This window comes from Echiichthys vipera (assembly GCF_963691815.1).
Source record: "Echiichthys vipera genome assembly, chromosome: 22".
Classification (NCBI taxonomy): Eukaryota; Metazoa; Chordata; class Actinopteri; order Perciformes; family Trachinidae; genus Echiichthys; species Echiichthys vipera.
This window is the reverse complement of record NC_139847.1, coordinates 13,629,971-13,918,328: the sequence shown is the minus strand read 5'-3', so window position 1 is coordinate 13,918,328 and position 288,358 is coordinate 13,629,971. Positions and strand designations below refer to the sequence as shown.

Here is a 288,358-nt window from a genome sequence, read left to right as displayed (position 1 = left end):
GGCACCCCAGAGAGAGTTGGAGACGGTGATTCATCAACGGAGATTGATAATGAGAGAAACACGTTACTGTGGATCGAGAAAAATAACTATTTGGCACAGGCAAAGGTGATTCATGAGGAACGAGTAAAGAGTCTACATCTGGTCTGTTAGAGACAGGTAGTTAAACGAGTTACTGTAGAGAGGGATGGAGTAAGAAGGATGGTTCATGAAGACGGATAATAAACAGAACAATAACAACTCTTAACTTTGAAGGGGGAAAAATGAGAAAAACTATCTTTCTCTGGAGACAGAAAGAATGAGAAAACAATGGAGGGGCTGGAGGTAGACAAAGAATGCACAGTCATGCTGCTTTCTTGTGTTTCGCATAGATTTTGAGTAAGTCAGCAGTGAGCTTTTGTTCCAAAGCTATACCAAGTTAATGGCCTCTCCAGGGGCTTCAACGGCCCATTCAGATCTCTTAAGCTTCTCTGTAAACAGTAATTCTGTTAAAGCAATGTATCATTATCACCTCTTTTCACAAACCCAATCAAACTGAGCTTTAGGTATTGCAGCAGGGACCTGCTGAAGGGAAGTACACACTTATTTCAATCAGCAGGATGCATTTCTTTCTTGTATCTTGCTGGGAAAGCGCTGATTTGTTTGCAGTGTAAGTTGTCGTGGGCTTTAACAGGCATCCTGGGCTGTTTTTTAAAAGATGTAGCTTTTCACTGGGAGATTAATTGCAGTGACAGTTTTCAAGTAGCTAGTGACATAACAAGCAAAACAGAAAGCCTTGTTCTGTTTTATGAATGTCCAAATAGAGTTTCACAGTGGGAGGAGTTATTTGAGGTCCCCCACACAATAGGGGGGGACTACCACTGCAAAAGATGATTCTGTTTTGTCATACAAAGTGGAAGACATAATCCAGGGTGGGACAAAAGTTAACTATAGCTCCTGTGGTGCATGTTGTTAAGAAAATTTCAGTCATCCAGCTTAACATTGTTAAGTCAGTTAGTTCTGTTACAGCTGGAGAAAGCTAAATAGGATGATGGTGAAACCATTTAGTTTTGACTTTTTCATCAGTTTTGGATGAATGCAGTAACTATGGCAGCGTATTCGCTATAACTCTGATTCACACCTCTGACGCACCTCTTCTCCATAGCAAGGTTGATTCCAAAGTTCATGGGTATTTTAGTATTTATCGCTGTCCAAAAAAACTGGAATATTCAGAAAAAGAGTTGAAATCATTAAAACCGGTGCCCAAAACAAAGCAATATGATGTTACATTATACGGTGCCACTTTTCTAAGTAACATCCTCTTGCTGTGAATGTCTTCCTCAAGAATTTTAAAAATCAGGGCAAATAATAAACTCTGCTAACTTAAAGTTTTTCTCTCTGTCAATTTAAAATTAGTCAGGAAGCTGACAGCAAATCTTAAAAAAAAAAGAATTGATCTCCCCTCTACCTTATATGGTCCTAAATCGATACTACAGTACTTCCTTTCTGTTTTTAGACCGTCAAAAGCCCCGCAAAATAACTCGTTTCTCTATCAGAATTTGATCCATTCATTCCAATAGCATTTGGAAAGTCTAGAAGAGACACACAATAAAATCATTTAATACTCATTCAGTCATTCTAGCCGGAGGGCTAAACTGTAAGTAGCCTATAGTGTCTGCTCTATGGCCCCAACAGTGTGGAAGCAGTGCAAATCATTTTGCAGCATTCGGGCATTTTTGCCTTCATTAGCCACCGAGCAACTTCATGGGAATGAACGGGGCTTTACATTTATACATCCATTCATATGCCTGGCAGAGAGAGTCTAACAAACGGCATAGTAGACTTCCATTATGGGACTTATAGGAGTGAATGTTTTTGGAGCTGGATCCATAATAGTGACTAAAAGTCTGGATATTACAGCCTCTGCTGCTTCAGTTTTACGTGAACAAAGAAAACCTTTAAGGACAAATTGCTACAGTGTTCCTTTAGGCTCAGAGTAGTTACTGTGCAATGTTTCTTTAATGACCAAAAAACAAACAATAGTATACTGTATGTAGAAAAAGATCTAGTACACTGCTTATCTTACAGTGTAGCAATCTGTGTGTAACCACTGATGTTATTTACTTTCTACAAGGGTTACATTGATGGTGCTAGGCCTGTCATCTCTAGAGAACACAGGCACGCACGCACGCACGCACGTAGGCACGCACACACACTCAGCTTGTTCAAAAGACTAATGTGATCAGATCAGCTAGCCTTGCAGGCACCCAAGCCCCAGGGGAGTTGTGGTAATCCCAGAGCAGTGTTTGTGGATGTGTGTGCTTCATATCTCGTGCTTCAAATTGGCAACACATCTTTAGAAATAGGTGTCAAGTTCTCTGTTGGGGAATTCTTTAGAGAATAACAATTTGGTCTAAATTCAGTTTTCACCCTTTCCCCCTCTCTCTCTCTTTGTCTAATCTCTGCCATCTGATATGAGCAGAGTGCACTAATTGACATGAATAGGCATCTTGTGTGGGCCCACTTTTTGTTTTCTCTAGTCGTTCAGCTGTCGATGCCTAAGTTCGCAGCTCCTTCACACTATGAGTCAGGCTCAAAAACAGGATCCTGGCCCTCTGTTGGTGGCTCCAAAATGAGATACTAGTGTTACATTTGAAAGAGGAACGTGAGTTTAAATAGGAATGTCTTTGCGAGAGGCACAAAGTTATCAAAAGGAGTTTTTCAAAAAATGTGTCCATGGGTCGTCTTATTAATTGACCTCACTCTCTTTAATGGTCCGAATACCAAATAAAAGTGAACAGGAAGCCTTAAATCTGTGTCATTACGATAGAAGAGTAATGTGTGCAATTTTGTATTTGCATCAGTGTCCTGTTCAGTCAAAAAGACTTAGTACCATTATGCTAATAGGGGTTGCTATTACCATAATGATATGCCATTATAAATAATGAAAGAATGAATACATGTGATTTTAATGAATGTTTTCCTCACTCATCCTTCTCCCCTCTTTATTTCCAGGTTCATTCTGTTTCCATAGAGACGACCTGTTTAGTTTATTTCATGGCTGCCAAATCAATTGATTACACAGACCTAAAGATGTACACATCTTTTTTTATTACTCACTCTACTGTCACGCCCCTCACTTCACTCCGGGTCACTTCGTACTTAATCTTTGTAGACAGCATCTTCATTAAACCAAAGACTCTTATCACCACTTTTCTCTCTTTCTAAAATCATTGTGGATGTATATTCTTACATGCTGACAGGAAAACCACACTGAGAGAAAGATGGTGCAGCCTGGCAAACAGCTGCTGCAACTTCTGCTTTTCGTAATAAAACTAAAGCAAGATTACACCATGGAAAACTGTAATATTATCCTGAATAGATTCTCTGTGTGAGGTTTGTCAGATTAAAAGGCCAGTGGTCACGTATCAGAGAGAAATAAAAGAACCTCTCCTGGTCCGAAGCAATCCAAGATATCATCTGCGTGCAGAAGCTGAACTTTAATATCTTATACTCAGTCTGTGGGGAAATAGAAATAACGTACTGAGGGTGAAACCGAGGAGAGAAGTAGAGGATTTAAACAGTATCACATGCGTTTGGTACTCACACTTCTGTCTTTCTCTCTCTCAGGTGACTCCGTCCTCTAAGATCGTGGGCGACTTGGCCCAGTTCATGGTGCAGAATGACCTGACCAGGGCAGAAGTGGAGGAGAGGGCGGATGAGTTGTCCTTCCCCCTGTCTGTGGTGGAGTTCCTGCAGGGATACATCGGGATACCACATGGAGGATTCCCTGAGCCCTTCAGATCTAAGGTACAGCAGCTCGTCCTGTATAAACACATGCATGCTCTTGTTTTTGTTCCTCCTGCAGTTTAATTTCTTAAATGGATTTCTGGGTCAGGTTTTCATTAACATTCATTTGAAATTTAAAGGCACTTTATGACCGACTAATATCAGTAAATACAACCACAGCATTAATTTAGAACCAGCAAAGCCTTTTATCTTTCACTTCTCCCTACTAGCACAAACACAGGCAGGAGAGCCCATTTAAAGTCACGCGTGTATGCAAGTGTACGCAAACACTCACATTCCACCACATACCTTACATCTTGCAAACAGTAAAGAAAACCATGCCATTGCTATTCTTTTTGATGAACTTTTCATTCGTTTCATCACTTACGCAGGGCCAAGCAGTCCATGTGAGCAGCGCGTGTATGTCGCAGAACTTGTTGCTTCTTTTCTCCCCCCTACCCATGTTAACAGCCCTACGGTTGGAGCTGCCCACCACAGTGGCTCAGATGTGTGTCGGCTTCGAGTCGTGCAAGGTTTACAGCAAAAAGAGACAGTGAAAGTCTCTTAACAGTCGAAGTGACATAACAGTGATTTCATTAAAGTTCAAATATCGATTCAAATTAAAAACCCTCTAGTGTTTCTGTGGACAGAATCTCAGCCTTTTCTGTCGAATATGTCAAATATAAATGACATTTTTAATAAAAAGAAACATTCTATTATGTATGGCCATTATCACAGACAACTCAATGTAGAAAGGCAGGCAGTGTCTCTGTGGACGCCACACGTGTGTGATCCACAGCAGTTTCAGCGAGGTCGCCATCACACACTGCTCATCCAGACTGTCGGGCCCGCGGCCGTGAGTTTCAGGACTTTAAACTTGTCCATCCATGCGTGTCCATCTGTCTCTCCAGTTACTGTTTCTCCTTTACATCATCCCTCCTCTTTGTGAAACTAACTCCCGACGTCCTGTCACCCTTATCATCAAGTTGTCCTTTCTCCCCTCGTCTCTGTGAGCTGACGAACAGTTGGGAGATTATATCATCAAATATTTGTCATTTAACTTCCCAGACAATGCCGCCTTTGCCCATCACAGCGATTTTTTTTTCCCAGTTTTGACATACACGATGCAACCCCTGTCTACTACCTCTCAATTAGTGTCCCTCAATCTGTCTGGATGTCATTCTTATTAAACAAACAAAGATGGTGGACAACTTCTGTATACATTCATATAGCCAGGTCTCCCTTTTCATTTCTTTTATTCGGTCAGAACTGGAATACTTTACGCTGAGAGAGGCTCCATGCTTCTTCAGCAAGCCACCCTGGATATTTAATGCACAAACATCAAGAGGCTTTTTCACTCACAGCTTTCTCTCTCCATCCCTCTGATTTGGTTCAATTCAGAGTTCAGCTTTGGTCCAAATGCTTTTTGCTTTCCTTTCACGATGTTTTCCTTTGTGCTTATTGTTTGTGCCTGTGTTTACATGCAAGCTGTAGCTTCGAGATGAATCTGATCAATTTCACTGTCACCCTCTAATATTGGAGTACTTTTAAAAACAATTGGTGTCAAGCTCATGTCAGCTAGATAAAGTAAAGGTTGTTTACGGCTCTACTCTTATTAGAGTGTTTGTGCCTGTATGTGGCTATCATTCTAGTGTGATTAGCTTATTAGTCAGCAGCTGTAAATATTCTTGCATGCACATACATTGTTGCATTAAAATGTGGTCGCTCGGAAAGTTTCAGGGCACGCCCTCTCAAATGGCCGTTCACTCGCCGTGTTTCCATTACAAAAAAGGCCCCAGAGGGATTTTCAAGACTCCAGAGGTGACGTATCGTTTGGAATGGGTTTGGATCGTCGGTGATCAGCTGATCAGGGATTTCTGAGATATAAAGAATAGTTGCAGTTTAATTTAAGGTGGCCCGCATGATTCATCAACTTAATTCTTGTCAGAATCCAACCCAGTGCAGCAATCATTTAACAAGCATGTGCAAACAGGTCATTTTCTGCGCTGCGTTCTACTTCACCACTGGATAAAAGTGTCTACTCTTCGCCATGTTGTTGTGGCATCATGTACTACCACACGTCACATCCCGCTGAAAGTTATATCCAATCAGCAACCAGGATTCTCTCAGGGGAGAAAAAAGGCCCTGCTCTGCAACAGGGTAAACAAACGGACGGTCAAACAGCCGCTCGAGAGACTCACATGCAAATGACGGGCGTTGAGGAAATATAGACCCGCCTCATTCAGGATATTCGACCCTGATGGAAACGCACCTGGGAGGATGGATGAGGAGACGAGTGTAGAGGAAGTGAAGGAGGCTGTTAGAAAGAAAGTGAATTCAAGAAATCCGATAATTGTAAGAAAAATAAATAAATAAATACATCACAATTTCTCCGAGGCACTGCACACAAAGAGGGAAAAAGAAAATCAGTGTCAATAAAAAAAGAGGGTGGGAGAGTGTGTTGAGTGGTTCTAAGAGAAATGAAGAGAAAGAGCAAATAGCCTTGAAGGAATTTTTTCTTCCCTTCATTTGTCAATGCAGACACACACAAACTCTCTCACACAAAGTCACAGTTTGTCTGTCTCGCACTTAAACAATCAAGCAGTTTAGGTGTAAGATATTCTCAGAGGACACAATGTTAATGAGCAGGGACTCCAGTGAGCCTGCCATCTTTGAAGTGTCTTTCTCTCGCACACACACACACAGGCACACAAATGAGTCAGCTGTCTTTGAACTGTTTGCTCTGTGACTAATAGCATCGCAGGCCCTTTGTCTGGAGATTTCCGCAAAAGCACACACGAATGCATAAATGTGTCAACATGTTATACATACTAGAACACGGTAGCAGACACATTTGCATTCATAAAGTGGATACATATATGCACTCCATGTCTGCACACAGGAGACGTATGATCCACTGCATTTGTAATTTTGTGCACACGGTGTTGTGCTTAAAGTGAGTGAAATACACACACAAATTCACCATGCAGTACAGTAGCATGTTAGCTCAGGTGATGATTATTTTAGTCGTGATGACAGTTTTTTAAAAGGCACACACACAAGAGGTATGTATACAAGAAGCTTTGCTGTTAGCTTCTTCTGTTTGTATATTGCTATACTTTAATGGAGCAGACTAAATCAGCTGATTGTATGATTCACTGCATGCAACTGTCCCTCTCTTTTTCTTACCAAAAGCTGAAAAAAACAGCAGCCATTTCGCCTTGACATGCGCTGCTCACAAGACATTATTAGCAGCCTCAGGTCGATTGTCTCTACAAGTTGTGTCCGATCCCAACAACTTTGTGGGCGGATGAAATGTCATATCATTAGTCTTGTAGCAGCCTTCTTTCCACAATTATTTTCCCCGAGTCTTTCTCCTCTACTATGTCTACGAAGGAACCAGGACAATGTGTCACACCATGTGTCATAGGCTTATGACACTTTACTGGGTAGAGAAAATGATGAATTGAGAAAGAGATGGAGGAGACTAAAGTGGATATTGCTGCCAATCTTACCTCAGCATCCATGGCACTTTTATGCAAATTAAAAAACATAACTTGGATCATGTTTTATATTCTATCCAATTCAAGTGTTTCTTTTCCTCTTTTCTCCATCCCTCAAAACAGCATCCCATGTATCTCTATCCTCCTCCTTCGCTCCCCCAAAGTCACTCTGTCACTTCAGTGCTTTGACAAGGTGCAGCTTTTATCCAGACGTATAGTTGTGAAGAACGATGGGGAGGTTTTACCAGCACTTTATACATCCCACACGCATCAGCGTCCCGTGGGGATGCTACAAGTGGGGAAACAATCAGAAAGACTATATAACTTTGAATAAAAGTTTCTCTCCTCTGTTGTGCCTCCTCATACCTTCTGTCTTCTCTTGTTTCCTCTCTTCCATCACCCTCACTTCTTTTCTCATTTCGATTCCTGTCCTAGGTGCTGAAGTCCCTCACCCGTATTGAGGGTCGTCCCGGCGCCTCTCTGCCACCTATGGACTTCAAGGCCCTGGAGGAGGGGCTCCGAGCTGCACACGGTGATGATATAACCCCTGAGGATGTGATGTCAGCAGCCATGTACCCCAAGGTATTCCAGGAGTACAAGGATTTTACTGGTGAGTGGGCAGATTTGATAATGGATCCTTTTATTCAGTTACTTTTAGTGGATTACAGGTCCCCTGTTGGAAAAAGTGAGATTTCCATGTCTTTTTTGTTTATAAAGCAGGTGTAGGTGCTATCTAAATGAAAGTAAAAGTGAAAGTATCAAAATGCTCGTTCCTCAGAGAAATACACACAACCTGTATTCAGAAACGGTATCTTTAAACAACCCTCAGGAAATTCGGTGCTATTGTGATGTCACAACTATACTATTTCAAGGTAGAAAGTGTAGCTACAGTGCTGTTACAGTCATTTCCCAGCTGCAATGATGATGCAGAGACACAGATTAGGAAGCCCAGAAGTAAAACCTGAAAATGACCTTTGAGAACACGAATCAACATTGTTTATTTGAATTTTTATTTATTTTGCATTGATCAAATTGGATATTTTAAATTATACAAGGCTGGCTTCGGCATTTGGTCTCCTCTCTCTCGCACCACACACTCTCCCTCTCACTCTCTCTCTCTCTCTCTCTCTCTCTCCTCTCTCTCTCATCTCTCTCTCTCTCTCTCTCTCTCTCTCTCTCTCTCTCTCTCACTCTCTCTCTCTCTCTCTCCTCTCTCTCTCTCTCTCTCTCTCTCTCTCTCTCTCTCTCTCTCTCTCTCTCTCATTTGTATTATTACTGAGGCTTGAAATTAGCAGCCAACCTTGAGTCAGGGCAACGCAGGAAGTTCAACCCTCAGGTAGAAATGTTTTCAGTTGATGTATTTGACAGATCACATTTAGGAAAACAATCACATGTTTCAGATTCAGAGGAGAGTGCAGCGGAAACTTGGAAACAACACAAGTTAAACTGAATTTACATAATGCACATATGAGAAAGCAGAACAGCAAGAAGTGGTGCTAGGGGGGGAAATCAGCATAAGCAGTAACAGCATTTTTAGCAGGTTTGAAGTGCATGCAGTCAGCAGCAGCAGCAGCAGCAGGAGGCAGAAGGCTGTGATGTTGGAAGTTTAATAGGAATCCTTCTTGAGGAGTCACATTTTCAAACTTGACTGGAAGTTGATTAAAGCAGCTACAGTAGCATTCAGCTGCCTGAATTGAAATGAGCTTAATTGTTACTTTGAGTGATGTAATATTAGCATGAAAAGTTTTTTAGTTTTAATTAGTATACAGCTCCCTCCTCACTACTCCAAGTTAAGACTGAACTCACCCCTGGACTGGATCTTAACTCTGTCTTTTCTATTTCCATTTCTAATAATAACTGTTGACCCTTATCACTCCCCTTTTTAAACTGGAATCCCACGTTCATATAATATACTACATAGCACCCGGTTTGTATGAAAATATAGTTTGACTTTTTATTTGTCATCATCAATGATTAAAATCATAATCACAAAATAATGTTGCTCATTATGCTCACCTCTGATTGTCACCTCTCTGTCCACAGGTAACTTTGGTCCTGTGGACTGTCTCAACACCAGGCTGTTCTTGGATGGACCTAAAATTGCAGAGGAGTTTGAGGTAAAACTGAAATATCACACACCATCTATCATTTTAAGACAGATCAGGTTTAAAAGGGAATAATGCTCATTTTTCTGAGACCATTTCTAACCGAAAGCCCATTGCCTAGATGAACAGATGTACAGTATCCTAGACAGAAAGGGTCTAATGAATGCTGTTGTATTGTGGGAGGTGTCGGATGTTTTGGTGCTGGACCTACAGTATTTTATGTCTTTGCCTTCGCAGAACATATTTTGAACTTTTTCATTGATCTAAGCTCCCCCTTTTTTTATGGAAATACTGATTTTCCTTGTGAAAGATTCAAACCTTTGGTGCTCAAGAGGTCAGACATCTGTTGTAGAGAAGGTTTGTAATTGTAAAAAATATGATACACAAATTGTTTCACAATTTTATTTTTTATAAATTTGACCACATGGCCTTAGTGTCGTTAGAAAAACATGTAGGTTATATCACACTTGATACCAGACCCCCTTTACAGAATGTTGTCAGGACATAAAACCAACAATCTCTGGATCTCTAGTACAGTATAGCTGTCTGGACAATGTGGAATCTATAATATCACAATCAACAGCAATAAAAATACTATGGTAATGCATTCATAACTAGTGCAGTGCCTGTTGAAAATGTGCCTGTGGGAACGTGCCTCCAGTACTGCTGCTTGCAGCTTTCTCCAGAACAGCTCGTACGAACCACATCACAGTCAACCCTGCAATTTCCCTGGGTCCTGAACAACACACCTGCCATACAGGGTTGCATTCCTCAAGCCATAGTCGAGTATGCGTGTGCTAACAGCAGGAACAAAAGCATTCCAATGCTGATACTTGAAATGTTTTCGACAATGTAACTCCTCTCTCCTCTTCTTTATTTGTTCTTGAATGTACTCTAGCGAGCAACAGAGATGGAGCTGTACCCAGCATGCCAATTGTGTAGTGTATTGAGAGGGGACTGTGTACCTAATGCACTATAAGTGAATATGTTTCAAGAGCGTTCTACTTGACATTGGTTCTCATCAACACACAGCAAGTGTTAAGTCGATCAGATGTAGGGTTGTCGAGAAAATTGAAGGAGAGACAGACATCTTTACAGACACAAGGAGACTCCTTCCATTTTAGTTAGATAATCATTTAATGAATAATCCATTTAGCTCTTTTATTAATTGTGATGTGATAACAGTTCCATAAAGAACAGACGTTATTGTTCCATCACTGCAGATGGCTGTGGTTTGATGCAGTTTGGTGCAGAGTAACAGTGAAGTGCTGATAACACAGTGGGGAGGACAGAGATATTAACAATTTATCAAGGGAACAACAAACTGCATTCCTAATCCCTCCGGCCATCATATTGTCCTTCCCGCACAGAAGTAACAGATTCATTTTGTGGTATGATGTTTGAGAGCGGGCCAGTGAAAGGCACTGAGGACCTGTATCTCAGAACAAAATAGAACCGTCACACATTTCTAAAGCTTGTGCTGTTTGGTTTTTCTCAAACGGGGAGGCAGATGGACATGCATTCCTATGACGTTCTAAAACAAATGAGTTGAAGTGCTTTGCTTGCAAATGAGTGGAGCACAGGAATGTAAGAATCTCTTGGTGAAAGGATATGATAATTGGCTGTCACTTAACTGCAAAGCCACAGAATCTGAAAGTGAAATGCAAAATATCAACATCAAAGTAACAAACCATTTCCTGTCAACTCTCAAATGGTAAATAAGCAGAATCAGCAGGCTGGAAATTGATTTGAACATGTGAGTATACAGTCAACAGAAATATTTCCACATGTCTGTCTGCTGGTGGAAAGCTTCCCTTGGAACAGGAAACAGCAGGTGTGAAGATAGTGATACAGCACAGACAGAACATGTCAGGAGAATGTCAGAAGTAACTTCTTTGACGAGCAAACTCAGACTAAAGCCATTATTAAAGTCCAGATTGGAGAGTGAATTCCAAAGAGACTGTTTAAACTACTGACGGTAACCTCTGCAGCGATGTCAGAATTGGCGTTTGATCAAAGAGAAATTTGCTACAGAAGGAGATGTTGTGAGGATTCCGCACTCGATGTTTCATTGGGTATTTTCAAATCAGCTGTTTCTTGATATGATGTTCAAAACTTGCTTTTCTAAAAGGCTCTCCCTAAATGTTCTTAATAGTCATATTGCTTTTTTAACACTAGATTTTGTAAAAAGGACAATGACACAGAATATAAATAGTATTCCATTTGAGCTTTATTTGTACTCCAGTTGGTATCTACAGCACACAAGTAATTGACAGTCCGTAAGATGTTTTCAGCAGAAGATGTGTTACAAACACAGCGGGGTTTTCTACATTGTTTTTCACTGTAAGAGGCTCAAAACGCTCTTTTAATCATCGTATTACGCGAGAATTAGCGCCGCCTGTTTATCTTAGAAACTCGTAATAATTGCAAAACAAGATTATCTCGATTTACGATGCACGTATTGTTGTTTTGTGCCAGGAAAACAAAAACCTCTTCACTTTAAAAAAACTAACTTAACTGTTTAAAAGTAATTTAGCCCTTCATTACACTATATTTTAGTAATCACAAAATCAATAAAATAACTTTATGTTACAACCTTTAAAGCAACAGATTTGCTCTCAGGCTCCCCCTATAGTTGGGTGATGCCGTAAAGCAGTCGATTTTTTTCTTTGAGTTTTTTGTGTACAGGCGTCGACCCGAAATCCAAATTTGCATTCTGCCAGTGACTACAATACAGACTTTGTCAGGATACGACAGATGTGTCATTAAACGTATGCAAGTTGATGAACCATCACAATAACCTGACTCCGCCAGAAGGATTGATTCGCATGATTCTTGTTTGCTCTGCATATCCACCTGGGAACTCTCTTTTGGAGATCTTTTCGTAACATATTTAGCCTGCACAAAATTGGTGCTACACAGCGGATGAACATCGGTCACTGTCATCAGTGACTGTCTTATTTGCTGATGGCAGTCAACAAGAAGCAGAATTCCTCTGTAAATCAGAGCATTTAAATACAACAAGGTAAAGTTTCCTGTAGAGAATGTTCAGTTTTACCAACGAATCATAGTTCCCTGAACTCTTTTCACTCTGAGACCTGCTTAATTCTAAAGGCCATAAATCACCCTGACATGAGAAAAGCAAAAAACAAGGTGTTTTAAATGTGTTTGACTCAGGTACCTGAAACAGTTTTCCTTTCTAAAGAGAACAAACCCCTTCAGTGCTCATGATAAAGTGACGCATGTGTACAGTACTCTGAGCTTGTGTGTCACTTACATAAAGGATTTCAGTTTCATGGCACTGGCAGAGCTCATGGCCATAGCAGCAAACTACTTATTTGAAACCTCATTTTCAAACAGAAGAACTTTTATCAAGGTGTTTTATAATCAACTTTTAAAAGCAGTGTCATGCTGCTATAGGGACAGCTGTTTCATCACCTCCACTTCAATTATCCCCTCAGCTTTTTATACATTCAATACTTTGTTTCCATAGCTTAAATGAAATATGTTCTTTAAAGAGCGCGTTTGTTCAAGACAACATGAAAGGGAACTGAATTCCCTCCAGCTGCCTCTTACCTTACACCATTTTCACAAGGCTACATTCTGCATCATTCACACTAGTTCCACTAGTTGTAATTATAATCCCTGTAAAAGAAACAAATAAAACATCACTTATTATCTGCTTTTCCTTCTACATCCCTCTCCTTTAGTTTCGTTAACATATCCCCTTGATTCTCTCATTATGGATAGCACACTGGTTCAACTGACAGTGAATCAGAGCAGCCAAAGGCAAACATGTTTAATTACTGCTTTATTTCACTGCAGCGAAATGCTTCTAGGCTGGTGTTAATTGATTTTCATATTAGGAGCACTACTACTTTGCTCCTGTATTATCATCAAAGCAACAGGAGGGGCATTAATTCTGATAATCTAGTATCGACCCCAGAAATGGGCAGACCCCCCCCCCTCTCTTTTTTGTCAGTCACCCCAAGGTGTGTTTCATTTAATGCAATGGTCAGAAATGTGGCAGGAGACCAACAGTCAGACCACCAACCACCGAACAGAATAAATCATTACAATATTTAAATTAAAACTCTTAGCGGCTTCAGCACTTTTTGACAGATTGTCATTGTTGCAAAAGTCGATTGTGCAAGCAGCTTATAAGTACAGTCGTGTAAAGAATCGTGGGAGCAAATGAGAAAGTAAGGTTACCTAGTACGAGAACCCCGAGTTCCACGTAAGGAGGAAGGTCAGGTTGGTGGGTTGGGGTCGGTGGGTCACACAAACACAGCACTTCCACCCAGAGACAAACAAAGTCAACAAAGCCGTTTTAAGTTAACAACACTTGGTTGCGAACATGTCTGTGACTCATTTAAAGCCTTAAATCCATGATAATTTCCTAAACCTAACCAAGTAGTTTAGTAGCCTAAGCTGAAGTAACTGCTTTACAATGTTAACCATCTGTTTAAAACTGCTACTGTTTCTCAACGTTGAATAGAACTGTCATCCATGTCATTTGGGAGTCACAGGCAATCAGCCTAGTGAGTAAGTTCAGTTATTTCAAAGCCACAGTTTAGTATGTGCCGTGCTGTTCCTTTTCAAATTCCTACAACACACAAAATGGTGAAATGTTCTTCATTTTTACACTTTCTATGAAGACAACATCTATAGTGCATTATGCTGCCATTCATAATACTTCATAATGCCTTTCTTTAACGCATAAAATGATAACGTATGATACTGTATGGACTGGTATAGCACACTGTTTATCCTTACTACAGCTGACTGTTGAGGTGTGTGTATAGTTGAGTAAAGATTGTGATGATGTTGATATAGTGCATCAGAAAGGATTGAGTGTAGTTATAAAGCATTATAAATGCATTATAATTCACCAACAAATTGCCTTATAGACCTGGTCTACATAAAAAGTGTTACCTTCATTTCTAGTCCAAACAATATTCATCAACAGAAATGGCTAAATAACCAACAACACTGAAAGCTACACTTGTAGAGCGGGATAAATAGATGAAGTATATCCATTTTCTAACTTGTCTAAGGCAGTAATGGCTTTATTTACTGTAAAATAGATTTCCCAAATGTCCCTTGAGAACCCTTGTGTTTAACCTGTTTTGGTTTTACAGCAACTCAGTTTGCGTTTGTTTCCGTTTCAACTTGTCATCCAAACATTTCCCAGATGCAAAAGTGTTGTTTTGTTTTCTCACCCTAACTATTCACCTTCCCCTGCTGCTGTTTATCTTATCTCCACTCTGTCAGGGTTGTTGTCATTTTTAGGGCTTTCAGACACTCAAGAGTTCTGCTCAATATCATTCATTGCCACAGAAGCGAACTGACTCTTGGATGGGGGCTCCCATCAGATTAGCAGGACCAGGCAGGAGATGGAATGAAAATATGTCAAAAATGTGACCCGTCACATGCAGCATGAGGTTTTTCTTAGTTTTCTTCGTTCTTTTACAGTGCAGAATTCCTCAAGGGCAAAAAGAAGATCCTGTATTCATACAATAATAAACTATATTTAAAAAGTTTTTGTCAGGGCTGCAGTAAAAATAATTCAAGAATAAAAGGGAATAAGATGTTTGTCTAATGAGGGTCTCATTGTGCAGGTACAGACAGTGTGCAGAAATGTTGCTTGTATCTTAAAACAAAACATACACACACCATTGGATGCAAGTTGCATCAGCGTTCTCGGGTCTCACATCCTCCTTTGTCTATATTTGATAGCCGGAGTTATCTCTCGTTAAATATTTATGATCTGACAATCACACACCTTTCAAAGATGCTGAGAAAATATTAAAACAGATAGACATCACTGGGGAAAATTGAGTTTCCTCAAATCCTGACAAGTTGACTTTTTGGTGATATGAGATATGTGCATATGATAGCCATGACAGTATGACGTATGAGTGATAAAGATGTTCAGAGGCAGGTTAGCAGTAGGCTAAGTGAGTGGCAGCTGCTGCAACCCTTTGAGACACAGGAGAAAACTATTGTTGGCCCAGACAGATAGTGTGGGTGTTGTAGAGACGGCCTGTCTCCATCATAAATGGTAATTATTAGGTGCTTATGAGAAGCACATTTATTTTTGTGCTCCTGCATGGGGACTTTTTGCAATGCAGATTTCTTTTCGGAATTACACCCTACACTGTAAAGGCAGAAAAGAAAGTAAATACCACTGTGCTACCATGGACTGTATAAAAAAATGACAGTCATATACTATAAAGGCTTTCACAGTAATAATTTGGTATTGTTAAGCCCCTCATTTCAAGCCTGCTGCCAATCCAGTTGTGTGTGAACAGTGAGGCTGGGAGAGTTCTATTTGTGCAGTTAATGGGTTTGAAGGACACAACTGCAATGTTTTTTTATGTGTGTAATACACACATTTGATCTTTGGTCTGAACTGGGCTTGGACGAAGCACACATAGACATGTGTCTCTGAAATAGCTATCGAAAGATGAAATGACCACTTTGTGAAATAGCATCTGAAGGCCATTTAGAGCGCATTCAGACACACAAATACACACGTAGACATGGGTGACAGCTGGGCCCACTGCTGTCCTCCACCCACACATACAGCATACACAAACAGAATGGAAAAAGAGACATTGACCTATCATCATGCTGATGACTCAATATGACATTAATCATGTTTGATGGAAATATAAACACAGATTTTCACAAACATGGACCCAGTCATACATAACCTGTCAGTGCTAATGTGCCCCGGCAGTAATGCCATTACTGTCACTAGCAACAAAAGTCATTAATGGAGTCATATCAGAGACCTGATGAGAAGCATACTGGGGAATATGTTTCAGTCATAGATACTATAGCACCAAATGCATAAGCAGTTGAATTTGACATCAAACGCTGTAGGGTAATACCTTAATAAATGCAAGGGCGATATAGATGAGAATACAGCAGATACATCGCTGAGATGTGGAACATACATAATGCACAAGAGATGCTACCACAAATGATAAGAAACCAAAGCAGGAGGAGGTTGGGTGCTTAGAGAAAAAAAACTGTATTCTTATGGTAAGGCATAGCCATCGAGTTGATACGCAGCACTCATCAGCATGTTATTATAAATCATGATAAATAAGCACAAAATATTGAGGAACAACACGTAGCTTTCTGTGTGTGAAGTTGATTCAACATCTAATTTGAATTGTATCACAGTGCTTGTATTGCATGATTTCAGTAAGTATAAGAAGGGCTGGGCCATGTATTGAGATTCTATCAATATCTAGATACTGTTTGAGATTTTGAACATCATAGTATGACAAAGGTGTTGTCCTTTCTTGATTTTAAAGGCTGCATTACAATAATGTTTCAACCTTAAAATATCATCCTAACATCAAGTATACGTACTGTATGCTGTAAAATTAGGGCTGGTAGGATGGAGTTGGAACACAGTTTTGGTTGCTGAGTTATTATCCTCTCGTATTGTGTCTTTAGTTGTAGAAAAAGGATAGTTTATTTATCCTTGCATTCTTATTTGCTGTGTAGCTCAATGACTGCTTGAAAGTTTTGGAGGGAAAGTTTAATGAGCTCTGCTTTACCTTAGCCTGTTATCACTAGTCTCATTCGCAAATGCATATTAGACATCTTGCAAATGGATATTGGTCTGGGACCTTGTTGTTCAGTTTCCAGAAGATGTTATCAGCGGTGTAGACCAAGACGCAACCAACTACAACCAATTAACGACACAATGTAGCGCTGAGCAACACATGCAATCACAAACTCTCTCATATTACAGCTAAACAGGGTAACGGTATAATGTAAAATGTGTTTCTGAAAACATTTAAGATGAGAAATTGGAACTGCGGTAACAGAACATTGATACATATTTGATCAGCGCTGCCTAGTTTGACAGTTGGATTTGAGTTTCATGAGCCTGGTATGTTGTACTGGAAGGAGACTGCCAGTTAAGTACAGTAATTATATTCAGTATGTATCATTAGCGTGACACTTCCCTGTCAGGGATCTTGTGAAACCTGCCTTATGCTCGATTAACAGTGGTATATGGTCCACAGGGCCTGTCTGGCAGATATGTCTGACCCCTCACTAATTCAGACAGAATTCCAGCCAGAGCATATGAAACATGAGCTCAGCAGATTTGTCTGGTTCCCAGGCTAATTTTACCTGCAATTGGATTCTAAATAAAAGCAGGTAATTGAAGCCAACCATAGGGGGGGTCGTAGCAACATCAGTGTGTGAGCTCTTCTGATTCATCTGTGAAAGTCTTAATACATCTCTGGTGTGTTTTCGATATCGACACAGTGCACTGAAGTTGTCTCTTTAGCTCTTTATGAAACTGGCAAACACACACGATTACATCTGAGACAAAACCCTCTTCAAAAGATTCATAAATCTTTTCCCAACTCTTCAGAGGCGCATACTGTATTTTTCATGGGAACAGTTGTGAGGAGATGTAGTGTTGGAGCCACACAGTTGGAAAGGGGAAGGCGGGTTTGTTTTTTGCAAAGTGCTGCCGAGAGCCCGACAAAACAGCCCAAGCTGTTATAAAAGCTCAGCGTAAAGGAGGTGGAGAGAGACATGACGATTGTATGCCGGAGAGAACGCAGAGGCACACGAAGAAATGTTCCATTACCAGTGAACTAGATGAAGAGTCAGAGCATCCGGAGAAAGAGAGGCAGAATAAAATTGAGATCAATATATACCTGCAGCAGAATGTATTTCCGTCTTCAGCATGAGACTTAGTTTGGAATATCAATGTGAGAAACAAAACGCATGGGAGGGGAAAGGTCGAGGAAAATGGGTGCATAGACACAGTTGAGGAGAATGAACAACAGCATGAGAGACAGAACAGCCTTAGAAATGGATGGCAAAATAACAGCAGAAAATATAGAACTGTGACACATGGGAGCAGTGACAGGAGAGAGATTGAAAGCCAGACAAAAGAAGTTGGACAAATAGAAAAACAATGGGAAAAATGAGTTTCCAACCGATAAGAGATTTAAAAAGAGACGGGAGATAAACGACGACGTGCAACGGCCAGTGTCAAGAGATGGACGAGCAGGATGGAACAGAAGGCAGCAGTGACCAGAACTGATGTGATGAGAAAAGAGTCATCTGATGTTGATACAGAGAGCGTAATGCCTTTGTCTCAAAATGACACTTTACAGGTGGTTTCCTGTCCTCCAGTCTGCTTGTCTTTGACATTATCTCTCAGATCGTCATTCTGTCTTTACCACTTCTCTAGTTGATATCAGGGCTGATATGTCTGGTGGTAACACACAGATAAGCCGTGTTACGTGCTGCGTGCGTGCGTGCGTGCATGCGTGTGTGATTCATATACAGGACAGCCGCTCCACTGGGGGAGCCCTCTCTCACTAACAAACACACAGATCTCATCACCTGTGCTCTTCCCACCACTCATCAATCACACACTTCATCCCTCACTCCCCAGTCCTCAGTGAAGTCACTTTCCCCTCTTTCTCCAGCTCTCTTCTCCACTTTCATGAAACTGCTGGCTCTCTTACCCATCTATCATGTTGGGTTGTCTGACAAAAGGAGTTAAGAGCGTTGTATCCAGTACACAAGCACAAGCTGCAGACATGGAAAGGACCAAGAAAAAGAACGGAAAATAGTGGGTGGTTAGATGCTCACAATCATGGGTTTCTCTGACAAGTAGGAATTTGCCTTGGTGTTTGGTGCACACAATAAGTGTGTGTGTGTGTGTGTGTGTGTGTGTGTGTGTGTGTGTGTGTGTGTGTGTGTGTGTGTGTGTGTGTGTGTGTGTGTGTGTGTGTGTGTGTGTGTGTGTGTGTGTGTGTGTGTGTGTGTGTGTGTGTGTGTGTGTGTGTGTGTGTGTGTGTGTGTGTGTGTGTGTGTGTGTGTGTGTGTGTGTGTGTGTGTGTGTGTGTGTGTGTGTGTGTGTGTGTGTGTGTGTGTGTGTGTGTGTGTGTGTGTGTGTGTGTGTGTGTGTGTGTGTGTGTGTGTGTGTGTGTGTGTGTGTGTGAATGGAAGAGAGAGGGGTATAGAGGACAACATGTCAGAAATTCAATCCAGAATCTGTGCACGGATCATTTTCTGCGCTGTGTTCTTCTACACCACTGGATAAAAGCGTGTACTCTACTTCGCCATGTTGTTGTGGCGTCTGTACTTCCACACGTCACTTCCCGCTGAGAACAATCGCCTCCTGAGCGACTCACATGCAAATTAGGTTTGGCGAGGTAGACCCGCTTCATTCAGGGTATTCGACCATCGTTTAAACACACCTATAGAAATACAGCATAGACCCACCTATGTTGTTTTTTTTTTACTAGTGTAGCTCATACACATACTGTATAGTGCGGTCAGTGTTTATCACAGTCTTCTGTATAACTCCTGTTTTGATCTCTTCCCTGAAATTCCATTTTAACTGACCTTTGTAGACCCCCAAGTCATGTCTTAAAATCCTGCACATTTACTATTAGGGAGGGTTTCACCCCAAACCTTCTGGTGCATTGGTACAGGCTGGTATGAAAGTTGTCAATCACACAGATTTAACCTGACTGAGACAAGAGACAGAAAGAAGGGCCTCGATCCACTCATCATTTTCCCAGATACATCAGAAAGTAAAAAGGAGTTATCAAAGAGGGGGGATGAGCTTATGTCCTACTGTACTTTTGGGGTTTTTTGGCTGGTAATTATTAAAGTAAGTAATGCGTGATTACAATACCTGAGTCAGTTATAAAGAATACAGTCAAGTCAGTTGTATATATAGCTAAAGCTGGTTCTTTTAGAACATGACATTGCAGCCTTTTCCATTGTCTAATATCGCTGCAAATGGGTTAACAATTAACACGTGATGTGTTTTTAGAGATGCTCAATGGTGCCTTGTGTGTCAGTATTAGACGGTGAGAGTGTTGTGCATCCTGGTTTATGCTGAGTTCGTGTCATATCAAAGTTGTTTTAATTTCCAGTTTGTAAACAGTGTTCATATCAGCATCCAAATCATAATTACAACTTAGGAACTCTTTTTCCGATGTGGCACTTAATAACACAGAAGTGCCTCAAAACCAAACACATGAGGAAGCCTCAAATCAACCAATTGCTGCTTTGCAATGTAATAAAAAACAGAATATTGTGGAGGATTCACAGCGACTCTTTCCCATCTGCCTCTCTCTCACGCTTCGTAATATTATTAGTAACACCTGCGCTGTCTCTACTGACAGGTCAAAGTGCAAACTGCTGTTAAAAAAGGGGCTCCAACTTTTCATTCAAAACCTTTGGTCCCATAAAACAAGACCAATTTTTTTTGTAGAACACAAATCACAGATTTAATGCAGTGCAATAAAAAAGTTAGTGTAAATACAAAACTCTGCGACGTGAAAAGCTACATTATTTGATTTATTTATTAAGCAGAGTAATTACACTAAAGTTTAATGAGTCCCTTCCCAGGAATATGTCCATGTTTCTCTGAAATAAGGAAAAGAAGAAAACACTGTGCTAGTCTCACTCCACTAACTTCCCTTTTTTAATTTAACCAAGCTCTGTAGTCTTTTATTGCTTTAGCTGAGCTTGTGAGTAAAGCACCCATGTATTCAATTTAATTTTCTAACATCCTCTCATTTCTGTCCCTTCCTCCTTCTCACTCTATTTTCTCTTCTGTCCTCCCCAATTCTCCTCTCTCTTCATCTCAGGTGGAGCTGGAGAGAGGGAAGATCCTCCACATCAAAGCCCTGGCACTGGGTGACCTGAACAAGGCGGGCCAAAGAGAGGTCTTCTTTGAGCTGAACGGACAGCTGAGATCTGTGCTGGTTAAAGACACTGTGGCCATGAAGGTACACAGAAGGGATGGAGGAAGGGAGGGAGGGAGGGAGGGAGGTATAGGCTGGTGGATGAAAACATGATGGATGATGGGATGGTTTGACAGATAGACATACAGTATGTCTGCAGGTGAATGATGAAGAAATGGAGAAAGGGAGAGATGAATGGAACGTTTCTGAAAAACTGTTCTCTACATAGATCTAAGGGGAAAAAAGATTTGATGACAGTGCACTCAGCAATCATAGATGATTTTTATTCATAGAAACAAATGGTTGTGAGGGGCAGATGGCTCAGCAGGGAGGAACGTTTCAATGGGCCGTTGAAAGACTATGTTGATGGATTGTTGCCTGGATGAGTGGATAAATGGAGGGCAGACTTGGATGGATGATCCACTGGACAGATGCATGAAATCTCTCTTTGTTCCTCCGACCCAGGAAATGAAGTTTCATCCCAAGGCTCAGAAGTCTATCAAGGGTCAGGTGGGAGCACCCATGCCTGGAAAAGTCCTGGAGGTCAAGGTGGAAGTGGGATCCAAGGTTAGTTTACTGTTAACCTGCTTATCCTCTTTTCTCTCAACATCTAGATTCCACTACATTAGCTCTCGCAGTATCTGTCCCTGCAGTTTGGCTTTGATATGAATTCAACGTTATTGTGCACCTACTTAAGAAAGGGGCTTCCTATTTAGAAAATATAGTTTTCTATATCTGAAAGAAAAAGAGTCATTTTGCAGGCTTTGTATTGGCAAGAATCTGTTAATACGATTCTTATCATGATACACTGGTCACAATTTTATTGATCTAATTTTTGGAAAAATGTAATGATATCAAGAACACATCAACACATCCGTACATTGTTATATTGAAGATACATTACTGCTACAATAGTCACACAAAATCACTTAATATCGGGATAGTGAATTTTCTTACACCCCTACGGTATCCAATCAGCACTAAAACAAAGAAGCCTATTCAGTGCTGGTACAGAAATGATCTTTTGTTTCTTTCCCTTATTTATTCAACAAAAAAAATAGTTTGTCGTCTAAACACAGGCATTCATTTAAGAACTCTGTTTCAATAAAATACTCAGAAACTGATCACTGTAAAGAAGAGTCTTGATCCGACTGAACATTCAATGCAGACTTACTGCCTGCTGTGCTCACAACAATGAAAAATGTCCAAAAGTTCAACACTTTCATTTTTCAGTGCTTTGTGCACCAGTACAAATACAGTACAATACAGTAGTTCATGTTGTTTGTAATTAAAGAGAGCACTCCCTATAAATTGAAACTATTTTACAGTAAGTGTTATCTCATCCATTAGTTACTCTGCTAATAAGTCAATGCTTGTATTGGTTGTTTCGACCTTTTATCCAGAAAAATAGAAAATGCTTTAACTTTTTAGACTACAGTGCTTTTTCAGTGAACTGTACATCTGACTTGTGTATTTAATGCTCTGTGAACTGTCTCTATAATCATTCAAGGTGGAGAAGGGTCAGCCGCTGTGTGTCCTCTCGGCCATGAAAATGGAGACAGTGGTCAACTCCCCGGTGGCCGGTACCGTTAAGGCTGTCCATGTGACGGCTGACTCCTCCCTGGAGGGAGATGACCTGATACTGGAGATTGAGGAGTAGAGTGAGAGGGCAGAGCGAGTGAGGGGGGAGGTAGTAGTAGGGAGATAGATCATCTGATTCTGGAAATGGTGAGGTTGGGGGGGAGGGAAAAGGGGGAAGAAAAAAAAACAGGATTCCTTAAGTGTCATCTGTGGCAGGACTGACATGCTGGCCCCCAATTTGTACATATTCTGTTTGGTTACACAGGTGACAAAATGAAGCACAACGCCACACCCACCCAGACACCTGAAAGGTGTTAACAGTAGATAATATGCCAGTCCTAAATAATTAAATCATTAGATGGGAATCCTTCATTGAATTTTACAACTAACGCAACTCCAATTCATTGGAGGTGTGGTGATGGGGTCAAAAAGCAGTACATCTCTAAATGTCCTGTCAGCATTTGGAAGAAGAAAAAACATATTTGAATTGTGATACATTCCGTAACTTAAATGTTAGTCTTAAATGTGATGTACTACAAAATGAACTAACCATGTGTAATGCTAAAAGGATTGTAACATCTACTTGCAATTAAATGCCACAATTTCCATTTCTATGCTGTTAATGTTGCCTAATATATTCAACGTGAGTAGGTAAAGCTTTATCTTAATGACTACTAAATGTTATAATCAGCAGGGTTGAGACAAAGGAGAGTAGACCTAGATGTATTACCAAATCATGTTTTCATATAGAAACAAAATTTCTTGACATCGTCGATCTCTGATATTAGTCACAGTGAATTCTGGAAATGTGGAATCACTGGTAGCATTTAGACTCACTTTCTTTTGTTGGTGAGAAATCTAACATTGTTCTTTGGAAAGAAATTACACAGGGGCTTACACAAGGACATAAATCACAATATTTTGTTCAACCTGTTTTAGATATGAATGTGATTAAAAAATATATTTTCACAAGAGAAGCACAACAAATAAAGTGGCACAGTTTTAGAGTTGATACACATACGTGACAATAAACAATGTTGCACCAAAGTAAACAAAAAGAAATGTGGTCTGTTGCTGTATCAGTAATAGATCTGTGCTGGTGTTGAATATCTTTCTCCACTCACACCTGTCTTTAAAATCCCAATGCCATAATCATGTTAGAGTGACATTAAGCTGTAGGCAGAGTTGGAAACACCCAAACAGGATTAGAGATGTGCTTTTTTTACAAAGTACCTCTGTTATAGTTGGTTTAAATGCTCCCTTCTTAATCCAAAACCAGCTCCAGGGAGGCCCACTAAAACCAATAGAGCTCTATCTGCTGCATAATTGTAGAGGTATAAAGTCAGTGTTATGGTGGCATCCAAGGCCCTTTTAGTGTGATGTTAGAAATGTTTTCACGGGAAGTTCCACCCTGTCTACAGAGAACAGGGCAGAGATTATGGTGAATGCTCTTCTGACTGCATTGGGATTTTAATGCTAGGTGTAAATGGGATTACATGGTGGTGTAATCGATGCATGTGGTGTTATTTCCAAGGCTCAGCTGATTCATTTATGAATTAATTCTCTGTCAAATGATGTGAAATTAGCTGGACTAATATGAGACTCTGGAGACTCCCAGTAGCAGCACTCGGCTTCATATTTCAAGTGTGTGTGTGTGTGTTTGCTTAAATGGGTCTAAGTGAGTGTGTGTGGGTGGGAAAGCACATTTTAAGACAAAGCCAACCAGTCCCCATAATGCTGCACCTGCAGAGCTGAAAACACATTTGAAAAGAAATGAAATATTCATACTCACATGCACTGATGCAAAAATATGCACGCTGTCACTCCCAGCCCTTGAGTGCTGCCTGGATCGAAAGACAACAAAACCAAGTACACGTCACAGTGATGGCTATATCTCCATAGTAACACTGTAGGCCTATCCAAAAAAATCTATAGCAAGGAGTTACTCAGATGGGGCAGTTACTGAATTAAACTGAACTTTGTTTTAACACTAATGTCAAGTGTTTTTTTAATGATTTGAAGGTCTTGACCCTGAAAGTGATTTACTGTATGCTGAACTGAATGTTTAGCCAGCCTGACCAGTGAAAGTAGACCATCAATCTGACTTCACATATCAATTACAGTAGGAGAGGATATGACGCAGTCGCATAAAACAGTGAAGGGTGTAATGTTTGACAGCGAGCCAGAAATGACACTACAACAGCTTACCATACCTAATCTGTGCAGCTCTGAGTGAAACGCAAAATAGAAATTTGGACGTGTCTCAATTGTTTCTAGCATTTTTGCTCTGTTACCTCTGAGAATGAGTCCCCTTGTGAACTACGCATCAATACTGAGCAGTGATGCTGGAGTTAATTGGTACATCGATGTCTCCTCAGCCCACTGCGCCTCCTGGTTTATCAATCTGTGAGTCTTTGGAAAGAGATGGGAGACAAAGTGGTGGGATTGTATGAATGAGTGTTTTTGACAAGCTGTTGCACAATAATGTAAAGTTCCCTCCTCTCCATGTTTTTCTGCTTTCCCTGCCTCGTTCGACCACCTTTCCATTATGTTTTCTTCTGCTTTCTCTCAACAGTGTAAATAAGCACATGTAAGATTATGGCATACACTAATGCAATAATGTAAACTGTATCGAAGTGTTTCTCTATGTCTTAGCCAGCAGTGATTACACAACCGTGCTTATGACAATGTACTGCTATTCAGTGTCTGGGGAAAAAAATAAATTGGAGAAAAAAGTACACACAGCTGGAAAATGTTATTTGTTTCAGAAAGGGTGTAATATTGTCCTATTCTTGAGCTGTCGAAGTTTGAGTTTAAAAATAGGGTCTTTGGTCTTTCTCTATTGCTTTCCTTTGTGTGTTTTTATGAAACCAAACTGTTGATTTACTCTCTTTAGCAGGCATGACCGCCCAGGGATTCAAACTGTCTCCATGGAATATCTATATGAATGTTCCAAAGTTTTCTTTTTCATTTCTAAATAATCCATTTTAGTTTAATTATTTCCATTTACTAATGTAGTTTGCATTTAAAGATCAAAGTATGTTTACGTACTAGGAAAGACTAGATCAGCTCAGCTGGAGCGAACAAAAAGGGAAAAATTATATAAAAGCGATAATTCTTCTTGTTCCATCTGTATTTACAAATAAAGTTAAACTATAACAATCCGCACTGTGTTGGTTTACGTATTGCATACTCTAGACAGTAGGCACAAGATACACCCTGAGCACAAGGTCAGACCGACAAGCGAAGGCCAGCTTTAGTTAATGGCTTTCAAAAACAACCAATGCCTGCACAACCTTGTCTGTCAATGCCTGATGGCAAAGTAGACGGATCAGCTCAATGCTGGCCAGAGGAAAATATCTGAGCGCTTGACTCCTGCATTTCATATCAGCCTGTCAAACTGCAGCTCTGTCGGATAAATGGGTCCAACTACTAATTAGATTTCAACAATAGATGCTCAAGTGAAAACCCTGCAAGTCATTTAATTTGACTGAATGTGTTTATTGAATTTCTTCCATACATGCCGTCTACATTTTATTTATGATTTATTTTTATTTATCATTTTGTAAGTATGTTTACTCCATCTAAAGCCAATGAATCAAAGACTTGTTTTTTCTTTGGTTGTTCCATCCCTACTGTAACTGTCTGTACGGGTTGCAGGTAAACAGTTATTAATTGCACTCTTCAAGCATTTAGCTTGAATAAAATGCTGTGCGTTGAAAATGTCTCGGTTTGGCCCTCATTCACTTATATGAGCTACAATACATATGTAAAAACGTATAATTACTTATAATTACTTGGCAAAATAATGACATAGTACAAAGTCAGAATTTAACGTACCGGTACGTGTTAAAAGTTGGATTTTAAAACCATTTATTTACATAATAAGCATCTCAATGTTTAATATTGACCGAAAAATCCTTCAAGAAGTCTGGAATTTTGAAATGGAAAATGTGTAGGAGCCCTGTATGGTGCCAGGATGAAATAATAGCTCGATACTTAATTGTCCTCAGATTAAAACACAGGGGCACCCGTGTGCTGCTGTGGATGTTGTGACCCACTTGTCAGGTGACTTGATTGACAGCTTTGATTGATAACAACATAATCAAATTTGCATATGTAACAGATAACAGTGTGCCTGTTATGACCTTGATTGGTTTGCTGATCTCACAAACAAAACTGATGGTGGCATTTAATAAATATTGTCAGTCACTTAATACATATTTTGTAAAAGCAACAGCGAATCTTAGTCGAGTGGAACTCTGAATTTCATCCAAAAAGGTACCATACTGTCACACAAACCCCTCAAAATCAGAATATCAGATTTTTCACATAAAGACAGGAAATGTCACGTTTCCTGGTTTATTTTATTTGTTTTTTTTACTAATAACACACACATGGTGCCCTTGCTTCAATTATTATTTAAATGCCAAGTGAAATATCAAATCCAAGCACACATTTATAGTTTCCTGCATCTTTCACATGCTGTCGCACCGTGTGCTTGATACAGACTATCGATGATTGGTGTGCATTAAAGTGGCCTTGGTTCAGGCTACGAAGCCTCAGTGTTACTATTTTATTTTGTTCATAAGTACAGGCACAACTCAAGTGCTTTCGTCTTCCTTTGTACCGTAAAGAGAGTTGTCATTTTGCTGGAAGTTTGTACCCACAGACAGTAATAGGTGAGGCTTATAGAGAACCAATCTAAACACCGGTGGTGACATTATTCTATAGCCATTATATTGTGTAATCATCATTTACTCCATAATGACAAGTTAGAACAGAAAAGTTAGCTGTGCACACTTAAAACACACATTTACAACAACGATTTCTCTCTTAATGAGGCCTCTGGGGGCTTCCTTGTGGTCAAAGGAATAATTTGTGTTTCAGTTGAATTTTTATGCTGTAGTAATGATCACAATAATGGAAGGCCTACTAATCTACATAAACAGATTAGTCTGTTCCCATGGCGATGGCGAAAGTATGTCATATTGAGAGATAGTCTGATTGTTGTGAACGTTTCATTTCATCACTTGATGTGTGGGACAAAACTTCAAAGTAAGTGACAAACAGGGATTGGCACCAACAGAACTGCCTCCAGAGTAGTGTGGAAAAATGCCTTATTATGCTCGATTATAATTATTTTGATTATCAATTAATGGGGGATTATTTTCTCCATCAATTGATTCACTTGGTCTAATATGTCAGAAAGTAGTGAAGAATTGCCTTAAAATGTACTTAAAGGCCAGGTTGATGTAATCAAATTGCTCGTTTTGTCCAACCAACAGTCCACAACCTAAAGATATTTAGGTCATAGACTATCACATAATACAAAGTAACAAAGCGCAGTTCAACAATTGTATAACTGAAACTTGAGGTTGTCCTGCTTGAAAACCCATAAACAACTGACATACCAAATCTGCAACTACTTTGATTGTCAATCAACTAATCAATTAATTGACTAATTGAGTTCAGAGAAAAGCAATTACATAAGATTGAGGTCTTATTGCTTGATATTAAAAAGTAATCCACAGTTTTGATAAGTGATGAAACATTTAACTGATTAGTAACTAATTCACCATACAAGTGCGGCTTGAAGCAACCTTTACTGGAGCATGGCTATCTTCTGTAGTACATTGCCTTGCTTTTAATTACATTACACTGCGGTCTGCAGGTGGCATAGATGGAGATGTCAATTAACATCTATTTCTCATGTCATAACAGTTAAAGCTAGTGTGAGCTTCAGATAATTGAGCTACTGAAAACCTTTAATCAGCTACTCAATAATTTATAAAAAACCATGAAATGAATACGTGAAATTAACTGAAGGCCAAGAACAAGACGCATAAAAAGACATTTAAAAGATGAGACAGACTTTCCCCAATCCCATCAGACACTGGCCCGAGTCTTGGCAGCAGAGTTTAAGATGGCTGAGGAGAGGGATTTTTTTTATTGATGCCAGAGAGCAAGGAGATGCAGTAATCTAATCGACTGGTTATGAAGGCATCAGAGTTTCCAGATTTTTGGTGAAATGGAAATGGACTTATCCAGTGTTGTGTGCCAATGTTTGGCCACTGTCAGATAAAACCATGACTTCTCTGTAGCCTTTTGCTCTTTCAGCTGGCTCTATGCCTCACAATAGTGTCAACATCACAAGAGTAGCAAACGTTTTCATTTGCCTGGGTGCTGAGGTCTCAGACCAAATTTCTCATTTGGACCCTCTACTGAAACTGTTTAATAACTCCTTCCTCTAATCCATAAATGAGTGCCAGAGTTCAAATCCCCTTTGTGGCTCCCCTTTGGTCATCCCTTTGTCCGCTTTGCCACTGTCCAAATGAAGAGCAAATACCCACTGGGGAGAGCTGTGATGTCTTGGCAACTCTGTGTGTCAAACACCTACTGAAGAAGCTCTGTGGAACACAGGCAGGCCATGCGACAGCGGCTGGCTGAGCAGCCTACTTTTTCTAACCCGTGCTTGAGTCTCTTACACGGGCCGCAGGGGTCCGCTGCTCTGTTGAGGTGCGACTTTCCCCTCTAATCCCTTTGCTGCTGTTTCATAATCCCTTCACTGCTGGCTTTGCTTCTTTCTTTTCTGTAATCCTCCTGCCTGAATAAAGAGAGAATTGACAAGGAGGACGGGCTACATAGTGTCTCAGACAGACGGGATGGACAGCTCGGTCAAGCTTCCCATCAATCTGCACAACCAGGATCTGATCCATCCAGACACAGGCACTGCCAAATCATACTTTCTTTTCTGGAATCTCCATGAAAAAATGTTTTAGATAACAAACTGAATTATTCTAATTGCTGAAAATAAGCCAGAGGCATGGAATGGGTGCTATAGCACTGAGTAAATGCAATGGTCATATTTTTTTAAATCATAGATAAAAACTGACAATCATGGTGTAAAGTAGGGATGAATTTAAAAGCTACTATGTCACACAACATCAAATGAAACACCAGCACAGCATCAAACACACATCACTTTCAAATGAGGGATTGTGAGCACTCGCTCAGCAGGTGTGGTCCGCTGCCATTTCCATTCCTTTTCCATTACTCCCCATTCAAAGATTGCTTGTAGGCATTGACAATTTTCCACCTGTCTGAGAATCAGAGGCAAGGGGCTTGCAGAGTAGTAAAACCTCCTAGCCTGCATGTCCACACAGAAACATCCCTGACGGCACATCTTGGCTCTGCTCTCTTTCTTTATGCAATGATCTTAAAACTCGCAGGGGCACATGCAGCCTAACGTTTGGGATGCTGAGTGTCCCACTTATGGACATGGTTAAATGACAAGAAGTGAGAAATGGTGAACTATCTGCCTCTACTTCCCTCCCCCAGACTCAACTTCATCATTGAACACTATTAGCAGCACAGCAGCGCATCACAAAGCCATGGGCAACCTTACGAGTGATGAGTTAACAATTCACACATCAATTAACCAGAAAGATCAATGCTGCGTGCTGACCACACTGACAAATTCAATTTCTAATGAATGCATCAAAGGATGGCCAGTAGCTAGCCAGGATATGGATCATTTCCTTTCACCCCTCCAGTGTCAATCTCAAGCCCTTTTGATGCTACAGCTACTGACACTCTGTGTTGATGCAAGAATGCGTGTGTCAATGTGGGAGAACGAGACTGGGAAGAAAGAGAGAAATAAAGAGTGTTTAAACTGCATGTGTATGTGATGAGGCATCTCATTAAGTGCTGAAACTGCTCCACGGAACTGGTTTAGCCCTGGGTGTCAGAAAGGACACACACACGCACACGCACACCTTGGCTTTCTCGTAACACTCAGAGGCTTCAAAGTGTGTGTTCCTTTGTGTTAACATGTAAGTGTGTGCATGTGCATGTCTGTAAGTGTGACCCCTCTTTGCCACTGTGAGCTTAAAGCGTTCCAGCTCGAATCAAAGCACTGCAGCAAATATAAGGGGGAAGCTGAAGAACAGAAACAGAGACACACACACAGTCGGACAGGGAGGATTCAATGCGACAGAGGCAGTGTGAGCTAACAGAGAGTAGAGGAGAGCGGCTCATACTGCGACACACAGCTGAGACAGGAATTAAGGAATTAGAAAGCAAAGAGAGGGAGGTATCAAAGGAGGAGAGCCAAATCACTCATTTTGTATTTACGTGCGTCAGAGACAGTGTGCCAATCATCAAAGATTTTGTGCATATACATTCTCCGCATAGGTATTGGAATATTGCACTGTTACCGTGGCAACAGGCGCGTTCAAGAGAGAGCATGTTGTTCCAAACGAACAACTCTTTATAACTCATCTTCTGTCTCCGCACAAACACGTCGATGAACCTTCTGTCTGGCAAGTGTTAGTACTTGACTTGCGTATGTGATAACTAGAGTCGAGCACAGACATCGACTTTATCTGCATTAAAACGAGTGATGCGCAGCAGCTTTGAGTCAGACCTGGTAATCCAGGCGGAGCATGGGAGAAATCACTCTTGTGCCAGCAGCCTGAGAGTTCCACCTGTGGCAAATGTCAGCTTCTGCAAGATCAGACTTAAAAGGCCTAAAAGCTACGCCGGAAAACACTATTCCATAGTCTTGACTAAGCTGGAACAGCCAACGATGGAGCTTTTTGAATGAATGGAGCTTCCCGGTAGCTCAGAAGAACATCGTATTCTCAAACATTCTATAAACCAGTTCATGATTGTGGTGCTTATTCCGTCTACATACACAGCGGTGAGTTCTATGTCCTCCCTGAGACTCCACTGCCTGCTTTAAGCAATTTAGCTCTACCTATCAAGCCTTGTCCTGTCCTAGCATTTAGCTTTATGTGAATATATCTTAGACATACATGTGCAGTTTGTCAGACGACACAATTAAAACTATACCTGACTTAAGCTGTAGTGAGTGTTAATGACAGAACAGAGATGTAAACTGCTGACACTAACAAATGCGTAACCAGCCTGAGCCTCTTAGTTCTCAAGATGCTAACTGTAATTAGAGCTGAAACAATAACTTAAGTAATCAAGCAAACAATTAATTAAATAACAAACGTATTGCCAATGAACTCATTTTCTAAGAATTTTGTAAAGCTAATATATTTGTAAGGATTTATTGATATTTTGTTGCATATGATACACCTGAAATAACCTGACTGCGCCAGATGGATTGATTCGCATTTGCGCAGCATATCCATCTGGGAACTCTCGTTTACAGATCTTTTGGGAAGGGGCGAAAATACTGGTTGCTGATTGGATAATCCATCTGTCTGTCACCAACATACGGGCCAAATCAACCAATCAGATCAACGCAGCGTATGACGTACTGACAGCATCAAGACAATGTACAGAAAGTAAAGTTTGTGTAACGTGAATTTTACGGATAAAAGGCACAATAGCTGTGCTCATCTGTGGAAGCCGCCATGTTGTTTACACTTAAAGAGACAGACACTTAAAGGGATACTTCACCCATTTGAATTAAGATGTGTATCATTAGAGACCAAGTCATATTTTTGAATGGTCCAGCATCATTCCCCTGAGATGGGAGAGAGTCGTATCTATTTCTCACACATGACGAGTAGTCATCGATTAGTCATCATCAATCTGAAGTGTGAGAGAGACGGCCTCTGCTAAAACTACAAGCACTAGTTCCTAATTTTTCAAACCCGCCTATAGGGGGTGAAACCTGCTCACACTGTCTATCACAGATCAGTGGGTAGGACTTCACTTGGTAGATGCAACCTGCGGAAACTATGTGCTTCCTTGTGTGCGCTTTGTAGAAAGTAAACAAACATGGCGGAAGGTAATCAGTATGATATGGAAGAAGGGGAGTTAGAGGATCTGATGCTCTAATCGGATGTTCGTAGCTACCTATATGAGCCGCAAAATATTGAGTAGCAGCTGGAGCTGATGGAGGAACAGAAGGTGGCTACTGCACATGCCCTTGCCTGCTTCAGTACCAGTAATGAAAGCTGAAACTTTTCAGTTAGACTGGAAAAACTCTTGAGGTATCCCTGTACTATTCACACCCGCAGCTGAACAGAAGACGTTTACAACTGTTGGCTGAGAGCTGTCAGAAATTAGATGAATGAAATCAACGGCTTAAGTAGAAGCAGGTGAAGCTCAAGTGGATCCAAAAATAAGTGTAAATTACAACACTTTGTCACAAAAAACCTCCAAGAAGACATCAGTATCACAGTTTGATGATCTTTTTTATAACACTTCAATGAAAGAACAGGACAAAAAAAAGTCATTTGCATTTTCAGAAAAGTCATTCTGGACTTTAATGGTTGGTTATTATTGCCATTAAATGCAATTTTGGAGGCTCAAGCCTTATCACTCCCCAATAAAAAACTGGAGATGAACAATGAACAGTCACTTTTACTATATTAAGACAAACTTTAACTGGGGATTGCATCTAAATGGCAGCCTGGCTGGCCCATTATTGTCTGACCTCAACACATTTCCCTTTATGGGACATTACAGTAAATATTAAATTGTCTGCCCTTTACACATGATGGTTTTATGATTGCATTCTGCTCAGTTAAAAGGAGCAGGGTATTTTAATTGGGGTCACACTGACCTCATTTTAATGGTAGAGTTGTATGTAGTATGATCCTTTTAACCTTAATCCCAGACAGTATGGTTCTTCTCAGTGCATCTGTAATTTAATAAAAATTGCTACTTTGCAGCAGTACCCAAGGCAAACAGCTAGAATATTAAGTTTTCGCGTTATATTATGGGATATTCTTTTCTCCTCTGATATTGTGACTTAATGTGTCAAAGTTCCTTTGTATTTATTGGATTATCATGTTTTAGTCAAGTCTAACACAGAAGAGATTTGTACAGTTCTTATTATCTAACCTGATCAGGGAGAAATGAAGTATTTCAGGTGGTGTGACTCATAATCGCTCACAATGCAAAGGACTGTAGTTTATTCAACAGTTGTCTGTACTGTATATCTCAAGCTTCTGCATGCATGTCTCAATATTTGATGATGGAACTGCATATTATGCATGTTTTAAACTGTGACACATATCAAACACTGACCTATTGATCAATTCCACTATGAATTAATGCTTTTAGATTTATAGAACAATCAATAGTATCACTGGGATAGCACTCAGGTTGCTTTTTCCTGAAATATCTGCCGGAATATTTAAATGTTCTCCCGTTTGATTTTTATCCGGAACCGCTATAAAAAGAAAAACCCACAATAAGTCGATTGTGGTGAATTCCGATTATTGGGATATCATGAATTAGTGATGGGTGACTTGTCAGGTGAACAGTTTACTTCAGTTTATCCCCTTTCACCCTCTCTGCACACTTTGTTGTATTTCAAAAGTATGCATTAGGTTGCATACTTATACTTTAAAATATATTTAAATTATGTTTGAGATAATATTGTTGATCTAAATTAGATTATACTTAATTTTAAGGAAAACTATGACAGCTCTAATCAGCAGGTGCATGCCAAGAAGAAGTTGCTGTTAAAACTGGAAGAAGAAAGCGCACACACACACACACACACACACACACACACACACACACACACACACACACACACACACACACACACACACACACACACACACACACACACACACACACACACACACACACACACACACACACACACACACACACACACACACACACACACACACACACACACACACACACACACACACACACACACACACACAGTGTGACAATACACCTGTTAAACCTTGAATTATAAAACACTTCAAGACATAGCACCTTGTCATTAATAAACTTGCCAGCCACGGTATCCTATCCTATATGAAAATAACACACATTCTGCCATTAGAGCTGGATGCCTATCAAGAGCTTTCATATGAAGGATAGATGGATTGTAAAGAGCTGTAGACCTCCAAAGATCATCTTTCTGACTGGGAAATGATAACTTTGCCAATCATAGAGAGGGTAGCTTTAGGGAAGACTGAAAAATAAATCTCTCTCATAGGACCAGGCTTTAAAGAGAGTTAGAACCAAGTGAATTGATGTTTCTAGCCTGAGCTGCTTGTAGAGGTTTTTCCACACACAGTACACTGACTCCAATGGGTCTCCTTTGGACTTCAGTCATGACTATGAATAAGACCTCCGGGTGCTTTCTGGCTTGAAGGGGGTTAGAGGGTTAGCAATGTAGCTAGGGGCCAAACCATGTAGTACCCTCAGAATAATCTGTAAAATCACTTCGAACACTAACAACCAGTCAGGGCAAAAACTAACATCAGACACAATCTGCCCTGCTGCACACTGAATATGGACATAACTTCTGAGTTAGACAGAGGCTAACAGATGCTTCACATTCTTCAACAGTTGGAACAACATCAAATGCTCCAGGTCAGATTTATTCAGGTTTTTAGTGTCAGCCATTTTACCAAGACAATTACCAGGCAGTGTCAATATATGTACTACATGCACGTACTGTATGTATATGTACTGTATGTTCGCAACCAACACATTACTACTCCCACACTATTCTACCAGTGTATAGAGCAGTATAACACATACGCCAGTTGTCAGGATCAGAGCATTTTTTCCCCCTATACCAGAATGACTCATGAGGCTCATGCAGCCAGAACATACTCCTGCTCTGGAACAATAGCGTCTTGACCTCCCCAGATCTGATAGGTTATTGGTCAACACACGGCCGGGACAAACACTGCTCAATCAATGACAACAACTAATCTGCTGATACAGGGCCAGTTTGTAATGTCCAACTACTACTAATAATTGTAGGACTGTGGTTGTAAGAACTGATCTCTGGTCAGCAAATTTCTCGAAAACAGCCAGTGTTGGCATCCTCGGACCTGTCTCTGGCATCATCAGGACTTCATTCGTAACAGCAATGAAAAGATAACATGTATCCTGTGAGAGGTATGGGCATTTATTGTTTAAAGCTGCAGTCGGCAAGTCTGGCAGAACGAGTTGACTCAAATTCAAATTTCCAATGTCTACAACTCTCACGCCCCTTCCCCTCTGTCACTGAGCTCCTCCTCTCCGTGCTCGTCAGTGCGCGTGCCCCAGATTCCTCTGAACGCGCCTGTGTTTTCTCTCATCAATAAAAGGCACAAAGTACACCCTACATGGAGGTACGCTGGCTAACTTACTCATAAATAGCAACTGCTAACATAATTTAGCGTATGCCTAGCTTGAGGCGTGTGCCTGTGATGTAACATGTGCAAGTTTGAGGGGGGATCTGCCGTGTGTGCACGAACTGTGCCTGACAATCAGCTCTGCACTGAGTGGACAGGGTGACATGGCACTGTGGATTTTGAGTGAGTGAGCTGAGTGTATGAAAACTTCATTTAGCACTTAGAAGCAGTTAAAAATAGACAAACGACAAAACTACAACTAACTTGTTAGCCCAACCAGACACCAACCAGCAGTTAGCATTTTCTGTCGTCACAGAGATACTGTAATGAAAATGACTGTTTGATTAGATAAAAGCAGCTGTAGACGTATATAAACTGGGTGATACAGCTTTAACAGGCTGTGAACGCTTCTGCAGATGATGTAACAAAGCTAAATAATAAGTGCTGAGTGATGTGTGATCAGGGCTGGAAACAGATCAAATGTATAACCTATCCTGAACATAATTACTAATTAAAAATATGAATAAAATAATCAAGGCTTCTCGATGACTGTGTTAGGTTAAAGTGGAATAGAAAATAGAGAATAGTTTAGTAACTACATGTTAGTGCTGTTTTAGTTCTACAAACATTACAATGGATGCTAACATGTTTGTTTTTTTTCAATTATAAATCATCTCTGCATTGGTTAATAACACGTATCACATGCCATTGGTTCAGGTTTGCATTGGTTAATAACACGTATCACATGCCATTGGTTCAGGTTTGCTTTGCCATAGCCACCCCCCTCTGGCTCTGTGTCCCACCTTGGCCACCCCAGTCAAAATTTCCTGGAAGCACCGCTGTGCTGGAGTATACAGTAGTCATATCTCCAGGTTATTCAGACCCTTGTGCTAATATACTGTTGCAGTGCCAACAAAAGCAAAATATTCAAGTATTTTTTGTCAAACGTTCACCAAAGACCTTGGCATTATTTTAATCTTGCTAGTCTCTGTTGAAATGTGGAGAACCAAATCTGATTATTTTCTTTGCCAGGTGAATGTGCAAAGACCATCAGGTCACGGTCAATGTTTAAAAATCTGATTTTCCATCACTTCTTTCCTGCATTAGCTCAAGATATGAATGCACACACACACACACACACACACACACACACACACACACACACACACACACACACACACACACACACACACACACACACACACACACACACACACACACACACACACACACACACACACACACACACACACACACACACACACACACACACACACACACACACACACACACACACACACACACACACACACACACACACACACACACACACACACACACACGCACACAGAGACAAAAGATCTCATTCTAACTAAAACTCAAATGGGGAGCTGACTGAATCAAAACTGTATGCATTATCTTTGATATTAACGATGAATAAAATGGCTCAGTGTAATATGAAAGGGTCACTTGTGTTGAACCAACTGATAATTAACATTCTACTCAAATGGAGCTATACGCAGCTTTGAGCCACATGCAGCCCATTGTTGTGTATGCTGGCCGACACATCGACCATCTGGATGAGCTCTTACAAACCTTGTAAATAAAATCATTAGCAGACATTTCCAGCATAAAATGCCATAACAACTCAACAGAACTCGAGGACTGGGTTTCTATGAGTTTATTTTTTGAGTCTTTTTCTGCCACCCATGCTGTCAGAAATTGCTTAATGCGACTATAAACCACTTGACCGTAAATGTGTTGTTTTGGGGCATTTGCTAAAACAACTGCAGCAGTCATTTTTCTTGGCCAGACAACCTCATGACTGTGACTTATAAGTTTTTGATGACTGACGCAGAACACTGACACTGTGCCTTAGGCTATGCACATTACAAGCAAATGTGGCCCAAATACAATTTCTCTGCTCTCGTGTGGGACAGATCAGATATTTTCAGAGTAGTGTGAACTCGGATATGGGCCCCTTTCATCGGTGGATACCTGTTACTGGCCATGCAAACGCTGTGAGATCGATCATATGAGAATTACACAACATATTCACACAAGCTGGATGTCAGGCTTGATCCCAGCACTACTTTTACTGTACATCTCTCTCTTGTGCCTCTGTCTGACGGTGTACAGCCTTCTCTCCCAACACACTGAGCATTTCATTCAACCACGACTCTGGATTTTCTTATACTTTAAATAGCAACTTTACAAGACAACTCCAGAAGCATGTAAAATTGGACAAGCTTGGCTTTCAAATCCCTTGTCTGTGTCTGTTGTTGCCCCTTATGTTGATGTCCTTGGTCTGTTTGTTGTATAATTTGTTGATATGTGCTGTAACTTTACTGTGCTTGTATTGTATTATTGTGTATTAGATCACATTTGTTTTTGTACCGTAATCAGTGTCCAATGGCCTTTACTGTTTTAAATAAAGGTTTCAATCAACAGGTTCCCCCAGGCTCATGTATCATTATTTACAGGAAAAAAGGATTGAAGGATTAAATAAACTTTAATAATGATTCCTTCATAGTGGGACGAATACTGTGGTTTATGCTCTTAAGGTTTGAAAAGGCTACAACTTCTTTTTAATGAGGTTCTGCTAATGTAACATGTCTGCAATAGCGTTTAAAGTAGATGCCACTCCAATATCTTGTCATTTACTTCAAAAGTTTCCTTTCAGATTTTTAAAAATATATTCTATTTAAGTGTTACTTTTCTGAGGATGGTGGAATTTGATGACTATTTTGAGTGCCTTGTATTGATGCAACAACAGCAGATCACGGTTGTGTCTTCAAAGCTTTGATCTGTCTGTTTAATGATTTTATCCCTCAAATAAGAGACCTATGCCATCAGAATAATTTCACAGTCACATAAATATTGGACACATACAGTAAGAGCACATGTCAAAAGTCAATAAGACAAAGGATGCTATGTAATGACATCAATGGTCAACCAGTTAAAAAATCTTAACGTGTCTCTGGGTTTATGGACTCCTCTTGAATCTAAGAATCCTGTTAATAGCTCATGAAATTCAGAAAAAGAGGATCCATCTGTTAAATGCTCTGACTGTAAAAACAGGACAATTGCAGTGCAAGTCGGGACAAACCTCAAAATGCCAAACTCAAGTCATAAAATCATGACATGTCTTGGGGAAATTTTTATAGACAAAGGCTGAATTCAAAGGCATTTACAGCGCGACTCAAGCTGACTGCTCTGAAAGTGAACAGAGAAAAAAACGTTTCCTCAAAAACAAAACCATGGACAGACGAAGTCTTGTGCTATTTCGCTATTCCTTCCCAAGTGTATTAGACATGAAACCAAATGACACATCTTGATTTTTCTCAAACATTTTACATCTTAGAGGATTACATTTGAAATCCTTTTTTTTTTTATCAATTTATTATTTTTCTATTTTATCAAGAAAGCCCATAGCAAACAACATCAATATTGAAGAAGTGTTGCATTGCTATGTTCGTATTTGATTGCTAGTGTACCTCAGGGAGTCTGGCACTTAACCAAAACCAAACATACCCTGCTGATATCTAACGGATTATTGAAGTGTTCTTCTTTCTGTCTCACAAGCACCAAGTATTTTCTTTTTCCTTCTGGAATTGATTAAAGGTAATGGCAGGGGGCGTAGAGTTCAGAACATTTCTGTACACATACAGTACATTATAGTGAGTATATGTTTACAAAACTGGATTATGGCAAAAAAGCTTTATTATTATTATTTAAATGAAACCTATCAAAGAACAACTCACTTTTTCAGTGTTTGTGAACAAGCACATTTGATTATCTGAAGTGCCTACCAACCTACAAACTGTGGAATCACACAAAAAAATGGGATTCAACAAGCCATTCAGATCCTTCCTGTCATTAGAATATATTGTCCCCCATCCAAGTTTCTCCAGCTATGTCCTGAGAACTACCTTTGCGAAGGTGCCTCGTATTTTTCTCACAAGCCAATGCAGCCTCCATCACCCTGTGGAGTTCTTCCACTTCCTGGGCTCTGTCCTCTCCCTAGACCTCAAGTGGGAGGACTATATATTATAGCAGTGTTATTATATACTGCATGTTATAATATTTGTATTAGCATAATATTCTTATGGTCATTTTTTAAGTCTATATTTATTTTTGTAATTGGCTGTATTGTTAATTAAAATGTTCCTTTTAATACTTTTATTGTGTGCACCGAACACCAAGGCAAATTCCTACTTGTCAGAGAAACCCATGATTGTGAGCATCTAACCACCCACTATTTTCCGTTCTTTTTCTTGGTCCTTTCCATGTCTGCAGCTTGTGCGTGTATACTGGATACAACGCTCTTAACTCCTTTTGTCAGACAACACAACATGATAGATGGGTGTGAGAGCCAGCAGTTTCATGAAAGTGGAGAAGAGAGCTGGAGAAAGTGACTTCACTGAGGACTGAGGGATGAAGTGTGTGATTGATGAGTGGTGGGAAGAGCAGAGGTGATGAGGCCTGTGTGTTTGTTAGTGAGAGAGGGCTCCCCCTATGGGGAGGCTGTCCTGTATATGAATGTCTCACACACACACACACACACACACACACACACACACACACACACACACACACACACACACACACACACACACACACACACACACACACACACACACACACACACACACACACACACACACACACACACACACACACACACACACACACACACACACACACACACACACACACACACACACACACACACACACACACACACACACACACACACACACACACACACGATATTTCTCCTGAAATGCCTTTTCATGGCCAGCTGTTCTTTGGTAACTAGCAAGGCCAATGCTAGCACATTGCTCCCACGCCTCCGCCTACCAGCCCAGTCTTAAACTCTTTCTCACTCCACTGTCCTTAAATGCCTTCCTATACACAGATGTCCATTCGCATATAACACAACCACCAAGGGCATCAAAAGCATGACGAGGACAGAAGCGTAGATGTGTGTGAGTTCTGTATGCGTGTGTATGTGAGAGAAAAAAAAAACATTCAAAAAAGGGATTCTATGATATGGGTTGTTACAGGATAATAAACATTATTCATGACTGTCATGAAGCTAGTATATCTGCTTTAACATAATTCTGCAATTACAATATTTTATTTTCATTTTAACTCCTGGCTAGAATGGATTTTTTCCACACCTGCCATATAATATTAACAGCAGCAGACATAAAGCACACTACAAATAAGAAGATCCAGACGTGATTGGTCAGGCAGTTTAGGCTTAGCTAACAAAAAAAAAAAACTTTGAGTCCACAAATCAAAAATATGCCTTGGAAATACTTACACAATAACACAGCAAAAACCTTTTCTACATTTTCACTGGATTTACATGGAGGCTGGGACTAATCTTTCCCCGCCACTTGTTTTTCTTGTCAGTACCCAAACTTAAAGCTCAGGCCACTCTTGAGGTTTTCCTGCCAGAAGTGCCACACGAGAGGGGGTTATCCCAGCTTTCCAGTGCCAGGGAATATCAGCAGAGCACAGATAAGTGCTATCGATGTTGAATTACATCCAGCTGGAAAACAAACATAACATGAGCCCCTTCTCAGCCACAGAGCGAGGAGGAGAACAGCAGAGAGGATGTGAGATAAACCTTGTGAAATCCAGGCTGGAACCATTCAACAGCCATATTACATGTATCTCAATGAAGGCAATGCACTGATGCAGAATAGATCCAGTTAGAATGGAAGCAGGCATGAAGCCCGGTCAGCTACTGGGTTGGAAGTGATACTAAAGCTACTATTAAAGCCTCAGTCTGGGATTTTGCTTGACATGGGTACTAAAATGTTTTAAACGCATGACCCAGATACTTCAACCGGCGACCTGGAAAGTCCTGCCCTACAGTGGGCCTCAGAGGCATACTGTTAGAATTTTCTGAGTGTTACTTATCATTGTCTAAAAAGAGGGATGTGGTGTAAATAGATACATTTTTTTGCAGACAGGTCAGTCTGTCAGTTTTCAGTTACAGTTTATTTCAGAGAGGGAAATGTCTTATCGACAGTCTCAAATGCCATGTTTAAGCTCAAGGTTGTACTAAGGTTCGTTTAAGTTATTTTATCATAGAAACATGTATTCCTGCCCCTCATCCATTTTGAAAGGAAATGAGAGCACCTTTCACCAGATGCTGTTATCCTCTGTATCAAGGTCTGTTTGGACAGCTTGTCCCTCACGTGCATGTCTATTCATAGCCACGTGCATTGAAAACTGGATGCATTAAAGAAAACATCAGCATCACAACCTAAGGATGGAAATACATAGGGTAGGAATGAAATAGCATTCTATGGAATCTGTATCCAGAAGTAGTACTGTAATAGAGTATCCATTTTTTCTCAAATCCTTTTCAATTCCTTATTGAATCTAATTAGGTTTAGCTTTCAACATTTGCAAGTATGGTAAATAAAATTATAAATTGTCTCTTAGTTGGCAGAGAAGTTAGACATACATCCATCCTAATTAATGCTCACAACATGGAAATGAAGTGTGCAGCTGACACATTGAAATAACAGATTATATTTTACCTTACAAATGATGTGGATGATTTCAGACACTAGTTTGCAGGGGGAATAGTCATTAGCTGTTAAGGTATCAGTGTTAGTTAGCTGATATACAGTGGGTACGGAAAGTATTCAGACCCCCTTAAATTTTTTACTCTTTGTTAAATTGCAGCCATGTGCTAAAATCATTTAAGTTCATTTTTTTCCTCATTAATGTACACACAGCACCCCATATTGACAGAAAAACACAGAATTGTAGACATTTTTACAGATTTATTAAAAAAGAAAAACTGAAATATCACATGGACATAAGTATTCAGACCCTTTGCTCAGTATTGAGTGGAAGCACCCTTTTGAGCTAATACAGCCGTGAGTCTTCTTGGGAATGATGCAACTAGTTTTTCACACCTGGATTTGGGGATCCTCTGCCATTCCTCCTTGCAGATCCTCTCCAGTTCTGTCAGGTTGGATGGTGAACGTTGGTGGACAGCCATTTTGAGGTCTCTCCAGAGATGCTCAATTGGGTTCAAGTCAGGGCTCTGGCTGGGCCATTCAAGAACAGTCACAGAGTTGTTCCGAAGCCACTCCTTCGTCATTTTAGCTGTGTGCTTAGGGTCATTGTCTTGTTGGAAGGTGAACCGTCGGCCCAGTCTGAGGTCCATAGCACTCTGGAAAAGGTTTTCGTCCAGGATATCTCTGTACTTGGCCGCATTCATCTTTCCTTCAATTGCAACCAGTCGTCCTGTCCCTGCAGCTGCAAAACACCCCCACAGCATGATGCTCCCACCACCACACTTGACTGTAGGGATGGTGTTGGGCAGGTGATGAGCGGTGCCTGGTTTTCTCCACACATACCGCTTAGAATTAAGGTCAAAAAGTTCTATCTTTGTCTCATCAGACCAGAGAATCTTATTTATCATAGTCTGGGAGTCCTTCATGTGTTTTTTGGCAAATTCTATGCGGGCTTTCATGTGTCTTACTCTGAGGAGAGGCTTCCGTCGGGCCACTCTGCCATAAAGCCCTGACTGGTGGAGGGCTGCAGTGATGGTTGACTTTCTTGAACTTTCTCCCATCTCCTCACTGCATCTCTGGAGTTCAGCCACTGTGATCTTTGGGTTCTTCTTTACCTCTCTCACCAAGGCTCTTCTCCCCCGATTGCTCAGTTTGGTTGGACGGCCAGCTCTTGGAAGAGTTCTTGTCATCCCATACGTCTTCCATTTAAGGATTATGGAGGCCACTGTGCTCTTGGGAACTTTAAGTGCAGCAGAAATTTTTTTGTATCCATGGCCAGATCTGTGCCTTGCCACAATTCTGTCTCTGAGCTCTTCAGGCAGTTCCTTCGACCTCATGATTCTCATCTGCTCTGACATGCACTGTGAGCTGTAAGGTCTTATATAGACAGGTGTGTGGCTTCCTTAATCAAGTCCAATCATTAGAATTAAACACAGCTGGACTCCAATGAAGGTGTAGAACCATCTCATGGATGATCAGAAGAAATGGACAGTACCTGAGGTAAATATACAAGTGTCACAGCAAAGGGTCTGAATACTTATGTCCATGTGATATTTCAGTTTTTCTTTTTTAATAAATCTGTAAAAATGTCTACAATTCTGTGTTTTTCTGTCAATATGGGGTGCTGTGTGTACATTAAAAGGAAAAAAAATGAACTTAAATGATTTTAGCACATGGCTGCAATTTAACAAAGAGTAAAAAATTTAAGGGGGTCTGAATACTTTCCGTACCCACTGTAATCTGTGATGTTGACAGTAACAGTCAATGCCTGCTGCAGATGAAAAAGCAAAATCCCCATAGACCCAATGTTAAAATACCCACCTTTATACTGAGTCATACAGAAAAAAAACATGTTTACTGCCGGGTCTCTATAGCTAATTTCCCCAATTTTTATGTAACTCATCCGCTTAAAATTATGCATAATTAAAGGTTTGGCCGAAGTGGGTACCATAACAAGTGGCTAGTGGTGTGAGGAGATATCGTCCCACGAGATCTTGGGATATTAAAATGTGGCAATATTTCTCGTCGAGATGAAAAGTTGTCTCGCGATATCCATATGTAAGGGGATGAATGGCAACAGAGTAACAAATAGGACACAAACAATATGTAAGCACTGTAAGAATATAGTGCCATCAGCACCATTACCAGAACACATAACACATGGGCCCCTGCAGCTTCTTTAACATCAGGCTACATGTTAGAGGTTCAGTGTCACTTGAAGAACCCGAAGCCTCCGTATTGGGCGAGTAGAGAGTACAGTTCGGTTCAGGCTCCTGAGCCGAGAGACAGTGGCTGGATAACCTGCCTTCACCAGCTGAATGGCAGAAATTTGCTAAACCAAAGTAGTTTTCATGTCGGCTCCATAGGAAGAAATTAAAAGTGTTTAACTGATTCATTGACCTTATTCCTCCGCCCAGCGCAGTAAGCAGACAGGTGACAGAGACAGACACAGACTGAGCTGATCAGTCAATAGAGATAAGGTTAATATGTTTAAAAGACATATACGGCAGGAGAAAACGCAGGTCTGGGACTATAATAACATGGAAATGTATGTGTTTTGTGAGATGAACGAGTGGCGGTCTGAACACACTGTGTGTGGGGCAGAGTGACTGTGTGGTGGAATGCGGGGCCCTCTGCCTCGGAGTGGCCCGGGGGAGGGGAATATACTTTATCGTCATGAGTACCGTAGGCTACACTGCGGCTAACACGAGCTCTGCCTGTTACAAAGCAGAGTCAAAATCCATACCGTAGTGCAACGGGCTTACTCTCTATAGTGTTTATACCATACACCCTACATCAAACTCATCAAACTATTACGTGACCCAATGTTCCCTAGTGTGGAATGAATGTACATTTGTTATATTTCTCCATTTATTTATTCAGATTGTTGCTTTAATTTGTCTCTCGTCTGTATGTTGCACATTTAGTATAGCCTCCCACTTGTGTTTGCGCTCCTGTTGGAGCTGGCATTTTTCAATCTGAGCCTTAAGGGGAGTCAATCTAACCCTTCATAAATGAGATGCAGAGAGAAGGGGGTTGTGCTGGTGGGGGGGATTTAAGGCAGCCTTAGCTCCCCTGACAGCCTGCTTGTTACAGTTGTCAGCCAGCTGAGGTAGTTTGACACCTGTAATCTCGCTTGCTTTGGTTTTCAGCCAATTTCCGTTGGCAGGGCTCATACTGCCCAGCCAAGCAAGAAGAGAAAAAGTGACAATTGACTTGACCACTGAGTTGTATAAAAGTGGTATCATCAACTTAATACCTGAACGAGTTTCACCTCCTTGAGAAAAAGATGGGCAGTTCAAGACAACATAACTTGCATCAGTAATTAGTGTCTTTTTTGTGTCGTGTAGGCAAATTCATCTGCATACACATACTGTCTGTGTCTAGATTAAAAGGTCCCATTTTGTAAAACCTGAGATTTCCATATTTAGTGTCATTATAAAGCAGGTGGCACTGCTATATAAATACCCTGAACATATCAAAGCACTCAATCCACAGAGGAAAGCACACAACCCATATTCAGAAACTGTACCTTTAAACAACGTTAGGATTTCTGTACAGTTGTGATGTCACAACTATACTATATAGGTAGAAAGTGTAGCTACAGCAACATAACAGTCATTCCCCAGCTGCAATTGTGCAGAGATGCAGAGAGCACATATGTAGAAATGCTGACCTATCAGAGCAGAGACAGGCGCTAAAACTAAGTGTTTCAGACAGAGGGTGAATACAGCTGTATTCAGACAGACAGTACGAGAAAAATAATGTGTTTTTGAACATTAAAGCATGTAAACATGTTCTAGTAGAAACCTGAAATCCAAGTATGCAGCTCAAAATGACAGCAACTAAAATAGCTTTCCCTGTTGTCTTCTACATTACATTTTAGAAAACTGCACATTTTGTATTCAGAACATCCTTAATGGCCATCATTATGTGTTGTTTTTTTCCAAAAAAGGAGATCTCCTACTTTATGAACAGAAAAAAGTTTTTAAAAAATAACCTTGTTCATTTTCCATACTTCAGAGGGGTGCTTTAGCTCGTGGTTAGGCACTGGATTGTGCCTTTAGTTTAGACTCAGCGGTGCATGCAGTGTGTTTCGTTTGTTGAGGCCATAGCTGGGCAATGAAGTGCACTTAATGCTGTTAAGTTGAACCCAGTAGTGCGTGTCCTGCAGTATGTTGAATGTCTAACATACTGGAGGAGGAGCTCAAAGTTCAATATGGCAAGGCAATTACAGAGCAAGTTAATATTCATGTTAGAATCTCACTCCTTTGTTTAATTTGTGTGTGTGTGTGTGTGTGTGTGTGTGTGTGTGTGTGTGTGTGTGTGTGTGTGTGTGTGTGTGTGTGTGTGTGTGTGTGCATGCGTGCACACTCATACGTGCATGCGGCATTAATACGCTCTGTAATGAAAGGGGACAGTTTTCTGTTGCCGTGGTAATGAAGCAGTGGAGCGTTGCCATGCACGACGACAAGAGATGGAACATAACTGTATTAGGGCATCGTCTTGGAAACACAAACAGTAGACAGGGATGGGCTTGTACTGAGGCAGACAGGGACAGATGGATGGACAGATAGATGGATAGACAGAAAAAAGAAGTACATGATGCAAAAGACAGATACAAGTGGACAGAAGTAGAGGAGAACACCTTTGAGTGTCAAAATAGAGGTCTGTGTGTATGTGTGTGAGAGATGAAGAGAGAGACTGATGGATGGTCTCGTCTATACAGCCAGAGGTGTACAAGTAGGAGGGGGGAGAGAGAGAGAGAGATATGTGTGTTGCGAGGGGGACACGGATGGGGTGATGTGATCGATTTGACTGGGCCCATGTCCCCCGAAGAGAGAGAGAGATTCAGATAGATGGGTAGAAACAGAGATGCAGCAGAGGAACGGTCGCCTTGACAGACAGATAGATCAAGAGAGAGGACTGCATAGAGGCGACAGACAGATAGAGTGAGATGATAAGGAGAGATAGGAATGACAGCGAGATTAATACAGAGGTAGATGGCGAAATAATTTGAGTGAGGAGAGGTCGGGCTGGGTCGATCAAATAAGCTATACCTAGAGTTCCTCGGGTATATCTTTCCGTTCGACATTTATGATTTTGTGAAGAAAAAGAGGCAGAGAGCACAGATGATTTTCTTGTGACCTTGAAGAAGAGTGGTTATTATGAATGAGCCTTTACCATAAGCCAGAAACAATTTAGGTCAGTTCTCGAGCATGTGATGTTGTGCAGAGCTGTCCACTGACGGTGAAAGACGGTGGGTCACATTTCATGGTTCAGAAGTGCTCACGTTATAAGATGAGGAGAGATCATTTGGGTGTAAACACTTAAAACACAAAAGGACAGAGAAGAGTAGTTTCATCTTTAGCCTTCAGACATGCATGATAGCATAATGCATGTTTGTTGTTGCTTCCAGTTTACCATTTTTGTGAGTATTTTTTTTTTTTTATTCATTAGTTTGGATCGTTCGTCTCCACCTTTTCTGTATCTCTCTCTTCCGCATGCACTTCCTTCAAAGCTGTAATTCTGTCTTTGACATTTTTTATTTAAAAGTTACCCGTTGGAACCCATTTGCATAAATTAATGTTGCTATATATATCATATATACAATTAGTCAATTGATAGATTAGTGGATCAGAAATAATATTAACAAATCCATTAAATGTTCAAGTAATTTACTGAGGAACATTTCCATGCATTCACCGTTGCCAGCGATTCAAATTATGTGCTGGTCTCCTCTGGTTCATATGATGGGCATATATCAATATTCTGAGATTTTATCGACTGAACTAATCAACTAATCCAAAGAACTTTGACACATTGATCAATATTGACAAATTATTGTTAGTTGCAACCCCACAAACGTTAGAAGAAATGACTTGTCATGACCCGAATTTTGACTCATTTGACATCAAATGCGTGTTCCCATTCCCTTCAGCTCAATCGGCTTTCCTAGTACCATCATCTGTCAGCCAGCAAAGGTTCAACTTCAACTAATTCAAGATTTGAAATTTGCTTTTATATCTGAGAATCATAAAAGGCCCTTTCTCCTGAGGCAGTTGGTGATAATCCCCACAAACGGGTTGAAACTCGAGTTGCTTTATTACTAAGACTCTTCTGTTTAACTAATTGTATGTAAATATACAGTTAAGTGTACTGTGCTTATGGTCGCACAACAAGCTTAGGCTGTGGATACCACATCCATGGTAGAAAATAGCGAAGGGTGAACGGCAGAAAGTGTCCAAAGTTTCAGCTCATTTTAAAATGAAATTAAACCAAAACTCTGTGTCTACTGTGAATCCGAGCAAGCTTACCACAATAGCACAACAGCAAGGCTTCAGCATCTCAGCAGAAAGTATCCACTACATCCACATCACGTCAAAAGTCCCAAATGGCTGACTTGTACAGTATATGTCACCTTTATATTGCTTGAAAGCAGTGTACAAAAACAAATATTATTGTATCACATTTTAGCAATAAAAATACAGATTTTTCTAAACAAAGAAACCAATTAGCGGTTTGTTTTAACTGAGTTGTCTTAATTTCCCTTTGGTATATTTACTACTGTTTTTTATTTAAGCTGAATTGTTTCTTATCAGATTCATACAGTAGTTGCAGACTCAAGCCGCACTACATGCATTTTGCACGTCTCCAAAGACAGTTAGCCTACAAGTGTACCTGTGGAGGAGTTGAAACACAACACGCAGCTACTCCATGAAATATTCAACATTTGTCTTGCAGTGCGGCACAAGCTAACATGGCACTGATCAGAAGGAATCCAAGGAGGCTTTCTGAGGAATAGAGTCCCAAGATGAATTTTGAAAATGTGAACAAATAAATTCTCAATATGTTTTCGGCTGCCTGGTCAAATCAAAGTGAACTAGTGAGTTGAAGTCCAACACATAAAACATGGACTAAGGCCATTCCACTCCCATCAGCTTGCTGGCATGTGTACAGTATTACTGTGCAGTGAGCTGCAGGGTATGTGTGTCAGTGTGTGCACAACTTTGGTGGAGCTGTGAGAGAATTCTCAGTGAGAGATAGAGTTGCTTTGTGTGCACACATGTGAATTCATATGCATGTCTGAGGATTAACAAGTGTAAGTGTGTGTGTGTGTGTGTGTGTGTGTGTGTGTGTGTGTGTGTGTGTGTGTGTGTGTGTGTGTGTGTGTTGTATTTCTCTGATGTTGACGGTACGAGTTGCTTCAGCTTCATGATGTCTGTCAGCAACGCCAGAACGAGACCATGTTTACTTGTGTTTTCTGTTCGTATATTTGTAGTAGCTGGGTGTTTGTTATGCTTGAAGTGTAGTGTGTTTGCTCTGGCACGTGTGTGTGTGTGTGTGTGTGTGTGTGTGTGTGTGAGAGAGAGAGTCTCTGTACTGTTTTTTTTTTCTCTTCGTTTTCAATCAAAAACTGGCATTCATCCATGTAGCTTCACACAGGCCTAGTCTACCACAAGTGATATTTTTTCTATATACATTATAATGTCAGACCTGACCGACATCTCCTCAGCTTTTTGGGCCTGACAAGCTAACGTTAAATGCTAAAAGACAACATGAATCAACAGATAAAATACAATTAAATAAAAAATCACTAGAAGTTCCCACTTGACTGACTGTACTCAAGGTTCCTACACATTTTCCATTTCAAATTTCCAGACTTTTGAGGATTTTTCAGTCAATATTAAACATCTGAATACCAATTGTAAAATGCTAATTATGTAAATAAATGGTTCTAAATCCAACCTTTAACACTTTTGTTAAATTCTAACTATGTATTCTATTATGTTGCCAAGTAATTACAAGACATTTTTACGTACGTACTGTAGCTAATATAAGTGAATGAACTCCAAACCGGGACATGTTCAACGCACAGCATTTTATTCATGTCACGCCGCGGTGAGGTCTGTCCTGTCTTTGGGTTTTAGGAGTAACTCTCCTCTCGTTCCAGGTCACTTGCCCTCCATCTTGTGTCACCGGTCTGACGTCATCCCCCGATCCTTGACTGTTTCCACCTGTGGCCCCCCCTCCCTTCATGTGTGTAAAGTCTGTCTTTCCCTGTCTCGTTGCCAGAATATTTCGTCAGTTATGCCGAATGTTTGCAGCTCGTTTCCACAGCCTTGTTTCATGTCAAGAGATCCTAGTATCCGCGCTCAGGTTTTTGTATTCCCCGTTTTTCCTAGTAAGAATAACTGATTTTTTGAAAAGCTCTTTTTCTCACCCTGTTATCGTCCTGGTCAGAGCGACTTTGTTTTTGTGCCATTTTTGCTAACTACTTGAATTGTTTTTCCTCCTGGTTGGAGCGACTTTGCTTTTGTGTCTTGTTTGTTCACTTTGATAATTATTTTACCCGTTTGGAGCGACCTTTCATTCTGTGGTTTATTGGCTCTGTGCCTCACGTTTTGGATTTTAAGAATAAATACCAGTTTGATCTGCGTACCTCCGCATCTGAGTCCTCATTCCTGCCCAGGTTTGACAATTCAAGCTCAATGCTTGAAGAGTAAACATACTTGTAAATAAATAAAATGATGAATGAAAATAAATCTTAAATAAAATGTAGACGAAACATATGGAAAAATAAATGAGAATTGCAGTTGCACAGCGATCAGTAACCATGATAACCCGACACCATTCTACAGCCAGCTTGATTAGTTTCATATCATCTACAGGTAGGCTATGTTGCGTTAGTAAACTTGTTTTGATATGTAAATATTAACATATTTTATTTTCGAAAGTGAGATAATAGTCTGGAAACAATGCAAACATTTTCCACACCTTCTTTCCCTTTTTCTATACTTATCCAGGCCTGGAATTACTCAAACTAAATTCCACACCTTTCCATACTGCGTTGGAACCCTGTCTACTACAGCTAAGCCTCACTCGACCACTTAGCGGGCGAAAGGATCCCTTGACTGAAGAATAAAGACAGTCATTGACTTGAAGCACACAGACCGGTAAGAGAAAAAGAAAGGGAATGTTTGCATTTCCCCACACTTCACTCTCAGCTCAGTCACTCATACGCTGGTTTGAAATCAGAAAAGAAAATTGGATAATATCGTGCAAAGTCACACATCCGGCAACTTTGTCATAGTCAAGTTAATAAAGGACTTTTTGCTCTGATATGTGCCACTGAGGCTGTGTCGACTCCCACTGGACTGGTGATCAGCTGATAACCAGGTGGAATTAATACACAATATTAAAGGAGGGGCTGCCCGAAAGGCTCAGCGCACGGCTGCCAACCAAGTCCTACATTTCTTTCATCCATCTGTCTGGTTGACCACAGTACCTTTCTGAGATTTTAGCAGAGACAAGGTTGCATGAAAGTTCTTTGAACTAACAGTATATTAGGGTGTAGATTTGGTCATCATTTTTGTCCATATTTCAAAAGCCTTGTACCTATTATAGTTCACGTTTTCCAATCCTAGGTAAGATAAAATGAATCAATGCTCCTTCTGTGTTGAAGCTAAGTTTGATTTACATTAATCCCCTATTAGAAGTAATCTTGAGAACAAAAGTGTGATTCAACTATGATTCATTATATAAAATCATTCAACCACATAATTACATTAAACTGGTTAATTGGCATAACTAATAAAGTACAGATGGATCTATAAATCTATATATTAAGCTTGGGTAAACCCTGTTTAGGATCGTTACTGTAGTCATGACAGACCTCTTCACTAAGCTAAAGATAAATGATATCACTGCATCATCATTTCTAAATGTCCCCGCAATTTACAAATAGCGTATATGTATATCTAAGAGCAGACAGCAGAGAACACTATCCCATGTTAGCATGTGCAAACTGTTTCTTTAACTGACAATAAACATCTGCAAGAATTTGCCTTCTTAAACCTGCAATAACTGATTTTCTTTTTTGGCTTGTCATTTGCTTCCAGTAAAATATGCTGTAGCCACTTTAAAAGAGTATCCTTTAAAGTCCATCTCCGCCCTTGTGTATACAGACATAAGCCCAGTTCAGACCGGTTTCTTAAATCCGTCCGGAGTGATCAGACCACAAGTGGACAGCTCTAAGTACAGGTGTGACAGGACGGATTGAGGACACACTGAGATCAGACCACAGTCGGAGGTAATCTGGGACAGAGTGAGGACACATTGGGTTCATTTAATAGTGTGAACAGAAAAACGTCTCCAGCTCACATTGAAGGACCTACGACTACATCTCTTTCACCACAACATCTGAGCTCAAGGTAGCTCGGTGTATTTTGGCTGTTTTTATATTTTAAACCATTATTATTTTGTAAGTATTTCTCATGCCATAGAAAGCACTGAAAGGGAAATTTGTGTGTTATTATCAGACTGTCAGCGACGTGTCAATGTTTGTTCCCCTGCACTTATGCAACTCTCTGGAACTCTTCCACAGTTGCCTCCAAGGCAGCCCCTGGGACCGCCAGTGGATAATAACCTGATTTTAAGGTTAATAACATGTACCCCAACTCACGAACATGTAGGATATATTGCTACACACTACCTGTTTTTCTTTGTTATGTCTGCAGTGGCTGTTGACAAGCTGGAGATGCTGTAAAACAAATAAACAAAAATGTCCTACAAATTCTTCACAATAGGCTCCCCTGTTATTTTGTTATTTAAATGATTTTATTGTGAAGCAGCAAAATCAGGAAATGTCTCCTGCACAGATCCCTGCAAGTAGACATTGTTATTTAAATGTTCATGAAACACACCCGAAATCCCAAACATATTACATCCAAACGACCATCATCACACAGAAAATCTGCTTTTTCATTAGTCTCAAGTTTCTGTAATAATGAATTATGTGAGAGTAACAACTTCAAAATGGTGAAGCGCGAGGGGAAAGCGCTACTTTTTCATTTTGCCCACCCAGGTTCCATACCATTTCAACAATTTCAGATCCACTTAGCTGGTTAGTATTAAAACGGGTGAGACAGCATGAGTAGGAGTCGTTTTAGAATAATGAGCTCAATAATTGCTCCTGTCTCCTTTGCTTTTACGGAGAAAAAGACAGCACCTTTTCTAGAATGGGTTGGCATTATTAATGTCTCACCATTAATCTATGTTACTTGTGTGTTACACTGATGGGAATTAGATGAGAGTAGAGATAATGATTTGTAACAATAGTCATCTTTAATTTAGTCAAAGTCGATCAAAAATCCTCGAAAAACCCAAATGATCACACAGATTCAGTGCATGACCCAGCATTGTTTTCTTGCCAAATACAGACATTCAGAACAGAAATATATTCTCCACCAAAACTCAGAATAAATCGGTCTGAAAAACATTTTCAACTTTACACGGTATTGACGACGACCTGTCTGTTATGTCAGACTATATTGCTGTTATCAAATGATTTAATAGATATTATACGTTGCCCTACTCTACCTCCTAGTTGGCTCAGTAGACCATTAGCTTAGTAAGATGGATCACCCATCCGCATCACTCTAACAAAACCTTCCTTGGTATTTAAACCCAAACCACAATCTGTCCTTAAATCTATTCACATATTGTTGACTAAACCAAACCAAGTAACGTTGGCTTGGTTTTCATTCAGGAAACATTCGGGTTGTAACAGGACTCCCAGAGAATTAAAAAGCAATGCTAATGGGTCCAAACGGCGACATAATGATAACGGCCGTCTGAACCTGCTGGTAGGTTTGGCAGGTTCCTTCTGACCCATATCTGTAAGTCCATTCAATGGAGTGATCGTTCTGGTGGTTGCGTCCGTTTCCGTTAAAGGGAACAAGATTTTTTTTTTTGCTGCACCAGTGGAACACACCTTTACTTTAACACTCATGATGGATGGTGATGGTGTGTCTACACAGAAAGCTGTCTTTCAGCTTTTCTTCCTGTCTTAGGCAAATAGATACTCTTCTGTCTTAATCAATCCAGCTGTCTACATAGGCTGCAGCAGCTTATGTTTTACTCACACTTTACTCATATTAAACCAAAGTCTATTTTCCTCCATTTTACATGCCTGACTACAGGGATTATGCGCTGACACTGTCAAGACAAGGTGTAACAGAAAGGTGAAGTAATTTCCCCTTCTTCATCGTTGCACCATATTGCATCATGATTGAACATTGCATCAAGGTCAATTATTCATTAAGGGCTTGTTATTTTTGCTCTTGTGCTGCACCTCAATTTCACAAAGTTTAATCTCAAAAGTATCAGTAACAAAGATTAGTAAGAGTAAAAAAAGAAGCTCAGCATTAACCCCTGGAGCTGCATGGGTCCTGAAGAACAGACTTTGTGAGATTTGGAAAACCTTTTTCTGTGCATTTTAGAAGTACTTCGGTACAAAAGGTTATTTTGTGTAACAGCAGGTTAGTTTCTTACTCTCTGTGTAAATTATTATGTGTGGATGATAAAAGGGGTTTTATTTAGAGTTTATTCTCAACTGTATCCACAGAGCAGCTCATCAAAAGGAAAGAAACAGTTGGACTACCAACCCTTGTCTGCCTCTGAAGCGGCATGGTGTAACCTACAGTACAGAGGGGTGTCTGCTTGATTCAACGTTTTGAAGAAATGCAAGTTGCATTCCAGTGCTGACCTCTCCACTTGAATCCATGTAAAAAAATTAAAGCATTGTACAGGAGGAGAAATAATTTCCATTTGACAATTTGTTTTTCTAGGTCACTTAAGGCTGTGACACGTTAAGCTATTCTGAATCTGTGAGGCCTGTGGATAGTCTTGGATATCCAGACCTATCTCTACAGCACTATGGTATGGTAAGGTATGGCTCGACGCTACGTCCCATAGCGTTCATTTCTGCCCTGAGGATCGAGGATACACACAAGAAGCCTTCCCTGAAGTTTTTTACTGGCCAACACGCCCACTTTTTGGATATTTTATTGGACGTTGAGTGATCATCCAAGCATTGGGTATTACATGAGTTACATATTTTCTGTATTCCCTGCCTAAAAAATCTTCGCCAGTGTTTAAAAAGACACCAAAATCAAACAAATAAACACAGACGCAAATTATGAAAAAATATTATAAACGCATTCTACCAAAACAAATGATTCCTGCACCTCTAAGCAGGATACAGTACAGTATCATGTAAATACAGAACGCAGGGTTTGTTTGGAGCCCCAAAAGTCCCGAAAGGTGATGTTTTTTTTAATCCTGTGATCGTGCACACAAACACAGGTAACCGGCTGCAGAGAGAAAACACTGCAGCTCTGTACTGATAACTGTGTGCCTTTACCAATATTAGTACAGTACAGACACAAACTCCATCAAAAGTCTCAACAGCTGTTAAAGCTGTCAGACAGATGATTCAGCTATGATCGTCAATTCACAGAACGCTTAAGAAGGAAGTATGTCTTGTGTCTCTAAAAAACATATTTCCTCATTTCTTCTCTCCTCAGGTGGTTTCCTAAGTCGACATGAATCCCTGGTAGGAAGGACTAAGACGCAATGAAAAGACGCAAGTGGGGGAAACGTGAATGCAACTAAGAGTTGGGATGCACCCATAGTCTTTCTTAAAAAAACCCTCCTCATAATTCTCATCTCTTGGACACGCTTTCACTTCCTTTTCTTTCTCATACAGAAGCAGCTTCACATTCTGTATGTCTCTCTCTCTCCCCCTCAGGTGACGATGTAGCTCGTTTAGTTAATTACCGTCATTTCCACTTGGTTAGTGCTCGCAGTGCTAATGCAAACACGCCATAACACATGTGCACGCAGACACCCACACAAGTAAATGGCAAACTTAAAATACATGCGCGTGTATACTGCATTACTCTGTAATATAGTTCACATTTATACACAGCCATAAATAACTGCAATGATAATATAAATGACACACACACACACACACACACACACACACACACACACACACACACACACACACACACACACACACACACACACACACACACACACACACACACACACACACACACACACACACACACACACACACACACACACACACACACACACACACACACACACACACACACACACACACACACACACACACACACACACACACACACACGATGAAATCTTGCCTTTATTTACCATTTTTCTTCTTAGGGAAGACGGGTGCAGTGAGGGTTGAAGAATAAAATAATGACTGCAGTAGCAAGAAAATCAAATATTAGCAAGAGAGGCTGGATGAAAGTTGATATTTGGGGGGGCCCACGGATGATGAAATTAAATAATAAAAAAATGTTTGAAATCTCTCGGAGGGAGACAGGGAGCCGTGGAAAACAGTGAAACAGAATTTTCATCTCACACTCACACACTGAAGAAGTAAAGCTTTCTGAATTGAAAACACTTATAATGTACTTACTTATTTTAGCTGTTCAAAATCACATATAGTGTACTTTGAGAGAAAACAAGTTGTACAAACAATATAGAATGCCCATATGAACTTCATTTTTTGGGATAAAAAGTATAAAGACACTACGTGCTTTCTTCCGTACAATATGCGCATACCCAAGGTGACTTTTCAATGGCAAATAGAGTCCGTGGGAGGGTCGGCATTGTTGAGGAATGAAAATGAGGAGAGAAAGAGGTGAAGCTGCAGCAAACTAAAGGGCAGGAAATCAGATATGACATAAAAAGGTAGGTGAGGGGCAGGAAGGAGGGAAGACAAAAATGTGGAGAGCCCTGCTAGATCAGGCCATGACTTGTATGTGGTTTTTACATAGACTCAGGGGTCTTTAACTCTGATATAAAAATAAAATCAACAGAAAATCTCCATCTGAGAGACAAGGGTTACACACATAATGTGTAGTGCATTTGTGTCCTCTCTGGCTATGGTGTAATCGTCTGAATAGTTACGGTGACTCGTGGTCTCTCTCACTCTCATAATCTGTCTCCGTGTCACCCTGCCCCCTCATGTTATCCATCTCCCTGTCTCTCTGCTGTTTTTTTAATCACTTTCCATTCGTCTCTTTTCCCCCTGCAACGCTCTTCTTCAAGACATGTGTTGCTTTACATAGAAAACAACAAGCACCTTGAGATGTACAGTAGAGGCGACTCACTGAAAATAACATGTCAGTTGTGTATAAGGTATGCATTCATTGATAGAGAAGAGATGATCCATATCCACAACATATTTAGCAAGGAGAGATGACAAATGTAGTAATTAACAAAGCATTATGTTTTTACCAGAACTATATCGGACAGAGTCTTATGCAATGGAGGGTTATTCCAAAAAGCCATAAAAACAGCAAAAAGAGATCACCTGTTGTTTGATGTTGAAGTGTAGAACATTTAAATAAATTTCAGATACAGTTAAAAAAAAAAATCCATGTGAATATGCACCAGAAAATCATGATTGGCCACATTAGTATAAGTAATTATGATGCATTAGCGCATATTGAAACTGCATAATGGGAATGCGTCGAAAACAGCTTTCCATTGCTCCGGCCCTAAAATACTGTCAATATTGTTTTCTGACATCTATTCCTGATGTCCACTAGGCGTAGCTGAGAATGATGCAATTGTGTTGAGCAGGGAAGATCAATCATTCATCTGCTCTGAAGAGTAACTTCATATGGAATACATACAGTATAGATGTTGGGCTTCAGCAGCAACGCATTGATGCTGTTCGGTATGACGCTCTGCAGCCGTGTTTGTATGGCTTCTATTCGAAGGATCAAGCAGACAAGGTTGATATTCTGACCCTGCTACAGAGGAGTTCTAAAAACCTTCCAAAAACATCAGAGGTTTGAATCAGACTGGACCGTATTATCTCCCAGGCTATGACTTCAAATTTGTTAGCTCTCATTACCATCAGCCATCTGAATCTATAATCAGATCAATTAATACAGCAAGCATAGCTGTTAGGCCGTGACAGCTACCAGGCTGGAAGCAACACCTTGATGAAGAATAAGCTGCTTTAGGCAATTATAGCCATATGTCACAATTATTATTTTTTTCTTCATTTTTCATTGCTGTCAATTAAACACTTTTGTGTTTTGGCTGTTGCACACTTTGAAGACATCATCATTTTGGGCTCTGGTAATCATAGCAGTATAAAGTTTGTGATGTGTATCGCTTCTCCAATTTTAATAGCAATCTTATTATTGTTTACTTTGGATGCTCACAATCTTGGTTTTAATATGATTTGGCAGCTGCATGATTTAGACAGAGGGCAGACCTAATGTGTTTCAATCAAATTGGGATCTTGAACGATTAAGGAAATGAAAATTCATACCCAAAGAGCGCTAGAGCTCTAAAAATCATTATGATTGCTCGTCACTGACTCATTTTAAGCTGCGTTTATATATTCTGCCTTGGTGAGATGCCATCGAGCAGTCGGCAGCAACCCGTTTCTGATAGATCACCACGCATAAAACAGTGACTGTGTAATGAAGATGTGGTGTCTTCTATCTAATTAAATCTCCATAGCTGAGTTTAAACTTTATATTTGCCTTGTGCCACGTTGCTTTTTAAAGGAAAACCAGTGCATCCATTTCCTCTTAATGAGTCTCTTATTTTGCTGTGCACGGACATTGATTCATTCAGTGTGAATTACTTTCTATCAAATCTATCACGCAAACATGGTAATTACAAAAGCCTAAAACATAAATGCCGCTCCAGAGCCCTAACAATGATTAGTCGCTTATTGACTCTCTGTCCATTCTCCTTTTACTCAGTGACCACAAGAGTCCAAGAGCAGCATCATCTCTTACAACATGCTGCATATTCTCAGAATAATCATCAACATTGAGGGCTGGGTTGGCTGCTAGGGAAACACCTGATGGTACTGTAACCTAAGAGCGGATAAAAGGACAAAGTACTATATTAAATATGGGAGATATAATCTATGCCATAATCACTGTGAGTTAACAGATCCGTAGAAATTGCAATAGATTAGATGGTGACAAGTCATTTGATGGCTGCAAACCTCTGCAAACCTGTAACCTTTCAGTAGATAGAATGCTATGCAAATCTGTGTAATACATGCAATTATAAAGGGAACGACAAAAAAGCATGTCAACTCTAGCATTATCCTAAAATGTTGTTTAAATTATCCTTAAAATGCCAAAAAAGCAAAACACTACAGTGAGATACCTTATCATGCAGAAACCGGTGCCACCTTAATAGCATAATGTTTGATTCCACTTCAGCCAGTCTTTCTGACCTGGGCCTAATCAGGGTGTCTTTATATTGATTTTCCACATCATGTCATTACATTGGCACCACATTCTCCCGGTTAGAGAGACCATAATGAAAGCAAACTACTTGAGAAAATGAAATGCCTGTTTGAAAGGTGAAAAGGAGTTAACTTATTCCTCTAGGGGAAAGCGCTTCTATAAAATGATGACCATTCCGGAGCTGTTTTATGTGCTTAGTATTACTAGCCTCAATGCTTGGAAACTTCTATAAGAAAGTGAATAAACCCATTTATAATTGGATATTTAACAGTGCTGCAAACACTGCAAAGACAATTTCCAATTAGCTGTTCATTCTAAAAAAAAAAAGTGAACTTTGCCGCACCTCATGCTGCCCAGCTTAAAGATGCCTTATTTGTCAAACAGCAAGGGAGAGACAAGTCTCATGCTCATCTGCGTTGCCTAAATCTTCAGTTGGATTGACAGAAGCTATTCAGACTGGCTGATTTCTGTAATCGCGTCAAGAAAATTAATTCAGAAATCTTCCCCACAAAAACACAGGAGTTAGATTCTCCAGCTAAAAGGTCTTAACATGCTGGGGGCATTTTTATGTGTGATTAATTGGCATTTCAATTTTTTGTAAAGAATACTTTCACACAGAACACGGACGAATGCCAATTTAAAATAAGCAGGATCCATATTCGTAAAGCTCCCTAGTACAAAGAGTTACTTGCAGTGACGAAATATTAATACTATACTACTCACAGTGAACACTAGACCCTGGTAAAGATAAAAGTCACCACGCATCTACGCCCTAAAGAGAGCTCCTCGGGTGAAGATGAAGTAGGGGGGAGGACTTTACAGAGTCCAATGAGTTTCTTAAGCAGGAGGAGGACACAATGGCAGGTAAGAGAAATATTCTCTGCTACACATAAAGATCGTGCAGAAATAATGTTTGTGGTTGATGTCAGAGAGTTGCTCACATCTCACCACCCAATGATATACCTGCAGATATCAAAGTGATCACAGCGCTAAGGTATTTTGTAACAGTGGGGCAGTGATGACTTGAGTCAGTCACAACCTTCCATCAGCAGAGTGGTCACACAAACCATTACAGTGCTCTCATAGTTAATTTCATTTCCACTGGATGTTCACGTCTTTCAGATTATTCAACAGATATGTTCATCATATAAAAAGTATTCCATAATGATCTTTTTATGTCTAAATAAAGAATAAATTATACGATAAGTCCTATTGATTTCACTGTCCATTCTATGCCCATTATCACTGACGACACTGATTCAATTTGACATTTAAATTTGCACCACAATATTGCTTATTGCTTAGCTGTTGCAACAGTGAAATTCATCCATCCCACCTTTGTAAAAGAGTCCTACTTACACATCCCCTTACTAAAGTAAAAGTTTCTGTCACTTCCTCACTCGGAGTTGCTCTGAGAATGTTCAAAAATCACAGCAAAGCTCAGACTCCCTGCTAAAATGTTCTATTAAGTAAGGAGCTCTCTGAGTGTATTCTCAGAATGCTTGTAAATACGACCCCAGGCAGTTATAAAGCATTAGAGGGTCATGTAAAGTCTAGGTTTGGGTTGCAGCTCTGGTTAGTAAGGAGCAGAGAAGGGCACTGGATGTACTGATAAACAGAATTAAAATCGTGCACCAGACGGTTATCAGACGCTCAGCCACAGAGCTCTGTAACCTCACACACTGTGGTCTGCCAGTCAGACAGTTATTTTTACAGTTCTCAGTGGAGAGCAAGCCTAACTCATACAGCATCTTTCTACAGCATGACAACAACTCTATAAAGGCATCCCCTCCTGTGTCTCTGCTGAGGACATGAGTCAGATACGACCTGCTGTCCGGCAAGGAACAACTCTCTTAGAGAGGACGAAACCTTGGGAGGAACCAGCCACTATGGTGAGGCCCATCCCCCAGCAGGTCGCTTCTGTCCACCTCCATGTTCAGCACTTGTAGTTTCTGTTATCCAGTAACTTTCAGCTTTTGACCGGGAAAATCTGTCCCAATCTCTCCGGTCATATATGCAGTGAAAATAATTCCTTCTAATTTGCCGCTTCATCACTGTGAAAATGTGTAGGAGCGCGCATGACCCAGCAACATGGTCATGGTTATTTTTTTGTTTGGTTTCAAAGTTTTCAAGTTTTTATTCAGTTTTATTTAATCTGAGAAAAGGCCAATAGTAAACAGAATAATTTGATTGTTATTCTACAAGCATCTATTTAGGGGACATAGACTATTTCATTTGGAATATAATATAAGCAAAAGTAGCTTACTTTTCAAAACAAAATATTATGAATCTACATTCTTTGATATACACTCTTTATATAACCTGACATTGAAATCTATTGGCACAGAAACCCTGCTGTAGAGTAATGACAGACTTACCTTTCTCCTTCCTACGGCGGCTCCTTCACGCTCCATGATGATGATGATGGTGGTGATGATGATGGTGCTTGCACTCTTCATATGGCTCTCAGCACGTTCGGGTCCCTCTGCCCCCAACATCAGGTCTTCAGATGAGTTTAACACCTGAAGACAATAAAGGTACAGTAAACACTGCTGGTGCATTTAAAAATCTCTCTCTCTCTCTACTTGAGGATGTGACGGTGTAGTCTTCTCACTTGTCTCCTGTACGACAGGATACGTCGGTCTCAAAGACCACTGTGGTGGTGAAGCCGAGCCAGCGGTCGGTCAGCTTGTCTTTACCGTTGTCGAGGTGAACGCCTTCCGTCACAGTGTCCTAACAGAAGAGAGATCGTTATTGAGTAGAGGTTATGAAGATGTAGAAGGACTTTTGTCTAGACGTTCAGGTTACATATTTCTTAGAAATAAAAGACAAAAACTGGATCTTAAAAGGGTCTAAGGGACATGTGAACGTTGTTTATTTTTATTTTTTTACCCTTCTGATGACATATGGTAAATGGCATTATAGCCCGCATAACTTTTTTGACCCGTTTTGACCAAATGGTTCATAAAACGTATTCCAAAATACTTTTAACAGAAGTATATGTTAATTGTGAGTGACTGTTCAAAGGCAGGCCTCACTGAGTCGAGTTCAGACCAGAAGTCACCCGCTGAAAATGCTCATCAAAGGAAGCGACTTACTAATGCACTGCCTGTAGGAATATATGTAACAGTTCAGACAGAGGGGGACTGGAAATAAAAAGCAGCCTGAAAAACTGCTGTCAAGCAGCCCCAATCTGATACACCAAATTCAAACTGACAATTTGTCAATCAACAAATCATTCATTAAAAAAGTACACGCAATCTTCTGTATTGCTAGTGTTAGGCTAATATGTAAAATGATGAAACTAACTAAAGTTTTCCTTCCTATGTTTGTGTACAGAAAGCAAAAAAATCAAAGTTGTATAAATACAATGACCACCTGTGTGACCACCTGTGTGACTTAATAGTAATATTGATTATTAATACTGCAATAAGCCAACAGCGCTTGAGCACAGAACTAAATTAGAACAGGCAAGATTCTATCAAAAGGTGTTAGAGCAATAATTTGTGTTGCTTGCAGATAATATTCTCACAATATGCTCATTTATGGGGGTGTATTAATAATCTGAGCAGTTATTTTCACAAAGTGTGATTCTTCAAATCATGATCAGCTGTGATAAAAGATAAAAGCAGAATTGAGTCTCTGCAAAGCCTTTTTTATAGCGCCGATTATCTGAACCGCTGGCCACAGGATTTCTCCCATCTATGGTTTGGCAAGGAGTGCAACATACTTTTAATTCAGGGGTGCTACATACTTTCAGTTTCAGTTGGGATGGCAGCTGTCACCTGCTATTACAGACTGCAGCAGCTGTGTAGCTGCAGCTAAAGTGACCTATCTGTGAGCCTATAGCCTAGGCCAGAGCCATATACAGAGGACTCTGGGTTAGGCTAAAAGACGTGGCCCTCACAAGACTGGCCCTTGTAGAAATTCCTGTACTTCCCGATAGCCAATTTGCACCTGAGTTCAGAGTTTCATCCACATAAGTAGCCTACATAAATGTAGAACTATACAAGTGCTGGGTCTGCGTCGAAATACGCTCAATAGTAAGTGGTAGGTTATCATCATTGATGCTTGTAAAATATTGATACACTGTAAATGGACAAGCAGCAGGTAGCCTACCACTTAGTCCATCGATGATCGGACAAAAGCGCTCTTGAAAACAATATGTAAGTAAGTATAATTTACTGTAGCATACAGACCATGGATAAATAAAACAAAATAGAGCCATCTCTCTTTTAGCAGCTGTCTTCAGGGGTGAACTACTTTGACTTGTCCCATAATAACATGCAGTTACTGTTTCAAGCCCATCACCTGGACACTGATATGCCTCCTTACTGGTTCCCCAGTCAGTATGTAAACTAACCAGGCAGCAACATGTGCGCCCATTGCCAGATTGTTTTACTGCGTCCAACCTCGGCAGCGATGGCACACGGCGAGAGGCCTTGCATGTGCAGCCCAGCAATCCTGCCACATTCAAAGACAGAAAACCCTTTTTGCCTTTGCCATCAGGAGGTCATGGCAGTGCGAATGTCGGAAAGAAAATGAAGTGAGAGCCAGATTTAAGGCTATGGTCTCACACTTTTGATCTGCCTAGTTTATATATTTTTTTGTCTCTTGCTCCCGTTTCTTCTTTTTGCATTTTTAAGCTCTAATGTTTGGAATTTCCCCCCCCCGGTCTTAAGATTTTGTTCATGAGTGTACATCATGTTCCCATACAGACACCAACATTATTCTTTTTTTTTTATATACATACACACCAGGAAGGGTGCAATTACAACACTGACCATATTACCAAACGCAAACACAGCACACCATGTTAATTAACTGATTAATGACAACCAATTAACAACAAAACAGTCATGCCGAACAAGGTTCAAGTAAACATACCGATCTTGAGTGCTGAGCGCATTGCTAACTTACAGTAATGAACCATTTAGATCATGTTCACTGATGCACAAAGACAAAGGGGTGTAGAGGCAAAGGGGAGTGTGTTGTTTCTTAACTGAGCCGGTCTACTACCTCAACACTCCCTTTGAGAATACAGCACACAGCAGAGCAAAGTGCACAGACTAATAACCCCTCCGCTCAGGGAAACTAGATGCTGCAGTCAGATGCTCAGAGTCTACATTTGTAGGGTGGGGTTTGTGAAAATCCATAAGTCCTGCAAATATTTCAGGTTAGCACTGCAGCAGCAAGCATGATGGGGGGGGGGAGAGTGAGTAAAGAACTGAAATATACTTGGCTACAGGGTGCACTGGATATTTGCATATAGCAGTGGTGTGCACCAGTTGACTGCCTGAACCAGGTCAAAGTGGATCATGCGGAAAATGTTCAGAATTACTAACTGATTTATTCACTCATACACACTGTAGATTCATCACTCCCCTCAAGGACACCAAGGTTAGCAAAGCAGAGAAAAGACAATCCACACACACCAGAACAGCAGATACTGTTGCTTTGGCTGCCATTAGGACACTTTAGCACATGTTTTGGCTGCAATTATGACACTTTAGCACATGTGTTGGCTCATAGAGGACACTTTAGCACACGTTTTGGCTGAGGACACTAGCACATGTTTTGGCTCCCATGAGGACACTTTAGCACACATTTTGGCTGCCATGAGGACACTTTACGTAGTATTTAGGTGCAAAATTGTGAGAAATGAGTATGAAAGCATCAGATTATAGCATTTTAGTCCATTGGCACGTCTGTTTTACTGCCTTCGAATAATCAACGTTTTTATTTTGAAAACCGGAAGTGCCGTGCGTTTAGCATACGTTCTGTAATACGGACGCACTTGAAATGTTGGTGCGGCTGCTTTGACCACGAAAAGACGAATGGCGGCTCACTTGACCGCAGTGAAATTTCGATGACGGGCCTCTACCGTCCGAACCCTACCGGGCAGCTGCGCAGACTTTGGTTACAAAATAACAAAGTGACTTCACTTTTCTAGAGTGGGAAAGTGTAGCCACGTCGTCCATTGTTAGATACAGTCTATGGCCCAGAAACATTTGCTCAGTCAGGCGATGCCAAGCTACAAGAACACACAACTAGCGTTACCAGTGCAAACACGAGCTCTTTACCGAGGCATGAGAGAAAAAAGGGCCGAATTTGCCCACGCACTTTGCGAGACAGCAATAAAATAACCAGCGCCCTCACAACAGAGCCAGAACGTGTTAGTAGGCATTACCTTCCTCACGTGAAGCAATGGTCCGGCATCTTTTTTGGACGGAGAAACACCAAACAAGACACGAACAAGGTCACGTGACCGGTGCTGCAGAGAGTCGTTTACCGCGCGAGCGAACACGTGCGCGTGACGATTCAAATGAACCGCCCCACGCCAGAAGGTGCGCCCGATAACTGAAGGGGGACACTGTCACCTTATTTCTGCCGGAATATGCATGTAACTTACACTCTATTTTATTTGTTGGTTTCTCAAGAGGGCGCATTGGCTTTTCACATCAACATAGTAGGCTACAATATTCAATTCAAATTCAAATTCAAAAAACTTTATTAGTCCCCGGGGGGGCAATTCAGGGCACACAGCAGCAAATAACAACAGTGCAATTATACAAAAACATTTTAACCTAACAACAAGAATAAAGTGTAAAAGAAGAATTAGTGTCAGGATGTTAGGACGTACTCACACTGTCCTTCTGGCCTAGTGTGTTAGTACAGGTAGGGCGTACTCACACTGTCAGGATGTTAGTGTGTTAGTACGGTTAGATACGGAATCACTGAAATATACAGGCTAAATAGCATAGACATTACATAGGGCCTATACACACACACACACACACACACACACACACGCACACACACGCACACTAGCAATAACCACAGGGGGATAAGTTACTTTGACATTTAGTCAGTTACTGAATAAGTTATATGGCCTTTTATGCAACTAGTAACATATTCCACTGGATTGCAAAACAAATATTTTAATATAATTGCTGTTGGATTACTTCAAAATCCAGCTTTGACAATATTACATTTTATACTAAAACAATTCAAGTTCAATAAATATTGTTTTCCCCTTTTCCATTTCCAGTGCAAATAAAATGCATGCAGCGTTTACAGTTCATTAAAAACAGCTCACTGGCTCAGACTACAGGTGGACTGTGTGTGTTATCCTACAACACGTGGGATGCTATTATTTTGTTCAGCTGTTTTTTAATCAAATGGAGGACTTCAATTTTCAATGTTAATTAAAAGGACAGAAAACTCAATTATTCACAAATCATCATTTATTTAAAAGACTTAGTTAAGTCATCATCAACAAAACTAGCAACCTGACAGAAGTCATTTACAATGTTCCAACTGGTCAAATCAAATTAACTTTGCAAAGACGTGCTGACATAAACATCCACAGGTGTTATTTAACCTTTCAAAATTTTAAAATTGCCATATTTTAAATACATAATCAATCAATCAATCAATATATAAGGATCTAACTACTACAAAATAATAATAATATATCTATTGTGTGCTGAAAATGAAAGTTCTTTATAACATGGTCAATGATAATTCTAGTTCATTAATGGGATAGGATAATAGATCATGTGTGTTTATTTATGGGATTAAGCAAAAGTGAGATCAATTATTTTGAATCTTCAGATCAAGGTCAGCTCAATTTGTCCAATAGCCATAATCTACATAAATAAAACAGAGGGTCATAATGTGGGTTAATAAAAGATCAATTGATGTTTCAGCCATTTTTTACAGCCTCTAAGGTTTCAATTTGGAAACCCCTAATTGTATTTATTCCAAAGGTTATTTTAAATATTGTGTTTACATTGTGTTCATGTAAATGTGTTTGACCTGCATCAAAGAAATCTCAGGAGATGACGGCATGTTCTCAAATATCTCTATAACATTTAAAAACACATGCATTTAGTTAAGAATAACGTCATAATGCATTGAAGAGTGGAAGGCCCCAGCCTCCTGTTCAGTACAAAAACAATGTTAACAAAATAAATAATGATTTGAGATTAGTTCACAGAGAGTGGTCTGGTTCATTTATCCGTCTTGTTTTATTTGGGGTTCCAGTCTGTCATGTTTGTCACAGCACGTTTGCGTCTGCCTGAGAGCCCACCTGTCTGCCTGAACGTCTGTCTAATTGTGTGAAAGGAAAGACATCCAGCCTCCCATCCCGCTGTTCTTTCATATTCTATCTGGGTGCAGTAATGAGGTTCACACGGTAACAGTGAGAATTTAACTAGAAAATGTCTTTACTTCCCTCCGTGTGTGTGTGTGTGTGTGTGTGTGTTTGTGTGTGTGTGTGTGTGTGTATTTCTCAGTGTTGAGTGGTGCAATGACATTTACATTTCAGAAACACAAAAAACAGACAGGCAGGTTAGCAAGGTAAATGTGGGCGTGCACACAGACACACACAGACACACACAGACACACACACACTCACACTCACACTCACTCACTTCCAAAAGAGAGTGCACACATCAGCAGATACCTGGACACAAATACAACAACATATAATAAGACAGGAACGCTCTGAGAGAGAGAGAGAGAGAGAGTCGCCCAGAGCAAGCGAGGAAAGAGAGAGAAATGGCAGACATCCTGCACAATACACACTGCTGCAACCACAGAAGAAAGGGAGGGGGCATAGATGGACACGGAGGGGAGGTGTGTGCGATAGAGACGGAAGGACAAGAGAGGGGACCAAGGTTTGGTGGGGAGCTGAGGACCCCATACTTGCATGGCTAAAAGAGCACGCCTATACGCAAGCAGGAGAGCAATTAGAGAAGAGGAAAGGAAGAATCAGGATGGAAGAGTGAAAGAGGTAAACAACGCCAAAGAGTGGGAGGGGTGAGGAAGGAAACATATGTTCACACTATGTCTGTGCTACATACGGAAACGAGAGGAAAAGGAGGATTAACGGGGGAAAGGGTTTGGGAAAAAGAAAGTAAATGATTGGAAAGGGGGTGAGATAACACCGAGAAGCACAACAATAGCTGAGACAAAAATCCTATGGAATGACAAGGGAAGGAGAAATGTGAGGAGTGGGAGACGGAGGGAGGCGACAAACAACATCTCAGCTGCAGGAGTGTACGGGGAGAGCAGAGCTGCTGCGAGCTAGACAGACCGCATACTCATAACACATTATGGCTATTATTAGACAGAGAGGAGAGGTAGACTGGGGAGTGGGGGTGGGGGGCGGGAGGAGGAGGGAGGGGGGAGAGGAGAGAATTTGCTGTGGGTGAAGGGTAGGGCCACTATTAAGCTTGAGGACGATAATAAATGCATGCTTGCCTGCATGGATATGCAAAACTGCTATTGGATAGAGTGATACAAAAAAGGAAAGAAAGAAAATGAAGGAGAGGAAACAGGTAAAGAAACTTTGTGTGTGTGTGTGGGGGGGGGGGTTGACAGTGAGGGAAGCAAAAGGGTGGAGGTTGGGGGAGAGCTGAAGGAAAAAAAAGGAAGTCAGATGGGATAAAAAGGAGGGAGAGATCAATGTGTTATTTGGGGGCGAGCCAAAGTATGTCCAGTTATGCCACTTCAGATATGTTATGTATTCCTCACTCTTTCACTCCCTCACTCCTCAGCCCTTACCTCCTTCCTTCAACCTCATCCTTCGCTCCACTGACTCCACAGCAGGCTGCCGCCGCCGCCAGTCTGTAAGGCTAAAAGTCCGATTCTCCATCCAACCCTTTTTTCCTCTCCATTGCCTCCCCTCGTTGCTCTGCTCTTTCCAGAAGTGACTGCTGTTCTGTGACTCCTGACTAATTCCGCTGCTACGTAATGCTTTGAATGCATTTTGTATAACAGTTCAGTGAGGGAAGTATGGGAGAAATGCATCCCTACTGCAACAGGGCTGAATGGGTCTGAAAGACAGCATGTATATGCTTTCAACATGCCATTAAATTCAGGACCTGTTTCTGTCAATTAGCTTTTTTCACCAAAATGGAAAGTCCCCCTCCGGAAACGAAAGAACATTCCCCAAACTCTAAATGCTCTGCTTAACATTCAGCACAGAGAGATTCAAAGCAATTAATAGAAGCCCTCTCAGGCTCTGTGCTATAAATTTCAGACATATTGTCTGATTCCCTCTGCCAAATTAAAAAAATGACATTATACACAGAGGATATTGTAAGTGAGAGTTTCACGCATGTACATGCACATACGCATGCACGCACAAACACACACGCAAACACATTTTACCTCCCTTCTACTGAGTACTTTTATGTGTCCAGGCCTTTATAACAGGGCTCTATTCTACCAATTATAAGTGAGCTTTATTCAAATAAACTTTTCTAAATGTCTGCTACTCCATCTAGTCTTTTGGATATTTCTGAGAAATCAAGAGCTGTAGCCTTGATGTGGAAATCCAGTGGTTTTTGTCTACGGTGTGATTTAAACTGAGTATAAGGCATTTCATTAAAAGCTGTAGAACTACTGCACCACCAAGTGGTCAAAGAAGCCCAGGCCGGTAAAAGCAAAAGACGATCATGCTGCTCAGTCATTTATGAGGAGTAGAAACACGTCACTATTTAAATGCTAAGTTTAATGTGAATGTAATTTAAAGGTCCCATATTGTAAAAAGTAGGATCTGAACGTTTTTTAGATGCTATCTAAACAGTGTGAAATGATCAAAACGCTTACTCCACAGAGAAATGCACACAGCCTGTATTCAGAAACTGTCTTTAAACGAACCGTCAGGACTTCTTTACAGTTGTGATGTCACAATTATACTATATATATAGTATATATATATATATATATATATATTATATGTAGATATAAATATAAAGTGCCGCTTCAGCTTCGTTGCAATCATTTCCCGACTGCAGTGACGGTGCAGAGGTGCCACATGCACTAAGGAAGACTAAGGAACACTGACCAATCAGAGCAGACAGGACTTTTTGGGGAGGGGGGCTTAAAGAGACAGGCACTAAAACGAAGCATGATTACAGAGGGTGAATACAGGTATATTCAGACAGACAGTATGAGAAAACCAATGTGTTTTGAACATAAACGCATGTAAACATGTTCTAGTACAAACCCAAAATTAGTTAAATATTGGACCTTTAACCTAGCAAATTACAAGCAATCAGTAAAATTGTGTCTGAAAAATCATGCCTTTCTTCACTGTTTCCACGTCCAATGTAACTGATGCTCTCTGACAACCCGTTAACACGATCAGCACATCTAATTTACACAATAAATTATTATTCATCTGCAGGTATTCCATGGGTATAGTTGACTCCAGTGCAAGTACTAATAGCAATCAGTCGGCATATGTGAGACTCATTCGAGCTGCTGCTCCGGCTGTGGCCTGAAAACACATCAATCCACTTAGGATCTATCTGAAGCCAGAAATCTCATAACACATATATCTTTTTTACGAGAACATAAATAAGGGCTTTCTAGTATATTCCTCTGGACACATTTTAAGACACAACGCCCCTGCTTTGAATTCTAATTTATCTGATATGTGATATTCATTTGATATTTGACCAATCCACAACACACAATTCAATAAACTACTTGTGCATTCTTAAAAGCACATCTACTCCTGCTCCCTCAGAATCTCTGAATATGCAAATGTGTTTCATTTCAAACGCTTTTAAATGCTAAATGCAGTGGTGAAGTGAAAAGTCCATTCTCAGTGTATAGGATGTGGAAGTTTTGAGTTTCCAAGTTGCATGTTGCGCCGCCATTGGCTTCCACACTAGTTGTGATGTCACAAAGTCACACAATTTAAAAAACAGGCCCCCGTCTGCAATGACAGTAAAGACATGCTGAGAGCACTGGGGCGGTGGTAGCTCAGTCCATAGGTGACTCGGCTAGGAACCGGAGGGTCGCCGGCTCGAGTTCCTTGTGCGGACCATGAATGGAGTGTGGACTGGTGGCTGGAGAGGTGCCAGTTCATCTCCTGGGCACTGCAGAGGTGCTGTTGAGCAAGGCACAGAACCCCCAACTACAGAGAGACAAAGTGACACTGCTCAGGGCGCCAATCCATTGACATCTCTCCATTAATTGCATGTATATAGATCCTGTTTGTGCATGTGTGTATTTTGGGCCTGTGTGTGTGTAACATGTATAATAACAGAGTGAAAAAATTGAATTTCCCCTTGCGGAATAAAGAAATTCTTCTTCTTCTTCTAACCAGGAAACACTGACTAATCAGACAGACTGGGGGGGTAAAGAGACAGGGACTAAAACGGAGCACTTCACGCAGAGGGTGAATACTGTTTTTAAAAAAAACAATATGGGACCTTTAAATTCACCTCACATAGAAACAAGCTACTGTGCGGTAAATGCTCTGCTGCCCTCTAGTGTCAAACTCACTAACCTGCACTGGGACAGATAATGCAGAACATCTCATGTGATGCTTAGCTCACAGAGAAGGCAAATCTGAAACAATTCATGTCTGATGTTAAATTAATCCAGGGATCAACTGCTGACTTCAATAAACATGGCACAGATGATGTTTATTATTTGATCATTTCTAAGAAAAACAGATGAACAGTGAAGTGTAACATGTAGACAGTCCCATGGGATGAGTAAAGTAAATGTACCTAGTTACATTTCTCACCTCCAGACTCCCTACGTAACTGAGTTGACATTTATGTCTCGCTTTTGTTGTACTGTACTTTGTTGTCAATACCTATAGAATACAAATCAGTAACGGCATGGCCACGGTGCTAGGGGAAAACAGATACTTTAAGCACAAATGGTTCTTTGAACTGCTCTCCCTCCTGAGTTACTGTTCTCAGTGGTGTGAGTAATTCTATTAAGATGATAAAACAAATACACAGAAGCTTGTGTGGGAAAACACAATCCACCTCAAATCAGTTTAACGTGATGAAAGTGCTCCCTAAACCCACATATAAAGGACAAAGTGAGAGAAACAGAACTGCAGACATGCCATTGAACAACATATAAACATGAACACTATATATTATATATTACAGCCTATCATGCTCGGCCTGTGAATGGCACAGGAATTCGAATAACCTTTATGAATATTGTATGTTTAGTACCAACCTGAGATGGTTGCTTGACAATCTACTACCCAACACCCAAAACTACCAACACAAGGACACACTGTTGGCACACTATTGGAACAGGCTTATCAATGGCACAAATATGACAACCTTGCAGATGATTATTATACTATTATGCAGCAGATGAACTTACTAGAATGCTAAAGTAGTACCTAAAAGAGACATTTATTAGGAGGATAAACCCTTTGAGATGAACAGTCCTTTGCCAAAATTTAGCCACGTTCTGACAAACTAACATGATATGGTTGGGTGAGTGGATGCCTTCGTCTGTCGTCTAGTTTCATATGATACCAGTATTTTCATTCTAGCTTTAAAATTGAGCCCACTAAAGCCTCTTAAAACAGTAATGTCGGCTGGGAGTGCCAGTAGTCCGAAAGGTATATGTGGTATTATCCTATAAAACAACGTTTAAACTAATACAAGAGAAACCCCTCCCAATCATTATTCATGACTCACTAGAAGTATGTGGCCGTGTCTGTATCTCAAGAGACCCTGCCCTCTGCTTCAGGTAAATGAGAATCGCTCACCTGCAGCATACACCTACAGTATGTGTTTTGGCACAATGGTGTTTGACCCCCAGCCAATAACAGTTTACACAGCCCTCTGATTCCCAACCGCTGCTTTATCACGCCCCTCCCCTTCAGCATCTCATACTGACGCACAGGGAACACAGCAGTGTTTCTGTTACCAACACACAGGCAGGGTGAAGTTCTGCATTCATTCATAATCCGACAGCATGAAGGTCTGTGTTTATTTGTGCTTGGAATGTAACTGCCGTCAAACAATCAGAAAATACCATTCTATTCCTCTGATTCTCTGCTTTATCATCACTGAATGGTGCTCACTCTCTTCACACACTCTCTAGCGTGCTTGACAATCGCTGATCTTTGAGCCATAGAGGAAGAAGGGGCCGACTCTGAATTCTGTGTGTTTATTAACAGTAATCAAAACTTATATAACTTTGTAACAGGCTATCCTTCAAAACTTTGTAGCCTCAAAATATTAGCCACGGTGACATCCCTAGGGTTCTTTTTTCAATCTTTGGGGTGCTCCCTCCAGAGCCTGAGAAGACATGCAAGTGTAGAGTAGTAGATAAGTGATTTGATTTAGAAGGCAAAATCTATTTGATAATCATTAATTCTGCAATGTTCTAAGTGTATGCTTGCATTATTTAATTCTAGACAAAACACTCTAGCTGTCATAAGGGTATCACTAATGAACATACAACATAATTGGAGGGATCAAATAGCATTTCACTCCTATAATCAAAGTCTTTCATGCATAAACTGTAGTCTAAATATATTAGCAAGCTTCAGCAAGCAACAACTATATCAAAGATCTAATGGTTCACTACATATTGAGCTGGTGAGGTCAGACAAACAAAACTAGAATGTATTTATGCTCAATAATATGTTTACCTTGTAAAGGAGTCATTGGGTTAAAAAAATACCACAACACCAAACTCTGGTATACCAAGCAGATTGATTTTATTTGTATCTTCCATGATAATTTATTGTCATCATCATCGCCAGGACCGCATCAGTTCACAGTGTTATTGCCACCAACTCCGTTACCTTCACTGTCTTCATCTACTCAAATGAAATAATTACATTATCTTAAACAGGCCAGTGACAACAGCTATTATCTGGTGTGATATTGACAATCTCATTATCAGTTATATAATAATTAGCTTAAATACTGAGGACATTTTGCTTGACGGTGCTTGAACAGAAAGCCCATTCCTGGCTTTACAGTACACATCACTGTGTAAGACAATAATGCTTTGTATGTGACATTATTGTTTGTACTCCATATAGGCTGCATGTACATAACAACTACATTGTGGTAACAGTTCATTTGTTTGACAGCTCACAGGTAATCCAGCAGCATTAAATATTTAGCAGGAAAGAAATGTCATGTGGTGTGATCATCTCGGGAACGGAGAGCGCTGGGGCTCTTGCCGTATTGACAAGAGAAGTCATCATTTATGGACTATTTTTTATAGCTTCATCGTCCAATGGTGATACCCAACTAACAATCAGGTGACACAGCACATATTTAAGCAACTTGATTAGTTACTGCATCTCTAACTCTTGTGACCACATTAAAAAAAAAAAAAAACAGACACTAATATATTGCCCTAAACTCAAAAGAGTTCTTACTGACACGTTACAATCATATTGAATAATGGAGTTTTTTTACATATAGGCATCATGTTGTTGCATCAAGGCTATGCAGCAACCAGTTAGTCCAGTGCAAAAACAGAGGGTGGTGATACATGTATCACACAGATACAAGGCTCAGTATAGCTCCAATACAGTTTTTGCACAATGGAAAACTGCTGTTTTTCATTATTAAAGGTCCCATAATGTCAAAAATGAGATTTACATGCCTTTTTTGATGCAGGTCGAATTGCTATATAAATACTCAGGAACTCAACTCAACAGTCTTTAAACGAGCTGTCAGGACTTCCGTATGGTTGTGATGTCACAATTATCCTATATACAGTATACTGTAGGTAGAAAATGCTGCTACAGTGACGTTACAGTCACTCCCCGGCTGCAATGACGTAGAGGATTTGCTGACAGCACAGATGCGGAAGACACAGAAGCGCTGACCAATCAGAGCAGACTAGGCTTTTTTGGGAGGGGGCCTTAAAGAGACAGGCGCTAAAGCAGAGCTTTTCAGACAGACAGTATGAGAAAAATATTATATAGAATTAACATTTAAGCATAAAAACATGTTGCAGTAGAAACCCAAAATACAAGTATGCACCTGAAAATGAGCATTATATGGGACCTTTAAAGAGCAGCACAAACGTGTCCGAGGATAATAACAGACAGTAATCTTGTCTGCTGTTTTTAGTTCACATTAAAGTGTCTGAGGTCAGAGGTTTAATGAATACCCTGAATTCTGTTTTTGGTCAATTTTTACTTCATATAAATTACAATAATTGTGCGAAACAGTCAATGGATCACACGATTCTGATAGTTTGTAGTATCCACATTAGACTAACCCAAGTACTTCTGAAAATCAAAACTGAAGATGCAGCTGGAATTCATGTGATCGCAGGTCAAACCAATTCTAAACATGTTTTAGTTTTTTTTATACAGTGTTTGAAAAAAACTCAGTATGACGACTCACTCATCCCATGACCACAAGAGAAACAGTAACAACAACAACAATACATCGGTCAGATTTGCTAAAGTGTTTTATAGGAGAGTCAAGTTAGGATGTTGATTAAAGAACTGGGGGGAAATAAAGCAAAATATTGTGCCCACACTAAACAAATGGACTGTATGTGGGCACAAGAAAACAGACGTGTAGTTTAGAGGGGTCTTTTTCAAAAATGAGTGTTGATCACAAACCAAACCACTTTCCTCTATCATTTTTGATAGAGATAGTTTGTGTCATAAAGAGTAAGAAACACGAATAATGTGTTACGCAGTGTAAATGGAGGTTCAGTCACAAAATGCAAATTGCCTTGATCTAACAGTACTGTCATTTCAATGACTGAAGCTCCCATTGCTTAGGGTTATAATTTCAGAAAGCTACTTAGCAACATCTACAAGTCCAGCCACAGAGCAGGGATGTGGGCAATATTGCTTTGCAACACATTCAGACACAGTTCAAAGGAAAATAATAAGATCAGTGAAGATAAATGCACAATCACATAGGTCTGTACTGCTCTCTGCAGGTTTGTTGCACATCTGAACACACACCGCTATCAGTGATGTCATAGCAGGTGCTTTTTAATCAACTGCCAAAGACAAATTACCAGACAACACTGACCAGGCTGTGTGCAGATGTAAAACCCACAGAGAGGACAGCTGCTGTTTTCTACCCTGTTTCACTCCCTGTTGGTTTACCCTCTAAACACAGCTCTACACATCTGTGTTGTCATATTATAAAAGGCTTTGCTGTCATCTAGTGGACAAAAACCCAGCCTGCAAGGTTTAACCAAACACCACAATGTATAAGACATATTCGGGGTGGATTTACACAAGCTGCATCTTTGCATTTTGCCAATAAAGATCACTTGAGAGGCATCTTTTAATTTTGCTCCTGAGTAAACCCACCCTTTTGTCTTCTCAAGTAAATGTTTGGTGCTTTAGCAGTCCACCAACCCAGATCATACTATTGCACATTGTGTGGACCGCCTGTACCAGCTGCTATTGTTTATGTGCATGTGTGTAAGCTCAGGCATTTTCTCTGTGATGCTTTTTTTTTTTTTGCTTTGGCATGATGGATGTTTATGTGTGAAAGACAGCTTGTGTTGACACAGGAACGCAGCATTAACTGAAATCCTGAGCAAAAAAGTTGGCAACGTCGGACACAAAGGCAACTTAGCTGGACAGTTCCATGCTTTCAGTGTTTGTGTGTGTGCATGTGTTAAGACTCTGCATGTGTGGGGTTATCATGGGTATTGGATTAATGTCACTCTAGTCTAAAATAAGCTGTTATAATGGCTGCTGTACTGCTGTGAATAAACATGCAAGCGCGCATTAGTGTGTGTTTGTGTAAGACATCATGGGCACAAAGTTCTCTTGGCACACCGGAAGCGGCTGAGGACACACTTTTGACACACTCTGAGATAATAAAACTGTATAAATATCCAGTCACGACACATGAGTGATATACACTTGTCTGTTTAAAATAAATAAAGTATACTTGCAAGCAAGTATAGCTGGGTTCAAGGACCCTACGCAATTCAGAGCCAGCGGTTCTCTGATCAAAGCTCATTTGGGAGTGCTGTCTGTTTTACAAAAAATAAAAAACAAAATAAAAAAACAGTTAAGACATGAGAAATGTCTGAAGCTTACAAAGGCATTTGGATTTTAGACATCACTTAAACAACTTGAAATAATGTCTACTCAAGTATGCAGATGGTATAAAAGTAGCAAATTACAGACTGAATGATATTTTCTTGTCACTTTTTGTAGCAAAGTCTTTTCTGTTGAACCTTTCTTTAGACAGGAAATCGCAATTATATCATATTTGATAGACATGTAAAAGGGATCAGATTCTAAAGTGGACCTCACTACATGTGATTTCAAATTTAAGAGGCTAGGTGAAGACAAATACATACAAATAAACTGAGTGATTGAAACTTTGTGAAATCAACTTGATCAAATCAACTGAAGTGTGGTCAGTGCTTATTAGTGCTTCTTTTTTGTTAAGGGATATTTATGAAGATAATTAATTATCCACAAGTCAAGAGACTGAGATAATGATAAATAGCTGTAAAAATAATTGTCTTTTGATCTCACATGTTCTTCCTTTCAGCAGCTTTTTTAAGCAAGTCTGTCATTTTCAAGTGCTCCAGTCCGGTTTAAATGCTTCTCCTTGTTGCTGTTCATTTTCTGTCAGTTTTCTTTAATTATTTCCTCCATTTGTTTCCTTGTGGCCACTTCAGCTTGATGTCCACCAAAGCTACTGAGGCTCCATGAGCCAGAATCGGTGTGTGTGTGCATGGTGTGTGTGTGTGTGTGTCTGTGTCCCATACACCAAAAACAGGTCAGCACTCATGCTCCACTTTTTCCTTCCAGAGAAAGTTTCATTGAAAGAACGTTCCCTGCTGTCTCTGCTGAATCCAGGTTGGATGATTGTTGTTACAGTATCCAGTATATTTGTGTTTACTTGTCCATTACCTCGATCATTTATGAAGTGGATCAAGTGTCATTTTTGTGGATTTCTCCACAACTTCATTCTTTAAGTGTGCTTTTCAGTATCATGTGAGAGCGACAGAGAACGAGGGAGACCCTTCCAACATCACAAAGTGGCTTTAGTGACCTTTGAAGGGCACTTTGCAGGAAAGGTTAAGAAATGCTCAGCTAGCTATTCTAACTGCTTCTTGCTACTGTAGCAGGTTTAATGTGCTTTGTAAAATATACGCACTGATGGTTGTGTTGTCTGTGCCAGTTGTCTTTCTCTGGACTGATCCTGTACAAAAACATACCAGCTCACAAAGTAGGACAGAGATTTCATCCCTATGGATTCATGTGTGTGCCATTTCTCTACATGTGTCTAACATCTCTATATTTGTGTTGATTGATCATGGATCACTGCTTTTTGCAATGGTATAAATATTTGCTACATATCTATTAGTAGCCCCTGCACAATAGCTGTTATTAAGTCACATGCATCTCTATGCCAGCTAACTGTCACACATTTTATAGTGAGGCAATGTTTTCAGAGAGCACTGTTACATATTTGCAGGTGATTCTTCAAGAGGAGGAGGTAGCAGAATGAGACAATCTAGCCAGATTTACTCTTTCCCAGGGCTGGGCCTTGTGGGTCATTTGAGCTTTTCACACTGCACAAGGTCCCAGCTAAAGGGAGCTGTTGGCCTGGGGCTAAGAAAGCATTCACACTGGCACAAAACTGGTACTTTCCAAGTGGGGTAACCTGGATTCAAGCTTAGGGCTTGCTGGCCCTGCTCAGGACCAAGGTGAGCCCTGAGTTTACAGGGTTATCTCCTGAAAATCGACTTAACCTGGGGCTAAATAAACAATGACACTCTAGCATTAGTGAGGTGCACCTACAGCCACGTAACCCAGGGCTAGTATAAGTGTAGTGTGAACTGTATAGCCCTGGACTTAGGTTAACCCCGGGTTAACAATGTGTGTGTGAAAAGAGGTCAAGTCACCCAGGGTCGACTTTTAGCCCAGGGCTAAGGATAGCCGAGAGCTAAGAGAATGCTGTGTAAAAGCCCTATTTATGTTCATCTTTGTGATCATTTTGTTGGTTTTATTTGAATATTGCAACTCTGTAGTTTGCACGAAGCAATCAAAATGTGTTTCTATTTTTTATTAGGAGAGTGCCAGCTCGAGTTTGACTTCCCATGCGGTCGAATATCATGGCCATAAATGAGATAATGAGGTGATTTGTCATGCACATACAGGCAGTACTGTCATATATAGTATATTGATATTGGAGGAAGGTTTACTGGTTGTTGTATTTTTTTTCTTCATATTCAGCAAGCCTATCTTTGGATACTATTGTTTAAACTAGAGCACAACTAAACAGGCATAACTGGTGGGAATTAACTAAATGTTTTACCCTTGGTAGTGTCATTAAAGGCCATTTTTGTCTACATCTTTTGCTCCTTTATGCATTGGTTAAATTCAGTGATCAAAGTAGCCAAAATATTTGTTCATTCTGTTTCTTTACATTATACAGACATAGTGAGAGGTCATAAAAAAAACACCTTATATAAGTGGGAAATATCTGGCTGATAAAATCTGATCCTAGAGCAGGGACCTCTGCCTAGGGATGTGATATGTGGAGTGAGCTGAGATGAAATCGGATCCGTGGAGCAGAGAGAGGTGTATCACATAACCACCACTTTAAAAAAGAGGAAAGGGAGAAGCGGAAGAGAGAAGGTGGCAGAGGAATAGAGGAGGGAGAAATAATGATGGATGCGGTGAATCTATTTTGGTACAACGCCCTATCACTTCCCATATAACACAGCATGTGTTAATTGCAAAAAAAGGTGACCCGACTAGTCGCGTTTTTGTGTTGCTCAGAATTACACCTCCGTAACTCTGTGGAAGGAAGGAGAACAGAAAAGGTGGGAAAATAGAGGGAGGAGAGCAGATGGGAACGTGAGAAAAGAGGAGCCGAGAAGTAGAGGAAGCAATCGCTCTTCTACTTAAGGAGGTTTTTTCCCTATCAGCTCCATGTTAGTAATGGATAGAGAGTGGTGCGGAAGCTAATGGTGAAGTGAGGAGTAAGACAGCATGAAGGGGGGGGGATCAATGTTTATAATACTGTTATAGTTGCTACCCAGATGCTGTGTGAAGCTTTATAGTAACTCTTAAAAGCCGACTCTGTCATTGGGACCTGTTTGAAAACCTAACATGGGGAATTATTTGAACGTTGATTTCATGATTAGATTGAGGGTCCGGATTGCTGCTTGCTTGTTGTATTTGCTTTTTTTTTTTTTCTCCTCCTCTTGAGTTGATCTTTTAACAATTTCTCTGTCAAATGGAAGACAGCATTTAGGGGTAATCTGCCCTGTCATGGTTTTTGTTCTTCTCTTTGTCTATTGTTTCTGTTCCAATACTCTCCTCCTTTGCCTCTTAGCTTTTTACATTTTAACTTTGCCAAAAACTCTTTCTTTTCTACATTGCATTTTGTCATCCTCATCGTTTCTTGCCTCATTTGAAATATTGAGCAATTCTGTCCTCTTTCTGCATATCATCTTTTTAATGAGCCTTATTTAAGACCGCCTCGACACCACGTGTTTTCATTTTAGCAGTGCCAAAGGTTCAAAATACCCTTTTCGTCCACTTCTGTTTCTTTTTGAAAAAAAAAATACCCACTACCTCTCAGCTGGTTCAGAGTCTCTCCACTGCTCTCCAATCAGCTATCTTTAGACTTTGTACTCCTCCCACTCCTGTTCTTGCATAGATATATCTGGAAATAGTCATTCCCATGTTTTCAATCTTTCTGTTCCTCCCGAGTATCCGATCGGTCCCCCTCTCTCTTACAATCTCGGTGTAGTCTGCAATTGCAGGGATTTTGTTTTTTATTCAAACTGTATTATCTTGCTGTTGCGCTCTTTATCAGCTCTCGTCTCCTTCTGAACCATTGTTTCCAAGGCGTTTTACAGTATGTGCTCCTTCCCTCTTACAGTAGATTCTCTTTTCCCTCTCGACTCTATCATACGTCTATCCTTCACCACCGCTACCCTTTTTGGTAACTCTGTCCGTCACCCAACCTCATATGCTTTGTTCTGATAGAATCCCTTCTTCTTTCGGTGGTTGGTGGTTATGCTGTCAACCAACTCTTTTCTGTTAACCTCATTCTGTTCTTATTTCATTCATTTTTCAGGTGTATCACATCTCTCTTCCTCTCTGATCCACTCTTCTCTTTGTGTACAGTGCATTCTTTCATCTCCCTCGGCCTCTGCCCAGACTTTCTTGCTCTTAATGTCTTTAATTTTTCTCATCGTCACATGTCGTCTCCAGCATGGCAGCTCTCCTCTCCGTGTATAATGAGGACAGGAAAGAAGAATGCGTCCTGGTAGGATGGAGGGCGCTCCCTCCCTCCTCCTACCACATCACCCTCCCTCGCCTCACCTCCCCCTACACTTTCTTCCTCTGCTTCTTCATCCCTCTCTCTGCCTCCTGTTACCTGTTCCCTTCTCCTCACCTCCTCCTCCTGCTCCTCTTCCTCGTCGTCATCCCCTTCTCCTTCTAGTACTCCTCTGGTCTCCTCGTTGTCCTGTCTTGAACCTAACCCAAGGAATCCTCCGCCACCTACCCCTCCTCCCCCACCCCCTCCTCCACTTCCTCCTCCATCTTCCCTACTTCCACCCAGCCCTCCTCCCATGCTTCTTGAATGAAATAGGCTGTTTTGGCGCCCTCCTCCAAGTCTCCCTAGAGAGAATGCGCTTCGACTGAGCACCAGCCTTCCTCCTATACCCCCACCTCCTTGCCCTGCTGCCCTGATCCCTGCTACGGTAGCGTTAAGGAGGGCTGTGGTTCCAATGGGGGCTCTTAGCCTGGAGGGAAGACTGGAACTCGACGTGGTCCTCCGGCATCGGGGGCAGCTCTGGAGGAGGTAAGCCGAGTTGAAAACAACAGGCAGAGCTAGAGGAGGCGGGTTGGAGCCTTGGCTTGGGGTGGAGCTTGTAGGTCCAGAGATGGGCGTAGAGGCGGTAGGGTTTGTCCCCCCACTCATTTCCAAGTCCATAAGGAGGGCTTCAGAGTAGCTCGGCACCATCTGTTGGTTACAGCGGATGTGCCACTCCAATTCTGTCATGTCCACCGTGTTGACCCGAGAGATGGCTCTGTAACTTGTCCCATTTAGACCAATTACAGGGTGGATTCCATTCTCAGTCCCTCCTTCAACCCCATCCCCTCTTCCTCCTCCACCTGGCCCTCCGCCAACCCCTCCTCCTCCGCCACCATCCTCGTCCTCCCCGAACAGCTTCTCCACATGGTAGTGGACATACGCTGTGCGAAATTCTGACACAACCCGTAGTGGCCAGGACAGGAGGAAAGCAGAAGCCAGCCAGAACACCCTGTGCCGAGCAAACCAGGGCTGGTGAGCAGGATCTGGGAACGCCAGGATGTGTTCACGAAAATCCACGTTCTTCAGGTGCATTCCCTCCCTGGCCTCCATGTAGTCGTCAAGCCCCTCATTCTCCCCGAAAAAGCGTGCTCGCTTGGAAAAACAGGAAGATAATACGTTAGAATGTGCACAATTAAAAACATTCATTCTATCACCACACCGTGCCTAATTCTGCTCTCAAACGTAGGTACATGAACCACCTTCATATCAACCACACAGCACTTGCACCTTCTTCCAAAGCTGTAGTGAAGAACACCAGAAAATGTCAGGAGTTGAGTTTTCATTAAAGCTGAATAATGACTGGTGTGTTAAGTGCCTGACAAATGATTCAGAGCATACAAGGCCAAATTACCTTCTAAATTACAATATGACAAAGCGCTTACTCCTCTTATAACACCCTGTGGCTACATTGCATCATTTCCAGCAACTTCAGCGAGAACAATGTGGAAAAAACAGCATCAACGAGTCGTCACTTCAGTCAGCAAAGTCAGTGGTTGCTGGCTAAAAATAACAAGCCTGATTTTATCTAACTCCGTCTTAAATCAGGGACGGATTCTTTCAAACATTACAAATACATCTGAGTGGTAAATCTGCCATCATTAACGGTATATGCAGTGACTGGAATGCTTGACAATGTAGATCAAACACAAATAAAACATTCAATTGATTCTGTTAAAAAATGACATATATTATTTTCTTATATCTTACCTGGGTGAGGTAGGCAGCTTCAGCACGTGCACTGGAGAAGCTAAAACGCACAAACATTAGTTAATAACTCACATACCCCCCAAACTAATAATCTTCCCCACCATGTCTTTTGACCTGTTATGGTTAATGATGGTGTCTCACCTGAAACACTTGGTGAAACGGAGGCGAACAGCAGGATGCAGTTGCAGGTCCAGCAGCTCCTTTGACACGTCTTTAACACCGTAGCGGGCGTAATCAAACTCGGAACTGGAGGCATGTGTGTTCACCCGCTCGTGGTAGACCTGAGGAAGAAAGAAGCAGAGCATAGATGGAGGGAAAGAGTGAAATGGAAGGAAATAATTTGAGAAAGGAAGAATCGAGCTATTGGGAAGACATGTTGTTGACGATGATGTTTCATCATCAATAAAGCATGGTTACTAAATAGAATTATATTTTTCTTACTGCACACAACTGTTTGCACACATATTTCACTGGGAGAAATTAAGATTGGCATAGCAGTTATTTTGGGCGGCACGGTGATGTGATGGTTAGCACTGTCGCCTCAGAGCAAGAGGGTTCCTGGTTTGAATCCTGGCTGGGGCCCTTCTGTGTGGAGTTTGCATGTTCTACGGCTTCCTCCCAAAGACATGCAAGTGTTACTTGAGGAGTCTAATGCCTGTGAGTGTGAATGGTTGTTTGCGATAGGGTTAGGGTAGACTGGCGTCCTGTCCAAGGTGTACACCAGATGTCAGCTGGGATAGGCTCCAGCGACCCCGATAGGGACAAGCGGTTGTAGAGGGATGGATGGATGGATGGATGGATGGATAGCAGTTATTTTTTAAAAGTTGACAAAAATTGAACTTAAAGTTTTACAGTGTAGCTATGAGCAATATAAAAAATATTTGAGTGAACGTGAGAGGAACTGTTGTTATATATGTTAAGAAGAGTTGCCCTCACCTGTGTGGTCGTATATGCATCTCCGTTGCGGTATCTTGTCACTTGTCTGGTCCTCCTCACGTAGTGATAGCTGATGGCCTTCCACCAAATGCAGGGTGTGGCCTGCTGAAGTCTCTGCACACGCTCGTACACTTCCTGTGTCAACGAATGCAGGAATAATGAAATCAGTTCATTAACGTTAAATGCAGGTTTTGATACCTGAATATTTGAATAATATGTATTCTGTAGTTGTTGTAGTGTTCCATTTGTGTAAATATTTCCTTCTAAACAAACCTGTTGAGGAAAATTAGGACAAACAATCTAAAATATAAAGATGCAACATTGCCTGTTCTTGCAATGATAGTACAGGTGGAAACAAACAATTACGTTTATATTTTTTCTCTACAGAAGAAACAAGTCTGTGCAATCTGGTGCAATGTGTCCTGTCAAGGTTTGTTTATGGTGTTAGGATTTGTTTTGTTTTTTTAATCGCCATTTAGAGCCAACATAATCACAGAATACCCTGACAGTCTGGGCTAATCTAAAAATATTTTGTTTTTGGCAGAGTGGCATATGGCCAAGATGAACAGTAACCAGTGTGATTTTTGAGCAATATGCTTCTGGAATTCCTGATAAAAGACAGAACAGACCAGAATAGACAAAATATAAATGGATGCCCCCTGGATCGCCTCATTTCCATATGAGTGGGCAAGTGATATTTTAGGAAAGTAGGAAATTGAGAGTAAAACAGTGTTCTCCCTCCGTGAAATGTTAAATTCTTTGACTGAACTGCATGAAACAGCACCGGTCTGTGCAGACACTTAATACATCACAATTCTTTTATTTATCTAACCTTGGTATTTAAACACATTTTGCTGACACTATCATACTGAAATGTCTCAGTGAGTAAACGGCTCTGAATGAACGATTCTGCTGTTAAGCTCAAGGTCACAGACTTATTCCTCGACTCCTATTGCAGAAGTTAGACTCCACAGACTGTTGGTTGTTGGGTTATGGCAAGGTTTTTTAGGTATTGATATAAAACTGGTTTCCACACAGACCTGGAATTCAGCATGAGCCAACATTGCTGTCTTGGAGAAGCAGTGCCAACACTCCACCAAGTAAACCACATACAGCATTGCCAGAAAGGCCAGGGGGATGTAGACGTAGCCGCTAGAGCATGGACTTTCCAAGTGCCGGATGTCGTTATAGGCCGCTGAGGTGGCATCATTGTCAGCGCCAAAATGTATGGAGGAGGAGGCGAGAACGGATACGCGACAAAGGGCGCACCAGGCCAGCGTGGCAAAGCAGCCGTACATGAGGAGAGTCAGGAGGAGGCACTTCCAATGGGACTCCCGGCACAGGGAGGAGGCCAGAGACTGTTGGACTGGCCGTTGCTGTGGATACAAAGGGAGAGGAGAGAACAGATGATAAGAGGCTACTGTCCGCACACTGAGGAAGACATCAATACAAAGACAACCAAAGCGACTTTTTAAAAGATAAACACTTTTATATGCACCAATTGTCATTTCAGTTGACTTATCCTCAAGCATCAAATGTTGGATGGATTGCCATGGAATTTGGTACAACCACACACCTCACAGGATGAATCCTAATGACTGCAGTTTCCCTTAGTATAATCACTACTGTAGGTCAAAATATGAATTTGTCCAGTACATTCTTTTATGTCCAAATACTTGCAAAACTAATGACATTCCCATCAGCCTCAGCACTACTTACTTAGGCTGACTAGCCATTGAGATCTTTGTATTTAGTTTAGTTTAAATCAAAAAATTAAGATTATTTAACAGGGGCTGTGCACAACATAACACTGGGCAAGAGTTAGCTATACAGCTAATTTAGACATTACATATTTAGTGCCCATTAGCAAATGTTAGCATGCTAACACGTTAAACTAAGATGGGAACATGGTAAACATTATACCAGCTTAAAGTTGTACTCTGTTTCTAGCAGCATTTTGGCGATAAGATGTAATTGCAGGCGAGTCTGTTCTTTCAGAGTACTCCCTCTTGTCATGTTCACAATTACTATATGTGTTGAGTTTTTCTTTTTTTTTCTTTTTTGTAAGTTTTATGGATACACATTCACCTCTCTAGCAACTTGAATGATACTTGTTAGGTTAGAGGTTTTTATTATTATTTTAAAATTTCCTTCCAATTAGAATCTGTTTAAAGCCCTTTATGCTATCATGATACATATATTTTATGGTCAATTCTCACCTCTATCCTTTCCTACGGCTACAAGAGATGTGTACCATGTATGGAAATCAGTGGCGATTGATCTAAGACTGCAAGGGAAGCTCAGCTTCCCCTAAAATGTCAACAAAAAAAAAAGTGATGAAATATGTACTGCTGTGTGTACATTTCATTGACTAAATATATGCTAGAAAGCCTTCATCTTTTGTTCAGAATCAGCTACTTATCACAGGTAACAGGCAAGGCCGTTTGAGCAGCCTAGCTCTGCTGCCATTGAGAGGACACTGGTCAAGTCCCTGGAAAAGACGCCTAGTTGGTACAACAAGGTCCCAGATCATTTTCTTAAAAAGGAACAAAGGGTAGAATTTACATATAAATAAACAAACAGATTTGTGATGTAGGCCGTGAAATTGAGCTCCCCCTTCTTGAAATTCCAGCAGCCGCCACTGATGGAAAGATATTTGAACACTAAAGTTTGCCACAAATTTGGTGAAACCTGTGTCACTTAGATTTGACAGTCAAGACTTTAACAAATAATAGGGCATGCTCCACAATGTTAATATTTAACCATGTCTGACAGGTGAAAATGATTGCAGCTATGGTAACACACAAACACACACACACACTTTATGCGTCTCTCTAAGTGCAGAAGGCCTAACTTGCACTCAAACATACACGCATGCATTAGATACACAGACATAGATGTGCCCCTCTTCTCTCTCGTCACTTCCCTCTATTCACCCAAACGTCATCATGCACGATCTCAGCATTGTAGTGCAGCCAGCAGAGAGTATGTGAATAATTTAGATGAGTACAATACTTCTAGACGGTTCTGTAGCTAACTGACTCCACTCCAACATCAGCAGCGTAACACTGCCGCTTCAATGTGTGTGTGAGTGAATGAGGGAGAGATAGAGAGAGGGGAGAGATGAGAAGGGTTGTGCCAAAAGAAAAAAAGTGTGTATCATGCATGTTGTATACAACACCGTGAACACACACACCTGTACTGTTTCGTGGTAGGTAGTGTTTAAGTGTGTCTATGTGTCCTCTCCATGCTGTTATACTCAAACTGAATGCGACAAGGCAAAAGAGCAACAAAGCAGATGACAAAAAAAGAGGGGATGACACCAGTGTCCTCTCCTCCTCTGAGCCAAGTCCACCTGTCCTGTCAGCACATCGCTCCCCCTCCTCTCTTTATTTCTCACTCCTTCAATGCAGCCACAATTTGCCATCCACTAGTGTATTTGGCAGGCTGCGACACACACACACACACACACACACACACACACGCACACACTCTTTTTTTTCACTACTGTATGTCAAGGGCAAGTAGTGAAAGGCAGCGTGAAGGGCACTTACACTACACCAGTCTATTAGTCTCTCTGCAAAAGCTCTCTAAAACATACAACTGCACACAGCAACCAAGAAGTTGCCTTTTTTCTCCACATCCTCTTTCCTTTCCTTATGTAATCTTCCTTCTCTTTCCCCGAATTTTCCCCCCCACCTGCTAAGAGTTTACTCTCTAAGCCCAACCTCCGTCTCTCCTCCACTCCGTCCTCACCCCCGCGTCTCCTCTGTTACATCCTCTCTGAAAGTCTGTCTCTAAGTGGATTGATTGGGCTAAAAGTGTAGTGTAGTGAGAGAGGGAGAGAGGGGAGGAGGAGTGAGACAGGGAAACGGTCATGAACCTTTCATGAATGCAAGTATGAAAGGAAGCAAATGAGAGAGAGAGAAAGAGAAAGAGAGGGAGAGAGACAGAGAGAGGGTAAAGGGAAGGCAGCAGTGACAGACTGCACCTTTCTCCAGGGTACTCCACTGCCAAAATCGGTCCTCTCCTGCCCTCCCTCTCTGTCCTTCTCATTTTGTCTTGCTGGCTCCAATTCTCTTGTGTCCCTTTCCTCTTACCTTGTGCAAATGAATGTTGCCAAATAAGAGAATACTCTAGCAATAATAAAAAAAGAGTCTGCATGGGTCTCGGCTGACATTTCCATCAAGTCTCTGCAGCTGGTGTGTGCCCACCCAGTGAGAGGAAAATCAGCCCCCGAGACAGGAGTCAAATTATCCCTTTATGCATTATGCCAATTGCCGTTTGTCAATGTGAGCAATTCTCTCTCCCACAGGTAAACACAAGAGCTGCTAAAATGTTCTGTCACTGAGAGACAGAACCTGGAGATGCTTATTAACTAGTGGGCCAATAGAGACACCACATGAAGTCACATCCAGGGTTAATTGTTTTTCCGATGAAGTGCACTAGGAAATATTAACTTGAAATGATGCTGGCAGTTTTCAGTAATAGGATTTTGAGAGGGGCCATTTTGATTATTTCATAGTAGCTTATAGAAGGTCGTGTTCCACATCCACTAAATTTAAAATCTGTAAGTCACTATGTGGAACTCAGTGGGATAGTTTTTATGTAAAGGGCCTAAATGTGGTGTGGTCAAATAGCTTGTGCCTCAGTAAATGAACTGTTAAATGAAGTTCAACCTGCTTGAACTTGAGTGCAGCAGCAGTCGTGGCGTAGCGTAAGCCATTGGAAATAATGAGTTTTTAGTGGATTAAAGGAAATTAAATAGTTTATAATGAACACAACACCTCCTGGTGCAACGCTCTGCAGCCTTTTGGTTGTGTCACCATCCTCTTTCTGATTCAGCTGCCTCTTTTGAGCCCTGGCTCTTGTGTCAGGCTGTAACGGATCAAAGGCAAAGCTCACTCTCCTTGAAATCATTATGAAAAGAAATCCATACAGCCTAGTCTGGAAGGTGTCAGCTTTCATTTTTGTCATACTTACAGTTTGGACCGCCCTTCTTGCACGCTCTTTTGAAGAGGGTTGATGCAGGGTGGTACTTACATGACAAGTTCTTTATTAATGCTTCATTAATACCTTTAATTCGGTACCTGTATTTGCTTAAAACACAAGATTTTGCAGGGCAGAAAATTGCTTTGGCATATTGTCTTTATATTCTATATATATTCAGTAGCATCCACAGTCACTAGAGAAAGCCGTCTGAAGAAGAGCCCACAGAGCTGGCATGGATCCTTGACGGTTTTATTGGACACCTATCACACACTTTTGTTTTCACAGGAGAATTTCAGAGCTTAAATTGCCTGGATTCTGAAAATCCTGTGCATGCTGTAGTTATTTCTTGCCTCTACTGAAACGGCAATTGACAAGAGCTTTTTCATTAATAGGATTTGCTTTGGCCAGTAAATGTCTCTGAATTCAATCATTTTTCTATAATCTGGTCTTGTAGCATTTGCTGTAGTATGGTGCTATAAGGCCCCCGACCAGACAGCGCGCACGCACCGTCTATTTTATTGAATGATACTAGGCAACCACAGAGTTGCAGTCATCCCCAGCTGTTTTTTGTTGTGAAGGGTTAGGATTAGGACGTTCATGGCAAACCTGCAAAAACGCAAAGTGCTACACAACATAAAATCAGTGAAAAAAGCTTAGTTCAAGCACTTTCAAAGCGCTCCAATTCAAATCAGTTCCAAAAAGCTGCTTCGGTGTCCTTTAGTACGATCTGTGTGATCCGGACCTCTCCACACCTCTGCCACATAGTTACTGGCTATTTGTATTTATGTGTGTACAGGCCCAATTTGAATCTCTTATAACTTACTATTCCACTCAACCTAGGGTCGACAAAATGCTTCAATAGTAAAATTAGCTAGAGCTATGTTTTGTTTAGAGTACTACCTACACAAAGCTAATTGTCCCTATCATCTTGCCTTTACATATAAAGACCATTAGATTGGAAAATTCTACATTTGCACAGTGCAGAGTGTTTTTTTTTTTTTTTTTTAATCTGTTAAGGTGTGTAGTAGGAAACGTGTATTCCTCTCTCTCTCTCCCTCTGACTCTGCTCATACTGATTCAGCTGCTTAGGTGTGACTGATGCAGCTATAATTAGCAATCCTAGCATGTGGGTGGCAAATGAAGTGAGAACAGGAAAATGTGCTGTTGATGCCTGCAGTACACTATTGAAAATGTGTCTTTTCAAGACGCTTGGTGGGAGTCATTAAAGAAAACAGGTTACTACCTATGCTTCAACTACAAATACGTGGTTAGCACTTGGTGTGTCAAGGTGTCATTCACTCACTATGCTCAAAACATTTCTCTATTACACGGTATTGTTTTTAGAGTGTGTTCAATTGAGACTAATTATTAATCAACACCTTTTTTAGCAGGTAAAGTGTGTTTATAAATGAAATATTCGTTGTATAAAAAAAGGAAAGCAGCAGTCAGCCAACATGTAAGCTCGAATTCAGTTACATTATTGTAGATGCCAATGCTGACAAGTGTAATAACGTAACACATAATCCACAGAAACCCCTCAAACAACTAGTATTCTACCGTCTACTGTGTGATCAGTATTTCCCAAAGCATCAATATGTGGCAAAAAAGTCTGGTACTGGTATGTCTGATGACAAAAACACTACCATAAGATCGGATAACAACAAATCAAGAGCATATTAGGAGATAGAATTAGAAGTTAAATTTAAGAAGAACAATACGCATTATGTCTTATCTTGTATTTAACTTATGTTAAGTGTTATTTTCAGGTTAGTATCCATGTGAACCTTCAACAAAGTGCACCTGCTACATTTTAAGAGGCCGGTGGATATTAAGTTTAAATTTAATGTAATCAAGAATTGATTCAAAACACCTGAAAAGCAGAGTGACATATTTATTGCAACATCTGCGTGTGACTCTGCTGACTACCATCACTTATTCTATTGTCCAATTCAACTTATGTACCTGGAATGACTTATTCAAAGAGACATTATTTTGCTTTGTATATAAGAGTAAGCAGGGGAAACTTGGTGACTGATAATTTAAACATATTTTCCCTCTGAAAGCGGTGGTCTACATTAACCCATCTGTTGTTGCTGTGGCATAATGTTTCATGTCTCATATCACCTTCTCCTGTTATCCTTATCTATCTGCTGGAAGACAAATCATCTAACAGTAAACCTGTTCTACAGCTGCTCTACACATTGTTGGCCTGTTTCATGATGGCAGCCAGGGTGCCATTACGTATTGTCATTATTTTTTATGGCAGCCAGCCTCCACTTTTGAGAGCCATTCCCCATTATCACTGGCAATGTGTTGGCTTTTGTGTGTATGCACTCCTTCATTTTAGGTCTGCACGGTTCTATAGAAATCTCTCTCTCTCTCTGGGAAACATTTTTGTAACATTGTTTTTTGTTTAATGTTATAAAGTTGGTCACAAAACGTAGTTCAGTGTTTCGGTCCAAATGAGGCTGGTTACATGAATTCCCTATTCTATAACCAGATTTTTTTTAATTGATTGTGATTTTCATCATGGCACTCTCTCACACACATTAGATGTGTTTTGCCCTCCCTCTGCCTGTACACAATTTGTGATTGAATGCACTATTGTTAGTTGTTGATGACACATGCAAAGACATCATGATCACTTGCTTTGATGCAGCAGGCCTCTCTGCTAATGTAAATACATGCATGAAGATCAAAAGTGCTATTTTAATATCAATCAAGGGGCTATACTTCATTTATGATAGTGATTGTACATTGTTACCTACTGTATGTGGGGTAGAGAGAGTAAGTAAAGTTAAGTGAGACATGAGTGTGTACAAATGTTTAAAGGATAGAGAGTCAGAGAGAGAGAGAGAGAGAGAGAGAGAGAGAGAGAGAGAGAGAGAGAGAGAGAGAGAGAGAGAGAGAGAGAGAGAGAGAGAGAGAGAGAGAGAGAGAGGAAGCTGTGTACTCTATGACAGGCAAATCTAAAACAGGAAGGAGAACAAGAGGCCAGGATGAAAGAGAGTAATGGAGGCAGAAAACAGATGACTGAATTCATTGCACTGCACTGTCTGCACTGCAGGCATGGATAAAGACAGACAAGAGCGGTGGAAGAAAGTGATAGGCACCATTTAACAGGCTTAGAAACTCTGCATGTTATGTACCTAGGTTAAATTACAACTAGCCAAGTGCCAAATGATGAAGTCAGATTTATCAGCCGGTTCTGGTTAGGCCAGTATTTTATGTTTAAAAAAGAAATGGTTGTCGGACAATAAAGATTTAAAACTCCTCTTATCAGTTATAGTCAGTTAATGAGAATGGAGTTTCATGCCTTGAGGCCACTTGGGCAAGAGCTAAAACTATGTGTCAATTAATCGACTATTCAATCAACAGAGAATTAAAGGAGTTGTACTCAAGTACTGAAAAAACAACAACTGTGGGCTGAGATTGCCTCTACACAGCTCTCACAGACTGTTCCCCAATATGTGAAATACCTTACCGAGAGAGGAGAGAGAGAGAGAGAGAGAGAGAGAGAGAGAGAGAGAGAGACTGCTATATTAATGTTCTGAAAGTTGAGTACAGCTCCTTTAATGGCTGCCAGAATGAAATGCCCATGATTCGCTGTTCCACATTTTCAAATGTGAGGATTTGCTGTGTTTCGTGGATTAGGGAAACTGTGATGTGCATTACTCACCATCGTCTAACATTTCATAGACACGTAATTCATCAGATAATAAAATAACATATTGCTGAAATTACGCCAATGAATATAACAGTTTGTTGCAGCCCTAACTGTTTAGACCCAGGGTGACCAAGTTCCTCGCCTATAGAACAGGTACCATGTGTCAAACCCATCATCACTGGTGTGTCACACACACTACCTTACTGCTCAAACTGAGTATTGGTCACTTCCTCCCTAGCAGTATAGCCCTGTCCTTATATACTATAACACCAGGTGCATACACAACGCTTCTCTTTCTCTCAGGGGTGACACCTAATCAGTTATTTTGGTCTTAGTCGACTAAGTTTTCTGTAGTCTATTAATCATTCTTTGTGCCTTTTTCGTGCTGAATGACTTATTTCCAAGACACTGAGCAGTGAGCAGTGCTTTTGTGTGATGCTTTGTGGAGAAACTCAGTTTTAAAGATCTGACAATTTAATCAACTTATCGATTAGTCAACAAAAGTGAGGACAGTCGAGGACAGCCCTACTTAGGAATGTAACAATACTCTGCAAATCCACAATACATATATGTGACGATTCATCTCGCTGACATTAAAAATCAATCGAGATACTCTTTTTTTGAAAGAAGATGACTTTGCCTGGTGATGTTCTACATCCTTCACGTCAGGAGACGGTGGTGCCAAGATTGAGGAAAGCCACAGCGGGCGAAGATCATGGATGTATTAAGAGAAATTGAGGATGCAGCAGCCTGTTTTAAATCAGAGGTGTGGGAGAATTTGGGCTTCCTTAAGTCTGAAGATGAGAAGACAACAGAGCAGACAAAAGCAGTGTGCAAAAAATGCACAAGAGTGACGAAATACACAAACAGCTCAACTGACACCACAGTGAGAAGCTGCGATCACTGCTGCCTGAGCAATAATAGTTACTAAAAGGCCAAACCACGCCACCACAGATTTTCTACCTCTCCTTCCACCTCTGAGAGGTTTGGCAGCAGGGGCAGTGTGAATGTGCAGAGGTGTCAGCTTCTACCTGGAAATGTAGATGGGATGATTTTCCTTAAAAACATGTATATTACTCACTAGCAACATAAGCTGAGCCTCAGTTTCTCTTTTAGATAGAAAAGTAAATATGCAGTTCATACCCTACCTCAGAAATAATACTATTTTCATTAAAAATATATAGATATATTTTGTAGAAATCAAATAACAGGATCTTTTCAGTCCTAATGCTGTATGTTTTCCATCTCATTTTGTAAAAAAAACAATGTTGGGAAGTCGTATTGTGATCCCAGTATTGTGAATCATATCGAACCATGAGTTCAGTGCACTGTTACATCCCTTGCTCTACTTTCTCAAGGGTACTGTATATAGACCGTCATTATTGGAATAGTTATATATGGTTATTTTTTTCCTGGCAAATGACTTGTGTTTTGTCATCCAGAGGCTACTCCGTTTCTCTTGGTTTTTCATTACAAAGATGGCGTGCTCGACAAGGCTAAATGATGCTGCGACCTACTGGAGCAGTAGTAGAGGAAGTGGTGAAATGCTTAGGAGGAGATGTTAAAGACGCGTGTGAGTGTGGTGGCAATGTGGTTTACAGAAAAGTGTCTTCAAACAAGGTCATAATCATGTTTATAGGTTTGAACATGCATTTTTAAACAAGATGTCATTTCCCCGTATAAGGACATGGTGATATTTACTAAGGAGTCTGGTATAATCGAAAAGTTTGCAAAAACAAAAGAAAACAATGCTAAGTGGGTATATCCCTCTGCGTCCTACTATTAGAAAAAGTTTGGTGAGAATAAAGCTTACTGCTGGGGGGGGGGGGGGGGGGGGTGTTATTCTGTGCTCTCTTCACCATTCACAGAGTCATTTTGGCTGTGAGGGTGGGTGTGTGGCTAAGCTGTGATGTCACCCTCTAGTGTATTTCAATGGTGTCAGCTGGTAAATGAACACTACTACTGGGAAAAGACAAACCATCTGCCCCAGGAGTATTTACAGCGTTGAGAGACGTCTCACATCAATACCAAGGCTTTATTTCTAGCCAGGGAATTAGAGCCTCTGTAGACCTAAACGACTGCCTCATCCGTTCACATTAAAGCCAAGGTCCTGCCCCGTGTCCTTCAGAGAAAAACGGGACTACTTCGCCGTAACAGCAGAGACAGTATTTTGTCAATGGAAGAAGAGGAGTCGACATAGTCTACAGTGTGTCATACATGATGGACAAGTCACGGGTTGTTTGGGAACGAGCAGTAATGACATAAACTGGTTGTTGTAGGGTAGAAATATGCGCAACTTCACTCAACGCAACTCAATTGAACTGGACTCTCTGTATCCACACATAAACAACCGTGTGCTCCTAACGGGAGACGGAACGGAAAACACATCAAATGTCCTTCCTTACCTGCTCTCGTCCTGACCCTTCCTCCAAAATGGGCTCTTCTGCGGCGGCCGTCTCCTCCTCCGTCTGCATTTTCCCTCTTGCCACTCCTTCCTTCCTTAGAAGCGGGCACAGGCAGCTCCCACCCCGGTACCGTCCGAAGGCAGGGACCTCCCCGGCGGAGAAGCGAGCTCGGTCACCCCATCAGCCGCAAGTCGGTATCCAATTTCACGATGGCGGGGCCTGCGGCAAATAAGCATCATCTATTCCGGATTTAACGGAGCCCCCCTTGCTTTCTTCCTGTGTCTTCCTCCCGCTGACCCGCTCAGTGTTTCTCCTCTACCCGCTCCATCCTTCGCCTCTCCGGTCAAGGCAAAATGTGACTAAGCATCCAAAGTCAAAGCCCCCACGTCGCCCTCCCTGCCGAGCTGTTTTTCGCCGGCGCCGCTTCTGCCTTTCGAGATGCTCTGCTAGGAGTGTGCGTGTGTGCACGTGTGCGCGCGTGACCGACAGCGCAGGAGAGCCAACCGGGGACAAGGATTTCACCAGCAGCGGCGGCCGCACGAGCGAAGGAAGAACGCGCGTGAGCACCCACCTAATCAACGCGGGGGAATGTTTGCGCGAGACACGTCCAAGATAAACACGAGGCACCGAAAGAGAACGACACACGACATGTTCAACTTTGTTTGGCCGTGGTTGCACGGTGCACCTCGCATTGGGTCTCCGTTGACGTCATATACCAACATCCCCACCCCCAACTATACACCTGAGCACGTGCACAGGCGCGAGTCTCCCCCTGTGGAGACCAATATGTCTCCACAGGCGCCTCTTTTCTCCTGCCGAATTAGCCGAATTAAAATTGGCACAACTTGTATTTACCAAGATATCTGCTTTAGGACCCATACACCAAATATGTATTCACAAAAGCACATCATTCACTTGCTACAATTATTTTAGCACTGAAACGACTTTATTTGGAACAGAGGCAAATAAGAAAATCCATTAACATGTTTATTTTTGTGGAATAAAATAGAGGAATGTAGTAGGATGATGACGGGATGACAGAATTAATTGAATAATGTGAAATCTGATGGGGTGGTGTGTATTCTTCACAGAGGAGGGTTGCGATTAGGGTGTCCTGAAATGTAAAAAAATAAAAACTGGTTTAGATATTGTGACTGCTTTCTATCCATACATGAGATTTGTGGGTTTTTTTTATTTATTAATGCAAGATATTGACCCGTGTTTGCTGAAGGACTGGCCAGGAGGGTTCCGGGTCATCTGTGGGGCTCTACAGCCCCCTCGTCCAACTGGTAGGCTGGAAGACAGTTGACGGACCCTGGAGCCTTTCTTGTTGTATGTGCTTGTGTGGTCCTTGAGCCAAATATCATATAATCTCTCAGGAAGGATGGGTGAAATTATTTAAGGACCAACCTCACTGTATGTTTCCTCACAGAGTCTTCAATTACACTGTCTGAGGAAATTCCATTATCTCTGTGATGTCACCAGTCTTAATCTTCCTGGTAAGCCAACAAGCCAGATTTCATGAAAGTATGCTGATTTCATAAAGTACTCGCACCTTAATATTTAGTAAGGGTAATGCAAACAGGCTGGGTACCGGCTAAGCTGAGTTAGATCTAATACTTGCAAAAAATGAAGGCTATAACGCAACATATACAATGTTTCTGGAAGTGTTCAAAGGATATTAGCGGTGACAGGCAGGTAGAGGATGTCTGTCTCAGTGTGGATGATGATATCCTGGGAGATGTACCTCTTTGGCTCTAGCTCTCCTGCTGTGAGTGCACACATGGCAAACAGCTGAACCTGCAGTTCAACATGCAAACCTGCAGCCACCTAGACACACATACAGTACACTGCATATCAGCAACGACACAGATTATGATCACTTCGTATTCATTCAATATATCAGTTATATTAAACATGTATGAACTGAATGATTTTTTGTTTTTTTTAAAAAAAGAGGCTAATTCCATTATTAAAGGCTGCATATCATGCTCATTTTCAGGTTCATACTTGTACTTTGTGTTTACGTGCTATGATGCTAAAATAAACTTTATTTTTATGAAGCTTTCTGTCTGAATACACCTCTCTTTCTGTTTTAGCACCTGTCTCTTTAAGCTCCCCTACCGAAAAAGCAAAGTCTGCTTTGATTGGTCAGCATTTACGGTTCTTCCGTATCTTTGCTCTTGGCATCTCTGCACCAATAATTGCAGCCACTGTAACAGCACTTTCTATAGTATAGCTGTGACATCCCAACAGTGCAAAAGTCCTGACGGTTCGTTTAAACACACAGTTTCTGATTACAGGCTGTGTGCATTTCTCTGTGGATTTTGATACGTTCACAGTAATTATAAAGCACCTCGGCCTGCTTTATAATAAAAGGAAAACATGAACATCTCACTTTTTAACAATATTGGACCCTTTGTCTGAACACTGAATCATTACATCCAGTTGAGAACTTACAGGCCCAGGATTGTAGATGACACGTAGGCCTGTGGCAGGAGGAGGCTGTTTCACATGGAACCTTGCAGAGAGACAGATTGAAACAAACCCCAAATAGTTACAGATCATGGTTTTCCCTTTGGACTTGAAGGTGACCCACAAATGACTTGCACCTATCCACGGGACTGTTTTCTTTTCGACATACTAAAGGACATTTAAAACCAGCTGTAAGGCTGCAACTCAACTAATATTATTTTCATTATTCTCTGGTTCTGAAGCCTACATTTGCCATGTGCATCTATTAATCCACTCTATCTATCCATATTATGGTGTTGTACCTGCAGGTGTCAACACCCACATTCTTCATCACTACAGTGATGGCTGAGGAGGAACCCTCCTGCAGTGTGCCAAAGTCAGCACTGGACGGGAGGAGCTGGAATCCCCGCACTATGACATTTGGATCCGTCAGAGAAATAGTTCGTGACTTCCTCCTCACTGGCTCTTCCACTGACAGGAACTGGAATAGGCGACACAGACAGAGTGATGTGTGAATGCATGTGTAAACGGCATGTTTGACAGAGAGGAAGAGAGAGAAGCATTTGTAAAGGTAGGTGTCGGTATATGGAAAAGGAAGCCATGGAAACATTGCATGATTACAGGATGTTTGTATCACTGTCTCACAGCACTGTTTCCATGTTCTACAGATGCATATCACTCAGTGGTGTAGGCTAGTTTTTTGAAGTGAGTATACTGCATATCCCTGCATATCACTTCGACCACACCACTGACATCACCACTTCTAGATGTCACTTTAGGATACTTTTGGATATTTATTACACATCAAACCATGGACAATATCAACAGCATTCAGCAAAAGCTTTTACATTAAAAATGCAAACATATATTTTAATGTAACTACATTATATTTAATGTAAATAACATTTCATTACTTCATCTTCCTTTTTATTGACAAATAATTAAAGCATTTTTAAGAAAAGAAATATCGTGGATTCAAAAGTGGCTGTTGAGGTAGGAAGCTATTTCCATGGTAACCACACTACTCATTGGTAAAATATGGATCTTCAATGCAAAATGATTTTAAATGTACTACAAATGTTTAAGAGAAGACTTTGAAGTATTATTAGAATCATTTGATAAGAATCCACTGCATTCACTCGACACAGGTGACTTGTTGACTTGAGTAATATTTTCATGAGCAAAACCCGGATAAGCGGTTGAAGATGAGATGAGATGAATCTTTTTTTGTCATATTGCTGAATATGCTTTGTAATGTTAATGTTTGGGTACCTGTTGATTTGGTACGCTGCGGGGCTTAGAACTGAGGATAGAGGCCGGTAGTCTGACTTTAGTCCTCCTCGACTTTCCAGTCACATCCACCTGGAGTGACTTACATTGCCCAGATGAACCCCTTAGACTGCTCTCACCTGGCACGGACACAAACACAAACAAAAACGTGGTAATTTGTCCATTCAGTTAAAGTGTACAACCCTCCTAACCTGCACAACAACCATAGTTTTTCCTGTAGGTGAAAACACATTTGACACTGAGAATCTCCTGTTGTGTACATCATATACATTCTTGGGGAACATAATCAACACCCTCAGTACTGTAGGTCTTTGCACCATGCCACCCAGAAATGGGACAGGTCAATGTACTGTCTTGCCTGATGATGCTTTAAATAGATTTCAGACTATGCCCTCAAAATGTCCCTGCAATATTCAGATGTAGATCCTGATTGATTATGCAGTTCCCCGTGCTTCTTGCTAATCTGAAAATAGCAATTTGAGTTAATCCTGCCATGCACTGGCTGTTGAGGTATAATGGTTGAGGTCTATGATGACCAGAACATGTATTTTAATATACAATAACAGAGGAAGGTGGGGAACAAACCAGCAGTCTGAGGTGTGGGGTTGGTGGGTCTTTCTTCAAGCATCCTGTCACTTCCTTCTGCATGACTAAGAGCAAAACAGAGGTAAAGCTGCAGACAATGTAAACATCATTCAGACAAGCAATTTATGTTCACAATTTATATTGTGGTTCACAACAAGTAAGTAAAGAGCAAAATCAAACACAGGGAAAACAGTTCATATCCTCTTCATTACCTTGCAGATTGAGAGGGTGTTGGGTTTAAGGGTCGTGGGGCTGCAGTTACAAACACAAAATGACACATTACAGTACATGTTACTGAATCTGCAGTTCATTGTGTATATGCACCTCAAACAGTTGCTTCAAAATCTATCTTTTTTCAGTATAACAGACCATTTTCAAGACAGACATTTTGACTTGTCATAGTAATTATAGAGTACATTATTTGTTAACGATGGCTCAGTTCCATTAAGCCGTGCCAGTGAGCCAGCTCGCCTGCTGGAATGCAGTCGTTTTTTACGTCGTCAGTTACAGCTGTCCTTTTCCTTCTATGACAAGTTAAAATGTCTGCTGTGACAAAATGTCTAAGCCTCATGTCTTAAGCCTCTTAAGCGCCAGTTTATCTGTACGGGTTCCCAACAGGACACCCTTTAATATGAGTTTCATCTCAGTAACTCCTAGTGCATACTAAATAAATTACTGTTCTCTTGTTGGACATCTAGCAGAAAGTCCTCAGCGCTGTCTGACTTGGGGATCGGAGGGAGGTCCATGGATAGACTCCTCATGTCTGGTGTTTGGTGCTGTAGCAGGTTCTGGAAAACAAGCATCAGTGCTACATGTAAAGTCAAAAATGGTAAATGAATGTGTGTTCAGGCTTTTTTCAGAATAATTAAGAAAATATATTGAAATGTATAGTATATTGAAGTGAACTCATACAGTACCTGGTATAATGGAATATTCTCTGGGTGGAAAAAAGGAACAATGTTCTTCTTCCTCAGAGCCTCTCTACAAGTCTGCTCCTCACACATCTCCTGTCTGCACACGGAACCAATGACTGATGAGTTAATGGCTACTAGTGCAGATTCAATGTACTTGTAGACATGGTAGTACAACCAATTCACAATCATTTCATGTCCTTTATCTATCCTACACCCTTCTTTTCCTCATTCTGAAGTAGCTTCAGTAGATGCTGCTGTCTCGGAAATGGCAGGCTAAAATCCATTTCCGTAATAAACACACAAATGTGACTGGCAAATGTGTGGTGTGACCAGTGAGTATCTCTCATCAAACAGTTTAGTTTAAATGTTATCTCAGTGCAATATAAAGTATCATTGAAACTTTGAACTTTAAGAAACGACTTGATTTTTCAGGGAGTAATGACACAATGATCTGAATCGATGTATTGATTCAAAGAAGAAAAAATATTGATACATTTTGTCATGTTTTCTTTTATATAAAAAATAATAGTTTCTTATTGAATTAAATATCTGAAAGAGTTCAGCAATAAAATTGTCAAATCATATTTTGGTTGCTTTATGTGAGTTGATATAAATGTCCCTGATCTTGTTGAATGGGCAGATGATATGGTCTCATATCGATCACAGGCCCTTGAATTAAAAAATAGTGTCTTGGCAGAATTTGTGATATCAACAAACATCATATCATTGTCCAGAGAATCAATATAATAATGTATCGTGAAAAATAGTGCTGTTAAAAAAACTGTATTTACCTGTACTGTGCAAGTCTTTCAGACCAGTTTGACTCCTTTCCAATAATAAAACTGGATAAGAGAATGGGTTTTCAAGGATTTTAATGCATACTTATTTAAATACGTCATAAACAGCTACTTCAGAGAGTTTTTTTACGTTATCGATTCATGCAAGCCATTTTAACCTCTCTCCAACCTGTCACTAGCTACTGTAGCTGTGTCTTCTGAAACATCCGACTGCTCACTTCGGGCTCCAACTCCATGGCTGTACAGATTGGCTATGTCCACTGTGAATACAAACAGTAGGAATAAGAAGAAGTGTGCATTTGCCAAAGTGTTCTGAGCCATTAACACCAAACCAAAGCTGAATGACATGTACTGTATTACGGCACTTGACTCTTAATACTATATATTTCACTTGAAACCTCTTAACTTCTGAAACATTGCTTTTTAAACAATATTTTGATCATCTGATAATAATCTCATGTTTTTTTTTGGTTTTCACTCATTACTAGAGCCTATGTTATTAAAACATAACGTGTCTGGAAACATACCCTCAAACAAATTACATTTGACTAAATATTATGTATTAATTATATTTGAATAGGTAAGCTTCACTAATTAAAACTGAATGAAGGGAATCAGGGAAGTGCAAATGGAACTTTTGTTTTCTACACAATACAGTCTACAAAACTGGAAAAAGCACCCACCCGAAGACCGCTTGTCAAAGTTGTGACTTGCATCTTCTTCTTCTGCAAAAGACTTTCGAATACATTGTTAATAATTTACATTAATAATATATAACATTATTGTATTCATTACTTGTAGAAATTTCTATTTCAGTGGGGAAGAATGCTCATGGTAACTTCTAGTCTGCTGTACTGTATCATTCAAAGTAAAGGCAGGTGGGAATGTGTGTGTGTGTGTGTGTGTGTGTGTGTGTGTATATATGTGTGTGTGCGTGTGCGTGTGTGTGTGTGTGTGTGTGTGTGCGTGTGTGTGTGTGTGTGTCTGTGTGTGTGTGTGTGTGTGTGCATGCTGACCAGGACCAGATTGAGCAGATCACTGGCATGGACACTCTCCTCCTCAGTGCGCGGGTCTTTGACTTTCATCTCCTCTGATCGCTGCTCCCTCTCCATCAAACTCTTGATATATTCCTGCAGTTAAAGCCACATTTGAACATTTGTCAGGAATGTATTGACCTCCAAAACCAGAAGTATTGCAGCAAGATGTTTCGATGCCATGCCTCACCATGAAAAAGAAAAAAAGACATTACCGCCTCATACAAGGCCTTGTTCTATCGCGGAGCTGTAAACTGGTTTAAAAATGATCTACTGACAATGAAAGCAATAAAAAACACTTTTTTTTCACAGATGAAATACCAGCACAATTGCTTCATAGTCATTTGTTGCCTCAGAAAACTTAATTTCCCCCATTTCACAAAACTTTGACTACAGTGAGCCATATGACCTCAGACATGGGTTAGTTTTACCTTCAGTCGTGTGTCCACTGTATTTTTGAGTGGTGTGGTGAATGGTCGGTGCTGGTACAGTTCCCTCATCTCCAGGACTTTAGGGCAGCTCCTGACAGGTTGACCATGTGCTGCAGAACCAGTAGACCTCTCTCTCAGAGTCAAACCTCTTCCCATGGCAGTACCAAATGGAGGACCTGGGCTCTTCTTCTGGATAAGGAGAAAGACAGGTGGAAGTAAATGTCAGTGTTTGGCCCTGAGTGTGTTGTTTGCCTGTGTGTACAATATGTGTACACCCGTACCTCTATTCGAGGGAAGTCATGCCAGCTGCGGTTTCTGAGGTTGGGAGGGGTGATGTCAGGGTTCTGTTTCCCTAGCAACCACTGGGACCACACACTCTGGTGGCCGGGCTTTAGGATGGTAATGCCAAACTCTTCTGAAACAGACACAAACACAAACTTCATATTATTTTCTGGAGATTCAGATGATGAGTGCTGTGCGCGGGGCGGGCCGATTGCTTTCACCCCGGAAGTTCTGCTTAGAGAACTGTTCATCTGATCGACTTGCTTACACTAGACATTGCATTCTCTTTGTTCCCAAGCAATACACTCGCCAAGTATGAAGTACATCGGATGAACTGTCCTTGAGATATGCGAATGACACACACTCACACAGATACCTTGCTGTACAGTTAGGTAACAGAATGAGAGAAATGCACACAACTCAAGAGACAGTTAATTACATATAATAGAACAATTTAATAATAATTAATAAATAATAATAAATAATTTAACTGTAGTCATTGATTTAAACCGTCTTAAATGAGTATTGTTTCTTGCTGTGGAAGATATTTAACGGGGCACCTTGTGTGTCTGGCAGAGGTTCCTTTAGCAGTGCTATGGTAGGCTCAGAATATGCCTGGTAGAGCAGTTCTTCCACAGTTTGAGAGCTCAGTAGCTCAGTACCCGAGCCATCCTCGTGCACCAGAAACAACCTAGAGCATGATACAACGAGAATAGCAAGTTAAACTTTACAGAGTTTCAGAGACATTGCCATCCACAACAGCAGTACAACGTAGGCCTGGCCGATAAGTCTATATATTCATTTATCATCTTTCAAAGGATTTGATATTGTGAACAAATCATCCTGAGATTTTGTGATACACAATTATGTTCGACGAACGAGAAACGTTATCTGAGGGAATATCATTTGAAAGATGCAGTTTTGGTTTTATTATCAGACTTTACTAAACAGTCCAATGCCAAATTGGATTACATAACCCATGATTTCATGTACATGAGCAGATATCATATATTGAGATAGTTCTTCCATATCACCCCAGAAGGCCACGGAAGAAAAACATTGTCAAAACGATATAAAAATGTCTATCGTATATACATGTATATCGTATATTGTTTCTATATCAAGATAAAAGATTGTATCGCCCAGTCTTGTTTAGATATTGTCTCATTACTATGGACTTTGTATTACTGAATTAAACATAACAAATAAATAGTGCAGTGCGTATGTAAATATACCAACCTGGGACAATGTTCTCTGTGTTTTACATGAATCCTGGCTATTTCTCTGTCCTCCTCCTCCTCTGGCTCCTCCTCATCCTGTTTAAGTGTGCTTGGAGCAGGGCTGCAGTTCAACACTGATAAATGTCCATCTTCCATCACCTGAAACATACAAATTTCAGAGAATATTCAACTACTCATATAATCTATTCATCACCAGAGAATCTGACACTGATGGTTTTTAACAGCCGCGACAGCGAGGCATCAGTCTGTGTGTGTCATCTAGTTTTAGACGTTTTATAGTGACATCACATACATTTACATAACATATCAAACTCTCCCCGTGCCCTTGCTTCTTTGAGATTCTGAAGTACTGTCTTGCTTACATATTAACTCTCACTGTTGCTCATTGCTTGCCATGAACAGGGCATGGCAACACACCCATCTTTTTCAATCCTAACCTGGAAGTGGTTCCCGTCCGGGTCTGTAATGTCACAGGCCACTTTGTCTGTATGATTCATGACATAGCTTCCTGGTTGGTGTGTGGGAGTGCCGTCCTTTGGAGTAGGGGTAACAAGTGGGTCAGACGAGTACACGCATTTTCCATCACTTTGGATCTGTAGGAGCCCCATACTGGATGGGAACACCTTGGATGCACAAGCACACACACACACATAGAATAGAATATATTTATTGTCATTGCACAATGAACTTGAATAGCAATCCTGACAACAAACAAACATGTAGGTAAATAGACATATTTGTATTTCTTTTTCTGTGCACAAGAGTCTAACTTTAGTGCCACCTGTTGGACTAAAGACTGACGCTGTGGTAGACATCACGCAAATTTAACTTAACATAATCACATTAAAACTCAACATATAATAACTTAAAACACAGTTATAATACTTGCTGTGAACCACCCACCTGATAGGCTCCTTGGTTGTTGCCAGTGATGACAGTTCCATCTGCTAAAAAGACGTGTGCAGTGTGCCGCTCTGGGTACATCACCACTGTAGCGTAGCCCTCCTTCTCCACCAACACCACACGCTCCTTAGTAAACGCACTCCCCTTATCGCTCTCACACACACTCCTCTTACCATTGTCTGTGTCCTCTAGAAACACACTCCCTTGACCATTCTTATATACGCTACTTTCTCTTTCATCGCACACATGCTCACACTCACTCAACTCTAGACAAGCATGTCCAGCACCCTCCCTGTCACATGCTTTCCCTCCACTGTCCCCGCTAATCTCTTCTCCGTTGTCACAAGTATCCTGTATGTGCATGTTCTCATTAATGCTGTCCGCACAGCGCGTGACGCACACACACTCAGTGCAGCCGCATGCACATCCAGAAGTTGATTTGAGGGTCACACTCTCAGGCTGCTCCCCTGGAAAGTTACAGACACAGAGTAAAATAGTTCAACGTTATTTAAAGAGTGGATGTTGCGTGAGTATGTATATTGTCTATAGCTTTGTTCGTACAGATCTGACTGTCTGGTTGCTGTTTGTGTGCACGTGAGCCAAGCCAATAGTTTACCACAATGTGTATGCACTATATGCTGGTCACCTGTGTGCAGCAGCATGTGTTGCAATGTGCTTGGTGGTCTTTCTTGGACGAGACTGGTGATCCTGGTTCCGTCTGCATGTTCTACACTCAGAGATCGGTCTGGGTTCTGGACAGAAACCACCAGATCCTCCCGGCTCAGCATCACCTGACACAGCAAAACATGCCAGGCTAAAGGTTACCACCAGCGATAATAAGCATATAAAAATTCTGAGATGCTCAGACTAAGACAAAATATTGAAATGTTACAAAATGAAAATATCATTGTGAAATTAACTGTGAAACATTGAAAATAGCTATATAGTGGTAACTTGTGAACTGTCATGGGGACTAAACAGCCCTCTTACCTCATGGGTGATAGGGTCTGTAGCCTTGAAAGCGAGAAGAGATGTGGTGGCTATGTGTTTGTGTGTGGTCCCCACAGTGTGGATGCGAGCTCCAGATGGAGTTGTAGTTAACCAACACCCTCTCTGAGCATCAGCCTTCTTCTCTGAGCTCTGCTCTGTACAGACACACACAAAACATACAAAGTAAGTGTGACACTGTGCGTCTGGGACCCGTTGAAAGACGGCCTTCTCAACTGACGTCCTCTGTGGAGCTACGGCAGCCATGTCTACTATTTAAACATTAATAGGCTCATTTTGAAAGCATTTCTAATGTCACAAAAGCACCTGTAAATCAATGTTAATCTTGTGTTTTGGATGTTATTATCATACTGACTGCAATGTATGAATGTTTTTGTTCTGGTGCTATGCACAGTACTGACACCTGCCCAAACACTGTTATCCCCGGCTTTCTGAAGCTCTGTGCACCACGGTTGCCTCGCAAAGTGGGCGGTGTCGGCGGCCCGAGGCACCGTGCTTATAATTACCTCCACTTATAATAAGCTTTTATTTTTAGGTGCACAAAATGTCCTCAAATTCATGAATATGTAGGATATTACTCCAGACATTCCCATTCTTACATTGCGATGTCTGCTGTATTTACTATGTGTTTATCTGAATAAAGAATGAAGAGAGATGCGATCATAAGTAGTCGCTCTATTCACACACTAATGCTAGGTGTGAACTGACGTACTTAAAGCTGTCCACTTGTGATCAGATCACCCAAGACGCATGTTAATGCTAGGTCTGAACAGGGTCTGTGTCATTGGAAGTGATACTTCACAGCAGGAAGCCTATCTTGCTCATGAGAACCAGATCAGGCAGTCTGGCAAAAATGTAAGTTTCCCATTCATTTTGAGTAGGGATAGTGCATTTAGACAGTGATGGCCACAGGGGGTGCCAAAATAAAACTAAACACACGCGCAGAGAGTTTTTGTAATAACTGATTGTTTCCTGCAACAAAAAGCTCATTCCCATAGTGACTTTTCTTTCTCTCTTTCTCTGTGATTTGTGGCTCCCTTCAAGTGTGATGAAAAATGTCAAGATCATAAACATAGCTGATGGAAAGAAATTACTTTAAATTATAAAGTCTACTTTACATTAGGAGGTTAAAGAACACAACAGGAAGTCACACAAACAGGCCAATTAAGTGACATTCCCATCGCAGCGCAACCCTGCAGCCATTCGCCGCAGCTGTCGGAGGCTGTGTGAAGCCTTTGAAGGTGTTTTGCGTTCAGAGAGGCTGCACTCTAACCTTTGACGTTGTCCTCAGTTTCTTGAGAGGTATTTTCCTCCACAACCTCAGATTCAGGAACCCATATCGGACCAGAGTCCTGGCTGAAACTGACTGAGCCATCTGCAAACAGAACCTGCCGTGCACATAGGATTAATGTGCTCGGTGTGTGGAAAGAGTTAGTCCCCATTTGTGAATAACGAGTCATACATTTGTTGGTATGCATGCCCCTACTGTATATCTACGAAGATGTGTGTACAGAATGTTTACCTCTGTGGACCCGTCTCTCATGGTTCGGATCACAGCTCCCTGGCCAGTGACAATGCGGGACAGTTCTTTGGAGAGGGAAGAGTCCTGAAGCTGCCCTACAACTGCTCCACCATGAAGAGGGAAGCCCTGTTTCACCAACATACCCTGCTCTTCTGAGGACACTCCTGGACACATTATGTAATGCATATTTGAGAATGCAGCTTCATTCTAAACAACTTGGAAGGTAAAGTTGATCGTCGGAGATGTACAGATGACAGTCTAAGAGCCGTTTTAGTTGTTATTCCCACTTTAAAATACAAATGCAGTTTTGTAAAAATACACTCGTGTATGAGTGTGTACTGAATATACATTCTCAAAGAAAGTATATCACTGACCTTGTGTATCCTCTCGCAGAAATTGCAGCAGTAGGCCATTTGGAACAGACAGGTTGAGACTGTTGAATGGACTTGATAGCAATGCTGGCTGGCCACACACCTTAGACTACACACAATCATACACAAAAATGAACATGTACATATTGTATGAGCAATACATTAATAACAGTAATATTAACACATAAGTCCCATGAAATTTACACCAGATATCGGTAGTGGCTCAATAAATTACACAGAAAACCCAGTCCTATTCCAATCCTCAAAAAAAAGTTATGTGCAATAAAGTGGAATGACACAGGGAAAAGTATTGAACACACTAGCTGAAATGTATTAAATACTGGGCGAGAAGCCTTTGTTTGAATATTCATTTCCCCCAATATATTATTTTGTGTATCCATGTTCATATAATGTGGAACCTGGGACTCTAAAGGTCTGGTGTGGTTGGCTGGGCTGTGTGTCTTGGAAGGAACTGAATCCAGGTCTGTCCCCTTGGAGCGGTGAGAGGAGGAGGAGGAGAGAGGGATGGGGACAAATGTGGAGGTCTCTGGGGCCCCTTGCTCTGTTTCCTGGGGACTGACTAGAACATGGAGAAACACAGAGATGGACTACAGTAAAGTAAAGTAAAGTAAAGGATGAAATATTTAAATAGGATTTTCAGCCATTGCTAACTTAGAATTTGTATGTGTTTTATGAGCAGCACCTTTGTATTCTCCAGTGGGACCATAGAAACTGTATGAGAGGTGGATTCCATTGTCTAGCACCGCTGAGAGAGATCCTTGTTTCACTCTTTTCATCTCGACGGGCTCTGACACTGAAAAGGACAAACACACACACGATGGATAAAAGAAAATCCTAAAATTACATAACAGGCTCTCTGGACACAGCTGGGTGCTGCTTACTGTCTGTATGATTTGCATGTTTACCTTTAAAATCTTCTTTTCTGCCACTGGTTTCTTTGTCTTGGGGCAGAGGTTTCGCTGGGTCAACAACAACTTGGTTGATGTGTGTGTAAAAATGATGTCCATCCTTCTTCACATCCAGTTTCATTAGGCTGGAACCTGGAGGGAAAACAATGAAAATGCATGACCGCATGTGGAGCATCACCACTATCAGTGAGCAATAGCAGAGTTGCACTTTGCGGTAACATTCCTATGAAGGCCACAACTGTACTTTATTATGAGGGCTTTCACAGTGAATTGTAATAAATTCATAATGATTCATGACTACACTCATAAACACATATAATGCTTTCTGATGCGCTTCTGTATATCAACATAATTGAATTGGAATATATCATATAGGTTTCAAAATTTAAGGTTCTATTCCTAAATCAGACCCCACTCTATGGAACAACCCCCCTGAGCAGATGAGACTGGCGAGCCCATTATTTTAGATCCGTATTACTTTTATATACAATTATATACATTCTCTTAACTTGTATTCTATTGATTATTTGAATTATTTGACATTGTTTAATTTGCCAAATTATATTTTCCCTTGTAAAGCTCATTCTGCTCATGTTGTATAAGTGTTAAACTGTTTTTATTATTGTTTGTCTGCCCTTTTGAGTTTTGTTTAGTCAAGCACTTAGTACATTTCTGTTGAAAAGTGCTTCATAGATAAAGTTTTCTTATTATCACTATATAATCACTTATGATGCAGCATAGCTACTTTACTTACCAACAACAATGAGACCTTAATGATGAAGCATTCATTCTTATAGATGGATCAATATGTACTTCACTATACTTTACACATACAACGATAACTTATGATACTGCATAGACTGTTATAGCACACTGTGAGTCCTTACTGCAGCTGACTATTGAGGTGTGTATAGGTGAGAAAAGGTAGTCAGTCAACCTCTAGTTTATAACCAGTCAGGAGCATCTATTAGACACTTGCACTTATAAATCTTTATCTATCATGGTAAATGGTAAATGGACTTGTACTTATATAGTGCCTTTCTTGTCTTCTGACTACTCAAGGCGCTTTCACACTACTTATCACATTCACCCATTCACACTGATGGCAGTGGACATCTACATACCATCTAATCTAATCTAACCATTCGCACCACATTTACACACTCATGCGCAGCACAGGGAGCAATTCGGGGTTCAGTGTCTTGCCCAAGCACACTTCGACATGCGGACCGGGGAGGTGGGGATCGAACCGCCTTTTCATGGACAACCTAACTAACAATGACTGATTTTGCCATATTATGCAGCACAGCAAACTCATGTTGTGCTTCAGAAGCACATGCAGAGTTGAAACATTTTCTTCAACATCAACTTTGTCTCAATACCTTCAACATAATTGATATTCTCCACAGTGATGTGTCCTCCATCTGAAGGGTAAAGGTACTGGAGACGACCTGACACGTGGATCAACTTTCCATCCATGTTATAGGCTGTGAAAGACTACACAGAACGCACACACACACACACACACACACACACACACACACACACACACACACACACACACACACACACACACACACACACACACACACACACACACACACACACACACACACACACACACACACACACACACACACACACACACACACACACACACACACACACACACACACCAACAAATTGTTGACTTTTTAATTGGATGTGCATGTAATAATGGACGCAGTTATGTAACACCTCCTACACTGGCTAAAATACTGTCAGACCGAACATCATCTACCATTCTGATGTTTATTTCCTAATGCAAACATACAGTCAGTTTATTAATGGTTTTGTGTGTGTGCTCTCACATTAAAGGGCTCCTCTGTTGAATGTGGTTCTTTGTTTTCTTCCACAGGGGGCGCTGTGGTAGATATGGATTCTGTTGGTGTCTTGGCTGAGCTGCGTGCTGTCTCTGCTCTGCTCTTCTTGCCACTAGACAAACTTTTCTTGTTGTCCGTCGACTTAGCCTCCTCCTTTTGCTGCTTGCCTTTTGGTGTATTATCCTTCTTTGATTTCTTGGCCAACTCCTCCTCCTTTAGCTGTTCCTGCTCCAACTTCCAAGCCTGTGAAAGTATCAGAACTTGAAGTTTTGATGTTACAACTGTAGGTAAGAAGTGCGGCTTTAGTGCAGTTACAGTCATTACATACTGGTATATTCAGAGTTGTGTGTTTTTTGAACATTAAAATATGAAAACATGTTCTGGTAGAAACTCACAAAGTATGAACCTGAAAATAAGTGAAATATGGGAACTTTAATGTAGCCGACCCAGTAGATATCTGTAAAGGGTCCAAAGTGTTAATGCAATAATGCTGAAAAGACAAAACTGAGCTGATTGTGAAAGAGAATGTTTGTGTATTAGTTGGTACTGACTTTAAGGGAGCCTTTCCTGATGACTGGCTCTAGAGTGTCCTCCTCCTCTGCAGAATCTGTAGCCCTTTTATCTAATCCAGGAACAAAACAAACACTTGAATGGTGGGAAGTATAGTGACAGTGCCAACGTTTTATGGTGAATAGCTACAGTACCTTGTACAGACTCAGCAGGGCTGAGATTTCTGTTCTGCATCGCCTCTCTCTTTAATTCTTCTGCTTTCGTCCAATCTGAAATACTATCTGCCACATGCTCCAGGTACTTCCTATCAGATGATAACAATGGCACCTTAAATCTGGTTTGAGCAATTTATTTTTAGGGTCATTGGCTAAAAAAAATCCATGATCATCTTTCATCATATTGTAATTCAAGTGTTTTGAGAAAAAAACTGCACCCCCTCTTGGCTTCATTTCAGCGTTTAGAAAATCCAGCCCATGGTGGGAGACTTTGGCCAATCACAAGTCATTAAAGAACGTTTGAAGGGAGAGCTGCAAGAAAATGTCTCACCTTGCTTTAAATTATAGTGTTTTTGTTGTTACTTTTTACATCCTGCAGTGTTAAAGGGATAGTCCAGATTTTTTTGAAGTGGGATTGTATGAAGTATTTATCCATAGCCAGTGTATTACCTACAGTGCCAATAGAAAGTCATGAAATGTTTAACTTTATTACAGAGCTCTTTTGAAAGCATCTTTCCAACCATGGTGAATTCTTTGTGTTACCATGCACTACTAGGAATAGAATCCTCAAGGAACAGCTGATTTTATTCTGAAGTAATCAAAGACACCACAATTGATGTCAGGTGGAGGTCAATTAACGTGGTGTGTAATCTGGAAGGTGATTAGTTATACCTGAGAATGTTTATAATGGTTAAGGGACTCATCACTTCTCTAACCCTGTTTTTCTAGTTTTTCATTCAGGCAAAATGCGTAAATCACGCTGGAAAAATATATTTTTTTATGAATTATCATTTCAGGCTGTAAAACAAAAGAAGTGACTATTTCCAAAGGGTATCATGACTTTCTATAGACACTGTATAGTAGATGGCAGTCGGCACGCCCCCAGTTTGGAGACGCAGGCAGGAGTCACGACACGGGAGCTAAGAAATGTAATATCCCACTCTTGTCATACCGTATTTCAGTAGTCAGGTTATATATGCCACAGATTGATTTAAAAAAGTCATTAGCAACTGGCTAATGTCGATGGCTGCCATTTAAAAGGTTCATACTGAGAATTTTAATGAAGTTGTTTAATGGTAATTAAATCTGATGGCTCATCTTGTGCTTTCTCACACAAAAACAACACATTCATAACTATTCAATCCTGCCCTGTGAGAACAAAACATCTGAAAATTTGAACTTGCATTCTGACCTGAACCTGACATCGGTGTGAAGAGCTACATCCCAGAACTCCTTGCACTGGCGATAACGGCTCATTGGATTGTGACAAAAAATGTACAGGGTGTTGTTATGACTTCCTCTGAAAGTGTCCAAGCAGCGGTATTCTTCTGAGGCCAACTGGAGTACCTACACATTTAAAAGAATAATAATGAAAAAAAAAATCGTATGCATAAAATTGAAAGGTTTCGATAAATTTTTAGCTGAAATAAGATTAAATCATTCATTGTGAGTTTTAACCTTTAAAGACCAGATTAGCTAGCTCACCTGTGGGAAGATAGAGGCGTTGTGGTGTTCAGCATAGTGCCAGTCAAACAGAGATCTCAGCCTACAACTCTGAATGTCAGACAAGTCCAGCTGGCTACACAATCTCCCACTGATCTCCTGGAGAAAAAACATAGAGAGCATTGTTGAGAGGAAAATCAGAAAAAAAAGGCCATTATTATATAATTATAGCATACACAAATGTGAGTAGCTATAGTAGTATGGACAAAAAAGCAGTACCTCTGTGCTACCGGGCTCTTCAGTGAGAAATGTTGGACCTACAGTTGAAATAAATGATAAGGTGTTGAACTTAGGTTGAGTACAGTGGAGGGAAGCAATCAAGTTTCTCAATGGGAGAGTTCACATTCTGTAAGTGGGGGTGTATGAGTTACTTATCCATTCTCAGTGTATAATCTACAGTAGATACCAGCCAGGAGCAGGCTCAACTGAACAATGACTGAACTATCCCTTTAAGTCAGTTGTATCTTGTACTGAACTATATTTGAGCCAAAGTCACATTCACATTAATGAATCAACCAAAGTAGTAACAGACCTTCATTCCGTAGTATATTGAGCTGCTGTTGAGCGTAGCACAGTGGGTTATCCCAGGGGATTATTGTGGGAGTCTGATCCTGTTGTTCTAGTTTTCCCAGCGGTCCGGGAGCATTCAGTAGTACCCCCTTTTGGTCCAGCCTGGCCAGCGGCATACTCTCAAACACACTCTGATGAATCAAACGCTCCACCTCCATCCACGACACAACATCTGTGGGATATCAGGACATGGTATTTTTATTTTGATGCTGATAAATCACGCTTTTTTTCCCAAAAACGTAGACTGACCAAACTCTCATTATAAGCAATACACAATTTGTATCATAAAACATGAACATCAAGTTGCCGTATACTCTTAAATAGAACTACAAGTTAATTAACAAGGATGTCCTGAGCTAAGGTGTGTGCCTGTGAAAGGTAGCTTCTTTCTAACCATCTGTGCAGTAGTGTTGTAGCTGCTGTTTGATTGCCATCCAGCAGGAGTTGCTGTTGCTCCGCTGAGCCACAGAGTGGATCAGCTCCCACACCGGAGACAGCTTCATCATCGACAACTCCACCTCTGCTGGATCAAAACCCTGAACCGCCTAAGAGGGACACATGTACACACACAGAAACACAGTATATAAGCATATTTCTAAATAAAATAAGATCTGAACAGGGCCCAGGATTGAACCAGAATGGCAAATCCCACATGGACAATAAAAAATCAATCAATTAAACACAACTGTAAACATAAAACATCTACTTGCATTGATATCTCTCAAACGCATTTCAATCTCATTATGGTGTCTGATAACCAGAGGGTGCTCGGACTTCTTCTGCATCGCCTCCGCTCCAAACTTCTCCAGTAGCCTCTGATACAAAAAAAGAATAAAACAAGGGACAGATGTGTGAATAATTTAATTCTGTGAAGCAAGTGAAATTAAGGAAAATATACCATACAGCGTAACTTGTCCCTGTGACCCAGTTGACTGAGTGAGAGAGTTTCAGTACAATAAATGTGGAATCTTTCTATCATGATCCATTGATAATTGTAAGGAAATTACACACATATTTAAGGAAATCATATTCAGGAATTGACATAAAGGTTAGTGTTCCCTATTATTATTATTTGTTTTTCTTAAACATTTTCTAGCACTTCTGCTCCTATCTACTGTGATTATAGCACCATCTGCTGGACTTATATTGTATCTATAGACCATTTATGCTCCACAGTAGGGGGTTTCAAACTCTGAGACTGTGAACAGTCAAGTTTAGGCAAAGTGTGAAAAAGTCAAATTTCCCAAAACAACTGTGTCTCTGAACTATCTCTATATCCAACTCACACATAGTTGGGCTATCCTTTGTGATCTTTTGATAACTAATGTAACAACTATAATATTTTTTTTTACTTCCATTCACTAAGCTTCCCTTGAAACTGTTGGGAGCCCTAAGGAAATCACAATTGCATCCAATCACTGTCGCATGATTTCACTCACTTTGTGCGTGGACCTACTCACTGCAGTGAACACCCTTGAATTGATTCTCTCACGCGGGATGGAGGTTTCAGCTCCGATTGTGTCTCCGGTCACATCCGTGGTGTCGGATCCCTTTCTAATTAAATTCAAAGCGACACGAGTGTGTCCTTGTAATGTTGGTGCTGATGTATTCAATACTCGCCATATTGGCCTGTCAACTTAAACTGCACGCGGTGAGTGATGGCTCATTGCACTGCACCTCTTTCTACCAAAACAAGATGGCCAAAGAGAGCTACACCCTGGTTTACTGATGAAACACATGCTCTTACATAGGCGTTCAGTTGAATGGAACATAAATCAAAATGGAAAGTTTTCTACCTCTCACGGCACAGGTAAGTATTAAATCACAAGCGTGCATTCGGACTCTGTGTGCTTCTATTACTATTCTGGACCTCAGTGCGGCTTTTGACACCACTGATCATTTGCATCTCTCTAACCCTCTCTTTGTTATGATCTCTCTCTTGCTCTTCTCTCTCCCTATTTTCTCATCCCTGTCCTCTCTGTTTACTCTGGCTTCTCTGTGCTGGACTATCAGCCATCCTGGGACGTCTCATTATAAAAAGCAAAAAACATAAAAAATGATGTTCTTTTGGAAATCACTCAAATATACAGCACGTCTCATGTTTACAGATCATGCTCTTCATGGTGAAAAACAATCATTGGGTTTTATGATGATGTTTAAAACCAGCAAAAATAGAGCAGACCCATTTCCTCTCACATGCTTTCTCTATGCTCATGAAAGCAAGTATTACTCCCTCTCTCCATGTCATATCTATAGCCCACCCTACTCTGTGTGTTGCAGCAACAGCACCCTTAACGTGACAACGGCGTGGGGCTGATGGGGATCGGTTCTTCTGCCTACTAAAAAACAAGCCATTTATCAAGATATGTGTGTTTTACTGTATGGTCACTATACCTTCTTGTCTTCTTCATTCTGTGCTGTAGTCAGCAAGCTATTCAACATGTGACTTCTCTCCTCTGTTGTGTAAACCAGAGGCAAGAAGCTTTTGAGCATAAAGCAGAGCAGCTGATAGTCTAGACCTGGACCATTGTGTGGTTTGGGCTCCTCAGTCACATGGGACGGGGCGGACAAAGACTGCTCTGTTGAAATCACCACCTAAAACACACAAATGAACAGATATGGGTAAAAAGCATCTGACCACTACACAGGTTTGAGACTAAATCACAAAGAGGCAGCAGCACTGAACAATAAACACATTACATGACATCAGGTGAATTTCCGAGGACAAAGGGTAGTGTACCCAAAGTTTTTAGTTTTTAGACATTATGCCCATCACAAGAAACAGTTCTGTTGACTATAGTTGAGATAAATTGCTGACATCACACAATTGCAAACCCTAAATCTCAGTCTGACCATGCACTATGAATCAACACTCACAATACACACACAAACCTGTTCCAGCATACAGTGCATGATTAGTGGCACAGAGCAGGCTTCAGGGGGAACCAGGGCCAGTAGGTTGCTGTAGTAACGCATGTCCACGTCTGTAGAGAGAGGAGCCTGCTCTGTCTCTGTCCACAAAGTAGGTAGGACAGAAAGGAAAAGGAGATTAGTTTGTCATTCTAGTTTTGAGTTTTTAATTCAAACACACACGTGCTGAAACTACATGATTAATGAGAAGGGTTTTACCTTGGTCTGGTAGGCTTTCCTCCCGCGCTGATTTCTTCTTGGAGCGTGGAGTCAAGGGGAGAGGGGTTGGCACAACCTGGCACAGGAAACACACTAAGTAATAGTTTTTCAGCTATTTAAACTAAACACCCTGTAAGCCACTTAATCATTGTTCACTGGGTACGGCGGAGGTAACACTTCCACTCTGAATTCAGATTTAGTTCCAGGCTCCAGAAGGGGATATCGTTTAATTGGTTTGCTTATTTGTGTGTATGTATAATATGTGTGTATGGCATGTGTATAGACAGACGTGTAAGCAAACATTAGCTAGTCCACATGGAGAGCTGCCGCCTTAATCGTCCACTCGATCCACCCCTGGTGGTGCATATGTCTGAGTGAGGAAGCATGTACTCTGGATGTGCCACTTTTGTTTTGGTCCACTTGGAGTCAATGCTAGGCTTTCAAACCCTGGGTAAGTTCTAACCATTCTTTGGTGTCAGCCTATGTTGTAGGATAGTTCATGATATTCCATGCTGTATAAAATGAATAAACTTGGGAATAATTTAATGTACTAATGACTCTGTCTTCTCAAATATGGAGCCGTTCTTTCCTTAGTTGTGATAATAAACTGTCTATGGGTTTTGGACTGTTGGACGGATAAAACAAGAGATGTGAAGATGTCACCTTCACAATTAGTCCACAGTGAGGGCTACAATGAACAACACCAGGCAGGATCTGAACATGTTGATCACACAAGGATTGTCATTACTGTCCAAATAAAATTAAGTCAAAAGGGATTACATTTTTCAATGTTACTACCACTCAACGCTGCCTCGTGTACAGTGACCTTATCAATTAGAGCCAAACCTGCCCCATGGAATGCAGAACAGCAGAGTGGCGCAGCGGAAGCGTGCTGGGCCCATAACCCAGAGGTCGATGGATCGAAACCATCCTCTGCTATATTGATTCTTTTTAACAAGGACATTGAAAATCATTCACTTTCTTTAGTCCTTCTATGAGCAACACAATTTGCCAGTTAAGGTAGGTGGCTAGTTATACCAGCGAATAATGTGTTAGTGTACCTCTGCAGGCTGTGGATCCAATACGACAACCGAGGGTACACTGATGAGTTTGATGTTGTCCAGGTAGTGCTGATGTTGCCTGCGCCAGTCCAAACACTTATAGATGAGATTGGCCACACCCTCAAAGATTTGGCTTCCCACCTCCAGCTGGACCCACACACAGATTAGGGTTCAAATTCAAAATCAACTCACAGAAAATGTGAAACTGACTGATTAGGAAACATAACTTGGCCGAGACAGTGAGAAAGACAGAGAAGGAGCTTGGGAATGATCAAATAGGGAATGGCAAAAGGTGAGAAATATATACAAACAGCAGAAAAAATAACATTCTATAGAGGAAACTCAACAATTAGATAATGAGAGTTGAATTTTAAACCTTCTAAATATTGGTCTGACCACAAATTACACACCCACACTCACAATACGCACACAGACTTATTCAATGAAAAAGATCTACAAAACAGATATCTGTCAGCTCACCTCAGCCTCAGGGTCCTGTGTGTGGACGGGAGGCAAGGGATCTGGAACAGTGTAGCTGAGCTGAACCACATCATGGAGCTTGGAGTTTAGCTGCCTGCTGTCCAAAACTGGTCTTAGACCTGACCAGAATTTATCCAATTTCCTGGCAGCCAGCTCTACATTACCACAAACCTCTGCTTCTGGCACACACAAAGGAAAGGATGACATAAAGTAGATTATACAAATGTAAAAAACAAGGGTTTACTGATGGGTTTTAATCCATGTCATCATGTTATCATATATGCTGTAGTTTTGATGTCCCTACTGGTTTGAAGTGCATACTGTATACTAAAGGCCCTTTACCTGCATCCAAAAGCGGTGAAGTTCTCAGAATCTGCGCACTGCCATCATAGGGGTGTTGTTCCTGCCGTGTGTTCTCCAAGCACAATTGAATGACATTGGCTACTTGTACACCTATGGCATCAAGCGCCCCAATAAGGTGGGGTTGGTACAGACCCAGCAGAAGGATGTAGTGTTGAGGTCCATCCTGTGGTTCGTCATCTAAGCCCAGGCACACAGAACACAATACAATGTCTAACCTATCTCTTCTCTACACAAATACTGTAGATGTAAGTGGTAGCCAAAGACGTCTTTTGCATTTACAGTATCTTCTCACTGTTTTAGCTTTTTGAACTCCATAGCCATACCCACACACCCAGAATTGGTTTTAATTTGAGTTTTTACCAATGAACTTTTGTGGCTCAACATCATCCCTGCGTTTGAGCTTGGTCTTCTTCTCCTTCTCCACAGGTGAGGGCGTACTCTTTCCCTTTTTGTCAGAGACCTTGGCCCCTCCTTTGTCCTTGATGGCAGCTGGAGCACCAGACTTTGCCTTCTCCTCCTCAGCCTTTAACAGATGTGAACACAAACGATAAAATCGCACAAAAAGAACCCCCGAGGAAAATCCCATTAACTAACTTTAAGTCGCATCATAGTCTGTGTTGCACTGATTCAAAAGCTCACTTCACGGCAAAAAATGTCGTGTTCTAACAATACTGCAACTGAAATCAGAGTGAAAATCCATTCCAGTTCAACACAGTCAGTAAATTATAATAATTTACACAAAGAACCACGTACTGTATATGAAGAAACGCTCACCTGCTCATCGTCCCTCCTCTGCTGATCCTTGGCTTTAATCTGCAGCAGCTGGAACTTCAGTATTTTTGCCACCAGGTCACAAGGAATCTCCTCTCCTGCATCCAGCAGCGCCTTGGCAGGCTCTGTAACCTACACAAGACACAAACACGAGAACAAAGCCAGCTCAAAGACACACATTCACATTAAGAAGAAAGCACACAAACACCCAGGGTTTCTTTTAGACAATAGGAAGACATACTGTACAACATATTAGAAACCCTCATTCCTAAGCCTACCTCATAGAACATAGGGGCGTCATCAGGTCTTTTTGCTTTGGGATTTCCCAGTTCATGGATCTGTAATAATGTCGAACAAGTTATTAGAGTTGCACTGACACAATGATTTGGGACCTTATTCAGCAGATCAGTTGATAACAAATGATACTGAGTATTTATTAGCCATTCTGATGTCAGTACACTGACAGGGGCAACCAAAGATGCAAATTACTTCATAAATCTGAGCTCTAAGAGAAACAGATAATTGTGTATTCAAATACATGGCTGAAAGCTTGGATATACTGTATTTAGAAACTGAGTTTACAAATTCAAATATTCATTATTGTAAATGTGAGAAATAAAACCACCCTGTTCATGCAAGATTTCAAAGATGAGAAAGCTTCAAAGACAAATAAGAGGTTAGGGTATTGCTGTAATGATTAATCGACTGGACAGAAAAATAATCAACAACTATAAATCGATTAATAGTTAAAGTTATTCTTTATTCCATAATATGAAAGAAAATGTCTTTCCAATATTTAGCTTTTCTCTGTTTTATATCATATTAAACTGAATATCTTTGGACAAAACTAGACATTTAAAGACATCTCCTTATATTTTGCAAAACAATATTTTATAGAAGAAATTGTTCAAGAAAATAACAGATTAAACTAGAATGAAAATGATCGATAGCTGCAGCAGGTTTGAGTGATAACTAGATAGTTAAGAGTTCAGCACATTGGTTTGTTTAGTAACCGTTAAAGTACTGTATGACAGCAATAAAAGCTCTACAAAAATGCAGGAGACAAGAGAACTTGAACCAAACTAAGAATACCTTTGACAGGGTGCTGTCCCAGGTCACCAAGGTGAAAAGTTTGCGTAGTGGTTTGTTTACGGCCTGAGACAAAGCCTGGGCCAGTTCCTCAGCCTCTGGATTTCTTCCCACCACAAAAGACACACAGGCTTGCCATGACTCCTAGAAGGGGCATTAGAATACCAGGATAGTATATACTAATACACGTACATCGCCCGAGTCGACACCCACAGCTTTCACATCACGCTTCCCTACTTCAATTACAGTTCATTGACAGATGGCTTTACATGGATACCCTACACGACTACTACTGATAGAATAAAGATAAACGCAACTCAGAAATACTTAAAATGATGAAAGCTCCAACACTACAGTACAATCTAGCACAGGGGTCTTTAGGTCAAGAACCCCATTGCTGAAAGAGAGACGAAGCAGGGATATATTATTTAAGTATGTTGCATATCAAACTGGGCCTATAAACTAGGGCGCACTAAAGCCTTTACACACACTGCTTTTTATGGTGCAAACAATACTAAGATATTAGAGTGATCATCATTAACATATTCATATACGTATACACATCATATGTTAATGTTAAACATACGTTAAGAAGGCACATTGAACCTTTCAGCTCAGTTGGATCTGCGCATGGCTACCTTACCCATAAGCCAGCAAGTGTCTTATCAAGATTGTGTAAATGTATTTTTTTTTTTTTTTTTTCACAAAACACATTTGTTAATAATACGTTGCATTCATGTTAATGTATATTTTCAGACATATTTTTGAAAAAAAATTTGGCGCCCCCTGCAGAACTCTGAGGACCTCCTGTTGAAGATCTCTGTTCTAGTTTTAGCTGTTTAGCTGAAGTGAAGTACATTTAAACAATCTCAACAACAAATAACTACGACTTCCGGGTTGGACGCGTTACCTTCAGTATTAAAGCTTAAAGCTTTACTGTATTTTTCTAACACGTCTAAGTAATTATGGGGACAAATGACGCAGGAGGTATGGAATAACTTCATTTACTGACACTGTTACTGAACCCATTTAAACGAACAACACTACTGATAACCTGTAACGTTAGAGGTTGGCTAACTAGCGTTATCTTGTGTGGCCACATTTCACTTGAGCTATGTTTTGAATGCAAGAATAAAACCCAAAAATTAAGAAATGAGCGAGACAACAAACCTCCTGGAACTGTGCTCTGGTGAGACCCGCCTCCCAGCTCTTGTTGACCACTGCGGCTCCTGCGGCATTGGGCTTTTTGGCTGAGCCCTTTTTAGCTGCTTTTGGTGGCATTACAACTCACTGACAGTCAACAACAATAAAATGAACATAGAACATTAAAAAATAGTCTTATCAGGGCAAAATCTTATTAAGTTGGGACAAAAAACGGCGAGTTAATTGTCGGTCAACGTCGCCTGTTGCTTGTGTTGCCCCTGACAACCAGGGCCCCAGCGTCAAGCTTCCTCGATATGGGACTTTCCTGTGAACCTTCAAAACAAAAGCATTTATGTTTCCAAATTTTAAAAAAATGCTTAACACATTTGAATTAGCTATAGTGTAAAAAACACTAGCCCATCATATACATAATAACTTTTTTTAAATGGAAATATTTTTTTGTAGGTTCTATGTCAAGTATTATTTTTCTTCCACTAGATGGCAGTGGTTTATCAGGACTGTGAGGCTCCAAACCTTCTGGACCAAAACATTAATCCCTAAAAAATGGTAACAGTTTACAAAGTATTTCACGCAAATTGCAATTACTGTCTGACATAATAATAGTAATGTGCACAAGGGAGTAATCCATAAATTGCAACCATCTGGCATCCAAAAAATAACAAATTCTGCTCGGCCCAGTCACCATACGAAGCTCTTGCACTGATTGATGAAAGACAGCTGGTTGAATTTCAGTCTCAGAATCAGTGGAAAAACGAGCATCCTAAAACTGGAAATCTGGAACACACATATCATTTGTATAATGAATGAGGCAAGTAACAAAAGAGAGGTTCAATTATAGCAACACCGTTGAAATGAGTCTCTAATTCTACTTTGATATACTGCATGAATCTTGAGTAGAATATAAACTATATAAATATAAAATTATTAACCACAATAAAGCACACAGATTTAACCTTGGCCCGCTTTTATTCAAAGACGGGGAGCTTTTGAATGCTAATTAGGTGAATACTGAGGTGGAATAAATATAAAGATACTGAATCAAATTAATGTTAATTAAGAGTAGAGTGTGAAAGGGGTCGTGGCCACTTCACTACTACACATTCTCAGGTAACAATTAAAATGAGCTACAACATATTCTTTTTTTATTAGATCTGCAATTAAAATTCAGCTTTTGAAATGAAGAAGTTCAGTTGCTTCAAGTAAAGTTGTGGAAGAAGCATTGCAAGCTGTTAATGACCTTGTATGCTGACATTTTACTGGAAATGAATGAGAATGAAAAGCATGGTCAGTCATTCAAAAGTACTTCCTGTTTTACTTTCAAAGTTTCTGAGCAAATCAGCTGAAATGATCAGCAAGATTGATAGCAGAGTTGCGCTTTAACATCAAGGGTCTGGCTGTTTATTTGATATTTTCCTCAGCGATAGGTCTTGGCACATACACTTACTACAGTCATCACGATACAATATTTCCTTTGCACTATCAAATCTTTTGGGATTGTGCAGAGCTGTCTGTTTGAGCCAGAAAAGATGCTCTATTTAAAAAAATGGATGACTCTATACAGTGCATACACTACAGTAGGCCTCTGTTAACAGTGATTCAATGGCACCGAATTCATCAGATTCTCCTCGCTCTATTCGTCAGAGCTTACAGACCTTTTCAATGGAATTCCATTGCTAGGCAACAGCCTTGTTCCTTGTTAACTTCCTGTCAGCTGATGTCATTCACACACACTGCAACAGGAAATAAAGTAGGGCACGTTTAGAATGTTTATGTTTACATCTTTGAAAGGGTCTATTATATATAAAGAATTTCATGCACCACCGCATCTCTGCACCCAAGTCATGATTTGGCATAGATTTCCAATCGATCCCTTTGGAGCAATTGTATTAATGCAAGGGGCTGCTGTCATGAAGGTGATTTCACCCAGGCAACAACCTACCTCCAGAAGCAGCTCCCCATAAAAGGTCAAAAGCGAGACAACGCCCACTTGTCAGATGCCAGAGAAATCCATGTTTGAAGCCAGCAGCTCATTAGTTATGGAGGAGTTGTCAGCTCCGACCCTTTCAGAGACAGCGTCCTACGAAGGTCACAAACCAGTCAGATAAACACTGTAGTGACACGTAAATAACACCCCATCCACACTGCTGCGAATAGCATAGCAACATCTCAAAATATCCTTATTTTTTTAGGAATACATGCTGTTAGACATGTGCGTCATGTGTCTGTTAGGGCTATTTTGTTTCATTTCACAGTGGTAATGGTTTATTTAAGAACTTTATCCACAGTTACTCAAACTAATGTGTCCTACACAAGTTGTCATCATATGATCAACCCTTATATGTCAAACCAAAACATACTTGAACCGCTAAAATGGAAATTAAATAAGACACCAAGTTCTCTGGAAGGCACTGCTTGTGCTTTAGACTGTATTGGATCAGGACATCAAGGTATCTATGACCACTTGTAGCAATCGATTTGAAATGTGCTCGTAAACATTTAAATGCTGTATTTAGATGATGGGTCGCCAGACTTCTGCCAAATATCAAGTTGATACATTTGATATTTGACAACGACCAACCCAGCCACTAAGCCAGGAAGGTAGCCATCCACAGCTACAGGATCCATTGTGCCTTCCACATGTATTAAAACCTGACGTAAATATATGAATATGTTAGTAGTTGATTTTTTTAATAGCTTAAAAAGGTATGTGTAGGCTTTAGGCCATACACGTTATTGTAGACTCAGTTTATCTATTTATTCAACTGATCCTTGGTGACACTGTATTCCTTGCTTTATTAACACATTCCCTATGTATTTATTGTGTGTACTGTGTTTTTGCACTGTGCCAGTATGGAAGCTGCTGAAATCAATTGCCCCTGGTGGGATTAATAAAGTTGTCTGAGTCTGAGTCTGATATGCAACTCAATTTTATACAATATATGTAGTAGGGGGGGCACTGTTGTGTCTCTCTTTCAGCTAAGTGGTCCCCAGCTTAAAAAACCACTGAAGACACCTGAAATACTGTATATGACATACTGGGACATAATAAATGTATTTCTGGCATACTTAATAATATACACAGGGTTAGTTCATTTACTGTGTTCAAAATCTTTGTAATTAGCATGCTAACATTTTAAAAATGAACCAAAAAAGATATCTAAAGTTCAATAAAATTCTACCAAATTGCATATTTTCTTGTCTCCCTTTTGGGTAAAATGATAACTGAAGTGACACACGGCCCATGTAAACTCCTATCAGACTCAGTGCTAAGGTGTTTACGCACTTCTCTGCTACTTGGCAATGCATGGAAGAGTTTAAATTCCACTCACCAACATTGCATGGGGCCAGCTCCGACTGTAGCAGGGTTGGAAAGATTTGAATTTCAATACCCAGGATTCAGGTGGTAACGTCAGGAAAGAGCAAACAGCAAGCTCATGTTTACCAACCCCATTTTGGGAGTTCGTCTTTCTCTAGATGGAGAGCTCATTATCTGCTTTTTTTCAATTACATAAAAAATGGCCTTGTTTTTGTTTTCTTGCATGAAATGAACATTAAGGTCTACTTGAATAGCAATAGACTATCCAAAATCAGCCTTTCCTACCTGATGCCAAAATAGTGAATGATTTAATAAGGATTTATTTCTATATCCATTTATATCCACTGTACTTTTTGCTATTGGTAGGCTACAGTACATAATAAAAAGAAGAAGGTAGATATGCAAAACAACCATGTCTGAACATGTTATGTAAATAAAAATAAAGAAAAAAATGATAATGCAAACCAACAAAAGCAGTGTTTACATGGATTCTATACAAACACGCAGGAGGCAGATAAGTATTTCTGGACGATGCTGTGTGACATGCATGCAGCCCAGGTCATACAATATCCACCTTCTCAGAAAGAGGGTGTGTGGACCGAGAGGAAACATGGACTCACAGCCAGTTCATCTTGGGAACAAACAGTCCTATCCAGTGACTCCGACACCCTCTGGGGATGGAGAGGGACGCAAAGCTGGCAAACATCTGTAGGTTGTCGGGGCTACTCAATGCGCTGTGTAGGCAGTGGGCATCACTCTGATCGGTGTGATCGACTCTGCAGCTGTGGCAGGGAAGTACCCCTTTCACAACACAGTACTGTCACTGAAACCTATACTGCGCGGCTTGATATGCATCATGTTGACACTGACAATCTCAAGTACCACCAATAGATTCATGGGCTTCAGTAAATGAGCTGCCTGGCCAGTACAGCTCAGATTCTTTTGGTTGCAGCAGCATGAAAAGGCCTTCAGTACTTTTCCAAAAGACTAGGCCCAATTCATTATGTTGGTGTCCTTCAGCATTTGCTGCCTCTGCCTTTCTATGGACATAAAGCATACACCAAGGATGTAATACACTGTGAATGTCTTAAGGTGGGTGTCAATGAATCTATACCAACTTTCCTTATCTGGCTGCAGATAAACCAGAGGGCTAGGTTAAGAACTCAAGTACTTTTTAAAGGAAATAGTTTGAATTCTTAATTATATATTGTGGTGTTAAAGGGAACATAATATGCCCATTTTCAGGTGCATACATACTTGTATTTCGGGTTTCTACCAGAACATGTTTACATGCTATAATGTTTTTAAAAACACATTTTTTTCCACACAACAGGTTTTTCTCATACTGTCATACTCCATCTGGCCTCTCGGGGTCTTCTTGGTAATTGCCACTGCAGCTGGAGAATGACTGGTATGGCACTCTCTACCTATATGTCTTATAGTTGTAACATCATAACCGTATGGTCGTCCTGACGATCTAGACCTACTTTATAATGAAAAAAAGTCTCACTTTTACGATATGTGACCTATAAATCTTTTAATGATTTGTTACAACATATTATTTTTGATATTCAGTATATTATAGTAGAATATTTACCAGTGACACAGATGTTCACAGTGTTTTATGCTTCTATAGGCCCCACAATGTCAACTTGTATTGCTGACCCACATTAGCACAGCAAGATAAAGGGGTCAGGCGAGGTTGTGTGTGTGACACTAAGTAAATGATCACTGGTGCTTTGTCCCTTCACAATGACGGTGATGCATCTTGCACAAGATCATGTGCTGTAAACCTTCAGTAACCACGTGAGCCTATTCAATTGTGCATGAATGTGGTGACTAGTATAAAAGTAAAAACGTTATGTAATCAACATGTAGGACATCATTTTATCAATAGCCTATTTACTTTAATACTCTAATACTTTACTTTGCCTCAAACCATGCATTTACAAAGATGAGAGGAAAAGGTCACAAGCACAAAAGTTATTACTACAAATCTCCCACACAAGTGCAACAATCTGAATCTCAAGCTGACAAACAGAAGCCCACCAAATCACTATGGAGACCTCCATTAAAGACAGTGAGAGAAATGTCACACAAACTCTGCAGGTTCGCACCACAAGCTGATGTGCTTATATAGACAGCCACAGCAGTGCGTGTGCACAAACTGCTTATGTGCCATCTTACCTGACAATGTTTCTCTTGGAGCAGATGGGATCAATAAAATATTAATGATTAGCTACACGGTATCAAGTGAGTGATGATATCGACCACACTAAGGCTGTATGGACAAATTTAAATGATTTAAATTGCTGATTTTGATTACGATACTTGAAATTGAAAGTTCACTTCACAGATCTATTTTTGATTCAGAATTAAAATTGTGACATTCCTAAACCAGAGCAGACTGGACTTTTGGGGGAGGGGGCTTAAAGAGACACACACTAAAAATGAGTGTTCGAGAGGGTGAGACTTGTGTTCCTTCTGGTTAAACAGATGGCAAAGAATATTCTCAGCCAACCTGATCACGCTTTGTCTCGTCAGTTTTTGGTGATGCCTTCGGGCCGCCATTATCATGCAACCTCTGAGATACCAACAGATACTCCAAATATTTCATTCCTTCTGCCATCAGGCTGCTAAACTCAGACAGTAGTCATTTTAAACGATGAGTACTGTGCCTTTACAGGGGAACTCATGTAACAAATGTCTATTTATTATCTATTTTATCTTAATGTCCTTCACAGACCTGTGTTTGTTGGTTGACCGGTGCTTTTTGACCATATATAGTATACTTTTTTTATTTTGTAATGGGAACAGGACGGGGCGGGAGTGAAAATCCACTTCCATGTCAGTTTCTAGCAGAGAACACGCCGGCTCCAGGAGTCAAGTGCAGGCAGCCAGCATTTATGATACATGATTTAAACTGAAACTTAACACAGTACCATGCCCATAGACTATAAAACACTGACCCTCACGGTGCTCCAGATTAGCATCTAGTGTATGGGCCATAGACAGTAGCCTAGGCTATAATGCAAATCATGGTGCAAGCGCAGCTATTTGATTAGCTGGTTCAGTAGAGCTAACACGTTGCGACATTTGCGACAGCACTTTTTAATGTGTTCTATAATATACAGTTTATGGTTGGAACATACAAATTAGTTGAAGATGCAGTACACTTATGGTAACACCACCACACGAATGACCACAGTCCAGGTCAAGATGGCAGATTTAGCATGCTAATCCTGACAACTAGCCACCAAGGCTTAGTGAGGGCCAGTATAGCTGTCACTCAAGAGGCCACGCCCCCTTTATTCATACATTTTAACCTTCAATAGAATAAAAACTAGCCTGATACAAAAAATATTCACCCCCCTCAGTGTTGTCATGGAGATATCACCTAAACATACAGACTAGAAAATTATTTTTGTTCCAGGCCGTAAATAGGTTTAATTATGCTGTGAAAATGGCCTGTTTAACATGGGGGTCAATGAGAAACTGCTCTATTGTGAAACATGTCCCTAGTGGCCACTCGACGAACTGCATTTTCTGGCACGTCAGTATTTGATGAACCTAGAATTCGCTGTGGTTGGGGCTTGTTTTTGACATGCAACATGACATTGATGTTTGTGTGACAGTGGATTGGGTATGCTGCAAATTAATTGCCCTCTTTGGGATCAATAAAGTTGTCTGAATCAGATTCTGAATACAGGTATATTCAGACAGTATGAGAACAATGTGTTTTTGAACATTAAAGCATGCATTTTGGGTTTCAACCAGAACAAACGAGCATACTTTAAAGTGATTGCGAAAGTTTGAGATTCTATGAATTTGTATTCTTATTTGGATCTTTGACTAATCTTCCAAGAGCCCACGATGTCAAGCTGAACATTCTTTTGTCATACTAGCCAGGACCTCGCATTATAAACATCACATTCTTGTAGATATCCTGTTGTCTCAGTTTAGAAAGCCTGCTTTGTACCACTATTGCCTGCCCACTTGTTTGGAGGCTTGGTCAGGGCTCCAGAATAAACACCGTAATGTTCTGTGAATGCGCAACCAAATTTATTCGAACATTGAAACATTTTTTTGCATGCAATCAAGTCCACAAATGTAAAGTAAGGTTTCAATCTTTTATTGTCTAATAGACAAGACCTAGTTTCTTTCATCAGGAAGTTCAAATGGCATTAAAAAAAAAAAAAAAAAAAAAAAAAAAGCTGTAGGGAATTCATCAAAAAAAAAAAATCTCAAATTACTAGCTGGACCTCCATTAAATTGTTTCGCACATCAATGTTAACATCAAATCAAGTAAGCTTTTACATTTGGGTGAACCATCCCTTTAATGATCTATAAAGGCTCTGCATTGAAAAGTGTGCGTGGGGGAGGGGGTATAAAAATAAAAATGCAATAAAACGTTTACATCAAACGCACATTTCTTTGACATTTAAGGCATCCACATTCCCTTTGTGTGAGAAGCACACACCATGACAGCAGCATCTTCACAAGACATTTAGTTTTAACTCATCCGCAGCCTAAAGTACAGCATTACACACTAACACGCTCGCACACACACACACACACACACCACAAGCTACATATGGCCCCCAAAGACTGCATTTCAGTCTCCTATTCAAGCCCGGGTGTGTTTACTGCTGCTGAACACATACTATAGATCTGGAAACACACAGATGCATCAACAAAGTGGCTAGTGTATTTAACTAAAGTGTACCCACAGTATGTCCCTCTCAAACAAGTCGATGTGAACATAGTTTTAAATTCATCTGAAAATGTACAATCTAAAATTGTTTGAGCAAAAGATGCTCCGATTAGAAAAACATCCAGAATATTACAATTTTGCTGATATGTATATATAAAAGAAAAGCAGTTGGAAACAGTGAAGCCAAACCCCAGAACTATTCCAAGTTCCAAACTGAACTGACTGGCTACAAATAGTTGAGATGACAAACTGTATTGTACAAAAACACTGTAGAAAATGTGACACCACTGGAGTGTCATTTACATTTGGGCAGAAGTGCATTTACCCACAGGAAACCCGATGCCCCACTTTATTCCCTCCCATAGTTCAGCACTCCTCCACCACGGTACCAGCCGAGGAAGAGTAGAGTTTTTTCTTGACAAGCCGGAAACCTGGACTCAGTTTAAGCACGTGCCTAAATGTCGGGGCAAAGCAGGTTCCCATAAAAAGGAAGTCCCGTAGGCTCGGCCAGGCGGTGCCATCCTGCTTGAACACAAGAGTAAGCTCAAATGTAGGCACCACGGTGGCATCGTACACGATGCGCTCCAGCCGCTTGCAGCCCTTGTCTAGCTCCAGGTGGACGTAGAGGACGCAGCCACGCAGGCCGCAGGGCTCACAGGATGCCAGCCGCAGGACCTCACGAGCTATTCTTCGCGTCAGCTTCTCTGGTACCAGCACAGAGGAGCAGTGCAGCGTTGTCTTTTTTGCTCGTGACAGGCAGTTTTCAAACATTTTGGCCAGCTGTTGGCAGGTTCTGTCTTCAGTGACATCTGCATTCCTCTGGGGATCAGCCAAGCAGTGATCCCAGAAATCCAGTTCTGAGAAAAACAATGCAAGTTGAACATTTTAGGGATCAACGGCAAAATGTAATAGTGTTTATCTGCAATTACTGTACTTTTATTGTTGGTCATATTTTGTATTTTATCTTATTTTTAGTACTTCTGATTGCTCTGTACCGCTGCTACGATGACCTAATTTCCCCTCGGGGATAAATAGTTATCCATCTATCTATCTATCTATGTTTACCTTACTAACTGCAGGACAATAAATGGCTATTTCAAGATGTCAACATGCACATCAGGTTTTATTCAGTTTTGATCACTCTTAAACTACAAGTGAATAAGTGAGTAACTGGATCTGAGTCAATCCTCACATAAGAGAAGGAAGGATGAACATCACAGAGAAACTTTTCAAAACCTTAAGAAATGAATCATACCAATCACAATAGGTTTTCAAAGCAATAATTAAGCTTGGGATAGAGAAAGTGCTGTTAGATCGGTGCAGGATGTTGTTGTTGTGAAGACAGGCTAAAGGGATGACTTCATCCTCTGACTTCCCTCTCCCCGCACCCCTCCCCTCCCCACTGCTGCAGCCATGCACCACACAGGGATAAACAAGCACACAAGTGGAAGCATCCAGCACCTAGCGGGTTATTTAACAGAGAAAAACACACAGAAAAAGCCAGCACACTTACCTTTATCAATGCAAGCCTGGTCATATCTTCGGTCAACCAATTCGGAAATACATTCGCTGCTTTTGGTCTTTAACGTGCTTGTGGCGACCATGGTGACAGCCTTCTTTCAGGAGTGGAGGGTTTTCTTGGGCTTGTTCTGCCTGAAAAACGACGGAGCAGCGTCAGTGCAACAGTCCAAACGGTTGGTTTTTAGCTCATTAACAGGCACGTGGCTCATTAACGGAGCAACGCGTCCAACTGTAAGAAATGTAGCTCAAGCTAGCCATTAAGAAGACAACTCACCGGCCCCACTGGACACCACTTAACTACTTTAGCTGCTCATTTCAAGCTAACAGCCACTTGTTCGAAATGACTTACCTTAAATATTATTTCTTGCAAAATAATTAAGTTTAGACGGTTTCTCTTAAATACATTCACACGCCGTTTTCTCGCTCAATGACACACGGACATAGACACACATAAACACTGCAGCTGACAAAAACTTCTGAGGAATATTTATACTTTACTCAACTCAGCTGACCCGAGGGTTGGACCAATCAGAGCACACCTCTCGGCGTACACTAGAGCTCTTCCCCGATTGGCTGCGAAATAACGTTCGAATTAAATAACTGACCAATTACTTGGGGAGAATCTCGGTGTTGCTACATGGACGAGGTAACACGGTAGATGAAGTTTGTGAGGTGAACTTTGGCATTTGCTTTTGTGGGACGGATTCAACTCAACACTGTTTTTCAGTTTCCGCACAGGGCTCCATCCACCTGTTCAGCATTTTCTTTTTATTTAATTACCCTTTATTTAACCAGGAATATTCCCATTGAGATTCAAGATCTCTTCTCCAAGGGAGTCCTGGCCAAGATGGCAGAATAAACATACAAGTTTCACATTTAAAACCAAAACAGCACACAACTAAACATGACACACAACTTAACATGATAAATAAACAAAATAGAACAGCATTAGAAATAAAAAAAAAAGCAGATCAGTACATGTGCAAATTGTATCTAAAAAGTCCTTAATCAGGGGTTAAGCAGGGTGAAACCATGAAGGGGACATAACCTTAACTAAAAACAGACAATTCATATCATATTTCAAATGGGAATTTCAATAAAATCACAACCAATCTCTTCTATAATTGTATATTGCATCACAGTATATATTACAGATTATGGCTGGAGAAACATAACTTACTTTAATTTTCTCTCAGATCCTCAGAGCTGTCTTGAATTCATAAGGGTCACAATACTTAAACCACATAAAAGCTAAAAATTCAGATTATAATTTAAATTCATAATGCCCTAAATCAGACAAGATGTTTTAATCTTGTTATGGCAGAGAAAATGTCTCTGAGTGGAGAGTCCATTGGCTTCAGGTGGCCTTTGGTCTGTTCTGTTGCCTCACACTGCTCATTTGTGCCAAAACTGCAGTGGCATGTCAGAATTTCAGAGTGAAATTATTCCAACTGCAAGATCATGACACCAAAGCTGCATTAAAGCCAGCTGCAGGGGTTTTTGTAGGGTTGCAGGAACACATACAGTATTAACAATCAAGTAACAGTAGATGATCCTTTTCGCAATTTAGGTTAAGCTCTGACGCGCACGTAGAATTCTCCTGCACAGGCAGTCAGCTATCTGAGTGCAACTCAGCAAAAAGGCTCCTGTTGTTAAATTCCACTGGGGAGGGAGGAGGCACACTTTCACAGAACGGAGAGTGGTGCCAGCCTGGCATACCGGGTGTCTTGGTGGGGGGATAACAGAAGGTTCATGGACGGATTAGTAACCCGAAACACCACACGTTTTATCTTTTGCCTCAATACGGGAAAGAGGAGGTGGCACACGGAAGAAATTCACAAGTAGATATTGGCTTACTCGCCTTTCCAGCAGGGAGTGAAGGTCAAAAGCAGAGGTGCCTCACACATGCTCTTTTACTCTATGTTGTGTTGTCATGACAAAACAGAGAGATTGATTTGGCTTTCATTAACAAGTGAAATCCAACAGAGATCCCAGTACTTGTGACAGGAGCACAGAGAGCCACAGACAGATGGGGACAAGTTAAAAAAAAGTCAGTTAGTATCGAGGCAGAATGTAATATAGAACCCTCGGGAAACCTCTTAAGATCTGACTGTATCTATAAACACACTAGGTTTCTTGAGCGTTTAGCTGGAGTATTATTTCATGCATGCGTTCAGAGATCACAAGGGCTTTCTTACTGTTATAACTGAAAGGACAGTCAGACATTTGGGAACGATACTTAGTGGATTGGAACTTTCTGCACATTATTTTATTGACTTCTTATCAATATAACATGCCAATTGGATCCCGAATGGTTCTCAGTCGCATGAGTCTGCTCTTTAACGTTTAACATTGGGAGTAATGTTTCTCTAACATCGAAATATGGTGGTTTCATTGCCCTGAATTTACTGCTTTATATGCGTCTGCAGTAGACATGGCTGCAATCAGTTCACTAGTTAACCCACATTGTGGCTGCAGCATCTGCAGATAAGAGTTGGACACTGTAGTGACAGGTTCCAGACATGGTCAAAGTTTATATATATATATATATATATTTCTTCTTGTTAAATGTTTTAGTGAAGCTCACTCTCAAGATTCTTGATTTTTCTAAATGAGCTATAGAAAACATTGAATCTGTTATCATTATCAACTTTCCTGCACTGACCTGCATAGATGTTATTTTACACAGTTAACGAGTCTGTTTTTATGACACAGTGTAAAATGTGGACCAGTGGGTCTGAACAACAGCTTTCTCAGCAAATGTAGTGACCTTGTTTATTCAGCACAAATATAGGTCAAAACTTCATTAAAAGCACCCTGATAATGAGAGCTGATGCTGTGCATTTGAAGTGTGGTCTCAACACCTGGTTCAGAATTTGTTGGCTGATGAATGATCAAACAGCCATTACTGTTATTATAGAATAGAATAGAATTACTTTAATGATCCAAGACTGGGAAATTGTTTTGTAACAGCAGTAGTGGGTCAGCAAATAAAAACTTTGTACATAACATAAATAGAATCAAATATATACATAGTGTATATATACAGTGCACAGTGTGCTATAAACAATAAACAATAATAATATATACAACAAAATATGCAAATTATACTATAACAATAATAATATATACAAAAAAAACAGTAGAGAGAGCAGAGTTCTCTGTCAGGCAGAGGTGAGAGAGTTATTATAAAAAGTGATTATTAATGTTTTATTATTTCAAACAAAATACAAAATATCATGTATGTCAACTACGGCTCTTGACAGAATATTCCTTAACATACTTAATCGTTTCAAAAAATATATTCACAGTGAAACCTGCAGATTGCGCTTCATTTTACCCCCTGCTGCTAATATTTGCACATAACTTAAACAAAAGCCTTGTTTATCCAGCACTTTACACAGTATATGGCTGCACCCACAAAGGCAGTAACACTAGCTAAAGCATGTGACTTTTTTTTCTGAGGCATATCTAGTTCTCCCCATGTGACTGGAGGAAAGCACTCTCACTTCCATTACCCTTTAGCCAGCAGAATTGCTGGGGGTAAGATGGGCAGATCCAGTTACTGGGAGAAAATTTCTGTTGTGTACGACGAGGGATAAACTGCTGATGAGCTGAACAACTGTGTTCAGCGTTTACCTGCCAAATGTACAAATGCGTACACATGGAAATACAGTAAGATGAAAGATTTGGTCTCAGAAAATCTGACGTATGTAAATTAGGCCACATACATCTGTTTTGATTTGTTTTAGACACCCATCTGGGGCAATGTTTTGCTTAATTATATGCCTGTTTGAGGTAAAAGCCACTCAGAACACTTTCTCTGGGCTTTTTAATTTTTGACATTTTTTTCACAAGTCTGCCACTAATGCTTCATTTTTAAAAAAACATTCTGCAGACCCCTGTGCCCTCTTGGATTGTAGTGATCCAAAGCAATGCTCTTGAGGTTAACTTCATGTTCATGCTTCTGACTCTTATTTCAAGACCAGTGTTTGACTCTGTTGAAAATGCTGTAATGCCGAAAATGTAGATTGTCCCTTTCAACAATTGCTTGTTAATATGGAATAAGTACAATTTGTGTATGCTTGGTAGTTATCTAATTAAAGTTATAGTGAAACATGAACTTCAGTTGGTTAAGGCTGAGATGTGTTGTTTAGGGTTCTGTCTATGATAAAACCGAATGGGTAATACCATAGGTTGTAATAAAAAAACATATTTAACAAATATAAAACAATAAAAAATATAATTCCTTAGCATTGGAAAACAACATGGCACACTGTCAAATCCTAAGGTATTTATTGAATGCTTTAAAAAACAATTTCCTTATTTGTTTAGTAACTATTTTTATGAACTATGAACTTTTTTTTTTTTAAAGATAATAAGAGATCTTTAAGACTTAATAAATAAGTGGATATGACCCCCATTAGTTCTCTGAGCATACAATAGTTTTCAATCAGAAGGACTGCTGCCTTACAAAGGCAATATTCAGCGGGGCTCCATTTTGAATTTTAGAGAAAAAGGTAGGCTACTTGATTGAAATGAATTCTAATATTGATTTTCCACTTTAATCTTGAACGTGATAATAACGATGAGTAGATATCTGATGAGGGAAACTAAACACCGTCAGTTGTCGAGAGAAGCTGAAGGAGCAAAGTCTGGCATGAGGCCTGCATCCTGAACGTAACTCAGCCCAGGCCACAGCTGGCATTAGAGTTGTGTGATGGGCCTTCTGCCCATCTGCTCACTGTCTCTTCAAGGGAAATGTGGCCACAGTCAAAGTTGTTGCCCGGTCTCAGCTTACAAAGGCCACAGATAGAGCCGGTCCTTTTAACCCTGTTTGTGAATCAGTTCATGACTACAAAATGGCATAAAAGTCATTTGAATTTATGTTATGACATTTAAGTAGTACCATGAAAAAATCACTATGTAAAGACTTTGTTTAGAGCATACCTGCCTGCACTGTATGAACGCTGTGTTATGTGGGACATTTACACCGCTTGCCTACTTCTCACTCCTCTGTCAACAACCTCAGTAAACGTCTCTGCAATAAACACTTGCTTACCAAGGGGGCAGAACCATGGTCGCCTTCATTTTGTGTTGTCTGTCTGCTCCCTCTAGTGGGGAATCCCTGAACTGATACTGTTGGTGCTGATCCAGGTTACAATCAGTACAATATACCTCATTTATAAGCCATACACATACACAACAACATGTCAGATTTTCTTCAGTCCATGCTGGCAGAATTACTGAATTCAATGAGGTCCCATAAGAAGAGCTAATAACGAAAAATATAGAGGCTGAAAAGGATTGGGTGATTCTGGAGACCAATTTTAGTTGTTGAAGGGGAATTTTAAAACTTAAAGAAACACTTCAAGTCATTCAATAAACGTAATTTTAAAGGTTCTATATTGTAAGTGAAAGGGAAAATGTCATGTCTTTGGTCGAGGTGCTGTATAAATACAGTGTAGATATAAATCCACAGAGACAAATCACAAATATACTATCTAGGTAAAAGGTGCCGCTACAGTGCTGTTACAGGCGTATTCAGACGGACAGTATGAGATAATTAACTTGTTTTTTTTAACGTCAAAGCATGTAAACATGTTCTAGTAGAAATATAAAATAGAAGTATGAATCATAAAAAAAGGGTAATTATGGAACCTTTAAACCAAACTACCAATCAAATAACCAAAAACAAGCTTAAGATTGGATTTGATGAAATGAAGCTGCAAAACCAAACCATTTTTCTCGTGATTTATTGAGGAAATTGAGGTTGAGAGCAAAAACATTCCAGCCATAAAGTAGTTCCAGACAGTGTCTTTAAAATACATCTGCCTTATCTATTCCCTGTGCTTCAGTGTTATATTTACTGAAAGAAACTAAAATAACAATCTTAAAACCGCCATTACTGCAAATCCTCCTTACATGCACATACAAAAATGCTGCTGAATGTGAAATGATTCCAGTGTAGAAGCCTGGTGGGATATTTACCAACCTTTTAAAAAAGAATGAACTGAGATACATGGAAAAATGAATACACCTTTATCAGCCTATACTTATACCAACTTTTGGCAAAATTCAATGGTACAATTTACAAAAAAAACCCATCAACAAATCAACAAAATAGTTCAAGGCACATAGATGATGGATAACAACACAGCCAAAGGATAATTATAAAACTATGAAATGAAAAATGATTCATTACATCAAATATGTGATGTGTCTGAGGTCAGTGCACTGTACAGAAAATGTGTTTTGTGGCCCAATATTCAACAGTTCACTGAAATAAAGGGCTCACAGTATTCAGACTATGCGATCAATTCAACATTTGCTGTGTTAAGTCAGTAGGAACATAGTGTGGTTGAAAATATGTTTACTTACTCTGAGATTTACGATCACAGTCGAACAAAACTGCCTTCAGCATACAGAATCACAAAATGTTTCACAAAATGTCACAAAAAAAAAAATCAAACATCTTAACAGTTCCCTCAGACCATCAGCGTGTGGGCGACAGGTGTGATTCATCCACTGGCTGCCCTTCTTCTTTATCTCGCAGCAGCTGAAACGTACAGAACAACAGAGGCAAGTGATGAAATGACATGTCTGTGTGATCAAACACAGACACACAACTTTATCCAACCTGGAAAATGATCAAAATAATGTTCTGAATTGTGTTTGGAGAAGATACTTTTTGCCTTTTTGTCAAGGCAACACTAGGCAGCAGTTCTGTATCAACAACGTACAGGATAGTATGGATGTCTTGGGTTTATTAGATGCCCCATGTTATACTCATTTAGTAATACATACTTGTATTAAGGTTTCAACTAGAACATGTTTATGTATTTAAGTATTAAAAAAAAAACCACATTATTCTTTCCTACTGTCAGTTTTAGTGCCTGTCTCTTTAAGGCCCCCTCTCAAAAAAGCCCAATCAGCTCTGATTGGTCAACGTTTCTGTGTCTTCCACATCTGCACTCTTAGAAAAAGTCTTTTTTGAACATTAAAACCTGTAAACATGTTCTAGTAGAAACACCTAATACATGTATGAACCTGAAAAAAATGTATAATAGGTCCCCTTTAACAAAATTTTGCCAATAAGCACCTCCAAAGCTCATTAGTTAACATATCTTGCAACATTGGAGTTGTAACTATTTTATATATTATTTTTTTTACAGAAAATACTATTAATCAGATATATCTTACATTGCCAAAAGCTCAAATCAAATGTAGTTATTCTAGAATATTGAATCTTTTTTATTGCTTTGTTGTTTTTGAATTGTTCTTTTGAGGTGGAAACAGCACTGCACCTTCGACCCTTCTATAGTATACTTGTGACATCCCAACCGTAAAAGAAAGTCCTGACTGTTCATTTAAAGGCACAGTTTCTAAATACGGACTGGATGCATTTCTCTGTTGATTGAGCGTTTTGACACTTTCACAGTATTTATATAGGACCATGACCTGCTTAATAATCAAAAAAGACATGAAAATCTCACTTTGTAAAATATGGGACTTTTAAGTCCACAAAAAAAACAAACAAATTCTTTATGAGCTTTGAGCACAGGATTATGAGTTTTTTCTGTATGGATTGCAGTATATATAAGTAACACATTTGGCAGTCAGATAAGAATTTATGAACCTGCAATCCAAATTAATCTCCAGTAGTCTGCAACAACATAAACACGTTCTTCCTCAGCAAAATTCCTAAAGCATGACTCCATTTCCCTCTGAAGCTTGCAGCCAAGTCATAGGCCTGAGTGTATTAGGGAAGGAAAGTTGGACATTTAGTGCCCAGATGGGTTTTTTTTTTAATGGGTGGGGTGAAGGCGTACTGAGTCTGTGTACAAACCACGTCTGTATGACACATGCACACCGTGGATGTGCACATGCATGCACCCCACCAACAAACGCAAATGCACACGCCTGACAATGTCTGGGCCACACTGACATTTACTAACCACACAATAGCTCCTGTCCAAAATAATCTGTGTTTATGTTAGGAAGTCCCTATCTTTCAAGCCCGGCTGCTTATTCGAGGGTGGGGGGCACAAAATCACAGGAAACACCTTCTGTTGCCCAGCAAAGCCCCAAAAGCCCGTACAGTACAATGAGATATTAAAAGCCTGTTACTTCCCTGGAATCATTGCAAGTCTGTGTCTGGAAAAAATAGCATTACAAAGTGGTGGAAGAATGAACAAACAGAATGAAATTGGAAGCGAATCTTGCAGGAAATAGTGGCAGCTCACCATTCTCTTCTCCACCTGATGACCTCACTCCGAGGAGCATGACGCCATCTTTGGTGCTTTCAGGTCTGCTCTGGAAAGATGCGCTGTGGAGTTAGAGAGACAAAGGGATGGATGCTTAAAGGCCAACACCACGTATGTTCTTTTATACCCAAATGAGCTTTATTCTACTGTAGAGTCGTCCGTTGTGAAACAAAGGATGCCCCCATAAACTTAGAACATTCCCCTGAGTGCCCTCAGTGTCAGTTACAACAGCTTTCACAATTCATCGTATGTGAAGCAGCTACACACTTTATACTGGATGACGTCACAAATTTGAGTATAAACTCTCTAGTTTTTCAATTTGAGATCTTTTTTTCATGTTTCCTAATACTTTTGGACTGTCTTAGATCATAGGAATAACACTGGAAGACTAGAGGCTATCAATGGGATCACACCAGCTGCAACGCCAAATCTGGCCAGGGACTTAAAGTAAAGGGGTGGGGGATAACCCCTTCCATACTTTATACCCCCTACTTCTGGCCCCTCTGCTTGGATCACACCCATATAACTTGACCTTCATTTTGATCTCAACTACACACCTGTAAGGTTTCACAAACTGTGACGGGAACTACAATTAACATGTTTTTGGTTTTAAAACACGGGACGAAACACATTCTTTATCTGCTCATGATGCAGAAGTTTTCTTTATCTTTGCATGCCATGTACAGCCCTGTGTATCTTGTGAAGATACTTCCCTTTATCCTGTGGTACAAGTGGGACGGAATTTTATAATTAGGAATCTGTGATCGGACTTGGGACCTGACCTTGGGAGCACTCTTCGAGACGGTAGCCGCTTGTGCAGGTGGTTTGAAGAGGAAATGATTGGAATAAACTCACATGGAGAAAAATGATCTTATTGTATCTTTCTTGATTGACCCTTATTGACTCATTTTCCCACAACAAAACAGACATATACACCTGGCAAAATACTCCATATCGCCTCTGTGGTAGGTGTCTCCAGGAACACATTTCGCAATGATGACATACACACAGACTTACAAGGTGAAAACAGTACAAGTGTTCCCGTCACGGCTGGTAAAAATAGACACACACACATTTTCAGATACAGTCCATAACTACAAAGTTCAAACTTACTTCTCAGTTCCAGTATCAATGGTTTCTGTTGAAGAGAAGACAGGAAACAACTCATTTGTATTGCTACTGATCTCATTCAATATCTAAAAATCATGTTTCTGCTCATTTCAAAACAATATTCCACTTCAGGGTTGACAGTGTATGGATGCAGTGCACGATACATGTGGGAACATTGTGCAGCGTCCTTGAACACGCACCTGTGTGATCGTGGATCTTCTTGCACTTGAACTTGAGGACAATGGCAGCAGCAGCTCCAACCAGGAGGGCAGGCAACACAATCCACCACAACCTTTTGTCTAAGAGTGAAATGACTCATCAGCATATGAAAGATTTATGTCCAACCAAATGGCAGAGCAGTGACGTAGCAGTTGCAGCACTTTATAGATAATTAACCATTAATAACCAACATAACCATTTCACAATCAAGTCAAATAATGTATCTCTTATAGTCTCGTATCCTGCTCATTTGTGTTTTGGGTTTCTACAAAAAAATGTTTAAAACACATTATTTTTCTCATGCTGTCCGTCTAAAAATATTTAAATTCACCCTCTGTCTGAAAAGCTCAGTTTTAGCACCTGTCTCTTGAAGCCTGAGGAAGCCCAGTGTGCTCTGATTGACTGTTTCCAGGTCAGTCCTGATCAAATCAAATCAAATCAATCTTTATTTATATGGCACTTTTCATACAGAAAAGTATCGCAGAGTGCCTCACAGAGATGAACAGAAAAAGAGAAACATCAAATAAAATCAGGAGAAGAGAGTTAAAAGAACCCAACCCTCCCACAGTAATGCACAGAGACATACACAAATATGTATACGTTCATACACACATTCACACAAACACACACAGCCACGCTGACACACAGACACACAGACACACACACTCACACCTACACAAACACTAGCTGTCACTACAGAGACATGGCCGGGCAGTGAGACCTGAGGTACTGATGGCTCGTTTAAAAGGCACAACTTCTGAATACAGGCTGTGTGCATTTCAAAGTATCTGTATAGCACCTCAACCTGCTTTACCTTAAAAAATTCATGGAAATCTCACTTTTTACAATATGAGACATTTAAAAACCATCATCCCAACAGGTGTAATATTTAAAATATCATCAACAATGTGCTTTCTCGAGCCTTATCTATCCTTTAATCAACAATGAGTGTTTGTAGTGTGGGAGTTGGGGTTAGGTTTGTACATTACCTGATTTGGGGGGTACTTTCTCATCACTGCCAGTCTGAGAACCTTTCAAAACAATATGTTCTTGATTAGCTTCCTGTTCCTTGTTTTTCAGAACAGCATGATCCAAAAAAGGTTTATGATTTGACATGATTTGATTCATTCGTGGCTTCATAAACACTGTTACTATGTACAGTATGGTAGCACATTATAACTTACCAGCACCTTTCTTTTTATCATTTTCATTCTGAGGTTGTGGCGTCCGTCCAGGTGCGATGGTTTGAAGGGTTGCTATCATATTAAAACAAATTACTTACTTAAATAAAGCCATACAATCAATCAATATTACATCAACCCATCACAATGAGTCTAAAAAGATTGTATCTGCTGGTTTTAATGTTTTACTATTCAACTATATCCACACAGATATATGCATTAATTAAAAATACAATAAGGATACCAGATAATGCACATTAACATAACAACCGTTTGAGCATGCATGAATCTAAAGAAGAATAAAAATAAGTTCTTGTCGTACACAACACAAAGTGTGTACAAATGTTATACCCTACCTGCAGCAGGAGTGGGTGTCCCTATAGAAAATAAAGACAGTACTCATTAAATTGCTTAAAAACAACTTTCCTGACCACTTGACATGGTTAAGAGATCATGAAAACAACGAGTGATGTTATTTCATTTAAAATGAATTTACATACCTTGTCCTGTGTTTGTTTTTTCAGTGCTGTCATCAGGTCCTAACAAGATTTAAAAAAGGTTTAGGATACAAAAGCTTGCTCATTATGAATGATGCACTACTTGTACCAAAGCTCTTCTTACCTAGAGTCTCAACTGTCCCGTTGTCAGACTGGTTTCCTGGGTTAGGAAACTCGGGTCTCTGTGATCTTGGTTGAAAAGTTTTATTTATCAAAGCTAAGACAAAAAAAAAAAAGAAATCTTAAGTAATATGACAAATCTCAGTCATTTGTTATTTTTGTTGTGTTGGACAATATCTCCTGCTCCTGGTCTGCAACTTTTTGTTTTACTTTAAGCTGAATTCGGTAACTTTCTTTTTTTATATTTAGTGAAACTGTCACTATATCCTGACAGCACAATGAGACGATCTGTTAAAAATGTAATGTATCTCTACCTCCACCCCCTGCTCCCTGTCTTCTCCTGGAACCCTCTCTGTGCTGTTAATGGCATCTGCTAGATTCCACCGCGTCTGACCTACACCAACCGCTCAGAGCTTAGGAGTCTCTGACGCAGTGTCAACGACTGCTCGTGAACTCCGGTCAAGCTGTAAAACTTTACTTAAAGGCATCACTTTTTCACAGAGCACGTGTCTCATTGTGCTGTCACGGTACAGTGATAGTTTCAGCAAATATGAAAAGCGCAGAAAGTTATCAGCTTCAGCTTTAAAGTTTAGATAAGTCTGTCTTATCCAAACAGTATGTAAGGCATAATTCTTAAAGGTCCCATATTATGCATATTTTCACGTCATACTTGTATTCTGGGTTTGGTATTTTCACGTTTTCATGATTTGGGTTTAAAATAAAAAGATACATGAATACAGGCTGTGTGCATGCACCTTGACCAGCTTTATGATTTAAAAAAAACTTGGTATCTTACTTTTTTACAATATGGAATCTTTAAGTAACAGATGAATTCATTTCACAAAGTTCGTTGAACTGCTCACTGACATCATCTTTGTAGCGCAGCATGTGCGTAAACCTTGTTAAATTGTATATATAACTATTGTATAGTTGTAATATACGGCTGTGTATCATTCCCAAACCAATTTAATGTAGATTTAAAACAAACAAGAAAGCCTAACTGTTATTGTCTTCCTGGGCAACAACTAGAGGTGTAGCAGTCACAGTCTTGTGGTCTGTGGATGCTGCTGTAGATGATGGAGGGTTCTTAGGTGCTGCGGTTGAAACATCAGGTTTTCCTGTGGAAAAAGAGGGGAAATTAAAGACCATCTGCAGAAACATGACCAAATAGATCTACAAGGAGCATTGTAAGTATCCATGTATCTATAGTCCACTTAACTTATATGCATACTCACTGTTGTCGGGGGTTGTGGCATCATGAGGAGCATGGGATGGTGTTGCGGCGCCTGAGACTGCTGGTGTGTGTGTTGCTGGTGCGGCTGATAGTGTTGCTGCATTTGGGACTTGCGTTGGGTTATTTGCTAGTCCCGCTGATGCTGTTGATATTGAAAAATCAATAGATCGGTTGAATAGGATGTGCAGAAAATACAACCAGAACGCAGAACTCAATGAAGAAAAGACTACTGAACATGTTATGTCTCAGCTTTTAATGCGTACAACTGAAACAGAAAACATGTAAAAACAGCTTCTTGATGCGGTCGAGCCCATGTAGTTTGGTCATTTGTGCTTAGCTAAGCACCAACCGACCGTAGCCTTATAGCATCTGAGAGTGGTAGATCTTTTCTTCTTGCTCTCCACCAAAAAGTAAGTAAACGTATTTCCCAAAATGTAGAACTATTGCGTTAATGCTATACTTACACGTTGACAACTTTGATGATGCTGTTGCTGTTGTTTGTTGCTTGTTGTCAACTTTCTCAACTGACTCATCCGATGATAAAACTGTAAAGCAGAAACATTATTACAAACACCATTTTTGCACTGTTGTCTTTTTGAGACAGGTGAACTCAGTAACTAGAGGCTATATTCATCACACCAACCTCCATGCTTTATGCTTTACATCCTCAATGTCTGTATTAAAAACCAATGTGTTACCAAGGCATTCACAACCGTGAAAACACCAGAATCACTTTGTCTCCGTAAAACATTTCCTCAGACAGATTCTCTATTTTAGGTTCACAGTTGCATGTTCGCATCATTCCTGTTTGGCACGGCTTTAAAGCCCAGCGTCTGAAACAAAGACGAGCCCTCGCTCCGAATGTCAGACAAGGATAGTTACAACAAGTCAAGATAGCGGTGGAGGTTGTGGCGTGTTGAGGTGGATATCCTCTGCTTGAAGCACTGCGGCGGTGTGAAGCTGCATCCTGTCCCAGACACACTATTGTTGTCCCCTGACCTAAGAAGCCAAGCATCCTGTCTTCATTGCTGTCAGTGATGATCCCATTTAACATATTTCTCAGCAGAGTAGTCGCTGAAGCACCGACCACATGCCACTCTGTCTGGTTTCATCAGTCTCATCAGGGGACAAGTCTCAGTCAAGTATTTTGGAGCAGGTCTCAAGTCAAGTCTAAGGGCGCACTCACACTGTCCATCCGTACTGCGCCCAAACAGGTTTCCCGGGTAAAGTCTAGTTCATTACATCAGTGTGAGTGCAACCGTACCGCGCCTAGTTGCGGCACGCTTGCCGACCACGGACCGTTTGGGAGAGGTGGGCTTTTGTAAAGCGCGTTTACACATGTATGAGCACTAGAGTGTGCACACGTACGTGCATGGGCACGAGGCCTATGGCGGTTCTGACGTAATTTTATGTGCACCTGTTCGGACATAGAAAAAAAAGGGACGGACCACGTGGGGACATTTAAAACAATGGCAGCGAAAGGTTCACGTTGGTGTGATGCAGAGGTGGAGTGTTTACTGCAGATTTGGTCAGATGAAAAGATTCAAAAACAGTCGACAAGACGCACAAAAACTCTGAGGTCTATGGAAAGATTTGTAAACAAAGCGACGCATCGCGATGACGTCATCTATGCGTGTGACGTGTTAAGGCGTGATGACGTATAGGCAGCAAGAAGCATTTGCCGAGGCCCAGGCAGTGTACAAACAGGCCTGGCCCACGGGGGGAGAGGGAGGGGGAGACAAGAACCCTAAAGCCCGGGGCACGGTACGGACGGACAGTGTGAGTGCGCCCTAAAGTCCTCAAATCTCAATGTATTTGAAGTGATTTGGGACAAGTCAAAATACATTTCAAGTCCTTTAGGTCATTAAAAAACAAATCCAAGTCAGGTTCCACGTATATTTCAGAGCAAGTCTCAAGTACTTTCATTAATTCATGACTAATCCAAAACCAGTCTAAAGTCCTATGTCATTACAATCCAAAAATCATTCAAGTCCTACAATTTATTCGAGACAAGTCCAAGTCTCAAGTATTTCAGATCAAGTCTCAAGTACTTGGATTAATTCATGACTAATCCAAAGCCAGTCTGAAGTCCTATGTCATTCAAAGACGAGTAAAAAAAATCAACAAGTCCTACATTTTATTTGAGACAAGTCCATGTCTCAAATATTTCCGAGCAAGTCTCAAGTCTTTTAAGTAGTTTAAGACAAATCCAAGCCAAATCTCAAGTATTCTAGTCTAAATGTCCAAGTCTAAAGTCTCTAATCATTAGAGACCAATCAAAACCAAGTCCCAAGTATGTCATATCAAGTCAAATGTCACGTCAGAAATCTTCCAAGTGTCCAGTATTTTGGAGCATGTCTCAAGTCAAGCCACATGTCCTAAAAATCATTTGAGAAAAGTCTTAAATGCCTCAAGCATTTTGGAACAAGTCACAAGTCAAGTCTCAAGTTCTTTAAGTAATTTGATAGTGAAGTCTAATCCAATGTCTGGTACAGGTCCTGTAAGTCATTCGAGACAATTTCAAGGCTTTGTGTTCAAGGCAAGTGTCAATTAAAATCTCAAGTCCTTTGAAAATAAACTTTCAAGTCATGTCTGTAGTTCTTTAGGGCAAGCCCAAGTCAAGTTGCATGTTTTAAGTCAGTTTGAAGAGAACTCTTTGTTATTTCCTCCTCATACTGTAGCTTTTCTTTATGTGCTTTAAAAAACAAACTGCTCATAAAGTTTGTAAAAAGGCCTCTGCCGGGCGGGCGAGCAGCAGCCAGGGCGAGGGTGTTTCCTCCAGATGTTTACTGCTAAACGACGGGAGTAGATTTGTTGCCAGTTGGGACGTTTGGTCTCAGGACAATGATCTGTTGTCTCTGTGAGAGAGGGGGCAGTTTGGTTCCCACTGGCTATCTGCTGTTAGATCACATATCTGCCCAGCACAGAACAGATAAAAGTTCTTTTGGCTTGGCACAAGGAAAACAAACATGTCCAGAGCCACCCTCTTTTTCCTTTCCTTCAACCAAGAGACACTCATGTCACTTTTTTTTTTATTCCTGAGATTGTCATTCGGGCTTGATATCTGACTGTATACTTATAAATACAAAATATAGTCTACCTTCACTTTAAATAAACATGGCATGAATAAGGCACTCTTCTTCTTACTTGTTAATAACACACACACACACACACACACACACACACACACACACACACACACACACACACACACACACACACACACACACACACACACACATAGACAGGGTGAGACAGAGAGAGAAAGAGAGAGAGAGAGGGAGAGAGAGAGAGCTTATCTCAAAATGAATGGACGGAAATGCACTCTTTGAGTGGATGTCTCCAAGGTACCGTTCAAAGTGTGAGTGTCTTTTGAACAACACTGATTTTTTATCTTTGCACATACCAAAACAAAACCAAATTACATGAGGATAAAACACGGGTAAAGGGTAGAGCATTATCAATCACAACAACTACTGCCGCAAACAGATACATATGAATGTTTTTATCCACTTAATAAAAAACCCTGAATGTGGAAATGTTTTGACCCTCTATAGACACAATTAAAACTGGTGTCACACACTGAAAACGCACAAAAACAAGGCTGAAACTACTTCATTTTCTCAGGGCTCTGAGAACTCTAACAGCATGTATCCCAGGCAAAAGCAGTTTGAATGGTTGCCCTACCTGGTGTGAAGTCCTGGACAGATGCTATCAGGAGGAGGACGAGAACCCTGATGGTCTTCATGGTGATTCTGCAGCTGTAAACTCCTCCGACTTCTTCCCCGGACTCCGACTGAGTGGCCAGTGGAAAAAGGTGCTGGGTGCTCTGCTGCTGATGCTTATTTTGGCACTTCCTTTAGATAAAGAAGGGGAGGAAATACACTGGCTTCCCTTCCTGACGTAAAAGTGGGTGGCTGCGGAGGCCAGCGCAAACCAGCCAGTGCGTGCAAGCATATGACCATTTGACGGGAATCTCACTTAGTTTTGAGTGATGACCATCACTTATTTTTTCCTGGTGTGACACCACTTGACCAGTTGGGAGGAGACTGGGACATACTGGTGCAAAAAACAACTTCATTTGTGATCACTCAGGTAAAGGTAGTCAACGAAAGTGTAAATAAACAATGTGGTATCCAAGAGCCCAAAGACAACATAAGAAAAACAAAGATGTTAAGTACTTTGGAATAAGATTCAATAGCAGGGACCATTTTTTTGACGCGCACACACACGCTGGCACACATTTTAGATTCATAATATCACATTCATGTATCAACTAAATCAAATAAAAAACAAATTAAGTGGTAGTTTTTTTGTTTTTGTTTTGGAAAAAACATCACCAAGAAGAGGTCTTACGAGCTTTAGCTAACCGCACATTACCACTCTTGTGTTAATTTAATTTCCTCTTTGACAAATGTCTTTGTCTTCAGATTATCCCTCTGAGGCTACGAAATCCAGCTCCTGTTTTTTTGGCCCTCCCCAAAAAAAAAACAGGATGCCAGAGTTTACTTCCTTTCATTTGAGCATTGTTTGATTTCAGCTCAAGAGACCAAAGAGAGACACTCCAGAAACCAAGAACAAGAACATGTAGGGTGCTTAGTTAAATCATAGTTATCTTTATGTTGGATTATTCATTTATTTGGACAACTACCTAAGAAATAAGTTTGTATTTGTCCAATAGCTGATCTTTAAGTACACTTTGCTTGAATATTGGAGGTTTTATTTCGAATGAATCATTTCTAAGAGGTTAGAATCTTATATTTGTTATAAAAAGGAACATCTTTGTATAAAGGGGGAAGCCTGCAGATCTCTGTCTGTAGACAAACACACACACACACACACACACACACACACACACACACACACACACACACACACACACACACACACACACACACACACACACACACACACACACACACACACACACACACACACACACACAGGTAGCCTATGTGCGTGCGATCTTGGCTTAGTCTCCATAGCTTAATCAAAGAAGTCACTGAGGTTGATGAAGAGGAAACACCTTTGTTGCCAAACCACCCAGGAGTAATTTCCCATCTACATGTTGGCCAGTCATTGCCAAAGTCTTGAGAGAAACTGCAACAACAGAGCGAAACACACAGACTCATTAACAGAGACTGAACTCAGAGCAGTGGAAGGAGCTAGCTAAACTCACCTAATTGTGTTACCTTCTTTATGACAGAGGCTTATAAACGACCTGTCATTCAAACCTACACTAGCTCTACTCAAGCACTTAAAGCGCTCTCTTCATTTCCAGTCCATCACAGAGGCCTGGGTTTGAATGCATTCTGCCAAAAACATGTGTTAATATGGAAGTAACGAAGGATGCATTAACACTAACAAGGCATTGATCTTGCTTTAGAGCAGGGGTGGGCAATTCCGGTCCTGGAGGGCCACTGTCCTGCATGTTTTAGGTGTCTCCCTACCCTAACACGCCTGAGTCTAACAATAATCACTGTGACAAGCTTCAGCTGCTTGATACGAGCAAAGCATTAGAATCAGGTGTGTTAGAGCACAGAGAAACCTAAAATATGCAGGACAGTGGCCCTCCAGGACCAGAATTGCCCACCCCTGCTTTAGAGTGTAGCTGCAAAACAAACAGCTGACTGCTAATAACTGCATATTAAGGTTTCTGAGCGAGTATACCTGTCTTATAATCAAACATGTTTATGATGCCATTATTAGCTTATATATTCTCATTAACACATAACACTATTAATAAGCATCTGTAAGTATTTAAAAGGCCTTTATTACCTATTAACATACGCCTATTACAAGGACATTAATTAAAGCGTTAGCGGTAAATCAAGAATCAATTAATGCGTACATTTATATTTTGCATTAGCTTTGGTACTGTCCTGTTCATTCATTTATCAAGCCATTTTTTTTTCTTTTTCTGGCTTCTTTTATCCTCTATAGCGGTTGTCATCACTGGTGTGAATAAAATAGTGACTATGTTAGTGTTTATGGTTTCCCTGCAGATATGAGTTGAGTGAGCGCTTTCCCTATAAGCTTAGAAAACTAATATTATCTCTACTGTACAGCTCTATCCACTTCTGATGCAAAAAATGCCCAAAGGACTATGTGTATCATGTATTTTATTTTATTTGATTTTACTTTACACGGTTGCATATTCATTGACGGAGGACTGCAGGACAGCCTGAGACACGCGCGCACACACAGGAGAAGCGGGTTCATTTCAAGTTGAAAGTCATGCACATTTTTTATTGAACAGTTATATAAAATACTTTTCATAGTTGCAAGTGCATGCCTCATCTGCCAACAGTTTTGAAGTTAAATTACAAAAGCAAGGCTTCATGTCGTGTAGTGAATTACTCGGGCACTTAAGCAGTTCTTAAAAAAGACCAACGTCATTTTATGTTTCATCTTAAAGTATTGAGCAGTATCAAACCTGTAACTGATATACAAAGCAGAGATCCAAATAATAACAGTAATAATAATAATAATAAGAATCAAATTACACTTTTTGTGGCACATTTACAAAACAGAACAAAACCGATTTACCTGTTATATGACACAAACAGCTAATCATGCATTTTTGAGTTACACATGTAACCACACACCTCACAAGAATTGTCGAACATGCGTAATTGGACTGTGTGCACTTACAAGCGCAGGTTAAAAATATGATTTCTCATCCATCTTAGATAATTAAATGCTTCAATTACAAAAGAAGTCATAGAGCATTGTGTTGTTAATTGAAAGTATGCAGGTATACGTTTCCAGTATATGTTCACTAAAGCGCAATATATGTCAAAACAGGCCTCCACAGCCATGGTATTCGGATTTTCTATTTTCTTGGTTTGATTTTTATAAAACATGCATAGGCAGACACTTTAAGTTTATTGTATTGTTTTTTTTTTTTTACACAATATAGGTTCTCTATTTTTACTTTGTTCGCAATACTTAAAAAGAGAAAATTTAACACTCAGTTCCAGCAAGCCACAATAAATCTACCCCCACCCCCCTTCCAAAAGAGACAAAAAATAAACATATTTGCAAATGATAGATGGGTAAATGTAAATTCCAGTTATGAAACTCAAGAAAATAGGTATTCATTACCGAGTTATTTTAGCCATTATACAGAAAAATCAGGTCAAAGCACACACCAAAAGAACCTGAGGTAAGCATAATATGTACAAAACCATAAAACTTTCCATTATTTGGCATTTCGACAACATTGCAACATTCTTTTTAAGACTGCCTAATTAATTTCAGAGCTATTTTATAAGAGTAGCAAAAAAAGAGTTATCAATAAATAGTCCTTATTTAGTTTGTACACCCTTATATGTTAAAAACATTATCTCATGTTCTGTCCTTTTTAGTGCTGTATTTTTGTAAACGTACAATAGTTAGTAAGAAGTTACACAACTTTCCATTTCGGTGTAAATGAGCCAGGGTCTTTCAAGAAATAAAAGAAAAATAAAATCACCTTTAAGATCTGTCTATCCCCATCTTTCTCTCTGGCATGCTGCGGTTTTGGTTGAGAATCGAGCACAATAAAGGCCTGACCATTCAGAAATGTGACCTGGCAATAACTTAGCAGATTTGACTATGAACTAATATTTTGAAGGCATATCCAAAGATTAGAAAGTGAGATGTCCCCCCAGTGTGGGCCATAGATGCCTCCCCCCTCCACACTCCAACACTCCAACCCTCCTTTCCACTCTTTTGCCCTTTGCCCCTCTTCTGTGGTGGCGGGCTGTAATGAGGCAGCCCCGTCGACCAATGCGGCGCCTGCTGTTGGCCTTCACTGGATGTTGCTGCCACTGCTGGTGCTTCCCTTGGCGTCTGTGCCGTTGGTCTCCGAGGACAGGGCCTTGTTGAGGGAGTTGAGGCTGGCGTCGGAGGGCAAGGCGTCTCGCCGCGGCGGCATCCTCTCGTTGATGCGATCCAGACCCTTCGCCTCCGCGAAGCTGGTGATCTTGTGCTGGGGTGAGAAGCCTTTGATGGCTGTTGAGATGCAAGAAAAAGGGAAATAGGAGAGAAATCAGGAGCAATTTTAGAGTGGAGAGATGAAATGATTAAAGGAATGGGGTCACACTTGCTCACATTCACTCACACATCACCAGATTTGGCTTATCTTTGGTTTGGTCTCGGGTCATGGAATTGTAACATAAATCTTGTTTAACTGAGAAAAGGACAACAGACAAACGGCATCTGATAGCTGTTGGCTAATTCAACTGCAAGTCATCCATAAAAAATGAGTAACTGAAGGGCTTGTTAACACTAATGAGAACTGCATCATGTTGATTTTTAAATACCTTACTTTAAAGGCATAGTTCTTTAATTTAGGAAGAAATGCTTATTCTCTTTCTGAAGGTCAAGTTGGTTGAGAAGATCAATTTTCAGTAATTAGCGTACATATTGGAAACAGCTAGCCTGGTTCTGTCTGAAGGTAATAATGACATCAGCCTGATCTCCTCATAGATCTCTATGCAAGGAAGTCAATAAGCACATTCCCCAAAATGTCCACCTATTCTTTCAACTGGACATATATGATGCAACACAACATTGTACTACTTTTACCGTTGAACTGATTTCTTCAACTCTTGATATAATTGTTTAAATGTGTAAACAGCGTATATTGTACAGCATACAATTGAACAATCACTAAAAAGAAAAAGGGTAGAACTCATTTTTATGAAATGACAACACATGAACACCATTTATCAGTTTCAAAATAATATGTAACTACACAGACAAAAGGATTCAATAATCCTTCTAGATCTATAGAGGGTACTCCTGGAATCAGGGTCCACAGGTTTTCACTGTGCCATCAATTCATGCTTTAGTCAGTATCTGTTAAGACTTCTACAATGCTGGACCATCTAATGACCATCTTGTTAATGCTAATTTTGTAAATCTTATATGCACAATAAAATGGTTCATATTTCAGAATATGTTGACATGGGCACATTTCAGAACACCTGAGGACCCCAAACGTCCGGGTCGCACCGCCACGTCACAGATTAAAAACAACAAAAAGGGAAGAAGGAGAATGATCATAGAGACAAAAAAGAACGAGGGGAGGGAGGAAGAAAAAAACAAACACTCGAGTGGAGTCCACTGAGACATTCACTTCCACAAAATAGAACCACGTTGAGACTGAGCTCACGTACAAAGACACTACAGAGGTACTTGGGGTGCTAACGACTTGTTTAGTCTGCTTGGAGCATGCAGCAAGTGAGAGTTTACTAAAGGCTATGAGGGGTGGAGGGCACAATAGCATCTAGACTGGGGTTAAAGGTCCCATATTGTGCTAATTTTCAGGTTCATATTGTATTTGAGGTTTCTACTAGAACATGTTAACATGCTTTAATATTTAAAAAAATACCTTTATTTTTCTTATCCTGTCTGTCTGAATATACCTGTATTCACCCTCTGTCTGAAACGCTCTATTCTACTGTCTCTTTAAGCCCCTCTCCTGAAAAAGCCCAGTCTGCTCTGATTGGTCAATGTTTCCGAATCTTCTGTATCTTCACTTTCTGCCCTGTCATTGCAGCCGGGGAATGACTGTAGTGACAGTTTCTATCTATATACCGTATAGCTGTGACGTCGCAACTGTACAGAGGTCCTGACATCTTGTTTAAAGACACAGCTTCTAAATACAGGCTGTGTGCGGTTCTCTGTGGATTGAGCGTTTTCATACTTTCACAATATTGATATAGCACCTACACTTGCTCTAATGTTTAAAAAGACATGGAAAGCACACTTTTTGGGATATGGGACCTTTAAAAAAAACAAGATTCAATTAAACTGAATAATGGATTTAGAAGAAGAAACAACAGCTGGTTTATGAAAATACCACTGAGATGAATAAAACCAGGCTTATAAAGATAAATACTGACTCATTGGCATCACATCTGACAACTCAACGCCGTTTTATTCACTTCAATGGGCTTCGAAAATATTGTTACTTCCACCTTTCATAAAGGCTTGGGGTCTAAATGGGAATAATAACTATGATTAGAAAGAAGATGACCCTTTACTAGAATGAGGGGAGGGTGGCATCATTTTAGATGACAATTTGGGGAGTGTGAAGAGGGGCATGATGGGTAGCGTAGTTGTGTTGCTGCATAGCACAGGTCAGACAGGTTATTAGCAGCTCACAGGAAAAATACACGACACAGCAGGGCCACAGAGGATCCACATGGAGAGAGAAGCAGAGAAGTGTCTCGACACTACAATGGACTACAATGGACTGTCCTCTATGAGGCTAAAGAGGAAGTACTGGACAATTCCAACGTAAATAGCAGCTGGCAAACTACTATTTAGCTCGCAGTTGATGTTGTTCTTGCACCAAAGGCGATGTTCATTAAAAAGGATTTTAGAAAGAAACCAATTTGGATTTCAAAGCTTCCTGTTGAGCGTTTGTCTCTATTAATTCAGATTCAACTCTAAATAACAACAGTAGTATTATTATTAGATTAATACAACAGCAACAACAATGCACAACTGCTTTAGTTGTTTCAAAGGGAAATACCATTAAAGGCTTTCATAGCAAGATTTCACTGCATTGTGTGAGGGCAGAGCATGGGGTACACTACCTTAACCGCAGTACAATTACGACGTTGAGTGAACTAACTACTTGTTTGTTTCAGGGACTCCCTCTTTCTAACGCTGCAAAGCCTTAGATGAGAGATGACAGGTGTAACTTTCCACGCAACTTTATTCACACAAATCTGCAGATTCCTTCTGCATTCTGCAGGACATAAGGCGTGTATACTCCTCTTCCTAACTTAATAAATGTTGTGTCTGGTCTATATCTACGGTACCAAGCACTGAATGAGTTCTAGATACTGTAGTGGTCTAGCTCTAATGTATACAGTATGTCCGACCAGCTGGTAAAAGCTTATTACAGCTGCCAGATGACCCGATGATGACCATTTATTTACACCTCCCACGTTATTATTCAAGCTCTATCCTGAACCTGAAATATCTGATAATCTTCTGCATAAACAGTGAGATTTACCCTCTGTGAACGGGACGCCGGTATTGATTTCACCTAGTGAGTCTGTGCATGTGTGTCATCATGGCAAAATGTGGTCCTGGAGACACCTACTGAGGAGGTTTTGAGTATTTTGCTGGGTGAACAGTCACAAAATGTTTCCGGTGTGTAGCTAAAATCAAAATGAAGGCCGAGTTCAAAGATAGTTCTGGTCCGAGTAAGGGGACTGGATGTAGAGAATAAAAATGATGGAAATGCGAAAATACATTCCTGAAAGCTAAGAATCTGTTTTCTTTTAATGTCTACTAAGAATAAGCTGCAGATATTTGTGAAAAATCCCATTTATTTTTTGCTTTGCACTCACTCAAAACCAGTGTGATTTTGAAATCTGTACAATGAAATCCATTCCCCTTTAAAACATTGTGTGACCACAGGATTTCCTAATGACTAACTTATTTTTCTCTATTACTACTATGCCACATTTTGTTAGCCCAAACACCCAACACACTCTATTCAAGCACCAGCGAGATGAATGAAAACCCGGCGGAGCCCCCGTTCTATTGCCATGAAAAAGCAACAGAGGAGGGCAGCCAGACCCATTTACCTTCGTCAGCCTCAATAGCTTCAATAGTAGCTGAAGAGAAGAAGAGGGGGGTTGCAAAACGAATTAGAGAAGTGAGCAGAGATCATTTTGTCCTAGGTACAAGTCAATGAGCAGCAAAGACAGCCAATGCCGACAACAAAGGTTAACGTCATCTCCACATTTTATGACAAAGGACACATGGATGTTAGCATAGAGGGGAAAGGAGGAGTGAGAGGAGGGGAGAGGGATGAGCCTTAGCTTTTTGATGAGTTCCAGATCTGTAAAGGGAAGGTGACACATGTTTGTGGCAGCGAACGACCTCATGGGGGTGGGGCGGGGGGTGGGACTGTATCATTGAGGTAAAATGTCTGACACGGTCTGACAAACAAATCAATGTGGTGACAGAAAAAAAATGAATACTGCGGGGACGGACATTGATAGAAAATACAACACGTTAAAGCCGGAAATACGTATATTAGTTCTCTACTGTTACGCAAACAAGAGCATACATGGACAAGGGAGAGTTGAAATAGGACAAATGGAAAACAGGAATAAGGTTTAAGTGCATGTGGGATTGTGGGTTTTCATGGCTGTGACTTCATTGTTAATGTAAAGTTAAAGCGCTGTAGACACATGGAGCAGCGTTACTGTAGTGTTGTGTGCAACATGAAGCAGCATCTGGAACTGCAGGATTAGCATCTTTTGATATGAAATATCAAAAATGCTGGCTTACTTGTGTGAGGTACGAGGGGAGAAAAAAAACCTTTGTTGCTTTAACCACTTACCAAGTCCTTACAGTCATCCTTGAGCTCATAGATTAACATACAGTACAAATGTGTAAATCAGCTTTACACAAAGACAAGGATGAGGCAGAAGGTGACAGCAAAGTAACGGCTATACAGTACTGAAGACTACAGGACATACAGTACTACCATGAGGATGAGTACAAATTACAAAAAAGGCACGAGAACTGTAAACGGAATGGTTGATGGAGTCAACATTACAGTAGAAGCACACTGGTGTCTGCTTAAAGGAGGGGAGCAATGTGATTCTACCAATGTTGCAACAGGAATCTCTGAACATCACTCTACCTTCACTGGGGTTCTCTTTAGTGTCAGCTGCTTCCAAACTAATACTCTTCCGCTTCCATAATCAACTATGTTAATCCTTAGGGCCGCCATTGTTATGCAGGTCATCAGCAACAACACTATTCTAGAGGTACTAGTATGTTAAGTGGTTTCAAACGTGGTATGGAACTCCAAAAATACAACAAATGTTAGGCTGAAAGCCATCTATTAAAGATATCTGTGCCTACTAAACATTTTTATTTCAATATGCTTTATTCAATAAATTTAGAGTTTGTGTATAGAGCTGTAGCCGTGTAAATGTACCCCTACATGTAAAATGACTGCAAAAGCAGCCCTGTATTTTAGTCTAAATAAGTGGGGCTGACTTTGAGGAGAGCATCCCATCCTCCCTAATTGTGATACGCAGAATTGCCAATTTGTTCAGATGTTATTTTGTTACAATTTGGCCACTTCTCCTCCCACAGGAGGTCACAAATCTCAAAAACTCACAGAATCTGTTGAAAATATATTTTGGGTTTCTACTAGAACATTTTTACATATTTTAATATAAAAAAAAACCATTATCTTTCTCATACTGTCTGTCTGAATATACCTCCTCCCAGTCTGCTCTGATTGGTTAGAGTTTCTGGTTCTTGCGCATCGGTACTCTATGTGTTTCTGCACTGTCACTATAATTGGGGAATGACTTTTAGGAATATGCAACTTTTAAACTAGTGTTATTTTCCTTTAAAGTGAAAGTAAGGAACGTTTGAAACAAACAAAAAAAGACACATTCTTTCTTGTTAGAAATGAAAAGTTGAATTCCTAAGCAATCCAACACCTGCTCAGTTCCATTAAGTCGGAGGTTTTACTGCTACAGCCTGACTGGATCTGGTCTGACCAGAAGCTTCTAGTGACTGATGTTAGCAAACTTTACATGACTTGGTGTGATTCTCGTGTATGCTGGAGTAGACAGTGAGTAGCATACTAATACTCACATGCCATGACTGTGACTTGGTTCCACAGCGGTTGCCGTTTGGACAATGTTACATATGCTTGCTTTAAAGAGCAAAGAGTGATAAATGTGCATTTAGGAAAGTGCTAGCTGATGTGTGAGAACCTGTGAGAGGAGAGGGAAGTTGTCTGGATTTCTGTTTTATTTTGCAAAGGAAAGGCAGACAGCAGCTATCCTCCTTTCGTTCACAGTTGCTTGTGTCAATTCCAATTCATCCTTTGAATCACAGAGAGTCCCACGTCTATCCCGGACGGAGCACTGCTGAGATCCACAACTGGCACTCAAATTTGGATGATAAAGTTAGGAGTCCAAGTAAAATTTGAAGTGTTTCTAAAGGCGTTTCCAGAACGTTGCTGCAGCAGCTGGTCAAACTCATTCAGGGAGTGTTTGGAATTCAACATAAGAGGGTGAAACTGAACTCTAAACTTGTCTCACAAAAAAAAAAGAACACAACAGAATACTTGCACAACCGATTATACCTGCAGTTTCTAGAAAGAAAGGAGAAAGAAAAAGATACAGGTAATATTTGAGATAAAACCAGTGGAATACAGAAAGAGACGAGGAGACAGGGTATTAATGCGAGACATCAGGAGGGAGACACATTAGAGAAGACAAAGGGACAAAGAAAATCTGCTGAACGTATCTGGCATTATTTGGGAAGAGGGGAACTGTCTAACTTGATATTCTACTGTCATCTATCCAGGAAAAAAACGTATTAACTAAAACATGCAGAATAGAAAAGGATACTGAGTGGAGCTGCCAGAAACATTTAACTATACTTACAGTATTACTTTGAGGCATCAATTTCAAATTCCTAGACCATCACTGTACAGTATAAAGCAGCACTCTAGTCAGGGTATTGCTGTGTAAGGGGAATTTATGTGTGTGTGAGAATCCGTTCTGGGGGGCCAAACCGGGGGATTCACGGTTCTCGGTGACAGTCTTACCATTCTGCAGCTTCTCTTTGCCACCGGACAACACTCCGCTTGGTAGCATGCCTGTTGGGGTCAGTCCCTTCAGCGTCAGCACGCTCTCACTCTCCTCTCTGAAATATCAACACAGAAATATACAGATTATTTACTGCAGAAGGTATTATTTCTTTGGGGTGACTTCATTATAAACACATATTTTTGTGTTTTGGACAATCTACTGTAGACCCAAAATTCGATTCTACAAAATAATAAAGAACACACTCCAGCAGACATATTGGCTTATGAGGGAAAAAGGTGTAACTGGCTACTGCAAATTTATTAGACTAGACTTCGGTAAGCAGGTGAGCGGGACAGCTTATATAAAGTATATTTTACGCTAAATGGGACCATAATTTACATAATGAAGAAGACTGGAAACTCACGATGGAGACCATAAACTCATTAGGAAAATATTTAATGAGGTAATAAATTAAGTGAGAAGTAGGCTCATTTATCATAGACTTCTATATTGCAGGAAATACATGGTGATAAGATTTACACCTGGAAATTTGACTCCAGGGTGCCGGGCAGAAGGCAGCCTGTTGCAGCAGCTCTCTCTCTACTATTTCTTGTTTGCAGCTCTGTGGTCAGGCTGGATCTAGACAGTCTGAAAAGGGCAGTTAAGACTTAGATAACCCCTCTGATCACCTCCACAATGAGCTGTATCAGATGGGACGCCTGTTCAGTCACCGGATCATCCCACCCAGGTCCAAAACTGAGCACTTGAGGCACATTTGTACCTGCTGCCATCAGACCAAACAGCAGTAGAGACCACAGACTGTCATCACATCCCCATAGACTCCCTGCTATGAATCATACCGTGTCACTTTACCTTGTTATTTGTCACTTCAATTTGCCGCTTGGTGTGTTTACTTCCTATTGTATGGTTCATTTCATTTTTATTTTTACTCGTACTCTTACACAACTTTTATACACTATACCTCTTATTTTATTTGTTCTTTATTTATCTGTACTTGTTTCTGTCTTGGTGCTGCTGCAACACATTAATTTCCCCTCTAGGGATCAATGAAGAATTATCTTAAATGGTCCCCCAACTTCACAAGCTAGCTGCGAACTTTGTTTGTTGTTTGGCGTTGGGTAGGGTTAGGTGAAGTGAATTTATCACAGCCTGCTCGGTTGATGTAAGCTGTAAGACTGAACCAAATCAGTAAAATTGCAGGCTGTAAAACCGTTCTATCACAACAAACGACACCTTCCACATTACACACAGTCTTTTGACCCACTGTTCATATACAAATATTGATTGGTGCAGCTTTAAATATTTCATTCAATTCCTTGTAATGGAATAAGGAAAAAGGACAGTAGTAGAACATCCAGGAAACATGGGATTTTTTTTTTCATGTTTGCATACCTGAGCACAGAAAACACTCTGGCCATCTTGCCAATGGCACGGATCTTGTTGCGGATGACTTCCTTACGGGCAGAAGCTGTGGCACCTGGAGGGGTCAGAAGTCAGACACAGTCTTACAAACTGTGACTCATGCATACTAAACCATGTCCTGTGGAACTGTAACAAAGACCTCATTGTCTATATTATGTGTGTCCCATAACGTTTAGTAAATGTAGTAAAATAGTTTAAAGTGCATCAGAGGAACACCATACAAACACAGCGTGGCGACTGAAGCCCGAAGTTCATATAAAATACTTTGAATCCATCCATACATCACAACAACTGAGTAATTCTCAGCATTTAATGCAATCATGCTGCATACATGTCTGTGAGATGGTGTTCAGTCCCTTTAACTGCTGCATACCATTTTCCCCGGTCGCACTTGTACGACTAAACCTTGTTACATCATCTCTTAATGCCGGGTCTGGTCCTTGTGCAAACATGTCTTTCAGCGAGTTTCGATGAGCACACTCTTAATGAATTTTCCTCTGCTTTGTTTTGGATGCGGAGACTCAAACAGGGTTTTTTTTTTTCTGGACTGGAAAAAAAAACTTTTTTTTTTAAGCGACCTTTTTGCAGCATAACAGTTTCAAGGCCCCAGGGAGCCGGCTTGGAAAATGCATGAAGTATGAAGGATGGAAATGAAGCTGATGTGTGGTGAAAAGCTGGGTAAAGGAAAGAGCTGATGGTCTTAGGTCTATCTTAGACTCTTCCTCTCTTCCTGTTGACTAAACCATTGAAATATGTCCATCCACATGATTGATCCTCTGTGGCAGCACTGCTTACTTTGATATCACAGAAGATGCATTACTTTAGCTAATGAGAAACATTTTTTTCTTCCTGTGTCAGGAGCGTGTAAGTGTAACATTACAGCCACCTATTTGTGTAAAACAATAAAAGGGATCAATAGAAAGACTCAGTAGTAGTGTTAGAAGGTGCGTACAACAGTGCCGTTAGTTGACAGACTTCTGAAACTCAGAGAGCAAGCACTGGACAAAAGTCTATCTACCTCTGCACACACCATTACGGCTAATGTTTGTACCTTTTTTGGGGGGATATATAAGCTGTCCTTCTCATGAAACACCCCCAGGAGAGAAGACAAGAGAAAGGACAGAGAGATCAGATGGCTGTAGAATGAAAGAGGTGGTGGAAAGGAGGCAAGCGGCGAAATAAGAGGCAAGAAAAGCATAACAAGTGTAAAGAAAAGCGACGCCTTGAACACAAAACTCTGGAAAACATAGAAAAGAGAAATTAGATGAGGGAAACCAAAGTAGTGACAACATCACAGCATGAGAGAGAGAAAGAGAAATGAGAGGGATGCTAAATAAATGTGAAAAAATAGTGAGGTTTGAAATAGCAACATAATGGTAATTGGGAAACAAGGAAACAATCGCAAATAAAGAGCGAGGCAACAAAAGAATTATACGGGCACAGAAAACTAGATCATGAGTAGAACAAAGAACAATCAAAAGTCAACACTGTGAAAATTAACAAATTAGGCTATGAGAGTGTAAATGGCTTCACCACTGAAAAAGAAATGAGCTTAAGAGGAAAAGTGAAAGTGAAAGCAAGGAAACGTGGAAATAAAGTGGATTAATTGAAAGCACTGAGTAAAGGGTTGGTGAAATATCATGACACGATGAAGGGCGGCTAAGTATTCAAGGGGCTCTATAGTGCGTGAATTCAAATCAATATGAAATTAGATTTTGCCTTTAAATCTGAATAATGTTTTCAAAATTTGAATTTTATCAGCAATGAACTGCCGGAAGCAGAGAATGGCTGTGCTTGCTATTACTATTATTATATAAGATAAAGTTTATGGCAGTTTTTTAAGCCTTTTATTATATAGGACGGACGGGAAATGGAGTGAGAGAGAGAGGGGGAGACATGCAGCAAAGGGCCGCAGGTCAGTCGAATCTGCGGCCTCTGCCCCGAGGACCTTCAGCCTCTTTGCACGGGGGGGTGACTGCTCTAACCACTGTGCCACCAGCCGCCCCTCTTGCTTAATATTTTTTGTTAATACTGTTATCCCGAGATCACAACTTCATTATTTTGTTATCGTGAGACAAAGAGCTTTGTTATGCTTCCTCTTGTTTCTTATAATGCTCATCAGAGATGGGATGTGCAGCACTGGACGGTCACAGACTTGGTGAAGTAAGCGGAAGGATACACGTGTGACTACGACCAGTTTTTTTTAAATTAGGTGTTAAAGGGAATATACAAAGTACATAAGATAACTTGACTATTCACAAGAAGTGTAAAATATTACCTGTGTCCATATCAATTAAAAAAGAAAGTACTACCAAGTTGTGAAGGAAAATTACAATGACTGATATATTTGATATTACATCTCCGACTACATTGAGATTCATAATCACACATTTGGCTGCAGTACAGCTGATGATCATGGAGATGTGAGTGACGGTTGGCTTGAGCCCATGTGCATGACCCCATGGCTCACCTAGTCTCTGATAAACATTATAAGTAATAATAGTTTTCTTGTGATAACGAGTGAATTATCTTGTTATATTAAGATAAAGCCCATTTTCTCAAGATAAGGAAATTATTAACTTATGATCTCCAGATAACACCATTAAAAAATGATTGCAAGCCCAGTCGTTCTAGCCAGATCCAGATGTTACTACAATGATAGAAGATCATAAGATTAGCACAGGCACAGCTTCTTACAACATAAAGTCATTTTTGTATTTTTTATGACATTTTGAAAAACCTGTAATCCAATAGTTAATCTAGAACGAATATATTATTCGAAAAACATCATTCAAATCACTTTTGCTATTGGTGGAACTCTTACACAAAATATATCTGGACCCTAATGTACATTTCTCTTCTTCTTTTTCATATATTACCTATTTATATTCCCACGCAGCATCAAAAAAGTTTAAAATACGAGTGGAATCTGGCCATATCCTGACACTCCACCCCTAGGTGCTGTTTACAGAGTCAAACTGTGTTCATCAGTAAACACAAAGACAGGGCGAGAGAGGAGGAGGCGGGGAGGGGGGGCTGGTGAGATCATTTCCTGTTTGGCTGTAAGGGGTGGGGCGGGCAGAGGGAAACTCGTCATCTCATTGTAGATAAGCTGTGCTGGGATCAAACAGATGACTCAAACTTGCCACTACTATAAAATGATAAAGACAGCATGAATACTTTGTGACTAACTGTGCTGTCTGAACTTATCTAGTACAGCCAAACAGCGCCAGCAATGATATTAATGGCGTTTGAACACTTTTGATTTAGATTTTTCATTTGAGAGTTCCTCAGAATTTGCCAATACCCTGGGTATCTGAAGTATTTTTTATTTGCTGAATGATATTCAAGAATGGTTCAATGATTCAGCCGTGTCACGATGTGTCAAACTGTTTCTGGATTGTCTCTGTGTTGCTGGGTGTGTGGAATGTTTTAAAGATTAAATATAATTAAACTGTGTTCTGAGAATAGGGCAGAGCAGCCATGGTATGTGCAAAAAACACTAGGAATGTGTGTGTGTGTGTGTGTGTGTGTGTGTGTGTGTGTGTGTGTGTGTGTGTGTGTGTGTGTATGAGGCTTTCAATGAGTGTGTGTCTGGTACTCCTATTAGCGGAGGACTCCCTCTAGTGGAACTAAGGCAAACTGTAGTGAGAAGTGTGGCTGCCTGTCTGCCGTGCTTACCGTCGAGCTCCTCGTCAGTCGTCAGCTCATCATTGGAGCAGATGCTCAATACGTTCACTAGCATCTCAGTCACTGTAAAGAAATCAGAAAAAAACATATATACATAAAAATATATTTCACAACGTGGCAAAAGTGGATCGGAGGGAAGGTGTCGGACAACAGCGAGTCATGTGGTGCTTGTTAGACGGACAAAGATTCACCCGAGTGACCCCACCACACACACCCAGTGAGCAGTGTCCATCTGTGACCTTGCAACATTCCTTGCTAGAAACGGCCTGTGCGGAAGGGTCACACCTAAAATAAGCTTCCTGGAGTGAGTGCATCAGTCATGTGTGATTCATGACACAGACGTGTTGATGGGCTAGCCTAAAACACTGAACGTCTGGAGCAGTCTTCACTGCAGAGGGAGAATGCTCTTTTTCTAAACGTTCACTGACTTGCACTTATTGGTGATTTACAGGATTTAGCTTTGCATGCCTCAGGCTCATAAATCATGAGTCGTGAGGTTATACTGCACTGAGTGTCTGTGTAACATTTCTTGAGGCAGGGCCATTTTCATTACTCCCTCAGGGAACTGAATGTTCATCACAACTCAATGGTGCAAAAACATTTGGTAAAACTGCTTGCGTTCAATGTTCTCATTTGATGTGTATTACAGCGAAAGAAAGCGTACTGAGTATGTGTGTGTGTGTGTGTGTGTGTGTGTGTGTGTGTGTGTGTGTGTGTGTGTGTGTGTGTGTGTGTGTGTGTATGTGTGTGTATGGGTGTTTGCATGCATGCTTACCCTTCTCCCCGACGAAGGGAAGGGACCAGGTGAAAACGTCCATGAAGTTGGGCAGCCAGTAAGGGTGAGGTGAGCAGTTGAACTGTCGGATGTTCATCACGTTGTTCTCGTACTTCAGCACTGCCGCTGGAGAGGGTAAGGAAAGATGGTTGTTAAAAGTACGAATGTGCAAAGTTCGACATAATGACTTTCTGCTTTCGAGCACCTTTTCTGGAACATAAAAGCATGTAAACATGTTCTAAGAGAAACCCTTAATAAAGGTATGAAAATGATGATATATGATAATACATCCACATGTCCCATGGTAGTGACCCTGAACAAGGCACTACTCATGTCCTGTTTGACAATGTGTTGATGTAACAATACCTTTTTTTTTAAACTGATCTCAGTTCTTCTTCTACAGTCTCAGATAGTACACAGCAGTCTGAAATCAATATCTGAGTCCATACTTCAACAGACCAAGAGAAAGCATCAGATCTGATTGGGGTCCAAGTCCGTTACAAGCCTCCATCCTGTTCCCAACCACCACTTAAGAAATACTGTGTGGTCTCAGCAGCTTCACATGCCAAGGTACATATCCCTCTGTATCCAACATGTTATTATCTCAGAGAGTAACCCAGAAAATAGAGAATATCACCATCTGAGGAGCTAAATGGAAATATCCAGATCCAGGTAAGACGGATTGTTTTGGAAAGAAACTCTGAACAAGAAAAAGAAGATATTCTTCACTTGTGTGTGTATACATTTCTTTTTGTGGTCTGTTAAGCCCTTCTCCAAGGATACTGAAGCACTTATTGTTTAAGTATTAAAGAGGAAAATGCCACATTAATAAAGATTCATTTTAAGTTTTAATGTGCAGTTTTGTTCTTGGCTCTTTTGTTGTTTACCTTTCCTCGTTAATGATTCATTAGCTGCAGGTGCTGTGCAGACTTGTAAACAAAATCACCGCCTGCTACTGAGCTCCATTTGGCCTAAAAAATAATCTAAAAGTGCAAAGCAGTCCAAAACGCTGTCATCAACACCAACACTGAGCTGAAGCCTGGATGTGACCCAACATTTTGTCACATGCTGTCAGTCAACCTCTGGGCGATGATAGGGAATAAAAGGATCCGGTATAAAAGCTCCTACACAAAGACATTTTAAGGTGATGTTTAACATCTCTCAACCTGACAGAAGGCCTAACATGAACACAGAACTGCAGAGTGAAATGAATAAAGGCTTGAAAACTGCACAAGCATCTAAATGAAGGGAACCAGGGTTAGAGGGAGAAAAATAAAAATCAATACCCCTTTTCCCAGCTCAGGAACATTTCCTCTGGGTATTGCTTACAATACGCCCAGTTGGCGAAGCATGTCTGTCATTCACAGAATTGGATACATGAATAACATCACAGAAACACATGGCTCAGCATTTGGGCTCTATAGGCTGAGCACTTTTCATTAGTTAACAGAAAACCATCAATTTCTGGTGGGGAGGGATGGAGAGAGTAGCCAGAGACAGGAAGCTAAGGTAATGACCATAATAGCAATGAACGCTGTATGATTATCATTTTCCAGGCTATCTGACATGGAACCATGAGATGCAACTGTTTTCTTCTACTGACCTGCTTTTGCCGTCAGCAAAGCGTTCCTTCTTATGCTGCTTCACATGAAGGAAATAGTTCAATAGTTGGGAAATGCTCTCATTTTCTTTCTTGATTAGAGTTAGACGAGAAGATCAATCTTTTCATCCAACTCTGAGTAAGAAAGCAATTAAGTGGATTTCTCAAAAGTTGTGTTATTTATTTTTTTCTACAAACCTAAATGAATCCTTTCAGAACAAAAATAATGCTACAGTCGTAAAAGGAATCTACACATAGGGGCTTTGAATTATAATTACAAGCAGTTATATTAATAATGCGACAGTGGAGACTCCAGTGGGTGTGGTTAGGTTGTTGTTCACAGTATCACAGTAAGGGTGCAAAAAGAAGTCAAGGAGAATGAAAGCAGCAAAACAAACAAGCTGTTTGTTGTGTTTATTTCATATAAAGTATTTCTCTTTGTGCTGTATTTGGTGGATCAGTTTATTTTACTTATAGTAACCACATGGTGTTTGTGCTCCGCTGTCATGCTGTAGAAACCACCTCCCAAACACTGATCACAGCGCGCCCTGTGTGAACTCACCCGCGATTAAGGCACGGTGTGAACGTGGGTGCCGCAGAAAACATGAGAGCCTCCCAACATAAATAAATCCATGCTTTATATAGAGGGCACCAGCCTCTTACATACACAAGGCCAGTCTGGTGGCCCAGATCTGGGGAAAGCGGACACCGCGGCTGGGTCACCACGGGGGACTTTCCTGCCTCGGCCTGTCTCTCCAGTCGGGAATAGCAAGTCATCAAACCTGGCATCCCAAGCAGCTATAACCTCGGTCAGGCAACACAGGTCAGAAAACATCCTGCTCGGCTGAGGGTTTTCCTCAGTGTGAGTGTGTGCGTGTAGTCAATGAGGCATGGTTATGCATATACATTAGTGCAGTAACTATGCAATAAAAGTGGTCCCTTAAGTATTGCAAAGCATTATTCCACTGGCGTCACCTCTTTATCCCAAGCTTCACAGATATACAAACACACAACTTCCAACACAAATGAAACAAAATCTTCTGCAGGGGAACATCTATATACTGTATGATTACTATACAGATATTATCAGCAAAAAAACTACTAACCAGTCCAATAAGACAGCACCTTATTACTCTGACACACTACACTCAGACTAGGGCTGTGGGTGTTTATGCGTGTGCGTGCATGAAAGCAGTCGCACGCGTGGGCAGGCCTTGCATAAACATCACATACTGCATAAACATGGTCGAGGCACTTGATTGAATGCAGCCGTGGAAGCCTGGAGGGAAAAAGGCAGAGCGGGGGAGAAGGTCAGCTCCCCTACCGTCCCTCCTTCAAATCGGATTCCCTTTAAAGGAACAGATGCACCTGACAACCTCCCCCCAGTGCAAAAACACAAACAAAAAAAACGTTCATTGTGTTCTGGGTACGAGCAGCTCAAGGCACATTTTGTTTCTTTTTAGGTATTTCATTAACTATGCAGATAAGGGTGACAGGAGCAGCACTGTTCTGCTTCCCCATTATCAGAACATGCTTAAGTGCAAATGCATGATGATATGCAAAGTTATTTCTCATACAGCAGGAGGGCACTGCCTTTGCGGTGACCAGCTGTGAGTTCTGTGTTTAACACTGCATGACAGCCACTAGATGTCTCTGCTGCTCTGGTCGTGGTTGGCAGGGTAGCTGAGGCCAAGCCTGCTGCCACGGTAACACAGATTTTTGCAAGGCGACACCCGCTCATTAATTATTCATAAGGGAGTGCCTTGAGTCGGTTTCCCCGGTAACAAGGACTGTTAAATCTGCTTGGAGATGAGGGGGAGATTCCCACTGTCCTGCCCTGACGCTTACTGCTGACTGCATATCTGTCTCTGAGGCCTCTTGTATCAAGTTCCAGTGGATTAGTATTCCAGACCTTCTTGCTCCATTACATTCAGTGCTCTACTTCTATTTAATGTCAGACATGTGGATGGTAGGGAGTGAATGCAGTCCGTGTACAGCTGAACAATGCATGAATGGTTTCTAATTATTTTTAAGTTAATAAATCAAGGAGATCATTTGCGGTAGCATAGAAAACAGCAGCTTCAATGTACACACAAGGAAAGGGTTGGGACTAAAGTACCTGGTCGTCTGACTAGCTGACAACAGGTTGCTTTTTATTTCACATTGTTTTGATTTTCAAAGCAGCAAAGATGAAGGTCCACTTACTAGCTTACATCCTCGTGTTCTTCCTCAGTTGATGAAGGAAGCTTTTGATTTCTAAATATTTTAGTTTGAAAATGAAGATATCTTGAAGGTTGTTTTTTATTTCAAAATTAGGATGGTTTGAAATTAAAAAAAAAACTCAAAAAGAAAAACTCAAGGTCCATTTGAAGCTCCCATATTGTGAAAAGTGAGATTTCCATGTCTTATTCTGACTATAAAGCAGGTGGAGGTGCTGTATAAATACTGTGAAAATATCAAAGCTCAGAGAAATGCACACAGCCTGCATTCAGAAATGGTGTCTTTAAACGAGCCGTCAGTACTTCTGTACGGTTGTCATGTCACAGCTATAATATATACCGTTTATATACTGTATATATAGGTAAAAGTGCTGCTACAGGGCTGTTACAGTCATTCCCCGACTGCAATGATGGGGCAGAGACACCAATGCAGATGTGGAAGACCCAGAAACACTGACCAATTAGAGCAGACTGGGTTTTTTCAGGAGGGGTCTTAAAGAAACAGGCACTAAAAAGGAGTGTTTCAGACAGAGGATGAATACAGGTAAAATCAGACAGACAGTATGAGAAAAATAATGTGTTTTTTAAACATTAAAGCATGTAAAGATGCTCTAGGAGAAACCCAAGCAAACCTGAAAATAAGAATATTATGTAGAATATCAACCACACCTCATGGTCTTTATCTGTAGACAGTTTGCTCAGTTGTCATGGATATACTCATGTAAAATATGTTGGTTAGTTTTAATAAAAAGATATGATGAGGCTAGGAGAAATTTATTTTAATCATCCAAATTGATTGATTGAAATTTTATCAATACCCAACCCTACATGTTCGCACTCTTACCAGTGACCCATATCTGGGCATATAATACTTTAGAAATGAACTGGGGTGCTTAGATCCCAGTTAGTATGAAACAAAGAAGAGCCTGTCCTGCATAAGATTATGTTGTTCATTTTTTAAATGTTTTGTAACTGAACCATAGTCACAGGTCACTGACGGGAAACCCAGTAATGAACAGAGTGATAACAGATGGGTGGTCATCTGCAGCAAGGGATGCTCTTGTTGCTGGCACTCGTGACGGGGGGGAATGAATTCCCTGCTGCGCTGGCGTCATAGCTGCCCTAGCTTCCATCCTGCTATTTATTCCAGCGGCAGGGCCAGGAGCCAATCATGCCACTCTATTTCCCTTCTCTTCAAATCACTACCTACAAATGAGCGCATGACCGCAAGCAGGAAATGGTGTTCAAAAAAAGTGAACCCTGTCCAGTGTGACCTGTGAGTGAACCGGAGTGATGTCCTGACCCCTTCTCTCAGCGACAACACATTCCTCTTTTTAAAAATGCATTAAAGTTTCCACTCCATCAGTCCATTCCTGTTTCCACCTCATATCAAACAGTAACATAAGTGAGGAATGAGGCATTTATTTGGTTATATAAGGCTTAACAGGTGTGAGATGGATCTAAATCAGCCAATCCATCGCTGTCTCAGGACTGAAATAAAAAAAAATGAGCGTGAAAAGCGTTGGCAACATCCCTGTCATTTTTTATTCCATCCAAGCACCATAACCATTAGGACTCAGTTGTTGGCTTCTGGGACCAGTCAATAATGATGCAGCAGAAAAACCTCCATTAATACAAAACCGCAAGCAATCTCCAAAGTGTGCATCTGCCAACTGCACCCTCCCCCACTCTCCTTCTCCTTCTCCCTCTCTCCAATGCAGTCACTTCAGGACTCGACGCTCAAACAGTAAAAACTGCTAAATCACTGCTGCTGTGTTTTTTTTTAATTTAATACAGCTGTCAGCTCGGGGGTGCAGCTCAGGGGTCAGAGCTGCGGTGGATAGGTGGTCAGCGTCTGACACTGCAAAGCCAACAATGTGAATTCAAAAGTAGTACGCTGGACTCTATCTTTACATAATCACACCGTGAGCATCATTCATGTGTTGATAATCCTGACTCAGCTACAAGTTCCATGTACTTCTAGTGAAGGAGTTTTTCCTCGCCTGTTTGTATCACCTCATAGATATCCTCCGCCGCCTCCTCCTCTGACGGGAGGGGCACTTCTTGCTCCCTCCCCCCCTCCTAACGTGGAGAGGTCTCATTGGTTAATCTGGACAACTCCCAGCAATATATTGATGGGACCTGCTGATGCTTCCCCCCTCCCCTTTAAGATTTATGTGCCCACTCGATTGGCCATCAATCACGGGACATGCTCAGTGGGCTCCCGGCTCCGGCAAGAAGCTAAGAGCAGACCAATTCATTACAGAGGCTTTGGTTCCACCGGTGAACCCCACCCACATGACTGATTAGAAGAGCATCAACAGGACTGATAGGTCCGTATTGGTTAGCTGTGCCTGTGCCATGGAATTGTGCAACTGTGGGGCGAAAACACTTCAAGCAGATGATTGATAAAGTGAATTGGGAACCAAGTCATTACATAACCACAACTTGTTGAAGTTTTAAGAGCTTTAACATAAAATCTCTGGCAAGAGCTTTACCTCGAGGGATGTTTATTTGCTTGGGAGTTGTTCTTTTTCTTTGCCTTTTAAGCCAAAGATCTTGCCACTTTATGAAAGATTTAGCCGAAGCAGACAGTGAGTAATGAGAGAAATAAAGAACATGTGGCGCTGCCAGGTAAGATGTAGCTGTGTGAAGTCAGTTCTAAAAACAAACACAGAGTAATCTTTTTCTTTCTGATAACCACTCTTGTTCCAGGACGCATTTTATCAACTCAAGGTCGGCCAGTTGCAGCTAAGAACAGGGTGCAGACCAAATCATTTTAGATACATTGACTGCTCCATATTGAGCTTGAGAGGTGCAAATAATTTGCCAGGCAAGTGGCTGCCAAAAATAAAAAAATGAAAAAAACAACACCACACGCTTAACATCACTTTGTTTGTTTGTATTGTGTTGTGTTGACTAGGAGCCCTCGGAAGATTAGTTGGCATGGAACAAATGGGGTCCTAATAATAAACCACGATGTAGACAGGCAAACTGCTACGCTGTTTCTCGACTATCGTTAATGTGCAGGGAAGGAGGCAGCTCATGGGAAAAAGAGTAAACAAATGCGACCTAATCTCAGATCAGACAACACACCTGCAAATGGGCCGAAAGGAAACAGAAAAGGAGAACCCTTACTCCCATGAGTTATATACTCACAAGAGCAGCACTGCAGAATAAAGCTCTGTTATGGCATTTCACCACGAGAGAAACTGCAAAACAGCGTGCACCAGCACCATCCCTCTTTCCTTCCCATTTCCATTTCCTGTGGTTTGCCCACCGCCGCCCCCATACAAACATGCCTCCACAGCCAAAGCAGGTACTGTCTGTTCTCCAGGGGAAAAGTGCTGACTCACAGCACAAAGGCAAACCTATCTTGCTGCATGGGCACCGAAGCACAGCATAGGGCGCTAACCAGGTGCCAAGTCAACAGGCACCACGCCATTTCATTTCTCACCAGCTCCGTCCCTGAATTGACCCAACCAAAATCAATGTCACAGAGATTTCTGAAATTGAACTATTGTCAAGTACAATACCTCAACCAAAATGCCACACACCCACAAAAGCAATCTGGTTTATGCTGTCCAATGCAACGAGGAATGCAACTATCTCTACACTGGGGAAACAAACACAGGAGAAGCGCTGTAACCGGCAAAGAAATACACCAACAAAGGAGAAGAAGAGACGGGAGAGCCACTGTTGTACTGTATTTCATCATAATACAAACACCGGAGACTTCCCAAAACCTCATCCATCCTATAGAGAAATGTAGCGACTGTTTCTGGTGTTATTGGAGACTTTTGTGGTGTTTTGGAGACTCTGATGCACAAATCAATCTGATTCAATCTTATTCAGACCATGAGTTTTCAGGCTCCGATAACACTGGCTGCATGTGGATGATCAGCCTAACCAATACAAAAAATTTGCGGTTAGAGGAAAACGCGTCCTTGTGTGGAATCGGCCCTGAGACACCACTTATCTCCAGTTTACAATGCTGCCCTTTCATCCCTTCCCAGGATATTCAACAATCTAACCTCAAAGAACAACTGTTCACAAATGGCCTCCTGTGACTCCAATGACTGTCGTTAAGACTCAATAGAGCACTAACGAAGTTTCCACCAACGACTGTCACTCCAACAACTGTCGTTGGCACTTAGAGCACAAAGGGTTTCAGTGACATCATCGGCCTTGTGCACACCCTCACTAGAGGTTAAATACCTGGATCTCCACACCAGACCTTTGGACCAGCCCCAGCCTGGTCAGATGCATAAATTAACTGATGAAGCCTCTTGGATGAGAGGTGAAACGTCTTCCAAGACAAACAACCAAGTCCAGTTGCTTTTGATTTAAATTTCTTTGGGGAGAACCAAAATGGTAAAGTTTCAGTCCAATTGCTGTGTACGCTGTATAAGTGCAAGACACCTGAAGCCCAGCAAAGTTTGAGCACAGCACACCTCGGCGAGCTTACTCTGCCCCTCCGGTCTTCTGAAAGGCAAACTCTGGTGAGAGCTGTGTGCAAGCCATCCCAGCCAGTACCTTTAAATGGAATGAAGCCATTTATATTGAAATGGCATGAAAACATTTTTTGAGGAATGTCCCAAAAGCGATTCTCCAACCCGGAATGTGATGCGTCTGCCTGATGAATATCATGATAATGACACTGTGGTGTTCATGATCAAAGGTACTGCAGATATGTGCATTCTCCTTACCTTTGTTGTTGTAGACATCTAGGTAGTTAGGTGCAGAGAAGATGGTGATCAGGGACGGAAAGCCAGTAGTCTGACTCTTTCTGTACATGCGATATCTGGCAAGACATCCAAAAGGAAAAGTTACCCTTAGAATACACTGCAGCACTTTACTCATGGATTAATCATTGCTGTTCAACCCTCGGGATATGATTAGCTGCAAATGTTTTTATGGCCTCTTGCTTTCACTATGGCTGCTGTATCAGCAAGAGGTGCAACCTGTCGTAGCCTCAGGAGAGTATTTCCCTGTGATATAGGTTAAACATTCCCTTAGGATGAGTCCTCAAACGGTGCTAAGAAAAACATAGATGGTAACATTATTACACGTGGGGACTAAGGTGGCTTGGGGCAGCTCATCTGAGACTTGGCAAGGTGTCCCATGTGACAACGCTGTGGGAGTGCAATGGTAAACAACTGTGTGCTGTGCATCCCACTGCATTAACCTCACTTAGACGGAGACCAGCTCGACACATTCACCCAAAAAAACTAAAACTAACTTTTCAAAGCAGGCTTTCCAGTGCTTTTGTTAAAATCCCAGGGTGAACTGTTAGATCCTGATGAATAAAGGCCCTTTTCACACATGCGCTGCAAAGCTGAGATGAACAAGACCTTACCAGGAGGACCTGTATGTGAAATCACAAATGTCTAGTACAAAATCTATGTAAGCTCACTGCCCATAGAAATTTACAGTGGGCAACTGTGCGTGTGATGATAATGTTTTTATCAAGCGGAGTGTACAAAAGCAAAGGAAAACAAACATTCAAGGGAGAAAAAGAAGGGTGTTTTACATTATGACACCAACGAAAATGTTTAACTGTAGCGACGACGAGATTCTGGAACTTCTGTCTGTAAGGACAGAAGCTGAAATCATCTGACAAATTAAAGGAACGGCAAAAGACTTGGATGTTTATAAACAAATTACGAACGAACATTGTCTGGAGTGTAAAAAAAATGGCTTTTGTGTCTGAATGGGAAGTAAACAACACATAGTGACAACATTTCACAAATAAATTCAACTTTTATTAAACCACAGTTCTTCACCAGGTCTGCATGAATCACACTTGTCACATCACATCTGGCCAACTTATTTTTTTCATTTCTTGGATTAAGACGACTTGTCTGAAAGTTCAGACTGCACCGAGCCAGCTTTCCAGAAAGGCTCTAGTAAACCCCCAGCGTACCGGCGAAGCTTTTCATTTAATACCCTTGTCTGACTCACTCTGCTTTGTTACAGTGTGATGGGAGAAGACGAAATGCCACAACACTCACCCAGCATCCTGCGCTTCATGGGCCCGGATGATAGATAATAAGTTATTGTGCTGTAGAAAGTCACAGACTGCAGGGTAGCTGTTGAATAAAGATACAAACATTTGGTTTACTCACAGATCAAGAACAATCCCAGTAAGATCAAGAAGAATGATCAATAGAAATAACTAAATACGTCATAGGTATTATTGATTGGGCTCAGAGAAACAGTGGATATCCAATACTGGGTTCAAGCTAAATTTGTTATAAAACCAACTGTGGCTTATAAAGAGGTATATTGCCTTGAAAGGTTGTCTGTAAGTGCAGGCTTTCATATCAAATTCTAACTTTGCCTGAAATTTGAAACAGGCCCTTTAATGTCAAAAACATCTTTTTGCCAGCAAAGGTCATAATCTAAATAACAACCCATAATATGCTTAACTTTTGAGCTCTCATACTGTAAAAAGAGTGGGTGTGATCCCTCTCAAATGGTGGATTTTATTTTAGAATGAAACTCAAAAAAATGTCAAGTATGACACATGATTCATAGCAGACGTTCTTCAAGAAAAAAGGCGATCACTGGGGAGTGTTAAAGCGTGTTTTATACTCATGCTGATCTATTCAGTCTGTGAGCGTTGAGCAGAGAGACCAAAAACCTCACTGCCAACTATCAAACTACAGTAATATTTCAGAGTTTTCCATGCTACAACCTTTCATTCCCCAGCACCAGCTTCTACTGGAAATTCCCTTTGCTCAAAATGAGAAAGGCAGGAGACGAATCACTGGCAAACAGCATTTATTAAGTAAAGTCTCTTGATATGAAAACAAGTTACCATTAAACAACGTTACCGCAACGCTTTTGAGCATTGCTCCTGACAAACATGATTCAAAACCCAAGTGGACGCCCGGATTTGTGAATCGTGGGATGCTGGGAGTGACAGCTCACAATGAAAGAGTGACACCTTTGTATTATGTCTGAAACACACTTAGTGAATGTGGGAGGATTTCTTTCACACCAGTAGGGACTAAATTCAAGTTGTTTCATCTCTAGAATTTTGGCTGATTAAAGTAAAAGTAATTTTCAGCCTTTCCAGCCATAAAGATGAAGTTTTAGGGCATCTCCATGACAATGTGTAATGTCAAACATGTGTCCATCAGTGGTAAAAAACAACAAAACCAAATATGAAAAACGTTAGAATCAGAGTCCATAAACAATCCCAAAATACCTAAACTTTTGCGGTTCAATGAAGAAGTATATAATATTTGGGGTTAGGATTTTATTAAATTCTGTAATCCTAGTTCAACGCCCCTGCAAAATCAGAGCACAATAATGAACAACACCCACATGCAGCAATGAAAACCAAGCTATACATTTTTGGCTTCCAACATCCCAAGAAAATATTAAGAGAGTTTGTGTTTCTTTTCTCCAGAAAATAACCCAAAACAAAAGCAGCTGCTCTTCTGATTCTGTCTCCATAATCAACACAGTACACTGCTGAGGTTTCATGATGACTGTGCAAACTGTTGTGGAGTTCGGGTCAAGTTCACCATTATGGTAGCTTTATTGCATCTTTTAATGTAAAGTCCCTTTGGGGCAGGCTTGTAATAAAGTGTTACAGAAATAAATTAACTTTCCTTTGTCTGGCTTGTGTTTTCATATGCATGCTCAGATACCACGCACGGCGCAGAGGTAAATTATTCTAAACTTAAGTTGTGTGAAAATCCATCATGGGAGACTGAAATTGAGCTAGGAAAGGCTCATTAATGATCTTGGTTCATGTAGGCATGAGAACACATGCATTCCTGACAAACACAACAAACATCTGTTGGGAGGGATATGAAAAAGAGGGAACCGTTGCAGAGAGGGAATTAAAAATGCAATAAGTTTTGGTGTGTGTGCGTGTGTGTGTGTGTGTGTGTGTGTGTGTGTGTGTGTGTGTGTGTGTGTGTGTGTGTGTGTGTGTGTGTGTGTGTGTGTGTGTGTGTGTGTGTGTGTGTGTGTGTGTGTGTGTGTGTGGCGGGGAGGGGGGTAGAAATAAATGTTTTGTTTCTTGCTTGATTTCCTGCAGCAGATGTAGATACGTGCCATATGGAGCTGTTCAGTAGACAAGATAGATTTTGGCCTAGTTTGTTTTTTGAGTTTAGAGCATCGCCCATCTGTCCAACAACAGGACACAGATGTTAATGAGCTCCTTGGATAACACAGGGAGTTGTGCAAGAAATTCCTTGCGTGACACTTTACATGTTGACTATGTTAAAATTACTAAATATCAATAGCTTCGATTAACACCAATGACAAAAAAGATACAAGAAAAAAAAGGCTGATTCATCTATTCTGCTGAGCGGAGGCTTAAATAAAAGGAACAATATTCGAAACATGTGCAATTTCGTGCATGAATTGCGTTCGTAAAAGAGTTACGAGCGTGCCTACGGTGCTGGGGGAAATTATTGGTTGCTGCAAGACAGAAGCAACAAAGCAGCTGATGGTTTTTGGGGAGGGGTGCTGAGGAATAGCTCTCCCTCAGTCTGGCTTAAACTGTCTCATAAATCCTGGATGCCAGTGTGATGCCAATTAGCGACCATGCCCTGGGCAGATGAAGTGAGGGACACTGATGAAAACAAGACTGCAGAGGAATTTTGATCAAACGGCAGAAGGCTGTCCAGAATACTGGTACAACACAGTCAAATCAGTCGTTTGAGGTAAAAAGGCCACATACCTAACATTACATAACATTTCTGCTGGGTCTCTCTTCAGTAGAGTGATAACATTAGTGTTGTAGGTCTGCAGTTTGATGGCTCACATTAAGATGTAAAGATGATCAGGCCCTCGCAAATCCACAACAGCAGCAGTACTGGGAGTTCATCTCCAAGCATGGGCATTAAAATACTATTTAGTCAGTAGTTATGAAACACTTGATATTAAAAAAAAAGAAGAAAAACAAATAGAAAATGTAAATCAGGAGCCTCAGGCTTACCCTAGGCGCGCCGGGGCCAAGTAAGCGCCGCTTCGGCCATAATGAGAGGAAGGAGCGCCGAACGCATTTAGAGACAGGACTGTGCCCTGTGGTAATGTGCCAGTTCATTACATTTTGTGACAGTATGAGCTGCCTGCTCCGAGCATTTCCTCTGTTTGTTCAGTTACTCAGCTCAATTGAAGGTAATGTGGGTTACATAAACACTGGCAAGGGTCTAAGGAGGAGACTAATGCACGCCTTGTTCTAACAACTGTTGGTTTCCAACTCACGGTTGAGGAACTGCAGGGCTAAGAAAATGAGGGGATGAGAAATGGAAAATTGGCAGCAGGATTTCTTGATTGATCAACTCTTTGACAAGACGATGGTTATTTTGTTCCGTTTTTGTTTTAAAACATTTGTTCATGATTATTAAAGGCCTTCAGTGATGCACACATTCCATACCTGTCTTTATGTCCTTTCTTGGAAAATGTGCATTGTACTAAAAAATCTCTTTGGCAATAAGGTTTCCACAGATAGCACAGCCAAAACTAATCAGTAGAGGATTTATTTTTCCTAAAAGTAGGCAGGACACTCAATTAGAACATAATCTTTTTAAAATACAGTTACTAAGATGATGTTTTTAATTCCACGGTCCAATATTAAACAAAGTGTTGGCTTAATATCCGTCATATAGATCATATCTATCCGGTTGTTGGCTTGAATCCATTATATAAAAGAGAATACCAACACAGAAAGGTCTGAATGCTCACCTGTAGAAGTAGGAGCAGCCTCGCACTGTGTTGTGTGTGAAATGCTCTTGGCTCTTCTCGTTCCCAAAGTCCTCCAGGGGGTCGGACCACAGCAGATCGCACATGGGTCCATATGCTGGGGGCTCTTTGAATCTGTCTAGCTGTGGAAGAAAAAGTCAGGACTCTTGTCAGCCTGTTTGACTGGAAAAATTGAACATGGAGCACACATACTACTGCAGAGAGAATATTTTGGCTCCCTCTGTGAGAGGCACATTGGCCGCTGCCGCTTCTACCATGATCAGAATTTAATTGTGACTCCAGCTCATATGTTTGCTTAAGTGATTTCAAATTCTATTCAAGGAAGCAAGGTATGAATCTCCAGTATGAATGATGTGCATAATACAGCGTTCTTCTTCAGTACCTAAAGCGCTTTTTTTTAAAACTCGATGGCAGCCATTCTTTTGGAGCAATGAACATGAATGACTTTGCTTTCAGCAAAAGATGGCTCTTTCTCGAACAAAGGCTTGTGGATTACTGGATGGGTAGCATGATGGACACTTCAATTGAGCAAATTCTATTATGCATGCCCTCTGATTGCAGCCACAAAATCCATTTGGAATTATTGAATTAGTTTGAAAGCAGGATCCGACTCTTCAACATTTTTTAATCAGGGTGAGGGCCAGACCCGGTGCTTACATTCCCTCGTGTCCAAGTCCTGAGCGGTATTTGAGACACATCTGGGAGAATAGCTTCATGCATTGCAACTAACGTCATCATTTTCACAGGACATCATGCTAAAACGAATACAGTTAATTCCTCAAACTTTGAATTAATGGTAATAATACATGAGGCAGACAGTAAGTTTCAATTGTACTTTTAAAGCCATTAACGGCCGCCTGCTGTTAAAAACGCACAGACTTTATGAAATGATAGAGAAAATGGTCTCGAATCAGACACATACTTTCCTGATGTCGTCAAGATTTGTGATTTCTGGAGACAGTCCTCCATGTACACACAGGAACTGCTGGTTCATAAGTGCAGCCAGGGGAAGGCAGTCGAAGGCGTCCATACATGCGTCATACACCCTCTCTGAATACTTAATTCTACCTGTCATGGGGGGAAACAGGGCAGGGAAAGGAGAGCATGCCAAGTCAAACAACACAGCTCTCATACATTGGGGCAGTGTGCTAGACTGGGACGGAAAGGCTCTCCAAAGTGCCAAAAACCTTTACCAAAGACATTTTTAAAAAAACAGCATAATTTCACAGCTCTTTTGTGTTTCTTTCCTTTCTCTGTCTGAGTCCAACAGAAATAGTTCTCACATGTGTAAATAAAAGGGCAAGAGTCTGAGTGAATCCTGCACCAGGCTAGAGGGCACTTTTAAGTGAGCGTCTGAGGTCAATGGCTGAACTGGATGCATAATAAACAGCTTTTAGAAAGAATAATTTAATTCTCTGTGCAGAGATTCACAAACCAGACTGCTTAGACACAATTTACATCAAGGGTTAAAATAAATGAAGTACCAAAACATTACTTACATTCCTGCTTAAATGTGAAATACTCTGTTAAATGTCTACATTCATGATTCCCACGCAGCAAAAACAGTGTTTTGGGGTAAAGGATCTTTAAGGCCCACAAGTACAGCACACACTGAAACAAAGAAAAAGCAGAAAAAGGGTACGAGAACAGTTAGCTAGTCATCTTTAAATAACACTGGAAACATGAACCATCAAGTCAGACTTTGTCAATTTCACAGAGGCATATTAGAAGCAATTCTGCTAAGAATGAAACATTCATGCAGTACATTTTGTGGCACAGTTCATGCTTTCTGGAAGAGATGACAATCCTTCAGCGGAGTCATCAGAGGACCGGCACGGCACACTCCATTACAATATATTTTATTAATAAAAGCATTATGTTTTAGGCGATGAGATGGCAGGAACTGGTAAGTAAATTCAAACCTGCAGAATCAGATTAAATACATGTGTTTTGCTTCATATTAAAAATCTCTGTTGTTTTTTTTACCCTGAGATACACAGTGACATTTCGCTATCCAGGCTACATTTGAAGTTATCACAAAAGCCTATTACCACTCCAATATCTGCTGCCTGATTTGATCTACGCTCAAAGAAAGCTATTAATAAACACCGTGTGTCATACTTGATTAGGTCCTCATGGGGACAAAAACAAATACTCACTTCAATACTGAAATACCCTCTGTCAACGTAGTCCCCCAGGAAAAGGTAGCGCGTGGATGCTGGTGATCCTCCGACTTCAAACAGCTTCATGAGGTCAAAGAACTGCCCATGGATGTCTCCACACACTGGAAGAAGGCAGAACAAAAGAACATCAAGTTAAATGCTATTTTGAGAAACACCAGATGAAAGTCTCTAGAACACTGTGAGAGGCTATCTGCTTATTTTCATATTTTACCATCAGACGTGAAGTGCTCTGACAACCTGCAATATTAGGACCACAGAGGACATCAAACATACGTTAGTATCCTGGAACAAACCTACTTCAGTGGATTTAGAGACAACACTCTATCTGGTAGTTTACTATATCATTTTAAATCAGTTTCTTTATTTAAACCCTTTGAGATGTATTTATATAAACTGCTCATTTGTAACCAAAAATAAGCATTGTTACGGACATATTTTATTGTTCGTTGTCAGCTCTACAGCCAAGACTTACTGCAGGAAATTATGCAAAAGAATACAACTGAAAACAGCAAAAAGATAATGGTTTGTACACAATAGGACAAATAACAGGAGCTTATCCTAACTCAACGTTCACAAACATGAGGCATTAAATCTGAATCCATTTTGGTCAAAGAGAACAGCTTGTTCCAGGCATTTAGCCTTGGGTATCTATTGCAGCGGATTGCATGTTATAGAAAACACAAACAAGATTTATGAAACTTGTTGTAAGAGTGTGATTGCCATCTCCTTACAGCTCTACTATTACAAAGTGTCAAAACTATTTTTCATTATAAAAAGAAGTTGTCCAATATGAAAAGGAATCACAAGAACTGGCTTCAGTGGGCATTTTCATGCTTTGCTTTTCCACCACATCCTCTTTCAGTCTCTTTATAACCTTGAGGTTATAAACTGGCTCATAACTTTGAACGAACCTATCCTTTCCAAATACACTAAAGGTTGGTTGGCTGAAACAACTGGAAAGCTTTCTGTTGTATCCATTAACATGTGTACTGTTAACTGAGATCACAAATCTGGCTTGGTCATAGAAATTAAAAAACAGATAATTGCTAAGAACACATTAACTCCATCCTGATAGCACAGTTAGCTATTCACAGGAATCCCAGTATATTCAGCACCCCGGTTAAATCAACAATATTGTGTTAGTGTCATATCTATTCTGGACATCTACTAATAGCACTGCAGGCAGCTGTTAAACAGCGTTAGGGGAATGTTCTAGGATGAACCCATCCACGTCAGAAATCAGGAACTGGAAATCACTCAACCTGGATTGGATTCCAATGTGACCCTGTTAGTCTCTGGGGATACGAGGGGAGCAGAGGTCACAGGAGATTTGCTGCTTAGCAGCCATTGACTGACAGGGTTCACGTGAGGTCGTCTGATTTAAGGGCCTTTGCTCAATTTTGTATGAAATCTAAAAGGTTGGTTCAAGGGGTTGGCTTCACCTGAACTTATTATTTCTTATTGATCAGTCTCCTCATTCCCAACTGGTGGGTTTGAACCACAGGTACATTCCCAGATTACTCACCATAAATGCAACTTAATCTTAACCACATACAATTTTTTACCTTCCCAACACTGATTCTGAAACCTGAACTTGCGAATCTGCCGTTACGAAAAAACGATCTGAGTATATACTGTAAATGTATTATATTATAACATTTATAACATTTTTAACAGCTGTATACTACTAAGCCTGTCTGGATGTGATATGATTGCTATCATTGTTGTATGTCCTGGCTCAGGTTAAACCCTTTGTAAAACATGAACAAACACATGCAGAGAATGAATGCCATTGAATTTTCTATTATATTGCCTTATAACGGGGCTATTCGATCCCCACCCTTGCCCTACTTGTGTCATGGTCGTTGTGCCCTTGGGCAAGACACTTCACCCACCTTGCCTCGCGTGAATGTGTATGACTGCTGTATGTTAGAGGAGGTGGTCAGAGGAGCCGTAGGCGCTGATTAGCAGACATGCTTCCGTCTACTACCGTAGTTTACCACCACCATGGTCACCATGTCTGTGTGAATGAATGGAACCTGGACTCTGTAAAGCGCCTTGAGCACTGAGAAAGGTGCTTTATAAATCCAATCCATTATTAACGGAAAATAACTACTTTATAGTTGTTTTTTTGGGATAAATGACATGGTATTGGATCATTGCATATATGTATGTATATATTTAGGCATTACTTACTCTAAATTATGCTACTGAAATCAGAATAATTGTATTTATTCCGCTAAGTCGTTTATGTGGTAGTGGCTCTGATGGAGCACAGGACTGCTACAGGTAGGTTGGACTTGGAATATGTGTGCAAAGAAATGCATACAATGCATCGCTGACTTCGCTGATACAAGTACTGTATGAAAGCTGCTGCTTCGTGATGGCTGCATGTTTTATGAATCTATGTCAGTGGTAAAACTTGGGGGGGGGGGGAACCTGACGTTCATATGTTGTCCTGCGTGCAGTGGTAGCCTATAAAATCTGTATTCATTTTCAAGGGGCTTTTTCCTATTTGGCATGAGCCTTTGCTTGGGAAACATGAGACATTACCTGAAAGCACAACCATTGATCCTGAACAATATTTAACCACACAGCTGGTCTGTAAGCTGCCAGCTGAAAGGTAGATCCAATTTTATCGCCATAAATATGTGTTGGCTTTAATGAGGTTTTAGAGAAGGTGTCTTTGTTTCAGTACCTAGTCTTACACAGGCAAACACAAGAAAACGCATACTAAAAACTATTGGTTTTTCATCCGCAGGCACTTTTCCCAGGAAGTGGGAACAGATTTTGGGAAATTTTTCTGGCATTCAACTTAACTGTGGCGGTCTTGCCCTGAGGAGAAGCGACCTTATTTCACAGGAGGTGAACACAATAGACACAGAATATATTTTATATTGTTATATATTTATATAACAGTTTTACTGACACTTAAAAAATAATAATAATAATAATAATAATTAAAAAAAAGGTTTATGCAGTGGAGCCTGAGTTGAAACCTGGCTTGAAAACCAATTATTATATTTGTTGTATTACACTTTGGTTTGATCCGGCCACTTTCCTGATGCTGTAAACACAGTTTTAGTAGTTTGAATAAGCCTGAATTAGTTGTAACTACTATTGCAATGTTTTTAATGTTTTGTTAAATGATGGTTTTAAGTCTTAATTGTATTTCCTTGAAGGAGTACTTTTATTTAGAGGCTGTCGAATATAATGACCTCTGATGTCATATTCACTGGCATTGGGGGCAACACATGCCGAGTTATATCTATACAGCCAATAGGATCAAAACAACAATCATCATAACTCACTTAAAGCCTTCCCATTTCAACAAACATTTCTTCACCTGGAAACTGTGATACACCTACACCACAAAGAGAACAATTAGCAATATCAAATGCAATAACTATGGCAGCCGCAGCAACGATCTCAAGCATTTCATTCATGTTTGATGCCACAGTGCGTCATTTGATCTATTATTTACGCATTACGCTAATTGAGTAATCAACAACAGGTTGAACAGATCGAAATTGAATTTGAAAAGGACACTTTTTTATCGCGGCTGTTTGTCATTTTATGAGCTGTATCTAACAAGAAAATGTACAATAGGAGCCTGTGAAAAAGTCTTTCAGAGAGATACCCAATTAGCGGGAGCTGGAGGACAACGCTAGAGAGCAATTATCTCAAGTTACGAGCCTCATGAGACGGCTCTGAGAACCAGCTCTCCTTGACTTTATCGTAAACCTCCGCTTTACCATTTGTCTTTTATTAAACCCACAATGTTTAACTGTTTAAATCCACAGTGGGGACCAAATTCAAAAAGGGGCCTTGTTACAGTATTTTTGTCCAATTTCTAAACATGTCCTTACTCCCTTTTGCAATTAGGGCCAACACTACAACAGTTTTGGATTGGTTATACGATTCCTGGAAAATTAATTTTTTTGGAACAAAAATATCTCAACCAATGCTTGAATGCAAATAACTTACTGTGTAGCTGCACTCTCGTTAACTGTATATAAGAAAAAATGATGCATACCTTAGGGGCAATGGCACCGTTGCTGCATCCAGGGCTTAGCGCCGCCAAAGACGATTGTGATTGGTTCGACGAAATACAAACAACCAAGAGTGATTTCCCCCTAGCCCAGAATGGTAAGCTGGTGTAGCCCACACACCACTCTGAAGACTAGAAGTTTTGTCACCTGCTGTCCATTTTACAATTCCTCCTATGAGTCTTTACAAAACCAATTCTCCTAAATTAATCAAAATCAGCTAGATTAAAGTCTGTCGTCAGAATATCACCTTTTTTAAAAATGATTTTCCTACTAGATAGAGACATTTCTCGTTTTCAGTGATACAAGAAAGGGTTAAGCTTTGTTTTTAGTGCCCATGATTGTTTTTCTTCTGTTTTATGCTCCAGAGAAAAGCCTTCAATTTGCGCATGATTATCATTATTATACTTGACATGCATGTGGTCATCTGTTAAGTAATGATGGTTGGATTGAGAGAAACATTGGTGACATTATCTCATTAAGGACGTAACTAATTTGTGTGTGTTTATTTACAGTATGATTCAAATACCTGTTTTATTTGGGTGGTGAAGTAAAAAGCCCATAACTTTTTTAAATTAATTTTTAATTGGGCCACACAACATTTTTGTCTGATACGCGAAGGAAATCAAAAACTGCATCGACCCTTTAAGCCTGTTAAAGGTATAATGATGGAAAAAAAACAGCAACTTAAGCAGGAGAACTATTGTATTTTTTCCTGGAATAAACATAATTAAAAGGGCAATCTTTGCAGCTATTCTTAAATTAATTTTTAATTGGGCCACACAACATTTTTGTCTGATACGCGAAGGAAATCAAAAACTGCATCGACCCTTTAAGCCTCTTAAAGGTATAATGATGAAAAAAAACCAGCAACTTAAGCAGGAGGGCAATCTTTGCAGCTATTCTTTGTAATATCCTGTGTTTGGATGCATCCTGGCCCCCATTAATTCTTCCTATTAAGGGCTAATGCACTTCTCCAAGTTAAGATGCAATAAAATGTGACTATATTTTCAAACGCAAGTAGGCAATCATCTGGCTTTATCCAGAAGGTGCATGGTGCTAAGACTGGTTATTGCTATGGAAACGAATCATCGAAACCTTTCAACAATGACAGGTTCTTTCACTGAGGGAAAAAAGCCCCCAACAAACTAATGTAAGCTGCTCTTGACCTGATAAAGGACCTCTACGTGTATCACCAATGGCAACGATACAATGTATCCATTGACACACAGATGGATGCAACAGGCGGCCATTTCCTCTGTAAAGTAATTGTTCTAAAAACACACACATTTCACTGTGCCCTAGAGTACAATACTGTCTGAAGGGATGGCCGCCACGAGAGCAATTATTGTGAAAATTTAGTGCTCACAATGTTCACAGGGAAATTAACAATATTTTCATGTTTTTAGAAGTCAGCTCTGCAGGAGGGAGTAAGAGGCTGCGATTTTACCTGAAGCGCACGTCAAACACACTGCGTGGGAAGCTGACCTTTTGGAAAGCTGTCACTTTCTGGCGAAGAGAACAGCGGGGGTGACACTACGATGGTGAGAGTTTAATCATTGGCCAAAAAGACCCGATGTGATGTGCTCACTGTGAATTGTAGTAACCTCATCTGTGCGAGCGTGGACGATGCTGGTCGATGAAAAAACAAACAAACGCTACAATGGCTCACTCCTACAGCTCAGGGCTCTGCTTTATTACAGCAAACACACAATCCATCCATCGCTCTGCTCCAGTACACCTACAGACAAGCTTTGCCTCCCTCCCTCTTGTCACACAACACACAAAAACGAGGTGAGAACCAGAGCCCACATAATAAGAGCAGGTGGGAGTACATTATCTGGAGTGAGAAACAATTCGTTCTGGCTATCTCCTGCTTGTGCGCTAAAGTGATCTCCCTGAGTAGCAGCATATCAGCGGGCAGCAGCTATTGAGTGGGTGGTGGGCATTACACAACCTGGCTTCAGAACCTACACAGGCCATTTCAAAGGCCGGACTCATTGAGCGAGAGAAATCCACGGCGAGGCAGACCGTGTCAGATCATGTTTTGATTGAGACTGGATAATAACAATACCCCCAATTTTATGGGGCACTCTGTGACAGCTTACATCATGCAGATGCACAGCATGCATTTATGCAAAGGCAGAGGTGGAGCTCTTAATCTGTTATGAACATCAAACACTATGTGATGTTTAACAAGCTGCCATCTCCATCGGTGCAACAACTACAATAAATGTTACAATGTCAATGTTAGAATTGGAGAGCTCAACCAACTTAAAATTACTACATTGGTGTAAACCACTGGTTCCCAACCCTTCACAAACTGTGACCTTTTATAGCCAAGCAATGACTATTGACGACTCTTTGTCATAGTTTGTGTACTGTATGTGTATGAACACTGAGCAGTTTTGGGTTATCTCCTGGTAAGGGGCATTGAGAGGTAACACAGTATTTCACTTGGTCACTTGGCGCTAATTCATCTTGTAAGCTCTTAAGAGGGTCCTGACCATCAGGTTTGGAACCACTGGTGTAAACCATGATGGCACTATACATTTTAGCCCAACCTAGAGGCTGATACTCATCGATATTTGAGAGTAAAACAAAAAACAAGTCAGTTAATGATACATCTGCCAATAGCCATTTTGGTAACACTTTATATTAAGGTTCTTGATATAAGTATTACTTAATATGTAATAAGGGCCTTTTAAGTCAACAAACATGCTAATTAACATTATTATGTGTTAATGAGACTATAAGTGTTAATAACAGCATCATAAACATATTGACATTGACATTTATAAACACTTATAAGAAAATAAACACATTATCCTGCATACATTAGCAGTGAACTTTGCACTTTAACCGTTAAATATGTTTTTTGCAGCTACCGTATCTAGAACAATGCCTTGTTAGGCAAATCATTGTATTCATATTTATTAACAGTTAATAAATGCATACTAATGTGTTTCTTATGCTTACAAATTTCTTATAATTAACAATAAACATGTTTATGATGCTATTATTACTACTTATAGAGTTTAATTAACACATATTTATGTAATTATAATAATATGCATTAATAAGCATCTTATAAGGGCTTTTAAGGTCCTTACTATGATCTATGAACTAGTCTCACATAGCCAGACCTATCTCCAAACCCCTGGAGTATCGTCTGGGCCCCCTTATCATTCTGAGATAGGGGAGAAACACTATGTCTTGTTTGTATTTCTTTAAACCAATCACAATCATCTTTGGCAGAACTAAGCAGACGGTGCCCTTGCAAAACAGATATCGGAGATAGGATAGCACTGCTGTACAGTACAACACGTAAGCCAGACTAACTATTGACTAACACTTATTACAAGGTCCTTAGTATATAGCGTTATGGTCATTTTGCTGATAATGCTGAATCTGCAATAAGGTAATATCACACTGGTCCATTTATCTGTCTAGCTCTAATCCACATCAGTGCATTCTCATTGAATGGGAGGTCCTGGGAGGTTTAATGGCCTTTTTTAAATGCTGCACAGAGGAAACACACTTCAAATTAAACTCAGAAAATTGCCTTCAAAATCAAGGTAAGACCTTTTCAACGTGTATACAAGGAAATCCAAAAGCTCTTAACATTTCTCACTAAGAATAAATAACAATTTCATAATAAATATCTTATATTATGAAATGCAAAAAGCTAAGGCTAAAAAGACCGAACCTTAGACGATTGTCAAATATTACTATTACGTTAACTTCTCTTGAAAAACAGCCTTTTTGGCTCGAGTAAAACGCCTGATAAATAGTGTTTTAGTGAGTTAAGAGACCAAGCTCCAACAGGGCTGAACACCCGCACAGCAAACAGGTGTGTGAACAGTGTAAAAGCTTGCTGTTGCCTGGTGATGTGGCTATAGGAGCTCTATTGATGGGTGTGTGAAGGCCATGGGAGCAGCTTGTACTCAGTGGCCTAAGCTAGCTCCCTATGTCACACACAACCCTCCCTCCATGGAAACCCCACCTGCCATCTGGCCCAACCAGGAAGTGTCTATATGTGAATGTGAGAAGCAGAGAGAGATAGCCGACATGTCATGGTGCTTTACATCTATGATAAATATTTACACACTAATTTGCTGACCATGTGTCATGTTGGAATTGCAGGTCCGCTAAAGGGGGGGGGGGGGGGGGGGGGGGGTGGTAGAGAGAGGGGAAAGGACATGACACAGAGGGATTAAACTTGGCAGAAAGAAGAGGAGTACAGAAACGTTTGGTTTGGGAGTTTGGGAGCATGCACGAGAGGGAAACACAGCAGGATCACAAGCACGCGCAACAGAGAAATCCTTGTTGAAGAGGACTACTGAGTGGGAGAGGGGTTGAGACAGGGTGTTGAGTGGGAGGGAAAGAAGTGCTTTATTGCTCGTGTACACAAGTGCACGCACACATACAGCCCCTTAGGATCCTAGGCTTGCACACAGAACAGGAGCCGCCCACTGTTTCTATGTAACACAACAAAAGGAAAGAGGTTTACTGGTCGAAGCATCATTTGAACTCCTCTGAAAACTAAAAAGACATGTTAGCTATTGACAGAACTTCTCAGAATTCTGACCACACCTTAAGGTCCGCATTATGAGCATGTTTAAGGCAGAGAAATCATAATGCATTTTTGCATGTCAGATTAACTGCCTAGTTTACATCATTTGTCAGTGCACAGATCTCTACCCTACTCTACCATATTTTCAAAACCTGTATTTAGTATAAACTAGCATTGTACTGTATATAATAAACACTGTTGCTTTAAGAGATCATTTTTTTTGCTCTGAGCTCCAACACAGTGAGAGAACAGGTTCTGAGAGGGATCACGGCTTTTTCTTATTGTGCATATGTGATTTAGTTTTCCAAATGGCCGACTGTCTCACTGTGGGAATTCACTTTTTTTTAGTGATGTTAACTTTAAACTGTAAGATCAATACAATTTGGTTGTTTGGGTACACTTGTATGACTAAAAGTTATTCCTTTCACATCTTTTTTTTCCTTTTTACATTGGTTCTACAGTGGTACTTTGTCAAACACTCAAATCACTCAAAATCCTTAATGAAATCCAGTTATGTGTATACATGGCTAAATAATTAGAAATCTGGCTGTATTTGACAGGATTTCTCTTAAAAGTGGGATACCCATGTCTTTTCTGATTATAAAGCACGTCAAGAAAAAAGTCGTATTCAGAAACTGTGTCTTTAAACGAGCAGTCAGGACTTCTGTGCAGTTATGATGTCACAACTATTCTATATAAGGTATATGCTGTAGGTAGAACTTGCAGCTACAGTGCTGTTACAGCCAATCATCAATGACCAATCAGAATAGACTGGGGGGGGGGGGGGGCTGATATGCGCTAATAGATGGCATTTCAGACAGGGTGAATATATTCAGACGGACAGTATAAGAAAAATAAAGTGTTTTTTGAACAATAAACATGTAAACGCATTCTAATAAAACACAAAATACAAGTATGATCCTGAAAATGAGCATAATATGGGACTTTCAATCCCATGCTGTACCTGGAAACACAAAGACAGAGGCAGCAAATAAGGCCTGTGATTGTCCAACCTTTTTGCATCTTTTCGTTAAACTCCACTCTCTTTAACAGCCAGAGGAGATATCCTGTTATTATAATGGCCCCAGTAAACATACAAGAGCCACACTTTGGTTTAAAAAGGGCAGTGCATTCATGAATTTAAGTACGATGCCTGCCAAATATGAGCCCGTATTTGGAAATGACGGGTTGCCATAGATCCTTTGAGTAGGTCTGTGTCTCTGATTACAACAACATCAAAGAAGCCTCATCAGAAAGTCTAATGGAGGAACAGGGCACTTGACCAGGAAGAAAGACAACAATAGATGCACTAGATATGTGCATGTGCATCAGCGAGCCTCCTACTACAGTACTGTGTTCCTTCACCGAGGCAGGCGAGGATGAGCTCAACTTCAGCTCCAGGGTGCTTTTCAGTCTGAATAAGTGCTCAACGTTAAATTAATAAATAAATCTTGTAAGAATTAGTAGCCACAAACAAAAGAAAGGCAGCTTTTCATGCGGGTTTTAATACTTTTACAACACTGGTTAATATATCTAATGAAAAGACAGAAATGAGTCGTGTTTGCTTTTTTTCAAGGTTAGCAGGTGTTTTTAAAGTCAGCTGAGTATCAAAAACAGATTTTCTGTGTTCTCTGTTTTTAATACTTGAAGCAGTGTCACTGAGCTTGTTAGTCGTTAGTCTTTTTTTGGCACTCCAGCCCTTTAGGCCCAATACTAGCCGCCAGTCACATAGATTTTCACTTAATTTTTACAAGACACGGCTCCAAATGTTTGTTTTTTTCCTGCGACCAATCGACCAATCAAATTTTGGTCTGCCAATGATTTTTTGTTCGACCAGTGCTTGGTCGACTATTTGGGGGCAGCCCTAATAATAATAGTAATCTAGCAAAAATAAGCAGGAATATCATAAGGGACGGTATCACAATTGTAATATGCAATTTAGTTACAACAAACTATAATGGATTGTGAAGTGCAGAAGAGCACAGATTTTAGTGACCTCACATCCCAATGTCCCCTCTGGGAAAAGTACTAATTTGTTGGTGGAGGCGTCCAACTGTGTGTGACCTCTGCAGGGCTGCTAATACCTTTTTATATTCTATTTTCATAATTGACTAATTAAAATGTTCTGTCAAGCACAAGGTGAGGGTAAATGAAAACAAACATACTCAGTTCATTGTCACATAAGACAAAGAAACAGGCTGGATTCCATAAATGTAACAATATATTAAACGAATAACTGATGATCAAAATATTTACATATCTTTCAGTCAATTAACTCATCCGTTCATTGTTTAAGCTCGACTCTGGTGGCAACCACATTGTGCTAAATGTGACTACTGACCTGTCACAGGCGCCTCAATGTCCAGCAGGTTTTTCTCTGCACGCAAGATTGTGGCGCCCTCTCCTATGAGCCTCAGGGCCACCGTTTCCTCCACGCGGCCTTCCTTGGTTAGGTGAGCTTTCAGCACGTCCACTTTGGGCTTCCCATCGCTGTCAAACACCTCTTTAGCCGTCAGCCGGTGACTGGGGGGGAACGGGACAGCTGCAAGGGTTAAAAAAAAAAAAAAAAGAAGAAAAGAAAAAATTATCATCATTGCAGCTGCTTCAAAACATATTTACAGTGCTTTAATTTACTTTTCATTGATAAAAGGCTTACGAGGATGCACAGTTAATACCACATCATCATCTGAAGAACAAAAGGCGTTTAAGCTGTTTGATTAGCAGATACTTTGTACCTTCCAGGGGATCTACTGCCTACAGGAGAGGGAGTCTGTGTTCACTCCCATGCTTCCAGCCCACCCTCTGTGACAATTTACCAGATTGCTGCTATGATCTGTGAGTCATTCAATTTTTCAATATTTATAACAGAGCCACACATTTTCTAGTTTGCCTGGCAATATTCATAGTATAAAAGATTTCACTCTGAAAATTAAGTACAGAATAAAAAGGATTTCATTAACATAAAAAGCTTTTCATATGAGTATTATCTTGCCGTGTTTCATATGTTACATTTCTATATTTAAACACGTTCCGTTGATTTAGAATCATCTTCAGTGTGACATGCATTTACTTATCTGTCCCTCACAATTATTTTAAATAGCAAAATTATGTTTATTACTGAGAGTCTTGAAGGCATCATGCAAATTAGACAACCACAACACTCTGTTATTGTCAATGTAATTAGTGGCTTATGAAGGGTAGCTTTTCTCAGAAATGCAATGTGCTCCAGCACTTTTGGAAACAACAGATGCATTCAGAAGCCTGAATCCTGTTTGCATGCATTTTCATTTAAAACAATCTAATCACAGCACAAAGAAATAGAAGGTGCACATGTTCTAGGCAAATAGCCCAATGAGTCTTTAGACAGACATTCAATGGAAAGTGTGGTCTTGCAACAAAATAACGGTAACCCCACAATGCAATTCTTTACAATGGACCCCTTCTCCCTGCCATTTATGCAGCTGATATCATACAGGTAAAAAGGAACTCATGCCTTCTTTTTTTTTTTTTTAAATGAAACCATCATTGAAATATACTTCACCTACCCATAAGACTAGTCTGTAAATATATACTGTATATATATTTTTTTATTTACAAGCCCCTGATGAGCATATTACCCACTGGCGGCAAAGGTAGAAAAGGGACCACCCTGTGGACTTTTTCATCCAAAAAATAAGACACACTCTTAATTAACATCCACTTGCAGACTTTGCACATAGCGTACAGGTGTGACTAACACAGTAAGCCAGTGGCAATTACTGTTGAGGTAGTTGGCTGTGTGTGTGAGTGTTTCCCAAAGGTGACATCAGTGGTAATCAGACCTGCACTGTATCTGTCACACTGTGCTTAGTGACAGATGATATTTGTGAACTCGACTGGTATTTAAAGCTTTCTAACAGGTGTTTGTTGAAATTATAGATTTACTGATTCGTACCCTGAATGTTTTCAGTAATTCTAAATCACCAGGGTGACAAGAGGCAGGATTTTTAACTGATGATAACTTGTACATATCTGTAAAATTGCTCCAAAACATAATATTTGATGAAATGGATTTGCCTCAAACCAACAAATGAAGTGGAAACCTATTTTTGATATCTGAAAGTCAACATTTTAGTGCTGGTAAGCTATTTTTCTCTTTCCTACAACCACCATCTGCATACTTAAGACCAACATGATTAAAATGGGCTCTTTAAACAAATGCTCAAGCCAAATAAATACTTGATGTGCTTAAAACAATATTTTAAAACAATATCATCTCTAATGTCTCCAGTAGCTATCTGGGGCATTCCGAAATAGAGAGACAGAATTACCCAGGGCCCCAGGTTGGCCTCCCCTAAGCACCTGCTGTGCAACTCTAGCCCGAGGCCAGGGCCTTGGGGCTTATGACTTGAATGACTACACCACACCGACCACACCAAGATGTTACGGACATTGAGTGCGAACATTTGTGTGAACTGTGATGAGCCTGTTAACAGGCATTTTCTTTCCTGAAAACAATAACATGACACGCTAGGTCATAGATCTACAATATTTTTATGTCACAAAGTTCCCTTGGATGATTAAGAGCACAAGTAAGAATGGCTTGTTGTTACTTCCACCAATGTGGTTATGTTTTCATTTCAGTTTGTCTGTTGGTTCCTTTGTTTGTTTGTCTTTCTTTCTTTCAGTAAGATTACTGAAAAATTACTTTTTCATGCAGGTATGTAGCATGGACCAAGGGAGGAAGAATACATTCAATTTTGGACTCATGGGAAAGATATACAAATGTTTTTTTTCCCCTTTTCCCTTTCGTTAACACTGCATTCGAGTAGTGTTGAATGATCAGAAAAATGAATTCCCGATCGTATTTTATGGCTCACCTGAACAGTTTCCTCCCTAAACACAGACTTAAGGCTCACATAGAAAAGTCAGAAGAACAACTCCCCAACTCGGGAAACGTGACCATCTGAGGAGCATGTGAATGCACCATTGGCCTTGGCAGAGGTCTATGCTCTCTGAGGGCCATTCTACTCACGGGCATGGCTGTCATAATAGACTCCATGTGAATGTGCATAACTGTCAGATAAGGGTTAAGAGTGCGGTGCTCACAGTATTTTCCTTAGCCCACATTGTTAGCCAATTAAGCAGTACGCCAATGACAGGTAAACTCCCAAGGCAGTCTACCACAAGCACATTGTTCTTGAATCTGAACTTTAAGAAACTATAACAAGTTTTCATCTCAAAAAGTATATATTCTGTCTGTTAGGAAAGGTAGCTGGTAGGAACATGGGCTGTTTGGGAAAATCCCACATTGAATGGTTTAAACAGTCATTTGATTTTGCTTCCGTGAGAAACAATCACTCAAACTTCTATTAAAATACCTCCATGGTTATACTGAATGTACATTTGTAGGTGATGCGACACAGGAGTTGAGTTTACAGCCGTTTTTGCAGAAGATTAGTGTTCCCACAAACAGTGCTGTAGTTGGTACCATCAGAGTAGCTGTGGATGCTGACCACAGATCTGCTCCCACTGGGGTGACAGAACATAACACATCCTAAAATTCAAACACTGAAGAATAACATTATTCTTTAATAGAAATAACCCCTTGAGAAAGCTGTGGTTGTTGGCACACTGGCATCCTTTCAACACATCATCCCTCCATTTCCTACGGTCATGACAATGGAAACACTGTGAACATTCCCCCTTGGAATTTCTAACAGCCCTCTTATTAAAAGGAGTAACACCCACCTCTGCCAAAACATTACAGGACACATTGTAATGGTAGGTTCTACGACACTCTACAGAAAAAGGCGTTACCCCTGAGCTAAGGAAAGGGCAAAATGTGGATTAACAACTCAGTCGAAGGGGCAAAAATCCTGGAAAAAAAAAAATGGTCATGTCAAATATGGCATTTAAAAAACAGGACACATCTTTCTCAGCCAATGCAATAATTAACCACTCAAATATTGGCCATTGTTTGTCAAAACCTTTTTCCTTCTAAACAGTAGTATCAGATCATTCTCACACAGTAATTGTTGCACCTACTCTTTCATACAAAGCTTTATAGCACAAACTGACCTGAGGCAATCCCCCAAGTATGACTCAAAAATGGTATCCATTAGCTGGCCGCTTTTGCCTTCATTAATTTCACCATTTCTCTGTTCCTGGGAAATTGCACTGCAGCCTCAAAGCTCGCATGTGAGAGAAATGACGAGAGAGTGAGAGAGGGTCAGAGAGGATGAAAAAAAATCTGCACTCTGATTTAACTTTCCCTGGTAATTTGTCTCTGATTAGCGTTGTCATTTCCAAGAAACAAATTAAAGCCATCCATCAGCGTTTAGGTTTAAAGACTACTAGACGACTTAACCTCAGGATGTCTGGAGGGTGTGCTACAACTAAATAAACTTTATCTCATAAAAGTATATTATTTTGTGTTGGTCAGCAAATTTTATAGCACCATTTAAAGATTTCCTTCTTTGGTGGATTAGCGCTGAGTTTTAAGGTCTTGAACTCACGCCTTAAGCCTTAGATCCTAAGCCACAGCAGCCACCTTTGTCTATGAAACATTTGTGAGTACAATATTTATCCCCATCATATAGCTGAGATCCAGCTATGATTCGTGGATATCTGCAGCACCAGGCGCAGTACATCTGAAACCGGTGAAAAGCAGTAGGAAAACAGGCAGCTGGAAATGTTCAGGTTGGTGTAGTTCAGAGCTAATGTGATCTCTCGGTGGAATGAGACAGCGGGGGGTGCGCAGTCATATGGTGCTGGACAGATCAGCTTAATTGGAGAAAGTGAGACAGACTGTTGCAGAGCTCACCAAGCAACCCCTGGCTTCATTTAGCGAAGAACACAACCGTGCTTTTGAACTGGCAGCCCAGATGCCTACAATTCCTGTATATCATCTTCCTTCTTGGCCTTGTCAGCTGTCTGATAGTTGTGTGTGCCTCACCTTACATCAAATACAGAACAAACAAGAGTACAGTCACACTCAGTGATGCTCAGGAGAGATCTCTGGAATATAGACTACAGAGAAAAAATGACAACAAAAAATGCCTGTACTTTGTGCCATATGCCTATGGCATTAGAAATAGTAGAGGAAGTGCTTTTATTGATATAATACAGCTCCACACACACAATATGGTCAGTCAATCGATATCTACCTAGTGCCACTACTGGCAGTTATTGTCCCAAGTTCATTTTTATCAACTGCACAGCAAAACCTATAGCAAACATTGACTGTGGTTGACCCAGATGGGCATGAAGAGCAAGCTATCTGTTAATAACTCCCTCTCTATTAAGTCAGCACTGTCCAAGCTTTTGTCTAAAGCCCTGAGGTAGACCAACAGTAGTCTAAACTAGGGATGGGCATGAGTAGTTAATTCCATGACCGAGGGATCGCATCAATTCCTCAAGAGCCAATCGAGTACTCATTCTTACAAATCTATTTTTTGAACGCCATGTATTTTCCTGAAGCAATACAGCCTACCCAACACCTAATGCTACTACAACCTTAAAACCTTGTGTCCTTACAAAAACTATATTCAATTTTCATTCTGTTAATGATCAGTCCAGCTGTGGAGAACAGGTACTCCGCTGGCACAGAGGTGGCAGGTATCAGCAGGTGCTGCTTTGACAGAACGCTCAGTTTTCACCTGTTGGACTTCCACCATTCCAGTGTTTTTTTCTGAGGACGAATGCAAGGCTCACTGAAACAAGCTTCTTGTTCGTTGACACCCATATTTTCGAAATAATCCTCCTTATAACCATTCCTTATATTGAGTACCTGTATTGCCTTCCTGTTTATACTGTCCAGGCTGTGTTGGGATTGCTGCCAATGAGTGGGCATTGATAAAAGAAATGGTTTCCTTTAAAACGGTAGATACAGCAGACTGCTTGATCAGAAAAGCAACAACTTATGATAAATTCTTACAATTCCAGGGCCAGAAACCTAAATCCTGCGACGTACAGCATCTTTCCACCAGATGCTGAATTGACCCCCAAGAAAATTGCTGATTGTGCATGATGCAGCGGGAGCCCTCATAGAGTGTGGGCGAGACTCGGGTTGTCATTGACCATGTCGAATCCTCCGCCCCCTTCCACCAGACAAGCCATCACACTGGCAATTTTCCTCCCCTAAGACTCAGCATGACCAGTGGAAATCTCAGCATGACCAACAGGGAGCTGATGCAGAACAAAGACTCCAGAACTATGTGCCAGTGCAACAAAGGTCAGTTCATACAAAGCATAGAATGCCAGAGGTAATTTGACTGCATGGTCCGACATTATTATGCAAACACAGTGTGATGTCTGATCTAACGTGTGATACTGATCTATAACTTTACTTCCTTACTCACACAAAACAGCACTAACTATTTCCCTGATCCATTTGCCTTTTCGAATGGCAGTGCTGTGCTCTTTATCCTATGGCATGGTTAAGAGGATGGCAGCACTAACAAGCTCTCTGTGTGATAAATGAAGATGAAACTCACTATCTGATAGAATAATATGTAAATATGCCAGGTAAGACGGATAATGACTCAATGGGCCACTTGGCACAGCCATGTAAGAGGTCCCCCAGGATTTCTACACAGGGGCAAGACACCCAGACTCTGAAAGGCCATCCTGAGTCTCTTTTAGGGCTTCAATGGTTCGTGTATTCCTATAATACCATCACTGGGGCCACGGTTCGGTGCACTCAGCCGAATGCAAAATACACATTATGTAGACTGATGCACTAATGTAGAACCAGGCTTCACAAACTTTTAGCCTTACACAGTTAACAACAGGTAGTGATGTTAGCACAATAAGCAGATTGGTGTGCAAGTCAGTCACACAACGATGAGCGAAAATGTAACACCGGAGATAACAGACCCCCCCCCCTGCGGATTCCTGGTCAGCTACTACAACAGCAAAGGAGAAAGAGTCGTGTACAGTATAAGATAGAGGTCTGGTGTGTTGCTGTTGCTCCACCGTTGTTTGGGATATGAATGGGCACACATCCAAGTTTATGTCCAATTGTGGTCATTTTGAGTCCCTTTGTGGTCATTTTGGGTCCCTTTGATAATGTTTTGTCTCTTTGTGGTCATTTCGCTTCTCTTTGATGAAATTTTGTGTCTCTTTGTGGTCATTTCGCTTCTTTTTGATGATGTTTTGTGTCTCTTTGTGGTCATTTCGCTTCTTTTTGATGATGTTTTGTGTCTCTTTGTGGTCATTTCGCTTCCTTTTGATGATGTTTTGTGTCTCTTTGTGGTCATTTTGCTTCCCTTTAATGATGTTTTGTGTCTTTTTGTGGTCATTTTGAGTCTCTTTGTGGCTGTTTTGTGTGTCATTTTCTGGGACATTTTGCAGGTGAAGAATAGCGGCCAGTTCGGTAATCCATCCATGGCTAAGAGAGCACAACCAAAGTGGACTGGCATGCAGCAGTATTTGTTTACAACAAAAGAAAAACACCATGTAGCATACTGACAAATGTGCCCTCAGAATAATAGTATAATGGACCTGCACTATATACATGAGTCGGCTATTGACAGTGCCCAAATGAAAAAATTTTACACTGAAACTTTTTCCATTTGGAATCCTTTTAATAATGAAGCATCCACTGTGTGTGGTGTATGCACAGAGGACGACTGCCAAGTGTTGAATAGGGCACCAAGAGTGTGCAAGTCATTCTCCACTGATAGCAAGAGTTTCTTAATTAAATTACAGATTGACATTCAATTAGAGCAGGATATGTTTAGGAGTCCAGGATGAACAGTATGCACAAGCTACTGTAGGCGGTAGGAAACAAAGGGCATACTGTACATCAGAAAGCATCTCAACATCAAATGTCACCTGGCAGCAGTTTCATTGCGTCATTATTACACCAACAGACTCCATTTGGGAGTTGATAATCTGACATGCATAATGCAAAAGATATGGCCATCTTTGCCGACTACAAAGGACTGCAGCACCCAAGCCATATAAAGCATTATATTCACGAGGTGATAAATTATTTGCAATATGGTCTACCTCAAATACCGGATACACCAGTGTGATGTCTATATGTCAGTGCTGAAAGTGGCGCCTCCCTCTCCAACCCATCTAGAAAGCCTAAACGCTGTCAATCAATAATTCATTAGCCCATAGAAATAATAATGCATTCCTTACATACGATTAACACAATATAAATTCCAGTTACAGTATGATGCCCAGTCTATAAGTAGAAATGGTATATTGCAATATCTAAAGGATTAAAACAATAAATAAAATGCTCAAGGCTGCCACCTTAATTTAGAAATATTACTTGAGCAAAATATTATAAAACAGAAACGAATAGTTGCTAAAGCTAGGACTGGGCAATAATGGCTGAAATGTGCCACCCAGATGTAGGTAATTTTATATCTCAATAACAATGTGTATCTCGATTTCTGGTAATTTCAAAAATAGCCTAGTCTATATGAAATAACATGGTCAAACCTTTTTATTTACTCCTGTGTGTATCAAATACTTTTTATAATACATTCTATTAAAAAGGTAAGTGCTAAGTGAACATAACAGTTTCAATTGAAATTATAGTATACATTTTTTTTACAGTTACACACTGACAGTTTACATGCTTGTTGGGATGTCAGTGAGGGTAAAAGAATTGCATTCGAAGATGGCAAGTGAAATTTTTAAAAATGTAACTAAACTGAAGGAGCAGTTGTCTGGATGAAAAGTGCTTTACTGCATGGTTTAGGTTGTTGGATAATTTTGCAAAAGCAAGAGTCAACAGGCTGAATTCCATCATTGATCTGACGCCACTGCACAGCTGAATCCACACCACCTTTTCAGTGTGACTCAGTAGAGCAAAGATTATTATTTCATATGAAGATGTATTAAAATGAAAGTCAACCTATAGAACATGTAAGCCCCCCATCTGGCCATCGAGGACAGACCAGAGATTTAGAAGGCCGGCAGGCTTTCAGGGCTAACGGTGAAAAGGTCGCTTATAAATTGGCGTGAGCCTCTTTACCATGCATTAGTAGGGATAGAAGCTGACCCTGAACGAAACGCTTAACAGAGCGCAGCTTTGAAGCTCAGTGCTTTTGAGTCGGCTGAATATATCAGCACAGTATAGCGATGGAGTGGTTACCTCTGTGGGTTGAGGCAGGAAGGAGAGCAGATTCAGAGGCACTCATCTTCCCAGAGACAGACAGACAAACAGAGAGAGAAAGAGAAAAAGGAAGAAGACAGAAGAAAAAGAACCCTTGGCTGCAAAAGTGGACTGAGCAGAACTATCAACGAAGACTCAGGGGGCCTGTACCAAAGTGCCATGAAGTAATGGCAGAGCCCACTAGGTATTAAGGATAACATATTAAATCATTTGTGCACACAAATTATCAATCGTTCCCTCAAATTAATTCACACTCTTGCACTACTTAATTTGCTCCCTGTATTTAATAATTCATGCCCTAATATTACAATGTTGAGCCTTCAAATTACTCAATTAATTCCCTCAAATTAATAGACTGCTTATGGAGCAACACTGGATGGTGTTTCAGCCCTCCTTGCACTGTTTGCAGGTCGGCTTTCTGACATGGAGCATACATGCTGCTATGTTATGCATTGAAAAATAAGATGGGGTACTTGGATTTCACAATTTTATTCTGATTTTGCAACAACAACAAAAAAATACTTACTCTGTATGCCAAACGAAGCAATTTGGATGAAGTTTCAATGCCTTTACTAACCTAAACTTTCTCACAAATAAAAAACACTATAATGGGCTGGGTGATAATTAGATATGATTGTTAATCTTTCAATGGAATCATATCATGATCAAATCATATATTAGCATTAGATATAATTTTGATACGTCATCAAAATTGATACTAATGAGCACATACTAACTTACATTTTACAGAAAATCTGATGTGAAATATTTTGAGTTTATATTTAACACTAAAGTTCTTAATAAAATGACAAAATACTTTTTACATTAAATTCACACAGGATTATATCAAAAAAGGGTTTACAATGTGGATATACAGTATATCATGATATAAATGGTAATCAAGATATGAAATGATTTATATCGGGACAGAACATTTGGCAATATCGTCCAGCCCTAAACTATTACTGCTGACATGTACACAATGCAAGCTTTGAGAACACATTCAATTTCTCCACCTACACATTTTCAGTACTTTAGTCAATAACCTGTGGTCAATATCATAACTAATTGTAGCTGTAACGACCATAACTTTCATTAAATGCTACAACCGGACTGTTACTGGACTGTTAAGAGTTGTTGACCTGACGATCATCATCTGCTGCAGCAATATAAGCTTTTACATTGCATCAACAAACAGGAGAGATATTAGAAACAAGTGAGTAAAAGGGGTTGCCAGGGAAACAGCGCTGAAGAGTCTCAGTCTTAATCTTTCATCCATCAAAATATTGGCTTAAAAATGAGTCGCCGGCAGCATTTTAGATTCTGCACCGACATGATCCAAGGCTGAAAAATCTGAGCAGAGGCCTTATCGTACATACTCCACTGTTACATGTGCAGCATAATGTGGTAAACACAAATGAGTATGATCAGACACTGCACAGCTGTTCACTGCAGTAACATGTGTGGCTGTCCGTCACCACACAGGTTCCTATCAATGCCAGTTATCTGGGGATCATTATTAAGATAGACAGGTTGAACACCAAACAAGCCAACAATACACCAAAGACCTGCATCCATTCTGCCATGGCTGTCAGGGTTATCAGAGACGATCAAGCTCTGACAGAAAATAGCCCACAGCAGAGTTTTAGAGCCCGGGTGACAGCAATGTGAGAGTGAGTGACAAGCAAATGTTAATCCTGCTGCTGGCTCAACAGATTTTAGATGGAAAGATGGAGAGATGGAGAGATACAGAATGTGTTACCAGCAGCAGCAGCAGCAGCAGCAGCAGCAGGTGATCAAATGCACCGCTGCTCAGACAGCACTCTGACTAAGTCCCTGATTAATTAGTGAGGTTAGGGCGTGGGAGGCTGGCGTAGGATGGATAAATGTATGTATGAAATATTGGATAGATGAGAGTAGGCGGCGGATGCTGTGGTAGGGGGGTGGATGGGCATTTTCTAAGGGATGTCCCCGCACTGCTTTTCCGGCCGGTGGGGTGCATGGAGAGCCATCAATGTAGCAGCGGATCAATGACACAGTGAGAGGCCGGCAGGGACCTGGATCACCGCTGGCAAATGACTACAGTGATTTGGAGCTGGAGTGGGGGAGGTGCATGAGTGAGGGAGAGTGAAACGATCAGTAATTGAAACAAAAATGCATCAAGGGTCAAGATGAAAAAAAGAAGTTTGCTGGCGAAAGACCAACTGTCAATCTCTCAGAAACAATCCACTGATGGAATGTCCCTGTAGATTTACAGCTCACACAATTTATAGTCTGCAGCAAATAATTAGCCATGCCATGATGACAGACAGTCAAGTCAGGCCACTGTTAAGCTATATTAAATATCAACACCATGGAAGAGCTATCATTTCTTCTTTAAGCACACTGGATCGGCTTTGGTTTCGATACCGACCTTGATAACCATGTCTGGTCTTATTTTCTTTTGTTAAGCACTTTATAACGTTGTTCAGAAAAGTGCTAAACAAATAAAGTTTATTTTTATATTATTATAATATAAGAAAGTTTGTGACCTGGCCACAATTTTTGCCCTGCTTCAAAATGGACCAAGCACCATCCAACTTGCATGTGTCGCTCAGTGCTACATTGTTTCATTGCTGTGATTGGTTGTAGGTCACGGTTTGTTACTCTGATTGGCTGTAGGTCTATGTAATTGCGTCCAGAGGCACTTTGGTTCACAAGGCTGTTAACATCGCAAAACGAAAATTAACTAAGGTAACTAAGGTATTAACTGACTAATTTGTGAATTAGTGAGGCTGCCAGGCTGAAAATGTGGTGTTTCAGCTATTAATAACATTAACTCTTTCAATGCCGGTCCTAGTTTTCAGGGTCATAGCTATCTCTGGCCTCACATTACCTTAGATTAAAATTATTTCAATGAGTTGCACAAAATTTGGGTAAAAGAAAGTACTGATATCTGCTGGGTACTCTGTATTGACTGATACCCTTAGTTGAGATATCAGCGTTGGTATTGGGGGAGAAATAGTTGGATTAGTGCATCCCTAAAACCTACTTGCCGCATCCAACTTTCAATTGCAATAGTTTTTACCATTATAATGTACATGTTACACAACCACAATTTCTATACAAGCTACCACATACACTGAAGAAAAACCTCTGAAACAAGCTCAATATCACAAACTATGGTAATACATCAAAGATATATAAATACTTTGGCAAATTCAAATGGCAAACAGGATGGGATTGCATCTTTACTGGAAATAAAATTGCAAGGAATCAACAGCAAATAGTGCAAAGAACCACCTTGAATCACTGAAACTAGGCAGACAAATGTGTAAATATTTCTGTGTAAGTGTTAGATAAGGGTGCACCACAGGTCAGATAGACCTGAAGTTTAGAGCAGCGAACTCTAGGTACCACGACTGAAGTAGTTAGACATGTCAGCTCCAACTAGAAGAAGCTATGATGAGTGGCTGGACTGAAAATAGTTAAAAGTGAATTATTGCAGTCCATTACAGGTTTGGGCAGTGCTGAGTGTAAGGTGTTAAGGGCCAACACACCAGCATAAAAAAACCTTGATGTAAAAACACTTTGCCGATTTCCAGGTTTGCGGAAGATATTAACACTCCTTGACAATTCCCCTGAAAGCTACTCTGACAGCCCCTGAAGAAGACATTCCCTGCGAGCTTTGCCATGCTGAGGCCTGCCCCCCTCTCCTCCTCCACAGTGCCGTGACACAGGATTAGCTTTCATTAGAGACGGCGCTGTAATCAGCTTTGGAGCATAGCAGAGACGGAACAATGGAGGAGGCTGAAAAGATCTGGAAGACAGGGTGCTATGGGTGCATGCTCGGCTGTATGCTGTTCCCACAAATGGAACCTGTGGAACATAACAGCCAGACGGTTTCATAGCCACACACATCTGCAAATTCCCAAGGGTTATGTACTACGCCTAAAAGACTACTATCAAGACGAATACAGCATAAATGAAACATGCTAATTCCTTCACTTATCATTTTAGGGGCCTGAAACAACAAGCAGGCAGTCAGCTATCAGGCACTGTTGAGCTGCAACCAACAGCAGTAGAATAGTTTTAGTTTTAAAGTAGTTTTTGCTGCCACACTGTTTAAGCATATGCATATCTCTATCGATAGCTATATGACTGGCTGTTCTGACCAGTGAATATGTGATTTCAATCGGTTTAGTCCGGTTTATCCCATTCAGGCTTGACCATGAGCTAAGACCAATAAAAGCAAAGCAATGTGCAGAACGTATGCTGCTTACTGGGTCAACTGGCTGTCAGCTTTTCTGTCTCTTCTTCAGCTGTCTTCATGCTGCACAAAGTGAGATCGAGAATCTGTTCCACTGTTGAAAAAAGAAAAAATACACGCCGAGGCAAAAATCCAATATTCTCATATTGCAAATATGACAAATGATCACTACTCTAAATTGTCATTCATAAATCAAATTAAAGTCAATCAGGCTACCCATAAGGTCTGTGCTATCATGTGTCTGGTCTTGGTCTCAATGATGGCATCTTTCTGCAGGGCTTCAAGGCTACAATTTTAACCTTTTCTCAGATGGTAAACAGAAAGGTCAGGCAGCCAAGGAGGGATTGGTGGGCGTGTTTGGATTCCAGTCTGGACAAAAACCCGGCCCTACACGTGCACAGAACCACCTTTGTGTGAGTCCTTCACCACTCTCCATCATGCTGTCAACTGGCGCTTGCGTTGGGAAGGACTGACGACACAGGTCTATGGAGAACATATGCCCCCACTAACCCTAGTGAGCTTCTCCAGAGCGCAGGCAGCCACTTTACAAAGCGTTCTTGTTTGTGGCTTGTTCTGTGAGAGTGTAGTGACATGCAGAGAGGAGGTTGGACATGATACAGATCCACTGTGTGCAGTTGAGAGAGGGTTACAGTTGTTGTCACAAAACCAAAAAATACTGTAATGTTACCATAACAGAGAAGTAGAAATATATTACAGTATGCTACGAAATTTTATTGACACACATTCACCTCTCTACTTTCAGTCTGTCCCCGATAGGTTACCCTCTTAAATCCATACACACACACACACGTGTTCCTATTATACTTCTGCCCTTACTACAAGTCTGACTCAGAAGTTGGAAATTCCCGATTTCAGATTACAATGAAACACAGCATAACCGGCAGTGACGAGCTCCACCGACAGACCAACCTCTGTCAGCAGTGTCACTAACATGGCGACGCATTTGCATTTAGCGAGGGAATGTGGACACAGACAGATATTGGAATACTCGGAAAAGAGGCAACAAGTGTTTTCATTAGTGGGTCACATGATCAACCTTGGGTCATACTGTATGATCAGTCAACATTGATTTAACTCACCTTTGATAGATAGTAACTTAAATAGATTAAAATATTACGGATTATATCTTTAACTGTTGATTTGAAGTATCTTTGGCAGAAGTGCTTTAAAATGTTGGTCATAAAATCATCAGCTCTATAAAGAAATTAGTTCTACATATTACTCCTGGGATTCATTTTCAATGTTGCTAATGAATGTTTTTATTAATACCATTGCCCGCTACAGTCAACTGTCAAGAGACATAGTGGCTCCTTCTTTTCCAGCCCCTTTTAAATATTTCAATCCACACATGTAAACCCTCTGGAGAAAACACTGAAAAGGAATTTCAGTTGGCAGAACAAATTTGCTGCAAGTACCAAGACGTATTATGTCAAGTCCTGACCCAAGTACCACATCTCTACTCACAAATTAGAAATCTAGACAGATGATAATTACATTACTGCTGACACAGTCTAATTCAAAACAATAGTATCTAATATGACACAATATGGTATGCAGATTGAGAGAAAAATGTTGTTATGTTGCAGAAACTCCGATTGACTTCAGTGTTTTCTGTACTCATTCACAGCTTGCCTCTGAGATAATATGCCTCAACAGGCGTGATCGCACCTCCCAAGGAGGGCTTGTTGGCAGCCGGGATGTTGGCATTTCTAGAATGCAATTACTAGACGCATACAGAGGGGATGAGGCCAGTCTATATTTGCACCCACACTTGGTAATCGGAGCATACGAGACTTGAGGCTGACCTAAATAAAACACTACCTGAACTGTAGATAACACTTCTCATCATTAATTAACTCCCTTTCCTTACTCCTCCCATCTGGGAACGTTACCTGTTTGACTTGAGAGCGAATACCTTCCCTGCACAATGATCAATAGCAATGATCTGTGAACTGGGGCAAACCCTCCCAACCATACTAGAATAGACCATTGCATGTGTGAAATAGCATTCCTCCATGCTGTGTCAAAAGGACAAGGGAGAGTCCAAAATGGCAGGCATAAATCCAATATATAAATTGTAAAACGTCTCATTTGATGCTGTACTAAGGGATTAGAACTCAAATATATTATGACACATCTGATATTATAACAAGCTTCTTTCTAGCATCAAATGTTTGTGTCCAAGAGATCCATGGTTGAGTTGTCATTTCTGGCAGGCTGAATGTTTTTTCAGAGGGACAGGTGGTGAGGCAATGGGATAGCGCAGCCAGCTACCTCCTCCCACCTCTTGCCAAGATAACAATGCACCTAAGAGTCCCCATCCTTTGCCATCGCTTCCTTTCCCCCATTGCCCACGCCCACCTCTCAAGCTCATCTCTGTATCTAGGCCATGACTGCGCGGGTGTGGGGGGTTCTCCTGCCAGCAGGGGCACCTGACTGCCAAGAAGGAAAAGAAAAAAAATGACACTTGGCTGGGGTAGGAGGGAGGGAGGGCAACAAAGGAATTACTTCTTTAAAGACCAAAGGAATTCTGAGTCAGCAAGGGATATAACTCCACACCAAGCAACCACACACACACCCCTTGTCTCGCCAGTTCCAAGCCTTCTGGAGGAGTCCTATATATCAGGAGGAGCTGTGACGGAATCCCTGAAGTAGCTGCTATTATGCAATCCTTCTGGGCTAAAAGTGACTGTAAAGTAAATCATCCTTCTCTGCCGCCAGCCTGACCTCCATACTGCAGAGAAAGCACTTTCAAAATTCACTAACGGAGTATTATGCTGAAGGCACCATCTGTGCAGGCTTTACTAGCAGCCCTGAGATTAAAGGCAGTTAAAGCATCACATTCGAAAGGCATCTCTGCAGACAGCGTCCAATCAAAGACAAGAGGTGTAAGTTAGGGCCAGAGTGTCTATAAAACCCTCGGTGCTGCTGAGTAGTGTGGGTCAAGCAGTAGTGAGCGGCCTAGGTCGTGCCCCTGATCCCTTCAGGCCAAACAGGCCAGCTACAATGTGTCCTTGAGGATCAGGTCAGTGAGCAAGTTCAGGAATCAGAAACGGACACTTGACAGCTTGACTGCCTGAAGGGAGTCTCGACTCCCAGACTCTCTTCTGCTGTGGTCAAAAGCCTCCTGTATTGCACTGCACTGGCTGTAAACACATCTTTTGACATTTAAGGACCAGATAGTGTAGCTCAGCTTTTTTCAATTTCTTTGCTTCTTTAAACTTTCAAAGACATTCATATCTTCCTCTACAGAGCTATCCTTAGCCTATGTTGGTGCATCTCACTACATCAGAGCCACCATTGCACATATACAAAAAGACTTAACATGAAGATGTGTTGAACAACTGTATTTTATCTTCAAAGTGTTAATAACCATTTCCTAAACTAAATGCAAACAGAGACACAAAGGCATATGCTGCCATATATCCTGGCAGTTTGTTGATTCTAAAAACAAACACTATATTATACCGCACTGAGTCGTGTCATCTGCAGAAATTCTCTGATGACATGGCCATTGTGGGGCGTGTAGAGGGTGGAAGGGAGGATGAGTACAGGGACCTGGTCGTCAATTTTGTCAAGTGGTGTGAGGAGAACCATCTGCAGCTGAACCTGGCAAAGACGAAAGAGATGGTGGTGGACTTTAGGAGGAACAAGCCCCCGCCCTCTCCAGTCTGCATTGGTGGAACGGACATCAACATTGTGGACTCCTACAAGTACCTGGGTGTGGTGCTGGACTACAAACTGGAGTGGACCACAAACACACGGGCAGTCTACAAGAAGGGCCTGAGCCGGCTTTACTTCCTGAGGAGGCTCAGGTCCTTCAACGTCTGCAACCGGATGCTTCAGATGTTTTATCAGTCTGTTGTCGCGAGCACCATCTTCTTTGCTGTTGTGTCCTGGGCATCAAAGCAAAAGACGCGAACACACTGAATAAACTCATAAAAAAGGCAGGGTCTGTTGTTGGCTCTAAGCTTGTCACCCTGGAGGAGGTTGTGGAGCCCAGGATGCTGGCAAAACTGCTGGTGATCATGGACAATGTCTCTCATCCCCTCCATAAAACCCTGGACAAGCTTCAGAGCAGCTTCAGCAGCAGACTCATTCAACCCCGCTGCCTTAAAGAACGGCACAGGAAATCATTCCTACATGCTGCCATCAGACTTTACAACGCTGCACAACAGTGCTGAGCAACGCTCGGGGAATAAACTCACACTACTCAAAGTGACCTATCACTGACATGTACCTTTATCTCACTTGCACATTAATATCCACATAGCACATTGTAATATAGTGTTTTATCTGCGATACTGTACTTTTGTTTTATTTTATTGTTGTTCATATTTTGTATTTTATATTTTATCTTATTTTAAGTACTTCTGATTGTTCTGTACCGCTGCTACGATGACCTAATTTCCCCTCGGGGATAAATAAAGTTATCTATCTATCTATCTATCTATTTGCTTCCATCAAAGGCAAATATGCTTTATAAAAGGCATGCCATGCAGGGCTGCAGCCCAGTACTGTGGAAGTGCATAGCTCTGTAGTATATACACCATCTGTTAGTCTGAAAAGAAGTCCGTGCCCTCTTAACTGCTGTCTGCAAAACAGACAGCACTCAACAAATGTTTAACACAGCTTACTAGACAACTAGTCTGCCAACGTTACTGTCATCAAGTCTCTTAGATTGAAAAAATAAAAATTGGTCTAGTGGAGGGGGAATACTAAATTGACTTGACTCTTGCCAATTGCTGCCAAAGTGCTGGCTTAAAATCACTCCGAGATACACTATCTGCCGGCTGACCGGCAGATTTGTACCTCAATTTGGCCGTCCTCGAGGCTTGCCACATTCCTCCAGGGGGATCGGATTACGTTCTATACAGAGAGATGGGCCTGAAGCATTATGGGTGTTTTGGTCTTACAACATGGGTCTGACACAGTTGAGCAGCAGCGTGAGCAAACAAGTGTGCAAAACGGAATGAAAAAAAGAGATGCCGAATGACTGGCAGACGGTGGCTCAGAGGAAGCATCGTAGTCGTGGTTGAAAGCAGGGATGGCAGAACCGCGGCCCAAACTAAACAGGATAAAAGTCAAGAAACATGTTGTTGGCTGGAATACATGACAGAGAGACAGAAAATAGTTGAGCCAGTGAAAAAGAATAATCCGCCTTGTATAGTATGTCTCACATTTCTTAAAGACAGGAAAAAAAATACTGGCTGTAAGTAACTGTCGAGCCCCAGTAGAAAAGCTGTCAAAAACATGGTACTCTTTAGTCTTATTGAGACTGTGTGTCATGGACATACCCATACTTGTGTTCACAGCAGTAACCACGCACTGCATGAGCTTGTGTGTCACTGCTCAACCTTACCAGTTTCTATGGGGGCTGGGCCACTATTAAAGGCTTGCATGATATAGCAAAGCAATGAACAGGCTGCCAAAGAACATGACAGTAAGTGTGTGTGCGTGTGTGTGCGTGTGTGTGTGTGTGTGTGTGTGTGTGTGTGTGTGTGTGTGTGTGTGTGTGTGACAACGGCATTAATTACCAACAGCGGGCCCACATCTGGGACTCAGGAGTTAACACAGTGTCCAGATAAGCTTGTTAAAACAACATGTCAACAGTTTCATGATTCAGTTTTCGATGAATTTCACACCCACAAAAATCAAATGAGTGGAATGGGACGCTCCTACTACTTTCTTGAGTTTGACATTCTTTAGTCATCATCACATATACGGTATGAAAACACAAAGACGCATGTATGAACATGCGCAACAATGACAGCTAGAGCATCAACAGCCACAGTTGACTGAGAAACAGGATCCCTCTGAATGCAACCAATAAGGCAGTCATAAGCGGCAGGCCCACTTGACAGCAAAAAGATACAATCGGACTCCATGAGCCTTCCATCTACTTCTAATGGTCCGATAGGGAACTGGGCCGGCATTAAAGCTCAAATGATTGGTCATTGTAATGTATGGCTCCCCGACGTAGTTCGGACAGGCACAAAATCAATCGGGACACACTAACCTCTTCAAAATCTGGCTAACAGAGGCACACTGTGAGCTCTGACTGATGAGGTATCAGTTTGCACTATCATCGTACTCCCCTTGGCCTGGCAACTGTGGAGGCCAACTCCAGGCGTCAGCTTTACTTCAAGGGGTATGTGACTGTCTGTGACCGGCCTTGTGCTGCTGGCAAGCTACGGTCTATTGTGGACAAACTCTAATGCAAATTAAATCTTACTTTAACCAAGATAAATTTAACTTGCAATTACCAGCAGGGTATTCCCAGAGAAAAATAAGTGCTACGGGCGAACTGCCAGTAATGAAATGGCACCTGGTGATCCTTTTTAAGTTGACCCTGGGGCCCGTTGCAACACAAATGACAAAACAGCAAGGACATGGTAAGAAATACATGCCACGCACACACACACACACACACAGTGTTATGAGTGAGACGGCCAGGCAGCGGTCCTCCTCCTTCTCCTCTCCACATGGGCAGGAGTGACTGAGAGACCTGCCATCATCAGCTCTGGGGCAAAATTAACCCCTGTTTGCCTTTATTGTTGCTTCATTACTAGTGGCTCAAATGCTGGTAACTGTACAGTAAGTACACAAGTCTATGCACTGGTCCAATACCATGTAATTTATCCATGAAAATATATATTTTTTTTTTCCATTATGGTTGACATTCAAAAAAAGTTCTAAGGCATTCATTCTCTGTATGTATTTGTTCATGTTTTACAAAGTGTTTAACCTGAGCCAGGACATACAACAATGATTGAAATATATTACATATAGACATGGTTAGTAGTGACCTGTTAAAAAAAAAAAAGAGTACTATATACTGTATATTTATCTTTTTAACAAACTCATCTGTGTGCAAGTTTGGGTATTAAAGTCAGTATCGAGAAGGAACAAATGGTATTGGAACATCTCTACTTGGAAACAGAATCCAGTCCTAAAAATACAGTACATTAATATGTGGATGAGAAGCATGTTAGCCAAAATCAGCAAGTACTGTCTTGTCTGGTCACACAACTGCCGATGTCACAAAACAACATCCTGTCGAGTCAATTGTAGAACGAGCTGACATCCATTGAAAGATTTGTTTTCCTATGGGGTAGACTAAGACAAGCAGACAGCAACCAAATTCACCACCACACGGAATAAGAGGGTTAATTTTCAGCCAGGTGGTCTATAATTAACACGTGTGAATGAGTGTAAATAAACCTTGGGGCCTTGACTCACCTCCAGCTGTATTTGTATAGCTGGAGTTTCTCTCTCGTCCACACACTGGGTACTTTAGCTAGTCAGCTAACAACAGCTGAAAGAAAGGAAAAGTGCCCCTAGGGCTGTCTTTTCACGGAGCAGGACCAACAGTGAATAAACAGAGGAAAAACAACGTGGCATATAATGCCCTTTTTTTCTGTAATTAGGGTTTTCCTCAATTAAGCTAGTGATTTTTGTTCATTTGCTTAATTGAGCTGAGAAACAAGAACAATCCTTTCTGTTAAAAGGCTCCATGCAAACCTGAGAATAACTTTTGCTTTGCACATCAGAGAGTAAAACAATATTAATTTTTCTAAATGCCCTGAAAATACTAAAAGCACATTAAACAAAAGAGCCATATAAAGAAGTCAAATCGGTTACATTTTTCTTTTTCTTACCCCCACTGTTACTCAAGGCTTTTTATGAAGTATGTCCATAACACTTGATTAAAAATATTGATCGGTTGATTATTAAAAGGAACTGTGTATACAACATGATCTCTCCCCTTGTCTGACAATATCTGCCCCGCAGTATATTAATTTCTCAAGCTGCAGCTCAAAGGATAAATTGGTAAATAAAATGGAAAGGACCTTCCACAAAAGGTCTCCTGGTTTATTATCAAAACCTGCCGGTGCTAAAAATGGCAAACTGCATTCGAAGGCCTGAAGCCCATCACCGGCCAAAAACCATTGGGCAAATTGTTCAAATGCACGACGCTGATGCCATGGTGGCTGGTGGTGTTCTCTGTGCCTATGCTTCGGTGATCGGCCAAACCAAACCCCCGCCAAAATAAAGCTGCACTGGACTACGGTGCTACAACCTAAAGACAGCTGTGAGAAATCCTGTTCTGCTCAAACACCCCCGAGAAAAAAAAAAATCTACCGTCATGATTGGCCCCACGTTGGGCTGAAATGAGAAAATTATCACTGACTTTCACTCACAGGATTCGCTCCAATGGATGCAATGGTTTCAAAGCAAATTTGTTTTCTGGAGTCAAGCATCAATGTCTGTGGTAACATAAAAAGACACAGTAATGGTATGTTTCTCCAGGGGCGTCCTTCTTCCCAGCAATTGGTGGCTTGGCAGTTACTATTACTACTACTACTACTACTACTACTACTACTATTACTATTACTACTACTACTAGTAGACAAACACTCAATCATGGGCAGTTTGCTCACACTTGGAAACTTTCTCTTAGGGTGCACTCACATTGTCCATTCGTTAGGTGCCGGTGCTTTAGGGTAATTGCCCTCCCTCTACACCTGGGCCGTGGCACAAATGCGTATTGCTTAGGGCACACTCACACTGTCAATTCGTACCGTCCCAAGCATACTTCACAGCTTAAGTCCAGTTTGTTTGACCAGTGAGAGTACAACTGCACGGCGCCCAGGCACGGCACGTTTGCTGGCCGCAGCCCGTTTGGGACAGGTGTACAAAACGGGCATCGCACGTGTACAAACACGAGGCCGATGGCGGTCCTGATGTCTGTTTATTTGTGTCTGACGGACATTTAAAAATATGCTGCCGAATGGTTAACTTCAGTGTAAGTGCACCTTTATACGTCATCGCCCCTCGGGGATTTAGTTTTGTCTGACTGTTTTTGAACGTTTCATCTGTCCAAATCTGCAGCAAACACTCCACCTCTGCATCAAACCACCGCAAACCGTTCCACAACCATCTTTTTAAATGTCCGTGGCGGGGAACAGACGCAAAGAGCCATGGCCGGCAAGTGTGCCGTGCTTCGCTGCGGTACAGTTGTACTCACACCGGTCAAACGAACTAGACTTTAGTTGTGAAGCGTGCTTGGGCACAGTACGGATGGACAGTTTGAGTGCGCCTTTATATTACGAAAATAGTTTGTAAAATTCACCATAAGTAACAAGCTATTTAGTTGCAGATTCTGTCTTCATTTTGGATCAACAATACTTTAAAATATTTGTGTGAATTTCAAAAGGCCAGGAGTCGCGCTGGACGCCCCTGATTTGCATAAAGTAGCCTAGACCTCAACCTTATGCAAATGAGGAGCATCCAAGGTATCTCTTTAAACCCACTGCGGCATCCTCAGAATGCACTGCACGGCTGCTTACACGGAAAATGAATGTGAAGCGTGGAATGAAGAACCCTCTGGTATAACAAACTCCCTCATAGCTAGGGTTTGACTTTACCTTCCCAGCCTTTATGTCAGATAAAGTGTACAGGTTGTTCCCTGCGTTTCTTGTATGTTCCCTCGCACACATACAGAAAATGAAATCTGCATATTTATCAGTTCTTCATAGGACAGGCCGCATTTGCATCAGCTCCGATGTGTGTGTGTGGGTGTCAACAAGTACAGATGCCTACGTGATAGCAGAGAAGAGGCAATGTGGAATAAACAGTTAGCATGAGAAACTGCACACCCTTCCCATGTCATTCCCCCCTGTACGTGCACTGAGTCGATGAGCCAGCACAAGAGTTACAACATCCCTCCCGCTGCTTTTCTCTGCTTACTAATCTTCCATTTACAGGCAGCCCGCAGATGGCTTTACTCATTTTACCCATATTTAAATACAAACCACCGCCTGGCACAACACAGGAGTGTGTGTCTATATTTGCGTCACACAGCAGCATGCAGGGGCTTGTCCCAATCCACAAATACAAGTCTCACCATTTAGCATTTAGGTATGTTTTCACCGCAAGGAACCTCCTCCTTCCAACAGAAACAAGTGAAGCAGGACAATGTGTGTTTAAACTGCAGACGTTTGTCCTAGATGAAAAAAGATCTAAGTGTTCAGGCAGCACAAAACATTATTCAGCCCCGTGACATTTAGAAAGCCGTTTGAGGTGACTGTGCATACCTGTGGGTTGGGGTTAAATAACTATTACGGCAATTCAAAATGTAAACAGACCGCAGTTATTTTGCTAATGATGAAGGATTCATTCATTACAATGATGCATTGATTTTAAATCCTGCAGATTAAACTGCATCAGTCTGCTAAAAGAAAAAAAACAACGAATCAATCAATCAGCTTCTTTCTAGGTGTCTCTAAATGGGACAGTAAAGTCCGGTAAATAGTGTGTGCTAATGAAATACTCCCAGAGCACTAAATGTATGTGCATCTTAATCTGTGACGGTGGCACAGTATTTCCACAGAGCAACATTCATTCACTTTTACTCCCCAACCTGCCCACTCCTGCACACACACTCCCTCTCCTGACAAGTGCTTATAAGGTGAAAGTCAGAAAATCAGTGTTATTATTACCACATTGTTCCTACTGTTGAGATGAATATACTAAGGCTGTCCTTGGTTATTATAGATGAATTATCAACTAGTTGATTTATTCAACAGTAGGGGTGTGAATCAAAACTTTTATCACAATCCCATATTATACGATTTTGATCCGATTCAGGGGCTGCAATCCATTCAACACAATCAGTGACATTGACGGCAACTCACAACAAGAAACTTAAATATGATCTGACAATTGCATTACTTAGCGCTTCAAGACAATTAAATGACAAACTATTCCTTTCATAGTCAACCAAAACAAGTCCTAAAATGGTGAACACAGTTTGGACTAATTACATAAAGCATTTTTTTTGTTTTTTAAATCTGGCAACTTATTTTAAGTACAAAAGAAATCAAGCCTTTAGATGTTAGATGTTTACTGAGTAGAGTATTTCAGGGAAAAACTCTTCAAACTATTAAGGCATTGCCAACTCATTTTTAACATCTTTTTTCCCCTGCGAATGAATCTTTTTCCATGCAAAATAATCATGACAGCCAAATCAAATCATCCAAAAAAAGAGCGCACACACACACACACACACACACACACACACACACACACACACACACACACACACACACACACACACACACACACACACACACACACACACACACACACACACACACACACACACACACACACACACACACACACACACACACACACACACACACACACACACACACACACACACACACACACACACACATACACATACACATACACACACACACACACACACACACACACACACAAAACTAACAAGACACATAATCGCTCCTGACCCAAATCATCATCCTCTGAGTTGTTGATTGAATTGAGTGTCTGTTAAGCGAATGATTCACAGCCCTTGACAAAGCATTTGCTTCCAATTTTTGCTAAACAGCATTTGGCAACAGTCCCATGGCAGATGGTTCTGTAAATCTGAACTCTGAAGAAAATCCACTTCCTAATTTAATTAAAAGTGACCCATGTTGTAACTAATATGCATGCATGTATACATGAGTGTGTACACTCCACACCCTCAAAATCACATTTCTTGGGACTTGCGGTGAGAAAGCAGATTTACTACTCTGCTGGCCTCTAATCTAACCCAGTTGCTCCCTAGTTCACTGGGTTAGCCTCTCCTCCCCCACACTCCTTGTGCTGGGTGCCCAACATGTATTTATATGTATGTGTTATAGACACTGTATTGATTGATTTGTGACTGTGCTCTGACCAGTTACAGAGAGGGATCTGATGACACACAAATCCTGTCCCTGTTTCCAGTCACTTTGGTTAGCGGCTGTAGCTGACAAAAGAAACATGTGTTGGTGTCTGCCGGCCATGAAATGGGAAATGTTGAGTTTTTTCTTTTTACGGAGGCTGATTTCTACCAAAAGCAATAGCGCACCATTATGATCTATGGCTCACAGATGCCACTGTGGGTACAAGCAATAACAAGTGGAATTTTTCAGTTTGCTCTTCTGCAAAATGGTACTTTGGTGGTTGAAGAGGAAAATGATGTGGCGCATTTAAGACACCTTATGATGAGACACAAATGTATAAAGCTGCAGTAAAACTCCATGTCCTTACATATGAGCTACAAAACTGGAATGGTTCAAATATATCATCAGTGTGAGTTCAAAGGCTTGTAAATCCCCCCAAACTGTACTCCTAGGCTTAGCAGCAATCTACAAATGCCAAGGTAGGTAAACAGATTTTCTCCCCATATTGCTTTATCAAGACCAAACATCCATTTGTTCACATGAATTAGCAAGAGCAGCAGCTAATGCATGGAGTCAGATTACAACCTTTGAGCAGAGCCGCCTTTATCCCCCTATATGGAGCTTAATCTGTCCAAATCCACCGCTTTGCTGTGCCCTAAATCCACAACAGAGCCTAATTCCTCTTTAATCTAATGAGCAGTAAAGGTGCACTTACTCAGGTTCAGAATACCACAGACTGCGTATCTGAGCATCCCATCACAACAGAGCCAGTTCAGGTCTTCACTACTATGCCACCACGCATCACATTGTTACAAAAAACTGCAAAGAGAATCTCTTGCATCACAGCAGAGTAGACTAGACAAGCAGATATGTGACAGGTGTTGATTACTTGTTTGGTTTTCTTCTTGTCACTTGCAGTTTCTGCTGTAAGGGACATTTCCGGGTCGAGCTTTTTGAGTGGACTGCTGTCAAAAGATGCTGAGGAGGAAGGTGTCTGGCCCCTCGGCCAGCAACATTCAGGCTTCTTCACATGACAGCAGAGAGGGGGTATCCCTCAAGACTTATGATACTATGTTATTGTGACTAACTTTTTCTTATTCAGAAAAAGTTTAAAAGCAGAGAGCGACAGTCTCTCACACCCTACTACCTAAATCCTGCAGGCTAATTGTTCCCGACAAGGTTGAAGACTGGAATGAAAACAATGAAAACCAATTAAGACCAACAGCTGAAAGATTGACCAATCTTCAAACTATACTGCACAAATAATAACTGTGATCAGATTTTTTTTCTTTCTGCAAATGATTAAATTGGTTGTGTCTGACATTGTCAGTTTGCTGTTCGAGTACCTGCTCTTGTGAAGCAGATAAATCCCTCCTTGCTCACAGGCTTTCGTTAACCACTCTGCTTCTTAAACACAGGAGTGGCTGCCAGCAAGATAATTTTCTAACTTTCACTTGTATGTATTGAGGGTTAAGTCTTTCACGTTTAGCTGCATGCTTTGGTACAAGGAGGGTAAAGAAAAGAGATGCCATGGTTTCATATCGCATCATACCATTGGGGTACAGCACATGCACAATAAAACCTGATCTGAAATTGCAGACAGGCTCAATAGCTGGCGCACAATCACAGAACATGGGGATGACGGATTTGTATGACTAAGGTGTCCGCAGTCAGCCTTGAGTTGGAATATATTTTACACAAAAAATATAGATATGTATATTGGTTGCCATCCTTTTGAGAGTACCCATCCATTTATTACTTTTATTATTAATTAATAAATGATCTTGTTTCTAATTAATTAATGGGTTGTTCTGGCTATAAAATGTCCTAATATGCCCATCACAATTCTACACAAAATAAAATACATCTTTAAACTGTTTGTTTTATCTGAACCCATAGTCCAAAGTACAAAAAAACAATTTAGAAGCCAATTTTTTTCATCATGTCCTGTTTTTGCCATTTCTGCTTGAAAAATGATGGTAACGACAGTACCGCTTATCGAAATTGTTGTGGATACATTTTCTGTTGATTACAGCTCTAGTATTGCGTTGCCAAGGACGGATTCATAATTGGAATATTAATATTGATCTAAATAATTTCCATAACCGCACAAAAGAAAACAGGCTGACTGTGCCTCTTCACACTTTCTAGAAAGTAAGTCAAGAAAGGCTGAGCCTCTATTATGAATGAATCAAATGCTGAGGCAACTCTCACATTTAAGTAGGAGATCAATTCAGTCCATTAGAAGAAAGGCATCATAATAGAGTGGTTAAATTGGGTTTCAATGATCAGTATCTTTACAATAAATGCTGAGAAGAATATTGGACAGCCAAATGCATAAACACAGTTACCTATCTTCTATGTGCTTTGTCTCTGTCCCACAGAGCAGCACACGTACATGATTATTCACTCTTTATTCAAATTGATAGCCTTGCTGAGGAATAAATTAGAAGGTAAAAAAACACTAGTTATGTATTCACTGCCAACCTCGATTAGTAACATCAATAAACTTCTGATGTCAGCAAAAAAAGTCCAATTTATGACTATTTATATGGACATTTTAACTTTGCAAAGACACAGTACATCTGCACAGGATCAAACTCACAAACAGCCACAGCAGTGATTATAAATCGCTTAACTTTCCCATTGTAATCTCATTGCCATGCAAATAAAGCTAATGAGGAGGTTTATGCATGCTAATGAGAAAATATTACTGAGAATGACGACACCCTGAGGGGAATAGTAATTGTATATCTCTGTATTACACTCTGCTTGTATCTGATAAGAAAGACACAATATGATGGCACCAATGCCAGATTATCAACATGAAGCAGAATCCTGTGCAGGTGATCACATGTACGGCAAGGATCACATATGTGGCATTACTTAATGTTCTGTGCTATAAATGACTCAGCTATCCAGCTGGGATCAGTGGCTGGCATTGAGCCGCTGTCACCACCACCATCTCTCTAACCCACGCATTTCTGAGCATGGGGGCCTCTCCTCAAAAGTCAAATGTCAGATGTTATCCATCCCCACTCACAGAGAAGGTCCCAGCATCGGGGGCTTGAAGGGCCCTGCTTCTTGGCTGGTGACGGAAAAACACAATTACCCAGCAGGTTTTGCTTTGGAGCGCTGTGGTTGCCATGATTGCACCATGACAACCATATTACCAAGTGTTTATTTAATTCTATATTCAGCTGAGGGCAAGATTTCATTTCCACATTCAACTGTAGGAATAGATTATTGGCAATAATTATATTGTAGTAGCGACAGATACTGATGTTGGTTTAAGATACAAGTTCAATGATAACATCAGGATGTCACAACATCCGGATAAGTATCAAACTTTGAAGTCACGCTTGAGAGAAGCGGGGCTGTACAGAAGGAAAAACTATTCACAACTGGACGAGGTGAGACGTGCCATCCTTACAGAGCTGCATGGACCAGGCCAGGTATTCAGCAAAGGTTGCATTTAACACATAGCTAGTGTTTTTGCTGAAGTACTTGCCACATAGTCCGATATACTCATCCTGATGTTGTGATTGGTTGACAGCATAGCAACTATCACGTCGTATGTATGCACTGCAGAAAATAATTCTTAACAATAGCGAAATTATCTTCCAAAGTACTCATGTTTTCAAAATAGGCGCTTTTCCGTGTTTTTCACCTCCCGTCTGTCCAATCAGGAGGGTCCATTCTCTGATAGATAGGACTACCCTTTTCTTTAGAAGTTAATGTCGTTGTGTTTTATGATTTGCTGTTTTGTTTTCCTATTTGATGTTGTGTTTTATGATTTGCTGTTTTGTTTTCCTATTTGATGTTGTGTTTTATGATTTGCTGTTTTGTTTTCCTATTTGATGTTGTGTTTTATGATTTGCTGTTTTGTTTTCCTATTTGATGTTGTGTTTTATGATTTGAACTTCAGGGCCACCGTAGTGGAGCATTTTTTTCCTAACATTTCATGGACCGAAGACTAATCGATAGGTTTATTAATCATGAAAATAGTTATTAGTTGAAAAATCATAAGGACATTACCTGACTTAATAATCAGGACTAGCACTATCTGACTAAAGCCCATTTCCCACTGGATAAAAAAAACAAAACAACTAACAGCCATTAACATATTTAGTGGGAAAAGTAATAACACGATAACTGGGTGACCATGCCAATTTTCGCTCCTTTTCCAGCTTCATGCTATTACTCTGGCAACTCTCTTCCATCGGTACCCACAAATTCTGTCCGACTCCGCTCAAGCAGTGCTCGGACATAATTCCAAATAAGGCAGCACCGAGTTTGAAAGAGAGACTGAATAAATGACATATGAAAAATAACTGACCACTTGTCACTGAACCCTTTTGCTGTTTTCTACTGTTGACTAACTGTTTTCCAGCTCATTTGTGACATCGAACAGAAAAGAAAATCCTGCATATACACGTTGATTTTCAGTAAAAAAGTGATGGAGCTCATTAAATGTCATGGTTAAATGTTGGAAATGACTCCTATATTTCAGTTTCTTTCTGTCTGGGATGAGAATTATGCAACTTCTCCTGCCTCAGCTGATTAAACTCTTATGAGTAATTACTATGCAGCAGTGGTTTTCAGGAGCATTATGATAATGCATTTTGAAAACAGGTGGATGCAAAGCACTTATGATAAGTTGGACTGACACCTTGTAACAGGGCAACCTAGGCAGCTGAAAACAAATTACTTCACACCTTTAGCCTGCAGTTATTTTGGAGAGGTGCTTTGTACACAGCCAGCGTCTGTGTTGTCATAACACTGATGCATTACCAAAACACTGACTTCTCCAAACTTGGAATGAATAATGAGTTAAATTAGTTTGCTGATCTCAACCCCGGGCTCAAGAGTGAGCCCTAGAAACGGGGCTCTCAGATTCCCTGACAGCCTCCCTAATGACTAATCAATACATTTTAACCTGATTAAGCCCACGGCAGATCTTCTCTAGGCAGAGCACTCAAAATACAGTGTTGAGACGTGCAACGCGATGGCATCTCCACAGCGTGACAAAGGGAAAAGTAGCTTCAGATCTGTATAACACGACAGGCCAAGTCTCCCAGTGATAATGTTAAATCGCTTCCAAAGCCATACTTGTCATATCTATTTTTCATTACCCTTCAAGTTAGTGGAGACTGTAGGGGAATGATCCCTTGAAATATTCATCACAAAAGCACCCTGTGACACTCTTTTAACACTGAACCCCATTTTCTGACTGAAATGTAGCCATAACACAACTGGTAAGCTCTGTACTTGCTAGAGAAAAGACTTTGCAGCAGTAATCGTTTTGTTTAACTCTTTCTTTGTTTCAAATGGCACGAGCTAAGCCTTTGAAAGCAATCAAGTGGAACTATCTTAGCGAGCCACAGCTTGGGCTTGCCTTTAATATAGTCAGTGAATCCAGTCACGGTCTTTTGAAGAGTGCAGCATTGCCTCTTGGTCCTTTTTTCTTAATCTTAATGTTTAATGGTTGCCGATGATCTAATCATTTCAACCGGTTGAACCTTTGCATCTAAGCCTGGATAAAAATGACTCCATGATTCCCTCCTGTGCTTGTGCACACTGTGATTGCTGCACATGCCTGTTGTGATGTACTGGAGCTGGAGAGAATAATGATTGCATGTAGTGCTGGATCACAACCAGCCAGCGCAAATAAACACATTCTGTCATACTTCTGAGGAAAAAGGCTGCCCGTTTGTCATTTTCACATAGAATGCCAATAGAGTACTTGGCTTCACTGCAACTTAACTGGAGTGCTTGCCTTTAAGTCAACATGAGATGTGACATGGAACTGGACAGGCTACATTGCTCCTATTCCTTGTTCAATGGGTAGGTCGACTTGATTATGATCTTTATTGCATTCTTATGGTAGACTGCAAAGGTGGAATGTCAGACCTGTAAACACAGAAGGCAGGAAGAACCACCCCATATGGCATGCACACCAAAGGCACACGATGAGCACCCTCAAATGAGAGATTGCAAAACATAGGCGACATCAAGTAGTATTATGCAATGGTGAAGAAAAAGGAGCCTTGGTAAAAGTATGCTTGGTGATGCATGCAAAATGAGGGAAAATCGCCCTTGGGTTAAATGCACTGGTTGTGCAATATCTGCATGCATAGTGTAAAGCTGTGCACATGAATCAAATAATCCCACTGCTGGCTGTATCCGTTGGTAATGAAAACTGTGCATGCACAGACGTGCGGCTACAGAACGCCTCACAGGCAGAATGTGACACATTTGTAGATTTTCTTTTTTTTTTTTTTGCCCTGGTCTCCAAACTGGAGTTACCCTCTCACTTCCTAGTTTACTGCTGCTGTCATAGCTCGGCTAACACCCTTCTTCCTCCATAGCCAGCAAACAATTTTCGTCTACATTTTGCCGCTACGACCTTCCCCAAGTCTGCTTCTGCTGGTCAGAGGGGAGAGCTCGTTTTTTCGGCGTGGCATGAAAAATGACACTTACATTTCACCACCCTGTCCGTCGTAGATAACTTCGGTTCATCATTCGGCTTGTTTTCGGACATTTCCAGTGTGATATAATATTGAGATATAGCAGAAATGAGAGTGAAAACGGTCCCTGCGTTGCTCTTGCCGAACAACTCTTGAGTCTATCCGAGAAAAGGGACCGCAGTGATCTCACTCGGTCCTATCAGCGGCCAAAAATACTTGCAACAGGGTTACAATTTCACTGCTGGTGCTGGAGGAGCTGCTCTGTCTGATTTACTGTTACTCTGTATCAAGTTGTCTGAGCGCAGTGTGCACTCAAACCTGCTAACCCACAGGACCCGCCCCCCAACTGACAGCGACCCTTTCTATTGGTGGAGCGCTGCAGGCTGCCACTCTGGCTGTACATTCACTTTTATCAAAGGGCTGTTTCTGGTGTCAATCTGGGATAATAAGTGGTGTGAATAACTGGTGTTATAATAATACAGTCGTAGCAGAGTATGCGCGATGAATACTTGAATGAACAAATACAGTAAATAAAAAGTACAGTTTTTTTATTCAGCATATGCTCAAACAGCACAAACATATATAAAAAATGTATTTGGACCCAGGCATTACATTCTCAGTATGGAAGCCTATTTCAACCAGAAAGAAAGATAAAAAATAATAATAATGATAATAATAAAAGATAAAACAGAAGATAAACATGCTCATGGTAAGTAGATCTCATCTCATCTTCAGCCTCTTATCCGGGGTCGGGTCGCGGGGGCAGCAGCTTTAGCAGGGGACCCCAAACTTCCCTTTCCCGGGCCACATTAACCAGCTCTAACTGGGGGATCCTGAGGCGTTCCCAGGCCAGTGTGGAGATATAATCTCTCCACCTAGTCCTGGGTCTTCCCCGAGGCCTCCTCCCAGCTGGACGTGCCTGGAACACCTCCCTAGGGAGGCGCCCAGGGGGCATCCTTACTAGATGCCCGAACCACCTCAACTGGCTCCTTTCAACGCTAAGGAGCAGCGGCTCTACTCCGAGTTCCTCACGGATGGCTGAACTTCTCCCCCTCTCTCTAAGGGAGACTCCAGCCACCCTCCTGAGAAAACAAATTTCGGCCGCTTGTACCCACGACCTCGTTCTTTCGGTCATGACCCAGCTTTCATGACCATAGGTGAGGGTAGGAACGAAGATTGACCGGTAGATCGAGAGCTTTGCCTTCCGGCTCAGCTCTCTTTTCGTAGATGTATATTTATATTTATATTTATAAACACAAATTGATCTGCATTAGTGTTAATGTGCTCATGCTAGCCCCCTTGCTAATTTTCAACTGCAGTTCTTTGGTGAGATGTTCTCAAACCAACCCATGTAAATCTGTTATTTGTAATGGATGTCTGGTTTGTATAATTTACCAAGTAAATATTCCAACACCAATTTCCTTACTTTATCGCAAAACAAAGAAGTCATGTGATAATATGAGCCCTGTGAGAATCTGCAGAGCCTTGACATAATATCCAGCGGATAATGTTAGTACATTCTTATAAAATACAGGCTCGCTTATCTCGCTTATTGTCTATATCAGATGAGGTCCACTGGTCCTGTGCAAATAATAATAAAAGTATCATACTGAAATATGGATTAGTCAAAATGATGATAGTAAGCCACATATTACATGAAAAGTCAATATTTTCAAAGAGTAAGTCAAAGATGATTAGATTTAAATTAAAAAGTATAAGACAGCAAGTCAAACATTACGAATAAGTAAGTCAAAGTTTTGAGAAAAAAGTTCTATTATGGGATAGTAATGTTGATAGTAGTTATGAGTATGTTTTTTAAACCACTTTTTATTCAATGACAGTAACAGTCACAGAAATATAGCTCGACTCTGAAATGTGCTCTGGATTTTTCATTGTTCCCAGAGGATAAATCCTGATATTTTTTAGTGAACTGCTGATTTTTCTATTTTGGATTGTTCAATACTTTTCCTCTAGTGCCCCCCTCAGGACAAGAGCTACAGCTCCAGCCTCGTTTGTTTACACTGGTGATAACATATCTCATTAAGGTTACGTTAACCTGTCATTTTATTTCTCTCTTTGTCACGAGTTATGTAAAAGCAGCTCGCCTCGATAGTTATTGTGTGCTATAGAGGGCTTATTCCGCTCAGTTGAACTCCCTGCAGATCCACAAGAGCATAGAACGTCCTGGTTGTGTTGTTGGATCAGAGTAATGTGAGTGAGTGAAAGTGTGTGTGGATCTGTATGCATGGGAACAGACTGATCTGTCATTGGTGAGTCACCAGGTACACAACACCGGCGATTTGCCTGAAGGAGACCTCAGCTTTTTGTGCATGTCAGTTACGCCACTGCTGCTCACAGGAAATAAATGGAGGCAAACTGTTATTAGCGAGACACTGGTGTGGTATGAGTCAGTTTTTTGGCAGGTAGAGGCCATTAACGAAGCCCTGAGTTTAACATTTCTCTCAATGAGGGACTCTGAGTGCGCGCGCGCGTGCGCGCGCGCGTGCGCGCGCGCATGTGTGTGTGTGTGTGTGTGTGTGTGTGTGTGCGTGTGTGTGTGTGTGTGTGTGTGTGTGTGTGTGTGTGTGTGTGTGTGTGTGTGTGTGTGTGTGTGTGTAAGGGGTCAGAACATCCTGCAGCCTTTTTATCTCTGCCTGTAGTGGAGACATTTACACCAGATCATTAGCTTTGATACGCCACAGGTTCTAGTGCTCTGCTTTGCACCCATGGCTTTACAGACTTAATTAAACTCTGGTCGAGTCTTTGACTCAAGTTGCGACCTTTTTATTTTTTATTTGCATTTTCTTTGCTCACATATAGACATACCTACTGTGTTGGAATGGTATATCATAAAATAGTATGTGATAATGTGTCATTATTTGTTATATTGCATGTTTCTTCTGTTTCTTTTTTACTTCCAGTCTCTTCTTCCACTGTAGCTTTGGTTGTTTATGTCCCATAAAGATATCTAAAGTTATATAATGAGAATACCTGAGAAATTCTCCATCAAAAGTAGATTTTTCAAAACTGAAAAACAGTGGCCATTTTCATCTTACTGCGCCTTCCTCTTCAGTTAACAAACATTATCTAGACTTTTGCTTTTTATGAATACACATTTGTAATTTCCCCATTTTGCGTACCAGGTTTGGTAGCGCCAGAACCAGAAACATGTTGGCAGCAAAACTTAACTTGGACAACAAGCCTTTGATGTCCAAACCACAGAATCAGTTTTGGGAATTTTCCATCACATTAAAATCCATGAAGTACATTTAATTCCACTGATTAAATTGCTTGGAATTGCTGGCATTGAACTAGTGCTGTAGTAAAGTTTTTTTTTCTCCATTCAAACGTGTTCCTTCTCACCAGACCAGAGAGCAGGCTTTATATTCAGTTAAAAAGAATGGTCTCTTTCCTCTGTCCATTTCGATGTAGCAGGAAACTCCCTCTTATCTGAGCTCCTCCTGACAATAGCAGTTCTGTTTCCCATGTCACTTTGAATTAAGACCTGCAGAAGCACAGCACTGTAGCAATGAGCCAGACAGGTAAGCTGCATTATTCATTTATTCATTCATTACATTTTACAGGGGTAATGAAAAGGATTCATTGCTTTAATATGAGTCTTGCTCATTTATAATTTCAATGCTCAGAGAAAACATTTTTGATTCATTTGGTACAATATATCTTGGAAAAATATTGACAATTTTGAAAAGTAAAATGAGCTTTGGGTCTTTTGTGTTTGTCAAAGTGGAAGCAACATCAACAGCAACATTTGTGATGACAGATAAGCCTTATTATCTGCTACACTGAGGGCCACAGCAAAGTGTATTTTTCCACTGTGGTTCAGTTGCAGAAAAGTCTGGAGACTATTGTACTATACATTTTATGCAACTTAAATGCATCGTTAATTTCGGGGGAATATGATGTTTTCTCTATAGAATATTGAATATTTCTTCTTGTAGCTGAGGAGCTATTAATCATCTATGAGACGGAGGCAGAGCAATGGGCCACCTATCTGCATTCAGTCTTCACTGGTCCAATCTCAGAGGCTGGGATCTGCTGCTATGACATCGCCACAGTGTCCAGCCGACAGGACGACTTCCTCAGGCTAGCCGAGTATACCTGCAAGCTCCTGATCCTGTCCAAGGGCATGCTGGAGGGGCTGTGCCCGAAGCGGCGCTTCTTCCTGTCCCGTGTTTTGCTTCCTGCAGCTCATGTGGTGGTGCTGCTGTGTGGGGTGGAGAGTCTGACCCCGCTGCTGGAGCTGGTGCCCCTGAACGGCAACGAGTGCCTGCAGGTCTCCAGTGAACAAGATGCTCAGGAGTACCTGTCCACTGTGACTGATATTGTGAGAAAAGGTAGGGGATTGACTCCAAAAAGCTTTTCATTTTGACACTTGTTGTGGCTCACCAAATACAGCTGACCACCTGTTCATAGCACTGTCCTGAGCCCCATGTGAGAAGAATTCAGCTTTAGATATGGTGTAGCATTGGCTGTACTAAAGAAAGGAAGGTAAAAGTGCAAAAAAAAAGGCTCTTGTTATCCCATCGAAGTTTCCCCACAACTCTAATACCTGATATTTTGTGCTTATATTTAACATATTCACATCTGTATTATGAACGTTATTCCAGTCTGAACACGGCAGTTTCCAACATTCTTTTAACTACTGCAACTCTAATAAAATGAATTCATGAACACCAAATTGAAAAGTCTTAATGCATGACAGTAAAACAGACTGCAATTTATTCACAGTGCGCATCGTAGTCGTGCAAAGCCAGAACTTAATCGTCCTGTTCACCATGCCCTTCCTTCAGGAAAACAATCCCATGGCCTCGCCACCCTCCTCCCCTAAATGCAAAGGGAAAGAATGCTCATTATTTGTGAAGAATGCTGGAGCAGCAGCTTGGAAACCTGTTTACTGACTTTTTTTGTGCTGAGGATTGACATCCAATATTCGTTATGCACCAGCTGCAGATACTTCTTTAGTGAAACCGTGTGTACGTGTGTTTCTCTAACATGTCCACATCTGCCCTGCCAATTATCCTCTGCCTCCTTCCCTGTTTTGCTAATTGCACTATTTGTATAAAATCATAAAGCAGAGGAGGGGTGCTTGTATTTGAACAGGTGTGTGCAGGATAGGAACATCAGATGCAAATAGCCAGTCCTTCCTCTTCAGCCACCCCTTACTCTCTGTCTCTGTCTCTCTCTCTCTCTTTGTGAGCCATGCAAATTCAAGTGCACTCTGCGTCACTTCATTGCACTGATACAGTAAAGAGCTTCAGGCCCGGATCCCACAAACAGTTATATTTTAACCCAGAAGTACCTCCCCTGTTCATACAGGATGTTGCTGTTTGTTTGTTAGTGCAGTTGATGAGTTTCAGTGTAGACAGGTGCACGAAGAAAGTACACTTTGTGACTGTTGTGTCTGATAGCTTCCAGAAAAGCAGGAGACCTTTCATATTTCTGTTTGTTATTCGCATCACTCACTAATACAAATACGTATCCTGAGAGTTTGTGATTTAATGTAATTTAACCTAATTTGGTTTCATGCTTACATTGACTAATTCCCACTAATCACCAAGCACTGCAGAGACTGAGCGGAATGTTAGTTTTGCAGGTTTTTAGTCATTGACCTTTATAATTTTGACCTGGTAAAAGTTAAGGAATCGCTAAGTGATTACACTTCATCCTGAGAGGGACTTGAATGCGTGCTTCAAATTTTAGAGCAATTGTTTGGCAGTCATTGAGACACACTGAAAACCACAAATGAGAACCTCATAGTGGTGCTAAAGGAACATTCAGAGGATCACCAACATTCTTCCTCTGGGGATCATAAATGGCAACATTTTGGCAACGCATATTTTAATCAGCCAGATATTTTTGTTTGGACCAAAGTGGCAGACCAACCGACCAACATTGCAATCCTCAGATCCATGGCTTAAAATAAGGGGTTATCCCTTTGTTCCCACGGTGGTCAAGGGATTTATAAGAGCTATCTTTGCAGTTCAATTGAAAAAGAACTAAGGGTTCAAATAGTGAAAATCCCCTCAGCCACTGTGGAGATATCAATGTTTAAAGTCAAGAAAACTATCTTGCTGGCAAAGTTGAGGGTGGTAGGTTCAAGGAATATAACATCAGAAGGATATAAGTTGTGGTTGGGTTATTTCAACATAACTGGGCCAGGGAAAAATTCAGGACATTAGGCAATTAGAAAAAACCTTTGCTGAGAATATAAAACCCTCTGAAAGGTCTCCGTAATGTGTCATATTAAAAGGATATTGAGCTGGGGAACATAGCACCTTTGGGACATAGAACGACTCCAGAAGCTTATCGTATCTGAAACTCATTTTGTCGACATCACTGGTACATAATTCAGTATGAGGTTCAATGTCTCATCTTTTGTAGGTGTGTTAGCCTCAACAGGAACTGTCAACCCTTTGACACTTAAACTATCAGGATCAGAGCAAAAGGCGGAACAAATGCTGTTAACTGGATCCCACAGTGTCAGATCCAGCCTTGTGGTCGTTCCCTCCAGAGTTCCATGCGGGGTGAGACACTCAGTCAGTAGCAAGCCCTTTCTTTTTTGCCATAATGCATCCCTAACGCTGACTGCACTGCGGTTTACTGTTCGGTCTCTTTGGCAGAGCTTTATGGAAGTGTTCATTCTTTTGAAAAATGAGTCGACCGACAGCAATGCTGAGCTTGAGTTCACAAGTGAGAATCAGACACTGAGAGTGAAGCCTGTCTGCTGGAATGAGCGGATCTTGTGTGTCAAAGCACCAGGTGAACAACATAATAACAAAATAATCAATCTATGTATTATTCAAATACTTACAAGGGAACCTTTAGTCACTGACTGTCTACGGTGTCTGTATGGTTTACATTGCAGATTTTCCACCAGGAAATGTAAGAGTGACCATGTACAGCAATGGGGTGCCACTGAGCAAGGCACAGCTGCAGTACTACAGCAACATGGAGGAAATAAGCTGCCTGTTGGCGAGGGCGGCAGACCCTGTAGATTTCATGTGTCAGGTAAAGTCTATTTTAAATGTGGGCAGGGAGGGTCTAACAAATGAATTCTATGGAGGTACATTATGGGAAATGTAGGATCGAGTGTTTGTGATGTGATCGAGAGGTTAAAAAATATTGCAATGTTTCTTTTATCATAAAGCAGGCCAAGGTGCTATACTTTACGTTTAATCCACAGAGAAACACACTCAATATTCATAAACGGTGTTTTTAAATGAGCTGTCAGGACTTTCATATGGTTGGGATATCACAACTTCACTATATATATATAGGAAGAAAGTGCTGCTATAGTCATTTCCACTGAGACGCTGAGAACACAGATGCGGAAGACTGACCAATCAGAGCCGACTGGAGAGGGGCATTAAGAGTCAGGTGCTAAAAAGGAGCGTTTCAGACAGAGAGTGAATACAGGTATGTTCAGACAGAGAGTTAAAAAACGTTCTAGTAGAAACCCAAAACCCAAGGATGAACATAAAATGTCATTGCTTTAGGACAAAGTAAGCGTAACATTAATAGAGAGCATACCTCAGACTTTGAACCTCTAACCCTTGCAAATATATTCAAATAACTCTATCAATCATTGTTTTAGTAATGGAAGAAACACGTCTGAATGCTGTTCTTTTCCGTCCCTTCTTAATAAAAGCAACTATACAGGGGCACTTTGAATGTTAGTGAGTCATGGTTATGTAACTCAGTTATAGAAAATAGTTAATCAGCTCCCCTAAACACTGTTTATAATCGATCCACTTGGAGCCATTAGAAAGATGCATATTTCTCCTGATTTTTATGGGCGACCCAGCTTACCGTCTCCTCTCTGAAAATAAAGAGATGGCAGGTTTCAGCCTTCTTTCTGCCATTAAAACACTTGATTGGATTAGGTCTCTTTTGCTGAAGAGGCAAATTTGAGCAATGCCAAAAGACGAATTTGCCAAGAGAACTTCCAACTAAAAGTCTGGATTGAGACAAGCGGACTCAGATGCCCGTGATTTATGTTCAACTAGGCATCTTTATTGAGCCTCTATAAACTGTCTTTCTCCATAACATCCACTGTTTTTAGGTGATGCTTTTGTTTGCTCATCAAATTCAATTTGTAGTTAGAAAATTGCTTGTGCAGACTTGCCTTGCCTCAACAAATTACTTTGAAATGTGCTCTGCTTGTGACCTGTCTGTCTCTCTGGATTGTCAGGCTCTTCAGGAGTCCTCTGTGGAGACCCTGGATCAGAAGTTGTCCTCCATGTTGTTGGAAGGAATGCCCACAGGTGGCTTTCGAGGACTGCAGTGTGACAAGACACCTGAAAGAGGTACAGCACTGGATCTTGCTTACTTACTCAAGACTTTACATTGGAGACATCTGCTGGGAAATCACACTGAAAGAACTCAACCTGCTTCAACCCGATGCACACATTATTGCACACGTTCTTTGTTACTTGATTACTTGATTTCTGTAAAATATTTAATTGCAGTATGAATGGCTTAGATATGCACCAAAACACAGTAGTTATACGGCCCTATCTATGTAAATATGGCTTGTTTTAAAGATGACATAGTCTCATTTTTGTTTAGAGAACATGTTTACATTCACTCTCTGTCTGAAACGCTCTGTTTTACCACCTGTCTCTTTTTGCAACTGTGGAATGACTGTGGTGACACTTTCTACCTAGTGTATAGTACATCTGTGACATCACAACTGTACAGTCCTGACGGCTCGTTTAAACGCACAGTTTCTGCATACAGGCTGTGTGCATTTCTCTGTAGATTGAACGTTCTGATACTTTCACAGCATCTGTATAGCACCACAACCTGCTTTGTAATCAAACAAATACATGGACATCTAATTTTTAACAATATGGGACCTTTAAAACAATACATTAACATCATTTATGTAAATGCCTTACATGCCAATTTAATTCACTCCTTTCCCTCCAAGCATGTGTTTATGCAACGATTTGGATTGAACATAAGTCTCACAGTTGGAATGCACTCCTGTTGCACGATCCACATTATCCACCATGACAAGAAAGCTTCCATTATTCCTTGGCTCATTATGCGGCAGATTGATGGTATCATCAGCTACTGAGATTGATCTTTAACTCTGCTAAAAAGGGCACAGGGAAATGTTTCTGTGACACACAGGTCAATAAGGGCCCCCAAGCGTTCTTCCTTTGACTGTCCGACTGAGTATGTACGTTGGTTAGTTATCACCTGTCAAGGAAGTAATTGGTAGGTGGTGGAATCTATGCTGTAAGGGAGTATTATGTGTACACATGCTAATTTTCAGACCTAAATGGACTTGTTAGTACTGTCAGTTTTCTTTTTTGACTCACCTGTCAATTATCCCCATCAGAGCTCCACCAAACAGATGCCCCATCGCTCCTCCACTTTGCTGCCCAGTATGGATTCAAGAGTATCTCCAGCCTGCTCCTGCAGTGTCCAGGTGCTGAGCAAGCACTGCGTACAGCCAATCGCCATGGACAGACTCCCACTGAGATTGCCAAGAGTCACGGCCATACAGAGCTTCACGCCTTATTGAAGGAAACACTGGTAACTACTTCCATATTAACTATTCGCAACTGTCAAATAGAGTTTTATTTCTTTTTCCCCAACAATAATTCCCCCCTTGCTCCAGTTGTTATTCGCCCTTGTAACATTTTATATTGTATTAGTTTTATTGACCCTCCATACAATGAAGACCTTTCTTAAAATGTCAATATCTGATGACAGCTTCTCATGTTCCGTGATTGGTGAGCTAATTAAATACACCCAATGACATGATATATAGTTTTAGATACCTGCTGACAAATGAGAAAAACAACACAATACAGCTTAGTTCTTAAGATCAGGCAATGTAGTGCAGCACTCAAGAATGCTTTTACTAACACCAATACAGCTTTAGGAATATGAGTGAGTGGTGCTTTATTAATAATGAACAGAATGGAGAGGAGAGAAAGGTAGAAAGCAGGGGAAGTGACCTGAATGTCAGTGGCAACCTCACTCCTATGAACTAGTGTCTCTACATCCAGGCACAGTTAGTGGATTTATGATAACCCCCTCCTCTCATCCTGAATGTGTTTGGCCTGCAAGGTTCCTAATGGAACACCCCCACAGAGACTAGAAAAGCTGTGTTTGTTCATGCATACACAACAGCTAAGAGCGCGGGTTGTCTGCATACATTCTGACAATTAATGCAGCCACTAATGTTGAGATTTTCTTGCTTAATGGCTGCCATTTCCCCATTTTAATATGAAGAGTCTTATCCTGTTCAACCTCCCATTTCACTGTGTGGAGAGAAACACAAGAGCAGCACATTTGCTGCAATCCAAATGTAATAGATCACTTTCATGCATGCACATCCCTTCATCTGATTAATCTGGAGGACACACTGGAGGATCATGATGTTTTTTACTGATGTTATTTCATTAGGCAGTGAGGACATTATTATCAAAAGGAAGACATGATGTGGCCTAGTGTTATAACGTGAGCCAAAATGCAGGCTGAAATCATATTTTCTGCAAATACAATAACATTACAGATGCATGGAGAATACTTACATTCCCTCAGATCATATCTGTATTTGGATAAAGCTAACACAAGCTCTAAACCTTTTCTTTTTAAATTGGAACATTCCATCTATTTTTTTTTTGTACTGTAAAAACGATACATTGAACTCTCGTCATAACTGTGAGGTTTCCAGGCAACCAGGGGGGAGACGCCAGGATGCCAGTGGTCCCGAACTATCTAGGAAACTAGAAAAGGGTCAATACGTCATTGGCAGCATTCAAATTTTGCATTGGTGCCACATCTATTAAAGTTAATGAGGCAGGCATGGCAAGTACAATAACCCATTATACCGACTGACTGAAAAATGCTCCAACTAAATTAAAGAAAGCATCATGGTTTGTTTTTTCTAAATTTGCACATTTGATTTTCTTAGTATTGGTCTCCAAACAAGTCGTGGCTTTGCTGCTGCAGCTGCATATGCCTTTGGCTCAACCCAAGCCCCTGTTTGGTCCAAGGTTGCTGACCAGACTGCAGTTATAACCAGATAAATGTATTAATGGCTGTGATTAGAACTGGTTGGACTCAATAACATAGAGTTAGATTGTCATCTAGCTGATAACATTATCATCATTATTATGCTATCATTCACCATCACCCCAGCTCCTTGTCTGTTTATTTTACACCTTCAAAAAGTGATTTCTCACTAACATTAATGGTTTTATTCACTCTGAATTAATGTTGGATGTCTCAACAGATATTGCTAGCTAACGTTAGCTCAACAAAGTGCAAATGCTAACTTAGTTCACTGACACACAAACTAACAAGTAGTGTACCTTTAGGTGATGAACGTCCACATTTATAGAGGCACATCAAATTTGTCCATTAGTGCCTACTAACAATAATTGTGAACAATATCACGAGAGTTGGCTAACGTAAGCGCTGCTCACACGCTACACAGTGATGTAATGACCCTTCCTTGTTTTATAGTTTCCTTGGTCCCAGCCAGGAAATAATCTATAAAACAGTTTTGACAAACAACATATACTGTATTCATTACTTTCTAATTATTAGCTGTTGATATGCAGATTTTTTGGACAGAATCAGGCTAGCTGTTCCAGCTAAGATAGCCAGATACAGGTGTAAGCTTCCTAACATGAAAGCAACATTTGAATGTATTAGGAGATCAATGTGGAGCTATTTTTAACTACTGTATATGCTATTGAATAGTATCATCTATAGCACTGTCATATTTGTAATGTAATGTAATGTTTTGAAATAGACAATCTTATTCAAAGAATCTAGTAACTAGACCTGTCAGTGTACTTAAAAGTACCTCTGAAATATACTTCACTTCAAATGTTCAAGTACCTCAAAATTGAGTTCTAAGTTCTTATTTTCCACTACTGGACACTGATTGTAATTGTCATTAAAGGTTTTTTGTTTTTTAATGCAATTGTTCAATGTCATGGGCACAAACAAAATTCCATTTACCTCCATTTACCTCCATCCATGTATTTTGGGAAACATTTCGATGCTTGTATCATCAGAATGATTCCCCTACGTATCAATATATACCAGACAGCAGCATAATGCTCTGCCCTTATCTCCCTTTTTCCCTTGTAATACTGACAACTTTTAACTTTCTCAGCTGGCTTGGATCAACCTATAAAGAATTCCCCCTCGAGGGAAATTTAGACACTCCAACAGCTGTTGCAAATGTATTTATCCCCCTAGCAACACTGCTAATTGAGAGTGACTGCAGATGGAGCAAGGTTTGATCAGATTGCTCTAGCGAGTCGAAGTGCTCGCTGTGAGTCTGCTGTGAGTCTGCAGTGAGTCGACAGAGCTGACAGGAGAGCGCGAGAGTCAAACAGAGGTTTTCCCACAGGGACTTCAACAAGCCTATAGATGTAGCATAACAGACAGATTCGACATGCACAGGCAACTGACATTTGAGAGTGTATAGCCTTATTAAAAATCATCTTAACAGATAAAACTATATGTGTGCTTGTGTGGTGCGTTAGAGGAAGAGAGGAAGTACTGTATGTGGCGTGGGGTTTTATTTCACAGCAGTTTCATTAACTCATCTGCAGTTTCCCCTACCTCCAATTAATCAACCCATGATGCATCAGTGATTTGGGCGTCAGTGTAGCAGCATTGTCAATAAATCCTAGATGGATCGGTCCCCTGCTTCATACACAGGCTGAATCACTCACAGGGCCTGCGTCAGATCCACTAGTCTGCCCTGGCAGCACACTTCTTTGTTAATTAGCTGTGAACTGCTCCAGAGGGGAAAGCTAAATTATTCAGGGAGAGCATAACTGGAATACAAATCTAGAAAATGCTCTGCTGTTATCTAGGATGTTTATGTCCTCAGACTCCAATATTGTGCCTGCTCATCGTAATTACTAACACAAATACGCATTGTCCTTATTTAATATTTGAATACCGGGTCACGAATTTGGCTGAGTGTCACTTGGCATTTAGATGGCCTCTGCGCTCTTACCAAGATGCCACTGTGCACTCTCAGAGCAGAGCAGAGCAGGGCTCAATAAATACAAATTAGCTTGCAACTGTATGGTCCTCCAACGACTACAAGGATCTGTTTATGTGCTGCATGCTGTGTTTATGTACAGTATATTCCTATCCAAATTCAGGAGCGCAAAATTAGGTACGCTCCAAATCCTCAGTGGGATTTGGTGATTCCACTGACATTATTTTGCATGTTATGTTTGTTTGTCTGTTCAGTCACTGCACGAACTCTGGAGATTTGTTTATCATTTGAATGATACTGTCACTTGTTTGCCACCAGTCTCCGTCCCTCAGGTTATGTACATTTTGAGTCAGTCTTTAGCTATGAGTTGCTTTAGAGAAGGCAATGTCAGCCCACCACTTTGGTCCAGACTGAAATATCTCAACAGCTGTTGGATAGATTGATATTTTGCATTCATGTTCCCCAGAAAAGATGAGGCTTACCGACTTTACTGATCCCCTGACTTCTCATCTAGTGCCACCAGCTGGACAATGTATTTGCGTATCCAGTGAAACATCCCCATATAGTCACTTGACTGGCATAAAATCTTCCACCCACATGCATGGTTCCTAGATGATCAATCAAACTGTGTTTAGACATCCTATGACTAAAGCTGATTAGAAAATGTTAACATGCTAACATGCTAAACTATAACTACACATCCGCATTACAAAAGTCTGCAGCAAAGATGACATTTTTCTAGGCCAATGCGGAAGTTAGTATCGTCCATTGACCAAAAGCCAATGGGATTTCTCTATTGGATTCTGCAGAAAATAAGCTCAGTGGCAAAAACAAGTTTATGATACTTACATATTTTGTTCAGCAAGATAATCTTCACAAATTAACACCACTTCTGTGATTTTTGAATGGTAAATGCCATCGTCAGAAGTAAAAAGCCAGAATTAGGGTACAGACGAACTACACCATGGTTGCATGACTACGTCACCACCACTCGTTTCCAGTATCATGCGTGATGACGTTTGAGACCCTCTGAAGTGTCATTTAGCCACTTCTTGGAATCAAAAGTAAAACAATTCAAACTAATTTTCAGGGGCTGTAGGACTCATTCCTGCAGCACTCTATGTGAGCATATTGACATTAGTATTTGGCGCTTATCACCACTATGTTTAAGTAGCATGGCTGTTGTTATATTAGCCTACCATAATACACGTTTGGGTTTAAAGAAAACTATAAATATAATACTTTACAAAGTAAATCTGTTTTTACAGAAGTGTGAAGTGTGTCTTTGTATTTTCCTATGCCAAAAAACAAGTTGATTTTGTCTGCACAGCCCTTAAGTGATGGGTTGAGTGTTACACTTTACAATCTGCCGTGCCTCGAACACTCTTATCCTGAAACCACTATGTCAAAAGACAGCGTGCATGCTGGCACAGACAGCTGAGTCTAGCCGGCCTGTGAATTGACCATCTCAGCTGCTGAAAACAGATTTGCACTTCTTATCTTATGCTAGATTCACTTGAGATTTGCTCTCCCTCTAACAAAATCATGCCTGCTGTTTTGTCTGAAGCATTGCTGCTTGGATTGCAGCAGTGAAACTGAATTCGTCTGGAATGTCTGGGGCTCCTGCCGGTTTCAGACATCTGTAAAATGATTTATCATTCACGTTTGGTAAATAAATTTCCCCTCCCTTGTTCAGAAATCACCTCTTAAAATGCCTCACTGTGCTTAAGTACAGCATCCAACTATGATAATTCAATGTTCAAGCTGTGGTGGTAATTATCCCATCCTTTCTACCTGTTGGGCCTGTTATGAACCTACACTATTATGTCATGCATTCATGGCAACCACTAAGTAATTTGCAGTACTAGGAACAGTGTAATATTGTAATTGAGTCATGAGTGGCTGTGTTGCCTGGAAACTGCACACAGAGCGTGGCCGGTTATATGGAGGATATCTTGATCAAAGTGAGCTGTATCTCATGTTCTGCAAATATTTATATTATTGACTGGGATTACTTTTACTAAATTCAGAATATATCCTTTTAAATTGCTAAAAGTTTCAAATGTAATCCTAATTCATAATCATATCATCGAGTCTTTTGTCGCAATCTGTTTGGTGGCAAATCTACAATACAGCTCAGCAGCTGTTTTAAAGGCCCCATATTGTAAAGAGAGATTTCCATATCAATCTACAGAGAAATGCACACAGCCTGTATTCAGAAAGTGTGCCTTTAGACAAGCCATCAGGAGTTATAGGTATATATGAACATGTTCTAGCAGAAACCCAAAGAACAAGTGTGAACCTAGGAATGAGCATAATATGGGACCTTAAATACAAAGTTGTTTAACTCTTATGTACACTGTTGTTTTGCCCTTTCCTTTTTTTCTCTGTCTAAATAAATACATTCTCGCTGTAAGTCATTTCAAAATGAATGATGTAATGATGTCTTCAGTTATTCACATCTCTATCAGAAGTTGAAATATGGCAGTAAATCAATATCCGTATCTCAATCTAATTACGGATACAGTCTAAATATCATGCCAAGGGTCTTGAATTGCTCACTAAATGATATGTTTGGACTGAAAGGGGAAGATTGTCGGATTTCATAATCACCCTGATCACACCCGTCTGTCCCTCAGCATGCTATTAGCAAATAGGCCGACTCTGCAGCAGCTTTGCTGTCAGAGGAAAAACTGCTTTCTGTTATCCAGCAGCAGGCAGGGTTACAGCACACCTCTCTTATCCTGTGAAAGCCCAAGAATTACTTTTCCTAACAGATCTACATCCATGTAACAGTGCAATGCAGTGAGATACCTCAATTAATAATCTGGAAGTTTGTCACAAAAATACTGAATATTAAAACATGGCATGGAGGCAGAGAGTGCTTAGTGGACAGTCATCTTTAAAGGATAAAGGTGAGAAAAAGACGAGATGGACCGAGTGAGGCCGCAAAGTATTCACATTCTTACAAAATCGGCCTGCATTGTATCAAGATTGTCAAACATGCATGAATACGCAGAGAAAAAAAATACACTCTTACTGTGCATAGAAAATGCCCGGCTTGAACAGAGTGGACATTTCATTCCTTGAACTCTAAATTGCCTCTATTGAGCTGCTTCTGCTGTGATTTGGCTGAGGCATAAAACGCATCTCTTCATGCTCTGTTGTTGCAGAAAAGGTTCAACTCGGGCGAGGACAGTGGTGATGCCAGTGTGTACGAAATTATGTGCACTGCAGGTGAGTGAAGGACAGATGGGAAGTGAAAGGAGGACAAATGGAAAACCGGAGAATGGAATTGTTTTGTTTTTTTCCCAGCACATCATCGTGTTGGATTGCTGTTCATTTCCAACCACTGAATATTTTTCCCTTGCTGATCGGCACAGCGTGTAGCCTTACTTCAGATTAGCTGTGAATTGACAGTAGCAAAAGCAGCATGCAGAACAGCATCATGACACTCAGGCAATAGTGCAGTAAACACTTTTTGCATTAGGGACTCCTTCCACCAAACAGAAAGAGCAACGGGGAGAGGATGAAGAGGGGGAGGATGAGGATATCTATGCACCACTGGCGATGAATGATGAATATGACACCATCCTGAACTCAACAAAAGCAGTGGTTATTGCCAATCGCCCACCAGCACCCACACCTCGGCCAGAGAGCATGATGAAGGAGGGCAGAACCCCTTACATCACTCAAGGTAACTTATTCTTTTGTTGCATCCCTTGCCCACTTTTCTGCCAAATCACAGACAGGATTGAGCTGATTTGGAGTAAAAAAACAAACAAAATAAAAAACCCTGCTGAATTATATGAAAGGGAGTTTGGGAGATGATGTGGGTGGGAGGAAGTGCCTGGAATGTGCATTGCCATTATCAGTGGAGTGCTGCTGAACAGAGCTGAGATGCTTTTTTGCAATGCAGTTTGTTTTGATCCCATAAACCACAAGGACGTGGTCGCTCCCTCCACTGCAAAACAAACAAAATTGAGGAAAGAGAAAGATTTGCCTGCATCGAGAGCCCACAGTCCATAACTGTTCAATTTCAGCCGTGTGAATATTTCATGAAGATGAAACATATAAAAGTGACTGGTATTATTAAGGCTCATAAATCCTTAAAAAATGGCTTCTCTTTTGCATCTTGCCAATGCAAACATTCATGCATGCATTCACAATGAATTGTTATTCCGACAGATATTGCACTTGTCCCTTAATAACCATCCCTTGCACATTCAAAACACACAGAAATGAGTATAAGTGTGCAACGGGCGCCCCTTTTTATTGAGCTTGCATGTATTCAGTAAGCTAACTCTCTGCCCGATGGGACCTACAAAACAAAAAAGAAATTGAGTGCACCACTGAACTCTCTGCATCCCAGCCATCTCTTCAGTAACAGAGAGGGAACTACCCCGGCTGCCATCTGCAACCAATCTTAGCCAGACCAAGGCCAAGTCAGCCAGAATAAGTCATTACACATGTTTTCCATCGTCCTTGTCCCCAGAGCGCGCAAGAGAAAGGAGAGGGATTTTGAGGTTTCCATCTATTGAGACAGTTGAGCTTCAAAACCACACAAGGATCACATTTTGCTCCACACTCCCACTACTGCAGTGAAAGATGTGAGAGGCGAGATGAGGCTTGGATGAGAATTAGGCGAGGAGCCAGTTATTGGAGACCGCTGCACAAGTGGAAATAATGAGAAGTTTTCTTTTGTCAGCATCTCGAGCTCAATGAAACTGAAATGTGAATGAAATTGAATCCTACAGAGTGGAATTACTACATATGTAAACTACATGGAGAGTAACGTAAGAAAAGGCATGTGAGTCCGCCCCCCGGCCGATCTGCACTCACAGTTTCAGTCTGAATTAAGCCATAAAGCCAGGCCTGTATTATGAGCAAGCTGTGTTTGAACATGAAGTGGAAAAGAGAGACGCTGTCACGGAGGAAATGGTCAGAGGTGGGATTATCTTGCAGGGTGTGGATGTTGAATTTCAATCCAGTGTTGGTCACACACAGCCGCAGCTCCACCGCCTCTGACAGCTACACAGTGTAGCCTTTCATTCTGAACCAAACCAAAAGCATCATTCATGGCATTTAATTCAATCCAGAGCTGCATGTGGATGTCTTTTTCTGAGAGAAATACAGATTTAAGATGTGGAATAACAAACCAGGGTACCTGCTATTTTATATAATATTATACTGTATAATATTATATTTGTATTAATGATATAAAGATTATACTGAAACATTAATATGATGTTTTTTTCTGCTGGCTTTTCACAGTGAATTGGTTGTTGGTTGTTTGTAAGTTTAGAGTATGGCGCCATCTTGTGGAAGAATTGTTAGCATGCAAGAGCAATATTGACTTACTGTAAACTCCTCTGTGTTTTCAGTGTTCCAGAAGAAGAAGACTCCACAGGGAGATGATCTGTATTCACTTCCCACTAAACAAGGTGAGTGTCATGTTATATGGCACTCGCTGGAAATAGGTGGATCAATCAATGGCACACTTAAAACGTCATTAATACAATTTAGTACTGCACTTCCATGAAGTTAGAGCACTCACAGAGACAGATTAAAATATGAATGGTTAATATTAAAGCAGTAGATCTAGGCTCTATTTCCTGACTTATTAAGCATGATAATGAAAAAGGACAAGATCCAGTGAGCTGGGCGAAAATGCCTCATTTATGGCAGAGGTCAGAGGAGAATGGCCAGACTGGTTTGAAGGGCAGAAAAGCAACAAAATCTCAAATAACCACTTGTTACAACCGAGGTTTGCAGAAGAGCGTCTCTGAAAGCGTATGTGGAACCTTGAAGCAGATGCCTGATCTGATGAGTTTCGATTTTTTAAAATATTTGATTTAGTTTATTTAATAGGGACAATGCACGGCTCTCAGCCGTACCAGAATTAGCTCCTCGCTAAATTTCATCTGTATTCCCTGCTGTGACATTCAGATGGTAGGGGCAGAATTTGGCGTAAAGAACATGCATGGATCCACATTTTCCCCGCCTGTTTTCACATAAGAAAGTCTTACTTGTACTATGTACGCATTGTTTCAACTCCACAGCCTACCGGAGTATTGTTGCTGACCATGTCATCCCTTAATGACAACAGTGCACCCATCTCCTAATGGCTACTTCCAGCAGGATAACACAGCATGTCATAAAGCTCAAATAATTTCAATCTGATTTCTTGAACATGATGAGTTCATTGTACTCAAGTGGCCTCCACAGTCACCAGATCTCCCTACTTTTGGGATATGGTGGAACGGGAGATTAGCATCATGGATGTGCAGCCGTTAAATCTGCAGCAACTGCGTGATGCTATCATTTCAATATGGACCAAAATCTGAAGAATTAAGGCAGTTCTGAAAGCAAAAGGGGGTTCAACCCAGTACTAGCAAGGCGTAACTTATAAAGTGTCTGGTGAGTGTACAATAAATGCCTATATCGCCCAGGGTACAGTTGATAAGCAGACAGAAAATGCTGGGGTATGACATGTATCAACTTTGGACATTGCAGTGTCGTGATATGTATCTTAAACATAGCCCACCATGAAGCCCCCCTGTTTCTCAGACTTGATAGTTTTCATCTGCATATTAATGCACAGATGCTTTAATCACCACTCTGTTCTAGTCGGGGGCTCTGGCCCCTTATCGTTCACTCACAAAAAGACAGTTGCAGCCATTGGTTTTGGAGCAAAAGTATCAAAATGTAAGGTTCACTCATTCAGCTACAGAAGGCAGTTGCCATTCATTTGTGCGTGCACTATCTCCAAAATTGCGTCTTTATTTCCCTTTGTGGACAGAATTTGTATTATGACTTTGCAGATTGTACATTTTCGAACAGCAGGACTTTAACTGTGCCAATGATTTTTGCCGACTTCTCTCTTGTGATTGATTACCTGATGGAGTTACCTGCTGGGTAGTATCAGTTAATGTTGTGGTGCTTTGTTAAATGAATTAAAATGATAGGGATCACCATGGGGAAATAAGTCATTGTGGCTGTAATGGGCACACACATGCAAAAGCAATAAAAAGATTAGGTAGCACATTTAAACCCATTGGGGTGCCAGGACGGTGAGAAAAAAATCAAAGTGTGAAAGAGCCGCTACTGCTATTGAGCACCCACTAAGATACAAAGCCATTTTTCGGCTTTGCTGTGCTGTTAGTGACACTGAGTGACAGGTCCAAAGATCATCACAGTCACCCAGAAAATCGCTTACCATCCTCATGACTCACTGGCTTTACAGATGTGCTGAGCGAAATCACATTACCAACCAATCCCCTCTATGAATGCCATCTGGAGCGGCTTTATACCCTGTCTTGTCTTATTTCTGTCACAGAAATGCTCCGTTTAATTCATGACGTTATATAGGAAATCCGGCTTATATTAACTTGGGTGGTGGTTATTTTATGTTTTCCACCTTTTGGTAAGATATTTTAAATGATTAAAAAATATATTTTGGTTCATTTCAGCACGCGGGCGAGAAGACAGCATCTCTTCCACCTATGATACCTTTGTGCCAAACCAGATAAACGGGCTGCAGCAGCTCATTGAGCTCCAGCAGAGGGTGAAGGCAGGTTCACTCACTGTGGACGGGGCCCTGGAGCGCTTCAGCGACTGGCAGCGGGTTCAGAAAGGCATGGAGGTTGTGCAGCAGGTAAGATTGTCTATCACACACACTGTGACCCTCGTGAAATTAGAACCATCTGTGGATCATGCTATGCCAGCTACAAAACTATACTCACAGTAGAGCATGAAGGTACAAGAAACCACCTACATCCCTCAATCACATATATATTTATGTCACTCTTTGTATAGTTATTTTTGAAACATCCGTAGTGCTTCACACACACACTATACTACACACAGTGTAAAAAAAAAAAAAGTACGACATCCTTACATTCTTGTCACATTATGCCGCGTTGTGAAATTAATTAAAAGTTGTCATGAACACCGTTGAGCTCATCTGACAGAGATCATTAAGTACAGCGGTATAACAAAACAATGGACAGCTGATGCAGCTGTGCCACACATCATATTTAATTGATGTCGCTTTAAAATGACAGCTCCAGCAGGGATGTCTCATTTTGTTAGGAGCCTGTTGCCAATTCTTCTTCGCCTCCTCTGCTCTCCCGTTGTTGGGACTATGCCGTGAGGAGAGGAGGTGAGGAAGGTCTCGAGGATACACAAACGATAAATGGTAAAGGCCAAAAAAAAAGATGGCCGGTGAAAACTCAGTCAAGATTACTGTCTTTCAGAGGCTGTAACAGGTTCCGTTTTTAAAACTAAAGTGAATATATCCACAAGTTTCCACTTTGCAGGCATGTCCATTTATGATAATCCCAGATAGTTTGTAGCAGAAACCATGCCGTTTTTCTCATGCAGTACTAATGTGTTATTCCCGCCTATTCTAAAATGAAGGCTGAGACTGATGTGGATTGAATGATCTCAATTGTGGTCCTGTGTGATGATGTTAGTCCCCCTAGTAGCCATTTCATTGTAATGAAACCATTTTTTGAACCTCAAGGACAGGTGTTGCCAAACTTTTTTAGCTTGAGACCCAAAAGAGAACTTTACGCACGCAATCGAAAGTGAGGGATTAATAGAAATCACACTCAACGTTACCTCGGAAGGTACTCTGCTGATTAGCGACCCAATAAAAATGGATCCACGACCCATTTTGGGTCCCAAAACTAACTTTGGGATAGACTGCTCTGAGATAATCACAGCCTCATCAAACTTTACAACCACAAACTAGAGACCTAGGGTATTCAGAGGATGGGTGGATTTCCTAGGTATATTGACAATAAGGGGGTTTCTGAGCAGTTTACCCAACAGAAGTGCTTACCAGTTTTTCGTTTAGGTTTTAAAACGTCTAAAATGTCCACACTAATCTAACAGCAAATTGATTGTAAGACTGGTCCAACACTAAAGTCCAGTCTAAAATATCTTTGTGGAAGCAGCCCCAGGGCTTCCAGCTGTCTTATTAGATATTTTAAAACAGATATTTTGCAATGTTATTAACACCTGTGCTTTTATTACTATGACACGTCAATATTTTCAGCTGAGAAGAAGGCTTATCAGACTTATGAGTTTCAAAGGTTGGGAAAATGGCTTATGTAGAGGAAGCAGATCAATATGTTTTATTTATCATACATTTATCAGTGTATTAGTATTTTACTATTGTCGCTAGTAGAGGCGGAGGTTTCTACTGCTTCATGGGTTAAATAGTTTAATCAAATTTCTTCCAGATATCCGAAACATGTCCCCAATTAGACATTGGTCACAGCCAAAAATCACTAGTTTCACCTTAAACAAAAGTTATACAGTAAGCCAATAATCTTTTTTTGATGGGAAATCTGTATCTGAAAAGTTACTATCGCTGTCAGAAATGTAGTGGAGTAGGAATATAAAGTAGTACACAATGAAAATACTTAATTAAAGTACAAGTATGTCCAAATTGTACTTCTGCACAGTTCTTGAGTATGTACTTAGTTACTTTTCACCACTGAGTAAGTCTATTGACTAAAATCACCATCAGTGGGAAACCTTCCCTTTCTCAGCCTGTGGAAACACAACACAGATCATTTATGGAAACATCAGAATGTGCTGGTCTAATATTATTAATAAGCACTGATCTCTGTCTCTGCAGGAGAAGTTGAGTCAGCTGAGAGCCAGTATCTTCAACAACAGAGAGGGCGATGACAGTGTCTATGGTAAATATTCCTCCGTCCTGGGTATGAGGGTTAAGCATAGCTGTCATCACAGAGCTCAGCTTTCCTGGAACTTCCACTGAAAAATAAATAATGCGCAGTGCAGTTAAACGTGGAACAAGTAGCCTCCTTACGAATGACTGTAGTAAACAGTATACTTTAAATGGCTCAGAAACTCTTCTCTCCCCCCAGATAAAATCAACATCGTTCATCACACGCCAAGTGAGTCTTTAAAAATCTATCTCCGTGTGCATAGAGAAAACCTGTGTTTGCATGCCTTTGTAGTTTCTCCAGTCCCAGTTGCAGTGATGGGGAATTAATCCTCAGGGAAGTGTTATTTAATCAAATCCCGAGTGTCTTGCTTTGATCGAGCATGTTTCACTTGCACTAAATGGGAGTCTTTTATTTTCTCTGACTGAACAATACTTTGTCAGCTGTTCATATTGGATCATTTCCCTCCAGGTGTTACAGTGAGTGAGAGTCGAAAAGGAAGCCAAGCAGTGGAGTCTGAATTTTACAGCAAGCCACTTAAAGGAGTGAGTTTACTTTACTTGCCAAAGGAAAGCTCGGCAGAAGTCAGCATACGTCACAGTAAACATCATCAAGGCCTCGCAAACTAGTAACAAGTACCCCTCTGAATTGTTTTGCAGTCAAGTTTCTTCTCGAAAGGTGAAAAACGGTGAAGGTAAGACAATGACACTGAATCTATTTTTGTATTTTTAATTGAACTTTATTTTCAGATTCAAGTTCATCATTATGTCACATTTTCCACATTTACAGGCTCCATCACTCTGCAAAGACTATATTCTTCCACAGATTCTACCAGGTTTAATCTTTTTGTGAACATAATCTGACATTTTAAGTCTGTTAGAGCTTTAAGGTTTTTACACATGTCTTTCCTACTGCTTGTTTGGCTTTTATTGCCTCTTTTAAGATAATAGGGAATTCAACTCTGGTTAAAGTATCCCAACAACAAATCTACATTCTCAGCATCAGTTCATCTTAATTTTGTAAAACATCTATCGTGAAGTTTCCCATGTCAATAACTACCTTTAACTACTCAAATAAAGACTTTTGTTTATACATTGAATTCAATGTCAGAAGAGTTAAGCTGCTAAAATTGTGATAAATGATGTTAATGAATCATTCACACAGTGGAAATGTAATTGTATATTCATCTCAAAAGGTTAAAATGGGAAGTGTAATATGTTTTCTTTAGTCTGTGGGGAAGGGAATCAATTTCCCAGCAAGCATTAGGCTTAAAAAAGAAAAAAAATCACACCATTACCTCTAGAGGGCGCTGTATCTCTAAATATATTCATCAAACTCACTGTGTGAAGCAACCAGAGACATCTGGCAAGCCCAGAAGCACCTGCTGACCTCCTGATGGCTGGGAGGCAAGCTATGTTTAAAACAATGTATCCATACATGTTTATGGATGTAAATGGAATGTAAAAAATACTCATGCAGCAGGTGAGAACACCAGTGCTTCTCGCTGAGTCTGTTTGCAAACAGGAAACCTGTTTATTCTTGGTTAGCATCAGCCAAGACATGTCGAATCAAATCTGCTCGTTACTGATAATTGAAATAGAATGAAAACTGTACAACCGTTATAACTCACTCACTCACTGGGATGAATAGAAATGTCCAGAGAGGGGTGCTGTAAACAGCAAATGGGTGTAAAATGAAAGGTCAAAGGTTTCATTTTGCTGGGAAATTAATTCTGTTCAGCTGCCATAGTGCAGGCATCTGTGCGTGACAAACAGCTTCCATTATCATTTAACAAATAAAGCTTAAAGAGGTCTTTTTGAATCCATTGAATTTCTGAATGACAAACATTTCCTGTATATACTTGTCAAAAATCTGAATTTGCTGTGATTTACAAAACTATTCAGAAATTGGCAGAAATCTCACACACAGTCTTTCACACACACACACACACACACACACACGCACGCACACACACACACAGATACCAGTTTGTTGGTACAGTCCAGCCTGTGCCTGAATGAATGAATAAGAGCTGCATGGGGAATTCAGTGAATGCATGGCTAAATCCAAGCTCAGTCTTGAAACCCAGGCAGAGGCTGAGCTGTGTGCCAACAAAGCAGCTGGGTACACGCCGGGCACATTTTCCTGTTCAATCATGCTCTTTGTGAATAATATGTATTAATGCCGCTCCTACTTAGTCCTGCCAGTTAGCCTTTGGAGATGATCCGGCTTCAGGACCCCATGGCATTTGAGGCATATGTTTGCCTGTCACCTGCTGAGTATATTTCAGTCCGTGCGTCAGGCACGTCCATTGAGATAGGCCTCGATTCAGCGTGTATACAAACATCTGAGCGCCGCCACAAGAAATGATTCCGCATCACAGAGAGACAAGCAGATAGAGAGCTTCAGTGGCATGTGTCGCCCACACCGAACATGCTTCTTTATGTGGGCAGCGCTACATCAAAGACAAAGGATCAAAGATTCACTGTTTTTCAAAACCCTGTGCTGTATATACATTTCCAAAAACTAATATTAATATATTTGGTTGACGAAACTGACTCTTTCTATGCTGTAAATGCCTTTTTATGTCTATTTGTTTAATTTGGTTATGCTTTTTCAATTCCACAGCTATATTTTGGAACATTTTGGAACTAATAAATGTGTTGAAAGCTGGACTTGCCATTCTGCGATTATGGTATTGCAACACTATCTTAAGTATAACATTGCAATACTTTTCACTGTCTAGAGTATTGGACCTGTTCAAGTAAAGTGCTTAATTAAATCAACTTTTGCTTTTAACATTGCCTAAAACACGATGTCTTTAAAGCAGTAACTATTGAGGTGCTACAGTGAATGAATCGAAACACTCAATCCACAGAGAAATACACACAGCCTGTATTCAGAAACTGTGGCTTTAAACACGCCGTCAGGACTTCTGTACCGTTGTGATCACACAGCTATACAATATACATACTATGGGCTTTTTCAGTAGGAGGTCTTATAGAGACAAGTGCTAAAAAGGAGAGAATACAGGTATATTCAGACAGACAGTATGAGAAAAATAATCTGTTTTTTGAACATGAATGCATTTAAACATGTTCTACTGTGATCCTAAAATATGAGAATATGTCTCCTTTAACTTTCACTTCAGCAGTAATAGGAAGACAATTTTATGTATTCACTAGTATACAGCCTGAATTGAAAATTCAGTAAAAATCTCAACAAACTTCCCAGTTGGACTTTCTCACCCTTTCTATTCGAGCAGCAGAAGGCTTGGTCAGATAGTGGAGAGACAGGATTATACAGTCAACGCATCAATAACATTGTTATGACACAGTTCTTAACTGGTGATGGCCTCTACCAATTGAAACATGAAAAGCCAAGCCGTCGCCTCAGTCATCAGCTGAATCCTTCCTGCATCCCAGCAACGCTGCTAGTTCCACGCTGCTGCAAAAACACTCATAAGAGTTCAAACACTGCGATAACTTATCAGGGATAAGTAGTCCACTGAAAGAGTGTGCATAAACACAACCATTGAAAACTCTATTATTCACCTTGGCTTGCATGCAACACACACAGGGAGGCAAACGCACACATACACACCTCCCCTGCTTGCTTGGTCCTCTCTCCGACCCTAGGATTAGGGCAGAGGATTGTGCACAGCTGCTCCCCAACATCCCCGATAAAAATCAGGCAATTTCACAGTCAGTGGCATTCTTTCATCCCCAAATCCACAACCAGCATACAGTATAGATGAGCCTCACTGCGATGAGAACAGACTGTTCTGAGCTGACCCCCTTGGTCAATGTGGAAACCTTCGATTGCCTACAATGAGCGACTGAACAGCGGGGTGCAGGAACAAGAAAGAAGTGACCAATGCGTTCAATGCGCCATATTGACCCTCACTTCCTCTTTAGAAACTAATAATAGGATTACGTGTTGACTAAGAGCAAGCAGGAATTAGGCCTACAGCTGATGCAGAAGTCAAACAAGCAAAAATAGTCTGTTAATGTTCTCATTTGTCCAGGTCATCGTTATCCCCAAAGCAATTTCAGTCAAAAGCAACTGGACTTAGTTATTTTTGCTAGGAAGACGTTTCACCTCTCATCCAAGAGGTTTCATCAGATCTCCACATCAGTTAGTTGGACCAGTCCCAGCCTGGTCAGATGCGTACATGAACTGAGGAAGCCTCTTGTATGAGAGGTGAAACGTCTTGCTTTTGACTGAAATTGCTTTGGGGAAAGCAAAAATAGTGTTTTAGTGAAAAATGTTTTCTGAAATTCAACTAAAGCTCCTTTCCCCTGGACCAAAAAAAATACCAGCGCCATCCACTAACATCTGGCTTTTGTCTTTGGTGAGAAAGGTTACAATCAACATTAATTCCCGTAACAAATGACTCCACAGTAGTCACTAGGTATTTATCGGCTCTGGCTCAAATCGGCGGCGATGGAAACATAAGACCCAGGTGGACACATTCATTTTTGCCCCTTTTCCAGTGCGACGCCGGAAGCAGCACTCAAATTAGTTGGTATCGAATTTGAATGAGAGACTTAATAAGTAACAGATATAAAAAAGGAGTAACCACGGTGAAGGTTTTCTGGCGCATTCGCAGCATTGAACGTTATGCACCAGAAAAGAAAATCAGAAAGACATACTCGTCTACTTGCAATGGAAAAAGAGTCAGGATCATCTTTTTTTAACAGGGTTTTTCCCAGTTTAAAAAACCTGCACAGTAGACCATAGTTACTCAACGTGCGCCAATGAAACATTCATCATTCATTCATTCATCTTCAGCCGCTTATCCCGGGGTCGGGGTCGCGGGGGGGCTGGAGCCGAACATGACCATTATATTTAAATCATGTGCATTTCGTTCCCAAACTTTTCAATAGCTTACATTTAATACACTGCTAAGTGTATAGGTGTTAGGAATGACAACTGGTAGAAAGCTGCTTGACAGCTAGACGTACCTTGCCAGTGACATGGGGATTATATTCAGTCATCAATGCTAGGGCTGTTAGCTAAAGTTAGCAATTACTGTAAAAAACTCACAACTTAATCTTAATCTGAATCATATGCTGGCTCCCCAATTAGGCACTCAGTCATCAAAACTATGAGCACTCCTGATATACACTCACCGGCCACTTTATTAGGTTAGTTTGGTCTTCTGCTGCTGTTCTCTTTCTGCTAGAAAGCAGGTGGTGTTGTGTGTTCACAGATGCTCTCCTGCATTCCTCTGTTGGAACCAGTGGATATTTGAGTTACTTTTGCCTTTCTATCAGCTCCAACCAGTCTGGCCATTCTCCTCTGACCTCTGGCATCAACAAGGCATTTGCACCCACAGAACTGCCACCCACTGGATCTTTTCTCTTTTTGGGTCCATTCTCTGTAAACCCTAGAGGTGGTTGTGTGTGAAAATCCCAGTGGAGCAGCAGTTTCTGAAATACTCAGACCAGCCGGTCTGGCACCAACAACCACGCCACGTTCAAAGTCTATTAAGTCATCTTTCTTCCCCGTTCTAATGCTCTGTTTGAACTGCAGCAGATCGTCTTGACCATGTCTACATGCCTAAATGCATTGAGTTGCTGCCATGTGATTGGCTGATTAGAAATTTGCGTTAAAGAGCAGTTGGACAGGTGCACCTAATAAAGTGGCCGGTGAGTGTAGATGCTAATTTTGGTAAAAAGGAGGTATAATAGGTTGGATTTTCAAAATGTCAGTTAAAACTACATTAAGCCTCATCTATTGTTGCACATTCAAATCATTTTAAACCACTTAAAGAAGTGTGAATTCCTATTTGCACACTTCTTGTAACGGCCTTGACTGGAGTAGCCCTCATTGACAGATAATTTATTTAATGCATTTCTTTTGTTCTTTTCATTGCATGCCATTCTTCTTTATAGTTTCCCCCTTCTCAAGTCATTCACTTCACCCATTTTGTCTGACCCCAACCTCCATTTGCAGAGTAATTCTTCACCGAAGTTCAAACGGGGGACAAAAAGGTACTTCACAGCGAAAAAAAGAGAAGGCTGGAAAAAAAAAGTATGAATCAAAAGGCAAGGAAATGGAATTCACTGTACAAACGGCGAGGGAATTTCAATGTCCGCTGAGGCACAGTAGAGCTCTGTTCGGTCCTCGCAGGCTGTGGGGTGAAAAGAGCAGCAGCCACAGCAGGGTACATCTATTCTGACAAGTCCTTACACACACTGAAAAGCCCCAGCAATCTCTATTTGTTTAAGAGGCAATAGACCCAGCGGAAGGATGCTGAAGCTTTAACATGATAACAGGATCATTTTATGGTTTCGCTCTTGGCTGATGTGAAGGTAGACACGCAAAAAATGTTTGCTGTTTGAGCAGTTGAAGAAACCTGATTATTGTTTATGATTCAAAAAACATTCACTTGTGTCAAAAACGTAATAAATTCAAACTTTAAACAAGTAGTATAACATTGTCACTGACTAGATGAAGTACAGAAGGGCAAATGTATTCTGGAGAGATGGAGGCAAACTTCTGTTCACATACTGGGAATACAATATTAAATCACAATATTTTAAATCCCAGTTATCTGTCGATGAATGACTTGAGAGCACAGAGTTGACGTCTCCTCCCTTCTTTTAATTCTGATTTATGCAGAGTCGTGAAATCTCGCTCAAAGAGGGCAGCACCTTGCCTATATTTCCTATTTACACAAATCCCTTTGAAACGGCTAATGGATGTAGATAATATAAACAAAGCGATTCTTTTTTTTTTTTTTGATCTACGAGGTGAACCTCACGCTTTCCCGTATCCTCCTCCACAAAGGTCAAAGGTCAGTGTTCATCATAACTGCACCTCTGGGACTGGTAGGAAACTGGTATTACCCAAAGACTCCTCATATGAATGCTTTGTCAGTACCAGGGCTTAATAACCAATCAGATTACTTGACTATAATGTGGATGTGTGGATATGTATATAGGTTTATGTGATGAATAAATGATTAAGAAGTTTAAGAATCGAAGCTCACTCACCTCTCTCTCCCTGGAGCCTGCAGGGAGTTTGAGGTCCTGTGGATTCTTTGTGTGCATTTATTGTTGAGAGCTGCAAGAACATTTTCCTATTCTTAAAGTTGTACTCTGTACGATACAAATTGAGATATGTTGTTTCGAGCAGCATCTTTGGCGGTAAGATGTAATTGCAGGCGAGCCTGTTCTTCAGAGCCCTCCATTTTGTCATGTTCACCGTCACTATGTGTGTTGACTATTTATTTATTTGCTCTTTTGTCAACTTTATTTAAACACATTCATCTCTCTACTTCCAGTTCGTCCCCTATATGTTACCCTCTTAAATCCACACACACACATACACACACACACACACACACGTTCCTATTACACTTTTGCCCTTACTACAAGTCTGACTCTGACTTGTAACTGATTTCCGATTACATGTGAACGCAGCACTGCTGTAAGTGACGATCATGGCCGACAGACCAACTGTTGTCAACAGCGTCACTAACATGCCGGTTTATTGACATTAAGCCCACGATTGTCGCCACAGACACGGATATTTGAACACTCTGCAGTAGAAGTGCTTTCATTAGTGGGTCATGTGATGAATCACCATTTTTTCTACTCACTCTTTGATAGATAGTAACTTAAAAGACTATCAAATAGATGAAAATCTAACAGAGTTCATCTAACTTAACTTTTTCCGTAGGCTCGTACAAGTGTGTCACGTCAGATGCAGCAAACACTCCACTAACTTGAGATAACTTAAGATGTGTAAACACGATGAGTTCCACCTATGCGTAAATGAGCGTGTTCTCGAGAATTGTAAATTAGAATTAATAGTGTCCCTATAAATACCATATAAAGCTCTGCGTCCTGCCTCATATGTTGATCATTTTACCAGCGTCAGCAGCGGAGTGAAGGCACCTGAGGAAGCAGAGGAATGGGAAAAATAAGGAGTGCTGTTAATACCGTGTCACCTGAGGGTCAAGCTGTCACTGGAATAAAGACGTTTACTTTAAGCCGTTAGATTAAGACTTAAGACTTAAGACTTATCCTTTAAGTGTCTTAATTAGACAGCACTTTCTAAACCTTTCAATGAAAACTTGTCACCGGATGAACCGATAATATTTGCCAAAACGTATCCTTAAATGGTGAAATACACCTAATAATATAACTGCTACCCAAAAGACATGTCAGTTGTTTACTTCATTATAGTATCTAATACATACTCTGTTGGGAAGTGATCATTTTGTCCTATTGAGATCCCACAAAAGACTTTAAAAAAACAAAAAAACAAACAAGCCTGTTGTGCTTCAATATATTCTCATTAGCTAACATCAGCCTACCCATGTGTATCAAACTGGTAGTGAAAATGTGTCCCTACCTGATCATTTGAACAACAAAGACAACAGTCAAGGTAAAAGTGGTGCCACAGGTGTTGCTTATTGACTCGAGTGCTTATTGACTCGAGTTCCACGTCGGGTCCTTGAACACCAGAGAGAAAAGCTGCACCGCTTTCAGATTACCTTCCATCCATCTCCTCTTTAATGACACAGCAGCAGCTACATCCTGATTGATGTTGGTGAAGGCCAGCAGCACCAGGACTGATCCTCTCACCTCTCCCCGGAGCATGTCTCAGCCTGGCATCTGCTAAAGGGCACAGGTACACCGTCCTGTGCCCTTGTCCCGCCCTCGCCTATTTGATCGGGGGCCAAGAGTGACCCCGCAGAGCCTGCCAAGGGCCCCTGTCTGTGGGCCCCAGGCACCAGACTCAGGGGCCCACGCTGGCTCCTCTGCTTTTTGAGGCTTTGGAAAGATTAATAGGCCTCCTCTGTAGAGCGCCTTTGTGAGGCAGCGCCCAGGCGTGTTCAAGCTGTTGGGTTTGCAGGAGACGAAAGGAGCAGCGGCTAATTCCTCTGCAGGTCAGTTTGTCTGTTGCTACTCTGCATTTTCAATGACTCAGAAAGGTCACATCCGCACTGGATGAGCCAGTGCCAGAGCCCCACAGACAGCACCAATTTTAATAGACATCTTGAGATTGGAATAGTAAACACTTTTACTTTCTTTGTCTGAGGTTGTGCCAGTATTTCTTGAATTCCTTTTATCGATGCTGCTTTATCACAGCTCCTTTTTGAATATATCAGCCCGCTGGATGATCTTGCAAACCACAGCTGAACAATCAGACACACATCCATACAATGCTGTTTACCACCAGTTTAATTTGGATTATGGATTAATGGTCAAATGAATGACAACAAATATGCAAATGTACATATCATATTTGCACAGCCGTTTTCAGCGGGGGCTGCTAATCATAGGCAAATACGTGGGTCACCATGGCGAGTGGTGAGCATCAGTGCAGCTTTGTCTGTCTCATACAAACTCAAGGCCTGCAGATTAAAGAGGGGGAGGGCTTTCTCCTCACATTTCCTCACACCTGCTGCAAAATACCAAAACCAAGAATTCCCTCCAATGTACTTTGAACTTTGAATTTTTTAAACTGAAAGTTTTGGGATTTTATGCAAAGGCATTTGGCCTGAAACCGTTTTAATGATTTTCCTTCTCACTCGGTTGCAGGTGAGGGCCTTTGATTCTCGTCATGTCACGCCTCCAATAGTGCAGCCACCAATAACAGTCTCCTTCGCCCTCGCCCTCTCCCTCTCTCTCCCTCTCTCTACCCTCCACACACATACATAAACACGCACACACTTTTGGCTGCTCCAGGTGCCAGGGTGTGAAGGGATCAGCCAATCCCAGCACTCGTCTGAAGCTGGATGGTGGCCATCGTGTTATTAAAAGCTACGGGTGAGCTTTGCTGCTTGCCTCTCCTCTGCACTCCAAATATTTTTGGGAAAAATAACTTGTGAAACAAAACAGCTTTGGGTATCAGCTTCCCAGAGGGGAAAAATAAATATGAGTTTGTCTGTGAAATCTCTAATAAACCAATGCACTGAATCACTCTTACCATCCATTTGCATGTGCTGATAAGGAATCAATTAATGGGTCATCATTACATGATTGATGTGTCCATTTTGCTGCTCTCCGTGTCCAATGATAATCTTCACTGATATTATTTCCATAAACATCATTATCAGATCGAGACATACTCTGTTCTCACTCAGGACTACTGGGAGAGCTGAAGTGCCTTTGATGAGATGAGATCACATTTTAGAGGGAGCTGCCTGCTCTTTGCCTGTAGCCAAAAAAAGCCTAATTGTGTTTTGTCCCATATGTGAATTATTATTAACGACGATTCATTTACTACACTTCCTTTGCCAATTTCCTAAATTAAAAAAATACCATGTTGAGATTTACAGCGTACCCCCACTATTTTCAGTGCCGGCTTCCAGCATCACCATGGCAACTTCCAATCAGCAAGGATGGTGGAGTCTGCCGGCCGTGTGTTTGGCGCGAGGCTCTGAGAAGCGCAGGTGGAGCACATATGGAACAATGGCCTAGCAAAAAAAAAAAAAAAAAAAGAAACACTCTGCCCGCCTGTATATGCCAGCAGTGCCCATTTTAATCCCACCGTTACCTTCTAGTGCTCTCTGATGGAGACGTTCTGCTGCAATCACAGCCTCAGACTGCTGCTGGGCCCATGCCAGACTTCACTTGACAAAGCCAGACCCAGTGTGTTTTTGTAAAACAATGTCTCCGAGAGTCGTGGATCCACCTTCTCTTAATCATTTAGTGTAACTGTCCTTCACTGAAACATCACTGACCTTGGCTGGTGAGATTTTTCATCCTGATTCCAGGTTCATGAAGCGTTGTCATATTTCTGGTATAGACAATATCTACTGTCATAGATTTTTTTACTGTATCTTGGTACATCCATGCCCGTACATACATTGAGGCTGCCCGCTAATGACTTTTGTGCCTCATATGGCTAGTAATTGGGGTAGTAATGTTATGGAAATCACTAGCATGTGCAGTAAATAAATCAATCATCCAAGGGGCCTTATCTATCACTGCACATTTAAGCAGTCAGCTCCTATGTAGGTTAATTAAAGCACAATGGCCGAGGAGAGGACCTGGCACCCATCCTGCTTATGTTTAAGCCTTCTCTAGGCCCGCTGGGCAGGAGCTTTCTACAGCCAGATGAAATTTGCCCATTTTATCCACCCCCATCCCCAGCTGAATACATAAATCATCTGTAAGGGCCTCAGTTTCGACCCTAAATTCCATGAACAATGGTGTTTGTCCGCAAATACCACACATAATTGCTGGATACTCTTCAAAGCAGAAATTGTGTTTCTTTGCACTTATCTAGGGGCATATAGCGCATATTTTTGTGACTCACTTCATCTGGTTTTGGAACAAATCAATTAAGATGTTGTGCTACATCCAGAATGGATATTGGATAAAGTGTGCCACCACCGAATCGCTTTTATGTTTGGTCTGAGCTGTGAGATAAGAATGAATGGCATCTGTGTGTAGGGGGAGGTTGGTTTGGTAACAGAAATGTCAAAGTTCAACAGAGGTATATTTCACATCTAAGCCCCTTAGTATTCGGCAGTAACACAACAAAACGCTACAGTGATGTGAATGCTTTTTATGAGCAAGGGTTCAGCGATTCCATTACTGTTCCTTACCTTAGTAACATTTTGATAGTTCAAGATTTTGTGAGTTAGCTTGTCTGTTGTGTCTTACCCATTGTGCAGAATTTTGAAGGAGAGTTGATAAGTAGTTGCTAGCTTGGCACATGGGCTGGAGGTCTAGGGAAGCCTAAAAGAGGAGAAATAAACGGTAACTCACAGGTTGTCTTATTTACGAGATAACTTTTGAGCTAGCTGCCAGCTTCCCTAGCCTCTGGTAGCTTTACCTACATTCTCCTAGTAGTCACCTAGTTTTGTTCACCATGGCTGAGCTAACATTAGCTGTTGTCTGTCTTTAAATACCTCCAAACAGTAGTAAACTGCCCGCTGTTCTGGCACAGCATCGGTGCCGTTCCCCTCAAGTATTACCCTCCAACCCAAGCCAGAAAACCTACTCTAAGCAGTCCAAAGCTCCTGTGCTGGTGGTGCTCCCAGTCCTGGCAGCAGGGTTACCTGAGCTAACGAGCTGACAGCAGCTAAAGTTAGCAGGATGTAGTTATTAGCTTACTTTAGCAACAAGTAAAGCGTTCTGTCCATCAGGAAGCTCCGTAAATCACAGAGAATCGAGGCAGAGCAGTCGGAGGACACCAGAGGGGAAATCTGAAAACATTTTCTCCATAAAATATGATAGTCTAGTTTCACCAATATCAGTGCTGGTGTGTGCTTTAGTATGGCAGAGGCACATTCTCCCTGTTACAACTCAGTGTAGCAACAAAATGATTTTGAAGCTTTTATTAGGGTAAAATAGTGACATAATATTGCTTTAAATACAGAATACATGTGTGTGATTTGAGCTAGTTTAAAGGCACTTGACAGCACTGGCCAGAGTAACAAAAGTAGGCTAATGTAGGCCTAACTAATTACCCCATACTGTAAGTATTTAGTAAATGTATGTACTTTTTGTAATTTACTTTTTCAACACTGCTTACAAGTTAAATTAAGCAGTCAACAGCTCTTTTTAATTTTTGGAGGTCTCTTTTAATACGCAAAATAAAAAAGAAGACTGGTTTTCCCTGAACAACTATTACAATCTGAAGTTCATGTCATATCTTGTGTTTAGTAACATATGTATACACAACACATTTAGATATTTGGTTTCTGCTAATGAGCAAATTGACATTAGTGTCTTCCCAATCTTCTCTTTCACCTGGGAGGATCAGAGCGGAGACACCAGGGCGGTACAGCTCCTTGTGGCCCTCGACTGTCACTGATAACAACTGGTTCTCATTATCCTCCTTGTGGGGGCCACGGAGGTAGCGAGGACCATAAACACTGTTCTCCTATCTTTCCACAATAGGCGCTTCGCAGACAAAAGGCACTCTCGAAAGCTTGAACTCAAGCCAACAGCTCTATTCATGTTGCCATGTATGGCAGATGTCCCGGTTAGCCTATGGAAGGTTGTAGATCTATGCTGCTCATACAGACAACTGCATTGCAAGTCTTGGCATCTGCAGTGAGTAAGGAGTGGAAGTATTTTATTTTTTTAATATTGATATGGTGGATCTTTCTGTGCATTAATCAGCAAATATCTTTTTGATAAGAGTTAGAAGAGTGAATTAGAGACTAGAATAAGCACCTGCGGACCAGTCATTCTTAGCCTTTCATTGATATTCTTAGCACTTTACATGCTCACTGTGGTCAAAGATAAATACACCAAATTTTTGCTGGCTCCACATTCTCAAATTTGAAGAGTAGCTGCTTTCTCTGTTTTATATTTTTTTCATTTTAATATCTTTAGAGTTTGTCAGTTAGACAAAACAAAACATTACGAAGATGCCATCATGGGCTCCAGCAAAATGTAATGCATAGTCTGGCTTAAGGCAGGGGCACATAAAACTGACTTCTAAGAACTAGTGGAGACAAAGTCTGACTGTTGTGCATGTGCCCTCACATCACCTGGGTCTCGCCCAGAAAGTGCCACTTGAATGACGGATGAGCTCTGCGCCTGCGTGAGTACTGCACCAAGTGCCTTGGTCCTTTGCCGCATCACTGTCGTGCCAACAATCACGGTTAAGCAACCCTGCCATGTAATATTGCTTAACTGGAATACCAACAGGATAGCACAGAACAAATCGTATTCACCATGCACAAGCAAACAACCCAAACAATTAAGCTGGTAAGAACTGTTTCGGCTAAAGAGCCCAATGACTAAAAATATAACATAATCTGATATAGCAAGTTTGTCGTTGATCTCACAGCCTCTTGTCTTCAGCCATTTGTTTACTTTTACTTTCCTCACTTCTCTTTCTCTTCTTGTGCACTGACTGAACTGCCTATAAAAGTGATTTCTCTCACCAGCAGGCCGCATTAGGGGGACAGTCAGCCTAACTTTGACCGATGACCGACCAACGGCTTGGTGAGTGCCTGCCTTCCCCAGATGTATAGTCCTGAAATAAAGCCTGATATCCTGTGCCCCTTCCACTATTTCCACTATCTTTTTTGCAAGGGCACTGTTGCTGCATCTGGGGTTTAGCACCGCTTTGTGATTGGTTTAAAGTAATAAAAACAGGCTTGGGTCTGGCTATTTAAAACTAGTGATGGGTATTTTTGAGTGGGTGGTTGGTTGACTGATTCAGGTCCCGCCTGTTCTGGTGGCACCCGGTAGTTGCCTGATGTCTTCCCGATCTTTATTCTTCATATGTTTTTGTACCCTTATATTGTCATTCTGTTTCTCCGTAATGTAATTTTACTTTTGTTATTTCTGTCTACCTTTACTTACGCCGTCCATTTCATGTCTCTCTATCCTGGAAGAAGGATCCCTCCTCTTTCTTTTCCTCCAGTTTTTCCTTATCCAAATCAAGTGTAAGAAAAGAGGGTATTGTGCACTGCACAGATTGCAAGTAACTGAGGCAAATTAGATTTTGAGCTATAAAAAGAAAATTGACAATGTTTCATTATTATTTGACATTTTGTAGACTAAACAGATAATTAGCTAATCACAAAACTAATCAAGAGACTAATTGATAATGGAAATAATAATTAGCCGCAGTTCTAAAAGAACATTTTAAATATTTTTTTTTTAAATGTTGCTAAAAGGAAACAAGTGAATTCTGTGTGATTCTTTATCGGTTCAATCATTTTCTTTATTTGCCTATTACTGTTCAGGGTCACAGGGGTTGGGATGTATCCCAGCATGCACTGGGTGACAGGAAGAGCCACACAGTTCACCAGTCTATTAGCTAATAGCATTGACTGTTCAGAGCACATACACACACAACAAGCACACTACATGATACAATCATTCTTGTGTATTGAGAAATAAAGATTATGCAAACTACAAAAGTTTGCATCACTTATGGCTGTATTCTATGTTTTCATCCTCCCTTCAGTGTGTACGATTACAATAATAACTGCACCCCTCAACAACAGCTGCGAAATTCATAATAAGAAGTAACACTGTGTGAAATTCAGAAAACAATGGCATCATAATCAGCACACAGTTAAACATCTCCCCCAACAACCAGAGCCATTATTAAAAAAGGGAACAAATCAATCATTACTGAGTGTGGCACCCCACTTTCATTAGAAAATCATATAGATTAAATGTTAATCATAGCTAACTCTATACCAGTGGGCTTCTGCCAAGATGACAGATGGACCATTAATGAGAATAACGAGGGGATCTTAGTCTATACACGGATATGGAGATGCAACAACAATCATAACACCACACTTGGCTTCCAAAAAACTGTTATTTAGACAGAAATAGAGGAAGATAATCAGTATGCACATGCAGAATAGTGTCTTTCCTAAAGTCAAAGAGTAGGTGTAAAAAAAATGAATGAGATCACTCCAATGTGGATGCAGACGTGTTTTAAGATGTTTTCATAGTGGGCTCTGCCACAGGACACTGAGGGAAATTGGTGGTAACACCTGTCACACACATTCAGCATCAGATATTAGCATCCGTCTCTTTTACTGGTCTGTGAGCAATGAATAATTACTCTTGTTTAAAAATCTGCCTATTAGCGCTAACCAGGTTATATTGGACATCTGTCTCAGAAAGCTGACTGATATAATTGGCTGCCATCATATCGCGCTTCACTCTATAGCAAGGCGTACCAGCATGACAGGCGTTGAGAAGCGTTGCTGCCGCTTCGTGACGTAGCTCCCACATGTCTCTTTCACAAGTGAGTCAAATGAAATTGCACGAGATGAAAGTTGTGGCGAAAACAGAACACATATGTCCATGTGTGGCGCTCAGTGGCATGTTATTGGCACAGTGTTTTCATCAGGTCTGATAACATATGTTTAGAACTCAGGAGGCTTTGGGCAGGAGGGAATAGAGCGGCGTTTGAAGTCAACTGCCGCATTAAGCAGAGAAGCGGCACAGTTGTGTGGAGATGCTCTCTTGTTCAAAGGGATGGAAGGAACCGCTCCGGGGAGCGTCCAACATCAAGAGCTGACCCCGGCACTGTTTCCCGCTACCTTCTGCCATGCGTCCCGCCGCCGTATGCTGTGATTCCCAAAGACCGGCAGGCCTGTGCCATCTGGCCTCACTTCGGATTCCCCGGACACATATTGGGAATCCAAACTATGCCACCTCCCTGTCTCTCCCTTCCCTCTGTGCTCTCTCCCTCTGGGTCGTCTCTGTGCCTCCACTTCATCCCTGCTTGAGTGTTGGCTCAAGTGGAAGGGGTCTGCTCTCCAAGTGATCCCAGTTGCCCTTTTCCTCTTTAATCCCCTTGTGATGGGATCCAGTAGGAGCCCTTTAAATTCAGTGGGAAGCGGTCGATAGTTTTTAAAATGAAGGAAATCCCCAGAGGGTTCTCCGCCCAATGTAGTCTGTTTCTGATGTAGGGTGCTTGGCTCATTACATGACCTTCAGACTCCTTTTTTCTGATCTTGCTGCTCTAAACTAGACTAAAATGTCCCTCCACCTCAGCCATAAATTCAAGATTCATACAACTCAGTGCCTCAGATTAAGAATCTTATGCTACACATTGGATTGCTGCTACATCTACAACTTTCCAGTCTGCAATGCTTTTACAGAGAAATACAAAGAAAGAGGAGGTTCCAGTAAGAGAGCGGTGGTGAGTTGTACAGTATGTTCTGTAGCACTGCCACAGATTTCACACTCTTTTTGTGTGTCTCTTTTTCTTCCTCTCCTCTGGGAGTCGTCTCAGTGGGGAATCCGATTCCCTAATAACTGGGGAATCAAAGTTGGACAGCACCACTGCTGAGAATTATAAAGGGAGCAGTGGAGTGGCTGGCCATTCATTCATCCGGGCCCATTACAACGTATACCAGATGGACACTGCACGTCACTGGGTGACATCTCAAGACAGCCGCGGTCGCCTGCCTTCCCAGCTTGGAAAAGATGAAAGTTATGAGGGAGACGGGAGGCAGGTTGCGTCAAACAGAGACAGATCTGATCAACAACTGCACAGAAATGAAATCAAAGTGGTTGAAGCATGTGGTGTGGGGCATCTGGTATTCTAGCAAACAGAAGCTAGCGTAGCTGCCAACGCTTTCGGGGGAGAGTTGCCTCCCCCGCTCAGCGGCCTCAAGCCAGTGGAAAGGGTGCTGCTGTGTTTTAAATCCACAAGAGGTGTAAGGTTATTGGTTGTAGGGGGGGACAAGACAGGCATGTGTCAAAGGTCTTGGGCTGGTTTCAAATCAGGATTTCATGTTTACATGGTACACACATAAGTTCGTAACACAACAAGTCTAAACAGTAGCTTATTTATTCAAAGTAAATCAATAGCAAAGGTGACATTAGGAATGTGTGCTTGCTGGAAAGAAGCCAGTACATCTGCTTACATCCTGGGCCACTTTTCTTATCTGCAGAGGGAGCCAAGATCTGATAACAAATGGTATTTTGGTTTGTTTTACATCAGCAAATATTACATTTTCATACCAGATACTCTTTGTAACAAAAAGCTAATTACAGTATCCCAACAAATTAAAGCAGAGTTGATGTAATGTGGGTTTATGTGGTGTATAATGACATTATGTATGGTGTATCTGTGTACATCTGTACATCATGAGTAAAGAACCTGTCAAGCCCCCCTGGCATTGATTTTACATTTCATACTACTTCCTGCATAGAGCACTGTGAGCATCTGATCCCCTAATCTCAGAATGCCAGCTTTCAGTCAATGTCATCTGCCAATGAGCTGCAACCAGGCGCCCATCCTGCCTCTGGCACCAGAACTGCACCCATCCAGCTTGTGTGCGCTAATACCCACTGTTGCTAGGCTACAACGGGAGGAATCAAATTTAGGTGGCTTCCACAGCTGCGCTGTACTGTTGTGCACCAAGGGATATACATGGCAGCGTTCCCAGTATGCACCTGGATGGAATGAAACAGGAAGACGTGGAGAAGTCTAATCTACTAGATACAGTGGTGGCTGTCTGCCCTGCGTTTGTCCTGAAAGTATGTCCGGAAACAAGAGGAAATCACATTTCACATTATGGATTTTCAGGGTTTTTTTTAAGAGGCCTTGCACTGTTGACTAGGTAATATCATGTGTTTTACTGACAGGAAGGTCAGTGGGGGGATTGAAAGTATTGGGTTGGGAAAAGTGGGATTTTATCTGGAAACTGTTAGCTTCTGGTCTGATTGCAAGCACTCTTTAAAATGGTGCCATGAGGTGTTTGAGCCACGTGATAAACAGAAACATATGTCATTTAGCTGGAGGAATCTGATAACACAAATCTAAAACAGTCCCGTTTCCCTACGGAGTCCTAACGCTGCTACTTTTAAGCTTTCACTTATTGTACTTTACAACTATGCTGAGAGCTTGTCCTCTTTTCACCACTTCATTGCATCACTGAATGCTCTTTGCTAAGAGCTGTGAAACAATAGAGTTTTGAACAACTGGCTGCAAACAGTCTCTGCAACATGCCAACAACCATAAAGGGCTTCTCCACAGCTCACTTCCTGCATCTTAGTTTTAATATAATCAGTGAGTCGCGCTGCTCAGACATTGTTAATTCACAGGGTTCACACAACTGTAACATCTTAACAATCATGTTTCGAAAGAGTTGTGTGCCAAAGGTTGAATTATTAGATCTTGGAAAACATGCCAGGCTGACATGAACAAGACACTTGTGAAAGTCATCAAAAAGAAGGCCTAGTTGAGGGGAAAATGTGAAAAATAATACATTTCGGGTTGGGACTTAACTCACCATAACTCATTAATCGAACAAGATATGTTAACTAATGAGCTTTGGAGGTGCTTATTGGCAAAATTTTACCTATTATACTTTTTTTTAAGGTTCGAACATGTATTAGGTGTTTCTGCTAGAACATTTTTACAGGCTTTAATGTTCAAAAAATACTTTATTTTTCTCATACTGCCCATGGCTGCTGCACCTACTTACCATCGGTCTGAGAAGCTCTGTTGTAGCATATATCTCTTTCAGACCTCCTCCCGAAAAGCCCAGTCTGCTCTAATTGGTCAGCACATCCTGGTCTCCATTCCGCTGTTCCATTCTCAGTCTCTGTACTACTGCAGATGACTAATTGCAATGGAGTTTCGTGGGATTTTGTAATGTCTAAAATCACCAATAAAGTCTTCTAAACCAAACACCAGACATGTTCCAGGGGCAATGTGATCCAAAATTAGGTAGAAATGGACAGCATAAGCAACCAATTTTACAGCTTTGTCTAGCGCTAGCATGTAGCTACATGTAGTAAACAGTGGACTGTAAAGGAACATAGCAGCATTTTCTACTGTCAACATAACAAATAAAGGCTTTTAATCCAAACACTACACAAACGGACATGTTAGCAGCAACGTGATCCAGTGGTAGCAATAAAGTCAGATCTGACTGCTGGGTGCACGGATGTATTGCAAGCTCATGTGTAAATCCCCGTTAGCACCCTATCGACTCACAAGCCAGGTCCCACTATCAATACAAGACAGACATTTCAATAATATAATGTTACTTACAGCTTCTGAGTCATCAATATGGCTGTATAGATGGAAAAGTCCTGTCTTTTAGCATCAGCCTAGCCTAAAATCCTGCCTCATAGTAGTGAAGTCTCCTGATGCGGCTTGCTGTGCCTGGAACAGATGACCTTTTTTGAAAATCTGCAGAAGCTTTACGTCAGACCGACGAGAAAGCAGAAGGGATGCGTTTAAGGCAGTCTGAATCCTACACGTGTCCCTTATTATTTGAAACTTTGGTCATGTTTAGCAGGAACATCCAACATTATAACTATATATATGACAGAAAATAAGGAAAAGCATAGTAGGTCCACTTTAACTTTTGGACTGAGCCAGGCTAGCTGTGTGCTAAGCTAAGCTAACTACTGTTGGGTGTAACTTCATTTAGATTATAGACATGGACAATAATCTTCTCATCTTACTCTCAGAAGGAATGCCAATGAGCATATTTCTCAAAATGTCAAACTATTTGGCAAAACATTATGTGTATTGAAAACTGAAAAAAAACAAAAAAACCCGATTCTGCTAGACGTTCATCTAAATATAAGAATTGAACTTGGCTCGACGTACACTGTCTACATACCTGAAGCTAATTTCCGTTGAATTCCTTGTAAAAGCCACCATCACTCAAGTTTGACTCGGAGAAAGATTGAAAGTGAACGCAATCAGTGAGAGTGTATTCCAATTTTTATTTTGGTAATCCTTTCACGTGCAACTTCAAAGCTGGACTTAACCGGTGGGTGGAGAGCAATCGTTTAACACAGGCTGTCAATGCACACTAATAAATGCACAAATACACTTTAATTTGAAAAAGGGCCAAGTTTCTGGACATTGGGATCCACCCACTCCTTGGATCCTTCTTTGCTGTATTTACTGCACCCACTCACTTTACCAAAAACCTCATACTGCATCTGCATTGTGCTACCAAACAATTATATTTGCCTTCATCTCCGAAGTACATCAGGAGCTATTAGAAGCTGCATATTTGACCAGTATTATGTAGGTTTATCCCTTAAAAAGAAATCCTTTACCTCCTCTCGCTCCTAACAGATGCCAATGCCACCATGTTGCCAGCACTTCCAATGGCAGAGGAGATGACAGGAGCTGCCAAAAAATTCAGTCTCCTTCAGTAGTGGAGACTCAAGCCATGTTCAAGTGCATCCTCTCAAGGAAACTCAAGGGGTTGTCTTATATGTAAAATAACTGGGATATTAAAGTGGACATATATGACTTAATACGCAGCACACATGTGATTCATTTCCTACCCTGTTAATTTGTCTCTTTAACAAACTTCAAGGAAGAAAATGAGCTGACCTAAATGTGACCCTTTCTCTCATCTGTCCTTGTACGTAGGAGCGTATTTGTTCGGTGGAACTGGATAAAAATGGGCAGGTGAAGGAGAGCTGGTTGAGGCAAGCAGTGGACTGAATTTTTGTTCTGTTGGGATTGAAAAAAGTTATTTCCATTATGTACTATGTATTTTACTGAGAATGATCTGGAAATGTACAATTTTTAGGTACTTTGAGAGCCCAGCTCATTATACAGTAGTGTCCATAATTACTACTTCCTCTCAGACATAAACTCGCATGCATTAGCTTTTTATGCTATTTTATACATATACTGTGCTACATGTTAAAGGCAAATAATTTACCCTTCAAAAATGTATTTGACATTTTTCATTAAAAAAATCACATATCATCTCATCAAATATATTGTCATAGATATACAAAAGAATACAGCAATATATAAAATACTTAAGAATAGGAATCCAATATTATAATATATGCTCCAATGAGTTATTTTAGTTGCGATGCCTGTGCGTTTAGTTCATTTGAATCTGTATTTAAGTAAAACATGAATGCAGGGCTTTTAGCTGAGGAGTGACTGCATAAGGATTCATGTCATCCAGGGCCACATCACCTGTCTTTGGTGATGCAGTTTTTCATCTCTCCGAACGAAAAGCTGGAGATAACCCCAACTGCAGAGAAGTCGTCTTAACTTCATTAACAATGTCTCAAGTGCATGCAGTTTTTCGCTGCCAAATAAAGTTGATGCTTTGATAAAATACCCTAATCAAATTATTTCCTTATTTAGTGCTATTGCAAGATCAGAGAAAATTCTGAAACCCAATGTTCAATTTTACTGCATATTGTCTAATGGCAAGTATACAACAACTCAGCTATCGTGGGGGTTAGCGTTGTTATGATTCTTTTTTTTTAATTGATTTTTATTGGACAAACAATCATGAGCCATCTTGGCATTCAGTACATACATTAAAAAATAAATGAAAATGTGCATCAAACTAGACTGAATGTTGTTGGAAGGATATAGACATCACTGACATGCGATTACTGCAGTTGGAGGGCTTATGAAATCAAATAGCTATATATTGCCTGTGGGAACTGGCATATCTGAAGACAAGCTTCTCTTTCCCACACACACACACACGCACACATGCATACAAACACTCAGTCTCACGCCCCATGTGAACACTCATCTTTAACGAGGGGAGAGCTGCAACCGTGCGTGATTGTTTTAGAGAAGCTGCCCTAAAGGCACGTTATCGCTCAATGTGGGACTCCTTCTCTCAGTCATACGTCCCCTCTTGTTGATTGTGCAGCGTGGATCAGCGTCAACAAAGGCATCATTAGAGGGGCTTTGGTCCCCACCAGGCCTGGGCTAATTATGAATGGGGGGCCCGGTAATAATTCAAGGGTCCATCGGTGCAGCTTGAAACTGAAGAGAGAACTTCACAGATTCAGTGGTGGCGTGTTCAGAACCATCTGCCTCCATTTCCCAGCCACCTGCCTGAAGATCTGACCGACGTCAGCCACGAGGATGAAGCACCCTTACACACAAGAGAGAAGCGCAGGAAACATATGGGATTTATACATCGCTTTAATGAATGATTTGCAGTGGTCATTAAAAGCTTTGGACAATGACTTGGTTAGAGAACGATGGTCTGCCTGGTAAATGGTCGAACAATTGTTAATGTTGCATCTATTTCAGGGTCTAGAGTTGGGTTATCTCTCTTCTCTCACATGCTGGAGCTCGAGAAGTGGTCCCCACTCATCATATATAAATACATATGCAATTAGAATTGTGAATTTGGAGGAAACATCATTGATAGAAGGATAGGAAAAGTCTATGTCTATGTGGTAATTCCAATGAGAAAAAAACCCTCAAATAAAGATTATAAATCATCTATTGTACACTTTTGCATTGCGCTGACTACTGCTGTGTAATTGCTATAGATTCATAGAGGAGTGATCATAGTTTCTGCCAGAAGAGGGCAGTATCCATTTTCTTAATCACATCTCAAGTGATTTCCCCCTTGGCCAAAGCAAGCACAAACATTGCTCCAATTCCAAACCACACAAAAGAGGGAATTTGAAAGTAAACAAATGAGCCCGATGGGATGATCAGAATTCTCAGATTCGCAGCACAAACTCTTTTCCCATGGAGCGGGCTCATAATTTCAGCCCAGGCCTCAGATTTATCTCTCAGCGCTAGATTCAATTGGTGGCAAAGCTCTGATTTACAACAACTCTCAGATTTGACGTCTTTAAAAAAACAAAGAGGAGACAGGTTGAAAATAAAAACGCAACTTCAGGAGGATTATTTATAGATGCTGAGAGTGTATATTGTATCATTTTACTGTCAGGTCAGACGCTGTAGTAAGTTCAGTTAATTTGAAATGTGAGCCATTTGGACAAACTTGAGCCATAAAGTATTCATGAAATCATGAGCTGTAGCATAAAGTGGGGCGGCTGGAATGCAAATCAAGAATATGGTTTCTCCTTCCAGATGCTGATGAATAACATGGTCAAGCGTACAATATGTGCAGTGGCATGCAGATATGAAAAAAGACCTGATGAAGTTCAAAATTGTATTTTTTTGAAGTTCACAGAGTTTGGTCATTATAAGCGGTAAACTATATTCTCTTAATCTAAAGTGAACATATTAAGTGTTACCAGTCTGCCCAGGTCACTCATTAGTATGCAAGATCTAATTTGGGCCTCCACATATAGGAGTCTTTTCTGAATGGAGCAGCTAATTTGAAAATGATCTAGAGTGGCACACAGCTTTTGTCAGCGATGATGTCACCCTGTGGATTATTCACGCAGCTTGCAAAGAAGGTTTCCCAACGATGGGTTCACTACTAGCTATACATGCTGCCTCGGGGCAATGAATCCTTTCTCTTTTGTTTTATTTTCTCACACCGAACCACATGGTCCGGGCTCAAATGCAACATTTTACAAGACTGAGAGACTGAGTGCTGTTTGGGACCTGAACACACGCTGTTCGGATGTCTGCCTCCGAGAGCTGGTCATATTTGTGGCTTATAATGCAGCGCTGCGGTAAGGATTTGCCTTCCCTCTCGGTTCCAGAAGCAGCAAGCTACTGATTGTGAAGAAAAGGGGAGCTGAACACTGAGTCACAAAAACACAGGGCTGGTTTTGATCTGGATTCAATGGCCTGGAATAACTGGCCCCTGAAGAGCTCTTGTGTCAAATGGTATCTGTGACAGGGAACAGAGAAGGGGGATAAACATGCTGCATTTAACATGTGGACATAACACCTCCCCCTCACACCATCTGGAGGAAAACAACCTCATCTTAAACTATAAAAAAAAAATGTTATGCATTCATAAACGTTAACTCGTCACAGATTCTGATGCAACAACTGCTTCTGAATAGGCTCCATTTCTGAAGGAATCGTTGCAACAAAAGAAGCTGCTGAAGCTACAACATGAGCATCAAAATGTTCCCCTTTAACAACAGGCAGACTATCGTTCTAGCAGTCAAGACGCATCGACAAGTTGGCTGACTCCTTTCTGCTTTGAATCGTCCTCTGCTTTGTAATGTGAGGGTGTTTGGAGGCAGGTCAAAAGGCCCTTTCAACCCAAGTCCTCACCTACTTCCTAATGAATTCCCAGGGTCCATCAACCTGCAGGCGCTCCCATACAAGCTAACCAATGATTACACCTTGAGGGGGAGAGGGGGCGGGTGAAGAAGGAGGAGGAGAGGCTGGTGAGATAGAGCATCCCCAGTACACACACATACACACACACACACACACACAACCACCACCACCACTACCATCACCCCCCAGATTGGAGGCAGGTGCAGCAGCAAATCAAGCCTCATTAGCTGCACCTTCTGCTAGTGTATACCGTGGACAGATGGAAGCTCGCCCTCACATGTTACCTCACATCAGATGGCAGTTGGAGGAGCGTGGCTCGGGGGTAACAGGGAGGTACACTCGCCCCCTTCTGCCAGCACTACTTCCTCCAAGCTACAAGATGCCCCTAAGCACTGATCTTGCACCGGAATGCTCCTTAACCCTAATCCTACTGGCAACTACCAGTTTCCAGAGAATATCTTGCATCAGATCAGTTGCAACTTATTCCCCATCAGACCAGGCCCTGGTTAGAAAGGTGCATTCCTAGCCCTAGGTGGAGTCATGGACTTGCAAAGGCCCCCGTGGCTGTGTTTCTGCCGAATCCATGTAAAAAGAGCTGGGAGCGTGAATGCGTTAGTGCGCAGGCATATGATATGCTAAAACACACTATGGGGCCACCAGGTAAGCGACAGAGCCTCTACTGCAGAGTATCATGTCACCCCCTTGTCCTCATGGCTCTGACACAAGATCCTGAGCAGCTAATTGAGGTAACGGTGCAATTCATTGGTGCCGGGCCCAGTGTCAACACCTTCTTCAAGGTAACAGCCGATTTATCCCCATCCCGCTAGGGACGTGGGCAAAAGGTGTCAAGGGGAGGCCTTGTGCAAATTGATGGTGTCTGTGTGAAGAGAAATATTGTCAGGACTGGATGGGTTTAGGATGTTGGAATTTCCTGTTGAGCCCCAGGAGGTGTCGTGGGTCGAATTTAGTGAATCGACTGTGAAGAAGGATGCCCACTTGACAGACAGCAACCTAATCTAACAACAGTTTCACTCAAACCTCAAGCGAGAAGGTTTCTGTTTTTAAAAAAGTATAACAAAACTGGACAAAGACAAGAGGCATGGCTTCCAGAGTCTTCCATTCAAGGAGAAACAGGTCACAGGACTGGACAGTGATTAGAATGCACAGTGCATTAACATCACAGGTAATTTTAAGTGCTTAATCCACATAATGAGGTCACGCCCAATTTATGACTCAGATAAGTGGTGTTTTGGCATGTCATTATGTATAATGAATCAAAAATCCATATTATTCAATTTAGATGTGGGTGTACATGACTAAACTTAGGTTTAGGCTTGTAGGGGTGGGGATAGGGAAATTCTTACTGGTGTTGCACTAAGAATGAGGGCAGTGGCACAATGGGTACTTTGTCTAGACTTGGCAGCGAGCAGAGGGAGGGGTCACTGCGGTGGGAATGGAGCTGCGGCATTAATAAAATTGATCTTAAGTATTTGGCTTGGCAACCTCAAGTTTTGGGGCTTCGACCGTATTAACCATAGCAGGGTATTTATTCCTTAAATTAAGAAATTGACTCTTGTGATGTGATGTGTTAATGTGTCTCATAGCTGCTCTAATCTATATTTTTATATGAACACTGGGTCAATGACTATCTGTAATGTAAAAGTTGTTACTCATACTGAAAATCCCACTGAAAATGACCAATCAGCTCTGCAGAGTATTTTAGCATCTTTCAGCTCATTGTTCAGCTGATTGTTTTTTTAAATTTATTTTCAGCTTGTTGTACATCCCCCAAATGGCCCAAAAAATCACTTAAAGGTCCCATATCATAAATAGTGACATTACCAGATTGTTTGTAATTATAAAGTAGGTTGAGGTGCTATATAAATATTGTGAAAATATCAAAAAGTTCAATTCACATAGAAATGCACACAGCCCGTATTCAGAAACTGTGCCTGCAAATGAGCCGTCATGACTTCTGTACAGTTGTGATGTCACTGTACAGTACAGTCGCTGTACTGTAAAATACAGTATGTAGGTAGAAAGTGCGGCTACAGTTCTGTTACAGTCATTCCCTGGCTGCAATGATGGCGCAGAGACGCCAAGTGAGTAGATGCGGAAAAGCCGAAAACAATCAGAGCAGACTAGGACTTAAAGAGACAGACGCTAAAACGAAGCCTTTCAGACAGAGGGTGAATAGAGGTATATCCAGACAGGCCGTATGAGAAGAATAATGTGTGTTTTGAACATTAATACATGTAAATGTGTTCTAGAAGAAACCCAAAATACCAGTTTGAACCTAAAAAATTAGCATGATAAGGGGCCCTTAATACAGTTGTAGGGTTGCATAGTAAAGAAAAAAAAAAAAGGAATGTCTCAAAGAACTCGAAATGGCTTTAAATGCTCGAGGCTGTAACTTGCAGTAACTGTTATGTCAGGGTCATGTCAGGTTATCTCTGCACATTGCTCCAATATGACTGGAAGCCATGTTGTTTGACCGGTCTGAACATGCTCTCCTTCATTTACCAACAGCAGCGTTAGACGGAAGGGACATCAAGGTGAATGTTTGAAAAGCAACCCAATCATCACATTATACTTCATGAATTTAAGCCTTTTTCGAGGCAATGTCAAAATCTCCGGGAACATTTGTGTTTGTGATGTCAAGTCCTTGCGTAAATGAACTGCGTCCGTCTTGACATTTTCAACATCATTCATTTCAATCAAGCTGCTGAGGAGGTACTTCTGTTTGGCTGGGAGCTAATGAAGAGAAACAGACACACATATGGGACTCTTTTTTTTTTTCTTTCTTTTTTGTCTTATCCTTCCATCTACACCCAGATCCATATGCCATATGGGAAAGTGTGGATGAGAAGATCCGAGAGCTCAGTGCATGTTCAGTCTCTCTCCAAATGCAGCTGAAAGAATCAAAAAGTCTCCCTCTCTTGTCGCGCTCCCATGGGCACATGAAAGTGAAGGTTACACTCGCAGCCCTTTTAATGATGGTCCTTTTTTGATGGGTTTTTGTTTCATTTAGGGGAAATCTTTATTGTTAATCCTTCGCTTGTTGCCAGGTTTGAACACGCGGTGCCATATGCTGTATACTGCCTTGCTACCTCACTTCTAAAACCAGGGATTTTAAATGTGTCATTTTGATATGCTTCGCAACCAGACGTTTTTTTTCAGGTGGGCTGATGATCCGTTTGCCTATGAAGGTCTGGTCGGGCCACATGTCCATATGGGGTCCTAAAGAGACAGGCGTCAGAACTGACAACAGACAGAGGGTAAATACAGGTATACACACAGACAATATGAGGGAAAAGTAAGTGTTTTTTAACATTAAAAAATGTAAACATGTTAAAGCAACCCGGAAATATGAACCTGAATGAGCTTGACATAGGAATTTAAAGAAAGGTTTAAACCAAGACTGCTCATATTATATCAGTCTCATATTAAACATACAAACATTTCTTAGTAGAAGTCGGTCACAGTTTCCAGCTTCACAAGAGAATTCTCGCTCAATCACACCAATGTGCTTTAGCCAAGAAATCTGGAAGCCATTAACAGAGTACAGCAGGGCTTCAGCAGAAAGTACAGTAAATGCTAAGCAGGTGAGGGATTCAAACGCCATAATGATGTGAATTTTACTCATCAATCTTCAACGGAACATTTTTTTTTTGTAGATATTTTTTTGAAGTCTGACAACATTAGTTGCAAGCCTTGCAATATTTTCATCTCACACCGGAACTTCAAAAATGTTAACGTTAAATGTGCTGCAGGAAGCATATCTGTAGGAAACACATAATATATGCAGCTTTATCTAGCAGGGTTATATGAGGCAGGTGCTTATGGATACCACACTTAAGATTCTAACGCAATCCTGTCTGCATTATATACATCAAGTAGCTTCGCCCCCCAACATAAACAATTATTCCAGTAGTATTTTCACAGGTGGAAGCACAATATTATGATGCCAGAGTCTATACATTGCATCATTCATCATGTAATTAGATTTTCATGAAGTAGATTGCCTCCTTATTGGTTGTCACTTCCGACTCTATGCTGTCAACGAGAGAGGCCCCTTCTGTGGTCTGGTCCATCAGCCCATCTTTACTTTGCATACCTGCCAACAGAGCTATGAAGAAATTACCCTAATCATCACAGTAATTAACATCAATAATTATTGACAGTGCCACAGATTGGAGGGAATGATGGACAAAAGAGTTGGTTTCTTTGTTGAGCACTTTGAAGCCAATTTCCTGGAAGATGTGTTGCTTCCGCTGTTAAAAACTATCCAGTAAACGGGCCTTGTAGAGCAGGGTAGAGGAGCCAGGGTGATGTCATATACTTGCTAATGTAGAGTGCCAACCGGCAACAGCAGGTGACCCCCCCCCCCCCCCCCCCATACACACACACACACAAACACTCTAGCATGCCACCCCCTGCAACTCCTCTGTGTTTGCCAGGAGTGCACCTGCAGCTTATTATCCAAGCCTTTAGGTTTATAATGTAGCGCAGGTGCCAAAGTGCCACAGTACCATTGTAACACACACACACACACACAAGTCAACAAACATAACAGGCACCAAAATGGGCATACACACTTGCAGATGTGAAATGATTAATCAATACTACGGTAGGTAAATCTTTAACATTGTTCCCCTCCCGGTGTTGGGAAACACAGGAAGCACATACGTGAAGAGTCAGAGTCACTGCTTTGTTAGCCTTGATGTATTCTGATGCCAGATTTCTAACATGTACTTCAAGTGTGATATATAAAGGTTGAGTTACTCTTTTATACCCAGATTATTTGTTCATGGGTCATGCGTACTGTGATGTAATAACGCACTATGTAGTGGAGTGCATTAGGGTGGGTGGGTTGCCCCTCCCCATTGTGTTAGGTACACAAGTTGCTTTTCAAAGAGCAAATCAAGCCTCTGTACTATAGATTGTATAAAATATGGATGTCTGTTGGGGAGTTGGAGTTGGGGCAGGCTGGATGAAACCTGCACTCCCTGTCTGTGACGACACCCACCTGTCACTGAAAGTGGCAATTATGGTATGATTATGATATTAATTATTCAGGACTTTAAGCCTTATTATAATTTCAAGGGGTGAGTGATTTATAAATTCACCGCTGTACAGTTGTCATGAATGGGGGAAATAGCTATAGGGACCATGCTGTGAACATGTTTATTTATTTATTTCTGCTGTGAAGTTGGGCATTTTAATGGTAGTCTAGGGAGATTGACTCCCTTGAGACATGATACCGCTTTAGCCTAAAACACACTAACAACACTTCACTGTCTGTGCCCTGCAACCTCACCGCCCCATTTTGCATAAAGGCCATGTCCTGGCCCTCTCCTTCCATCTATTTAGCTGCGGTGTGGAAGACCCTGAAACGCTGACCAATCAGAGCAGACTGGTCTTTTTCAGGACGGGGGCTTAAAGAGACAGGTGCTAAAACAAAGCGACACACAGTATGAGAAAAATAAAGTGTTGAACCTGAAAGTGAGCACAATAAAAGACATTTAATAAAGAGGTCAAAGGTCAGCTTCATATCCAGACCAGCGGTCCTTGAGCTGGTAGGAATGTAGTGTGTTGCTCATCAGTAGAATGGACGCTTGTACCAACACAAGGGCATTATGGGTGGTTACCCTTCTCCCTATGAAACTTAGCTTAAAAAAACAACATAAATAAAACCACTGCTGAACTAGGTCGGGCGCAGACAAATAACCATGCAAATAAACTCACTTAACTGCAAAATTTTCATGCCAGGCCACATTTCCATGCAGCAAAAAAAATTATAATATCTAGCATACTGTATACTGATATTGTACATGTTCAGGGAAATAGAAACATGTAACAAAAATTGTTGGTCTGTATTTTTGATCCACTCTGGTGATGATTTTGTGCGCTGTATTGATGGGAAACCACAGGGAGCTACAAGCGGGCTGAGACACTGACCACAGGCACCCCGATCCAGACTCAGTGACAGACCTTGTGGTGACATCTGCTTTTACTCAGGGAGAGCACTTCGGCACTTAATAAAGCATGTAATCACTATGTTGTAACTTGGGAGCAGACAAAGCAATGCTCAGTGAACGCTTCATATACAGCCTTTTCCATCTTTCTTTTTTTTTCTCCAGAAAAGTCTGTTTCTGCTTATCAGATTTCAGTTTATCAGCAATTTTACATTAAGACCCAAATGAAGACAAACAGCTACTTGAAGCCTTTGTGATTGATTACAGGTCTTTACCGCACAAGCAAGAGAGCCATTTACAACAAAATACTACTGTAAAGTTATTGATCTTTCCTATATCCATCTGCATGCAATTTTCTACATGTAAGTGGACAGGAAAAGGCAAGGAACTGCAGTTAACATTTTTAATCGCAACGTAATTTAGGTGGCTGAAAGCGGCACGTCACAAACAACAAAAAGGGGTTTTGTGGGCTGCATGACAGCTGGGTTACAGTTCTTTTTGTTATAGACCAACAGGACCTGCTGATGAGGCGGACAGACCAAGCCACATTGCTGAAATATTTTGCCATCTACAGAAATTTGAAGTTTTAAGGCTTCGTAGTGCACAGGCTGGCTAAACTGAAACACTCTTTGAGTGTGTTCTCTGCATCTCTTCTCATATTTCAGCTAAACTGCCTCCTTCGCCAGGGCCAAGGAATGCATCAAGAGCCATAAATCAGGGGCTTGATAGGAACTTGGCGGCCGGACAGCAGTGCAGAGAGCTGTGTTATGTAGCTAGAGTACTGTAAAGATGTTTTAAGGTGAACATTACCATCTTGGAGGAAGAGAAAAATGAGGGGGAGGATACTTTGATTCAGGGGAGTTTTGTCCAAATGACAGAGCAATGAAAGGCCTTCTCACCTCCTTCAGCCCTTTGCTTTTCTTTACTTGTGAATCACTATGATCAACAGCAGGAATACAGGCCTCAAACACCAGTCTGGCGCTGCCTTTAATTTTATTTAGTTTAGTTTGGACTTGAAACAGGTCATTTATGGCGCAGGTGGGTTTGCTCGAGCTCTATCTTGTGTCTCGTTCTCGTCACGGCGAGAAAGAGGGAACAAGTTCATGTAAAGGAGGCAGCCGGCGCTGTGTGTGCCAGGTTTGTTTGTCACATCTCCGCCTGTCTGCGCCTTATGCAAATGGACAGGGGGCTGGGAGGGACGGCTCCATGGGAAACTGCTGGTGCTAATCCAGCATGTTGAACAGGGGAGGAGAGGAGTACTTTTCAATAAAGCACCCCCACCCCTCTGTCAAGTCATACACACACAAACACACACATGTACACACACACGGCGCGTTCAAATCCTATGTGAGCGTATGCTTTCGGACACGGGGGAAACACAAAGACGCACACATGAGTTTGCTTCCTCTCTCTCTCTCTCTCTCGTTCTCAACACACACACACACACACACACACACACACACACACACACACACACACACACACACACACACACAAACGCTGAACACCTGTTTCTTTTCTGTGCATCCAAACAGACATGCTCTAATATGTGAACAAATCCCACGATCTTAAGTCCCACTCTCAATCCGCGGGGTGTAATACCAGGGTGCTTTCAATGAGATAACAACAACCCTCAGTGTGATCGGCCTGTACTACCACGTACAGATAGACTAATAACACGCTCCAGCCACAGTCCATGACTTAGACTATGAAATTTATGCAAATTTGTGTGGGAATACACAGAGCTGAGAGTACTATTTAGGACTGGTGCATTTTCAGACAGCCCTCTTTTATTCCCAGAGCTCTCTTTAACTACATTTTTGCAAACAGACGCAGGCTGTTGTCTGAGATCTTTACTGTTCCTTTAGTAGGCTAAAGTCCTTCATCGAAAGAAATGGGCTCTTGTGAAATTATTTGCCCTTTGGATATCTCTAAATATATTTTTGTGATGCACACCCTACTGCCATGAGAAATATTTCGACCTCTTTTAAAGAGTTGTGTAGAAAACATATTATTTTTCTACTTTATACTGTCTGTCTGAATATACCTAAATTCACCCTCTGTCATAAACGCCCCATTTTTGCTCCTGTCTCTTTAAGACCCTCTCCTAAAAAAAGCCCAGTTTGCCCTGATTAGTCAGTTTTTTGGGTCTACCACATCTGTGCTCTCGGCGTTTCAACCCCATCATTGCGACTAGTGATATGACTGTAACACCACTATAGCAGCACTTTCTACCTATATGTAGTATAGTTGTGCCATCACAACTGTACATAAGTCCTGACCTGTTTAAAGACACAGTTTTTCCGAATACAGGCTGTGTGCATTTCTCTGTGGATTGAGCGTTTTAGTACTTACACAGTATTTATCTAGCAGCTTGACCTGCTTTATTATAAACCAAAACACGTTTTTAACTATATGGGACCTTTAAATGCTAAGCTACAGCTAGGAGATGTTAGCTTAGATTATTTTAGCATAAAGACTGGAGCCAGGGGGAAACAGCCAGATACAACTAGCTACTGCTACGCCCGTATAACCACAAGTTGTCTTTTTTTACAATTTGGTTTGAGGTTTATTTCACAAAATGCTGAACCTGTTTCCTGAAACATCTTTCCTGACGGATTTATTCTCAAAGAGACAAATGTGAGATTTTATCTATGGATATCTTAATATTTTGTTTCCTTTTTTCCTTATTTTTTTTATTAAAATCATGAGCCCTGTCTGCACCAAAAGCTAACAATACTTTTTTTTCCCCTCGGTCACAAATCAAAAATCTGCACAAATGCTAAGTTAATGACTTCCTGCTAGATAAAGTGCATTACACTCATAGGCCTACTTTGATGCCAAAAGACGAAAGGATCAGATTAATTCATTACCTTATTCCAACAGCACACAAGATGAATATAATATTCCTCCCATAAAACTTGTGGATGTGACAGAGTTCTTTGTGCTGGCATTGGCTCATGTCCAGCAGCCCAGTCCAGCCTCTGCACTCACAGGGTTGTGTGAGAGGACTCGCTGTGCTTTTCCCTTCTCCATCCTCTCTTTGGTACACAGTCAGATGCACATTGGAGAACCACAAGGCGCCGTTACCTCTTCTGGATCCATGAGGGTAGAAGAAGGAAGAAAAAAAAAAGTGGACAAACACAAAGGCAATCAACAAATCCCCTTTGCTTGAGCCCTGCGAAACATAATAGGGCCAAATCATCATCTATTTAGCTTCGTCAAATCACTGACAGCAGGCCTTGATAAAAGAGAGTGGAAAATATGTAGGGTGCAAGACGCTGCCAAGACCCTCACTGACTAGAACCCCCTATTGAAGCCAGATGTTGACTCAACTGGCCAATTTTGATAAATGGCATGATGATTACCATTATAGATCGGGTAATTTTATATCAGCGCGCCACATTGTTGGTCCTCTTTAATGATAGCCAAATGAACTGTGGTTTGTGCCCAAGGCCAGGTGGGCTTTTCTCTGATTGGTGTGCCGCATGCAGTGCCTCAACCGGCCATTAGGAGGGTGCCCCTGCTGCGGACAGGGCACCTAGTCTTTAGGGCGCCACTGATGGGTGCCCGTTGTTGTCATCAAGTGTCCAGCTGAGCCCTGAGCCCATCACGCAGGCCCATAATGAGACTTAATTGGCGCTTTAGCCTGACTTTTGCCTCCTTCAATGTCCTCAATCCCATTAGAAAGGCTTACTAGATCAGAGCTTCATGTACTTGACACAGTGACCCAGATGGATGTTACCTTGTATGACCCGCCCAGGTCTCAGCAGACTGCCGTGGTCCAAACGCTGTAGTCTGTCTCCCATTCCTCAGGGATTGGGGTATTACAGTAGATTAGCTGCAGTAATACCATGATGGAGCACGGGTATGTGGGGTCGTGGGTTCTCTCCAGGACATTAAAACCAATGTTTGCTTTCAGAGAAAACTGTCACAGACACACTTCTGAGAATCAACGGAATCCAATTAGTTAAATACTTAAAGTCAAATAGCCGTCTTTCCTCTGATTTGGCACTGTCCTGATTCCACCCCTGCAGCAAGTACTCACCTTGTTTTGCGCTCTCAGCCTGGTTTTAGAGGCTTTCCTGAGTGAGGTGATCCTGAACGTTGCTACGGTTGTCTTAATACAGATAGTCAGCTCCCTTCATCTGTTTTAGGCACTGTATGAAAATGATTGGGCTGAATTTGAAAAAGAAATAAATAGGATTTCTTTGACCTCTTCACTGGGAAAAGATATCTCAAAATAATACATTTATGGGAAATATAACAACACTGTGAATATTCATAACCAGATTCTATTTTGGGGAAAGAGCTGCTAAGTAAATGCTTATATCAGCACAGGTGGCAGCTCTAAGGCTTCAGATGGACACCTTCCTGATCCACACAATAAATAGAAATGAGATTTACTGCCTGTAATAGGGAAGGTTTTCGTTGCCACCGTACTCTACGGGGGAATTGTTGGGTCTGTGTAAATCATAAATAAGTCATAGAGTGTGGTCTTTACCTAGTTTGTAAAGTGTCCTGAGATAACTTTTGTTATGATTTGGCACTATAAATAAAATTGAATTGAATAGATGATGCTATAGCCTAATAAAGTCAAATAAATTCTGTGATGCCTAAGTCCCATGCTGGAGATGATTCTTCCAGACAGCTTCTGAGTGCAGTGTTCAATATCAAGTCACCTTGATCTTTTTATTTTTATGTATTTATTTTAAAAGAAATCTCACATAGAAGAATGAGTCTTGAATAATTAATATATATATATATAATATATTTTCACATAACCCCTAAATTACAAAGAATAAACGCTTTTCTGGTTTCCCAGCTATTTCCAGCCAAATGGATTGAATACCGAAATGTTGCAGTTTACCTATTCATCAAACTGAATCTGATGTCAGACCCCAAACAGGAACTTTTATATATAGGTCTCATTGCAATCATTCAGAATAAATTATAATGAAACAAAACACAAGAAAGAACCATAGTATAAAAGTCATTTTTGTAGCATAGCTCATTTTATTGTTTAAACAGTTTTGCATAGGAAATATATCCACTTCCAGTAATTGACTGCAGTAAAAACAGCTGCTAGCAGTATAGGCTGGATATAACAGTAACAATCACAAAAAGTTGAGCCTTTATTTACACTGATTTTAATCTTGTGGCAATTTTAGCCCCTGCACCAAATGTAACCAGCTTGAAGGCATCGCCTAATGCTCGGCATTTCTAAATCAATAAAAGAAGGGATATCAAGGCCTTCGCTATACAGTTCACAACGGACACCTGTGGCTCCTAAACTGTCAATGAAAAGATAAAAAACAAAAAAGGTTTCCAAAAAGTCCTCTAAAACGTACATTCAGATACATACATAGACCTTTGCACACACTTGCAGTGTAACTACGATCACTACTGGAGACTGTTTACATATTGTTTTGTTGTTGTTGTTGTTGTTGTTCGTTATATATAATTCCACCATGATTCACGAAAGTAGAAATATGTGTGCGCAGAGGGAAGTAAAAGTGCCACAAGACCCAAAAAATAAATCAGCCCCTGCAGAGAAAACTGGTGACTAATCTTAAGGAAAAGACATTATTTCATTCTTTTACTGCTCTTAATGTAGCACTGATCCCCTCCGCCTCACCTCCCCCTCCCGAAAAAAAGAAAAGAAAAGAAGAATGAACATTTCCTCTTAAATTTCGAACAAGCTTGGGCATTGTGTGGACATAATGAATAAATCGCCAAAGAACAAAAAAACACCAAAGAAGTAATAAAGAGCATATTTCTAGATGAGTTTGCCACATTCTGTTCTGTGTGATGGTGTTTTTCTTGTCACATATGAAAGTAAGTCTATCACATTTTACAATTATATACAATAGACACGTGGACAGCTTGAACAGGCACTGCATTGCTATCTTTTTGTCTTCTTTTGGTGAATGTTACATCCTGTAAAAATGCTGGTTTTCATGTTTTATAATAACCTGATGCCAAGTGACTAGCAGCTAGCCGTCGTATGGAAGGTGTGTATTGCTCATGTAGAATGAAAGTGAAGTTTCAATGTTTTCCTTTAAGTCTGCATGTATACGCCCTGTCTCTCCAGAGTGTGTGACATTCAGTAAAAAGGAAAAAAAAAAATCACACATATTGCATGAGTTCCACAGGTCCTCCTTGCATAAAGTTGTCCTGTTTCTCGATCGCAGTGATCAATGACATAATACTTTCTAAACATCGCTGTGAGTATTAAAAATCTGTTTTGAATACGGCTCTTTCTGAGGAGTGGAACACTGATTAAAATTTCTTTAAGACAGGCTACATTCATGCCCTGCGTAGCAACTGAAATACGTAACCATGCCCAAATACACAAGCTATTATCAGCTGGAAGGTACCTTATTCTGAAGCACCTGCAGGTAATGTCATGTTTGTTTGTAGTTTGAGTTAAGTGTTTCCCACATGACATCAGACATTGACAGCATGTGGAATGTGCAAAATGAGTGATGCCTGGATGTTGTTACTGATCATTAAAGAGAAATTTAAGAGCGTCGTCTGCATACGAACAAAGTAGATGGCTAAACATCGGCTGGCCCTAATCTGATCTATGTCATCTTGCAACATTTTCTCTGTACAAAAAAAGAAAAGAAAAAGAAACTATCTGATAGATTTCATCGAGGACGTTGTCGCTGCAGGTTTTTACCCTGCTTCTCACTTAAGGTCAGGTGCAATCTGGGGCCTTTTTCTACTGGTTAAGTGAAGTCACCTCCCAGCTGCTACAAGAAACATACTCACACCAAGCTCTTGTTGGACAAGAATTCACACCCATTTGCAAATAAAATGAGATAAATCACATCACACTCGCTATGGCCACACTAAGGGTAGAACAACAATTCAAATATTCATGAAGTGTTCCTCAAATGGAAATATCTAAGCACTAACCAAGATCAGAAATAATAATAATAATAATAATAATAATAATAATAATGATAAAAAGCCTTCATTCTTGTTGTTTTTATATTTATGGATCTGTATAGAATATTTCCCCCTTTTTTAACTTTACATACAGGAATACAACTGTTTAAGACACTTCTAATTAGGGATTCTACTAATCGGGGAAACCTGGAGAGTTCTAACTCAAATCCAGCCTCCAAAAACAAAAAACCCAAATCATTTTTTTTTCTTCCTAGAATGGAATTGACTATTTTTTTCCCCAGAATTGAAGATTTACAAATAAGGGCTTAAGAGGAGAACTCTCGAGAAAGTTTACAGTGTACAAACTCCTGTCCAACGGCAGGCTTTTTTTTTCAATAGAAAGACCCTCATCTTCTCTCACTATGTAGTGTCAGAGGCACTCGATCACACATCCAGCTCACGAAGTCACACACACACACACGCGCGCATGCACACGGACACTCAAGCTGCCAAAGCAGAGTTCAACCCCAAAGACTACTGCTATCGACGCGATCAGGATATTTACCTTTATGTACAGTCTCCTATTCAAATAAACACCAACGGCACAGTGACCCTGACACATTTTTATCACACACACACACACACACACAGGCAAATACACCGCCACTCACAAACACACTTGGGGACAATGCACGTCAGTGGGGTCTCCAATGGCCAAAGGCTGCAAAGCACTTATAGTTTTTCGTTTAAAAGAAAAAAATAGAAGAATAAAAGAACAAAAAAAAAGACAGAACAGTGCACATAGAACGGGGTGACTTTTAAATTTTTTTCTGCATAAGAAATCTGGGTGAAGACGGAGAGATTGAGCTTGACTTGAGGATTATTTTTAAAAATGCTTTCTGCTTCTTAGCCATCTGCTGACTACTGACGGGGAGCTCCCGGTAGTACCGTCTCTCCTAGGGGAACGTTTCTTTCACGATTGTAGGGAAAGAGTGCAAAAGGTGTCATAGCAGCATCGGAGGCGCTGCTCTCTCTGTGGGAAAAGTATTTTTATACATTAAAATGGTAAGATAATGATTGCTATAAATAATGCCCTGTATTACGCCTGAGAGGTTTAGTTTAAGACTAGGTTCAAAACACTGTACGGGGGGAGAAGACGATTGCCTATGTGCTAGTTAAGTGCTATATTTTTTTCTTCTAGTGGATTCTATTTAAGCTTCTACTGGGACATTAAGTTAGAAAACACCATGCTTCTGTGGTTCCAATGGTTCCCTAAACATACTCTACTGGGCTCTCTGCTGGGGAAGTATCTCAGGAATTGACATATGTGCATATCGTATATACATTTATACAAATCTACTACTTATAAAATACTTTCTAAAGGCTTGCTTGAGCCTGTCAGGAACTGATTTGGACAGGTCTCACTAGCATTAGTCGGTGTGTGATTGTTGCGCAGGTCACAGGCCACTTCACTGATGTGTTTAAGGCATCTACTTGGGAATTGCATTCGGTGACGTCTAGGATAGCACGGCGTAGTATTCGATACCGGTGTGCAACAGTATCCGTTGCGGCTTTTAGGGGTCTATGAGAGAATGGGATTCTGCACAAAATGATTTCTTAAAATGATTGTCATACTCAAGTCAAGCCGTCTCTCCTGTGAAAAATGAGCTCCTTCAAGGTCACACGCTAGCACCCCAGGTGGAAAGTTGAAAGTAAGAGTCACAGTAGACCAATCAGTGACTTTGCAGCCGTAGAAAGACCAAGGGTGCATTTTTTTTTTTTTTCATAAGTACTTCTAGAAAAATACCATCCCTCCCCCTAAAACTCCCAAATTCAAAATACACTGGAACACGTCTCGCCGTCTTTCGGTAGGCCTATATGCTATAGAAAGAAAAAAAAAAAGACCTTGTCATACACTGCATAGAAAGCAGTCCCCACTTTGGTCAATAAAAAAGGAAAACACCCACAACAACAACAACATCATCAACAACAACAACGACAAACAACGATATCAACAAAATAAATGCATTACAATATTGTCTATCTCCAAACTAGCCTCTAATAATTGACGCATCTATAAGCACTACCTACATAGGCAAAACTTGGTATTGCATAATTTTCATAATTCTGAATTCCACCCTCCACAATAGTAATTGGAAGATGAAAGAAATGAGCATTGAAAAATAAGGAAAACAAAAAAGATGACAGGTTATTAGAAAAACCACCAAAATACTGAAAAAAAAAAAATGCTGGTTGATTACAAACTTTAAAACGGCAACTATACACAGCCTTGATATGCAATGTAACTGTGAGATAGAGTAGTACATGAAGTTAAAAATCAACAATTTCATTCAGAGTACAAAACAATTCTTATCTTAAAAATGTTAATTTTTTTTTCTATAATGATAAATGCAGCAAAAACAAGTGTAGTGATGTCTCTATATTCAAAGGCAAGGCACGTAATGTGGACTATATGTCATCGTGCAAATTAAGAGTATTGGAGAGATTTTTTTCCGTGTATAAATATGTCTGGACTGGAGAGGCAATGGCTGTGAACATGCCGTGCACAATTCTAGATTTCAGGGATTTGCCACCACCTGGATTCATAATTTCAGTTTTCAACCTCTTCTGCTGCACTGTAGCTTTACACATAAGCCTACTGTACATTTGCATGAATTGTACATTTCCATGGATTAACACTTTGCATTCCATATATATATTTTTTGTAAACATAAGCTTTAGAAGCTGATGGCCAAATGCATATGCTCTTGATCTTATCGTGAACATTTAAAAAAATAACTGAAATGCCATTTTTTACACACTAAGTGTGTTTTTCATTTCTTTACTTATGTTCGGTTGTTTTTTTTCCCCCAAAATAAATAAAAAAAAACTTCCCATAATGATGGGAAGGGCTCAAAAGAAGTGCTGGTTTTGCTCAGCGCTGCACAGGTAGCTTAGTGCTTGCCTTCAACTGCCTTTCATGCTTGATGTTTTTCTCATGTGAGAAGACGGATATGGGACTGAAATCAAATTCAAATGTTTTCTTAAACATTTTTACCCATTAAAACCATTTAATATTTATCCCCCTTCCTTTAGAGTCTTAGGGCTGACAGACTGATAGCTTCCCTTCAAAAAAATCAATTGCACTTGCCTCTATCGAGATTTTCTTATTCTCCGTCTATTTAAATCCTTTTGTAAAGGAGTTGCAAATTCTTTAATGAGGGGTCCAATCTCAAGCCAAACATTTAGTGTTTTTTGAAAACCGCATCAAGAGTTCTCAACTCTTACCGTAAGTATTTACGTTAATTCTTAAAGTAAGTATCAGTAAAGAATAAACAAAGTCAACACATTTTCTGAACAAAGAGTCATATCACAGTAAACTGAAATCAAACGGAAGAAAGAAACACTCTGAATTCACAATTTTTTGTTCCTATGGTGTACACAGTGAATCGTTTGACGTGGGAAAGCCTCTTTTCAAGAGGTCTGATCGGAGAGCTTAGAGTCTCGGAGCCATCCACCAGGCAGAGGTTGTCGATACGCAGACCTCTTCACTTGTGTGTGTGTAAATCAAGATTTTACATCTTCCCCCAACATGGAAAAATAGTAGGAATTGCCGCTAAGAGACTAGAGTGTCATGCAATAAAACATTAAGGCATCTATACATCACAGTATTTGAATGGATTGAAAAGTTCTGCAAACACAACAACTGGCTGGTGGGTGGTGGATGTGTGGGCTGGGCGGAGCGAGCGGACAGCAGACCTGAAGCGTTTCTTTTTCTTTTTCTTTCCTCCCAAAACAACCCTCTTCTTCACTTCAGCCAGCGTCCTTCATGGGGAGGGACAGGAGTGGAGGGGATGGGGGTAGGGGGTGGGGGTGTTATGGAAGGGGCAAGATTGGGAGTTTAGGGGATGATTGTGCAGCTTGTGCTGCTTTGCTGGTTTCATCCATGGCTGTGGACACCTGTAGTGCTAGCTGTGCACCACCAACACCCGCCACCCATGCATCCACCCTTGGGAGGGTCATCCGGCCTCTGTGTGTTCAGTTCCCTGTCTCAGCGGGGACCAATGGCTCACCAATGATGTTTATGCTGTAGTTCTGGTGGACATTTGTTGGCAGAATCGGAGTCCCGTTCGACACTTGGAATGGAACTAAGCTCGCCCAGGTACCAGGACTGTGGGAGAAAGAGAAAGAGAGAGAGAGGGGGGGGGGGGGGGGGGGAGAGAGACAGATAGAGAGAGAGAGAGAGGGAGAGAGAAGAAACAGAGAGAGACGGAGAGATTAGTCACATGCCATTAACTTGTTTGTGCAGCATGCAGTCAAAATCAGATTCTTCCTTTCAATTATCCTGAACACTGCTTCGCTAACAACCAGCATCACTGCTCTGCTGACAGTGATCAAGGTTCAAGGTCTTATTTTTGGGCTAAACAAAGGGGAAAACGGCAGCGCTAGCTCATTAATCTAAGCTGGAGGTGATTCCACTTGATTTTCCAGTGAAGGACATCATGTGAGAGGGCTGTGACGCAGGCTTCTTCTCTGCATTCACGGCAGTATAGAAAAGCATGAGGGGGGAGTGTGATTGGAGGCGGAGGAGGACGGGGGGTAAAAAGTGTGTGTGTGTGTTTGTGTGTTCGCGCGCATGGGGGGGGGGGGTCCCCCCATACAAAGCTGTCCCATCCCTATTCATCTCACGCTAATGGCAAAACAACACAGTGATTGTTCCTGGGGAGCAACGGTGCTAACTGAAAACGCGAGCGGGAACAAACAGCATGTTGTTCCCGTGGGGTGCTGCACTACGTAGATGTCAGATAATTAGCCCCCCCCCACTCTGCCTCCCTTCTACCCCACAGGCCCCCAGTGTGCACTCATCTAACACCCTCCCACCTCCTGCATCACCCCCCGAGAATACCTGTGTCGCACCGCTTTCTACCACTTTCACCAATAACTAACTTTTTACCTCACGATTAAGCGGCCGAGACGGATGAGCAAGGGGGAAAGAAGGATGGACGGAGGGACAGTAAAGTGAGGGAGAAAATGTGGAAAAGAAATGTTCGGGGAGAAGGGAGAAGATGGATGACGAGGAGGAGCGTCGTTTTCAAAAGGAACGACAACAAAAAAAGAAGAAGACAAGGCTAAAGTGTGAAGATGCTGCTTTGCAGAAGTGGAACACAGACGGGATTCTTTGTGAAGCCTCACTGTCAGACAACACCGTCTGTGTTCATGAAAGCCACCGATCAAACCAGTCTGCATTTTATACAAATCACTAGTCACTGCTCTTTTACCTAAAACAATGGAAGTGCAAATTCAATTCACCTCGTGGCCTAAAAGAGCCAGGCGCTTTAATAAAGATTGAAAGAAAGAGAGGACAGAGAAGAGAAGATGTATTGAAAATAAAAAACATTGCCCAAGTTTTAGATTGTGTTCGCAAAGAGTTAAAAACAACCTTGAGGCTAATCCTCTCTAGGAGGTTTTTTTTTCTTCTCCTGTCCAACCCGTCCTCATGCTATTCTCTCTCTCTCTCTCCCCTCTCTCTCTCTCTCTCTCCTGCTTTCTCCCCTCCCTCCTTCTCTCTTTCACCCTGCCAAAAATCATCGGACAGGAAAGGGAGGATTAAGTTTTTCCTACCTTGCTGAACAAAGAGCGCACAGAGTGGCCAGGGGGCTACAGCTTTCTCTTTTTCATTCGTTCTTTCTTCCTCCCTCCCTCCTTCCATCTCTGTGTTTCTCTTTCCTTATGAGACTCCTCTCAGGTAATGGCTTACATTAGGGGGGACCACACAGCTACAAAAGCGGACTCACAGGCCTTTGTGCCCACTAAACCGGCAGATCGGTTTTAATCTTGTTAAAATCGATGGCTGTCAGTCTGTATCTGCATCCCATAACCTAAAGCTGCACCGGGCAGGGGTTTTTAT

At 40.8% G+C, this 288,358-nt stretch overlaps 8 protein-coding genes across 15 annotated transcripts in view; 2 read left to right on the top strand and 6 right to left on the bottom strand.

Moving 5' to 3' along the window:
* Positions 1-22,855, top strand: part of pcxb (pyruvate carboxylase b) — a 316,797-nt gene extending 293,942 nt beyond the window's left edge. The window contains exons 22-27 of the mRNA XM_083937027.1: positions 3,607-3,786; positions 7,704-7,878; positions 9,312-9,385; positions 21,043-21,183; positions 21,604-21,705; positions 22,649-22,855. Coding sequence (XP_083793153.1) covers positions 3,607-3,786; positions 7,704-7,878; positions 9,312-9,385; positions 21,043-21,183; positions 21,604-21,705; positions 22,649-22,798 — 822 coding nt within the window. The 3' untranslated portion in view covers positions 22,799-22,855. The remainder of the gene's footprint in view (positions 1-3,606; positions 3,787-7,703; positions 7,879-9,311; positions 9,386-21,042; positions 21,184-21,603; positions 21,706-22,648) is intronic.
* Positions 22,856-81,473: 58,618 nt separating this feature from the next.
* On the bottom strand, positions 81,474-95,375 carry LOC310964394 (transmembrane protein 151B; the record flags this gene model as incomplete). Its single annotated transcript, XM_083937511.1, has 6 exons — positions 81,474-82,691; positions 83,307-83,346; positions 83,448-83,587; positions 84,243-84,377; positions 85,283-85,618; positions 95,307-95,375. The coding sequence occupies 6 exons, from the start codon at positions 95,373-95,375 to the stop codon at positions 81,474-81,476; spliced, it is 1,938 nt and encodes a 645-aa protein (XP_083793637.1).
* A 1,602-nt stretch (positions 95,376-96,977) lies between these two features.
* Positions 96,978-122,023, bottom strand: spag17 (sperm associated antigen 17; the record flags this gene model as incomplete). Its single annotated transcript, XM_083937287.1, has 47 exons — positions 121,812-122,023; positions 120,645-120,785; positions 119,831-119,890; positions 119,556-119,684; positions 119,142-119,304; positions 118,761-118,958; positions 118,419-118,597; positions 117,939-118,085; positions 116,878-116,953; positions 116,641-116,759; positions 116,143-116,343; positions 114,459-114,563; positions 114,143-114,293; positions 113,711-113,920; positions 113,398-113,435; positions 113,161-113,277; positions 112,868-113,022; positions 111,655-111,764; positions 111,502-111,572; positions 110,939-111,193; positions 110,471-110,585; positions 109,086-109,220; positions 108,863-108,973; positions 108,579-108,739; positions 108,163-108,268; positions 107,789-107,952; positions 107,540-107,654; positions 106,249-106,403; positions 105,905-106,049; positions 105,259-105,725; positions 104,793-104,978; positions 104,354-104,493; positions 103,675-103,805; positions 103,114-103,247; positions 102,833-103,021; positions 102,384-102,497; positions 102,051-102,102; positions 101,537-101,627; positions 101,362-101,412; positions 100,574-100,667; positions 100,333-100,444; positions 99,869-99,908; positions 99,657-99,721; positions 99,054-99,190; positions 98,084-98,262; positions 97,767-97,827; positions 96,978-97,136 (listed from the first exon to the last, which is right to left on the bottom strand). Exons 1-47 carry the CDS (start codon positions 121,920-121,922, stop codon positions 96,978-96,980), a joined length of 6,345 nt encoding a protein of 2,114 aa, XP_083793413.1. The 5' UTR covers positions 121,923-122,023.
* Positions 122,024-129,237: 7,214 nt separating this feature from the next.
* Positions 129,238-131,809, bottom strand: LOC310963801 (DNA damage-inducible transcript 4-like protein). The gene is made up of 3 exons (XM_083936727.1): positions 131,706-131,809; positions 131,349-131,488; positions 129,238-130,692 (listed from the first exon to the last, which is right to left on the bottom strand). Exons 2-3 carry the CDS (start codon positions 131,437-131,439, stop codon positions 130,202-130,204), a joined length of 582 nt encoding a protein of 193 aa, XP_083792853.1. The 5' UTR covers positions 131,440-131,488; positions 131,706-131,809; the 3' UTR covers positions 129,238-130,201.
* Positions 131,810-137,106: 5,297 nt separating this feature from the next.
* On the bottom strand, positions 137,107-147,801 carry LOC310964469 (uncharacterized protein). The gene is made up of 13 exons (XM_083937598.1): positions 147,672-147,801; positions 144,449-144,529; positions 143,986-144,126; positions 143,752-143,868; positions 142,755-142,847; positions 142,634-142,672; positions 142,490-142,510; positions 142,137-142,208; positions 141,942-141,983; positions 140,934-141,032; positions 140,737-140,761; positions 139,603-139,685; positions 137,107-137,915 (listed from the first exon to the last, which is right to left on the bottom strand). The coding sequence occupies exons 1-13, from the start codon at positions 147,730-147,732 to the stop codon at positions 137,902-137,904; spliced, it is 888 nt and encodes a 295-aa protein (XP_083793724.1). The 5' UTR covers positions 147,733-147,801; the 3' UTR covers positions 137,107-137,901.
* A 2,155-nt stretch (positions 147,802-149,956) lies between these two features.
* Positions 149,957-222,714, bottom strand: LOC310964065 (protein phosphatase 3 catalytic subunit alpha). Of its 2 annotated transcripts, XM_083937053.1 has the most exons (14): positions 222,462-222,714; positions 191,184-191,384; positions 180,194-180,318; positions 179,534-179,645; positions 178,957-179,102; positions 178,017-178,156; positions 174,317-174,394; positions 173,012-173,106; positions 164,484-164,609; positions 163,700-163,771; positions 161,070-161,096; positions 159,989-160,073; positions 158,593-158,690; positions 149,957-151,982 (listed from the first exon to the last, which is right to left on the bottom strand). In XM_083937053.1, the coding sequence occupies exons 1-14, from the start codon at positions 222,520-222,522 to the stop codon at positions 151,780-151,782; spliced, it is 1,569 nt and encodes a 522-aa protein (XP_083793179.1). In that variant the 5' UTR covers positions 222,523-222,714; the 3' UTR covers positions 149,957-151,779. The 2 variants fall into 2 exon arrangements, with proteins under 2 accessions (XP_083793179.1, XP_083793180.1); XM_083937054.1 differs by lacking the exon at positions 161,070-161,096.
* A 3,263-nt stretch (positions 222,715-225,977) lies between these two features.
* On the top strand, positions 225,978-266,077 carry LOC310963969 (B-cell scaffold protein with ankyrin repeats-like; the record flags this gene model as incomplete). Its single annotated transcript, XM_083936926.1, has 15 exons — positions 225,978-225,990; positions 226,408-226,803; positions 228,860-228,993; positions 229,090-229,228; positions 229,335-229,477; positions 230,661-230,775; positions 231,819-232,015; positions 238,640-238,703; positions 238,957-239,163; positions 240,851-240,910; positions 242,939-243,123; positions 245,119-245,182; positions 245,372-245,401; positions 245,642-245,715; positions 266,003-266,077. 15 exons carry the CDS (start codon positions 225,978-225,980, stop codon positions 266,075-266,077), a joined length of 1,896 nt encoding a protein of 631 aa, XP_083793052.1.
* Positions 266,078-280,556: 14,479 nt separating this feature from the next.
* The window catches only part of LOC310964126 (nuclear factor 1 B-type-like), a 67,793-nt gene continuing 59,991 nt past the window's right edge, over positions 280,557-288,358 (bottom strand). For all 7 annotated transcript variants that reach the window (XM_083937144.1, XM_083937142.1, XM_083937147.1 and 4 more), the window contains one exon: positions 280,557-286,621. In XM_083937144.1, coding sequence (XP_083793270.1) covers positions 286,489-286,621 — 133 coding nt within the window. In that variant the 3' untranslated portion in view covers positions 280,557-286,488. The remainder of the gene's footprint in view (positions 286,622-288,358) is intronic.

Coding starts and splice junctions, on each gene's coding strand:
- LOC310963801 (XM_083936727.1), bottom strand. CDS start 131,439: ATGGTCGCCACAAGCACGTTAAAGACCAAAAGCAGCGAATGTATTTCC. Junction 130,693..131,348: donor CCAGGCTTGCATTGATAAAG/GTAAGTGTGCTG, acceptor TGTTTTTCTCAG/AACTGGATTTCTGGGATCAC.
- LOC310964469 (XM_083937598.1), bottom strand. CDS start 147,732: ATGAAGACCATCAGGGTTCTCGTCCTCCTCCTGATAGCATCTGTCCAG. Junction 144,530..147,671: donor TGTCCAGGACTTCACACCAG/GTAGGGCAACCA, acceptor TCTGCTTTACAG/TTTTATCATCGGATGAGTCA. Junction 139,686..140,736: donor ATTGATACTGGAACTGAGAA/GTAAGTTTGAAC, acceptor CTAACTCCACAG/CGCATCTTTCCAGAGCAGAC.
- LOC310964065 (XM_083937053.1), bottom strand. CDS start 222,522: ATGTCCGAAAACAAGCCGAATGATGAACCGAAGTTATCTACGACGGAC. Junction 163,772..164,483: donor TCCCTTCGTCGGGGAGAAGG/GTAAGCATGCAT, acceptor ATTTCTTTACAG/TGACTGAGATGCTAGTGAAC. Junction 151,983..158,592: donor CAAAGAGAAGCTGCAGAATG/GTAAGACTGTCA, acceptor GCATCTCAACAG/CCATCAAAGGCTTCTCACCC.